This window comes from Artemia franciscana, chromosome 13, assembly GCF_032884065.1.
Source record: "Artemia franciscana chromosome 13, ASM3288406v1, whole genome shotgun sequence".
Classification (NCBI taxonomy): Eukaryota; Metazoa; Arthropoda; class Branchiopoda; order Anostraca; family Artemiidae; genus Artemia; species Artemia franciscana.
Genome location: NC_088875.1, coordinates 47,254,553 through 47,523,887, shown reverse-complemented (window position 1 = coordinate 47,523,887; position 269,335 = coordinate 47,254,553). Strand labels below are relative to the sequence as shown.

Sequence of the window (269,335 nt, the reverse complement as noted above, 5' to 3'; positions counted from 1 at the left end):
GCAATAGGGGCTTCTAGCCGAACCATAACTCGATCCAAATCGATGACACCCAACTATGCCCCTGAACTTCAAAAGGCATTATCAGTTCAAGTAACACTGTTTGTCACTTGCGTTTTTTACAGGGCCTTCTTCCTTTATATTGTACCTTCTGACATTGGTATAAACGCTTATAGATTTTTATTTTGGCTTGTATCTTATACTACTTTCGTGATGCTTGGTCCAATTCCGACTATTCTTATTCTGCTGTTTAATAAAGGTTATCGACAAAAGGTTTTTAGTTCTTCTGGGGGGAGCACTGTAGCCCCTTCAACAGAGGCATAGTTAGATGCAATAAATGATCACAAGTCTGAGTTTATATAAGATCAAATAAATACCACATCCTCTACAAGCGTCCGTTTTTGTGTTTCCAAAAGGTATGCTTTGCCACACTCTTGTTCTAAATTTTTTTCTCACTACCTTTGGAAGGTAATAAGAAAGAATATTTGAGCTACGGAACTTAGAATATTGGAAACTGCAGTAATAACAGTAATCAAGTATAGTCCTGAAAAGTGGGTTGCCCGAAGGAGGAGGAGGATTTGTTAGATGTTTTCCAGAGGAATTGTCTATGGGTCCTTTAGGTTGCCCGTCGGACTGACCCTATTTCAAACATCAAGCTCCATAAAAAAAATATGGTTCTATCCCGATTTCTAGGGCTATAATAAGAGAATGGCTGTGATGAACAAAACACGTTCTGTGGATGAGAGACTGACAGATTACAAAGATTGTCCTTTGGTGCCAGCCATCTAGGACTAAAGGAAAAGCAGATTGTCTTCGAAAGGGTTGTCAGGAGGTCGTAAAAAAGGATCTAAGGGAACCTGGGACTTTTCAGGATAGTGTAAAGATGGATGTTTTGAATAGATTTGGATGGAGGAGGAATGTGCGTAGCTGTTTTGGCCTTATGCGGTTTGACGCTACAGTGAGTTATTAGTAGTAGTAGTTTAAAAGATAATGTAAGCTAGGACTGATCTAAGGGATGGAGTGAATACCTTCTTCTTATTTGATAAATATATGTCTCCTTGTGTTGCGACAAAAACACTTTGGTTTTGTCGTGTTTTTTTTTTTTCTTTTTTTTTCTAGCACCCCGATTTCAGCGGGTGGATCTTAGGCTGGATTGATGAATATGACTTTGCATTTTAGAAACTTACGGAGTTCTAGCTCCGTAGAAATTTTGCCTGGGGCCAAAAAGTATGGTTTTTGCTTGTCTTGAACCAGAGCCTATAGTATGTGAAATGAAGTGTAGTTTTATAGCCTATGTCAAAGAGAACTATCTGAAGTTATGCAGTCAAGCTATCGTTTCATCAAACCATGTTTCTGCTTTCGAGTGGAAAGCTCCGTTCTAGCAGGCAAGCAGGCAGGCAGGTTCAAATTGAAAATGGACTAAAATCTATAAGTTTTAAATATATGCGACAGTTACCTGGCCCCACAGCCAATATATCTTCTTTGAGTTATAAATAATTTTTTTTACAGAAACAAAAAAGTGGCATTTCCCACGGTTCCAAAAGTGCTGTTATCTATTGTTTCTACCCATTTCTGTTCGTGATTTAAGCTGAGTTTATCATTTGGTTTTTCGCGCTTGGGATCACAGTAGAGAAATGGTATCAGATGTGCATCTTAAACTTTAAAAGTTCTCTAATTGTTAAAGAAAATAGAGTTTATCCTTTGCTCCTTTCTAAGTGATAACGTTAGAAACATGGCTTACGGCAAAAAAGTCAACTTTTGAACTAAACCGGTAGATTTATTTTGTTTTTGACGCTCGATAGCTCTTGATGAGTTGATCAAAGTATATGCCATGCAATTTTTGATAGAAAAATTCCTTCATGAGATGCACCAGTTTGAAAGTTTCAAGGGGTTGACAGCTTCAGTAGTAAGCTACACACTGAAACCAAAATTAGGCCGTTACCAAGTGTGAGTCAGATAGGGAAGTTTTAAGCAACAGTCGGCTGTTAGCTCATACTTATCTTCGGAAATGAGGTGTTCGGAACTTTTGCTAGTTGGTTTACCTATTATTTTTTTTCCGGTGTATTTGATGGTAAAGCCAATTTAGTTTCAGTGGTAAGACATGTTGGGGACTTGTTTATATTAAGATCCTTACAGATTAACAACTTCAGCGCTTAATCGAAGCGAGGAAACAAAACCAAAGTGTTGCTTTCGCAATACTTTGCTCGACAAAGCCGAACAAACGTTGCTGCAGCACCTCATTTTGCCCATAGAACGTAGATCTCATTCTAAATGAGATTCTACGAGGGCATTGTACCCTTTCTTTTAAGTTCCAATGCTTTTATATCCTTTTTCACGGCCTCTTCCCAACCAATTAGGGAACGACCTGATTTTGTCTTACCCCAGCTGGATGGCCAAAAAGCCAAATATTTGGCAATCTGTTATCTTTCGTCCGTAAAGTGTGTCCCAGCCGTCTCAACTTTCACTTCATTATTGTCCCAGAAAATTTGATATAACTCAATTTTTTATACAGCTTGTTGTTTGACAGGCAGTCAGTGAAATGGTTACCTGAAACTAGCCGTACACAATACCCCTGGAAAATACTTAATCGACCTTCCATTGCCTTTCAGAGCACCCAAGTTTCAGGACCATAAATGACCACTTCCATTACCGTAGATTTAAATTTCATAAATATTGTTTCGCAGGATTGTTTTCCTATTCTTGTAAACTTTTTTCAACTGTAAAAAATACCCTCGGCGTTGTCTATTCAACTTTTTTATCTTCACTGCATCAATCATCTCTACTAATAATATTATCCAGGCAAGTAAACCTATCTACCTTGTCAATTGTCTCGTCACCAGGCACCACCTCTTTCCGTCCATTTATCCCTAGTCTAAGTGACTTAATCTTCTTGGCATTAAGTTCGAAATTTTTGCACCTGAACTCTCAAAACCTCCAAAAATTCATGTATTTTTCTAACGTTTTTATCCAAGGCACTAAAATCATCTTCATAATCCAAGTCTAGGAGAGTCTTACCTTCCCGTCCAATTCCATGATTTACTATAGCCTTTGCCGTGTTCCTTAGGACAAAGTACAACAAAATAATCCATATTAAGGGGAGTTAGGACACAACTTAACCTAAATCCTGGTTCAATACCAAACCAATGACTACTCTCGCTTCCTAACCTAACCTACCTTAACCATACTCTTGGTTTCAAAATAAAAAATCCAAAATAATGCAATAGAAGAATTAATGTAAACACTGGAAAGGTTTCTGAAGTTTCTGAAGGGTCAACTTTCGCCAATTTTTCTACTTTTTATTGCAAAACATAGTGACTTGAAAGCTATTTACCTTTGACTGACTCTTAATCATTCGTGAGACGCGTATCAAATAGTTCGTGGTAACGAACTGTTAGTAAGGAGCAATCCGGCTCAGTAATAGCCGGAACTTTAAAAAATGGAATTTTAATACCAATAGATAAATCAATATAATCACATTTTTATGCTGATTTCTAATATATAAGCTTCATTAAGTTTAGTCTTACAGATTAAAATTTACGAGCCTGAGAAAATTTACCTTATTTTCGAAAAAAGGGATAAACACCTCCTAAAAGTTATAGTACCTTAACGAAAATCATACCATCAGATTCAGTGTATGAACCCGGAATTTTTTATTATTTGCCGGAAGAAAGATCATGGATGCATGTTTATTTGTTTTTTTCCCGGGGGTGATCGTATCGACCCAGTAGTCCTAAACTATCTCGAGAGGGTTCATTCAAACGGAAGTTAAATGTGCTAGTGTCCTTTTTAAGTGACAAAAAATGAAGGGCAACTATACCTCTTTCCACGCTTATTCTTTCCTAAAGTAATACGATCGAAAGCTATTTTGTTCAGCATAGTCGAAAAAATCTAACAACTATGTTTTTGAGGGTGACTTAATCTAAACAATCCCCGGGGGAGGGGCTGCAAGTTATGAACTTTGCCCACTGTTTACATATATTATTGGTTATTGGGAGGTATACAAAACCTTTTTTGGTATGTGTGTGGGGGGGTTAGGCGTGGGGGTTACATGGGAGGATCTTATCATGGAGGAATTTTTCTTGGTGAAGGGAACTTTCTATGAAGGGGGCGCCGGATTTACCAGCATTATTTAAAAACAATCAGAAATTAAATAATAAAACAAGTTTTTCAACTGAAAGTAAGGAGCAACATTAAAACTTAAACATAACGAAAATTATTACGTATATGAGGGGATTCGCCCCTTAGTCAATACCTCGCTCTTTTGTGATTCAGCGATCATTCTTTAAGAAAAGGAACAAAATTCGAACTTTAGTGTAAAGAGCGAGGTATTGACGAGAAGGGGGACCCTCATATCCGTAATAATTTCTGTTCGTTTTAAGTTTTAGTGTTACTTCTTACTTTCAGTTGAAAAAACTTGTTTGTTTCTTTTATTTGATAAAAGTTTAGAACGGATATTTTACCTCAAGAGTGACCATGAAAGCTTCCCTAGTCACTTCAGTTGTGTTGCTAAGCTATTTCACAAGCTTTACGTAAAATAAAATTGAAGAAAATCGGCAACAGCAAAGGGTTTCTACACCATTTCTTGCGTTTAGAGAGAGTCCATACGTGTTATACGAGTTCACTAGATGCACTGGCTGCCCTTACTTAGAACTAGGTCATGCAGAACAGTCACAAGAAGCGCAGTCCATGTTTTTATGTTGCGCTATGTTAACTTAAATTTATATAAGCAGTAAATATTTAACTTTCTCGTTTTTATACTTAGTAGGTGTTATTGTTGCTAATAGCTATAACAGATACTATAATAGACATGATATAATACGAAAGCTGAAGTGTTTAAATCAGTACATTATGCGCTTAACTTTCAAAACAGTCATACTTTGTCTAAATGCTCATTCTTTTAAATAAACAACTGACTTTAATTGTATTCATTTCAAACTTAAGGGCTAGACTAGTAATACATCGAAGTCATTACTACTATTACTACTTCTAACAACTATAACCATAAAGGATATAAATAAAGTGGAGCAGGAGACACGACTGCTTCAGCAAAATAATGAAATGATCTATTGTACCAACGGTTTACGAACTCGAGGAAAATTGGAGACTGGAATAGTGATATACCAGTATACCCTTCGTTTGAAGGAGAAGTTCATAGGTAGCTCATAAGGGGAATTTCTATGGTCTTCCTGGCTGCAATGTTTGGAATAACGCAGGCGACTAAGAGATGGATGCAAAAAGAAATATTTAATAAAAAAAATAAAAAAAATTCAGCTGAAAGTAAAGAACGAACAGAAGTTATTACGTATATAAAAATTGTTACTCCCTCCACATCAATTTGCTCTTTAAAATTGCTCTGCAGTTTTTTAGTACTTTAAAAAACCGTCTTATTAAAAAATACCGTCTTAAAACTTAAAACGAACATAAATTATTACGTATATGAAGTTTTTAAACTTCATTCTCAAAAGTTTTTAGTACATTTCAAAAAGCGTCTTATTCTTCTAATTAAACGCCCCTTGTGTTTCAGGAGTCATTCTTAGAGAATTCGGACACAATTTTTGGAGTAAAAAGCGAGGTGTTGAGGAGGAGTGACTCCTTCATATACGCAATAATTTCTGTTCGTTTGAGATTTAATGTTACTCCTTATTTTCAGTTGAAAAAACTTGTTTTTTTTTCTTTAATTTCAAATCATTTTTTAAATAATGCCAGGAAATCTGACCCCACCTACACGAAGAAACCCCCTCACCATGGAGATACCCTCTATACAATTCGATCCTGGTGAAAATTTACCACGAACAATTACTCTTAAGACTCTGCGCGTAAAATTGAGACGGAAAAGAGAAAGCAAGACATATGAAGAGAATCGTGTATGAGAATTTCCCTGGGAATAATTTCCCTGACAAGTTCACTCCCTCGAAACTTCCCTCCCAATGGATGTATTCCTAGTGGGAAAACCCTCAGAATAAAAATTTGTCCCCCAACCTGAAAATCCATGCATGCATCCCAATAACAAATACTATGCATAAACAATGGGCAAATTTTATAACTTAAAGCCTGGGGCATAGTGGGGGAGTAGTTTTATGCCAAAGGACATAGTTGTTAGGCCTTTCAACTATGACGAAGAAAATGGCCATCTCGATATTTTGATCTGACGATTTTGGGAAAAGGTGGTGAGAAAGGGGGCCTAGTTGCCCTCCAATTTTTGTGATCACTTAAAAAGGACACTGGAACTTTCAATTTCCGTTTAAAAATCTCTCTTCCGATATTCTAGAACCACTAGATCGATACGATCACCCCGGGGAAAAAATAAATACGCATCCTTGATACTTCTGGCAAAAATATAATAATACAAAATTCTGTATTTTTGCAGCTATGAGCTTAAAACCTATACAATAAGGTTCTATGGTATGCTGAATATGATGGTGTGCACTAAGATCACTTGACTCTTAGAGGGTGTTTCCCCTTTTTTCGAAAATCAGGAAAACTTTCTCAGGCTCGTAACCTATGATGTGTAAGACTAAACTAAATAAAATTTAAATATTTGGATTCAGCATGAAAATACTATTCTTTTTAATATGTCTATTGGTATCAAAATCCATTTAATAAAACTAAAATTTTTTGAGTTTCGGTTACTATTGAGACGGGTCGCTCATTACTTTCAGTTCGTTACCGCGAACTGTTTGAACCGCAATTTTGTCAGATTTTTCTTTTGGTTGTTATTACGTATATTAGGGAGCTGCCCTTTCCTCACTACCTTGCTCTTTAAGCTAAGGTGTTTGTGAATCTGTAGAAAGCTTATTATTCTAATTAAACGGTCCTTGTGTGTCAGGAGTCATTCTTAAATAATTGGATCAAAAGGCAAACATTAAAGTAAAGAGTGAGGTACTGAGAAGGAGGCAATCCTTTCATATACGTAATAATTTTTGTTCGTTTTAACTTTTAATGTTGTTCCTTACTTTCACTTGGAAAAAACTTCTTTTTATTTAATAACAACGACACACCGAATAAATACAATATCTTTGGTTTATTATAACATAAAAATCATAGTTAAGAAGCTGTTTAAAATAACATTAAATGCTAAGATTCGCCGAAAAATAACACAAATTACTGTTTATATCGGCCATTATTTAAAAAATTCTAACTTTAGCGTAAAGAGCGAGGTACTACCGAGGAGAAGAAACTCCCTCCTATACGTAACGTGAGGGAGTCCGCCCGAAGTCAATACCTCACTCTTAACGCTAAAGTGCAAATTTTGTTCAAATTCTTTAAGAATGCTCCGCTGAATCTCAAAAGCCGTTTAATTAGAATTAATAGCTCTTTTGAAATTGCCAAGAATACTTTAGCGTAAAGAGCAAGGCATTGACGAGGGGGTGAACCCCCTCATATACGTAATAATTCCTGTTCGTCTTAAGTTTTAATGTTGCCCCTTACTTTCAGTTGAAAAAATTTACTTTTTTGAATTTAATTTCTGATATTTTTTTGATAATGGTGGGAAATCCAGCGACCTCTTCTTGGGAATTCTCTTCCCCCATGAAAAATTCCTCCCACGTAACCCTCTCCCTCAGCCACCCCCATAAAAAAATCCACCTGAAAATATCTTTATGCTTCCCAATAACCAATACTATATGTACAAGTCTATATGTTCTAGCCCTTCCCCTGGGGACTGTGGGGGATTTAGTTGTCCTTAAAGACATAGTTATTGGATTTTCGACTGTGTTGAACAAAATGGCTGTCTCAAAATTTTTGATCTGGTGACTTGGGGAAAAAAGAGCATGGGAGGGGGCCTAGTTGCCCTCTATTTTTTGGTCTCTTAAAAAGAGCAGTAGAACTTTTAATTTCCGTTCAAAATAGCCCTCTTGCGACATTCTAGGACCACTGGGTCGATATGATCCCACCTGAGAGAAAAAACAACAAATAAACCCGCATCCGTAAAAATACAAAATTCCACATTTTTGCAGATAGGAGCTTGAAACCTATACTTTCATACGCTGGATCTGACGGTGTGATTTTCATTAAGACTCTATGACGTTTAAGGGGTGTTTCCCCCTTTTTTCGAAAATAAGGCTAATTTTCTCAGGCTCGTAACTTCTGATGAGTAGGACTAAACTTGACGAAACTTACATATTATAAAATCAGCTAAAAAATCCAATTCTTTAGATGTATCTATTTGTATCAAGATCCCGGTTTTTAGAGTTTCGGTAACTTTTGAGTCGGGTTACTCATTACTTAGAGATCGTTACCACGAACTGTTTTATAGGTTGATATACACATATCTTAAATGATAATCAAGCGTGACTTCAGGCTCTTGGCAATACTAACAGAAGGCAAAAAAGTTGATCGGAATATTATGAAGCATTAAATACACTAGCATTCAACGGAAATCAAATAATACTGACGTGGCTCCAGGACACTCTGGGATCATAGATAATGAATTGGCAGATAAAGCAGCTCAGGTTCAGGCATCACTAACATGCTATGTATATCAATAGGTATGAAACCATCAAAGGCATTAGGTATATTTGGAATTATCTCATCCGAATTGAAAGAGCTGATCCCCTAGATATTTTCGAGACAAGTGGGCTTCCAATAAAAGATGTCAGACCAGGATTAGAACTGTTTGTAAACATTCCGTGGACTTGATGTTAAGTTGAAAGACACCCCTAGGAAAGGTAATGTTCGACGTTTGGTAAAATATACGGTAACAGTCTCAATTGTAACAAATAATCAATAGTAAAAGTATCATACGGTAACAACAAATTCATGGTAACAGTCTCATATGGTAACAAAAAATCCACGGTAACAGTCTAATATGGTAACAAAAAATCCATGGTAACGGTCTCATATGGTAACAAAAAATCCATGGTAACAGCCTCACATAATAACAGAAAATAAAGCTCGTCAAAACTAATTTAGTATTTTAGGGGGTGTTATCGAGGAAATGGGCCTATGTGACCAGAACTTCGATTCAATTTGTGAGTCCACTCCATGGCATTAATAGCTTAATACCTGCTTTAAACTCATTTCAGCACCAAAGGACCTAAGGTTGACACAGCTACGCTCGCTCCGCTCCATTCCAATCTCATCAAAACTTCACTATACACCTTTTCACATGAAGTTCCAATTTCCCTTAATCTTATTATTATCACATCTACCCATTAGCTACGACCTGATTTTTGCTTGGCCCCATTCGGAAGGCTAAAAAGAGTATTTCTCTCAATCTATACGATGTCTAGTCATGTTAATCTTTCCTTCATGTTCCCTAGAGAGTATAATCGAACCAAGTTTTCCAAACACCTTATTGGTTGGTATGCGGAGGGGTGCCTTAAGCTATTATTAGACAATACCCTGGAAAACTAGGAAATAATACAAATTTTACGGGCTTGAAATAATATACTTTTACCCACCACCTTCGAAAATTATTTAATGTTTGCACTCCTTTCACGCTTCCCTACAAGCCAAGGCCGTACCATGGCGGGTAGGGGGTTTAACCCCCCTCCCCTGAAATGTTTGTCCGACTCATAAAACGTAATAAAAATCGATAAAAACATAGTTTTTAGCGCATGGTAATTTTCGAACTTTATACGTAGTTTACGACTGGATATAATTGTGAAGGTAATGCGGCCATTAAACCATATTTGCGTGATATAGGAATTTTTAAATGAGTAATTGGACGCCTAGCATAGGGCTATTAGAAAAAGGACAAATAAAAGAAAGAAAGAATATGGATTCTCGACGTAAACGGCGAACATGCGCCCTACGATATTCGTTTTCAGCATGGTCGACTACCCTAGGATCCGTCCCCAGCATTTTTGTACCTTCCGGCGTGGGTGGGTGCACGATACAGAATCTGGCGCCTTGACTAATACAATTAACAAAAATAATTATCACATACACACGAAAATAAGTCGACAATTATACACAAAAATATAATATATACAATTGACAACAATAATCCAGATTAAACAGTCGACCCAGTCTTAAACAACTTAACAAACGAGGGTACAAAACCAAGCTCATTAAAACTTTCATGTGGATTATATTTACCAAATATTATTTTGGATAATTTCAGTATAAAATAAAAACGACATTAGCATTCCAAGTGCATCAATCAGATTGATGAGTTGATTATCCCATAAATGTGTTATTTGCGTCTTTCGTTCATATTAAAACTGTTTTGAAGAAAAAAAGGTCATCTTTTCATTGTTGAAATTAACAGCAATTGTTCCCAGGCAACGTTAGCATAATCACAAACTTATCTGCATTTTCGTTTAGTTTACATTTAGTTGTCATTGTAGCGAACAAGACCCCCCCCCCCCCCGCTCGAATGTAAAATGGCATTTAGATTTCATTTAATGTTTAATCAGTCGCAATAAATGTGCTATTTGCGTCATTCTTTCATATTAAAACAGTTCTGAAGAAAAAAAAAAGGCCAGTTTCTCATTGTAGAAATTAAAATTAATTGTTCCCAGGCAACGTTAGCATAATCACAAATTTATCTGCATTTTTGTTTAGTTTACATTTGTTTGTTAAACGACTCAGTAGTAATGAAAAATGGAAGCAAAAAATTGCCTCCATACAAAACTGACTCTTGAATTTATCAATTCAAATTAAATAGAGAAATTGACCGTTAACATACTATTTAGCAAAATTTTCAACGCAACACCATTAGAGATATGAAGTTTAAATACGGAAGGGCTTATATACTATTTCTTCGTCCGTATTGAAAGCAGATAATATCTCCTTATTCCTCTGACACAAGTGGCCTTACGGAATTATATCGATGAAACAATGACATAAAATATGTAATTTGACTTGGGGACTTGATTTTAACGTTATTTATAACACTGACTCGATCAAAGCAAACTCAGTTTTTCAAAAGAACGATTAAGTTTATTCTTCTTCCAAATAAAGTTGTTGTTATATTTTTCTTTTCCAAATTCATTCAACACCAAAAGGTGTTAGACATTAGAAAGTTTTGGAAACACTTTCTTCAAAAATCTATTATTTTGTCATACGAGTATCAAAATAGTGAGCTCAAGTCGTACTAAGATACAATCCTCAGGTTCCAGGAGTGGTTCCAACCGTGGAGATTCTTACCTGGATTATTCCATGTATAACTTTTGGATTATAATTTGTGTCTTTGCGAGTGTAATAATAAGCTTATCAATCTTTTTGCCGCTTATTCAAGCTAAAACATTAAACGACTGCCGAAGAACTAGTGAAATTTTATATATTTATGTCCCACTTGTATATTTGTCAAATTCTGTAACCATTTACATATGCGCTTCATTTTTGCTAATGTGGTTTTATGAACTACCTGATTCAATTTGTGTCTTCTATAAGGTTACTGAGCGAATCGGCCTTATTCTAGTCCAAACACACTTATTTGGCCTTGAGTTAGCTGTCCTCTTTAAGATCTACATTCCTCGTATTAGCAGTTCTTGGACAACAAGAAAATTTAGGGCTACTTCAATGTTTATAGGCTTTCTAACAACTCTGCCCTTCGTTGGCGGTCTTTCTATTTCCCGAGGTCAGTTGTTGTGGTCATTGTGCACGGGTGAGCTCCAATCGTTCTTCGATAGAAGAAAGCAAGCACAAACTGAAATCAACTGGATGTTGATTGGGCTTTTTGTACCATATTTATTGTTTGCAATATTTGCAATAGGAGCTTCAAGCCGAACCATAACCCGATCCAAAGAAATGACACCCAACTATGCCCCTGAACTTCAAAAGGCATTATCGGTTCAAGTAACACTGTTTGTCACTTGCGTTTTTTACAGGGGTGTTTTCTTTTATATCGTACCTTCTGACATTGGTATAAATGCTTATAGATTTTTATTTTGGCTTGTATCTTATACCACTTTCGTGATGCTTGGTCCAATTCCGACTATTCTGGTTTTGCTGTTTAATAAAAGCTATCGACAAAAGGTTTTTAGTTCTTCTGGGGGGAGCACTGTAGCCCCTTCAACAGAGGCATAGTTAGATGCAATAAATGAGCACAAGTTTGAGTCTATATGAGATCAAATAAATACCTTACCCTCTACAAGCGTCCTTTTTTGTGTTTCCAAAAAGTATACTTTGCCACAGTCTTGTTCTATACTTTTTTCTCACTACCTTTAGAAGGTAATAAGAAAGAATATTACATATCTAAGGATCTTAGAATATTGGAAACTGCAGTAATGGTAGTAATCAAGTATGGTTCTGAAAGGTGGGTTGCCCGAAAGGAGGAGGAGGAGGATTTGTTACATGTTTTCAGAGGAATTGTTTACGGGTCCTTTTGGCTGCCCGTCGGACTGACCCTATTTCAAACATCAAGCTCCATAAAATATTTGGTTTTATCCCGATTTCTAGGGCTATAATAAGAGAATGGTTGTGATGAACAAAACATGTTCTGTGGATGAGAGACTGACAGATTACCAAAGATCGTCCTTTGGTGCCAGCCATCTAGGGCTAAAGGAAAAGCAGATTGTCTTCGAAAGGGTTGTCACAAGGTCGTAAAAAAGGATATAAGGGAACCTGGAACTTTTCAGGATAGTGTAAAGATGGATGGTTTGAATAGATTTGGATGGAGGAGGAATGTGCGTAGCTGTGTTGGCCTTATTGATGCCACATTGAGTTGTTAGTGGTAGTAGTGGTAGTTTAAAAGATAATGCAAACCAGGAATGATCTAAGGGATAGAATGACTACCTTCTTCTTATTTGATAAAGATATGTCTCATTTTAACTGAGGTTCTACGAGAGCATTGTGCCCTTCCTTTCAAGTTCCAATGTTCTTAAGTCCTTTTTCATGGCCTCTTCCGACCCAATTCGGGAATGACCTGATTTTTTATTGTCTCAACTGGAAAGCCCAATATTTGGCAATTTGGGTATCCTTCGTTGGTAAAGTGTGTCCCAACCATCTCAACTTTCACTTTATTATAGTCACAAAAAATTTTATATAATTAAATTTTTTATACAGCTTGTTTTTTTGACATGCAGTCAGTCAAATGGTTACCTGAAACTAGCCGTAGACAATACCCCTGGAAAATACGTAATCGACCTTCCACTGCCTTTCAAAGCACCCAAGTTTCAGGACCATAACTGACCACTTCAATTACCGTAGATTTAAATTTCATAAATATTGTTTCGCAGGATCGTTTTCCTATTCTTGCAAACTTTTTTCAACTGCACAAAATACCTTCGGCGTTGTCTATTCAACTTTTTTATCTTCACTGCATCAACAATCTCTACTAATAATACTGTCCTGGCAAGTAAACCTATCCATTTTGTCAATTTTATCGTAAGCAGGTACCACCTCTTTCCCTTCATTTATTCCTAGTCTAAGTGACTTAAGCTTCTTAGCATTAACTTTGAAACCTATTCTTGCACCCTGAACTCTCAATACCTCCCAAAATTCATGCTTTTTCTAACATTTTCATCCAAGGCACTCAAATCATCTTCACAATCTAAGTCTAGGAGAGTCTTACCTTCCCATCCGATTCTATGATTTACTATAGCCTTTGCCGTGTTCCTTAGGACAAAGCACATCAAAATAATCCATATTAAGGGGTGTTAGAACACAACCTAACCTAAATCCTGGTTCAATACCAAAGCAATTACTACTCTCGCTTCCTAACCTAACCTACCTCAACCATACGTTTGGTTCCAAGTCCAAAAAATCCAAAATAATGCAATAGAAGAATTATGTAAACACTGGTAAGGATTCTGAAGGTCCTCAAGGGTCAGCCTTTACCAATGTTTCTGCTTTTTATTTCAAAACATAGCCACATTGAAAGCGCCTTGTTAGTAAAGAACGACCCGGCTCAATAGTAGCCGAAACTTTGAAGAATGGAGTTTTAATACCAATAGGTAAATCAAAATAATCACATTTTTATGCTGATTTCAAATATATAAGTTTCCTCAAGTTCGGTTTTACTCATCAGTAGTTACAAGCCTGAGATTATTTGCATTATTTACAGAAAAAGGAAATAAACACCTCCTAAAAGTCATAGAATATTAACGAAAATCCCACCAAGAGATTCAGCGTATCAGAGAACCATACTGTATAGGTTTCAACCTCATACCTGGGTAACCCTTGAATTTTGTATTTTTAGCTAGAAAAAGATCACGGGTGCGTGTTTATTTGTTTGTTTTTTCTTTCTTCCCAGGGGTGATCATATCGACCCAGTGGTCCTAAAATATTGCCAGATGGCTCATTCAAACGGAAGTTACAAGTGCTAATGTCCTTTTTAAGCAATCAAAAAAAATGGAGGGCAACTAGGCCTCCTCCCAAGCTTATTTTTTCCCGAAGTCATACGATCGAAATGTTGAGATAGCCATTTTGTTCAGCATAGCCGAAAACTCTTACGACTATGTTTTTGAGGATGACTTAGCCCCAACAGTCCGCGGGGGAAGGGCTGCAATTCGTAAACTTTGCCCACTGTTCACATATAGTATTGGTTATTGCGAAGTATACACACGTATTTTTGGTGCGAAGGGGGGGGGGTTTGCTTTGGAGGATCTTCTCATGGAGGAAGTTTTCATGGAGGAAGGGAATTTTCTATGAACGGAGTGCCGGATTTACCAGCATTATTTAAAAACGAACAAAATCAAAAAAAAGGTTTTTTCAACTGAAAGTAAGGAGCAATATTAAAACTTAATCAAACAAAAAGTTTTTTCAACTGAAAGTAAGGAGCAATATTAAAACTTAATAAAAAAAAAAGTTTTTTCAACTGAAAGTAAGGAGCAATATTAAAACTTAACAGAACAGAAATTATTACTTATATGAGGAGATTTGCCACCTAGTCAATATCTTCCTCTTTACCCTAAAGTTTTTTTTTAGTATTTTCAAAAGTGCTATTTATTCTAATTAAACAGCCTTCGTCATTCAGGGGTCATTCTTAAAGAAACGGAACAAAATTTGAACGTTGGCGTAAAGAGCAAGGTATTGACTAGGCGGTGAACCCCCTCATATCCGTAATAATTTTTGTTCGTTTTAAGTCATAGTGTTGCTCCTTACTTTCAGTTGAAAAAACTTGTTTTTTAAAATAAAAGTTTAGAACGGATATTTTACCTCAAAAGTGCCCATGAAAGCTTCCCTAGTCACTTGAGTTGTGTTGCTAAGCTGTTTCAAAAGCTTTACAGAAAATAAAACTGTAGTAAAACGGCATCTGCAAGGGGTTGCTGCACAATTTCTTACATTTAGAAAGAATCTATGCACATTTTACGAGTTCAGTAGAAGAACTGGCTACCCTTACTTAGAACTAGGTCATGCAGAACAGTCACAAGAAGCACAGTCCATCTTTTATGTTGCGTTATGTTACTTTAAATTTATATATGCAGTGAATATTTAACTTTCTCGTTTTTATATTTAGTAGGTGTTATTGTTGCTAATAGCTATAGCAGTTACTAAATAGACATGATATTATACGAAAGCTCAAGTGTTTAAATCAGTACATTATGCGCTTAACTTTCAAAACAGTCATACTTTATCTCAATGCTCAATCTTTAAAATACAACTATTGACTTTAATTGTGTTCATTTCAAACATAGAGCTAGACCAGTAATACATCAAAGACATTACTAATATTACCACTTTTAACAACTATTATCATAAAGGATTTAAATAAAGCAGAGCAGAAGACAGCGAGGTTCAGCAAAATAATGAAATGATCTAGTACACGAACAGTTTACGGATTCCAGGAAAGTTGGAGACTGGAATAGTGATATACCAGTATGCCCTTGGTTTGAAGAAGAAGTTGATAGGTAACACCCAGGGTAATTTGCTACGGTCTTCCTGGCTGCAAGGTTGGAATAAAACAGGCAACTAAGAGATGGAGGCACATAGAAAAATGGAATAAAAAAACAAGTTTCTTCAACTGAAAGTAAGGAGCAACATTAAGACTTAAAACGAACAGAAATTACTGCGTATATGAAGGGGGCTGAACCCTCCTCAACAACTTGCTCTTTCCGCAAAACTTTTTAGTAGTCATTCTTAAAGAATTGGGACGAAATTCGAACTTTAGCGTAAAAAGCGAGGTGATGAGGAGAGAGCGACTCCCTTCATATATGTAATAATTTCTGTTCGTTTTAAGTTTAATTTACTCCTTACTTTCAGTTAATAAAACTTAAACGCCACCTCCACGGAGAAATCCTCTCACCATGAATATATTCTATAGGCAATTCAATCCCAGTGAAAATGTACCTCGAACAATTACTCTTAACCACTCGGCGCGTAAAATTGAGACAGAAATGAGAAAGCAAGATATTATAAAAAGAATCTTGGTATAGGAATTCTGGCGAATTCTCACAGTGTATAATTTCCCCCGACAAGTTCACTCCCTGGAAACTTCCCTCACCACGGAAAACTCCCCCGTGGAATCCCCTCAGCAGAAAATTTGTTCCCCCACCCGAAAATCCATGGATGCATCCCAATAACAAATACTGTGCGTAGACAATGGTAAATTTTATAGCTTAAAACCCTTTCCACTGGGACAGTGGTGTGGGAGTCATTTTATACCTAAAGGCATAGTTACTAGGCCTTTCAACTCTGATGAAAAAGATGGCTATCTCAAAATTTCGATTGGACGATTTTGGGAAAAAAAATGGCGGGTGAGGGGGCCTAGTTACCCTCCAATTTTTTCCGTCACTTAAAAAGGGCACTAGAACTTTTAACTTCCATTTGAATAAGCCCTCTCACAATATTCTAGGGTCAATGGGTCGACAGGGTCACCCCTGGAAAAAAAAATACCCATCCGTGATTCTTCTGGCAAAAAAAAAACAACAAAATACCATATTTTTGCAGATAGGAGCTTGAAACCTATATAGTAGGGTTCGCTGATATGCTGAATCTGATGGTGTGATGTTTACTAAGATCACTTCACTCTTAGGGGGTGTTTCCCCTTTATTAAGAAAATCAGGAAAATTTTCTCAGACTTGTAACCTTTAATGGGTAAGACTAAATTCATGAAATTTACATGTTTGAATTCAGCATAAAAATCAAATTTTCTTAATACAACTATTGGTATTAAAATCCGTTTTTAAAAAAACTGTTTCATAGAGTTTCGGTTACAATTGAGCCCCGGTTGCTCATTACTTACCAACGAACTGTTTGAACTGCAGATTTGTCTTTTGGTTGTTATTACGTATAATAGGGAGCTGCCCTCTCCTCAGTACCTCGCTCTTTATACTAAAGTGTTTGTGAATTTGTAAAAAGCTTATTATTCTAATTAAACGGTCCTTGTGTGGCAGGAATTATTGTTAAATAATTGGAACAAAGAGGCAAACATTAGCGTAAAGAGTGAGGTACTGAGAAGGGGGTAAACCCCTCATATGCGTAATAATTTCTGCTCGTTTTAATTTTTAATGTTGTTCCTTACTATCAGTTGGAAAAAAAAACTTGTTTTTTCTTTATTTAAAAACAACCAAAAACCGAAGACATAAAATATCTTGGGTTTATTATCACAGTTCGTGGTAACAAACTGTAGTAAGGACCGACCCGGCTCAATAGTAAACGAAAGTAAAAAAAAACGGAATTTTGATACTAATAAATACATCAAAAGAATCGGATTTAATGCTAATTTTAAATATATAAGTTTCATTAAATTTTAATGGGAAACACCCCTTAAAAGTCATAGAATATTAACGAAAATCACACCATCGTATTTAGCGTATCAGAGAACCACACTGTAGAAATTTCAAGCTCCTATCTACAAAAATGTGGAACTTCGTACTTTTTGCCAGAAGACTGATCACGGGTGCGTGTTTATTTGTTCGTTTTTGTTTTGTTTTTTTTCCTTTTTCCCAGGGGTGACCCTATCGACTCAGTGGTCCTAGGATGTCGCGAGAGGGCTTATTGTAATGGAACTTTTAAGTGACCGAAAAAATTTGAGAACACCTAGGCCCCCTCCCAAGCTCATTTTTTCACAAAGTCAACGGATCAACATTTTGAGATAGCCATTGCTTTCAGCATAATCGAAAAACATAATAAAGTGTCTTTGGGGACGACTTACTTCCCCCATAGTTTCCAGGTGAGGGGCTGTAAGTTACAAACTTTGACCAGTGTTTACATACAGTAATGGTTATTGGGATGCGTACAGACGTTTTCAGGTTTTTTTTTTGTTCAGGGGGGGCTAAGGGGAGGGAGCTACGTTGAAAGATCTTTACTTGGAGGAATTTGTCATGGGGGAAAAGAGATTCCATGAAGGCAGGGGGCAGGATTTTCTAGCATTGTTAAAAAAAAGCACTGAAAAAATAATAATGAAAAAGTTTGTCAACTGAAAGTAAGGAGCAACATTAAAACATAAAACGAACAGAAATTATTACGCATATGAGGGGTTCATCTCCTCCTAAATACCTCGCTCTTTCTGCTAAAGTACTTTTAGTCGTTTCAACTATTTATTCAACGGCCTATGTGATTATGGGGTCGTTCTTAAAGAGCCGGGACAAAATTTAAGCTTTAGTGTAAAGAGCGAGGTATTAACGAGGGGGCAAACCCCCTCATATATGTAATAAAATATACAAATATAAAAGTTCGTTACGTAAGTTAATTCGTAATTTACCAATATTTATTTCTAACAAAAACGTTCGTAGAAAAAAAAAACAACTAAAAAGTTCTAGTTGCTTGTATAGGAGTAATGTCAAGTAAGGAGCGACATTAAAACTTAAAACGAACAGAAATTATTCCGCATATGAAAGGGGTGTCCCCTTCTCAACGCCTCGCTCTTTACACTAAGTTTTTTACTGTTTTAAAAAGTAGAGCTGTGAGAAAGAGTCAAACTTTAGCGTACAGAGCGGGACGTTGAGGAGGGGACAACCTCTTTCATATACAGAATAATTTCTGTTCGTTTTAAGTTTTAATGTCGCTACTTACTTGAAGTTAAAAAAAACTTGTTTTCCTTTATTTTTTCACATAAAAATCACAGTTAAGAAGCTGCTTAAGATAATATTATATGCTAAGATTGGCCGAAAAATAACGCGAACAGATTATTGCTTATATCGGCCATTATTTAAAAAAAAATCCAACTTTAGCGTAAAAAGCGAGGCACTGACGAAGAGGAAAAACTCCCTAGTAAGCGGAACATGAGGAGGTTTGCTTCCTCGTCAATACCTCAGCCTTTATACTAAAGTATGAATTTGTTCCAATTCTTTAAGTAGGCCCCACTGAATCTCAAAAGCCGTTTAATTAGAATAAATAACTCTTTTAAAATTACTAAAAATACTTTAGCATAAAGAGCAAGGTATTGAAAAGGGAGTGAACCACCTCATATACGTAATAATTTCTGTTCGTCTTAAGTTTTAATGTAGCCCCTTACTCTCAGTTGAAAAAACTTTACTTTTTTTTTAATTTAATTTCTGATAATTTTGTAAACAATGGTGGGAAATCCAGCGCCCCCTTCATGGAAATTCTCTGGAAATTCATGGAGTTACGTAGGAAATCCTCCCACGTAACCCTCTCCCTGACCCTACCCACCAGAAAAATCCCCCTGAAAATGTGTGTATATTTCCCAATAACCAATACTATATGTAAAACTTCATAAATTCTAGCCCTTCCCCGGGGACTGTGGGGGGATTAAATCGTCCTCAAAGACATAGTTATTGGATTTTTTACTATGTTGAACAAAATGGCTATAAATGAGCGTGGGAGGGGGACTAGTTGCCCTCTATTTTTTGGTCATTTAAAAAGGGAACTAGAACTTTTAATTTCCGTTCGAATTTGCCCTCTTGCGACATTCTAGGACCACTGGGTCGATACGACCATCCCTGGGATAAAAACGAAAAAAAACAAACAAATGAACACTCATCCGTGTTCTTTTTTCTTCCAAAAAATATAAATTCCAAATTTTTGCCCAAAGGAGCTTGAAACCTATACTGTCGATTCCTCTGACAAACTGGATCTGATGGTGTGATTTTCATTAAGATTCTATGACTTTTTGGGGGTGTTTCCCCTTTCTTCGAAAATAAGGGAAATATTCTAAGGACTCCGATTCCTTTGATGTATCTATTTGTATCAAAATTTCGGTTTTTAGAGTTTTGGTTACTATTCAGCCGGGTAGCTCTTTACTTAGAGTTCATTACCATAAACTCGTCTCATACGGTAACAAAAAATCCTTGGTAACAGTCTTAAATGGTAACAAAACTCAATGGTAACTGTCTCATATGGTAACAGAAAATCCATGGTAACAGTCTCATATGGTAACAAAAAAATTAATCACCCCAGCACTAATTTAGTTTTTAGGGGGGTGTTATCAAGGAAATGGGCCTTTGTGACCAGAACTTCGATTCAAATTGTGAGTCCACCCCATGGCATTAGTAGCTTAATAATTGCTAACGACTCATTGCAATACCAAGGCTAACACAGCTACGATCAGTCCGCCCCATTGCAATCATAATTTTACTATATACGCCTTCACATGAAGTTCCAATTTCCTTTAAACTTATTCTTACCACCTATTATTCTGTGACCTATTATTCTTATTATTACCCATTAGGGGACGACCAGATTGCTTGGCCCCCTTCGGAAGGCCAAAAAGAGTATTTCTCTCAATTTATAATCCATTTCCTTCATTATTGCCCTAGAGAGTATAATCGGTCCAAGTTTTTCAAACATCCTTTTGGTTGGTATGCGGAAAAGTGCCTTAAGCTATTATTGGACAATAGGCTACCCCTGGAAACTAGGAAATAATACAAATTTTACAGGGTTGAAACAACATACTTTTACCCACCACTTTCGAATTTTTTTTTTAATGTTTGCACTCCCTTTACGCTTCCCCACAAGCCAAGGGCGTACCCAAGGGGTAGGGGGTTTATCGTCATTGACGATATCGTCAGTGGTGTTATCACCAGCACATTTTCGTCATCATCGATCTTTTTTTTTGTTATCGTCATTACCGCCGGTACAGACTCCAACGCACGTAGATGGTTTCATTGTAAGTAATGACGCCTTAATCAGCCAAATGATCATTATTGCCAATGACGATTATCACCAACCATAGCTATGAATTTATAATGCAATTTTAATCAAGTCGTGGACTTAACCAATAGTTCGTTTGGAGTCCAAACTTCAACGACATAGTCGAGCTTTTGAATGGTTAGGTTTGGTTTGCCGATATTTAGCTCACAAATTAGTGCACAAAGTTCCTTCATTCTCCCCATTGACGCATTAATTTCGATATTCGTATTGGTATAAGGAGATCTAATTCAAAACCGAAACTTTTTAAAGCGGAAACTAGCCAACAAAACTCGTGGGATTTTACGTCTTTGCAACATCACAAAACCAAGAACTTTATCTGATAGATGTGCCAACGTATGAGGTAAATATCAACCACAGGACATAAATCCCTAAATTATTGAAGAAAATCATTAAATTGACCAAAAAAATTCATAAAATCTATTAATTCACTAGCTGTTGGGGTGGCGCTTCGCGCCACCCCAACACCTAGTTGGTGGGTGCGCTTCGATAGATATTTATATGTTTTTAATTACATAAAACTTGCGAATATACAACATTCTTCGCTGTCCCATTGTCAGTGCATATAAATAGATGGCCAGGTTTACCGACTCTTGAACATGCAACATATAATTGTTCATGAGAAAAACAAACCGTACTCAGATCTATACCTCATTATTCTAATGATTGCCCTTGAGCTTTGTTGATGGTGATTGCTAATCGAACATTCCCTATGTCCCCATCGTCATTAATATATACCCCTGTACTCCTTGGCGTCCCTGTTGTAGTTGTGTCCCTGTGTCCCAGTCGTCATTTGTGTCCCGGTTTCCCAGTCTGTAATTTCTCTTTGAGTGTCCCGGTCGTCATTATATACAACATTCTTCGCTGTCCCATTGCCTGTGCATATAAATAGATTGTCAGGTTTACCGACCCTTGAACATAAAACATATAATTGTCCATGGGAAAAAAAATCCGTATTCAAATCTATACCTCATTATTCTAATGACTGCCCTTGAACATTCCCTGTGTTCCGGTCGTCATCTATATATATATATATATATATATAAAAATAAGTTGTCTGTGTGTGTGTGTGTGTGTGTGTGTGTGTGTGTCGAGCGACGTCATGTTTGTGTGTCGACTGACGTCATGTTTGTTGATTGACAAAATTACACACCGGGACATCGGGACACAAATAACGACCGGGACATCTATCTATATTAATAAAAATAAGTTGTCTGTGTGTCTGTGTGTCGAGTGACGTCATGTTTGTTGATTGACGAAATTACACACCGGGACATCGGGACACAAATGACGACTGGGACACCGGGACAAATGACGACCGGGACACATAGGGAATATAAATGACGACCGGGACACTCAAAGAGAAAGTGACCGGGACACAAGGAATGTTCGATTAGCAATCACCATCAACAAAGCACTGGGACACAAATGACGACCGGGACACAGGGAATATAAATGACGACCAGGACACTCAAAGAGAAATTACAGATCGAGACACCAGAACAGAAATGACGACTGGGACACTCAAAGAGAAATTACAGACTGGGACACAAATGACGACCGGGACAAAGGGGAAACAACAACAACGGGGTCGCCGGGGGGCACAGGGGGATATATAAATGACGAAAGGGACACAGGGAATGTTCGATTAGCAATCACCATCAACAAAGCTCGAGGGCAATCATTAGAATAATGAGGTATAGATCTGAATATAGATTGTTTTTCCCATGGACAATTATATGTTGCATGTTCAAGAGTCGGTAAACCTGACAATCTATTTATATGCACAGACAATGGGACAGCCAAGAATGTTGTACATTCGCAAGTTTTACGTAGTTAAATATATATATATATATATATATATATATATATATATATATACATATACTAGCTGTTGGGGTGGCGCTTCGCGCCACCCCAACACCTAGTTGGTGGGGGCGCTTCGCGCCCCCCCCAAGCCCCCCCGCGCGCGTAAGTCGTTACGCGCCATAATAGTTACGCGCCATTGTAGTTGTGTCCCTATGTCCCACCTGTGAATATAGATAGATATATATATATATGGTTTTAACTACGTAAAACTTGCGAATATACAACATTCTTTGCTGTCCCATTGTCTTTGCATATAAATAGATTGTCAGGTTTACCGACTCTTGAACATGCAACATATAATGGTCCATGGGAAAACAATCTGTATTCAGATCTATACCTCATGATTCTAATGATTGCCCTTGAGCTTTGTTGATGGTGATTGCTAATCGACCATTCCCTGTCCCGGTGTCCCGGTCGTCATTTACATCCCCCTGTTTCCCCCGGTGTCCCCGTTGTAGTTGTGTCCCTGTGTCCCGGTCGTCATTTATATTCCCTGTGTCCCGGGTCCCGGTCATCATTTGTATCCCGGTGTCCCGGTCTGTATATACATTCGTTTTTTAGTTTTGTTTTTCTCCTTTATTTTTTTCCTTTTTTTTTCTTTTTTAGCTTATTTAGATTTTTAGATTTTTTAGTTTTTTTTATTAGTTTTTAGTTTTTATTTCTTTTTAGTTTTTTTGTCCCGGTCGTCATTTATATCCCCCTGTTTCCCCCGGTGTCCCGTTGTAGTTGTGTCCCTGTGTCCCGGTCGTTATTTATATTCCCTGTGTCCCGGTCGTCATTTGTATCCCGGTGTACCGGTCTGTATATACATTCGTTTTTTAGTTTTGTTTTTCTCCTTTATTTTTTTCCTTTTTTTTTCTTTTTTAGTTTATTTAGATTTTTAGATTTTTTAGTTTTTTTATTAGTTTTTAGTTTTTTTTTCTTTTTAGTTTTTTTGTAGTTTTTACCTTCTTTTTAGTTTTGTTAATTTTTTTTTTTTACTTGTGTCCTGGTCGTCATTTATACTCCCTGTGTCCCGGTGCTTTGTAGATTGCTAATCGAACATTCCTTTTGTCCTGGTCGCTTTCTCTTTGAGTGTCGTCATTTATTTTTTTCTTTTTTAGTTCTTTTAGTTTTTACCTTTTTTAGTTTTTTTTTAGTTTTTAGTTTTTTTAGTTTTTTACCTTTTTTTAGTTTTTTTAGTTTTTTTAGTTTTTTAGCTTTTTTATTTTTTTTATTAGTTTTTAGTTTTTTGTAGTTTTTGCCTTTTTTTTAGTTTTTTTAGTTTTTTAGCTTTTTTATTAGTTTTTAGTTTTTTTTGTAGTTTTTGCCTTTTTTTAGTTTTTTTAGTTTTTTAGCTTTTTTATTTTTTTTATTAGTTTTTAGTTTTTTTTGTAGTTTTTAGTTTTTTTTATTAGTTTTTAGTTTTTATTTCTTTTTAGTTTTTTTGTCCCGGTCGTCATTTATATCCCCCTGTTTCCCCCGGTGTCCCCGTTGTAGTTGTGTCCCTGTGTCCCGGTCGTTATTTATATTCCCTGTGTCCCGGTCGTCATTTGTATCCCGGTGTACCGGTCTGTATATACATTCGTTTTTTAGTTTTGTTTTTCTCCTTTATTTTTTTCCTTTTTTTTTTCTTTTTTAGTTTATTTAGATTTTTTAGTTTTTTTATTAGTTTTTAGTTTTTTTTTCTTTTTAGTTTTTTTGTAGTTTTTACCTTCTTTTTAGTTTTGTTAATTTTTTTTTTTACTTGTGTCCTGGTCGTCATTTATACTCCCTGTGTCCCGGTGCTTTGTTGATTGCTAATCGAACATTCCTTTTGTCCTGGTCGCTTTCTCTTTGAGTGTCGTCATTTATTTTTTTCTTTTTTAGTTCTTTTAGTTTTTACCTTTTTTAGTTTTTTTTTAGTTTTTAGTTTTTTTAGTTTTTTACCTTTTTTTAGTTTTTTTAGTTTTTTTAGTTTTTTTAGTTTTTTAGCTTTTTTATTTTTTTTATTAGTTTTTAGTTTTTTTGTAGTTTTTGCCTTTTTTTTAGTTTTTTTAGTTTTTTAGCTTTTTTATTAGTTTTTAGTTTTTTTTGTAGTTTTGGTCGCTTTCTCTTTGAGTGTCGTCATTTATTAGTTTTTTCCTTTTTTTTTTTAGTTTTTTATTGGTTTTTACCTTTATTTTAGCTTATTTTTCAGTTTTTTCCTTTTTTTTAGTTTTTTTTATTTTTTATTTTTTTTAGTTTTTTACCTTTTTTTAGTTTTTTTAGTTTTTTAGCTTTTTTACTTTTTTTATTAGTTTTTAGTTTTTTTTTGTAGTTTTTGCCTTTTTTTAGTTTTTTCAGTTTTTTTTTTAGTTTTTTATTGGTTTTTACCTTTATAGTTTTTTTAGTTTTTTAGCTTTTTTATTTTTTTTATTAGTTTTTAGTTTTTTTTGTAGTTTTTGCCTTTTTTTAGTTTTTTCAGTTTTGACGTCACCTAATCCAGTTTTTTCAGGTGACGTCACCTGACACATCCATCCACACATCCATCCACAACTTATTTTTATATATATAGATATATATATATATATATATATATATATATATATATATATATATATACATATATATATATATATATATATATATGTATATATATATATATATATATATATATATATATATATATATATATATATATATATATATATATATATATATATATATATATATATATATTCACAGGTGGGACACAGGGACACAACTACAATGGCGCGTAACTAATATGGCGCGTAACGACTTGCGCGCACGGGGGGGGGGCTTGGGGGGGGGGGGCGACGCGCCCCCACCAACTAGGTGTTGGTGCCCCCACCAACAGCTAGTATAAAAATAAGTTGTCTGTGTGTCTGTCGAGTAACGTCACTGTCCGCATATGACGTCTGAATTATTATATCACATACCGATTCAAAAACGAATGTATTCAAGCCGAAGTAGCTCAGTTATATAACTACCTGTGTTGGCGCAGTGGGTTTGACCTTAGCTTTGTAATACGGGACCCAGAGATCGAACCATGCTGCAGGAATGCATTACAGGGCCGACGCAGGGACCTTAGTAGTCAAGAAGCGTCGTTAATCCGATACAAATACAAATACAGTAGCTCAGTTAATAAAGCGTTATGTTCCAGGTTTTAGGTCTGAGAGGTTCCAGGTTCGAACCTTTGCTTTAGCATTAAGACAAAAGAAGAAGAAAAAACTAAAAAAGATAAAACTACAAAAAAACTAAAAAAAAATACTAAAAAAACTAAAAAAGCTAAAAAAGTAAAAAAAAATAAAAAAAACTAAAAAAACTAAAAAAAGGTAAGAACTACAAAAAAAACTAAAAAGAAAAAAAAACTAAAAACTAATAAAAAACTAAAAAAAGTAAAAAATGAAAAATGAAAAAAAACTAAAAAAGGAAAAAAACTGACAAATCAAGGAGAAAAAGAAAACTCAAAAAATTAAAATAAAAAAACTAAAAAAGGCAAATGTATTCAAGCCGAAGTAGCTGAGTTGGTAAAGTGTTTTGTTCCAGGTTCTAGGTCCGAGAGGTTCCAGGCTCGAACCTTGGCTTTAGCATTAATACAAAAGAAGAAAAAAAAGAAAAAAACTAAAAAAACTAAAAAACAGGTAAAAACTACTATAAAAACTAAAAAAGCTAAAAAACTAAAAAAAAAATTAAAAAAAAGGTAAAAAACTAAACTAAAAAAGAAAAAAAAAACTAAAAAAAAACTAAAAAAAACTAAAAAGAAAAAAAAATAAAAACTAATAAAAAAAACTAAAAACTGAACAAGAAAAAAAAAACTAAAACAGTAAAAAAACTGAAAAATAAAGGAGAAAAAGAAAACTAAAAAAAATAAAAACAAAAAAAATTAAAAAGGTAAAAACTACAAAAAAAACTAAAAAGAAAAAATAAAAAAACTAAAAAGCTAAAAAAAAGGAAGAAACCAAAAAAAAAAGAAAAAAAGGAAAAAAACAAAAAAATTATTTCATCATATACCAATTCAAAAAGGAATATATATACAGACCGGGACACAGGGAATATAAATGACGACCGGGACACTCAAAGAGAAATTACAGACTGGGACACCGGGACACAAATGACGACTGGGACATGTGTGTCGACTGACGTCATGTTTGTGTGTCGACTGATGTCATGTTTGTCGACTATAAATGACGACTGGGACACAGGGACACAACTACAACGGGGACGCTGGGGGGCACAGAGGGATATATAAATGACGATGGGGAAACAGGGAATGTTTGATTAGCAATCACCATCAACAAAGCTCAAGGGCAATAATTTAGAATAATGAAGTATAGATCTGAATACGGATTGATATGTTGCATGTTCAAGAGTCGGTAAACCTGACAATCTATTTATAAGAACAGACAATGGGACAGCGAAAAATGTTGTATATTCGCAACTTTTACGTAGTTAAAAACACACATATATATATATATATATATATATATATATATATATATATATATATATATATATATATATATATATATATATATATATATATATATATATATATATATATATATATATATATATATATATATATATATATATATCACAGGTGGGACACAGGGTTACAAATACAATGGCGCGTAACTAGTATGGCACGTAACGACTTACGCGTTCGGGAGGGCTTGGGAGGGCGCGAAGTGCCCCCACCAACTAGGTGTTAGGGTGGCGCAAAGCGCAACCCCAACAGCTAGCTTATATATATATATATATATATATATATATATATATATATATATATATATATATATATATATATATATATATATATATTCCCTGAGTCCCGGTCGTTATTTGTGTCCCGGTGTCCCAGTCTGGAATTTCTCTTTGAGTGTCCCTGTCGTCATTTATATCCCCTGTGTCCCAGTGTCCCGGTCGTCATTTGTGTCCTGTTGTCCCGATCTGTAATTTCGTATATATATATATATATATTTAATATATATATATATATATATATATATATATATATATATATATATATATATATGTATATATATATATATATATATATATATATATATATATATATATATATATATCATGAAAAGAGAAATCACCAATGCAACAGCACAAACACATAAAAAAAAGAAGAAGGAGACAGAAGGAGAAAAGGAAGACTGTTTTCCTAAATTAGTGATTAATATAGACCAGCACTTGAATGAGGCCTTAACCCTACTCATCCATACAATCACATAGGTCAAACAGCACAGCCAAACACAATCAACCATAAAGAATAATCCATGGTCAGGCAGTCATGTCGTCAATAAGTATAAGTCGTCATTTACCAAACAATAGAAAAAATAATAAAGACAAATAATTCAGAGGCAACAACCCAACACAAGGGATCATCAGGAGAATACACTGGCCTATAGGGTTTTGCCACTTTAAATTCTCTACCCAGCCAAGTGTTGTGGCTACCACAGAGTATCCATGGCATCCCCGTGTCAGGTATCACCCCCAAAATTCATGCCTATAAAAAAACAGCAAATGTAAAACAACCAAGTAACACCAAAACAAGCTTATCTTGTTAATATGTCCCTCTTTTTAGCAACAATAGGTGTACTAAATATGATAAAATTTACCAAATCACAAATATTAACACATTGCAAAAAAAAAAATTAATGAACTAAACAATTATAGAATTCATCTTTACCATGTGGCTATTTTTAAAAAAATCCGCTCTATTAGAAACACAATTCAAAATAAATTGCGCTGCATCATCATTTGTCGAACCTCCGAAACTAATTGAAAATTTCTTTAAGTATTTCCAGATAATTCTTTTGATATTTATTTAAAAGTTCGTTATAATGAAAACTAAATTTTTTAAATTGCCAAGTTAATTTATTTGCAGAAAAACCTCTTGATATCAATTTTTGGCTTAAGATTTTACATCTATTTTTAAAATCAATATAATTACTACAAATCCTTGCATAACGAAGTAACTGTGAGAAAAACGCAGAATATGTGAAATTTGAGTGTATATTACTTTCAGGGAATGGGAAACTAATCACTTCAAAATCAAAATCATCCGTTTTATTATACATTTTAAAACTTAATTTATTATTATCGCAAATATTAACATTTAAATCTAAGAAATGATCGTCAAGACCAGCGCCATGACTAGGTTCAAGAGTAAGCTCTGATACATATATATTTTTAGAAATATCAATGAAATCCTTACAATTTAAGACCAAAATATCATCTAAATATCTTTTATTATTTCACAAAACATGTTTTAAATTATTTGGATTATTCTTATCCATCATATATTTATATTCTAGTTGACTTAAAAACAAGTCAGCTATAAATGGGCTGGCATTCCCCCCCCCATGGGAATTCCCACGATTTGCTTGTACAAATCACCACCAAATCTTATATAAGTATTGTATAAAACAAATTCTAATAACTCAAAAATCATATCCAAGCTGTAACATCTCAAGTTAACTGTGGTATTAAAGCAATTTGTCCATATAGCTTTTTTATTCATGGACAATTGTACGTTGCATGTTCGAGGGTCGGTAAACCTGACAATCTATTTATATGCAGCGACAATTGGACAGCGAAGAATGTTGTATATTCGCAAGTTTTACGCAGTTAATTTGTATTGTATCTATCTATCTATCTATCTATATAAAAACAAGTTGTGTGTATGCATGTTTGTTTGTTTGTAAAAAGAGCGTTTGCATATGACGTCATTATTAGTACATACGGCTTTGTATATGCACAGACAATGGGAAAGCCGAGAATGTTGTATATTCGCAATTTTTACGTAGTTTAACTCCTGCAGACGAAATGAATGCTTGCCTGAAAAATTCTAATTTATGGGCACACGTAAAAATATTAAAATTAACTACAAATATGCGTGTCCGATTGCAAAACGATGACTCTGGTCAAACATTTTCAGATCAATAGCTGGCAATTGGAAACGGAAAGCTCCCAGTAGTGGGAAAGCCAAGAATGTTGTATATTCGCAATTTTTACGTAGTTTGAAACACATATATAAATTTATCTATATTCACAGGTGGGACACAGGGACACAACTACAATGGCGCGTAACTAATATGGCGCGTAACGACTTACGCGCGCGGGGGGGCTTGGGGGGCGCGAAGCGCCCCACCAACTAGGTGTTGGGGTGGCGCGAAGCGCCACCCCAACAGCTAGTATATATATATATATATATATATATATATATATATATATATATATATATATATATATATATATATATATATATATATATATATATATATATATATATATATATATGTATATATATATATATATATATATATATATATATATATATATATATATATATATATATATATATATATATATATATATTCACAGGTGGGACACAGGGATACAACTACAATGGCGCGTAACTAATATGGCGCGTAACGACTTACGCGTGCGGGGGGGCTTGGGGGGGGAAGCGCCCCCACCAACTAGGTGTTGGGGTGGCGCGAAGCGCCACCCCAACAGCTAGTTTATATATATATATATATATATATATATATATATATATATATATATATATATATATATATATATATATATTCCCTGAGTCCCGGTCGTTATTTGTGTCCCGGTGTCCCAGTCTGGAATTTCTCTTCGAGTGTCCCGGTCGTCATTTATATCCCCTGTGTCCCAGTGTCCCGGTCGTCATTTGTGTCCCGTTGTCCCGATCTGTAATTTCGTCAGTTGACAAACATGACGTCAGTCGACAAACAACTTCATGACAGAATAATGCTCAATCCTCATAATGACGTCAGTCGACAAACATGACGTCAGTCGACAGACACACAAACAAACAACTTATCTATCTTCTATATATATAAAAATAAGTTGTCTGTGTGTCGAGTGACGTCATGTTTGTGTGTCGACTGACGTCATGTTTGTCGACTGACGTCATTATAAGGATTGAGCTGTATGATTCATGAAGTTGTTTGTCGACTGACGTCATGTTTGTCAACTGATGAAATTACATACTGGGACACTGGGACACAAATGACGACCGAAACACAGGGAATAAAAATGACGACCGGGAACCTCAAAGAGAAATTACAGACTGGGACACCCGGACACAAATCACGACCGGGACAGAGGGAATATAAATGACGACCGGGACACTGGGACACAACTACAACGGGGACGCCGGGGGCACAGGCGGGATATATAAATGACAACCGGGATACAGGGATTGCTCGAATAGAAATTACAGACCGGGACACCGGGACACAAATGACGACCAGGACACCGGGACACAGGGAATATAAATGACGACCGGGACACTCAAAGAGAAATTACAAACTGGGACACCGGGACACAAATGACGACCGGGACACAGGGAATATGAATGACGACCGGGACACAGGGACACATCATTAGAATAATGAGGTATAGATCTGAATACGGATTGTTTTTCCCATGGACAATTATATGTTGCATGTTCAAGAGTCAGTAAACCTGACAATCTATTTATATGCACAGATATATATATATATATATATATATATATATATATATATATATATATATATATATATATATATATATATATATATATATATATATATATATATATATATATATATATATATATATATATATATATATATTCACAGGTGGGACACGGGGACACAACTACAATGGCACGTAACTAATATGGCGCGTAACGACTTACGCGCGCGGGGGGGGGCTTGGGGGGCGTGAAGCGCCACCCCAACAACTAGTTTATATATATATATATATATATATATATATATATATATATATATATATATATATATATATATATATATATATATATATATATAGATTTCACCGAGTGGCAACCCTGGTATCGACTAGCGAAACAACTTTGATTCAGAAGTTTAGTTTCTGCCAGGTTTAACTCTTCAGCCAAAGTTTTGCGTGGGTTGAATTTATACGACACCTCTCGAGGCAGCAACAGTGAATAAAGATGATAAAATTTATCACCACTGACGTCACTAAAATGTAAACGATTATCCTCACCCCACCCACTCGGCTATATTGTACCAAGAATAAACTTGTTCAACAATGTGATGTCAATCCAATTTGTCTTTAGATATGTGATATGCTCACAAATGCATAAACAGTAAATGATACGGAACTGTTACCGAGCAACTCAAAAATTATCGCAATATATATTTTATTACAACGGTTTTTATTCCCATGTCTTACTAATCAAAGAGAAGCATAAGCTGCCAATTTAAAAGTGAAATAATACAGATAGATTAATGAAGAGTGAACAGATAGTAGATGATGAAATATACAACCGTGTTTAGCAAAATAGATGTATGTTTAAAAGACTCGATTTGGGTAATCAGCACTTTCTAATTAACTTACATTTAATTTCTTACCTTTTATTTCTCTTAGTTACTTTTATTTTTTTAATTTTTATTCTTTAAATTCTTTAGATAACACTCAAGAAGGTTTTATATATTAAAGAAATTCTCGCCATTTTTTTGCCGATTAAATCTGCCATAGATTAGGAAAATTTCGTATCATTAGTTTTATATTACCATTGTTACCATCAGTTTTTGTAGCAACAAGAATTTAGTCGAGATATCTATAGAAACTGTTTGTTTATGATGTATTTTTTTTAAGATACAGATACAATATGAACTTGGAATTGAACTCTATGTTACTCCATTAAAGCTATGGCACCTTAAACAACCACCCTATCATGTCCAATAAATTTTTTTTAGTTTGTGTGCAGAGATCTTGGCAGAGATCTCACTAAACGACAGAGAGCTAAAAGTCAATACATATTTTCCCTGAAATCTCATAAAAATCATTTAACTTCTCCTGTTTTGTGCTGGAAATTAAGATATTTAAATTTAATGAAACTTGCATCGTTAGAGAGTGAGCATTATTTTTAAACTAAACGGGGCAGAATTTTCTTTTAAAAATTAGGGAAGGACAGTCCCTAAAAATGTTCTAGTATACCTATAGGATAACTTAAAAATCGGTTCAAAGAAAATATCATTTGAGCCATTTGGAGGCTCTGGGTGTTCTCTGTAGTGCTACCCGGTTTGATTGGAAATTTGTCAACACGGGGGATATATTATTTATGCTTTAGGTAAATTGAATAGAGATCACTTTGCTTAACAATTAATAAAATATTATATTTTCTCTATTTTAAACAAGCCTCTCATTTCCTTTTCTAACAATGGACGCATTCTAGGTCCCTTGTCAATTTTTACCTGAATTTTAAGGAAATATTATTTGAATAATTTGGTAGCCTTGGGAGCTCTCTCCAGTGCTAGGAAAATTTGCTAATGAGGTACCTTTTAACTTAGGTTTAAAAAACCCTTGAAATGGTCAGCCGACGAAGTTTGCAAAGTAATTTTTAATGTATGGAATGGCCTTAAGAGTACGGACATCTTAGTTGGTTGGTAATTTTGAAATTTATCTAAGCCGGTGTGGATTTCTTATGAACTTAAATTATATTTGTACAATTTTACTTATTAAAAACCTTTTTTTTTCGATTCAGTACAGTTAAGGTCCTACTAATCGGGTAGAATACTCAAGGCTCTGGTATATTTACCGTTTTATTACCAGTTAAGTCAGCCGAAGGTTAGGGAAATTTGATCAAAACATCTAATTAATTAGTCAAAACATCTAATGCAACCACTTAAAATAAGTTTCAGTTGGTTAGCGGTTTGGATTGTTTCAAAATTTGAATCACTTTCCTATTGAGGAATAATATCAATTGACTCCTTAATCATCGTCGGACGTAAAAATACAAGTTTTGAATGCATCTTTAACGCTAAACACGGTGGTATCGATTTCAGTGTGGTAGTATGTATTAAGTATGTGCTGTCGGAAAAATAGTATAACTGAAAAGTGTACTGCAATTTAAGCGAGGAACAAAGTTATTCCACTGAATGAAATTAGTTCAGTAAGAACTTTTAAGGGAGAGCCTATGGTATTTCCTTTCAAGAAAAAGGTGCTATTTCAACAAATGGTTCAAAATAGTCGTTTTTATGAAATACAATTTTGACAGAGTGGAATATTTTAGCAATCTAAAATTGGAACAACTAGAAGCTGTGTAGATTTTTTTTCATTTTTCACTTGATCCTTTAAATAAAAACTGCAATCCTTAGAGTGACCTGACTTAAAGTGCCAAATATTTCAAGTATAAAAATTAGAACCACTAACATAATTGGGACAAAAAAATAAAAAAATTATAAGAGGAGATTTAGATTGCTTAAATCATATGGACTTGAAAAGCTATGTGGTTGATGCCAAAATTCAACAACTAGAAACGGCGTGGAAAAATCGTTTCATTTTTGACTTGTTCATCTAAAATGAAAATTACAATCCTTAGAAGTGACCTGACTTAAAGTGCCAAAGATTTCAAGTATAAAAATTAAAACCACTAACATAATTGGGACAAAAAAAAAAAAAAAATTATAAGAGGAGATTTAGATTGCTTAAATCATATGGACTTGAAAAGCTGTGTGGTTGATGCCAAAATTCAACAACTAGAAACGGTGTGGAAAAATCATTTCATTTTTGACTTATTCATCTAAAATGAAAATTACAATCCTAAGAAGTGACCTGATTTAAAATGCAAAAGATTTCGAATATAAAAATTCAAACCACAAGCATAATCGGGAAAAAAAATTCAATAAAAAAAATATATAAGCGGAAATTTGGATTGCTTAAATGATAGGGAAATTAAAAAGCTGCGTGGTTGATGCCAAAATTCAGAAACTAGAAACTGCATAGAAAAAATAATTCATTTCTGACTTGTTCATTTAAAATGAAAATTACTGTCCTTAGAAGTGACCTAATTTAAATTGTGAAAAATTAAAGTGTAAAAAGTAGAACCAGAAAAAGAAGAAATAAAAAAAATAAGCAGAAGAACTGTTGAAAAAATTTGGCGTTTTAGAAAATGATTCTCTTTGACGTTATTATATGCCTTTCTGTAGGCTTTATAATAGCACTGTCCTTGTTCGTTTTAATCATACAAATTAAAGCTATAAAAGATGATCATAACAATGACAAAGACACGCTTAATATTTACGTCCCTTTACTATACTTCTCAAACTGCGTAACAGTCTATATGTGTTTTATGTTTTTGATCATGTGGTTTCATGAACTGCCAGATTTGGCCTGTGTATCTTATAAAGTGCTGGAACAGATAGGAATCATTTTCGTTCAGACATATTTGTTTGGACTTGAGATAGCTATATTATTCAAAATATATATACCTAGAATAAGTAAATCATGGACAGCCAAGAAATTGAAAACAATTTCCACTTTAATGGGATTTTTTACTACTATTCCATGGATTGGGGGTATATTTATTGCCCGAGGACAATTCTTGTGGTCAATATGCACGGGTGAGCTTCAATCTTTTTTTGACAGAAGTAAACAAGCCCAGAACGAAATTAACTGGTTGTATATTGGACTTATAATGCCGTACATATGCTTTTCAGCTATAGCAATCAATGCTTATAGGCGAAACTTGGTGAAGTCTAGCGAAACAGGATTGTATCTAATGCCAAAATTGAACAAAGCCCTCGCTATTCAAATACCTTTTTTTGTCGCGTGTTCATTCTATAGGGTAACTTATATTTATTTTGTGCCTTTTGATACTGCTATAGATTTTTACAAATTTTGCCTCTGGTCCCTATCATGTGTGGCGTTTATCGCATTTGGTCCAAGTACAAGTATTCTTGTGCTTTTGTTTAATGAGGGCTACAGGAAGAAAGTCGCAAATGCTCCCAAGAGAAACTCCGTTGCCCCTTTATATCAAACTGAAATCAGCTCGTATTTTTAGCAGGGCTGTGGAGTCAAAGTCGGATTTTTAGTAAATTTGTGCTAAGTGAAGTTAAAGTTGGTATATTAAAGGAAGATTGAAGGCCAGAATGAAGGTCATTTTTTGCTGAATATAGTCGGAGTTGGAGTTGGACTCGGTATATTGAACGTCTGGAGTTGGTCACAGTTAAAACTTATAACCGACTCCACAGTCGATTTGTTGGGCAATGAAATGGTAAAATTAACAACTCCCTTTTATATCCTTTTAACTTCATCTCGGGGGGCTTTTATGTGTAGCTTACCATCGCTTTCAGCGCGAGTAACTTATTCTTGCAGTTTACTAATAGTGGACAAGTGAACGGAAGTGCAAGTGAGCACAAATCCTTTTGCCCCATTGTGTGAATGCAAAGTTACCACATGCTTAAAATAATCAATTATGAAAATAGAAAATTCCAGGCAATTCCAGGTAATTTTACTTCAGATGCCGACCATGCCGATGTTTTAATTGCGTATGTGTAAGAATATGTAACTTTGTGTTTTTATTTAATGGAGACTACAGGAAGGAATTCTCAAGTGCTTATAATAGAAACTCTGTTGTCTGTTCATGTCAAAGCTAGCACAAATCCATAGGTAATTAATTATGAAAATATAAAGTCCCTGGCAATTCCAGGTAATTTTACTTCGGATGCCTACCATGCCCATGTTTTAATTGCGTACGTATAAGTATATGTATCTTTGTTTCTTTATTTAATAGGGACTACAGGAATAAATTCTCAAGTGCTTATAATAGAAACTCTGTTGTCCGTTCATGTCAAAGTGAAGCTAGCACAAATGCATAGGTAATTAATTATGAAAATAAAAAGTCCCTGGCAATTCCAGGTAATTTTACTTCGGATGCTACCATGCCCATGTTTTAATTGCTTACATAATATGTCAAAGTGATGTTAGCACAAATTTGTATGTAATCAATTAGCAAAATTGATGAATTCCAGGGAATTCCTGGTAATTTCATCTTTGGTGGTTATTGTGAATAGCTTTTTCTAGCTTTTGATACAAGTTCATGATATTTATAGTGATAGCCAAAGGAAGTGGCAAGTACTTATAATAGAGTTCTGTGGTTTCTTTGTTCATTAAATTGTTGTATTTTTTTTGGTTTGATGAATCGATGATGTGAGGTACCAAATGGCTTTTATTTGATTTTTTGTCGTTTCTTATTATGTTTTTGTGGTTAATTGTCGTCACCTTTTATAAGTTGATTTAGTAGGGCCTAGTGAGGTGACTTTTTACCTAAACAAGCTTTGCTTTAGGTTTTGTTATGTTTATTGTTGATGAATAAACCCTTTCTTTCTTAAAAAAAGCAAAGAAAATAGAAATTGCACCACCTCTTTATTTCAAAGTGAAGTGAGCGCATGTTTTCAGAGAATCAATTGGAAAAGTTATCAGTTTCCTAACAATTCGTGGTGATTTCACCTCTAATGTAGCCTTTTGTCACTTTTGGTTCAAATATACGCATTGTGGTGCATTTTTAAATGGGGTGTATCGGAAGAAAGCAGGGATGCTAATTCAAAAAAAAATTAAGAAGATGGCAAAATACATTTTTGAAGATCTGGGGGAGCGTAATTTTGTTCTTTTCGATTGTGTCTTTAAAAAAAACCTTTGTTTTGCAAGTTTTCATAATTATCCCTTATAATCAAATTATTCGTTGTAATGAATAGTAATTAAGGAGCGGCCCGCACTCTATAGTAAATAAAACTCTAAAAAATGGAAGTTTAAACATAATATGATAATTAAAATGATACGTAAAATTTGTGGAACTTTACAGAAAAATGGGTGCTCAATTTTTATGAAAATCATGCCATTCAAAACAGCATTAATTTAACTCGTCTAGAAAAATAACATTAAAATCATGTGTTAAATGACAAGCAAAGCTAAGAATTTGGGACTGTTTTTTCGGCTGTTGGCCATTTTGTGCCACAAAAGGACAATTTTGAGATGCACAGTCCGTTCGAAACTATCAAAATTATTTTCATGTGCAGTCATTTTTTACATTTTGTTTATTCGCATATAAATGCTGAAGGTTTTTAAGTTTGAAATTTTGTCGCTAGTTCTAGCTCGTAAATATTTTTCAAAGCAGATATTTGTCAGTCATTGAACACAGCACAGCAATGTATTCATGCAGCTCCCCCCCCCCCACACGCAAGTCTTTATATCTTCCAATTACTGTGGTTCTTGTATAATTTGCCTAAAGTTTGCTGTTCTCATGAATATGGTCCCCTTCAATTGAACAAATTCCTGTGCATGCTTTTATTTACCATTTGTATTCTAAACATTATTTATGATATCGTCTAGTTCAGTGTTTATGTATGTGGTATTTGTTTGAAAACCGTATATTCTTAGTTTTTTTCCAGTCGATTTACGAGAAGTATAGGCGTAAAACTTAAAAAAAAATACAGACCTATATTTTACCCAGCTGTTTTCCCCAATTGGATAAATTTATTTTCAATTTCGTTAGAAAAATTTAATGAACCAAGGTGAACACTAGACAAACTTGACAGTACTGTGAGTGAGATCCATGGGAACACTCAATAGTGCCAATTCACAATAATTTAGATGATGGTAGGGGGAAAATTTTTCGATGTTTTAAAATCAAGATACAAAAAAATTCTTTTCAAAATCTAAGGAGGGGGATTTTGTTTCCATCATTTTTAAATGAAAAACTAAAAAATAAATTGTTCAAGTATAAAGGGATAATTGTCCCCCCCTCCACATCCCAATTGATACCTCTAGGAGCACTGTTGAGTATAATTCATAAGGAAGTCATAATCCAATTTCTACATAGCCAAGCCTGTAAAAGTGGTCTATATTGTTGATGCTCCAGAGTCTCGCTATGACCGTGACATCTTTTTAGAAGACCAGAAAAAAAAACTTGGAATCGGTTCTTTGAACCAATTTTGAAGTTGCATCATCAAAGGACACCCAGTGCGTCCCACGGAAAAACGAGAATCGAAACACCTTAGATCACTTCACTTGGCAAGATGTCACTGTGAATTTACTCCTAGGTTGAAGCTCATCGATCTAAAAACGCAATACACAAACCAATTAAGATTCATATGGATTTATTCCACTCAAACCATCACCCGAACTAAATCCCCCCCCCCTCTGTTTAAAAATCAAACAATACTGTTCAGACCAGACGAAATAAATATTTCAATAACTTTATCCATCAAAATTTTACCTGTACAAAATACAATCTGGCAAAACTGAACTTTAAACTTTGAGCACTAAATTGCATTGATTCTGTTGAATGGTGCTTAGGCTGCGTATACAGGGTATGGATTGTCGTCCACAAGTATCAGGCTCATTTTAGAAGTGTAACTTCTAACTTGAACCAAAAGTACAGCACAACTCTGAACGTTTTTGACATTAAATATACTTTATCTAGTTCTTCTTCCAGTTAGTGTTGAAGGAGGTTGTTCCATTCCTTAAACACTCGATTTGAGAAAGCCCACATACAAGCTATTTCTTTGAAAGCGTTTTACTTCAGCTGAAAGTTGTGCCCTCGCAGACTGTTTTTGTTGAAGAGGAGTATTTCCTCTGATCTAATGCTATTTTAGCACTTGTGACGTAGCTTGAAAGCTCAATTAGATCAACTCGGAGGAGTCTAAAGGAGATGGAAGGAAGTGACATCGTTACCAATCGTTCACAGTAGGAGAGGCCTCCTGGTTTTGGAACAAATTCTGTTGCTCTTCGCTGAATCTATTCAAGTGCATCAATGTATTTTTGAAGGTGAGATCTTATGATCGTGTGACCATAATAACTGATAGTCCAAATAAGACACTTTAATAGAGCAAAAATAAGCTGAGGATCGTTTAGGGTGATCGTTTATTTCTGTAATGTGTTTGTGGAATTGATGGGACATGACAGGGAATGTGCTAAGGGGGTCGCATGGCCCGAATCCTCTGAAATACAAGATTTTCCTGTATTTCAGTACGCTTATTATTCAGATTTTAATTATAATGAATATAACTAGAAAAATTAATTATTGAACCCCATGACAAAAAAAAAACATGTGCCAGGGTAAAAGCTTTCATGTGCCTCGAACCATACTGACCCATAAAGAGTGTAATTTGCCCACATTTTTCATAAAAAGTTTGCTGATAAGGGCACGACAGAGTATCGGAGGGGTCAAAAGCCCAATGTTCATCTTCGATGGTACAATTTGAAGATATGGAGAGTGTCACAATGCTTGAATGATTCTTTTTGAAAAAATATGCATAATACCTAACTTCCCACAAGTAATTGAAAGGTAGAGGGGCTGCAACTCCATTCAGTGTTCCCAATAATATATACTGAAAACTGCTGCAGGTTTATGACTTAAACAAGTTGCTACCTCGCTTTTCTTCTGATAGAAGTTTGACACCCTTCTGGTGCTAGGTTAGGTTAAGAGAACAAGTTTGGTTTAATCCGTTTCTACACTGAGGCAGAATTCAACTAATTTCCCCATTAAAATCAGTACTAGGTTCATTTTTGCAATGAATCAGGACTTAACTCATCTGTGTTGTCCAACTTTTATTGCCGTAGTAAAATAGCAATCAAGTGGTCAGCCCCTCTAAACTATCAACATGATGTATTTCATGAACCAATTTTTGTAGGAAAATAGTGATCGTAAGTTCCATCAAGAATTATGTGTCAGTGTTAGAAAAGAATAACTATCACTACGATCACTATAAATCGATATCACTACGATCACTACGATCACTATAAATAGTGATCGTAAGTTCCATTAAGAACTATGTGTCAGTGTTAGAAAAGAATAACTATCACTACGATCACTATAAATCGATATCACTACGATCACTATAAATAGTGATCGTAAGTTCCATCAAGAACTATGTGTCAGTGTTAGAAAAGAATAACTATCACTACGATCACTATAAATCGATATCACTACGATCAATACGATCACTATAAATAGTGATCGTAAGTTCCATCAAGAACTATGTGTCAGTGTTAGAAAAGAATAACTATCACTACGATCACTATAAATCGATATCACTACGATCACTACGATCACTATAAATAGTGATCGTAAGTTCCATCAAGAACTACGTGTCAGTGTTAGAAAAGAATAACTATCACTACGATCACTATAAATCGATATCACTACGATCACTACGATCACTATAAATAGTGATCGTAAGTTCCATCAAGAACTATGTGTCAGTGTCAGAAAAGAATAACTATCACTACGATCACTATAAATCGATATCACTACGATCACTATAAATAGTGATCGTAAGTTCCATCAAGAACCATGTGTCAGTGTTAGAAAAGAATAACTATCAAAAGCTAATTTTCTGACCACAGACACAGCTCCCTAATATTCCTGCTAAACAGTAGTATAGGGTAAGCCCAAGTTTCTTCAGCAATTAGAGAAATATTAAAGTTCTGGAAAATCACACAATACCATTCCTCCATCTCAATTTAAAACACAGCAAATGACAATTTTAGCCTAAGTTGCAAACGAAATACCTGTGGGAGCCTGTGGGAAAGAGCTCTATTTTTAGGTCTTTGTGTTATTTGATTTATCTTCGGGAGGGGTGAGGGGTCTATCCTACATCTTAAACACATTTAGATTTAAGTCTGATTTAAATTAAAAACTGAAAATGGCTTCAGGAAAAATGAATTTTGTTGTTAAAAGTACATTAAAAAAAAGGGGAGGAAGTTTTTTTGTAAACGGTAGAGCTTTGTAAAGTAAACTTAAACATGTTATTAAGTTTTCAATATACGCAACAATTTCTAAGAACTCAAGATTTTCAAAGTTTCAGCTAAGACGTTTTTGGAAAAAAAGACTAGTGATAAAAAAAAGGCTGAACCCCAAATTGAAGCAATTCATCTTAATGTACAAATTTTTACATAGGAGAGAAAAGCATAACCCCTCAATTTTTCAATATGAGCCGTGTTTTCAAAATAAGAAATAATACTTAAACTTTAGACTTTCAAACTAATTTTCAAAAGAACGAATGGAAGAAAAGCTAAAAAACTAGGATTTTTAACAAGTTTTTTTAACAAAACCTAGTTTTTTAGCCTAGTTTTTTTAAAACTAGGCAAAACTTAGGTTTTTAACAAAAACCTAGCAAGAATTTGAATTCAGATCGAGCTTCAGATTAATCAGACAAGATGATTTTATTGACCAAATCCCCTTAGAAACCCAAGTTAATACGTCTTGACTTCACTGTTTTAACCGAAATGATTTAAAGGAATGAATTGAGTTATAGCTCAAAAATATAAGATTCGGTCTTAAATTTAACCAATAAAACTTAGACCTCATATTGAACGTGAGTAAAGAAACATCTGCGATCGGATGATTTTCATATACCCGATGAAAATAAAAAGCGCTGAAGCCCAATTTTTTTTTTAAACCACAAGTAGATTATTCCACAGAAATATTCATAAAATGAAGGATTAGTTTAAGATTAAAAACTACCTATTTTTGAAAAAAATGGAAAAAGTTACTAGAGTAATTATTTTATGTTAAATTATTATAAAAAGAATAGAATATATTTATTCACAGCAATAGCTGGAGTTAACATGAGCATGTCATGACACACAAAAAAAAACTAAAACAAACAAACAGCAATAAAAAAAAATTAAGGTCAATAAATTAAAATGAGTCATGAAAAAATTAATATATGTCAAGAGTCTATTTTTAAGATTAAAATAGCGACCTTTCATACAGAATATTTCAGGATAATAAAGTATGTGGTTGGTATATCAAGAACATTCACAGGCAAATAACTGAAATAATCTGCATCGAACATTAAATACTTGTGAAGTTAATATTGTTAAAATACCGAATAAAATAAGGGACAAATGATTTGCAATATCTCTCGGTACTAGTGGCTGGGAAAGTTATTAACTGTGGACAATTATTATTTTATTTGTCGGAGTCTAGTGACTGGTCCTTCATTAGGGTGGCTCTCAAGGTCAGGTAGCAGACCACGATGAGCTAGGGAATTCATACAATTTAGTGTAAATCGATATGTCTACGACTATCAAGTGAATTCAAGTTGAGTTGTTTTAGTGTATCATCATATGTTGAGTAATTATGTCCAAGTATAATTTTTACAACTCTTTTTTGTATCATCTCGTTCGCTAGTAAATGTTCAGGATGCGTTCGCTTAAACAAACTAGATGGGACGTACCCCAATAAACAAGAGAAGCGTCAGTCCCCATTTACCTAATCCCCGAAAAATTGATTAAAGAAAATTATTACCGTCAGTGCAGGAGTTTTGTTTTATAATGTGAGTTGTTCTTATTTATTTTATTGTTTATATTTTTTTTGTGGTGTTTTATTTGCCGTGGTATTTTATTTATGATGTCTTAAAAAAAGTCTTAAATTGTCGGTTTGTAAGTTTCTTATTTTTTTTTCGTTGAGAAAGGCTCCCGGACGTGGGGCCGAAATATTTGGAGTGTTTTTTTAATTTTTTTTTACTTAAAGTGTAGTTTATATATTTTATTTTTGTTCACTGCTTTATAGAAATTAAATCCGTTTTTTCTTTAATCAATTTTTCGTAAATGGAAAAGCAGTGTGGTCTAAGAAATTATTTACCTAATCTCTGCAGTATAAGGTAGACTCTCCCCGCAGGTACAAAGGCGCTTGTGACGGGGAACTACCCCTCTTCTGATTACCTATTTGGGTTACTTTAAACAACTAAAAGCAGTCCTTTCACTCAATCCAAATTACTGTCAAAATCTGTGTAATAACGAAGCCAAAAGTCTGTTCCTTTCACCAGGTAAAATAATTCATAAAAAACTTGCTAAACAGCTTCTTAATATCCAGAAAAAAGTCATTTATTTACTTGTAATATATTCCAGAACTACACGGTTAATCCGGCTTAAATTCAACTGCTTGTTAACTGGCCAAATACCAAAAGAGAACTTTGTCAGAATTGCCTTTTACTCAATTGGATTATCTGTCTTGGCTTTTTCTACAATTAGCCATGACTTGATTCCACAACTATTCCGTTGTAATTCAAAATGGGTGGCTGTAGGAACTGAAGAGGGGGGTCATTTAATTGGAAATATAATGTCCCAGTGCCCTGTTAGAGTCAAAAGCGAATATATTAACCTTTAATGTGATTTTTCACATAAATATTTATATATATATATGTATATATATGTATGTATTTACAGGATGGTTGGTCCCCCCCCCTCCCACCCATTACACTTCCTGGCTGAAGGGCCATGAAACAGAGATCAGCACTGCCGGTTTGGACCTTAAGGGTCTAGTGCCGTCTTACTTACTTATCATTATATTTATATATAAGTTAAGTAAAATAGTATATATATATATATATATATATATATATATATATATATATATATATATATATATATATATATATATATATATATATATATATATATATATATATATATATTATATATATATATACATATATATATATACATATATATATATATATATATATATATATATATATTATATATATATATATATACATATATATATATATATACATATATATATATATATATATATATATATATATATATATATATATATATATATATATATATATATATATATATATATATATACTATGTTAATATATACTTGTTACCTAAGTATAATGATTACTTAGTAAATGATTTACTTAAGTATCTTATTAATTTTATCAAGCGAAAGTTATTTGTGTTCCCAAGAAGTAAAAAATTAAACGATCCATTAACGCTCCTCGGCAACCTAATAAAACAAGAGAATTATCTATTTTCACTACATTTAGTTCAGTCTATATTTGTCTGTATATAGGTGCGTCTATATTGCCTATTCTCAGTTGCATGATATCCAAAGACTATATTTGAAAGTGAAAAAATAAATAAATTTAAATTAGAATAAATTTAAAGTAATTGTGCACTAGTTTGTGGCAATAAAAGAACTTGCAAATATTACATTAAAAAGTGCTCACATAATAAACAGAAAAATATATCTGATTTATTGGCTTAACTAAGGCTTAGAATAAAATTTTCCTCGCGGATGCTTAATCACAACAATGAAGCAGCTACAAAACTTTACGTTTTTTTAAAATCTAGGCAAAATTTAAATTTTTAATCAAGGAAAAGTATTCTGCTTCAGCATAGAGGATTGCCTAGCTTGAATAAATCATTTGGTCCTATTTACAGATCTGTGTTCCTCGTCTCTTTACTGATTATATTCCACTGCTTCTTCGAATACTTGATATCGAATCCAAACATTACTTAATTTGCCAGCTTTAAATTGAAAATACCACAAACTGACTATCTCAAGAAATTCTACAAAGACTAACCAATGCTAAGGATAAATCTGCAATCTTTGATTAGAAGAAAAGCAAATTGCCTTTACAATAATTCGGAAAACCGAATTTGCTAAACTTTACTAAGGATAGGTATACTATATTTGATTAAAACACTGACTATCTAAAAGCACTTTGCCATCAGAAGTTTTCTAACTAAGGATAATTTATATTTCAAAATGTACTTTGCATAGAGGCAAACCTGGTTAGCAAGGAAAGAAGGGTGAGGACTATTATGATTGCTTATGGAATCATTTTATGCATATTTGCAGGCCTGATCATAGCCTTGTCATTGTTTTTACTGATTACTCAATCAAAAGCTTTAAAAGGCATTCCCAGTAGCAACAGTGACCTTCTCAATATGTACGTTCCCTTTTTACACATTTCTACCAGTGCTACCATCTATATATGTCTTATGTTTTTACTAATGTGGTTCTTTGAGCTACCAGATTCTGTTTGTGTATTTTATAAAGTGACGGAACAGATATGTTTAATTTTAGTACAGACACATCTATTTGGAATTGAAGTGGCAACACTGTTTAAAATATATATTCCAAGAATATGTAAGTCATGGAAAGCCAATAAACTGAAAACAATTTCATTGTTCATTGGGTTCTTAACAAGCCTCTCCTTGCTCTGGGGTATTTACATAGCTCGAGGACAATTTATGTGGTCGATGTGTACAGGTGATCTCCCCGCCTTTTTTGAAAGAAAGAAACAAGCGAAAAAAGAGATTAGTTGGCTATACTTGGGACATTTCACTCCCTATTTGTGCCTTTCAGTTGTCACAATAAATGCGTATGGGCGAAAAGTGGTGAATACTAGCGAAACAGATTCATCTAGTGTTCTTATATTCAATAAGGCACTGGCAGTTCAGATTCCATTTTTTACCATGTGTTTATTTTCCAGAGGCATCTACATTTCCTTGATGCCATCTAATATTGATTTAAATCTTTATAGATTTGTTTTTTGGTGTCTTACATATTCAGCTTTAGTGATTCTTGGTCCGAGCACAAGTGTTCTTGTTCTATTGTTTAACAATGATTATAAAAAAAAGGTATTCAGTATTTTAGGAAGAAATTCTATTGCCCCCTTAAATGAAGAATAGATCTAGCACAAATAATATATTGCAGTGACAAAGAAATTGGTATCTTTTAATTAGTCTCAAAAGAGCAACATAAATTAGTCTATAAAAGAGATATTGTGCTGGGTCCGCAACGACATCTAGATTTTGAAGATATGATCCCATAAATTCCTATCATTTTCATGTAATTCATTAGTTTTGGCCTTTTTTGCCATTTAGATACACATACAAATGCATTGCCCCTTCTCCTTCGCAAAAAAAAGTCCTGCACGAATACTTGGCCAGTTGGTCAATTATTTTATAGTTTACAGGAAACCTGTTTATGGAGGTTCAACCTGGTAATTTCTAATCATTGTTTTTTAATCTGAGAAGGGGATTCAAATAATTTTAATAGGCTAGCCCTAAGAATTATTTGAATAGTTTAGGCCTGTGGCTGATCTCCAATCCCTTAGAAAATGTCTCAGCCCTTACATAAACACCTATTTTCAAGAGAAAATGTAAAAAAAGATACTCCTTAGATAATTCAGATTACCCGGAAACAGAAAAATTACTATATTACTAGGTAGCGTAAAAGGTACTTCTACTTCAACCATAATTCCGTATCTTCCGAGCAAAGGAAAAAAAGGGTCACTCCTATCTCCTGTGAGGGATTAAATAAAAAAACATTTTTTTAACTGCAAGTAAGGAGCGACATTAAAACTTGAGACGAACAGAAATTATTCTGTATATGAAAGAGGTTGTCCCCTCCACAACGCCTCGCTCTTTACGCTAAAGTTTGACTCTTTCTCACAACTCTTCTTTTTAAAACAATAAAAAACTTTAGCGTAAAGAGCGAGGCGTTGTGGAGGGGACAACCTCTTTCATATACGGAATAATTTCTGTTCGTCTTAAGTTTTAATGTCGCTCCTTGCTTACAGTTAAAAAAAAAAAAATTATTTAATTTCTGAACGTTTTTGAATTAATGGATGTTTTTATTTTGGCTCACCTTACATGAATAATTAAAAAAAAATTGTGTATTAATTTTTTTTTGCTAAATGGCTTTCTCATAGTTTTGATCGGATGATTTTGATAAAAAAGGGTGGGGGAGGAGGCCTAGTTGCCCTCAAATTTTCGCTTACTTAAAAATGCAACTAGATTTTTTAATTTTTTTGTGCGAACGTTTTTGTTAGTAATAAACATACATACCTTACGAATTTATCATTTACGAATGAACTTACGTAACGAACTTCTATATTTGTGTATTTTTATTATTTATATGAGGGGGTTTGCCCCCTCGTCAATACCTCGTTCTTTACACTAAAGCTTGAATTTTATCCCAAATCTTTAAGAATGACCCCTGAATCACAAAGGCCGTAGAATAAATAGTTGAAATTACTAAAAATACTTTAGCGTAAAGAGAAAGGTATTGTGGAGGAGAAAACTTTCTTACATACGTAATATTTTATGTTCGTTTTAAGTTTTAATGCTACTCATTACTTCCAGGTGAAAAAAGTTTTTATTTATTTTCTCATTGTTTCTTTTTAAATAATGCTAGAAAATCCAGCGCACCCTTCATGGAAATACTCTTCCCTCATGATAAGTTCCTCTATGGAAAGATCCTCCCACATAACCCCATCCCCCAACCCACTCCCACTCCAGCGCGAAAAAGTCCCCCTGAAAACTTCTGTACACTTCATAATAACCATTACTATATGTAAACAATGGTCAAAGTTTGTAACTTGCAGCCCCTCCCCCGGGGACTGTGGGGGATTAAGTCTTCCCCAAAGACATGGTTATTATGTTTTCGACTAAGCTGAACAGAATTGCTATCTCAAAATTATTATCTGGTTACTTTGGGGGAAAATGTACGTGGGAGGGTGCCTAGGCGCCCTCCAATTTTTTGGTCACTTAAAAAGAGCACTAGAACTTTTAGTTTCCATTAGAATGAGCCGTCTCGCAACATTCTAGGACCACTGATTCGAGACGATCACCCCTGGGGAAAAAAACAAACAAAGAAACACGCATCCGTGATCTGTCTTCTGGCAAAAATACAAAATTCCACATTTTTGTAGATAGGAGCTTGAACCTTCTACACTAGAGTTTTCTGATACGTTGAATCTGATGGTGTGATTTTTGTTAAGATTCTGTGACTTTTAGGGGTTGTTTCCTCCTATTTTCTAAAATAAGGCAAATTTTCTCAGACTCGTAACTTTTGGGTAACTGATGGGTAAGACTAAACTTGATGAAACTTATATTTTTAAAATTAACATTAAAATGCGATTCTTTTGATGTAACTATTAGTATCAAAATTCCGTATTTTAGAGTTTCGGTTACTATTGAGCCAGGTCGCTCCTTACTACAGTTCGTTACCACGAACTGTTTGATAATTGGAGTACATAAGTATTTGTAGACTAAAATTTGTAAGCCAGGGATCGAAGTCGTATATCTAAAAGCAAACAAATTAAGGGTCACACTGATAAGAAACTACCCCACTCTTCTTGAACATCCCCTTTTAAACAACTATAAGTCTCAGATTCCTTGATTTGTCAGCTGAACGTAGCGTTTTGCTGTTGCTGTACACCGGTCTTGTTCCCGTGGTCGGTCATCTGGTGGCTTGGTGATCGACGTGAAATCAACACTAGCCACACAATTTTTTGACTCGTTTTAGGATTTTTTTGTAGTTCAGTTTTATGATGCTGTCATTGTCACCGTTTACGAGCCAACGGGCTATATTAATGAGTCATCCAAAAAACTTTTTGCACTTATTACATCTTGGTTGTCAAGTTTCTTGACAAAGTCAAAGAGCTTAGTCTTTTGTGTGTGATCCTAGGAGATTTTAATTTTGACCTCACAAACTTTAATTCTTAGAACTATTCTTGTTCTAGTGTTGGCTATGGTATTTTGGATGATGGTTCAAAATAAGCGGAGAAAAATACTCAAGGAGAAACATATCGAAATACATATATACCTGATAGAACTAATTTAGATAGAACCTCAGGTATAATACATATATACCTGATAATTCAGGTAGTGTTTTCATTCTCGGCAGCATTTTTTATAATTGATCTTTCATTATTTTGATGATTAATATAATAGATTCAAGATTGCATGATGTTTCGTTTTTTTTTTCTTTGCGTATTTCTTTGATTTTGAATGAATAGTTATTATTTATTTGTTGTAGTTTTGCTGCTGAACAAGGACATTTTAGGTCCCTAAATTGAGCAGCATATTATTGATTGTAAGTGCAATTTTAGTAATTTTTCTTTGATGAAATAAACGCATACCTACCTACCTACCTACCTACGTTCTACTTCAGACACCTTCCCTTATCTTTTTTTATAATATTATGTTATTGTAACATCATGAATTTGTCACCTCTACGTGCTTTTGTAATAACAATTATATTAAAAGACAATTATTAGAAGATCTAATCATTTCCATACATTAGAGGGGGTTTCCTGCCTAATTCCTTGAGGCTCGTCTCATGCTTTTCCAAAGAAGAAAAGACCGTAAGCTTTTTCCTGTTTGTAATCCGGTAGCTAGCAGCCTAGTAATTACATAATGGATCAATATAATTCATCATAAATGGTGTCAGTCAAGTAGTTGTTAATAGAAGTTTTGTTTAAACTTTAACTTAACAAATGTGTAACAGTTACCCACGACAGGAATTGAACCTGTGACCTTCGGAGTAGAATACCAATATTGACAACATTTTTGCTACTGTGAGAAATCTTAAGATATCAAAGTGAGAAAGAAACAACACATCTTAAGTTTACAGAAATCAAATCCTAAAAGAATATTTGTTTTGCTTTTGTACGATCATAAATTATTATGATTTTTTTATTTTGTCATTTGTATTTTTGCATACTTTACAATAACTATATCATTATTTCTGATTATTATCCCAAAAATGTCACATGAAGATGAAAATGTTTATGATAATGATTTAATGAGTATTTACATACTTTTTGAACTGCATGGATATTTACGTGTCAGTTTCATTTTTAATAATGTGGTTTTCCAAACTTCCAGATTCTATTTACGTGTTTTATAGAGATATGGAGAATCTAGGTCTCAGCCTTGTCCATACACGTCTATTTGGTCTCTAAATTGCTATTCTGTTTAAGATATTCATACCACGAATAGCCAATTCCAGAAAAACTTATAAGTTAAAAGCCAGTTCAGTAGTAATTGGCTTTTTGACAACTCTTCCATCGATTAGCACTATTTGTATTGCAAGGGCGCAATTTGTCTGGTCACTGTGAACAGGTGAACTCAGGTAATTGTTTCAAAGAAGTTTACATGCAAAAAAAGAGATAAATTGGATGTTTTTAATAGTACTTGTTCCATTTATATTTTCTTCATTAAATTCAACAAAAGCTTTTGATCAGAGCCTAATTAAACTTAACAAAAATATAAAAGAATTCGATCCATTACTCAACAAGGCACTAGGTGTTCAAGTACAACTACTTGTAGTATTTGCAGAGCTTTTTTTGAGTGCACCTAGTGCACTCAACAAGGCACTAGTACAACTCAACTCAAGTCAAGTACACTCAACAGGGCACTAGGTGTTCAAGTACAACTACTTGTAGTATTTGCAGAGCTTTTTTTGAGTGCACCTAGTGCACTCAACAAGGCACTAGTACAACTCAACTCAAGTCAAGTACACTCAACAAGGCACTAGGTGTTCAAGTACAACTACTTGTAGTATTTGCAGAGCTTTTTACAATCCTGCTTCTCCTTTTGATATTAAATAAAAAAACTTATTTTTTTAACTGAAAGTAAGGGGCGACATTAAAACTTGAAACGAACAGAAATTACTTTGTATATGAAATGGGTCGTCCCCTCATCAACGCCTCGCTCTTTACGCTAAAGTTTTTAATTGTTTTAAAAAGTAGAATTGTGGCAAAGAGTCTGACTTTAGCGTAAAGAGCGAGGGATTGCAGAGGGGACAGCCCATTTCATATACAGAGTAATTTCTGTGATTTTCGTTTATATGTAGTAATTTAGTAGGATTTTCGTTAGGATTCTATGACTTTTAGGGGGTGTTTCCCCCTATGCTTCAAAATAAGGTACATTTTCTCAGGCTCGTAACTTTTGATGACAAAGACTAAGTTTGATGAAACTTATATAATTAAAATATGCATGAAAATCAGATACATTTTATGTATCTTTTAGGGTCAAAATTTCGATTTTTACAGTTTCGTTTACTATTGAGACGGGTCGCTCCTTACTACAGTTCGTTACCACGAACTGTTTGATGGATGAGAATTTATATAAATTTGCATTTTGCTGTTTATCTTATATTTCGTTTATTCTACTTGGTCCAGGTATTAGTCTTTTGTAGTACTGTCCAGTCCCAGCTATAGAATAAAAGTGTTTAGTTCTCTAAGAAATAACTCTGTAAAACCTGTTAAAGACATTGAAACAAGTTGTAAAATTTAGAAAAGTTTACAGGGTACAATCCTAGTTTTAGGGGATGGGGAATGGCCAGGAAAAGAGAAAACCTTTCTTTTATGATTATACAGTTCAAAATTTGTCTTGCTAGAATGAGAGTGTGGTTACAAGTCTTAAACAGTTTTCTCTTAGAGGTGTTTTTTCTTATAGATCCGAAAACAAGCTGTGCAATTTATACGGTCTACAGGACCATATAAATTCCACTTAATACAAAAATTCAAAAAAAAATTCATAACTTAATTCATATAACTTCACTAAAAATTCATATAACTTAATACAAAAATTCTTGCACTTAATACAAAATTCTAAAAAGACATAATAAGCGCGAAAACTATTAATATTAAATTTTGAATACAGTTTATTTTTTAATAGAACAGTTGTATACCAAGGGTAATTTTTAAAATAGGCATTTTTAAAATCTACAATCCAATTTTTAGGTGCAGGGAATCACAACCTAGGGGCAAGACTTTTAAATTATATAGCCTATAAATTATATAGATAAAACTGCAGTTTTCACGTAAAAATAAACCTCCAAGTGCTTAGTATAGTCAGATTACAGTCAAAGCATAGTCAGAGTCTCATTTATAGTTGAGAGAAATGGTCACCTAAAAGAAAAAGCCTTCATACTTCCGAAATACAACTTACTAGATTGAGAGTGTAGCTCATACACCTAAAATTACCTCCTCTTGGACAGAGGAGTTTAGACTTATTTTTGCTTGCATTTTGCCCTCAATAGCAACATTTTTGGGTTATACTTACTATTCAGTTATGAATAAGCTACTGCATTGTATAGATATCAGTTAAAGTGTTGTTGTTGTTGTTGTGTTTTAGCAACCCAAGTTGTTAATAAATAATATGAATAGCAATATGAATCATTCAAAGTTAATATTTTTTTTCTTTAGCTTTGATCTATACTTTGTGGCGTTTTACATATATATATAGTGTTTTTTTATAGCTGAAGTTGCTAATAGATAAAATAAATAAGCAATATGAATCGTGAGAACTTAACATTTTTTTTTAGCTTTGATCTTAACTGCAAATTGTCTTTTTTTGGAAAGGGCTTTATTACAATTAAGTTCCAAAAAAGATGTATATAAAAAGTGAGTTTACATTAAAGACTAATGCAACAAAAACTCATTGAGGTACCAAACAAGCCGAGGCAAATATATGCTCTTCAAACCAAACCCCTAAAAATTTTGAGTTTTAAAGAATCCTATGATGTTTTTTAAAGACTTTAATTTAACTCAATCTGTTTAGAGGATCAAATCTTCAGACATCAAACCAAATGGCCAATTAAAAACAATGTCATGGTATTAATTAAAAATATATAATGACGTTGCTACTGAAGGAGAGGCAGGCGTGGTCTCAGCTTGAAATTTTACAAGCGAGACTCGTTAGCACAAATGTGAACTGTTAGAATGAAGAATGGATATATTTAATTTACTTTCCTAAAAGATCCATTTACTAAAAAAGCACACACATCTATTTTTGTTTCTTGGCAGCCGAAACAATTTAATTTTTTTATAACTATGGTTTTTTATAGCCTGGGCGGTCATAACATGGTGACTTATCATTGAGCAGTAGTAAAAAATTTCATGACTACCCGATACTTTCTTTTTTGGTTTATGATCTTAAATTTTTTTGAGAAGCCAGAACAAATATTTTTCTTTAGTTTTTAATTTATTCAGAGATAAAGGGATTCATTTTTAATTTTGATTTATTTTTTAAGCGGGTAATAAGTATAACTTTGATTTTATGAATACAAATAGGCTGCGTACAGAGGTTTAACGCGATGAAGCCAGTATCCTAAACTACACATGGTCTTCTTTAAAAAATATATATCCAGTATATTGGCAGACTGCACAGAGCAGTCTGCCAGAAGGAAAAAAAATGAAGCTCACCTAAAGATAAGAGGAGAAGGTGGCAAAGTATATACAGAGCTTCGTCGAACCTTTTCATTGGTAGCCTTATGTCTGTAATTAAATAAAAAAACGAGTTTTTTTAACTGAAAGTAAGGAGCGACATTAAAACTTAAAACGCACAGAAATTACTTCGTATATGAAAGAGGCTGCTTCCTCATCAACGCCCCGCTCTTTACGCTAAAGTTTGACTCTTTCTCTCAATTCTTCTTTTTAAAACAGTAAAAAACTTTAGCGTAAAGAGCGGGGCGTTGATGAGGAAGCAGCCTCTTTCATATACGAAGTAATTTCTGTGCGTTTTAAGTTTTAATGTCGCTCCTTACTTTCAGTTAAAAAAACTCGTTTTTTTATTTAATTTCTGAACGTTTTTGAATCAATGCATGTTTTGATTTTGGCTCTCCGCAGAGGAATAATCAAAACGAAATTTGCATATTTTTTTTTGGGGGGGGGGCTAAATGGCTTTCTCATAACTTTGATCGAATGATTTTGAGAAAAAAAGAGCGGGGGCGAAGCCTAGTTGCCCTCCGATTTTTTGGTTAATTAAAAAGGCAACAAGAACTTTTAATTTTTTACGAATCTTTTTATTGGTGAAAGATTTACGTAACTTATAAATTAGCTTACGTAAAGAACTTTTGTATTCTCATGTTTTTATTACATATATGAGGGGATTCGCCCCATCGTCAGTACCTCGCTCTTTACACTAAAGCTTAAATTTTATCCCAATTCATTAAGAATGACCCCTGAATCACAAAAGCCGTAGAATAAATAGTTGAAATTACTAAAAATACTTTAGCGTAAAGAGCTAGGTATCATAAGGAGGTGAGCCCCTTATATGGGTAATAATTTCTGTTTGTTTTAAGTTTTATTGCTGTTCCTTACTTCCAGCTGAAAAAGCTTTTTCACATTTATTTTTTAATTTTTTTTTAAATAATGCTAGTAAATCCTGCTCTCCCTTCATGGAAGTTTTCTTTTCCCATGACAAATTCTCGATGGAAAGTTCCCCCAGAATATCCCCCTCTTCTCAACCCCTCCCCCCAACCAAAAAAATCCTCCTGAAAACGCCTGTATACTTCCCAATAACCATTATTATATGTAAGCACAGGTCAAAGTTTGTAACTTGTTGCCCCTCCCACGGGGACGGTGGGGGAGTAAGTCGTCCCCAAAGACATAGTTATAAGGTTTTTCGACTACGCTGAATAAAATGGCTATCTCAGAATTTTGATCCGGTGACTTTGGGAAAATAATTAGCGTGGGAGGGGGCCTAGGTGCCCTCCAATTTTTTTGGTCACTTAAAAAGGGCACTAGAACTTTTCATTTCCGTTAGAATGAGCCCTCTTGCAACATTCTAGGACAACTGGGTCGATACGATCACCCCTGGGAAAAAAAAAAAAAAAAAAAAAAAAAAAAACAAATAAACATGCATCCGTGATCTGCCTTCTGGCAAAAAATGCAAAATTCCACATTTTTGTAGATAGGAGCTCGAAACTTCTACAATAGGGTTCTCTGATACGCTGAATCTGATGGTGTGATTTTCGTTAAGATTCTATGACTTTTAGGGGGTGTTTCCCCCTATTTTCTAAAATAACGCAAATTTTCTCAGGCTCGTAACTTTTGATGGGTAAGACTAAACTTGATGAAACTTATATATTTAAAACCAGCATTAAAATACGATTCTTTTGATATAGCTATTGGTATCAAAATTCCATTTTTTAGAGTTTTGGTTACTATTGAGCCGGGTCGCTCCTTACTACAGTTCGTTACCACGAACTGTTTGATTCGTAGAGGTAGAGTGAAGAACAGATGTATAACAAAACAATCCAATAATTGTTCCTAGGCAACATAGCAAACAAAAACCATAAGGTTTTCGTTTCTTCTTAACATTCAGGCAACAGAAATGCTTAAGACAAGTACAGTAATTGGAAGGTGGATCATTTAAGCGTGAAACAGCGATATTAAAATTAAGTGTTCTTTAAAAAGAAAATTCTTCGGTTTTATCTTCAATAGTTTTACTGACGATGGCTATTTCATTAGGTGTGGAACTCGTGCACACAAGCGTTTGTGTACATTAACAGTTTCTTATGGGCGGGCTTGTGACGGAGATCAGAACTGCCGCTTTGGACCTTAAGGGTTTAGTATCGTCATACTTACTTACTTACTTTTGGGCCTCTAATTCGTAAAGACAGATTGGACAAAGGATAAATAGCAAAACAATCACCAACAGTTCCCGGGCAACTTTACAAATGTTGATTGATTGCATTCAGGAAACGGAACTGCTGAAGACAAGTACAATAATTGAAAGGTGAATATGATGGTTAATGCATCAAGTGTGGCAAAAATACTTGGCCAATTCATTTAGTTTGAGCACGAAAGCGGTTCATTTTCACGAAAATGATTTTCAACTTGAGTTTAAGGTAATCGTTACTACTGAATATTTCATCCCAAAACAATCCCTAGATGGGAGAAGAATAGCCATTGGGTTGATACCCTTGCTAATTGTTTAAGTAAAAGTGAATTCGCAGAAATATTGACTGAATGAGGACTTTAAGTAAATGAGCATAAGAAATAGATGGAAAAAATTATGAAAACGAAACTGAGAGACAGAATTATTAAAGCTAGAAAGTAAGCTTTCAAATCGTATATTGACCTAAGAATTGGTCAAATTGCAAAAAATCCTACGCGTAACAAACCCTGTCTGTATTAAATAAATTACATCCAATTCTTAACATATCATATCTTGATAAAGGGATGGTGAAAAGGACAAAGAAAGACAGAATTATGTAAGCTAAAAGCTTGTCTTTCACATCCTATCTTGACAAAAGAACCTACACTTCCCTCTTATTTGATCTAGTTGGAAACTTTGTGTGCATGAAAAATAGAAATACAGAATTTCAAAGTAAATAGAAAATTGACAATAGAGAAAATAGAGAATTGAGAAATAGAGAAGAAAATTGAAGCAAAAGGCAATACTGCATCATGCTCATTTTTGACATTATCGTTTGCGTATTAGCTTGCACACTAATTATGTTATCCCTATTTGTACTTGTAGCACAGAGACGAGCTTTGAATTCTATAAATACAGCAGAGAGTGATCTCATGAGTATTTATATTCCGTTGATCTACTTCTCAAATGGCTTAAGTATTTACATGTCAGCCTCATTTTTAGTCATGTGGTTTTTCACACTGCCAGATTCCATTTGCTTCTGTTATAGATTTTTGGAACAATTGGGTGTGGTTTTTGTCCAAACTTATCTCTTTGGTCTTGAAATAGCAGTTTTGCTTAAGCTATTTATACCGCAAATAAGCCAATCCTGGAAGACACGTAAGTTCAAAACTATTTCAGTATTAAGTGGATTTTTGACTACTTTTCCGTGGATTGGTAGTATTTTCATTGCTAGAAGACAGTTTGTCTGGTCACTATGCACAGGTGAACTAGAATCGTACTTTCAAAGAAGGTTGCAGGCAAAAAAGGAGATAAATTGGCTATTTCTACTCGTCTTGGTTCCGTACATATTTTTTGCAATTACTGCTATTAAAGCTTCCAATAGAACTCTTGTGAACTTCGACAGAAATATAAAAGATCATTTGCCTTTGTTTAATAAGGCGCTAGGGATACAAGTACCATTATTTGTAGTTTTTTCATTTAGCAGGGCTCTTTATTTTTACGCTGTACCTTTCCATATCCCTGAAAATATTTACAGACTTGGATTCTGGTGTTCCTCTTATATTGCTTTTGTTGTACTTGGTCCAAGTACGAGTATTTTTGTGTTAATATTCAGTCCTAGTTATCGCGTGAAAGTGTTTAGTGCTCTTCGAAATAACTCTATAAGCCCCTCTTCAGATTTGAGAACCGAAGGAGCTTAGAAAGACATGGAACTCACAAAAATTGTGAAGGTATTGACTTAAGACTTGTCCAATCATTGTGTGCTAAAACAGCCATTTTAATTGCATTACTATAGGTAAATCAATCTGGTTCTTGTGTGCTATTTCCTATGTGTAAGAAATACGTATTTTTTTAATTGCATTACTATATTATTAATTTTAATTGCATTACTATAGGTAAATCAATCTGGTTCTTGTGTGCTATTTCCTATGTGTAAGAAATACGTAAGGTAATATTTCTAAAAAGCATCTTACTGTCTTAACAGTAACACTATACCTATATTGCATTTTCTAATAAATAATTATGCTTTCTTAGAAAGTTATAGACAAAAAGGAATATAAATTTGCTATTTCTATTGGTCAGTGTTTCGTATAATTTTTCCAATTCGTACAATTAGGGCTTTTGATAGACCTCTGGCAAACTTTGACAGGAACATAAATATAATGTTTAACAAGGCACAAGACGTAGAAGTACTGCTATCTGTAGCCTTTTCTTTACTTTTAAGCTGTAATGGTTCATATCCATGACGAAATTTAGAGATTTGGTGTTCCTGTTATATCACTTTTATTTTGCTTATTCAGGAGCGATTATTTTCGTATTATTATCCAGTCCTAGCTATCGAGTGGAAGTATTTAATGCTCTTAGATAGGTCTACAACACAATACACCACTCTTTAGATCTAAGAGCCGATAGAACTTAGAAAGAACATCATATATGACACGTACAATACAGACCTGTACAAAGTATGCCATAGGGAGCTGGCTTTCAGGCAACTTTTGTTTTCAAATTTAAGTTTTTGAATGAAACTGACAGATTATGTCGAGGCTTCTTATTAAGATTAAATAAATAAAAAAGTTTTTTGAAATGAAAGTAAGGAACGACATTAAAACTTAAAACGAACAGAAATTACTCCGTATATAAAAGGGGCTTTTCCTCCTCGACACCCTGCTCTTTACGCTAAACTTTTTTATTGTTTTAAAAAGTAGAGTTGCGAGAAAGAATCAAACTTTAGCGCAAGGAGGGGGATGTCGAGGAGGAAAAGCCCCTTTCATATACGGAGTAATTTCTGTTCGTTTTAAGTTTTAATGTCGCTCCTTACTTTCATTTCAAAAAACTTGATTTTTTTTAATTTCTGAAAGTTTTTGAATGAATGCATGTCTGATTTTGGCTCTCCGTACATAAATTATTAAAATGAAATTTGCATATTAATTCTTTTTTTGGCTAAATGGCTTTCTCTTAGTTTTGATCAGACGATTTTGAGAAATAAGGGGTGGGGAAGGAGGCCTAGTTGCCCTCCAATTTTTCGGTTACTTAAAAAGGCAACTAGATCTTTTAATTTTTAACGAACGTTTTTATTAGTAAAAAATATACGTAACTTAAGAATTGACCTACGTAACAAACTTTTATATTATTATATTTTTGATTATGTATATGAGGGGGTTGGTCCCCTCATTAATACCTCACTCTTCACAATAAATCTTGTTTTATCCCAATTCTTTAAGAATGACCCCTGAATCAGAAAGGCCGTAGAATAAATAGTTGAAATTAATTAAAAAAATTTTTAGCATAAAGAGCGAAGTATTTATCTCCTCCTAAATACCTCGCTCTTTATGCTGAAGTATTTTTAGAACCCCTCATAGGCATAATAATCTCTGTTCGTTTTAATGCTTCTCCTTACTTTCAATTGAAAAAAACTTTTTCATGTTTATAATTTCATTGGTTTTTTTTAATAGTAATGCTAGAAAATCCTGCGCCCTTTTCATTGAATTTCTCTTCCCCCATGAAATATTACTCCAAGGAAAGATCCTCCCATATAGCCCCCTCCCCTGAACCCCACACCCAAACCAAAAAATCCCCCTGATAACGTCGGTACACTTCCCAGTAACCATTACTGTATGTAAACATTGGTCAAAGTTTGTAACTTGCAGCCCCTCCCCCAGGGACTGTGGGGGGTAAATCATCCCCAAAGACATAGTCATTATGGGTTTCGACTATGCGGAACAAAATGGCTATCTCAAAATTTTGATCCATTGACTTTGGGGAAAAATGAGCGTGGGAGGGGGCCTAGGTGCCCTCCAATTTTTTTGGTCACTTAAAAAGGGCACTAGAGCTTTTCACTTCCGTTAGAATGAGCCCTCTTGCAACACTCTAGGACCACTTGGTCGATATGATGACCCCTGGGAAAAAAAAGCAACAAAAGAACAAACAAACAAATAAACACGCACCCGTGATTTTATGGCAAAAAAATACGAAATTCCACATTTTTATAGATTGGACCTTGAAATTTTTTCTACAGGGTTCTCTGATACGCGGAATGCGATGGTGTGATTTTCGTTCAGATCCTATGACTTTTATGGGGTGTTACCCCCTATTTTCCAAAATAAGGCAAGATTTTCTCAGGCTCTTAATTTTTGATGACAAAGACTAAATTCGATGAAACTGACATATTTAAAATCAGCATAAAAATTCGATTCTTTTCTATATATCTTATAGCATCGAAGTTCCGTTTTTTAGAGTTTCGTTTACTATTGAGCCGGGTCGCTCCTTGTTCGTTACTACGAACTGTTTGATTGCTTGATCATTGCATGCTGCAACAGTTTTTGCATTTGTATTGCTATAGATAATCTAATTTCTGTGCAGTTTGCAGCAGTGGTGGTTCTAGGCCTGGACAGGGGGCAGCTCCCCTTCCTTCCTTTTTTCTGACCTCTGACCTTAAATTCCCTTTATTTCATATTCTTACACTCCTATTAAGGTATTTAATTGATTAAACAATTGTTGCGATTGTAACTATTGTATACCTTGCCCCCTTCCCAGTTTATAAGGCCTACAAAGTTACTGGTTTTCTGAATTTAAGATACTTAATAGATTTTTAGAAAAGAATCTTACCGTCAGACTATATTCATATATTTTACACTCAAGGGGAGCTATTGTAACTTCTAAGAAAATTGCAAGCAAAAAAGGAGATAAATTGGCTTTTCTATATGATGGTACAGGTACCATTATTTATAGCTTTTTCTTCTAGCAGACCTATCTAATTTTGAGCTGTATCATTTTACAGCCATGAAAATATTTACAAATATGGGTTTCGGTGTTCCTCTAAAATATCACTTTTATCATGCTCGGTCCAGGCATAGATCACTTAAAGGTGAAGTCTTTGTGTAAGTCTTAAAAATCAAGTATTTGGCTGTTTAGGGTAGGCTAAGCTACTGCTTAAAAGACATATATAAGGCCTAGCCTATTTGTCTATGATGGAAAAGGGCTATGCCAAATTGCCTTGTTAACACAATTATGTGTAGTACATATTACTAGGCTTAATTATTTTAAGGCCTAGGTTTGATGGGGGAAATCAAGGCTAATTAATTAGGCTTAAAAAATCCCAAATTTCACCAGATACTAGATGGCGTTTGGTGAGTTTTTTTTTACATAAGCTCGAGTTTCCACTCTTATGAGTTACCAATACTCTTCGGCGCTATGTAGAAACTCATAACCGTGAATCTAAGGCTTAATCAGCTGCGCATGCTCCTCGCCCCCAAGGTTGCCACCCCTAGTGATTTGTCACTATCGTTAGTAATTTTTTATGTTGACTAAACAGAAAAAATCATTAACTCAGGACATGGACCACAAGTTATTGAAGAAAATCATAAAATCAATCAAAAAATCGGCTAAAATCTAGTGATTTTTTCCTCACCGGGCGGCAACCTAATTGAACCCCGTTTAGAGCTTTGAATATTCCTTAAATGTGCATTTAGTTTTAAATATTTTAAGAAATTCAGAATTTAAGAACTTCAAAAAGATTTAAATACTTTTCAAACAAATTTTAGGAATCCATATAAGAAATGCAAACAAGAACCATACTTATGTCTGAAGATGGAAGGATATTAATGAACTAGCTTTAACTGTATCACATATTAAGCCAGGGAACATTCGGTCAAGATTATGGCCTGACACCAGATCCAAGGAGCGAGTATGTTCCCGATACTTTTGAGAAGATTTTGCCAATTATGTTGGTCAAATGTGTTTTTTCGAATCATCAGAAAATGGTTACCAAAAACTGACAGGGAAATTTGAAAACTAAAAGGAAATATTGTTGGATAAGGTTTTAGGCTTAGGCTTAATGGAATTAGAGTGCAGAGTTTTCTAGAGTGTAGAGTTTCTAGAAAACAAATAATTCAAAATCCTGATTCAAGTTATAGCTTTCGACCAATTTTGGGTTTTCTAATTTTTCATTACGCGTGTGTTTGCGTGAAATTTATGATTTAGCCAACGCTTAGAATGTTCAATTGTTTTTTAGGGTTACACTTTTAATTTCACGCGAAATGATATGAACATTTCTATTGGAGATAGAAGTGTGTCTGAAAATAGAAATAGAAGAGAACCTTTTTTTGCTTTTTGGTAGGGATTTTTAAAATTTTCATAACTAAGGTAAATGTTTATAATTTTTGGCTAGAATTCTATTAAATAAAGACAAACTGGTACAGTTATAACTGTCTAAACTAAACGGTATTTTCCTTTGTTAATTGATATATTGTTTCGTTTGTATTTTAGTTTTTGTTTGTTTGTTTTTGCTTACTTATATTTATTTCTCTAATAAAGTTTCATAACATCCTATTTTGTTGGATTAGAGGTTTAACAAGAATTACATAGGCACAAGCCAGGTACGTCAGTAGGAGCATATTTCCTGGGGGATGGGGTGAAAAAAAATATTTTTATCTAATAACTTGAATAGAAACTGCCCAGAATTTCAGAGAAATTCGCGATTTTGGGTGAAGGGATGGACTCTGGACCAAGACCTGGAAAGCGAATCCAGTCTACTAGTGTTCAATGGTTTCTGGTTAGTTGTTTTTAGCGGCAAATTCGGCCAAATTAACGGCTAAATAGAAACTTATGAATTTCACTCTTTCTTCTTTATTTTTTAAATCCGTAGCTTCAAAAAATGACTCAAAAGCTTCCGAAAAATATTATTTTTTTTTCTTATTCAGAGTAAAACATCTATCTTGAGAAAACCAAATGTCTAAGAACACAGCGTCTGGTTGTGTGGCTTAGATATATTTTCAGGGGCACATCTACACCCCTTTCATGGCGATGCAAAGTAAAATCTCAGACATTTAAAAAATAACAGCTAACTTCCTTTACTACTTCGTCCGAAAAAGTTTTTTTTTGAAATTATCGAACCAAAAGTTACAATCATTTGAAGTTTACAGTTAAATTAGTTCATTTGTGCTCTTTGATAATTAATATTATATTTCTTGACATTTATACGAAATTTGACATGAAGAATACCGTCAAACGATTCCTTGAAATTTCGTCACTGTCTTGCCAAAGGGTCCATCTGACAGATTTGTTTTTTTTTTAATATGCGATAATTACCAAAATCGTTTATTAAGCTGTTATCAAAGGGATTAACAGGGTATGGAAGATCAGGAGAGCCAAATGTGGTTGAACACACCATACATTTCCTTTCTGACCATTCGTTTGAGATCAGCTTAACAAATCCGGGATATTAACACATTGGGATATATGGCAATATTGGGATAAAAGTTATGTAAACAAATTACATAACTTTGCCTTATATACCAGTGTTGTCACGGAAAATAAGGAGAGATTTAAAAAAAAAAACATAATATAAAAACAGCTTTTAAATCAGGACAAACTATAAGCTCATGGGTACATAATGGAAAAGATGAAGTTCCAGGAAATATACAAAAGGGGTGTTAGTAAATTTTGTGTAGGTAGAACATAGAAGAATTTGAAAAATAGACTACAGCAACACAAAAATGTCACAGAGTGCTCGCTAAGACATAATAAAAAACCTGAAACATTTGAATCCGCTATAGCGGAACACGTGTATAATTTTCCTCATCACGATATTTTATTTGATCAGACAAAAATTGTTGATATGTCTGTAGGACTTTTACAAACTTTCAAAGAAATTATAGAAATAAAAAAGATTATCTATGGGGGTATTAGTATTAATAGAGATGAAGGGAATTTTAAGATAAATTCAATTAGTTCAATTAAAGACCAGTTAAAAACTTCAACAAGTTGTGATTTACTTAATTATCCTGAAACAAGTGATAACCTTGCGAAGGAAAGTCAAAGTAAGGTCAATGTTGTGAGAAGTCGACGGACTGCAGCTAAACTAGCGAATGAAAAAATCCATTAAGTCTATAATTCATAAATTTGTTTCATTAACCTGTAGGGGTTCTTTAGGGGTAGTGGACCTAGGGTTTGGTGACATTCTTTTGTTTTGTTCAAGTAAATATAATTTTCACTTTTAATAGATTCCTATTTATACACCGGTTGTTGTAGAGGAGAGGAACCCATGGTTTCATTATAAAAATTTGCTTTGGTTTTGTCGTAAGCTATTACCATTAGAGCTGGGAGTTTTTGTTTATAATGTGAGTTTATTTATTGTTTATTTTTTTGTGTGTTTAGCTGTCGTACTTTTTTGTGTAAATGTTAAAAAAAATGTCTTCTTTTTTGTCGTTTGTAATTTTTTTCCGCAGAAAGGCTCCTGGACGTGGGGCCGAACTATTCGGAACATTATTTTTTTTTTAGTCAAAGTGTAGTTTTGTTTTTATGTTTTATTTTTTGTTCACTGCTTTGTTGAAAATAAAACCCGTTTTCTCTTTGCTTGATTTTTTGTAAATAGAAAAGCAGTGTGGTCTAAGAAATTATTTAAGGGGTGTTGGAAAGCTTGTAAAAAGCACAAGCCTAAATAAGTTTTGAAAATGTCTGAAAATCCTGATGATTCTGTCCTGAATTTTCTCCCGTTAGTCGAAGGGGAAATCAAGTCTCTTTGTTGAAAGGGACCATCACAAATGAGCCACAGCTGAGGCTGGGCCATTGATTGCATCATGATTGTTAATTAATTTGGTCAAAGTTGAGCTGCTTTCACTGTTAAGATTGTCTTCACTTTCTGTTATTGTATTACTATGGAAATCAAATCCCTTTTCAATACATTCTTCTTGTTGTTCCACTTTTCTTTGTTTTCTAAAGTTGGTTCCGAGTCAAAGAAAGAAAATAAGTTACACCGCTCTTCATTGTTTTTATTATCCTGTTATAACCAAATATAATTGATACAAATTATATTTTTAATAATGTTATAAAACGCATAAAAGTTGAGACCTGGACAAAGCTGGTTTTAACGGAACTAGTTAAGCAATCGAAAGTTTGGCCCTCTAACACCGCTTATCCCACGAACGCGCTTACTACGAATTAAATTAAGAAAACAATTTTTTTAACTGAAAGTAAGGAGCGACATTAAAAGTTAAAACGAACAGAAATTACTCCGTATATGAAAGGGGCTGTTCCTTCCTCAACGCCCCTCTCTTTACCCTAAAGTTTGACTCTTTCTCTCAACTCTTCCTTTCAAAACAGAAAAAAAAAACTTTAGCATAAAGAGGGGGCCGTTGAGGAAGTAACAGTCCTTTTCATATATGGAGTAATTTCTGTTCGTTATGTCGCTGCTTACTGTCGCTCCTTACTTTCAGTTAAAAAAACCTTGTTTTTTTATTTAATTTCTGAACGTTTTTGAATTAATGCATGTTTGACTTTGGCTCTCCCCAAATGAATAATTAAAACAAAATTTGCATATTAATTTATTTTTTTTGGCTAAATGGCTTTCTCATAGTTTTGATCGGACGATTTGAGAAAAAAGGAGCAGGGGAGGAGGCCTAGTTACCCTCCAATTTTTTGGTTACTTAAAAAGGCAACTAGAACTTTTAATTTTTTACGAACGTTTTTATTAGTAAAAATATACATAACCTACGAATTAACTTACGTAACAAACTTCTATATTCGTATGTTTTTATTACGTATATGAGGGGATTCGGCCCCTCGTCAATACCTCGCTCTTTACACTAAAGCTTAAATTTTGTCCCAATTCCTTAAGAATCACCCCTGAATCACAAAGACCGTAGAATAAATAGTTGAAATTACTAAAAATACTTTAGCGTAAAGAGCGAGGTATTAGGAGGAGGTGAACCCCTTATATGCGTAATAATTTCTGTTCGTTTTAAGTTTTAATGCTGCTCCTTACTTTCAGTTGAAAAAACTTTTTCATATTTATTTTTTCATTGTTTTTTTAAAAATGCTAGAAAATCCTGCATCCCCTTCATGGAAATTCTCTTCCTCCATGACAAATTCCTCCTTGGAAAGTTCCCCCCAACATAAGCCCTTCCCCTCAACCCCTTCCCCAACGCCAAAAAATCCCCCTGAAAACATCTGTACATTTCCCAATAACCATTACTATATGTAAACACTGGTTAAACTTCGTAACTTGTAGCCCCTCTCACGGGGACTGTGGGGGAGTGAGTCGTCCCAAAAGATATAGTTATTAGGTTTTTCGACTAGGTTGAATAAAATGACCTCAGAAATGATCTCAGAATTTTGATCCGGTAATTTTGGGAAAAAATGAGCATGGAAGGGGGCCTAGGTGTCCTCCAATTTTTTTGGTCACTGAAAAAGGGAATTAGAACTTTTAATTTCCCGTTAGAATGAGCACTATCGCGACATTCTAGGACCACTGGATCAATACGGTCACCCCTGAGAAAAACAACAACAAAAAACAAATAAACACGCATCCGTGATCTGTCTTGTGGCAAAAAATACAAATTTCCAGATTTTTGTAGATAGGAGCTTGAAACTTCTACTATAGGGTTCTCTGTTAGGATCAATCTTATGATGTGTTTTTTGTTAAGATTCCATGACTTTTAAGGGGTTTTACCTCCTATTTTCTAAAATAAGGCAAATTTTCTCAGGCTCCTAACTTTTGATGGGTAATTTTTAAAAGCAGCATTAAAATATAATTCTTTTGACGTAACTATTGGCATCAAAATTCCGTTTTTTAGAGTTTTGGTTACTATTGAGCTGGGTCGCTCCTTACTATAGTTCGTTACCACGAACTGTTTGATTAATAATTAACAGAATATGTAGCGTGAGATGCTACAGACAACAGTGGTGTACTGTAAACAAGCTTTGGGGTGGGTGATGGTGAGTTTAATAAGCTCGGATTTTTTTCCTGCTTTATCGTTAATATTAAAGTGAGCACTGAGGACCACATGGCGGAGGTTCTTGCCCAAATGTCTGCTTATTTTCGCCTCATATTGTTCCACTAGCTGACAATACCCTCGTTCTTTTTCACTAAATTGGACTATCTGTCTTGGCTTTTTCTACAATTAGCCACGACTTGATGCCCACAACTATTCCACTTTAAATCAAATTTGTCTTGGCTTTTTCTACAATTAGCCATGACTTGATGCCCCCAACTATTCCATTTTAATTCAAATGAAATGAACTAAAATGGAATAGTTGTGGGCATCAAGCCATGGCTAATTGTAGAAAAAGCCGAAACAGATAGTCCAACTGAGTGAGAAGAAAAACCTGGCATTAATTCACCCCTTATTAAGATTGTATAAAAATGAGGTTAGTTCATTTGTTAATGGATACGTCTATTAACCGTCCATGTGTCATTATTGGTAGGGCAGTAGAACCAAGGTAGATAGTCATAGAGCTAATATAGTGATAGAACCTATAGTTTTCCAAGTGTTTGATTAATTTGTCTTGGGTAAACGGTGGAAGTATGCAGGTGCCTCTCTTATTGGACCAATACACGGTTTGTTATCTTAGCAAGTCGCGCCTGCCAAGCATCTCAGGCTGTAGGCTGTTGAGGTTCTTTCAGAGGCTTCACTGTTAATCACGCTCGGATTTGCAAAGATGGTGAGTTTAATAAGGTCGGCTTTTTTTCCTGCTTTACCGTTAATATTAAAGTGAGTACTGAGGACCACTTGTCGGAGGTTCTTGTCCAACTTTCTGCTTATTTTCGCTTCATATTCTTCCACTGGCTGACACTACCCTCGTTTTTCTCGACTATTTTATTTTATTTTCTATATACCATTTTTTCTTCTTTGTTTCATAATGAATACTTTTTTTTATTACTAAAATTCCTTTCACCAAGCGAAGCTTAGTCTCCTAGTGCTACAGGTTAAAACTGATAACAATATATAAAGAGTATGGGTTGGTGCTGTTTATATGTTAGCATAATATTTCTAAATTGTGTGAAAAATATACGTATATTGTTATGCCGTACATTTCGTGCAGCATACTGATGGAGAGATAATTGTTATACAAGTAGGACTGACCTTACATAAAATTGGATTAGTGACAATAATAATCCTCAGTACATTTAAGTCAATTCATTTTTGGAGCTGGTTAATTAAATATTTACAAAGGCAAAATAGCGAGAAGTCATCATGGCATTGTACATAGAAAAAGTTCTACGTTTCATTAATTTATGGGTTAGTATGTGAATAATAAAATCGTATGGAATAGGAAGTTATCGGCACTTATTAGGCGTTTCAGTCACAAATAAGAGAGTTTTCAACTATATTGGAGTTTTGATTTAGATATTGGAAGTAAAAAATTAAAAACAATTATAGATTCCTGGAGCTGACCCCCCCCCCCTTACTACGTTCCACGAATAATCTACAACCGATTTGACCTGCCTAGCTACAGTGCAAATATTATAATAAAAAACACCAAGTCTTATTTTCTATTTCAATAGTTTCTTTTTCGTGTTTTTCTATGAAAAGAAATTTTTGTTTTAAATGATTTCTTGTTTTACCGTAATTCCATTTCTGTCAGATTTGCACATGTAGAGGCCATATTCATATCTATTTTTGAAAATTTTAAACAAGAAAATCTTATCTTGAACTGATAGATTTTAGGAAGTTAAAGGCCCTTAACTAACAGGGAAAAAATTGCACATGAGCAAATATGGTGAAACGGGAAGTACAGCACGGGCCCCTATTTTATGCGTTTTTTATATTAAAAACGAGGACGAATTCATTAAAAAATCATCTCCTCAAAGCAAAAAACGAAGTTGAATCTTAAAGCGAGAAACAGCATTAAAGTTACTTAACCATTTTTCTCTAGATTATGGAGGGCAACTCCCCCCCCCCCATGCCCCCGTAAACAACACCACGACAGCACTGCAGAAGTAGGAAAATTTTGGATATTAACCTTTAGCCGTAGCAACGTTTCAAATCCATCTTGTTTCATCAATAATATTTGAGTATTTAGAAATTTGGGTTTTTAGTTTTCAGAAATAAGAACATCCATGTTCAAAACGCATCTGATTTTGTTAATAATATGTGAGTATTTGATAAACTTGGGTTTTGGTTTTCAGAAATAAGAATATCGACGCATAAAACACATTTCATTTTATTAGTAATATTTGAGTATTTAACAGACTTGGGTTTAGTTTTCAGATATAAGAAAATCCACGGTTAAGATATGTCTGATTTTATTAATAATATTTGAGTATTTAATAAGCCTGAGTTTTAGTTATCAGAAATAAGAATAACCACATTTAAAACACATTTGATTTTATTCACAATATTTGAGTATTTCATAAACTTGGGTTTTAGTCTTCAGAAGTAAGAGCCCAAACAGTTAAAATATGCCTGATTTTTGTTTATAATATTTGATTTGTAAGTACACTTGGGTTTTAGTTTTCAGAATTAAGAACATCCATGTTTAAAATACGACTGAATTTTATTAATATAATTTGAGTAATCAATAAACTCTGGTTTTATTGTTCAGAAATAAGAACATCCACGTTTAATATACATCTGATTTTATTAATAATATTCGTGTAATTAGTAAACTTGGGTTTTAGTTTTCAGAAATCAGAACATCCACAATCAAAATACATCTGAATTTTATTAATAAAATTTGAGTGTTTAATAAACTTGGGTTTTAGTTTTCAAAAACAAGAACATCCACGTTTACCATGCCTCTGATTTTATCTATAATATTTGAGTATTCAATAAACAAGGGGTTTTAGGTTTCAGAAATAAGAACATCCATGTTTAAAATACATCTGATTTTGTTAATAATATTTGAGTATTCAATAAACTTGGGTTTTAGGTTTCAGAAATAAGAACATCCACGTTTAAAATAAATCTGATTTTATTAATAATATATAAGTATTCAATAAACTTGGGTTTTACTTTTCAGAAATAATAACACACACGGTTAAAATACATCTGACGTAATTAATAATATATGAGTATTTAATAAGCTTGAGGTTTATTTTTCAGAAATAAGAACATCCACGTCTAAAATTCATCTGATTTTATTAATAAAATTGGAGTATTTCTGAATCCCAAAATAATTTTAAGCTCCAATAAAATCTAAATTAAACAAAAATTCCAAGTCCAAGAAAATTCTAAGTCCCAAAACAATTCTAGGTTTCAAAAAGATTAAAAAATAGTCAATAATCAATAATTGATAATCCATAATCGATAAACAACAATAGATAATCAATAATCAGTAATCAATATCAATATCGATATCAATAATCAATAATCAAAAATCAATAGTCAATAATCAATATTCGATAATCGATGATTATTAATGAATAAGCGAAAATCAATAATCAATAACAAATAATCAATATTGGTAATCAATAATTATTAATCAATTGAAGTTAAAAAATTGGAGGGAGGAGTTATTGGGACCATGGAGGGGTAAATGGCGCTTTGAACGGGAATATGGGGATTCAAACTCATGCGCAAGGCCAGTAATGAAAAAGCGATGTGCTGAGCTCCATTAGATTACAAGAAGAGTAATTGGCCGGTTGTAGTATTTATAATTTCGTTCAGATCAAAACAAATTTCATTAACCATCAAAAGAACATGTCTGTCCAGCAAGCGTCTCAAATCACCGTGGTATACATATTCTCAGAATGATGTCAAAAGGGTGCCCGAAAACAAATCGCTTATTGCATTTATCATATATCCAATTGAGAAATCAATAGCGCCAATAACTTGTTACAATGTAGTGACGCTTACCATCAGTTGGCCAGCGCCCCAGAAACAATACGTTGATAGCCAAAAATTAATTTTTAGAACATAATTTCATCAATGACTTGTTAGCTCAGTCGAATAACGTGTCGTTCTTTTACCATAGGAAATAGTGGGTTTCATAATTGATTCATACATTAAACATAAATTTCATGAAATCAACGGAAATCTTCTTAGAAGCTAAAAATGTTGTTGGCTCAGTTGTTATCTAGAAGGACAAGATGTGAGGGCTGTAAAAGAGCGTATTGTATATTTTTACTGACAAAATCAAGTCGAAAATTTGGGGAAGGACAAACAACTTGGAGGGTTGACATTTGGGTCCTGGAGGGAGTCTCAGGGCCCTGGGGGGACCCAGGGCCCTCAAGGAGGGCATGGGCCATAAGGGGGACTTGATGCCCTGGTGGGGGATATTGGCTCCTTGATAAGAGGAAGCAAGCTCATGCGCAAGCCCCGTCAATGAAAAACAGATGTGCTCAGGACCATTACACTACAAAAATGATACCTAGCTGGTTGTAGTCATAATCAATTATCAATAAGCAATAATCTATAATCGGCTCGATACCATTAGAGTACAAAAAATTTCTTCCAATTGTATATTAAAATCTGAATCAAAATTTCATTTATTAAACATCATGTCACTTCAAGCTCACTTGAATTGTTGGACAACAAACTAGGCATATGAAACTCATATCAACCGAAAATTGTAATAACTCCATATGTGTCTTGTTAAAGTAATGGGATATGTGTCTGCTCGGGGTGATGGGGTATGTGTCTGCTCAGAGTAACGGGATATGTGTGTCATGGGACGCATTAGAGGGATGCTACTCAGGGATGCGTGTTTTTTGTATTTTGTTTTCAGGGATGATCCTATCGAACTAGTGAGCCAAGACCGCCAGGAAATGGCTAATTTTAACGGAAATGAAAAGTTCTAGTGCCCTTTTTAAGTGACCAAAAACTGGGGGCAACTAGGCCCCCTCCCACGCCACTATTGTCCAGATTCGCCAGATAAAAATTTTGAGACTAGCTATTTTGTTCAGCAGAGTTGAAAGGCCCAGTAACTATGTCTTTGGAGATAACATTAACCCCCCACAGCCCCTGGGGAAAGATCGTTAAGTTATAAAAATCGTTCATTTTTTAAGTATAGTATTTGCTATTGGGAAGTATTCATACATTTTTTAGGTGGGGAGGGGAGGGAAAATTTTCTGCTGTGGGGATTTTGTACAGGGAGATTTTTCCATAGTAAAGGAAGCTTCCAAGGAATTAATTTTTCAGGGTAAACTTTAAAATTGGGGAATTTGCCAGAATTTTTTTCTGGGAAAAAAATTCTTGGATTTTTTTGCTTTACCGTTACAATTATACACGTGGACATGTCAAGGATGTGTCCAGGGTAAATTTTCACCAGGATTGAATTGTCGAGAAGATATTTCTAAGGTGAGGGAAATTTTTCCGTGGAGGTGGAGCCAGATATCCTGATGTTATTTAAAAAAAAGATCAGAAATTAAATAAGAATACAAGTTTTTTCAACTGAAAGTAAGGAGCAGCATTAAAACTTAAACAAACATAAATTATTATGTATTTGAGGCGGGTTGACCCCTCCCCAACACCTTCCTCTTTACGTTTAAATTTTAAAAGTTTAAAAGTTTAAATTTTAAAGATCAAATTTTGTTCTAATTCTTTAAAAATGACTTCTTAAACACAAGGGCTGTTTAATTCGAACAATGAGTAGCTTTTTTAAAAGTGCCGAAACCTTTAGCGTGAAGAGCGAGGTGTTGAGGAGGGGGCAACCCCTTCATATACATAATAATTTCTGTTCGTTTTAAGTTTCAGTATTGCTCCTTACTTTTAGTTGATAAAACTTGTCTTTTTTTTAATCAAACAGTTCGAGGTAACGAACTGAAAGCAGCGACCCGGCTCAATAGTAACCGAAACTCTAAAAAACGGAATTTTGAAACCAAGAGATACATTAAAAGAATGGGATTCTTATTTTCGAAAAAAGTGGGAAACGCACCTCAAAAGTCATAGAATCTTAATAAAAATCACACCATCATATTCAGCGCATCAGAGAACCCTACCGTAGAGGTTTCAAGCTCCTATCTGAAAAAATGTGGAGTTTTGTATTTTTGGCCAGAAGAAAGATCACGGATGCGTGTTATTTTTTTTCAGGGGTGATCGTATCTACGCAGTAGTCCTAGAATATCGCGAGAGGGCTCATTTGAACGGAAATTAAAAGTTCTAGAGCCCTTTTTAAATGACCGAAAAGTCATAGATCAAATAGGCCCCCTCTCAAGCTCATTTTTTCACAGACTCACCAAGATAGCCATTTTGTTCAGCATGATAAAAAAATCTAATATCTAAGCCTTTGAGAATGACTTAATCCCCCACAGTCCCCAGGGGAAGGACTGCAAGTTATGCACTTTGCCCATTGTTTACATATAGTATTTGTTATTGGGAATTATATAGACGTTTTCAGGAAGGATTTTTTCCGTTGGAGGGGGAAGGGTAGGAAGTTACAGGGGAAGATATTTCCAGAGAGTAACTTTTCATGGGGGCAGGGAATTTTCTATGAAAGGGGCGCTGGATTTCCAAGCATTATTTACAAAACGATCAGAAATTAAATAAGGAAATTAAAATCAGAAATTTTTCAACTGAAAGTAAAAAGCAACATTAAAACTTAAAAAGTAAAAATATTGTTCCGTATATGAGGGGGTTCACCCCCTAGTAATTACCTCACTTTTTACACTACAGTTGTTTTAGTACTTTCAAAAGAGATATTTATTCTAATTAAAGAGCCTTGTGTTTCAGGGGTCATTCTTAAAAGTTACAACAAAATTCAAAATTTAGCGTAAAGAGCGAGGCATTGATTAGTGACCAAACCCCTCATATACGTAATAATTTCTGTTTGTTTTAATTTCTACTGTTGCTCCTTACTTTCAGCTGAAAATACCTGTTTTTCTTATTTAAGTTTCTGAGAAGAAACAATATGATATACAGCCTAAGCAAGAAGCAAACAAGAAGTTAAGCTTTTGGTTGATTGAATTTGGTTTATTTGACCTAACACTAATAAGAACTTGGTTTCTTAATCAGAAGAATCAATAGATTAAATTGCTCATTTGAATACGATGCAACACAACAGCAAAACTATACACCCCCAGGAAAGAGCTCAAAGCGTAACTGTTGGGTATGGACAATTGTGTCAGTTGTGTAGACTGACAGTTGTAAAACAGTTGTGTAGGGTCCCTAGTTTCCATCGTAATCGTTTTCTTATGAAAAAATACTTGAGTTTCGACCTATTCACAGTGTTAATGAGCTGGCCTAAACTCGGTAAGTAAAATTGGTAAAATAAGTAAAATGGTAAAATAAGGTTTTCCTTAGGAAATACAGGGTAAAATTGGTGTTTTAGAATTGCCCTGTAGCAACGCGAACAGTTGAGCATTTCTTTTTAAGCATCACTTACAGCTTTTAATGAAATCCTTAATGATTTTGATTTTCCTGGGCTTAAAAAAGGTAATGCCCCTTCATCTAAAGTTTCATCACCTTAATTTACCGAGTAGTTTATCCCTTCGGTAATTTTTTGCCTAGGGTAATATCTCAGCAATGCAACAGTTCCTGATTTCGAACATCCATTTTGTAACAATAAAAAAATCAATCAATCAAATTTAGCATTATTAGGGAGTAAAATCATATTAGTCATTTTTATCTACATTTAAACCTAGGAAATGTTACCCTAACAACCTGCATATTTAAATAGCCGTATTCAGCCATATTTCTCATATCATATAAATGTTATATTTCCATTTATTTATAAAAGTACCGAATAAAATTAAAACAGAGATGGCTCGATTAACAACACTTTGACGGCTTTGATTAGCTAAGCACTGGATCGAAATAGCGGAACAGTGAGTCAACTTCACAGTCATTAAGACTATCTTCAACAGGAACAGGGTTTGCTTGCAAATCTAGCTCCTCTCCTTCAGACTTAGATTCTGATTCAGGTGACCGTGCCTGTTCCAATGCTCCCCGTCCAAACGAAAGTCTTGGATACGAAGCTGAGGATTATATATTAATTTCTACTACAGTTAGACACTGTAGTCAGTAACAATTCATCTAACAGAATTTGGTTGAAAGAGGCTAATTCTTAGAAAGGGCACTAGAACTTTCGATTTCTAACTGACTGAACCCCCCTCCAAGGCTTATTCGACCACCCCTTCCACAAGAAGTGCCTCTGGGAAAAAATAAATGAACATATATTGATACATGGAACACATACGAGAAGTATCCTATTTCTGCTTCTAAGTGGCCAGTCCCCCCTACTCTTTTCTTCTTTAGTGGCTCAAAATTATGAAGAAGGTTTAACGGTTGTTTCACAAATGCTGCCATCTAGATAATCAAAGGCATAGATGGCGTTATTGCTAACTATTATCATAGATCATGACATATTATTTTCGATACATTTTTTAGCTTATAAACATTTTTCCATTGATTCTGTGAAATTTATGTCAGACGTATGAATCGAACGTGAGACCATGATTTTATATGGTAAAAGAAAGACATGTTACTTGACTGAGCCAACAAGTCGATGAAGATATTATGTTTTGGTCATGTATCAGTCACGATTTATATGTATTGGTCATACTTTTTTAGAGGTGGGCTTTGATTTCTACAGTTTGATTTCTATGGTTTAGATTTCTAGGACTGGTCCTGGTTTCTGCAGTTTGGTCTCGATTTTCATGAATTTGTTCGGATTTCAAGAGAATTGCAATAATTTCTATAGGTTGGTCCTGATTTTTATGAATTCGTCGGAATCCCTATGTACTGGTCATGATTTCATAAAAGTTGGTCATGATACTTTCAGTTTGGTTTTGATTTCTATGGTTTGGTCTTGATTTCTAGGGTTGGCCCTGATGTTTTTGAATTCATCTGGATTATTATTCATCATTTATGATTTCCCCTGAATTTCTATGCATTGGTTATGATTTCTATGGGATTTTCCTGGATTTCTATGGACCAGTCTTGATTTCTACAGTTTTGTCTTGATTTCTTTGGTTTGGTTTGGTCTGGATTTCTAGGATGTGTCCCTGATTATAATGAATTTATGTGAATTTCTATGCAATGCTTATGATTTTTACGAATTCGTGCAGAAACTTTAAGGTGAAACGTGATAAAACAGAAGAGACTTTGAAAAAAAGCTTTTAAGGTGAAACGTAACAATTCTCCTTATAGCCATTTCTGTCTTTAACAGTTCACAGACCTATTGCAATTATATCTCGGCTAATGTTTCACATTTTTATAGTTATAATTACCTGTACTACAGTACATTTTATTGTTTTGATAACAAGAGACCTAGGTCCAACAGACAGCTTTTTAAACCGGGGACACAGCAATACACAAAACAAAATCATATTTATTTTTTTCTGCCGTCCTTTCCTCCCTTTTGTGATCTGAAAATTGCAAAGCGTCGTAAAATATGTCAGTAAAATATGTAAGATACCGGTAAAGTACGTAAGCTACGTAAAATAGGTAAAATACCAATTTTACGAGGGTCCGTAAAATTACGGTAAAATACCTTATTTTACTGACCAATTTTACCTGTTACAACACTCAAACTGTGCAGTAAAAAGATAGACCACCCCTGGAGGGGTATTCTTTTTTGATTTGTTAGTAGTTAATATTATGTATTTTTGTCAATAGTATTTACTTGCAATTTTTTGTTTTATCTCTCTTTTTGTCCTCCATCATTTTCACTTTTTTTGTTGATGGGTAATAAAATATTTCATTCTACAGAAACATACGGGTAAGAACGCCAATGGATGTTGATCAAACATTTATACCACATCTCCTGTACTAAAACTAGGTATAACTCATAGTAACAGTTACCATGAGGCCAACAAAGCTATGTTGGCTCCACCTTCACACTACTCTGTTAAGATCTTCAATCTTTACTTTCTGCTATTAAGTTTCTAATGATTTTAAATCCTCAGTCAATCATGTTATGTACATCTTAACGCACTAAATATTGCTATCGAATTAGCTGTACTGATTGAATTAATGGTTCAATTCATTCAAGTATCCATTGGTTCAATTGCTTCAATGTTTACTAATATTTCTGATTTGACAGAGTAGATCAGAGTAGATCTTGGTCTTCAGAGTAGACCAAGTAGTACATTCTACTGGATATTTTTCTCCTCGGATTTTACTCATGTTGAACTTAGGCTTAAACAAGAACACATTCTTGAGTCTTTAGCAGCTCAATTGTTACTTTTCAATCGACATGATCTTTGGGCAAGTATCTGTTATATAAATCACAAATAAAAGAATCAACTTGATATTTGGGTAAATCGAATAAAAAAAGAAAGAAAAAAAGGAGACACAACATTGCCAACCATGCAAAAAAGAAAAAAAAAACTTATTATACTCAAAGGTTTTTTTATAGTTTTGTAGATACTTTTTATGAATGGAATCTTTTACATTTACAATGCTACCAGGTATTTTATGAGACAAACTATCTCAATGTTCCTAGAATTCTATCGCCATCGCAAAAATAACTGAGGAAAGCCTAAAATGTGTCTGGTAGCTTTGTTTTATATTCATGTGACAAAACAACAGCAAGTGTTTTAATCCTTAATAAGGAAGCTCAAAGAAATGAATACTTGATATTAAAATTTTCTATTCAAATGTTAATGAATACATCTATTTCAGCTATGCGTTGTCTAAAGGCAGCGTTGTCTTCGAAAATACTTATCAAGAATCGGGTGTTTTGGATAAGGGTGGGGTACCTAGCACTATCCCACCTAGTTATACCTATGAACTTGTCTGCGTTAAGAACAGTCAATAGCTTAAAGTAAACCTCTAATATTTCTGTTATGAATAAAATTGAAAGACTAAGAGGACTTACTGCAGTGGAAACCTTCATCTTCTAGTAGATGGGTTACAGGCTTCCCTTGCATCGGAGCAGGGTCATGACAAGTAACAGCTGATTGAGTCTCCTGTCCTTTATCTTGTAACATTTTTGCAAGCCATATCAGCTGACAATCACATATTAATGCATTACTGTCTAAACGCCTAGAAAAGTTAATACAAGTAAGAAATGAACTAGAAAAAAACAATTCATGAATTTAACAATAATTGTTTTAAAACTGCGCGTTTAAAAAAATTCTTTATATATAAGTAAAAATAGATCTATGAATCTTTTGAACTAATTCTAGATGATCATAAATGTTTCAAAATCTAATCCTTTTTTCTGAACTACAAATTTTATTACCTCAAATTCAAAGCCTAGCTTGAGCCTATGACATCATTTATTTTATTTTGTTTATTCAATAAATTGCGAGTATTTCAAATATAATATTGTATGATTTTCGGATAGAGGGGGGGGGGACTGAAAAGGTATTTTGCCCCGGACTTGAGTTGAGCGCGCTACGCCACTGATCCATCAAGGTACTTCTTACGAGTGTAAAACTAAAATCAGGCTTTCCATATCTGAGCTGGATCTCCGGAATCAGAATTCAAGATCTAACTGTCTAAACGCCAATAAAAAACGACAAAAAAACAAAAAAAAAATGCAAGTAGGAAATAAACTAATTTCCAGATAATAATCCATCGAAAGATGAATTATTGTCCAATAGAAAATCTATTGGAGTATTTAATGAACTCTGTCAAAATTGATAATTTACATCTCATCAATTATTTATTATGACTGAAAAATTAGATTCAGGCCCTAGGTATATAGGTTTGAACCCTGGAATTTTTAAATAAAAACAAAAAAAGATATTTTTTTTTTGAAAGTCCTCAAATTAAAATCTACATTTGAATAATTCAAAATCAAGCCCATATTAAATTGTTTCGCCATTTTGTTTTCAGGACAGCACGTTACAGAAAGTGAAGCTAGTGATATTTGATTCAGATTACGTCCATAATAACGGAAACAATTCTGGATACAACTGACATAATTATGTCCATGACTGTATCAAAAACGCCAAAGGTTTGCCTTTATTGAATTTCTTATTTTTCTTCTGAAAAAAAAAACATTTGACTTAATTTACGCTATATAATGAAGCAAGGGGGTACATTCTCCCGAGTTTAACGGTATATGTTTCCTTGTGGCAGTATTTTTTTTGTATTTACTAAGAAAAATAACCTTGGAATCACAAATATGAGCACATCAGTTGTGTGACATGTGCAGCCTAAACCCAATATTATACTTATGAATGAACTTGAATGTTCTGCAGCACTGAATGAACTTGAATGTTCTGCTGTTCCACACTTACCGTATGTTTGGCTGCGTTAGTAAAAACTTTGAATATAGAATTGAAAAAAAGAAAGAAATACATTAATTTGTCTTGTTTTTGTAGTAATCTAAGATTTTTTTCAGAAACAGTAAAAAAAAAGACTTACAGTCTTTTTATTTCGTGCAGATTCTGAAATGCTTCACTTGGAATACGCTGCAACTTATTGTTATGAAGAAACCTGAAAAAGGAAATAATAATTTTGACTTTAGAAAGTAGCTACTTAAAATAGATATTAAGGGATAGAGATATTAAAGATTGAGATATTTTACAGTTCACCTCACCAAACGTTTTGAATTTGAATTTGAATTTTAACTTTGCTGTAACAATTCTAATTTCAGAGAGTCGTCACTCGGAATGGATATTAAGGAATAAAGTTTTCGAAGATCAAGATATTTTACAATTTAGCTCACCAAATGTTTTGAATTTTGATTCAAATTTTAACTTTGCAAAAATGATTTTAATTCTTTTTAAAGTACATATGACAGTGGAAATGAGAAGTTGATTACATTGGTTGCTTGGATAATTATTAGTATTATTTATTGAAAACTCATCTTTGTACAAAAAGAACATGACGGAGCATTGCAGAAAGAAAAACAAAAACAAAACAAAAGCAAAATATCAGTATACAACTATGACAAGGTAACTATAGTTCAAGAATGGAACAAGTCTCCAAGCATGACTTGAAATCTTGTGGTTGTGTTTCTCCGTAAGTTTAGCAACAGCTATAGTGGATCTGCGATGTGAAGACTGTTGATGAGTTCTGAATTGGGTGTCCAAATTGGATATCTCAGTAGGTATTTTGCGAAAAAGAAAAAAGTGGAGCAGATTTTCAATTTATGAACATTTCCAAGAATCTTCCAGAAAAGATAACTTCGAAGACCACACTGCCTTTCCATTACGAAAGTATAACAGTTCAAAACAGGGATGAAACCTTTTAATCGACAGTGAACAGATATAAAAAATTTTAACTGGATATTTCAAACACGGATACAGTGTTCATCATCAGCAGTAAAGCTCAAACTGGTTTACTGCTGATGATGAACTCTGTATATGTGTTCGAAATATCCAGGTAAAAAATTTTATATTCACTGTCGATTAAAAGGTTTCATCCCTATTTTGAACTGTTTTACTTTAATCTTCCAGAAGAGTGCAATGTAAGAACTGGGGGAGATCAATAGTGTTGTACAGCGTTGCAAGACACAGGTTATTAAAACAAAGCTTAGCAGGGATTATACCTTTGAAAATTATGGAATTTTGGGAATTGAATTTTTAATAAAAGAGAATTCCATATTCAGTTGTGCAATTTTTGGTGGTAGTAAGTGTCAAGTTTAAAAAGAAACAATGGTGAAGAATAAGATAACACCAAACAGCTTAATAATGCTATCCTTTGAAGGTGTAACTGTTTTCGGAACCAATAAGAGAGAATTCCATATTCTTAATAAAAGAGAATTATTAAAAGAGAACTTTAATAGAAGAAGAATAAAAAGAGAATAGCTTAATAAGAGAGAATTTCATATTCAGTTGTGCAATTTTTAGTGGTAGAAAGTGTCAAGTTTAAAAAGAAATAATGGTGAAAAATAAGACAAAACCGAACAGCTTAATGTTGCTATCCTTTGAAGGTGTAACTGTCTTTCGGAACCAAAGATTGTAGGTGTTTGATTCCTTGGTATTATAACAGTTTTAATCAAACAGTTCGTGGTAACGAACTGTAGTAAGGAGCGACCCGGCTCAATAGTAAACGAAACTCTAAAAATCGGAATTTTGATGCTAAAAGATACATCAAAAGAATCGGATTTTCATGCTGATTTTAAATATATAAGTTTCATCAAATTTAATCTCTGTCATCAAAAGTTACGAGCCTGAGAAAATTTACCTTATTTTGGAAAATAGGGAGAAACATCCCCTAAAAGTCATAGAATCTTAACGAAAATCACACCATCGCATTCAGCATATAAAAGAACCCTATAGAAAAAATTTGAAGCTCCTATTTACAAAAATGTGGAATTTTGTATTTTTTTGCCAGAAGACAGATCACGGGTGCGTGTTTATTTATTTGTTTTTTTGTTTTCTTTTTTCTTTTTCCCAGGGGTCATCATATTGGCCAAGTGGTCCTATAATGTCGCAAGAGGGCTCATTCTAATGGAAATTAAAATTTCTAGTGCCCTTTCTAAGTGACCAAAAAAACTGGAGGGTACCTAGGCCCCCTCCCACGCTCAGTTTTTTTCCAAAGTCAACAGATCAAAATTTTGAGATAGCCATTTTGTTCCTCATAGTCGAAAACCATAGTAACTATGTCTTCGGGAATGACTTGCTCCCCCAGAGTCCCTGGGGGAGGGGCTGCAAGTTATAAACTTTGACCAATGTTTACATACAGTAATGGTTATTGGGAAGTGTACAGACGTTTTCAGGGGGATTCTTTTGGTTTGCGGGGTTGTGTTGAGGGGAGGGGGCTATGGGAGAGTATCTTTCCTTGGAGGAATATGTCATGGGGGAAGAGAAACTCAAAGAAAATGGCGGAGGATTTTCTAGCATTAATATAAAAATAAACAATGAAAAAATAAACATGAAAAAGTTTTTTCAATTGAAAATAAGGAGTAGCATTAAAACTTAAAACGAACAGAGATTATTAAGCATATGAGGGGTTCTAAAAATACTTTAGCATAAAGGGCGAGGTATTTAGGAGGAGATAAATACATCGCTCTTTATGCTAAAGTATTTTTAGTAATTTCAACTACTTATTCTACGGCCTTTCTGATTCAGGGGTCATTCTTAAAGAATTGGGACAAAACTTAAGATTTAGTATAAAGAGCGAGGTATTAACAAAGGGACAAACCCCCTCATATACATAATAAAAATATAAGAATATAAAAGTTTTTTCCGTAAGTTAATTCTTAAGTTACGTATATTTTTTACTTATAAAAACGTTCGTTAAAAATTAAAAGTTCTAGTTGCCTTTTTAAGTAACCGAAAAATTGGAGGGCAACTACACCTCCTTCCCCACCCCTTATTTCTCAAAATCGTCTGATTAAAATTAAGAGAAAGCCATTTAACCAAAAAGTGAATTAGTATGCAAACTTCATTTTAATAATTTATGTGCGGAGAGCCAAAATCAAACATGCATTAATTCAAAAACGTTCAGAAATTAAATTTAAAAAACCTAGTTTTTTTAACTGAAAGTAAGGAGCGACATTAAAACTTAATGTACTTATTAAATCTGTACTTGTCTTCTTTTGGGATTCGGAAAAACAACTCCTATGCAGAATAGGGAATAACGGAATTTAGCTTTTAAAACTTACCAGAACAGATACCATGAAGAAATAATAATAATAATAAAAGAAAACTCATTTGCAAGGAATCCCGATTACAAGAGCTTTATAAAAACTGTTTTTCAGATTTTGCATCGTTTTGTTCTTCTAAAAAAAATAGATTTGTTCTTTTAGACCAAAGGCTTTATCTAGGGGACCCCCCCACTTTTTTAGTGATCCTTAAAAATGTAACAAAAATTCATATAAACAATTTTTGATATGTTATTTTCAGTTATTTCTTATAATAACTCCCCCTGAAAAAAATACCCCAGATTGCAGATTTTTCTGCAATCTGCAGATTTTGCCACTTGCAGATTTTTCATTGAAAGACAGTGCTGTTATCTTGTACGTCTTGCTAAATAAAATAGTTTTTATTTCTACAATTAACCACACAGAATAATTTCTGTTCAATTTAGTCTTTTATTTCTTTGCTTTTCTATATTTATTTACTCTTTTATTTATTTGCTATATCCGTTGTAATTTGGAAGTTTCAAAATTTTCACATGAGGTTTGGTGATTTTCTTTTTTTTGTGCTTTGATGTTCTTAAAATTCAGTTAATCATCTTTTTTTACTTTTCCGTTGACAAATATTTCTTTAGGGGAAAAATCACATTTAAAAAACAGTTGTCTCGTTTCTATACAATTTTTTAAAAGCTTTGCCTAATCTGTACTTTTTTTAAATTTCACGGTTCACTTTAACACTAAAATTTTATAGAAGCCCTACTATTGCATTGCGTTTTTTTTGTTTTTTTATAATTTTTTTTTATGTTGTAATATTCTTCTTCACTAATATATTCTTCCCTAATTATATTCTTGACTTCGCTAAACATACTATATTTTGCAAGGAATCTATTATTTAATTAAATAAAAAAAACAAGTTTTTTTAAATGAAAGTAAGGAGCAACATTAAAACTTAAAACGAACAGAAATTACTCCGTATATGAAAGGGGCTTTTCCTCCTCAACGCCTCGCTCTTCACGCTAAAGTTTGACTCTTTCTCTTAACTCTATTTTTAAAACAGTAAGAAACTTTAGCGTAAAGAGGGGGGCGTTGAGGAGGAAAAGCCCCTTTCATATATGGAGTAATTTCTGTTCGTTTTAAGTTTTAATGTTGCTCCTTGTTTTTTTATTTAATTTCTGGACGCTTTTGAATTAATGCATGTTTTGATCTTGGCTCTCCGCACATAAATAATGAAAACGAAATTTGCATATTAGATTGCATTGCCCTCCAAGTTTTTGATTACTGAAAAAAGCAACTAGAGCTTTTAATTTTTTACAAATGTTTTCATTGGTAAAAAATATACGTAACTTATGAATTAGCTTACGTAACGAACTTCTGTATTCGCATTTTTTTATTGCGTACATTAGGGGTTCAATCCTCGTCGATACCTCGCTCTTTACACTAAAGCTTAGATTTTGCCCCAATTCCTTAAGAATAACCTCTGAATCACAAAGGCCGTACAATAAATAGTTGAAATTACTAAAAATACTTTAGCGTAAGAGTGAGGTATAACGAGGAGGTAAACCCTTTATATGCGTAATAATTTTGTTCGTTTTAAGTTTTAATGCTGCTCCTTACTTTCAGTAGAAAAACCTTCTCATATTTATTTTTCATTGTTTTTTTCAAATAATGCTAGAAAATCCTGCACCCCCTTCATTGAAATTCTCTTCCCCCATGAGAAGTTTCTTCATGGAACCCCCAACCCCCCCCCCCCCCTCAATTCTCCCCCCTAAACCAAAAAAATCCCCCTGACTACGTCTGTAGACTTCCCAGCTACCATTACTATATGTAAACACAGGTCAAAGTTTGTAACTTGCAGCCCCTCCCACAGGGACTGTGGGGAATAAGTAGTCCCTAAAGACATAGTTATTAGGTTTTTTGACTATGACGAATAAAATGGCTATCTCAGAATTTTGATCCGGTGACTTTTGGGGAAAAATGAGCATGGGAGGGGGCTTAGGTGCCTTTCAATGTTTTTGGTCACTTAAAAAGGGCACTAGAACTTTTAATTTCCGTTAGAATGAGCCCTCTCGCGACATTCTAGGACCACTCAGTCGATACGATCGACCCTGGGAAAAAAAACAAACAAAAAAACAAATAAACACGCATCCGTGATCTGTCTTCTGGCAAAAAATGCGAAATTCCATATTTCTGTAGATAGGAGCTTGAAACTTCTATAATAAGGTTCTCTGATACGCTGAATCTGATGGTGTGATTTACGTTAAGATTGTATGACTTTAAGGGGGTGTTTCCCCTATTTTCTAAAATGAGGCAAATTTTCTCAGGCTCGTAAGTTTTGATATAACTGATCTTGATGAAACTTATATATTTAAAATCAGCATTAAAATGCGATTCTTTTGATGCAACTATTGGTATCAACATCCCATTTTTTAGAGTTTCGGTTTCTATTGAGCTGGGCCGCTCCTTACTACAGTTCATTACCACGAACTATTTGATGACAATTAATTACATCTCATTTGCTTGATGCTAAGTTGTAGTCTTTTTCTGGAACTAAAAAAAAAAACAAAAAAAACTGTTTTATTATGAAAAGTCAATAGTGACGCTTTGAAACAATCAGGAGTAGTTTTTTGACAAGTTAAACCTAAACCACCCTTAAACAACTTTGGATAGATTAATTGAGACCTGGGACTAATAGAAATTGGAATTTATGCCTCCAAGGGTCCAAACGTTTTGTGTCGTAGAGTTCACCGTTCTCAGTTATAAAATAGCCTAACAGTTCCTCACTTACATTCCTCGCTCCTGATTGGTCTTTCTTTAATTGCGGTATGAGAAAGCACGGTCATCTCCTTTACTTTAAATTTGCAAATTATTTAATGGAACTTCCAACTTGGACAAGTAACTCTTTTCAACAAAGAAAGTGTCGATTGTTAAACCCTGCTGGGGTTATTGAGAAGTGTATTTGTGATTTCACTACCGAATGCCAGAAGTCTTCCCATCTTTGGTCATTTCTGTTTGTCCCTTGTTCGTTTTTATGAAAGTGTGTTTTTATTTCTGTTGTCTCTTTTTTGTTTCTTGTTCTTGATTTTTACTCTGTATTTTCTGGGCTTTCTACCCATTTTTTAGTGATGGGTTATAAATAAAATGATGATTATAATAAGTCAAACCAATAACGAACACAATTTATCATTAACAACCGTTGGACTGCCGCTCTCCTTAAATCCCGTTAAAGACTAGAACTTCTTTTATGCTTTACAGAAAACTATAGTTTTTTTTTATCCTGCCATTTAAAAGGAGAGAAATACCATTCAAGCTTCCAGAAAAAAACACATTATTTTCTAAACCAGCAGATGCGTGACAATCAATTAAGTTACAGTATCTTAAATGGACATTAACATTCGAACAATATGTGGATTAAAAGTGAGAGAGAAGGAGAAAGGGACAGGAATAACAAAAGAGAAATATGGAGAAAGAGGGAGAGATAGAGATAAAGAAAATAAGAAGGAGAACTAAATTGAGGGAGAGAGAGAGAAATAAAGAAAGAGAGTGAAATAAAGAAAGCGAGACTGAAATAGCTAACTGTTACAACTGGCTAAATTTCGTCTTTTCCTTCTTGCCACATTTTCATCCAAATTTGAAACAAATAGAAAAGGGAATGTGCAAACTTACAATCTATTCAATTTCTTCAAAGATCTAAAAACACCTTTTGGTAGACTTTCGATTTTGTTGAAATGCAAATATCTGAAAAAAAATGTAAATTAGAAAGGTTCCAGGAAACCCCAACCACCATGTTTCTCTGCTTGCGGTTTCATGGAAATATTAGAGTTATTTTTTATATTTTTATTTCGTTTTTTTTTGTACTGTAATGATGAGATCTCTAAAATAGCCGACATTGAATTTATCCCAGATAGCCTGTATTCTCTGTAACTTTTCAAAAAAAAAGAAAAGAAAAAAGTAGAATATAAAACCGCCAAGTATTGTCTTGGAATAACTGTCGGCGAATAATACTATTTAAGAAAAAAAATGTAGTGTCTAATGCATTACCATTGTCGAAAAACAAAATGTGGGGTTTTTCAAGCTATTTTAGGTTAACACCATCTCTTAACAATCCGAAAAAAAGAGAAAAAGGGTGAGGCCTTATTATAAAAAATATACTGGTAGATATCGACACTTAAAATGTTGTTACAATGTCAATTACAACAAAGCTGTCTAAAAACTGAAACATTGGCGTTTTGAATTATTTTTCGTAAACATCAAACCTTAGCACTACTAAAACCAAAGAAAGAAAAAAAAACACAAAATGCTATTTTGGAAACTCAATTAACGAGTGGCAGCACATAAATGTTGTCATAATGAAATAATGCCCAAAACCTAAAACGTAAGTTTCCAAGCTATTTTTCTTCTTTGTATTAGACTAAAATGTTATTTTGAAAACTATCGACGATGTACGGTATTTTTCCTGTTTTTTTTTTATAAAGTTAGGGCATCTAAGTGTCTTGGAATAAATATTATGCCTTTATGGGGTAAAAAAACAAGAAAAGTAAAAACCCGCCAAATCTATTCCGGGAACAACATTTTCAGTGTTTTTACAATGGATAGATGCAATACCCAGTTTTGCAAAAGATATTTTTGTATTAAATATTGTTTCTTACACACGCACACAAAAAAAAACATGAGTAAAACATTACTATGGAAACTATTGACTTTCGGTATTCAAATACTTTTTGTCATGTTCATTGAGACAGAATGATTGTGTAATTCTCTCATCTACTTGTTACTAAGGTTATATCCAATGTCAAACTGATAATTGTTAGAGATTATCATGAAACCGATAGGATGATACAATGTGACATATTTTTGAAAAAAAAAGTCCGTTTCTTTTGGTGTTGAGTTATTTTAGTATTTATGTGCGTCATTGGCACCAACGTTTTAATAAAGTATCAGATAATATTTTATAACGTTGATGCATCAAAAATATGATAAAAAAAGGATGGAAATAGTTTTCAATCAATAAAAGTTTAAAAAAAGACCAATCCGACAAAAAAGAAATAGCCAACTCAGTATTTAGTCCCCCTGAAAATTCAACTGTCTATCCTAATAATATTGTCTTAATCTCTGAGAAATTGAATAAATTGGAAAAAAATAGAAAAGGAACAAATTTGATGTAAAAAGTGCATATAAGCTCAGTGAGTCAAATTCTACTTTTGACGTAAAAAAATAAACTATCACTGAGAAGTTTTACATACACACATACAGTTACATTACATACGAACCCCACGACAACACTGGCTTGCTGGGGAGAGGGAAGATGCGAAAGGTTTAAACTACGGTGGAGCTGGTTTGTTTTTGTAATCTAAACAAGAGCTAAGAGCTCATATGGCACTTGTGACGAGGTCGGAAGAGCCGAGAGCTCATATGGTACGAGGTCGGAAGAGCCAAGAGCTCATTTGGACGAGGTCGGAAGAGCCAAGAGCCAAGAGCTCATTTGGCACTTGTGAGAAGGTCAGAACCTAAAGTTAAACTTTATAGCACAAGATCCTTCTAAATATCAAATTTCATTAAGATCTGGTCACCCTTTCGTAAGTTACAAATACCTCAATTTTCAAAATTACCTCCCCCCTCCCAATTCCACCAAAGAGAGCAGATCCGGTCCAGTTATGTCAGTCACGTATCTTAGACAGGTTTCTATTCTTCCCATCCAGTTTCATCCTGATCTCACCGCTTTAAGTATTTTCTAAGATTTCCGGTCCCCCCAACTGCCCCCCCCAATTACGTTTGATCCGGTTGAGATTTAAAATAAGATATCAGAGTTACGAGGTCCTTCTAAATATGAAGTTTCATGAAGATCCGATCACTCCTTCGTAAGTTAAAAATACGTTATTTTTCTTATTTTTCAGAATTACCCCCCCCCCGCAATTGAGCGGATCCGTTCCAATTATGTAAATTACGTATGCAAGACTTTTGCTTATTTTTCCAACCAAGTTTCATCCCAATCCTTCCAATCTAAGGGTTTCCCATCATTTTAGGTCTCCCCACTCCAAACTTCCCCCAATGTCACCAGATCCGGTCAGGATTTAAAATAAGAGCTTTGAGCCACGATATCCTTCTAAAAATCAAATTTCATGGAGATCCAATCACCCATTCGTAAGTTAAAAATACCTCATTTTTTCTAATTTTTCAGAATTAACCCCCCCCCCAACTACCCAAAAGAGAGCGGATCCGTTCCGTTTATGTCAATCATCTATCTAGGACTTGTGTTTATTTTTCCCACCATGTTTCATCCCGATCCCTCCACTCTAAGTGTTTTCCAAGTTTTAGGTTTCCCCCTCCCAACTCCCCGCCCCCATCACCAGATCCGGTCGGGATTTAAAATAAGAGCTCTAAGACACGATATCCTTCTAAACATCAAATTTCATTGAGATCCGATCACCCGTTCGTAAGTTGAAAATACCTCATTTTTCTAATTTTTAAGACTTACTTCCCCCCTCCCAACTACCCCAAAGAGAGCAAATAAGTTCCGATTATGTCAATCATGTATCTGGGACTTGCGCTTATTTTTCCCATCAAGTTTCATCCCGATCCCTCTACTCTAAGTGTTTTCCAAGATTTTAGGTTTCCCCCCTCCAACTCCCCCCAATGTCATCAGACCCAGTCGGGATTTAAAATAAGAGCTCTGAGACACAATATCATTCCAAACATCAAATTTCATTAAGATCCAATCACCCGCTCATAAGTTAAAAATACTTCATTTTTTCTATTTTTCCGAATTAACCGGCCCCTTCTCCCCCCCCCCAGATGGTCAAATCGGGAAAACGACTATTTCTAATTTAATCTGGTCCGGTCCCTGATACGCTTGCCAAATTTCATCGTCCTAGCTTACCTGGAAGTGCCTAAAGTAGCAAAACCGGGACTTTAGGTTTTCCCCCTCCAACTCCCCCCAATGTCATCAGATCCGGTCGGGATTAAAAATAAGAGCTCTAAGACACAATATCATTCCAAACATCAAATTTCATTAAGATCCAAATACCCGCTGATAAGTTAAAAATACTTCATTTTTTCTATTTTTTGCGAATTAACCGGGCCCCCACTCCCCCCCAGATGGTCAAATCGGGAAAACGACTATTTCTAATTTAATCTGGTCCGGTCCCTGATACGCTTGCCAAATTTCATCGTCCTAGCTTACCTGGAAGTGCCTAAAGTAGCAAAACCGGGACCGACAGACAGACCGACAGACAGACCGACAGACAGACCGACAGACAGACCGACAGAATTGGCGACTGCTATATGTCACTTGGTTAATACCAAGTGCCATAAAAATGAACATTCTTTATTTACATCTGAAGCATGAGCAATACAGATGGGGGAAAGGGAGAGTAACTTACTAGACTAAGTGACAAGCTGCAGTCCTAGATGGGGCATGATTTTCGGAAACAGATCTTTGGTGATAGGATCTTTGGAAAAAGATTTTTTTTAGAAAACAGATCTTTTTGGAAAAAGCAGGTACCACTCATTCGTTCAGTTCTCGAAGATATCTGGCTTAATTTCTTTAAGGAAGTTTGAGTTAAGTTTGAGTAAGGAGGTTGGAAGTTGGGTTATTGAGTTAGAGTAAGGAGGTTGACCAACATCAAATTTAGTCGATGGAAGCAGAGGCGCCATTTGGACCAAAACTTGGGGTGGGCATGAACTCCATCTTCCCCCCCCCCCCCCCCGACTCACTTCGTGTCGCTTAAGAAAAAATGCGGGTTTTAGCAGCACATCGATCAAATATTCTAAGTAAAAACGCATTTTCAGCACCCGTGTGTTGCTTGGAAATGTACTGTAACCAAATTTGGAACTCAGCCACACTGACCTCTAAGATTAATTCTAACATCGAAGATTACAATCAACAAGGTTAAGTGATTAAACTGAAAGTGGAAAATTCAACCAGACTACAGGCTGACGTTCCTCAGCGAGAACCTTTCTTATTTAAGTAAACAATACGTCGATGAAAGTAACCTTCATTAACACGCTAAGGGTTGCAAACAAAATCTCGGTTTTCCTTCAGCAGAATTATTTCAGATCAAATATATTTACAAAAAGGGAAAACATAACAAGAGAAAAAATATTATAACACTCAAGGTAACAAGGGGAACCGCCGAGGTTTCATCTTTGCAGAATCATCAACAAGCTGGTTGTGGTCTAATTTTTTTTATTATATCCTCCTCTACAAACATCAAAAGGAGGTGACTAAGACAATCGTCTCCTGTTGCATACCGCAGGTAGTTTTTCACTATTTCTAAGCGAGAAAACGAACGCTCATTGCTTGCTGTTGTCACAGGAAGTGTGGCAGTAATACAAAGTACTTTAATTACTTATGAGTAAGCCACTGGTAATGCCTGAAGATGATCGACAATGTCTAGGAAGTTTTCCGGTTTTTTCTCCTCATCGAGCAGGAAACGCTTGGCAATACCAGCTTGAGATTCGAGCAGAATGTCTTCGATATCCAGCTCGCCGTAAAGAGCAGAGAAACGCTTGAGCAACTCTTTGTCCATAAACTTTGTCGAGCTTGGATCCAAGGCTTCGAGTGTGCGAGGCGCTGGCAAGTTATCTGTGAACCTTCTGTCAAATTCGGCTAGTATACGGTCGAAAGTCTCGGAGTGCTCTTGCTTCATTTTATCCGCCAAAGTAATAGTCCGATTTCCAGGTTGTATGAAGTTCTTTCCTGGCGTCAAAGTTGTCGCAAATAGTTTCAGATGCTTGGTAATCTTATGAGTTCTAATGCTAATGACTATTATCACTTTTATATTTACCTAACTAAAAAAGTTAATAGGGTTAATGATTAAAGTCTTCTACTTCTCTGTGCTCTCGTCTTCAGAGTCTTATTGTAGCGTTGGCCTACAATCTGTGGTTCGACCAGTAGAGGATGTCAAGCGTCTCTAACTTTCATAAGGCTTATGTGTCGAGCATAAAAAATATTTATTTACACATATGACACAGTAAATGTACATAAGAAAAGGACAGAAACAGAATATGAACTGACTCGAGTAATCTAAAACGGTGGCTTATATTCGCTAAAACAAGGAAATAAACATCGAAACATTTGACAGGAACTGACCTATTTTAATCTGTCAACTTAGAGGAATTACTGTAAACATTCAGAATTTATAATATTAATATAATCATCTAGGAAATGGGCATTTGACAGAACTCGATAATTTTATTATGTATCTAACCTACATTCAAAGTCTACAATGATTAATAGCAAATAGCGTAATTACCCCAAGGGTCGTCAGGTAATTACGCTCTTTGGTTAATATGCGTGCAGTAATTTCAAATCAATTGTACAGAATGGATTATGTTGGACATAATGGATTATTATGGCCGGCAAAGGGCCCTTTGTGGTTGAAGCTTGGCCCCCCTGGAAAATCTGGGGTGGGCATGTGCCTACCCCTGACCCAATGTCACCTCTGGATGAAAGTGATAATGGTAGCTGGACAGAGTTACTCGGGAGTAATGAAAAATTATGCATGAAGCATAACCTTTATAATTTTCAGTTCAGAACCGGTTCAAATTTCCGGTTCAACCGGAAATTACCGGTTCAAAAAGCCAAATAACAACTCAGTTCTAAAATTGGAAATTAAAAAAAATATATTTTCAATTTGTCACTTTTATTGTCAACATGCGTGAATGATGTCAAACTCATTCAGAATAATTTATCTTGCTTGAAGACAAGGCTTTGCTCCTCCCTCCTAAAGGGGTATCAAAAGCTTACTTATTTAAATCCAATATAATGATCAGTTAGAGTTAATTGATTATTTCTACAAACCAATTTAACCATAGTTGTTACAATTAATTATTTATTTACTCGAATTTTACTTTTCTGCTGGAGGGGCAGAGTATGTATAAGATGATCAGGTACAAACACCAAAAACAAGAAGAACAATAGGGAATTTCTCAAGACAGTGGGAAACAAATTAGAATGAATATTTCGGCCCTTTGTCCAAGGGCTGTCTTCAGCAATACAAAAATATATAAAAACTCATAATATATTATATATAATACTCATAACATTTTATATAAAAATATATAATAATATATAAAACTCAGAACAGGATAAAATAAATAAAACTAAAATGAAAAATTTTTCAAAACAGTCCCAGCATCCTTACCTCAGCGAAGTTCAACCAGAACACTTGATTCAACCAGAAGATGCTGGGACTGTTTTAGGACGCGCTCGGGAAAAAAAAAACAGAAAAAAATGCACAAAACCATACTTGCTTGGCGACACCCTCACTTTCAGCTTAGTGTTCAGTCATACAAATTGTGAACAATCCGAATCTTGAGCATTGTCAAAGCAGCTTGAAAACTGCATCCAGAGATTTTGAAAATGGTTATTGCAGATACATCCTTGATATTGACCGGTACGAGATTCGCAATGACTTTATCCAAGAAAAGACAAAACAGCCACTTGTTTCAGATAAAATTAAAAACAGTCGACGACGTTATTCGGGTTGCACGGTGCAAATCGTTGAAGACCGATTCCCTTCCCTGTTATGTTTTGTGTAGTAGATCTTTGGTCAAAAGCACTGAACGGGTCATTATGAAGAAGCACCGTTATCAATTCATGCGCCAACCGGTACGGGAAGACCCAAGTCTAAGCATGTATACAAAGCCAGTCAACAGTAGTGGCTTTTTCCAGTATTACCACTGCCTTTTAAGAGTATTTTCCCTTTATTGGTGGCTTTTACCAGTACTACCAGTGACTTTTACCAGTATTATCAGTGTCTTTTATCAGTATTACCAGTGGGTTTTACCAGCATTACCAGTGGCTTTAACCAGTATTACCCGTGGTTTTATCAGTATTACCAGTGGCTTTTACAAGTATTACCAGTGGCTTTTACAAGTATTACCAGTGGCTTTTACCAGCATTACCAGTGGCTTTTACCAATATTATCAGTGTCTTTTAACAGTATTACTAGTGGGTTTTACCAGTATTACCAGTGGCTTTAACCAGTATTGCCCGTGGTCTTTACCAGTATTACCAGTGGCTTTTACCAGTATTACCAGTGGCTTTTACCGGTATTACCCGTAATATCAATGACCTTTACTAGTATTACCAGTATAATCAATATTATCGGTGGCTCTTACCAGTATTACCAGTGGCTTTTACCAGTATTACCAGTGGTTTGAATGGTTTATCTACAGTGCAATGTATCCAATTGGGCTCCAAAAATTGACTCCAATGACTTGTGATATTGGACCCCAGAATTACCTGAATTTTTACAACCATAATTACAGGAATTACCAAAATTGCCGGAATACACAATTATCGGATTTCTTCATGGAGAAAATAAGTTTTTTCAACTGAAAGCATGGAGCAACATCAAAACTTAAAGTGAACACAATTTATGATGTATATAAGAGGAGTTTCCCTTTCCACAAGACATTGCTCTTTACGCTGAAGTTTTGAATTTTTGTCCGAATTCTTCAAGAACGATCCCTGAAACACAATGACTGTGTAGTTAGAACAATAGGCTTTGTTGGATCCCAAAGTGTTATAATTTAGATGCAAATAATGTGGATTTTGTGTAGAGTCAAGAGAGTTTAGTTAGCATACTACTATTTTACTCTGTTAGGAATTTCTAATGCTCATTTGCACATGTGAATGAAGCACATATCATATGGTTAACATTAAATCTGCTCTTCATTGCTTCCCAGCACAGAGATAATGTGTACCTTAATGCTTACATCCTTTCGAATAATGTTATGTTTTTTAATATAATTTTTATATAATATAATTTTTATATAAGTTTTCTTTTAAAGTGATATTACCTGACGTCAAACGGATTTAGACTAATAATAAAATGTTGACTCCAATGACTCCAATGACTTGTGATATTGGACTCCATAATTCCCAGAATTTTTACAACCACAATTACCAGAATTACCAAAATTGCCGGAATATACAATTATCGGAATTCTTCATGGAGAGATAGCCGGATTTCCTGGTATTATTTAAAAACTATGAGAAATTAAAATAATAAAAATAAGTTTTTTTCAACTGAAAGCAAGGAGCAACATCAAAACTTAAAGCGAACACAAATTATGATGTATATAAGAGGAGTTTCCCTTTCCACAAGACATTGCTCTTTACGCTGAAGTTTTGATTTTTTGTCCGAATTCTTCAAGAACGATTCCTGAAACACAATGGCTGTGCAATTAGAACAATAGGCTTTGTTGGATCCCTAAGTGTTATAATTTAGATGCAATTGTGTAGAGCCCAGAGAGTTTAGTTAGCATACTACTATTTTACTCTGTTAGGAATTCCTAATGCTCATTGGCACATGTGAATGAAGCACATATCATATGGTTAACATTAAGTCTGCTCTTCATTGCTTACCAGCACAGAGATAATGTGTACGTTAATGCTTACATCCTTTCGAATAATGTTATATTTTTTAATATAATATAATTTTTATACAAGTTTCTTTTAAACTGATATTACCTGACGTCAAACGGATTTAGACTAATAATAAAATGTTAATTGTGTTTTATCTTTCAAAACATATTTTTTGTAGTTTTATTTGCAGTTATTCTTATTATATCTTATTGCTTACAAATTGGTGCTAACAAGACTTGGGCCCTGCATTTTGCAGGGCCCAAGTCTCAGGTCCCTCAAGTGTTTTCAGCACCGCCTGCTGTATCTTATTCCTATAATATCAATGTATGCATAGGATACAATTACAAGCCATTTGGATTCTTATTTGAAAAATGAAATAAAAAGTTTCTTACAATTGTTCCAGGTTTTCCAAGGGATGCAAAGCATCTGAATCGATTTCTTTTATACGATTTTTGTATAGGTACCTAGAAAAAAGATATAAAATATAAAAAAAAATGTAAAATTTCACTATTGTATATTTAACTGACAAAAATAATTCATAAAAATTAATTGATAAAAAAAATGGATTGAGCCAATAATAGAATAATTAGAACAGTTCCGTGAAAAAAGTTCATAATACATATTAGTAACAAAGACAAAATGCATATTTTAGGTTTCTGATCGGGATCCGCATTTAGAAAAGCAATTGAACTACGATGAAATTTTACTTACTATAGCTGGAAGTTTCTGGATGGGTGCATAAAATAGAATTCTATTAATCTCTCTCTCTCTCTCTCTTTTTTTTCTCTCTATATCTGTTTCTATCTCTTTCTCTCTCCATCTGTTTCTATCTTTCTATATCTCTCTCACTCTCTACCTCTATTCTTTTGGACGTAGCCATATTCACCGTATTGATTTAGTTTAGCATTGATACCACAATTGACTAGTAAAGAGCAATGTGTCTCTCATAAAATATTTTTTCTGGCAACTTTACATGACAGGCGTTACTGTAGAAACCTAGGAGGGGCTGATTCAGTTGCAACAGAAAGTTCTACTGCCTATTTTTAAAGCAAATAGGACTCGGGATTGGCAGGACTAAACTGGCCCCGGGGACAGGGGTATGATTTATGCAAATTGCCATTGATCATAGCTAGGTTTTATAGCACTTTCGTCTGTAGTCCCAAAATAAAGGGGGCCCTAATATTATAAAAATATTTTCGATTCGTGACAAAGGCCCGAAAAAATACAACAGTTTTTTTGCCCATCGGTTTGGAAGCTATATCCTTGACTCCTTGGACCAAATTGACCCCAATAGACAAAAGAAGATTAAAAGACTATTGTCTTACCCAAAATGGTACCTGAAAAGGGCCTCTTATTTTCTGAACAGCTTAAAACTTATATCATTTATTCTTTGGGCTAAGGGAACCCTAGCGCAAACTATTGAACCACTTGTAGAAATTAGTTAACTCGTAACTAATGGTCGGTTAGTTCAGAAACAAATGGAAGAGCATTCCCTGTTTTAGCTTCTAATGAGAAAACGTAAGCCCTGCCACATCGTCTTTTCACTCTTTAAATCTATGGACAGCTATTGAATGCACGGTCTATAGGCATTCTCTTCAGATATTTTAGAACATTTCTGCTAAAGTATCTTCATGGGAGGGGAGAATTAGTCCCCGAGGCCTCACCCTCGTATTGTATTGAACCAAATATTGAATTATATAAGAAAATGAAATTATAAAATTATTTAGCTAATAACGAGGCTAGCTAACTATGTAGGAATACTTACAAGTACTTTAATCCAGTTAGACCATTGAATACTCCATTCTTTAAGTGGTTTACATGATTGTTGTTTAGCAGGCTATAAGAAAAAAACATATGCATTAGAAAAGGGTTATGAAAAACATTAAAAAAACATTCTTAAGACAGGTTTATATAAAAAGACCCCGAACGGAACCTACTTCACAGTGGACAAAAGGAATCCTTAATAGAATTAAAAGACCCTAAAACAGAAAGTTTTCAGGAACAGAAAATCTTTAAGTAGGATGTGGAAAAGAAAAACTAATTTACAAGGCTCTCAATAGTCTTTTACTGGGTATAATATCCATAACTATTAATTTGTAATTTAAAATCTCTAACAAATTCGAAAAAGCTCTGTTTTCAAAAAACTGGTAGCTTTTCCAAGTACTTCAAATATAAGCAAATATTATAAATTCGGTTTATTTGAGCTAATTTTACTGCTAAAACTGCAAAACAATAATTTTTGTTCATTTTAAGTTTTAATTTTGGTCTTTACTTTCATCCAAGGTGCTTTGTATGAAAGAAATCGTTTTGTTCATTTTATTTTTCTTAAATGTAGGCAATAAGTATTTTTGTCTAAATTGGGCAATAAAACTAAGAAATCAATATGATTTTTTGTTAAAATAGGGCATTAAATATAAGTTTTACTTTCTACCTCTCTTAAACTTTAACTTGAATCAATAAAAAAAACAAGTTTTTTTTTAAGTGTAAGTAAGGAGCGATATTAAAACTTAAAACGAACAGAAATTACTCCGTATATGAAAGGCTCAATGCTCTCAACGCCCCGTTCTTTACGCTAAAGTTTGAATCTTTCTCTCAACTCTACTTCTTAAAACAATAAAAAACTTTAGCGTAAACAGCTGGGCGTTGAGGGGGGAACAGCCCCTTCATATACGGAATAATTTCTGTTCGTTTTAAATTTTAACATCGCTCCTTACTTTCAGTAAAAAAAAAACTTTTTTTTAATTTAATTTCTGAACATTTTTGAATCAATGCATGTTTTGATTTTGGCTCTCCGCACATGAATAATTAAAACAAAATTAGCATATATTTATTTTTATGGCTAAATGGCTTTTTCATAGTTTTGGTCGGACTATTTTGAGAAAAAAGGAGCGGGGGAGTAGGCCTAGTTACCCTCCAATTTTTTGGTTATTTAAAAGGGCAACTAGAACTTTTAATTTTTTACGAACGTTTTTATTAGTAAAAATATACGTAACTTACGAATTAATTTACGTAACGAACTTCTAAATTGGTATGTTTTTATTACGTATATGAGGAGATTCACCCTCTCGTTAATACCTTGCTCTTTACAAAAGCTTAAATTTTATCCTAATTCCTTAAGAATGACTCCTGAATCAAGAATAAATAGTTAGAATAAATAGGCCGTAGAATAAATAGTTGAAATTAATAAAATTACTTTAGCGTAAAGCGCGAGGTATTAGGAAGAGGAGAACCCCTCATATGTTAATGCAATTATAATTTCTGTTCGTTTAAAGTTTTAATGCTGCTCCTTACTTTCAGTTGAAAAAACGTTTCATATTTACTTTTTCATTGTTCTTTGAGAAGAAGGCTTAAAAATCCTGCGCCCCCTTCATGGAAATTCTCTTCCCCCATTACAAATTTCTCCATGAAAAGTTCCCCCCGCATAACCCACTCCCTTCAACCCCTCCCCCACATCCAAAAAATCCCCCTGAAAGCGTCTGTACACTTCCCAATAACTATTACTATATGCAAACACTGGTCAAAGTTTGTAATTGCAGCCCCTCCCACGGGTACTGTGGGGGAGTAATTCGTCCCTAAAGGCATAGTTATTAGGTTTTTCGACTATGCTGAGTAAAATGGTTATCTCAGAATTTTGATCCGGTGACTTTGGGAAAAAATGATCGTGGGAGGGGGCCTAGATGTCCTCCGATTTTTTGGTCACTTAAAAAGGGCACTAGAACTTTTAATTTCCGTTAAAATGAGCCCTGTCACCACATTCTAGGAACACTGGGTCGATACGATCACCCCTGAAAAAAAAACAACAACAAAAAAAAAAAAAAACAAATAAACACGCATCCGTGATCTGTCTTGCGGCAAAAAATGCAAAATTCCAGTTTTTTGTAGATAGGCGTTTGAAACTTCTATCAAAGGGTTCTCTAATACGCTGAATCTAATGGTGTGATTTTCGTTAACATTCTATGACTTTTAAGGGGTGTTTCCCCCTATTTTCTAAAATAAGGCAAATTTTCTCAGGCTCTTAACTTTTGATGGGTAATTCTAAACTTAATGAAACTACTGTTACAAAAATTCCGTTTTTTAGGGTTTCGGTTACTATTGAGACGGGTCGCTCCTTACTACAGTTCGTTACCACGAACTGTTTGAACACACGCAAATTCTTCGCGTAGGTTTGAGTCCCCAAATGTATACGTATTATTACTGGTATGTTTGAGAAGTTTCTGATAGAATTTCAGTTAAACCTAATGTATCCTCCTTGATTAATATTAAACATAATACGTTTTTTAAATGAAAGTAAAAGAGCGACATTAAAACTTTATACGAGGATAAATTATTCCGCACACGAGAAGGGATACCCCTTCTTAGCTCTACCACATTCTTTACTCCAAACATCTATAATGCTATGCTATAAGCATTTTTGAGTGCAGTAAACGCGCAGCTAATTGCCTTGTAGAACACGTGAATTAAAAATTGTGTTGTTCAGAATAAATGCAAATCAATATGCTCACCCCTGCGGTAGTAGTGAGGGCTCACTGCTTCTAAAAGCACACATAGCCGCTACTCTTTTCTTCCGTAATGGTTCAAGAGAATGAAGAGGATTAACGGCGATTTCCTCAAGACGCAGGTATTATCACTTTTCTTCAAGATGCAGGTGTTTGTTGCATAATAGAGAATGTTTTTTATTGTTTAAAAACCTAAGGGTGTAAGGAAAAACCTTCAGGACCCCTCCCAAGTAGAGATATTGTCCAAACTAATCATAGCCAAATATTTACAGGTGAAGACGATGTAATCTTACGTGACTTGTTTTGGTTCCGGGGGATCTTTATAATCGGGCGAAAGCTGGTTTTGAAGGTCAACGATACATGGCATGTTAGATCTTAGAGTAAACTCACCTCAAAACTGAAAAAGAGTTCAATGCGTCAACATTTAGGATATCCTTCTTGGCTTATTCTTCAGTAATGGATGCTTTTACGATATCGGATATTGAAGGCACTAGCAACGATGAAAGGAAACCTAGAGTGCCTAACGCAGCAGTAGAATGTTGCAATTACAAGGGGTTGTCAGTAAGCCTATGATGGACGAGATGTTTACCGGATAGGTAATAGCACTAAGCAAATTCAAGTCGGAAGAACAGTTACACTTTGGAGCAAAAGTGAATATAATGCATATAAAAATATTACAAGACGGAATAAATGCATTAGTGAAATATATTGAATACAACGATGTGAATTAATCATTAAAAAGGAGTGAGCCTGTTGGATATTTTACTAGCGAGAAAGAGTCTTCATAAATAGCGACGAAGACCACACTGCATTTCCATCACCAATATCAAAACAAGAAGAACAATAGGGAATTATTTTTGTAACGCAGTGGAATTCTAATTTGAATGGATATTTCAGCCCTATATCGAAGGGCTGTCTTCACCAAAACACAAGTACATAAAAGGAAAAAACACAACAACATACAACCAATAAAACTAAACGAAATTTTTACAATAGTTCAAGCATCTTTACGTCAGCATGTTCAACCAGGACTGATAAACCAAGTGAGGTGAAACAAGGCAATTCATTGAAATTAAAAATGAATAATTTAAACATGTTTTTATTGCAAATCCTGCCTTTTTGGCAGCTTACCTCGAAGGTCTTTTTGTAACTGGTTCTGAATCAATGTCTATTGGTTTTTTAACAATATTTTGTAAGATCCGTTTTAATTAAATTTGTGTTTAGCGCATTAAGGGAAAATTTCCCCTAGTCTCTGTTTAAGAAAATATGATCATTCAAGGTTTTATTATTGATACCATATTTGCACAACGTATTAAATTCATCCAAGTTGTCAGAAAACCGTATTTGAAATAATTCAGCAGCAGCTAAGGAAATTAGGCTAAAATTTTCAGAGAATGTTAAGGGGGGTATTAACGGGGATTGTTGAAAAGAGTATCGGCAATTTGAATTTCCCAAGAAATGCTGAAAGGGTTGTTGAACTAAATCGAACGGCACTATGTGCATCCAGGTTGTCAAGAGAGCGTATCTGCAATATCTCAGGTATATCTCAGGCAATATCTCGGGCAAAGAATATAAATTAACAGCTTAAAGGGAACCAACTGAAAATTTGCGCGAATATTGAACAAGAAGACCAAGTATATCATGAAAAGAGAAATCGCCAATGCAACAGCACAAACACAAAAAAAAGTGACAGAAGGAGAAAAGGAAGACTATTTTCCTAAATTAGTTATTAATATAGACCAGCACTTGAATGAGGCCTTATCCCTACTTATCCATACAATCACAGGGGTCAAACAGCATAGCCATACACAATCAACCATAAAGAATAATCCATTGACAGGCAGTTATGTCGTCAATAAGTATAAGTCGTCATTTACCAAACAATAGAAAAAATAATATAGACAAATAATTCAGAGGCAACAACTCAACACAAGGGCTCATCAGGAGAATACACTGGCCTATATAGGGTTTCGCCACTTTAAATTCTCTACCCAGCACAGTGTTGTGGCTACCACAGAATATCCATGGCATCCCCGTGTCAGGCATCACCCCCAAAATACATGCCTATGAAAGAAAAAAAAAAGGAAATGTAAAACAACCAAGTAAAACCAAAACAAGCTTATCCTGTTAACATATCCCTCTTTTTAGCAACAATTAGAAACACAATTCAAAATAAATGGCGCTGCGACAACATTTCTCGAACCTCCGAAATTAGTTGAAAATTTCTTTAAGTATTTCTAGATAATTCTTTTGATATTTATTTAAAAGTTCGTTATAATGAAAACTAAATTTTTTAAATTGCCAAGTTAATTTTTTTTGCAGAAAAACCTCTTGATATCAATTTTTGGCTTAAGATTTTACATCTATTTTTAAAATCAATATAATTACTACAAATCCTTGCATAACGAAGTAACTGTGAGAAAAACGCTGAATATGTGATATTTGAGTGTATATTACTTTCAGGGAATGGGAAACTAATCACTTCAAAATCAAAATCATCCGTTTTATTATACATTTTAAAACTTAATTTATTATTAACACAAATATTAATATTTAAATCTAAGAAATGATCTTCACGACCAGCGCCATGACTAGGCTCAAGAATAAGCTCTGATGGATATATATTTTTAGAAATATCAATGAAATCCTTATAATTTAAGACCAAAATATCATCTAAATATCTTTTATTATTGGACAAAACATGTTTTAAATTAATTGGATTATTCTTATCCATCATATATTTATATTCTAGTTGACTTGAAAACAAGTCAGCTATAAATGGGCTGGCATTCCCCCCCATGGGAATTCCCACAATTTGCTTGTACAAATCACCCCAAAATATTATATAAGTATTGTATAAAACAAATTCTAATAACTCAAAAATCATATCCAAGCTGTAACATCTCAAGTTAACTGTAGTATTAAAGCAATTTGTCCATATAGTTTTTTTATTAAAAGTGTCTATTTTTAAGAACCTTTTACTAGATAAGAGGAAAGATTTCTTGATAACAGTCTTTAAATTATCAAACACTACATTAAGTGATAAATTAGTATACATTGTCGCAAAATCGAAAGACTCAATTCTTTTAGCTTAAACCATTGTCAAAAAATCTATCACCTGCAGTGAATTATTAACACTCCAATATGGATTAAAATTCGAAAATTTTTTAATACCAGAATAATAGGTTTTAAGTTTATTTACAATTCCCTTTAAAATTAAAGAGAGGTCAGTAGCAGCAATACGGGTTGGACATTTAGCTGCTCCAGCAATAAACCGTGGTTTAGGGAGATTCTTATGAAATGTTACGGTCCAATATAGGAAAGGGAACTTTTTATCATTGTCATTTATTTTAATATTAAAATTTTTTAAAAAGTATTTCTTCGGTCTTTTCAATTAAATTCTCATCCTCTATATTTACATTTTCGTAAACATTAGTTGTGCATAACTCCCTTTTTAAGATATCACAATACAGCTTCTGACAAATTATGGCAAAATTATTATTAGCTTTATCCACTGGCACAATTACAAATTCATTCTTTAGATTAGCAGTTGCTTGTTTAATCTTCGCATTATAAAATAATGATTTAGTGTTACTATTTTTTAAGTTAGAATACATTTTATTTCTTATTCTACTAATAATTAAATTCTTCCAACTTTGAAAACTCTCTTTATTTTTATTCTCTTTTTTACACCACTTATCAATAAATAAATCAAAATCATTTTCCAAGCCATCAAGAACACTCGATGGTTTCAGATGATGAGACAGACGGAAATTAGCCCCTTTATTCATTATGATTTGAAGATCATCTTGCTTTATTATTGACAAGTCCCCTGTTATAACATGTTTGTAAGTAGGATTTACAAATGGGCCAAGTTGCTTACAATTAAAAACCGGTTTCCAATTTATATCACTATCTAATCTTTTTAGTATTAAATTATAATTAAAAATAATTTGCCCCATAGTTTTTGAAAATTTATAAGTTAAAACTGGACTATCATTATAATTCAAATTACTAGGAAGGGCCTGTTTCACATGCCGCTGATTTAAAATTTCTGGTAAATTAATATCTTCAATCTGCTTACAAGTGAAATTAATAGGTAAATATAATCTGTTATCCTTATTACTAATCTTATCGAACTTTTTCTTTTTTGAAATAAATTTCGTTTTAGTTAGAATGCAAATTGTATCACTTATTACTTTAAAATTATAATCAAGAGCTGTATTCTTCTTAACAATCCAGAAAAGTTTGATTAAACTCCTCTTGTATAAATTATTTAGACATTTTATTACAGAAATCATACCCCTAGATTCAAGTAGCTGGCATAGATCTATAGAAAGCATATGTACATCTAATTCATTTTTTCTATTATTTTTCCTATGTCCTCTCGATCGTTTTTTACGTTTAGTAGGAAAAGTAAAAGAAGGATGGTCCATAAAACCATCAATACATTTAACAACAACATGAGACATGTCACCATATTTTGCTACACGATCATTTAGCCCAAAAGGATAAGCTGTACCAAGAGTATGGATCCAGAAATCCTCCTGTTTACGTAGTCTATTATTCTTCTCTTCTTTATTTAAATTTTCTAATTCTAAATTTTCTAAAATTGTGACAGTTATATCTGATATGGAACATTTACCATTATTACAATGTTGAACTAGATTGTTATTAGTTTTTTCGTTATTAACTGTTGTCTTATGTCCAGAAAATCTTTTATATATATTATTAGTTGTTTCTCCCACATATTGTAGGCAGCATTCAAAACATTCTAATAGGTAAATTACATTGGTTGTTCTACAATTAACATTACCACGTAACTTACATGCAAAATTTTTATTATACAATGTACTCTTAACAGAAGTCCGTGGGACAAAATGATCTTGGCAAAGAAAACAACGACTTTTACACAAGCTACCCTGAATAAATAAATGAAACGTAAACCAACAGAAATAGAAGTAGAAAACGAATAAAAATTGTTTTCTCTGTTTAGATACAAGTTAAATTGAAGTAACATTTCGATTAAAACAAATATCTGTCTTTCTGTATGTCTTTTAACTGAACAATCAGCTAAACTATTCAATCTTAGATAATAATTAAAAAACACAAGTTTTTTCAACTGAAAGTAAGGAGCAACATTAAAACTTAGTTAATATCTTGCTCTTTAGGATAAAGTTTCGAATTGTCATCCAATTCTTTAAGAATGGCCCCTGAATCCCAAAGACTCTTTAATTGGAATAATTAGATCTTTTGAAAGTACTAAAAAAAAACTTTAGCGTAATGAGCAAGGTATTGACAAGAGGGCGAACCCCCTCATATACATGATAATTTCTGTTTTAATATTGCTCCTTACTATCAGCTGAAAATACTTCTTTTTTATTTAATTTCTGATCGTTCTTAAACAATGCTGGTAAATCCGGCGCCCCCTTCATTGAAATGTCCCTTCTCCCATGAAAACTTCCTCCATGGAAAGATACTCCCATGTGAGCCCCTCCCTCCGAACCCCCAAACCACAAAAAAATCCCCTGAAAGTGTCTGTACACTTCCCAATAACCAGTAATATTTGTAAAAAATGGGCAAAGTTTATAACTTTCATCCCTTCCTCCAGAGACTGTGGGGAATTAAGTCATCCTCAAAGACATAGCTATTAGATTTTTCGACTCTTCTGAACAAAATAGCTACCTCAAAAATTGGATTAGATGACTTCGAGAAAAATGAGCGTAGGAGGGGGCCTAGTTGCCCTCCATTTCTTGGTCACTTAAAAAGGACTCTAAAACTTTTAATTTCCGTTCAAATGAGCCCTCTCGCGATATTCTAGAACCACTGGGTCAATACGATCTCTCGGGGGATAAAACAAAAAAAAAGAAAACAAATAAACACGCATCTGTGATCTTTCTTCTGGCAAAAAATACAAAATCCCTCATTTTTGCATATAGGAGCTTGAAACCTCTACCAGTAGAGTTCTCTAAATCGCTAAATCTGACGGTGTGATTTTCACTAAGATTCTATGACTTTTAGGGGGTATTTCCCCTTTTTTCAGAAATAAGACAAATTTTCTCAGGTTCGTAACTTGGTGCATAAGACTAAAATTGATAAAACTTATATAATTGAAACCAGCATAAAAATTTGATTCTTTTAATGAGTCTATTGGCATCATAATTCCGTTTTTTAGAGTTTTGGTCATTATTGAGCCGGATCAAAATGACACTTGTTACCACGAACTGTTTGATTTTCAGCCGAATTTCTTTTAACTATCCAAGAACTTTCGCTCCCATTTGTTTTTTTTCCCAAAACATAATTTCCAAAAATGGAACACAGTGCCATTTCGTTGTGGAGTGACCTAGTTCGTTACTAGAAAGGACAGTGGATATAAAATTTTGTCTAGCTTACAGTGTATTTAGGTTCTTCAGTCTCTTGAAAGCGTTGACACCAACGTGTTGTATTTTATTGAACCGTAGATCCCTAGAATATAGAAATAAATAAATCATCAATAAATCTAAAAATAAACCAAACGTTTATATTTTAAAAAAGATATTCAGTTCGGGACGAGAAAGATCAACTGTCAATAGTAATAAAAAGAGAACAATGGATTTCAATAAGTTTGATAGAAATTCAGGAAATATACAAAATTTTGAAGACTGTGTTGTTCTGTGTTTCCATGGCTATTAAAATTCATATGCTACAATAAAATGGGGATGGTAGACATAAATTAGCATCTCAGTTAAAGCATCATTTTGAAACTTTATATTGTGGCGGCCTTCCTTGTGATGAATTAAAAATAACATTATTAGGAGTTAGTGTTAGTAATTGAAAGTTAATAATAAAGAGTACGGATGTTGAGAGGCGTACTTTGAATTTTAGTTTCTTTTACAGCTCATCTAGCGTGAAGGGCTATACAACAGTAAAGATTTCTAAAAGGCCAACGTATGATCAAAAGGGATTCCTTCAGATCCACCTTTTCAGATCTTGGGAAGAGTCAGATACTGCCTGACTAATCAAATTGTATGCATAGCAAAGTATCCTTTTTATGCTATGAAAACTATTTTAAAAAAACGTTCGTCTATTTTAGTTTTAAAAATCTGTCTCGACTATATTCTGAGAAAGTCAGATTTTTTTCTCATTTCAAAAATCCAACAAAAAACATCAAAATTTCCCCTTTAATTTTCAAATACACATTTCCCCCTCCCGTTCCCCTCCCACTCACTATATTTTCCTGCTCCCACTCACTATATTTACTTGAATTGGCACTCCTGTAAATAAGAGCTTAATAAAAAAATAAAACAAAGACAGTGCATTTAACTGTAGCTAAGTGTGTGTTTATTATTTCACATTGAAAAATATCTAACCCATGTCTGGGATTAGATTAAAAAAAAACATAAAATATAAAGAGATAAATAGATAAAACAGAGACAAAAGAGGATAATGACATAAAACGTGGAAGAATCACTCCTCTAGGGACTTAGTCAGACAATAAAAGCTTGACAGGTTTCGAAAAATCAACAAATATTTACCTATATTATATTAAACTCAATATGGGGAGCCCCAGCCCCTCCGAAAAAATAAACCCAAGCCAACCAAGCAGTTGAAGATGGATTTCTAATATCATAATCAAATTAATCTGTTATTGTTTTGATTTCTTACAGACCAATCAAGAGGAAACCTTAGCAGTCTAGTGCTGCTTCAGAACCAGAAAATGATTCAGAATTAGTGCTGCTTCAGACAAAAAATGATGCTCTGCGGAACTAACAATCCTGGTTGTATCTTGATACTCAAGATATAACCGATGAAACTAGAGATAAAGAAGATAAGTTTTTCTTTAATATTCAAAGGTAAATTGATTTCGATACAGCTGGATACGGTATCAAAGTTTGGCAAAAGTCTCGACAAAGGTCAGAGGAATTTTCCATCAGGTACGGAGGGAATATTCTGATCTCAAAGGTAAAATGGCTTCAAAGGAGCGAAATTTCGGCTCACAGATTGAAAAGTTTGAAAAAGTAAGGAAAAAAACAAACAAAATATCAAACATTATTTAAGTTCTGAAAAAAGGGAAATGATTGTAAATAAAATGATTGGAAATGATTGTAAATAGTATGATTGCAAAAGGGAAATGATTGGATAACATTTTCAGACTTTTTATTTTACTTTTTACTTTTTTACTTAAATTTACATAATAAACAAAAATATAAACTATTTCAGATATAAATCACGCAAAAATTTAAATTTTGCTAACGCGTAGCGATTAACTACACGAACATTTCTCAAGACATCCTAAATTTAAAATAATAATAAAAAAAACATAAATATTCCTAAAAGCATCCTACACTAATTAAAATAATAATGAAAGGAATAAAAGAAAAAAGACAATCACCTTCTCTCAAACACCCCCTGGGTAACAATCATCATCCAAATACAACTTCCTCCACTCCAACAGTTCAACCTGCTCCTCCCTCCAGCCCTATAACCACTCCAATACCCCAAAAAAACAAAAAAAAACTAATTCCCCAACAAATACTCTTTTAACCCTAAAATCCACCGCTTTTAAAATCTCGAAAAAAGGGCAGGATTCAGAACATGCAGGAGAGCAACTGCACAAAAAACAGAACCTAAAATATCACTACGATTAATACCATGAAGCCGCATTATTAAGCAAAATGTCTTGCACGTAATTAGCACAAGCTTACTGTTGTGCCGATGGTAAGCCCTGTTTTTTTTTTTTTTTTTTTTTTTTTTTTTTTTTTTTTTTTTTTTTTTTTTTTTTTTTTTTTTTTTTTTTTTTTTTTTTTTTTTTTTACCTAGCTCTTCCTGAGAAACAACATTAAAGCTGTTGTGGTAAAAAGCGATCTACTGACATTAACAAATTCTGTTCATACAAGGTTTGACTGACCAGCATCTGGGGCCTAGGAAGTTTCAAATTTTTAACAATGGTAAGTTTGATTTCTTCTCGAGTACCAGTCAATAAAGCATTTTTATGCACTTTAAACCATGTTGTATCTTCATCGTGACTTGAATTTTTCAGTAAATATTTTTAGGACACTGGTCCAAGGTATTTCTTGCATGCTTGCTGAAATTTACTTCTAATCTTTGTGGGGACGTTTGAAATATAAGAATTTCGCTGATCAAGATATGAAGTTTTCTCATTTCCAAGTCAGATTTCAACTGCAAAATTTTGGGTGAAGTTTTGCAACTAACCTGGAGATTGGCAAAACATTTCTTATGGAATTTTTTCATTGGATGAATGGGATAAATGGATCCCAACTGAGGAAGAATCTGGCCTATATTCTTTTTGTATCTTCAGGGAAGCAACTTAATACAAGAAATAAAAAACAACAAGGAAACCGGCTAAAACTATACATTTCAAATGAAGCTTCTTTCAGAGTATGGTCAAAAGTTGGCAAGGAAAGAGTTAAGAACCTGTACAAAACTCACAGAACAGTTGTATCCAACGGAACAGATGGCACCTTGTCTAACTGTGCGAACATACATCTGACAACAGTGTCCATGCATACACATTTATTTGGGCATTTTATTTCTGATGATACCAAACTATTGATCAAGATGGTGACTAGAAGAGCCAGCTTCAATACGAGCGTCATTGTCATCACCTCCTATAACAAAAGTTCTCTGATTATATTTTTCAATCTCACGTTTTTAGGCTTCGAATTTTGTAATAAAAAATACGATAAGGAGAATAGATATTATCAGGAAAAGTAGTAGATGCTTAGCCTATAGAGGTAATTAAATGAAACAACAGTCAAGCCCACCCTCCGCTACCCACGAAAAATAAATGGCTTTTCGAGTGAAATATTAGCATACAGTAGAAAAAAACATGTTAAAAAGTTTTTTTTAACGTAGTGTCCCGTCAAAGACAAAAGTGCGTATATCATTCCTTGGGCCTGTTTTATCAGGAAAGCGTCATTCCTATTCATTCCTCATATTCTGAGTTTTAATGTTTGTTTTAATGAAATTTGTCTTCGTGCAAGTGGTTAGGCAGTGATCATCAATAACAATACAGTGCAAAGACTTACTTTAGCAGTTGTTGATAAGGGGTTTTGTGATAATCAGTAGATTATAGATATTAAATTGAACTGCTTTTATAACCAAATAAATATGAAACAACTGATAGCTGTTGTATTTTGATTCATTGATTGTATGTATTGATTTATGTATTGTATATTTTGTATGTATTAGTGTATGTATTATATCTAGATTGTATAGATGATCATGTATTTGATTAGCCTTAGATTATACATGCTGCAATTTTAGAAATATGGCTTGTTGCTGAGTCCCTGAAGAATGCCTTGACAAGGTTAGGCTGGGTATAACGGATTTGAGCTATTTTGGGTACTTTGAGATGGGATGAGATCTCCACTCCGACATATGATCCTACCTAAGATCTCTATTCTCGAGGAGAGATTCTTGCTTGCGTGGCATCATAGTGGTATCAGGGTGGAAGTTCCATGAGCTTGCCTAGTCAGAACCGTGACTGCAACAGCATTGCAGAGTGACCTTGAGGAGTGGCACCGACTAGTAAACGACTCAGCAATTGCGCTTGATTTTAACAGCAATTGCACTTGATTCTTCTAGGTTTTGTTTGTTTTGGTGGGCTTTTTTGGGCTGAAAAATTACTTCGTAACTCGGTTAATTTTCAAGGGTTGACTCCCCATAGTAGCATAACATTTGTAGGCATAAATATATAATGGGTCAGGTATAATAGGGTTGAGATTGCTTGCTCTGAATTTCAACTCTTATTGATCCCCAAGCGCAGAAAAAAATGTTCTGACCAAGATGGGCCCAGGATTGCATAGAACCTCTACTCATTGATGTCCTAGGGAATTCCTGCTATTCGGTTCTAAGCCGGCTTATTCTCTTCGTGTAGATTTAAGGAGTTGTACTGGTCCCCGTCCTACACTGGTTCTAGGACGACTGCTTTTCCTGATGCTCTACTAATTTCAATGACTTAAATAATACGAATTCGCATCTTGGAATGTAAAAACATGAAAAAAGAACTATCATATCGAGATTTTGACTGAGGAACTCAGATACTTCGAACTGAAATTATTATAAGTTTCAAAACCTCATATCCCTGGGGTTAGGAAGCATGAAATTAGGTGATATAGAATTTTTTTATTCAGTTAGGAGATATGGGGTGCATAGGCAGGGAGTAAGGCTCAGAATGAATAAGGAAGCTGCAAAGTCTTGTTTATGTTGGGAAGGTATTAATCATATAACGTTAGGTGCTCATTTCACGAATAAAAAGTGCAGGGTATCAGTCATATTAGTATTCACCACCGTAAAACTGACTGATGGAGATAGTAGTGGATCCAAACTAAAATATGGCATTTTTATTCGGTGATTTTAATGCCCAGATGGGTAGAAAAACGAACAGGGGGTACCCTAGCCTCGGTAAATTTAGTATAGAAAAAGAAAACAATAACGGTTATAGATTGTTCAAATTTTGTTGGTATAAACATCTATTTACGACCAAAAACAGTAGGTCATAAAACGGCCCACATGTTAGTCTCAGGGAGGGGAGAGGGTGTGCCGACCAAATTTAATAAATGAGAAGTGTCTGAGACGTTAGACCCCTTTAGTCCTCAGTCCTATAGATTATGAGCAAGTGTTTAATTCAGCCGATAAGAGAGCTTTAACGAAAATCGTTTCCTTGCGTGGAATACCCGATAAATACATTAAAGTGATTAGATCAATGCATGAGAATAATATTACTGCCATTTAGTAAGGAAACGTTAGTAGTTGGATTCGTACAGATTCAGGAGTTAAACAGGGTAACGTTCTATACCCATTTATATAGATCATTTTAATAGTTTTATCCTAAGGAGAAGAGCAAAGGCTATAGAAGAATATGGAATCAAATGGGAAGGTAAAATTCTCCTCGGCTTTGACTATGCTTATGAATTGTACATCCTAGATGCAAATGTTAGCAAAAGGAATGATATTTTGGAGTTTTTAAAGTTCAGTGAAAAAGAACAGGTTTGATGGTTAATGTTAAAAAGAATAAGACACTAATACTGGGATAAGTGAAGGTGAACAGAGGATGTCGGGTTACGAGAAGATTGATGAAGTGGACAGCTTCACTTGCATAGGTAATGTTATTAGTAAGACAATGGGTGCAGTAAAGATATTAAAAGCAGAATAGCCAAGGCGTTTCTTCATAGGTGAAAATAATTTTGGAAGAAAAGGGGGAAATGTCTGCCAACAAAGATTAGAATATTGGAAGCTACAGTGATGACAGTGTCGTCAAGTGTGGGTCTGAAGTGTGAGTGCTCCGAAAGACGAAGAAGGATTTGTTAGATTTTTCTAGAAAGTTTGTCTAAGGACAGGGTGTACCCGTTTGACCAACAGTAATTGAAACAGTAAGCTACACGAAGAACTTGGTTAAATCCTGATTTCTATGGCTATAATAAGAAAAAGGCTAAGATGGTAATTGAAATGCTCTCTATATCAAGGATGATAATTTGGCAAAGGTCATCCTTGTCGGCCAGCTATCTAGGACCAAAGGAAAAGCAGGTTGTCCTCGAATAAGGTGGGAGGAGCCCGCAAGGAAAGATTTAAGCCAGGCTGAAACTTCTTAAAAGGGTGTAAAGTGAAAGGCTTTGAATATATTGGATGGAAAAAGAGTGTGCACAGCTGTTTTGGCTTCAGGTGGCTTAGTGCTGAAGCGAGTTGTTAGTAGTAGTAGTACTGGTAACTTTAGAAAGAACAGCATGGACAGTGTTATGCTTTGTGGTTTGGGATAAAACAATAAAGCATTAGCTTTTACTTATAGGAATAACGTATTTTGAACTAACAAAATTGATTGGAGGTCAGGAATAAAGTTTGTTTTAAAAATATAGCGTATTCTGAAACCGTGTTTAAGGTGTATAATTAGTTTTAATAAAAAAGTAAACTCGTGGAGACACATCATCTGTAATGTTTCGAAGGGTTTACAACAACGGTATTCAGATGATGGGAAGAAAGAAAATCAAAATGAACCTAAGAATATTTACAGATACTGTTAGAACTTACCGATATTTTGACCAAAAGTATTTATTTTGTTCGAGAGAAACTTCTGGGACCACCCCAAATTTTGCAATGACTAAATTCAAAAGAAAAAGTTTATCGAAAAACTATAATACAAACAAAGAGCTTAGATCGCATTCAAAATACAGCTAACAAAAAGTTATGTATTTCATGGACCTCTTTTTTCACACAAATGAATAATTTGCGTTAACTCAATATTCAAGGCCTAAGAGATTATTAGTGACTATATTGTAAAATTTGAATTGATCACTGAGTACAGAAACGGAGTTGTAAATACTTTACGGTTACTTACTAAGCGCCAATTTCAGAAGGAACTCAAAGCTCACCGGGTTGGCCAAAGTGTTGCAATTGCGGAATCGATCGCGAATGACCCTAATAAGTTATGGAAAACGCGTTTGGCAAATAATAAAACTCGGGAAATCAAAATTACAATTAGTTAGTACCAGCGGCATTCATATTTCAAAAGTCAGTTCACCGAACCTGACGTTAACATTCTCAAGAAATTTGAAACGGATTTAAATAATCGCTTACGTACTCCTGGACCGGGTACCTTTGTAGTAAGCTCTAGTGAATTACGTGTTGTTATACGAAAGCTGAACAAAAGACAGTCTACGGGTTATGATGGCATATGCGCCCTTCATTTACAAAATGGATCTGATGAGCTTATATGTCATCTTTCTTTGTTGTACCAAATGATTTTTTTGCTGCGGTATAGTTCCAGATTCTTTTTGTGTTGGTCTTATTTCACCGATTCTAAAAAAAGGGAAGGATCCGTTTGAATGCTCATCGTATCGACCTATGACTGTTTTAAGCGTCTTTGCGAAGGTGTTTGAATTACTTATAATTAATAGCCTACGTTCTATCTGCTACATGCCTCCTCACCAGTTTGGCTTCCAGCCTAAGCTTGGTTGCTTCCATGCTCTAAAATGTCTGTGCAATTTGTTGATCGATGCAGATAAATCCGGTGGTACTCTAGCGCACGGAACATACGATGTTAGTAAAGCATTTGATTCGTTGTTGCATCCCCAAGCAATGAATGAGCTTTTGAACCGTGGTGTATCGCTAGACTTAGTTAGACCTCTTTTGTACATGTACCGCCATATGGAAGCAAAAATACGTATACCTGGAAGCAATTTGCTGACTGATGATATACGAATTCATATTGGGGTTAAGCAGGGTGCGGTTACTTCTCCCACAGTTTATAATAATGCAACGCTGCAAGCTCAGTGCCAACTTTCTTCGTGCTGTATATATAAAGGTACTGACTTGTCGATATTATGTTGTGCAGACGACGTTTTTAATATTGGTAGGACTATCAGTGGGCTAGAAAAATGTTTTTTGGAGATATGTAAAAACTACAGTGATATTGGACTTTCCCTAGATGCTGAAAAATGTGATGTTTTGATTTTTAATGAAATGATTAATATATACTATCTGTTGGGGCGGCGCTTCGCGCCACCCCAACATCTAGTTGGTGGGGGCACTTCGCGCCCCCCAAGCCCCCCCGCGCGTAAGTCGTTACGCGCCATATTAGTTACGCGCCATTGTAGTTGTGTCCCTATGTCCCACCTGTGAATATAGATATATATATATATATATATATATATATATATATATATATATATATATATATATATATATATATGTTTTTAACTACGTAAAACTTGCGAATATACAACATTCTTTGCTGTCCCATTGTCTGTGCATATAAATAGATTGTCAGGTTTACCGACTCTTGAACATGCAACATATAATGGTCCATGGGAAAACAATCCGTATTCAGATCTATACCTCTTGATTCTAATGATTGCCCTTGAGCTTTGTTGATGGTGATTGCTAATCGACCATTCCCTTTGTTGCCGTCGTCATTTATATATCCCTCTGTGCCCCTCGACGTCCCCGTTGTAGTTGTGTCCCTGTGTCCCGGTCGTCATTTATATTCCCTGTGTCCCGGTCGTCATTTGTGTCCCGGTGTCCCAGCCTGTAATTTCTCTTTGAGTGTCCCGGGCGTCATTTATATTCCTTGTGTCTCGGTTTCCCGGTCGTCATTTTTGTCCCGGTGTCCCGGTCTGTATATACATTCGTTTTTGAATTGGTCTTTTTTTTAGTTTTTAGTTTTTTACCTTTTTTAGTTTTTTTAGTTATACCTCATGATTCTAATGATTGCCCTTGAGCTTTGTTGATGGTGATTGCTAATCGAACATTCCCTGTGTCCCCGTCGTCATTTATATATCCCCCTGTGCCCCCCGGCGTCCCCGTTATAGTTGTGCCCCTGTGTCCCGGTCGTCATTTATATTCCGTCATTTTTTTCCTTTTTTTATTTTTTTTCTTTTTTAGTTTTTTTTTAGTTTTTTTTATTAGTTTTTAGTTTTTTTTCTTTTTAGTTTTTTTGTAGTTTTTACCTTTTTTTTAGTTTCTTAGTTTCTTTTACTTATGTCCTGGTCGTCATTTATACTATCTGTGTACCAGTCGTCATTTGTGTCCCGGTGCTTTGTTGATGGTGATTGCTAATCGAACATTCCTTGTGTCCCGGTCGCTTTCTCTTTGAGTGTCCCGGTCGTCATTTATATTCCCTATGTGCCGGTATCCCGGTCGTCATTTGTGTCCCGATGTCCCGGTCTGTAATTTCGTCAGTCGAAAACATGACGTCAGTCAACACACAAACATGACGTCACCCGACAGACCCACACACACACAGACAACTTATTTTTATATATACTAGCTGTTGATAATACTAATAATACTAGCTTGTAGATAATACTAGCTGTTGGGGTGGCGCTTCGCGCCACCCCAACACCTAGTTGGTGGGGGCGCTTCGCGCCCCCACCAATTTAAAATTTAAAAAGAAATGAGGAACTTCACATAAAAAAAAACTGCAAGTATCATGGCTGCAACGACAGCTCCAACATAGTAAAGAACGGACCAAGTTTAACAACGCGTTAAAAAAAAACATTTCTCGTGAGAAAAAATTGTCATTTGTTGCAGATTTTGTAATGGTAAGCATTATCTCGAATAATTTTCATAGTACAAATTCCAAAAACAAATTCATGGAAATTTTAAAATCGAGCTTAAAACCCCTCAATAATGGTGTCGGATTGAAGTGAGAAGTGTGCCACTGAAATTGCCATGTACCAAAGACTCTTGACCGGAGAATTACATCCCCTCACACCTTGAATAACACGAAAAATCACTTTTTTGTGTGGAAAGCACTGTTGTATCTTTTTCTTCTTTGTTTTCCCAGGGGTGATAGTATCGAATCATTCATAATAAATATTGGGAGAGGGCCAGTACAAAAGAAAATCGTTAGTTTGAGTAAAAAATGAGACCAGGCCATAGCAAAGTAATGCTTTCTACCATTTTATGCCCCCGAACGTCAGTCCCTAGAAAAGGAAAACTCCATGATAGTCAATCGATCTTCCATGGTCTTTAAGTCTAAACAGGAGGTTTTGAGTCCACCATCTTGACAAATCACAGCGGAATGGGGTTCTACACCATCTTGTACCCCAAAAGTAAGTTTTGCTTAAGGAGGGCAAATATCCGATCAATTTTTCATGGTCTAAAACCCAAAATAGAAGGTTTTGATCCCCCTCCAACATAATTACTCTCCCCCACCCTTATTAAGTGAAAACCAATCATATTCCCCCCTATTATACTCCCTCTCCCCCTCCCCTATTAAGCGAAAATTAAACTAACGAGCTTTAGGTAAAAAGTGCTTGATAAATAAAACGGTATTCATTTATTTCTATTTTTATGAAAATAATTGAATGCCTTATGTGAAAATTTTTAAAGATAGCTATTGTGACATACCCCTCAGAGTTTTAATTCACGTGACAAAGTTACATGTATCTTGTGCGAAAGTTTTATAAGTAAAACCTATATTTAATGCTGTTTAAAAAAAAAAAAACATTTGGCTTCTTTAGTTTCATCGCCCAAGCTAAACAAATATCTTTTGTAGAATTCATTTATGTAAATTTAAAAAAAAACAAGTAAAAATTAATTTTAAAAAACAAAGCTTTTCTTCCCGGAGTAAAGTGCGAAGTTGAAAATTAAAACCAAAAAAAAAACTGTTGTTTTGCCAATTTCAGAAGATAAATTTACGAAACCAGCTCGAATACCAGCTCGTGATATTTTCCTATATCTGTGGAATTCTAAAAACTGACGCTTTATTGAAAACTGAGCTTGCTTCAGTTTTAGAGAATTGTAAGTGCAGGCTATACTAAAATTTATCACTCTAGTGGTCCCTGAATGACAATTGAGACACTTATAAATTAGTCATTGTTGTAAGCAGGAAGTCGTAAAATGGTCTGCTCCTAAGAGAACATCCTGTTTTTTCTTAGAGTCGGTTTTGTGTTTTCAGCAAAGCCTAATTTTTTGGAATTCTCCAGACACTGGAAAATATCAAGAGTCAATTAATTAGAGCTAGTTTTCTTAATATACCGTGCGTAGTCGGTGAAGCAATATTTTTTTCCTTTTGAAGTTCCAAGTCACTCTTTACTTCCGTATGAAAGATTTTGTTTTAATGAAGGATAGGCTCAGGTAAACTTATAAATCTATGAGTAAACTAAAGCATTTGCGAAATAAATAATGAAATAAGTAATGCGAATCAAACATAAAGTCTATGAAACTAATTTATGGTGTGTCTGAGGCTGATTCACTCAGATCAGTAGACAATCACAGATCGATTAAAAGGAAATTATGTGTGCAAAATACTCCGTGCTTGGCCCTTGAAGGAGTTAAAATAAGATGAAAAATTAAACAAAGCATATGTACTGTTGGAGGAGAACATACCCACAAATTATGGGTACCATCAGATGCTTCAAGACTGTTACTGGCCCAACTCTCATTTCGTAATCCCACGCCAAGGGTAGGACAATTTCACAAACCATTTACACCTGCCACGCATGCCCAAGGAACACAAGGCGTGCCAGAAGCGCGCCTAAGCAGGATGCAAGGTGTACCACGCTTGCTGGAACAAGTGACGCTAAGAGAGATATTCAAGGAGGTGCAGAGTGGGTAACCCCTTGGAAGCGATGTGTACCGAGAATTATGACGGCGGCAAATATGCTGTTTACTGATCAACAAGATTTAGTATATTCTTTACGACACATAATTGTTAAGTCAACATGCTATGCTTACAGAACATAAACAAGGTTTACGATGAGTTTAATATATTACAGATTTTAGCATATAGCAGAATGGCATGAATATACGCTTTTATGATTCACAGCATTCATCAGTCTAATTTGGGAAGAATTAGAATTTTTTTTTCATTCACTTGCAGAGTAAACTTAAATTCAGCAAGCTATTGTTCCATTTTAGGAACAGATATCAGGATTTTTAATCCAGGAGTCAATCTGATTCAGTAAGATTAAAAACGAGATTTTTCGACAATATAGTTAAAAAAGAGGTCCTATTTGATAAATCTAATGAGGGCTGAATATGATTTGAACCCAAAAATTTAATTCATTAAAGATATCTTCGATTTTTAACTTTCTATTCTTTGATAGGAGCCGAATTCCTATTTTTTCATTAAATAGATTATGGAGCTTTTGAAATCATTTAGGACCAAAAAAAACGTATTTTTGATTATTAGAATAGGACGAACTAGGTTAGTATAGGCCTACTGCCCTCTTGGGGGGTAAAAAGGAATCTCTAAATTCTTGTCATCAGGGCATTTACCAGAGACGATTGTTGCATCTTTACCAAATTTAGTCGGCTAGTGTCCTAGTTATTTTGCGGGATATACATATATATATATATATATATATATATATATATATATATATATATATATATATATATATATATATATATATATATATATATATATATATATATATATATATATATATATTTATATATATATATATACACATATATATACATCAATTGAATTGTTATATATTGATATATCACAGGAAACACTGATATCAAATTTCGAAACCTTAGCCAAACCATATTTGAATTGTAAAAACTAGATGAAACGGCCCAAGTACTGCTTGAGTATTTCATTTAGAAAAAAAAAAAAAACCAGATGGATTTTTCTTAGCTCCGTAAAAACGTAGTCGATAATTAAGTGTATATAACATGTGAAATTAACCCTTGAAAACAACTTCTTTGACAGACCCTCGGTCAGTCTAACCTGATGAATCGCACCAGTTATGATAGCATTAAAGTGAGATTAGACAAACAGTTCGCAGTAACGAACTGTACGTAAGAAAAAACTCGGCCCAATAGCAACCAAAAATCTAAAAAAAAGGAGTTTTGATAAAAATTAATACATCAAAAGAATTAGCTATTTATGCTGATTCCAAGTATATAAAATTCATTAGGTTTAGTATTGACAATTAAAAGCTACGATCCTAATCTTCGAAAAAAGGGAAACATCTCCAAAAGCCAAGCGATCCTAACGAAAAACACACTAGGTTCAGAGCACAAGAGAACTCTGTCGTAAAGGTTTCAATTCCTTTCTACAAAAATATGAAATTTTGCATTTTTTGCCAAAAGAAAGATCACGGATGTGTTTGTCGTTCTTTTATCTCTTTTTTCCTCAGAGGTGATAGTATCAAACCAATGGTACTAGAAGATTAGAAGAGTTTCAATTTAAACGGAAATTAATAGTTCTACTGCCCTTTTTAAGTTATCAAAAGATTTGGAAGGCAACCCTCACCCGCTTCCTCTAATGACTTCCGATCAAAATTTTAATATAGTCATTTGACTGTGCATAGTTTAAAGGTCCGATATCTATACCTCTAGGGAAATTTCATCCGATTGGAATTGTTTAGAGAATCCTTCCGTAGGCGGGAAGGGATTTATCGCGGGGGGAAATCTTCATGGGGAGCTTTTCACATGATAAATTTTCCAGAGGGATTTTTCTGCGGGAGCAACTTTCTACTGTGGGATAAGAGGGGGGGGGAAGACTTTTTTAAAGGAGGAAAATATTTCTAGCATAATTTAAAAACAATCAAAATTTTCCGTGGATTCTCCGTGGAGAGAAGGAATTTTCAAAGGAAGGGGAGCCTGATTCCACCGCATGATTTGAAAAACAACCAGCAAATAAATATGAAATAAGTTTTTTCAGCTGAAAATAAGATGCAATATTTAAACTTCAAACAAATAGAAATCATTCCGTATACGAGGAGAGCTGCGCATTCCTCAACTCTTGATCTTTACGCTTAAGTTTGGCAGGCTCAATCATTTAAGAACGACTGCTAGAACACAGTGGCCGTTTAATTGGAATAAGAAGCTTTTTTAAAGCACTAGAAAAACTTCAATGTAACGAGCGATGGTTTTGGAAGAGGCAGCCTCTCTCATATACGGAATAATTTTTGTTCATTTTAAGTTTCATTGTTGCTAAGTAACAAATACCAACTCTCAATGCCTTGTCAATGCACCTTACTATGTATCAATAAAGATGACCTTTATATAAGCTTATTGTTTATATAGTATAAAAAGTCGGCCCTACTGCGACATTTGGTCAGTTGGCTCTGTAATTTTGCACGGCAATATTGTGTATGCATAGGTGTTGAATGTCACTCTGGGACCAAGGGTGCAAGAACAACTTGGCACACTTGGGATGAAATTAAAAAGCGAATCTTTAGGGTAAATAAAAAAAGGAATAGAATTGATTTGGCAGACCATAATTCTAGCCCTTGGATCTACTGAAAGTTGACAAATTAATTAGAATGTACAGTTGGTAAAGAACTTTAACAATTTTTGTTTTTCCAGTTCCTTGAACTGCTTAGTCAAGGTTCTCAGACCATACCGATAAAATTTATTAATTGTTTGAGCAAATATGGTCCTGATGACAGTTAGTCTATGAGAAACTTTACAAATGACATGTAACAATCAAATGATGCAAGCAAAATCTGGGTTCTTTTACAGTCTTTTGCAGACATCGATGTTATCATATGAGACGGATTTGTACTATTTGGGGGTCTTTTTGATGTGATTACGCACTGAATTCTTCCAATCAGCCCATTTTGTAAATAAGATTTTTTTTTTCAAAATTATACTATCTTTGCATTTTCACTCAAAAAATACTGCCTTCGGTGGACTTCCGTTTTTTTTTTTTTTGGCTACGCCGTTTTATATCCGTTTTATTCATGGTAACATCTAGTAAAATGTGTTTATATTTTGGTATCACTAACGGAGATATTCGTACTTAATAGTTTGCACTATCAGTTAGCTTTGAGCGGGACAATTGATGAAGTAAGTGCCGTAGACTATTTTCAAATTTTAATGGATTAATTTAGCTCTATTTATGCCATATTAACCAAGAGCAGTGGTATTTAGCTGAATACACCACTGCCCCAGAACGAAAAGTGAGCTAAAAATAAAAAAAAGATGAAGGGGAGAGTATCCGTACTTGGGACATTATTTTTTGTTTACCTCTAGCTCCCTCGTGCTTTGTTATAAGAAAAAAAATTCTCAGCATATTTTGCATTAACTAAGAAAGTTATCCCCAAGATTTAAAACTGGAAGCTCATTCATTTTTTAAGCAAAGGCGTTAATTTTTCAACCCTACATTTTGTCCCAAATATGGCATTGGACTCTATAGATGGTACAAGTGGTATCCATGCTTGGGACAGGTCCTAATATAACTTCTTGATATAAAAATATGCTATCTAATAGTGATTATGGGGTGAAACACAAAAATAGGAAGACAAAAGGGAAAATGTGTAAAACAAGGATTAAGAAAAGTACTGTTTCTGTGTTTACAGTATATTAAATTCTGATAGATCAAGAGAAGTACAGTGTCCTGCTTGTCTTGTAGTCTGTCTTGAAGGCTCAGGATCTGGCATGAAAGTTGTGATATCAATTAAACTATACTAGTAGGAATCATCGGTAGGGAAAAACTTTAGAGCAATTCTTTTGAAATAACAAACTTCTACATCTTGTTCTTCCGCAAAAACTAATTGATTAAGAATTAGAATATTTTTTTTCGTTCACTTGCAGATTCAGCAAGCTATTTTTCACTTAATTCAGCAAGCTATTGTTCATTTTTAGGAACTGATTTCAGGGTTTTAAATCCAGGAGTCAATCTGATTCAGTAAAATTAAAAACGAAATTTTAATCTTATATGTACGGAATAATTTTTGTTCGTTTTAAGTTTCATTGTTACTACCACTACTACTAATAACTCACTGCAGCACCAAGCCGCCTGAGGCCAACACAGCTACCCAAGCTCCTCCTCCAACCTAATCTATCCAAGGCCTCCCTCTTTACACCCTCCCACGAAGTTCTCATTTCCTTTAAATCTTTATTTATGACATCCTCCCAACCCAGACAAGGACGATCTGCTTTCCGTGTAGCCCCAGACAGTTGTCCAAAAAGGACTATTTTCGGCAATCTGTCATCCCTCATCCGCAGAACGTGGCCTAGCCATCTCAACCTTTCTTTCATTATAGCCCTAGAAAGCGGGATTGAACCACATTTTTCGTACAACCTACTGTTTGAAATACGGTCAGTCAGCCGGGTACCCAGAATAATCCGTAGGCAATTTCTCTGGAAAACATTTAGTAAATTTTCATCTGCTTTTCGGAGCGCCCATGCTTCAGAGCCATATTTGACCACTGTCATCACCGTAGCTTCCAATATTCTAATCTTGGTTTGTAGACTTATCTTTCTATTCTTCCAAACTTTTTTTTAACTATGAAGAAACACCCTGAGCCTTAGCTATTCTATTTTTAACATCTTCACTGCTCCCACCGTCTTTACTAATAATACTACCAAGGTAAGTGAAGCTACCAACCTGATCAATCTTTTCGTTACCCAACGTCACCTTTTCATCTTCACTTATTCCTAGCCTTAGTGACTTAGTCTTCTTCACATTAATTTTCAAGCCTATTCTAGCACCCTGAACTCGCAAAACCTCTAAACATTCATTCATTTTGCCCACACTTTCATCTAATATGCTTAAATCATCAGCATAATCTAAGTCCAGGAGCGTTTTTCCTCCCCATTTGATTCCGTGGTCTCCAATTGCCTTTCCTGTGCTCCTTAAGACGAAGTCCATCAAAATGATCCATATAAAGGGGGATAGAAAACAACCCTGCTTAACTCCTGATCAAACAGTTCGTGGTAACGAACTGTAGTAAGGAGCGACCTGGCTCAATAGTAACCGAAACTCTAAAAAATAGAATTTTGATACCAATAGCTACATCAAAAGAATCGCATTTTAATGCTGATTTTAAATATATAAGTTTCATCAAGTTTAGTCTTACCCATCAAAAGTTACGAGCCTGAGAAAATTTGCCTTATTTAGGAAAATAGGGGGAAACACCCCCTAAAAGTCGTAGGATCTTAACGAAAATGACACCATCAGATTCAGCGTATAAGAGAACCCCACTGTAGAAGTTCATCTACAAGCTCGTATCTACAAAAATGTGGAATTTTGTATTTTTTGCCAGAAGACAAATCACGGGTGCGTGTTTATTTGTTTGTTTTTTTTTTCCCAGGGGTCATCGTATCGACCAAGTGGTCCTAGAATGTCACAAGAGGGCTCATTCTAACGGAAATGAAAAGTTTTAGTGCCCTTTTTAAGTGACCAAAAAAATTAGAGGGCATCTAGGCCCCCTCCCATGCTCATTGTTTTCCCAAAGTCAACGGATCAAAATTTTGAGATAGCCATTTTATTCAGCATAGTCGAAAACCATAATAACTATGTCTTTGGGGATGACTTACTCCCCCACAATCCCTGGGGGAGGGGCTGCAAGTTACAAACTTTGACCAGTGTTTACATATAGTAATGGTTATTGGGAAGTGTAGAGACGTTTTCAGGGGGATTTTTTTTTGTTTGGGGGTGGGGCTGAGGAGAGGGGCTATGTTGGAGGATCTTTCCTTGGAGGAATCTTTCATGGGGGAAGAAAAATTCAATGAAAAGGGCGCAGGATTCTCTAGCATTACTATAAGAAAACAATGAAAAATAAACATGAAAACGTTTTTTCAAATGAAAGGAATAAGTAGCATTGAAACGTAAAACGAACAGAAATTATTACGCATATGAGGGGTTCTAAAAATACTTTAGCATAAAGAGCGAGGTATTTAGGAGGAGATAAATACCTTGCTCTTTATGCTAAAGTATTTTTAATAATTTCAACTATTTATTCTACGGCCTTTCTGATTCAGGGGTCATTCTTAAAGAATCGGGACAAAACTTACGATTTAGTGTAAAGAGCGAGGTATTAACGAGGGTACAAACCCCCTCGTATACATATTAAAAATATAAGGTTATGAAAGTTTGTTACGTAAGTTAATTCTTAAGTTACGTATATTTTTTACTAATAAAAACGTTCGTTAAAAATTAAAAGTTCTAGTTGCCTTTTTAAGTAACCGAAAAATTGGAGGGCAACTAGGCCTCCTTCTCCACCCCTTATTTCTCAAAATCTTCTGATCAAAACTAAGAGAAAGCCATTTAGCCAAAAAAAGAATTAATATACAAATTTCATTTTAATAATTTATGTGCGGAGAGCCAAAACCAAACATGCATTAATTCAAAAACGTTCAGAAATTAAATAAAAAAAAAACTAATTTTTTTAGCTGAAAGTAAGGAGCGACGTTAAAACTTAAAACGAACAGAAATTACTCCGTATATGAAATGAGTTGTCCCCTCCACAATCCCTCGCTCTTTACGCTAAAGTTTGACTCTTTGCCACAATTCTGCTTTTTAAAACAATTAAAAGCTTTAGCGTAAAGAGCGAGGGATTGCGGAGGGGACAACCCATTTCATATACGGAGTAATTTCTGTTCGTTTTAAGTTTTAATGTCGCTCCTTACTTTCAGCTAAAAAAATTATTTTTTTTATTTAATTTAATACAAAACCAGTTGCTAACCTCATTTCCTACCTTAACCGCAGCAGTATTATTCTCGTCAATAGCACAAATCACTTTATTGTATTTTTCTGGTATACCATATAACGATAAGACCTTTGTTAACGCTGTTCTATCAACAGAATCGAAAGCTTGCTCATAATCGATAAAACAGTTCGTGGTAACGAACTGTAGTAAGGAGCGACCCGGCTCAATAGTAACCGAAACTCCAAAAAATGGAATTTTGATACCAATAGTTAGATCAAAAGAATCGCGTTTTAATGCTGATTTTAAATATATAGGTTTCATCAAGATTATTCTTACCCATCAATAGTTACGAGCCTGAGAAAATTTGCCTCATTTTAGAAAATAGGGTAATACCCCCTAAAAGTCATACGATCTTAACGAAAATCACACCATCAGATTCAGCGTATCAGAGAACCCTCCTGTAGAAGCCCCTATCTAGAAAAATGTGGAATTTCGCATTTTTTGTCAGAAGACAAATCACGGATGCGTGTTTTTTTTGTTTTTTTTTTTTTTTCAGGGGTGATCGTATCGACTCGGTGGTTTTATAATGTCGCGAAAGGGCTCATTCTAACTAAAATTAAAAGTTCTAGTGCCCTTTTTAAGTGACCAAAAAAATTGGAGGGCACCTAGGCCCCCTCCCACGCTCATGTTTTCCCCAAAGTCACTGGATCAAAATTCTTAGATAGCCATTTTATTCACAATACTCGAAAAACCTAATATCTAATAAAAGTTTTTTACTGTTTTAAAATGTAGAGTTAAGAGAAAGAGTCAAACTTTAGCGTAAAGAGCGGGGCGTTGAGGAGGAAAAGCCCCTTTCATATACGGAGTAATTTCTGTTCGTTTTAAGTTTTAATGTCGCTCCTTACTTTCATTTAAAAAAGACTTGCTTTTTTTTGTTTATAAAACTAAGGACCAAAGGTGTTTGACAACGAAGGGACTTCTCAATTATTAACCTAAGAGTGAAAACTTGGTCGACACATCCTCTACCTTTTCTAAAACCGCACTGTTCTTCCCTTAAAACTTTGTCTACAGCATCTCTCAGTCTAAAAAGTATCATACTACTCAGCAATTTGCTACCTACAGAGACCAGACTGATGCCTCGATAATTACGACACTCACTCTTGTCACCTTTCTTATACAGTGGTTTAATTAAGGTTTTGCTAAGTAATAAAACCAACTCTCAACGCCTTGTCAATGCACCGTAACTTTGTATCATCAAAGATGACCTTTGTGTATGCTTATTGTTTATATAGTTAGAAAAAGTCAGCCCTACTGCGACATGTGGTCAGTTGGTTCTGCAAATGTTACATGGCAATATTGTGTATTCATAGGTGTTATAAACAATGGCTATAAACCAGGCTAATAAACAAAATACCAAGCAGAATGTTTGCCATAATTTCTAGCCATGAGACTCCTAGATTCGGTTTATCATTGATTATATTTAAGAATGTTGAAGCTGCTTCTTAAATTCTGTGCTGTTCCGGATCTAAATACTATAGCACAAATGGTGCCCCGGCAATTCGATGGCTTAAATTGGCGGTAGTCTACGCTCTTATTTGTCGTATTTCCGATTGTCGTAAATTTTATTTATGACAATCTAAATTCTCTTTGTTTTAAGTTTAATTTTTTTATAGTAATTATTGTTTGTTTAAAGCTGACTTAATTATTGAGTTGAGTTTTGGATTTCATCTATTTCGCCCAAATAATAATCTATTTTCAAGTTTGTTTTTTCTCAATGATTATTCATTTTAATCTCTGTTCGTTTTAGGCCTCATTTAATCATTCGTAGCATTTCTTGTTCGTTTTAAGTTTTAATGTGGCTCTTTACTTTTCTTTGAATTTTTTTTGGGGGGAGGGGGTTAAAAATCTGAGAGAACGAAAGATGTTTTTCATAACGTACATTCGGATGACTACTTTCAGAAGCGCTCTGTTATAGTGATTAGAGTGATTAGAGTGTTATAGTGATTATTTGTACTTCTTTTTGAAGAGAATTTTCAAAACCAGGACATGGGCCATCTTATTCCCTTTTTTACAGAAGAAGTATTGGGCCCCTGTTCAACAGATATTTCGGTAAAATTCTAGTTAATTGACTTCTTGCTATCTCAGAAACGGTTTAGGTTAGGAAAATGAAACTTTCAGGGATGAATCTACAGACTAAAGTTTGTTCCGGGAATGTACTTTGAAGCAACTACCTCCACTCCTTCTCCCTCTAGAGGGCCCTGACCTTTGATGACCTTTAAAAATATGTGTGCTATAAAAGTGAAATCTTGCAAAATAGATCTTCTGCTCAATTGAATTACAACAAAATTGTTTTCAGCTTCATGACTTTGCTCAATTCCATTTTATAAGGTTTTAAAGATATGCAAATACATTTCCTAAATTTTGAAAAAAAAAAACATTGATATGGCTCAAAATTTCTACTTCAATGGTTACAATCCAAGCGAGAAGAAGATCAAGTATTCTCCAGACGGAAAAATTACGATGGCATCTCTGAATTTAAAACAAATTTAAGTTACCAAGGACATTAAAACTTTGCCCCCAGGCAAAGGCCTGGGCCATAAAAAGGCCTGGGGCCTTTTTAAGGCCCCCAGGCCATAAAAAGTTAAAACTTTGCCATTAAAACCAAGGACATTAAAAGGTTCATTCTACTTCTATTCATACCTAAAAACTGCATTTTTTAAGGATCTTTCTTTTAGTTGTTTCAAGCCAATGAAGTTTTTGCGGCAGCACTACAATTTCGCCAGTGTTGCCAAGTCAAACTATGGAAGTCAATAATTGAAACTAATTAGTTAAGTTTGATTCCGCTTTTCGTCAATAAAAATTTAAACGAGCAATCTGTTGTTCCAAAAGACAACTACACTTTCAAAGCCAAGCGGCGCTTTCTTAAGTTGTTTGGGGTAGCATGTTTTTCGCTGTTTTTTTATTTTTCTTCAAATCCGTTTTTTTTCTCTTTTGAAACTCTGGCACCCAGTACCGCCAAAAATTCCGTAACTGCATTTGTTTTTTTTTCATTAAAAAGTGAGTTCCCGATGTTTTCATGATTTTTAAGATAAAATACGTGAGAAATGATTCCACTTAACAAATATCCCACTAATTCCACAATTAACAAATGATCCCACTTAACCAGGTTAACAAATCAGATTACGTTTTCACAGTCCTTGGAACTTCAAAGATATAATCAGGATTAAGCAATATCATGTTTTCCTTTTATTTTTATCAAATTTTGATCTCAAAAGTCAAGAAAGAAATTCAGAAAAAAATTTATCGCAGAAGCTGTAACGTTTAATTTTATCAATGTTGAAGTTATGGGCATGTCAACATTAAAAAAAAAAAAAAATTCAGAACAGAGCCCATAAATATGGAACTGTCCTGGATTTCCCGTAACATGTCGTTACCCTCCCCCCCTGAACCTTAGTATATTGCTTTCTGATTTAGAGTCTCCTGGGCTATTAGTCTTCGCAAGGCAGTCCTGAAGATATAAGCCAAATCCGTGGCCATGGCCACCGATCAGATTAACCACTATTGTTTTAATTTTGGATCCAATTCCATAGAATCCTTTCGGGAATTCTCTTTAAAAGATCTCTCTTGACCCCCATCCCAGATGACGTGCTTACCAAAAACAGATTAAGCATTTTTAATTCACAAAGAATAAGTTGAGATGAGGATACTTACGCAAGTTTCAAGTCAATAAAAAGGAGTTAATTCCGAGCCGGGTTAAACTCATACCCATAGAACAAGAAAGAAACTGATGTACTAAGATTACCAAGTGAGGATGATTCTCCGGAGCGAATTTAAATCTCAAAGCATGAAATATTGACGCTGACTACAAAAGAGAACCCGTATATGGTCGAAACATTTATCATGAATAATTTGTTGGTCGCCAAACCTGTTTTTAGAGTATTTTGTTACCATGGCTTCATTAATTTTCATCAGAAGATCCTTGGGTCCCTACTGCTGATAAACCGTCCAAAATCAGAACATATTATGTAAATTTCTCCAGGATATTGATTGAGATGCATTAAATATAGCTAACCCTTATGTACAGATTGATGAAGCCATATTTTGCTCTTTTTTTTCTCATCTAAAACTCAATGTGTTCTATTACTCGCTATGCATTTTTTTCCTCTGTTTTTTGCTAAGAATGTTTTTTGATTTTAGATGCGCATAATTCAACTACTACTTTTTTCTTAGCGATTTCTCTCTGAAGTGATTGCACTCTTTTTTTAGAGGATAATAATGAAAGGAAAGCAATTATGAGCTTTTTTGTGGTTTTTTGAAGCATCAGATGTTCAGTGAGGTTGAGCCGAACTATTTTCACTTTTCTCTCTTTTTTCTTCTTCCTTCTTTTGTTGCTTGAAAGCAGCGTAATTATTAGTTAATTTGGTACTTGAGTATTATTCAGAACACACTCAATAAGTGAAGTTAGGTTCTTTCGTGTAACAAACTTTCGCGTAACGATTTCGTGTAACGATGCAGGTACATTTTAATTATATATTTTATATAGAGAGGCGGTTAGGTTAGATTAGGTTAAGGTAGGTATTTGATATAATGCACCCCCCCCTAATGTGCAAATACATAGCCAAAACTTTTGGTACAGCTAATGAAATATTCTACTGTCAGCAAACCACGTATATGCATGCAAATTGACTTTTTTCAAACATGGCCTATTGTTACACTTCCAAAAATGTTCCTTCTCGTAAAAGTATAAAATCATGTTGTGTCCATTGACGCACTGTTTTACTGTGAGCAACAACCCCTTATCCTGGAAAAATATAATTGCCTCTTTTTTACTCTCTGGCAAATCCCAAATCTTCGTTTCAAAATCCATGTTCAGACACTATCTTCTATCACCATGCGTAGCAAACAAAATTGAGTTTTGTCTTTGTAGCTATGAAACCTGATTTCCTCATAAAATGTACTTGCATTGTAGTTTGTCAAACATTTCGTGGTAACGAACTGTAGTAAGGAGCGACCCGGCTCAATAGTAAACGAGACTCGAAAAAAAGGAATTTTGACACTAAAAGATACGTCAAAAGAATCGGATTTTTATGCTTATTTTAAATATATAAGTTTCATCAAATTTAGTCTTACCTATCAAAAGTTACGAGCCTGAGAAAATTTGGCTTATTTTGGAAAATAGGGGGAAACACCCCCTAAAAGTCATAGAATTTTAACAAAAATCACACCATCGCATACAGCATATCAGAAAACCCTATTGTGAAAGTTTCAAGCTCCTATCTACAAGAATGTGGAACTTCGTATTTTTTGCCAGAAGACCGATCACGGGTGTGTGTTTATTTGTTTTTTTTTCCAGGGGTCATCGTATCAACCAAGTGGTCCTAGAATGTCGCCAGAGGGCTCATTCTAACGGAAATGAAAAGTTCTAGTGCCCTTCTTAAGTGACGAAAAAAAATTGGAGGGCACCTAGGCCCCCTCCCGTGCTCACTTTTTCCCAAAATCTACGGATAAAAATTTTTAGATAGCCATTTTGTTCAGCATAGTCGAAAACCATAGTAACTATGTCTTCAGGGATGACTTACTCTCCCACAGTCCAAGGGGGAGGGGCTGCAAGTTACAAACTTTGACCAATCTTTACATACAGTAATGGTTATTGGGAAGTGTACAGACGTTTTCAGGGGTATTCTTTGGTTTGGGGGGGGAGGGGTTGAGGGGAGGGGATTATGTGGGAGGATCTTTTCTTGGAGGGATATGTTATGGGGTAAGAGAAATTCAATGAAGGGGGCGCAGGATTTTCTAGCATTATTATATAAAAAAAACAATGAAAAAATAAATATGAAAAAGTTTTTTCAACTGAAAGTTAGGAGTAGCATTAAAACTTAAGGCGAACAGAGACTATTACGCATATGAGGGGTTCTTCTCCTCCTAAATACCTCGCTCTTTACACTAAAGTATTTTTAGTAATTTCAACTATTTATTCTACTGCCTTTCTGATTCAGGGGTCATTCTTAAAGAATTGGGACACAATTTAAGCTTTAGTGTAAGGAGCGAGGTATTAACGAGGGGACAAACCCCCTCATATACATAATAAAAATATACGAATATAGAAGTTCGTTACTCAAGTTAATTCTTAAGTTACGCATATTTTTTACGAATAAAAATGTTCGTTAAAAATTAAAAGTTCTAGTTGCCTTTTTAAGTAACCACAAAATAGGAGAGCAACTAGGCCTCCTCCCCCACCTTTTTTTTCTAAAAATCGTCTGGTCAAGATAAAGCGAAAGCCATTTAGCCAAAAAAAGAATTAATATTTAAATTCCATTTTAATAATTTATGTGCGGAGAGCCAAAATCAAACATGCATTAACTCAAAAACGTTCAGAAATTAAATAAAAAAAACTAGTTTTTTTTAACTGAAAGTAAGGACCGACATTAAAACTTAAAACAAAAAGAAATTACACAGAGTACGAAAGGGGCTGTTACCTTCTCAACGCCCCGCTCTTTACGCTACAGTTTTTTACTATTTAATAAAGTAGAATTGACAGAAAGAGTCAAACTTTAGGTGGGAAAAATAAGCACAAGTTCTAGATAGGGGATTGACATAACCGGAACGGATCTGCTCTCTTTGGGGGAGTTAGGGGGAGGGTTAATTCTAAAAAGTTAGAAAAAATATTTTTGACTTACGAAAGAGTGATCGTATAATAATGAAATTTCATATTTAGAAGGACCTCGAAACTCACATCTCTTATTTGAAATCCCGACCGGATCCAGTGTCATTAGGGGGGGGGGCGGAAATCTTGGAAAACGCTTAAAGCGGAGAGATCAGGATGAAACTTAGCGGAGAGAATAAGCACAAGTCCAAGATAGGTGACTGAGATAACCGGACCGGATCCGCTCTCTTTGGTGGAGTCCGGGGGGGGAGTAGTTCGGAAAAGTTCGGAAAATCAGATCTTAATGGAATTTGATATTTAGAAGGATCTCGTGCTTCACAGCTCTTATTTTCAATCCCGACAAGATCCGGTGACATTGGATGGAGTTGGAGGGGGATATCGGAGATCTTGGAAAACGGAAAAATTGAGGTATCTTTATCTTACGAAAGGGTGATCGGATCTCAATGAAACTCGATGTAAAGAAAGATCGTATGTCTCAAATGCTCCATTTTAGATTCGAATCGGATCCAGGGACATAGGGCGTAGAGGGGGGAAACAAAAATCTTGGAAACCGGAAATCTTGTAAAACACTTAGAGTGGAGAGATTGGGATGAAACTTGATGGGAAGAATAAACACAAGTTCTAAATACGTGATTGACATAGCTGGACCGGATTGAACCTCTCTGGGGGAGTTGGGGGATTTTCAGTGCTTTGGCGAGTTCTATGTCTTTGGACGTGCTAGGACGATGAAAACTAGTAGGCGTGTCAGGGACCTGCACAAATTGAGGTGATAAGAGTAGTTTAGACCATTCGACTATCTGGGGCGGGGGCTGGAGGGAGAAGAAAAATTGAAATAATGAGGTATTTTTAAGTTACGAAAGGATGATCATATCTTAATGAAACTTGTTATTTAGAAAGACCTCGTGTCTCAGAGCTCTTACTTTAAATCCCGACCATATCCGGTGATATTGGGGGGAGTTGGAGGGGAAAACAGGAAATCTTTGAAAGCGCTTAGAATGGAAAGATCGGGATGAAACTTGGTGGGAAGAATAAGGACAAGTCCTAGATACGTGATTGACATAACCGGACTGAATCCGCTCTCTTTCGGGGAGTTGAGGGGGTGTTAATTCAGAAAAATTAGAAAAACTTAGGTATTTTAACTTACGAACGGGTGGCCCGATCTTAATGAAATTTGATATTTAGAAGGAACTAATGTCTCAGAGCTGTCATTTTAAATCCCGACCAGATCTAGTAACATTGGGGGGAGGTTGGAGGGGGAAACCAGAAATCCTTGAAAATGCTTAGAGTGGAGACATCGGGATGAAACTTGGTTGTAAGAATAAACAAATGTCATAGATACGTGATTGACGTAACCGGACTGGATCCGCTCTCTTTGGGGGAGTTAGGGGGGTCCAGTGCTTTTGCGAGTTTGGTGCTCCTGGACGTGCTAGGACGATGAAAATTGGTAGGCATGTCAGGGAACTTTACAGATTGACTTGATAAAGTTGTTTTCACCGATTCGACCATCTAGGGGGGCTGAAGGGAGAGGGAAAATTAGAAAAAATTTGGTGTTTTTAACTTACGAATGGGTGACCGGATCTTAATGAATTTTGATATTTAGAAGGACCTCGTGCCTCAGAGCTCTAATTTTAAATCCCGACCGACGTTAGGCCTCTGATTTTTCCTTCTAAATCAATATATTGATTCTAAGAATTTTGTTAGAGCTCATGCCATGTCATGATTTGGCAAACAGTTTTTTGCCAAATCCTGAAATCCTACTACTTTTGATTCTTGAAATTCCCTTTTTTGAAAAATCCTTTTCTGTAAAAAAAAAGTCATTCGCTTTGAAGCGGAATGTACTTGGGAGAGTACTTGAAAGTACTTAAGAATTTACTGGTACTTGAGAGCTTCAAGTACCTATCTATTTTACTCAAGTATTAAATATTAAGTACTTCTGGAAGAATGTACTTAAGTAAGACTCAAGTACCTTGACTTTGTGCTTAAGTAGTACTTGATGTACAAGTACTTGAAGTACAAGTACTTAAAGTACTTCCCAACATTGGTTTGTATGTGTTACTCTCTCTCTCTCTCTCTCTCTCTCTCTCTCTCTCTCTCTCTCTCTCTCTCTCTCTCTATCTCTCTCTCTCTCTCTCTCTCTCTCTCTCTCTCTCCTCTCTCTCTCTCTCTCTCTCTCTCTCTCTCTCTCTCTCTCTCTCTCTCTCTCTCTCTCTCTCTCTGTGCCTGCCTGTCTGTCTTTGTTTATCTGTTTTTGATATTTCTAAGCCGATATGCCGTTTCAGACCCTGCCGCAGCTCTACAGCATTTCGATTCCACTTTGAGTGAGCCAAAGTTTTTTTTCGTTCAAAATTGCAGAAAGCACGACTCTTTGTGGAACAATCTCCTTTCATACTTAAAAAGGGTACTAGAATCTTCCTTTGAATTAATGATTCAATATTACATTCGATATTATACGATCAAAGTTTCATAGGGACTACCACTGGTAAAAAAAGAAGAAAAACACAAAGGTGTACCATTATACTACTCGACAATACTACTCGAAACAAGAGCCAAGAGCTCATATGGTACTTGTGACGAGGTCGGAAGAGCCAAGAGCTTCTTCCCACCAAGTTTAACTAAGATTTGTCCACTCTAAGCGTTTTCCAAGATTTCCGGTTTTTCCCTCCATCTCCACCACCCCCAATGTCACCGGATCCGGTCGAGATTAAAATAAGAGCTCTGAGACACGAGGTCCTTCTAAATATAAAATTTCACTAAGATCCGACAACCCGTTCGTAAGTTAAAAACATCTCATTTTTTCTAATTTTTCCGAACTAACGGTCCTTCCAATCCCCCCCCCCAGATGGTCCAATCAGGGAAATAATTATTTCTAATTTAATCTGGTTGGGTCCCTGATATGCCTGCCAACTTTCATCACGCTAGCTTATCTGAAAGTGCTCGAAATAACAAGACCGACAGAAATACAGACAGAGATTTCGACAAAAATTTGAATTGGAGTGTAGCATTTCGATTCCATTTGGAGTGAGCCAAAGTTTTTTTTTTGCGTTCAAAAATTGCAGAAAGCACGAATTTTTGTTGAACAATCTCCTTTCTTACTTAAAAAGGGTACTAGAATCTTCCTTTGAATTATTGATTCGATATTATATTCGATATTATACGATCGAATTTTCATGAGGACTACCACTGGTAAAAAAAAAAAAAAACACAAAGGTGTACCATTGAAAATACTACTCGAAACAAGAGCCAAGAGCTCATATGGCACTTGTGACGAGGTCGGAAGAGCCAAGAGCTTCTTCCCACCAAATTTAATTACGATTTGTCCACTCTAAGCGTTTTCCAAGATTTCCGGTTTCTCCCTCCATCTCCACCACCCCCAATGTCACAGGACCCGTTCGAGATTAAAATAAGAGCTCTGAGACACGAGGTCCTTCAAAGAACCAACAATCCGTTCGTAAGTTAAAAACACCTCATTTTTTCAAATTTTTCCGAATTAACGGTCCTTCCAGCCCCCCCCCCCCCCCAGTTGGCCGAATCAGGGAAATGATTATTTGTAATTTAATCTGGTCGGGTCCCTGATACGCCTGCCATTTTTCATCACTCTAGTTTATCTGAAAGTGCCCAAAATAGCAAAGCCGTGACCGACAGACATACAGACAGACAGTTCGACAGAAATTTGAATTGTGATCTAGAAGTGTAGGACTTTTCCTTATTTTTCACTTCAAATTTCATCCCGAATCCTCCACCCTAAGCGTTTTCCAAGATTTCCAGTCCCCCCTCCAACTCCACCCCAATCTCACCGAATCCGGTTGGGATGCAAAATAAAAGCTCTGAGACACGAGGTCCTTCTAAATAACAAATTTCATTAAGATCTGATCACCCGTCTGTAAGTTAAACTAACCTCATTTTTCTAATTTTTACCCCCCCCCCCAATCTCCCAAAGAGAGTGGATCCAGTCCGGTTATATCAGTAACGTATCTAGGACATGTGCTTATTCTTCCGACTAAGTTTCATCCTGATCTCTACACTCTAACCGTTTTCCAAGATTTCCGGTTTTCCCCTCCAAATCCTCCCAACGTCACCAGATCAGGTTGGGATTTAAACTAAGAGTTCTGAGACCCGTGGCCCTTCTAAATAGCAAATTTCATTAAGATCTGATTACCCGTTCTTAAGTAAAAAATATTTCATTTTTCTATTTTTACCAATTACCCCCTCCAACACCCCTAAAGAGAGTAAATCTGGTCTGATTATGTCAAACACGTATCTAGAGCTTGTGCTTATTCTACCCACCAAGTTTAATCCCGATCTCTCCACTCTAAGCGTTTTCCAAGATTTCCAGTCCCCATCTAACTCCCCCAATGTCACCAGATCCATTTGGGATTTAAAACAAGAGGTCTGAGTTACGAGTTCCTTTTAAATATCAAATTTCATTAAGATCCGATCACTCGTTCGTAAGTTAAAAATACCTCATTTTTTCTAATTTTTCAGAATTACCCCCCCCCCCCAACTCCCCAAAATAGAGAAGATCAATTCTAGTTATATCAATCCCGTATCTATGACTTGCACTTATTTTTCCCACCAAGTTTCATCCCGATCTCTCCACTCTAAGCGTTTTCCAAAATTTCGGGTTTCCCTCTCCAACTCCCCCCCCCCCAATGGCACTGTATCCGGTCAAGACATAAAATAAGAGATTTGAGACACGATTTCCTTCTAAATATCATATTTCATTAAGATCTGATCACCCGTTCACAAGTTAAAAATACCTCATTTTTTTCTAATTTTTCCGAATTAACCGTCCCCCACTCCCCCCCAAATGGTCAAATCGGGAAAGAGACTAGTTCTAATCTGTTCTCTTCTTGTCCCTGATACGCTTGCCAAATTTTATCGTCCTAGCTCATCTGGAAGTGCCCCAACTAGCAAAACCGTGACAGACAAACCGACAGAAATTGCGATCGCTATATGTCACTTGGTAAATACCAAGTCGATGTACATTTTCATCGACGTTTCAAGTGCAATTGTCAAAAATTTTTAGATATAATTATATTGTTGAACATCAATTTGTTTTTATTATCTAAATACAACAGTATTTGTTAAGTTTTTCCTTTGTTTTAAATCCATCCCTTTCAAATGTACAAAAAATCTAAAACCAAATTAAACTATCAGAAACATCGATTAGTAGTATTTGAAGGGATAAACCTAGTTTTCAAAAATACACAATTGGCCAGTTGATTTTCTCCTTGATTATCCTTTTCTCTTCACCGTTCGAGGTTACAGTAGTCCATTCTTTTTTTTTGGGGGGGGGCAACTACTTTCAAATGATTATATTATTGTATTGAAATGACTACATATATTGGTCAAGCGCACTAAGGTGCTTCAGAGACATGTTTTCTTGGTGTTTTTGACCAATCGAATTAAAATGCCTACCTTGGAATTTTTATCCGATACCACTTGAGGCGTCTGGGGCACAAAGGGCAGCTGGGTCCCATCTGATTCATCCCGTGAGCTAAAAAGAAAAAATAAAGCTTTAAATGAGTCTTTTTTTAGCTCTATCATCATCAATTCTATGTTATGAGACAGAATATATATAAAAAAACACATAGGAGGCAAATGTGTCTTTAAAAATTCTTAAAAGAGATCCATCTTTTAACGCTATATGTGAAGTTGACCTTTAGACTCCATTGCCTCACTTGATGTCATGTACCTGCTGCGGACGCCATGGTAAGTCTTTTTACACCAAACAGGCACACAGGTTTCTAGTTAAAGACGGTATAGTTACAGCATTTGTTCTTCCTGGAGAAAAGGTTAGCCACTTGATCCGAAGTATTGTAGTCGAATATAACAGACCAACTTAGTCACTGATTTACGAGAACGATCTGCTTTTCTTTTGGCCAAAAAAGCAAAATTTTTGGAAATCTATCATACTTCATCCGTAAAAAGTACTTAAATTATACTTAGATATTTCCTCTGGAAACCATCTAACAAATACCTCCCCCTCGCCTTTTGATATACCCGTGTTTCAGAGCCGTTTCTAGTATTCTGACCCAAGCCCGAAGACTCATCTTTACATTCTTCCAAACCTTTTTCAACTGCAAAAAAAGAACTGAAAAAACCAGCGCCTTGACTATTTCATGTTTTATACCCCACAGCATTCACTATCTCTACTGGTTTAACTATCCATCAAGTTCTCCACTTAATGGATTTTGATGGAACATTTTTTACCTTATTTGCATAATTTACGTCACATTCCACCCTTGCATAGCTGATTAACGCAACATTGACAAAGACGATGCAGAGGCAAACTAACTTCCATATGCAATTAGAACACGCGTCCAAAGCGTGAAATCAGCGCCATTTCCATGTTTTCCCCTAAGAATTGTTTGTGCCTTTGAGTGATTAACCAAAAAAAGCAGGTTTTTTCAACTGAATGTAAGGATGAACATTGAAACTTAAAAGAATGGAAATTATTAAGAAATGGGGAGGATACCCCCTCCAAAATACCTCGCTCTTCACGCTAACCGTTATTTAGAATGTTCAAGAAGGTATCTTATTCTAATTTAACAAAACCTTGTGTTTCACTTTCTGTTCGTCAAGGATTGGCACACAAAATCATACTTTAGTCTCAAGAGTGAAGTATTTCAGACAGGGCATCCCTCACATCCTACCACTGAAAATTCCCCATAGAAAATTTTCCTCCCCGAAAAATGTACGTTTACTTTCCAGTAACAAATGCTATGCGTAAACAATAGGCAATAAGCTTTTTTTTCATATTAAAATATAAAAAACAGGTTTTTTAAAACTGAAAGTAAGGAACAATACTAAAACGTAAAACGAACAGAAATTATTCTGTGTACGAAAGGGTTTTTTTTCTCCTCAACACCTTTCTCTTTACATTATAGTCTGACTATTTGTCACAACTCTAGTTTTTAAAACAAGTTTTTCAAGTTTTTAAAGCCCCTTTTATATAAGTAATTATTTCTATTCGTTTTGAGTTTTAATATCACTCCTTACTTTCAGTAAAAAAACTTGTTTTTATTTAATTTCTGGACGTTTTTCAACTAACACAGGTTCCTGAAAAGTATCCAACTGTTCCTGAGAACCCTCTCTCGATTTTCTAGGGCCATTATTTCAATACGATCCCCCCCCCTGGCAAAAAACACTCATCCGTGGCATGTCTTCTGGCAAAAATAGCAAAATTCGACGTTTTTAAAAATAGGAGCTTGAAAATTTTGAAGTTTTGATGTTGCTCTTAACTTTCAGTTAAAAAAAAAATTAATTTCTAATCGTTCTTAAATAATACCGGAAAATCTGGCTCGGCTCCATGAAAAATGTCTTCTCCACGGAAAAATTCCACCGTGGAAAGCTCTTCTCACATAAAAATACCCCCCCTCCTCCAGGGAAATTTCCCCAAGACAATTCCATTTGAGCTGAAAGTTCCACCCAGACCCTTCCTTACGGACAATTTTCTTGCGCACTTTCATTTGAAAAAGACTTTAATTTCTGATTGTTTTAAAAATCATACCGGTAGTACCCTCCGTGAAAAGTTTCTCAACAAAAGGCCAGCAAAAGGGTATTTTCCAGCATTTTTTTTTGTTTGGGAGGGGGGAAATTTAAAAAAGCATCAAAAATGTGAAACTGATATCTACTCCATTATGATTTCAGGATAGATTTCTGGTCTACGCTGTTGTTATAAGAGTAAAGAATAACATTAAACCCCAAAATGAGCAGAATTTATTCAACAGTTCGTGGTAAGGAACTGTAATAAGGAGCGACCCGGCTCAATAGTAACCAAAATCTAAAAAATGGAATTTTTATAACAATAGTTACATCAAAAGAATCGCATTTTAATGCTAATTTTAAATATATACGATTCATCAAGTTTAGACTTACCCATCAAAAGTTACGAACCTGAGAAAATTTGTATTATTTTAGAAAATAAGGCTCTTTACGCTAAAGTTTTTTGCTGTTTTAAAAAGTAATGTTGAGAGAAAGAGTCAAACTTTACTCAACTCTACTTTTTAAAACAGTAAAAAACTTTAGCGTAAAGAGCAGGGTGTTGAGGAGGGAACAGTCCTTTTCATACACGGAGTAATTTCTGTTCGTCTTAAGTTTTGATGTCGCTCCTGACTTTCAGTTAAAAAAAGTTTTTTTTTTTTTATTTAATTCCGCACAGAAGAGATTTTGCCCCTTTTTTATCCACACCTCCACCTCAAGGTAAAACAAGAGCTAAGAGCTCATATGGCACTTGTGACGAGGCAAGAAGAGCTAAGAGCCAAGATCTCATATGGTGTGAGCTCTAACAAAATTCTAAGAATCAATAGATTGATTTAAAAGGAAAATCAGAGGCTTAATGCCGGTCAGGATTTAAAATAAGAGCTCCGAGTCACGATGTCCTTCTAAATATCAAAATTCATTAAGATCCGATCACCTACTCTTAAGTTATAAATACCTCATTTTAAAAATTTTTCCTCTTCCTTTACCCCCACCCCCTCCCAGATGGTCGAATGTGGGAAAACGACTTTAATAAGTCGATTTGTGCAGCTCCCTGACACGCCTACCAGTTTTCATCGTCCTAGCACGTCCAGAAGCACCAAACTCGCCAAATCACTGAACCCCTCCCCCGACTCCCCCAAAAAGAGGAAATCCAGTACGTTACCGTCAATCACGTATCAAGGACATTTGCTTATTCTATCGACCAAGCTTCATCCCGGTTCCTCCACTCCAAGCGTTTTCCAAGATTCCCCCCTCCAACTCCCCCAGTGTCAACAGATCTGGTCAGGATTTGAAATAAAAGCTCTGAGACATGAATTCCTTCTAAATATCAAATTTCATTAAAATCCGATCACCTATCCGTAAGATAAAAGTACCTCAATTTTTCTAATTTTTCCAAATTAACATCCCCCCCTCAGCTCCTCCAAAGAGAACGGATCCGTTCCGATTATATCAATCACGTATCTAGAGCTTGTGCTTATTCTTCCCATCAAGTTTCATCCCGATCTCTCCACTCTCAGCGTTTTCCAAGATTTCTGTTTCCCTCCTCCAACCCCTGTGTCCGCGGATCCAATTCGAGTCGAAAATGGAGCATCTGAGACATAAGATCCTTCTATATATATATATATATATATATATATATATATATATATATATATATATATATATATATATATATATATATATATATCAAGTTTCATTAAGATCCGATCACCTATTCGTAAGACAAAAATACCCCAATTTTCACGTTTTCCTAGAATTCTGGTTTCCCCCTCCAAGTCCCCCCAATGTCACAGGATCTGGTCAGAATTCAAAATTAGAGCTTTAAAGCACAAGGTCCTTCTAAATATCAAATTTCATTAGGATCTGGTCACCCTTTCGTAAGTTACAAATACCTCAATTTTCAAAATTACCCCCCCCCCCCAACTCCACAAAAGAGATCAGAACCGGTCCGGTTATGTCAGTCACGTATCTTAGACAGGTTTTTATTCTTCCCATCTAGTTTCATCCTGATCTCTCTGCTTTAAGGATTTTCTAAGATTTCCGGTCCCCCCAACTGCCCCCCCAATGACGCTGGATCTGGTTGAGATTTCAAATAAGAGATCTGAGTTATGAGGTCCTTTAAAATATGAAATTTCATGAAGATCCGATCACGCCTTCGTAAGTTAAAAATACGTCATTTTTTCTAATTTTTCAGAATTAACCCCCCCCCCCCAATAGAGTGGATCCGTTCTCATTATGTAAATCACATATCTCAGACTTCTGCTTGTTTTTTCCGCCAAATTTCATCCCGATCCCTCCAATCGAATCGTTTTCCAAAATTTTAGGCTCCCCCACCCCAAACCGCCGCCCCAATGTCACCAGATCCGGTCAGGATTTAAAATAAGAGCTTTGAGACACGATATCCTTCTAAATATCAAATTTCATTGAGATCCGATCACCCGTTCGTAAGTTAAAATACCTCATTTTTCTAACTTTTCAAAATACCCCCCCCCCCACTTCTCCGAAGAGAGCGTATCCGTTCCGGTTATGTGAATCATGTATCTAGGACTTGTGCTTATTTTTCCCACCAAGTTTCATCCCGATCCCTCCACTCTAAGTGTCTTCCAAGATTTTAGGTTTCCCTCTCCCAACTCCCCCCCCCCAATGTCATCAGATCCTGTAGGGATTTAAAATGACAGCTCTGAGACACGATGTCCTTACAAACATCGAATTTCATTAAGATCTGATCAACCGTTCGTAAGTTAAAAATACTTCATTTTTCTATTTTTTCCGAATTAACCGCAAGATGGCCAAATCGGGAAAACAACTATTTCTAATCTAATCTGGTCCGGTCCCTGATAAGCCTGCCAAATTCCATCGTCCTAGCTTACCTGGAAGTGCCTAAAGTAGCAAAACCGGGACCGACAGACAGACAGACAGACAAACAGACCGACAGAATTTGCGATTGCTATATGTCACTTGGTTAATACCAAGTGCCATTAAAAAGACTTCGGAATGTGCTCATTAACTAAGAAATTAAGAGTTCTAGTCCTTTTATTTTAAGTCCAAAGGGATTGGAGACCAACTAGCTGCGTAGGGATTATATTTTCCGGGGAAGGGGGTATTTTCCTTAGGGGTAATTTTCCACGGGGTGTATTTTCCGGGGGGAGGGTAAACCTTGACCATCGAAAAAGGACAAGGAAAGATATAAACAGACCGCTAATATCTTTAGATGCGTCAAACGAGGCATGCTCAATCCCGATAAAAACCAGAAAACAGATACGTCTAACATTAAGAACAAGAGCTAAGAGCTCATATGGCACTTGTGACGAGGCGAGAAGAGCTAAGAGCCAAGAGATCATATGGTATGAGCTCTAACAAAATTCTATGAATCAATAGATTGATTTAAAAAGGAAAATAAGAGGCTTAATTCCGGTCAAGATTTAAAATAAGAGCTCTGAGTTACAAGGTCCTTCTAAATATCAAAATTCATTAAGATCCGATCACCCACTCGTAAGTTATAAATACCTAATTTTTTCTAATTTTCCTCTCCCTTTTGCCCCCCAGATGGTCGAATCAGGGAAAACGACTTTATCAAGTCAAATTGTGCAGCTCCCTGACACGCCCACCAATTTTCATCGCCCTAGCACGTCCAGAAGTACCGAACTCGCCAAATCACCGAACCCCTCCCCCAACTTCCCCAAAGAGAGCGAATCCAGTACGATTCTGTCAATCATGTATCAAGGACATTTGTTTATTCTATCCACCAAGCTTCATCCCGATTCCTCCACTCCGAGTGTTTTTCCAAGATTTCCCCCTCCAACTCCCCCCAATGTCAAAAGATCTGGTCGGGATTTGAAATAAGAGCTCTGAGACATGAATTCCTTCTAAAAATCAAATTTCATTACGATCCGATCATCTATTCGTAAGATAAAATACCCCAATTTTCATGTTTTCCAAGAATTCCGGTTTCCCCCTCCAACTCCTTCGAATGTCACAGGATCTGGTCGGAATTTAAAATTAGAACTTAAAAGCACAAGATCCTTCTAAATATCAAATTTCATTAAGATCTGGTCATCCTTTCGTAAGTTACAAATACCTCAATTTTAAAAATTACCCCCCCCCCAATTCCACCAAAGAGAGCAGATCCGGTCCAGTTATGTCAGTCACGCATCTTAGACAGGTTTTTATTCTTCCCATCCAGTTTTATCCTAATCTCACCGCTTTAAGTATTTTCTAAGATTTCAGGTCCCCCCCCCCAATTACGCTTGATCCGGTTGAGATTTAAAATAAGATATCTGAGTTACGAGGTCCTTCTAAATACGAAGTTTCATGAAGATCTGATCACTCCTTCGTCAGTTAAAACTACGTCATTTTTTCCTATTTTTCAGAATTACCCCCCCCCCCCCCAATTGAGCGGATCCGTTCCAATTATGTAAATCACGTATGCAAGACTTCTGCTTATTTTTCCAACCAAGTTTCATCCCAATCCCTCCAATCTAAGCATTTTCCATCATTTCAGGCTTCCCCACCCCAAACTTCCCCCAATGTCACCAGATCACCAGATCCAGAATTTAAAATAAGAGCTTTGAGACACGATATCCTTCTAAATATCAAATTTCATAGAGATCCAATCACCCGTTCGTAAGTTAAAAATACCTCATTTTTTCTAATTTTTCAGAATTAGCCCCCCCCCAACTACCCCAAAGAGAGCAGATTCGTTCTGGTTATGTCAATCATGTATCTAGGACTCGTGTTTTTTCCCATCAAGTTTCATCCCGATCCCTCCACTCTAAGTGTTTTCCAAGTTTTAGGTTTCCCCCTCCAAACTCCGCCCCCCCCAATGTCACCAGATCTGGTCGGGTTTAAAATAAGAGCTCTGAGCCACGATATCCTTCTAAATATCAAATTTCATTGAGATCCGATCACCCGTTCGTAAGTTAAAAATACCTCATTTTTTTTAATTTTTCAGAAATACCCCCCCAACTACCCCAAAGATAGCGGATCCGTTCCGTTTATGTCAATCATCTATCTAGGACTTGTGTTTATTTTTCCCACCATGTTTCATCCCGATCCCTCCACTCTAAGTGTTTTCCAAGTTTTAGGTTTCCCCCTCCCAACTCCCTGCCTCCGTCACCAGATCCGGTCGGGATTTAAAATAAGCTGTAAGACACGATATCCTTCTAAACATCAAATTTCATTGAGATCCGATCACCCGTTCGTAAGTTGAAAATACCTCATTTTTTCTAATTTTTAAGAATTACTCCCCCCCCCCAACTACCCCAAAGAGAGTGAATCAGTTCCGATTATGCCAATCATGTATCTGGGACTGGCGCTTATTTTTCCCATCAAGTTTCATCCCGATCCCTCCACTCTAAGTGTTTTCCAAGATTTTAGGTTTCCCCCCTCCAACTCCCCCCCAATGTCATCAGACGCGGTCGGGATTTAAAATAAGAGCTCTGAGACACAATATCATTCCAAACATCAAATTTCATTAAGATCCAATCACCCGCTCATAAGTTAAAAATACTTCATTTTTTCTATCTTTACCAAATTAACCGGCCCCCCACTCCCCCCCAGATGGTCAAGTCGGGAAAACGACTATTTCTAATTTAATCTGGTCCGGTCCCTGATACGCTTGCCAAATTTCATCGTCCTAGCTTACCTGAAAGTGCCTAAAGTAGCAAAACCGGGACTTTAGGTTTCCCCCCTCCAACTCCCCCCAATGTCATCAGATCCGGTCGGGATTTAAAATAAGAGCTCTGATACACAATATAATTCCAAACATCAAATTTCATTAAGATCCAATCACCCACTCATAAGTTAAAAATACTTCATTTTTTCTATTTTTTTGCGAATTAACCGGCCCCCACTCCCCCCCAGATGGTCAAATCGGGAAAACGACTATTTCTAATTTAATCTGGCCCGGTCCCTGATACGCTTGCCAAATTTCATCGTCCTAGCTTACCTGGAAGTGCCTAAAGTAGCAAAACCGGGACCGACAGACCGACAGGCAGACAGACCGACAGAATTGGCGATTGCTATATGTCACTTGGTTAATACCAAGTGCCATAAAAAAGGAATTTCAACTAATCAAGTGAAGAAGAGAAGGGGAAAATCAGAACTGCTCGTCAACAAAACGAAAAGAAATTAAAATCTACCCTACATTAGGCTGGACTTTTATTACCTGGATGGGGTTGTAGTAGCTTAAATACAATTGGTTTATTTTTTTGTGCTGAAGGGGGAGGGGGGGTCATTTGTTTTTAGTTTTCTTTTTAAAAAAATATTGTTTCTGGTATTCTTATCTCTTCTTGCACTGTTCTTGTTGTTCCATTCTTCCGGTTTCGTATTGCTTTCATTTATGTTCGTTTGTGGTACTGATATAAATGAATGAATAAAATCTTAAAGCGAGTTCAGCTAAAATTGAATATGCAAATCAAGCTTAAAACGAAAAAGAATATTTTACTACTATAGCAGAAATGAAACCCAAAACGGACAGAAACTAAATAAACAATCATAGCAAACAAACATACAACATGTATTACATAAATGATTAAATAAACCTTAAAACGAATAAAGCTTTAATTAAATAGGCAAATCAAGAATTAAACGAACAAAAATCAATCCAAAAAAAGAGTATGGGTGCTGCCCTGTAAAAGTCTAAAACCTAGTGCGTCATTGACGCTTTACAGAAAATGGCGCTTAATTGCAAACATTTTCTTACGTACTTATTACAACATTGAAAATAAAAAAAGGAAATTACGGTAAAATAAGAATTTGAACTGATTGGCTTTTCTGCAGTTGACATCATTATACATCGTATGTTTAGTTTAACCTTATTTATTCCCAAGACCATTCACGTTCACGACGAATTTAGTTTCAAATACAAACAAAATTTAGCCACTGTGTAACTTTAAAAATCTAAAGCCTACTGCGTCATTGGCGCTTCACTAAAAGCGAACTCTATTACAAATATTCTCTTTTCCAGTTATTACAGAATTGAAATGAAATACATATTACACTATTCAAATTTTACTTATCATAAAACGAATTTTTCTTTTTCAATTTTATTTTTAAATTAGAATTAAACCTTTAGCCACCATGTAGTATTTTTAAACGCTATATGCATATTAAATGCGTTCAATACATTGTGACAATTAAACGTTTCTCCTTGTAATACAAAATATTACACTCAGACGCCTACAGGTAAAGAAATTTTAGCCCCCTATGCCATTGCGCGTTTGGGCGGCTCTAGCAGACACCAAGCTAAACGTAAATCGATGAAATCAAATTCCAGTCTGGGTTTTTAGCTTGTTGATAAAATATATTAATATATTCTGACTATAACTGTCATCTTCTCCCATTGCCTTTGTCACGTTCTGTAGGACAATTTAATATAAATTGGATTAGGACACAGCCCTTCTTAACCACTGACTCCGCATCAAACTAAATACTGACCTCACGTACATTTTTTGCGTCCATGCAGGACCGTAGCAAGGATTTTTTCGGGGGGAGGGGCTGAAAAAACTTAGAAATCATACCAAAGTTTATTGATATGCATTTTTGCTACGTTTTTACGAATCGGACCAAACTTTTGTGGGGGAGAGGGGTTCAACCTCCCGACTTCCCTGCGTCCATGGCACTGATCATTTTAATATTATGCTTCCCGAGTCATTCTTAAAGAATATGGACATAAAGTATAACTTTAGTGCAAAGAGCAAGGGATGAGGAAGGGGCAACCCCCCTTTTATACATGGGATAATTTCTGTTCGTCCAACTTTCCCCATAAGACATCTTCTGCTACTCTGCAAACTATTTTTCTAAAATTAATCCATTCATCTTCTTCATTGTCAAATTTTATCTAAATTTTTTGGTTTCATATCCTACTGCTCTTGGTGGGTTCCTCCAAAATTCTAATCCTGGTGTCTATTAAGGTCAGAACTCCTTGGAAGGTAGTAACCCTTTTAAATTTTAGTTATAAAATCTATATTCCTTATAAATTATATTCCTTATACAATAATAAAGCCCCTTGAAGAGAACTTAGACGACATTGTCGTCAAACTCTCCAGCTCAATGATTAGAAGAAAAAAGATTACAGATAAGAAAGAAGTCTTATTATCACCAAAAAAGTCCGAAAGCCAACCACAGGTACGCAGGTGCGGTTAGTCTGAAAATCCATTTTTTGCTAAAAGGACTAAGAATGATTGAAACAAAAGTTAAAGAACCATATTTTTTTCTTTGTTTGTACATATAATGGTAAAAAATATTTTCACTTAGGGAGACAAAAAAGACCTGAAATCCACACTGTCGAGGGATGGTTCGATCACAGAAAAGCTTACATCTCAAATAGCCAAAGCATCATCAGTTGTTAGGAGGTTGAATAGCATTTGAAGAAAACCAAGTACAAATCGTCGTACTAAAGCGCGTAATTAAGTCGCCTCAGTCAGCGCCGTGGTGCTGTATGGAGCAGAAATATGGCCATCCGCGAAATCAATCATCTACACCGTCGATGTCTTTACAACCAAATACCGTCGAAGAATTGAGGGTCTTCACTGGACTGACTTTGCTACCAATCAGACCATCCTGTCACGTACTTTGCAAACTCCTTTATCAGCGCAGCTTGCCCGGCGCACTGTTCGCTGGTGCAGCCACCTCCTTAGTATGCCACAAGAAGACCCAGCAAAGGTTGTGTTTGACCCCAAGCCCACCCTGCACGGAGGGAAACATACCAGAGGACCCCCCACTAGTGGAAAGACAAAGCCAATGCACTCCTTGCCTAAGCCCACATCCCAGTGAAAGATGCCATGAGTCTGGCAAGCGACAGGTCAGCCTGGAGGTGCCTAATCTCATCGTTTTCTGCGCTGTCCTTGCAGGAGCACTAAGTCAAAGAGACAAATAGGGATTTTTCATTTTCGTCGCTTTACTCCTTCGCTTGTATTACAATTACCAAAGCTTTCAAGTTACCTTGTATAACCCTGATTTCCATTTTATATATAAAAAGAGAGAACTAGAATCGTAATTATTGTTATTGGTTCATTTCTGAATAAGATTAAACAAAAAAAAGCTTTTTCAACTGAAAATAAGGAGGAACATTAAAACTTAAAAAGAACAGAAATTATTACGCATATGACGGGGGGGGGGAGGTTGCTCCTCATCAAAACCTCCCTCTTTACGCTAAATTTTTTAGTACTTTTAAAAAAGCTTCTTATTGTTCTAATTAAACAAACATTGTGCTTCTGGAGTCGTTCTTAAGAAATTGAGACAAAATTCTAACTTGAGCGTAAAGAGCGCGGTGTTAAGGAGCAGCAACTCCCCTCATATATGTAACAATCTCTGTTCGTTTTAAGTTTCAATGCTGATCCTTACTTTTAGTTGAAAATATTTCTTTTTTATATTTAATTTCTGATCGTTTTGCTAAATAACGCAGGAAATTTGGCTCACCCCCAAGGAAAAATTACTCCTCCCCACGGATACATTCACTAAGCAATTCAAACCTGATGGCAATTTACCCTTAACATCTCCACGCATAAAATTGAGTCAGCAAAGAGAAAGCAAGACATAAGAAGAATTTTGTATAGGAATTCTGGCAAATTCCCCCAGTGTAAAATTTCCCCTGAGAAATTCACCCCTTGGAAACTTCCCTCCCCGCGGAAAATCATCCCCGTGGAAAATCCCCCTAGAGGAAAATCCGCAACCCCCCCACCGAAAAATGTATACATAATTCCCAATAACAAATACTATACGTAAAGAACGGGCAAATTCTATAACTTAAAGACCTTTCCTCAGGGGCTGTGGGGGCATGATATTCCAAAGGCATAATTATTGGACCTTTCAACTATGCTGAACAAAATAGTTATCTCAAAACTTTTATTGGACGATTTTGAGAAAAAAGGGGGCGTGGGAGGGGGCCTAGTTGCCCACCAATATTTTTGGTAACACACAAAGGGCACTAGAACTCTTAATTTCCGTTCTAATGAGGCCTCTCCAGATGTCCTAGGACCACTGGGTCGATACAACCACCCCTGGAAAAAGAAATCAACGAAACAAACAAATATACACGCACCCGTGATCCTTCTTCTAGCAAAACACAAAAATCCATGTTTTTTTTTATATAAGAGCTTGAAACCTCTACAGTAGAGTTTTCTGATACGCCGAATCTGATGGTGTCATTTTGCTTAAGATTCTATGACTTTTAGGGGGTTCCCCCTTTTTTCAAAAATCAGACACATTTTCTCAGGCTCGTAGCCTTTGATGGGTCTAAACTTGATGAAACTAATATAATTTGAAATAAGCAACATAAGCCGATTCTTTTGATATATTCGCTGGTATCAAACTTATGTTTTTAGAGTCTCGGTTACTATTGAGCTGGCTCCTTACACCTCCTTACTTACAGTTCCTTACGAGCTCCTTACTTGCAGTTGGTTACCACGAACTATTTAAAAATTCAAAGGTGCAATTTTTGTACAGATTACGGGTGTATATTTTTTGTTTACTTTTAGCCGATGTGTGGAAGTATGGACGAGAGAGTGGGTCATGTAACACATGAGGATGTAGAATTGAGCGAGTTGAGAGATGAAGTGTATGGAAAATGTGAGTTTGGTGAGAGATGGCTGGTGAATGTAATGAGGAATGAATGTTTTGCAAGTATTAAACATTTAAGACGATTTCTGAGGTTGGCAATGGAGCTTAGAAGTAGATTTTTGTGATTCATGTTTCTCTTTATGTAATGTTGATGTCACGTTAATGTAATGACAATTGTTTAAAAGAGATTTTTCCTTTTTGTTTTATATTGCCATGGCCCTGGGGTTTTTAGCGCAATAAAACTTACTTATTTAGATTCCTCAAATTCTTTGCCACAATGCCAGCATTTCAAACCACCTTATTTAACTAACTTTCGCTTCTATAAAAATGAAAAGAAAAATTAAAACTCTATTTATTGATTAGCAATCAGGTACAAAACAAAATATATCTCACAAATAAAAAAAAATGACAAGACACTTTTTTCCGCTGACAGTCACACACAAAAAAGAAGAAAGAGTAAATGTTCTTAGCCTTTCTCATCAAAAATTTAAGCTTTGCCTATGCAAAATAGGGAGGGAGGAAAGCAGTCCCCATTTCTGTCACCCACAAAAAACCCAAGATTCTTAACTATTTTATCTATAATTTACTTAGCCAGCATACAATTCAACCATCTTTTGCTATGGCACCCCTTTACTCCAATGAACCCCCAAAAACAAGTTCCCCATACATACCTGATTCGGTTTCTCAGTATGGATTATCATGTTCTTAATGGGAATGGAAACTCATGATACTCTCTTTTCTGTGAAAAATGTAAAAATTCTTGCAAATTTTACTTGACTTTCAATTTTTTTAGATATATGTATTGAAAAGACGGGGGGGGGGGTTGAGGGGTAACTCATAAGAGTTGAGTTTTTTTCCAACAGATATCAATCGTCCACAAACCTAACAACTTATTTTTTTTTGCAAATGCATATGTTCAAAAATCGGGTTTCCCATAAGAGAGTTAATTTTCGGCTTGATTTGAGAAATTCAAAACTTCTTAATGTCATATCTCTGTGATGATTTTTTAACTTAATCCTTAAAATTTTTGGTATTTTATATTTTTTACAATTTATTCATTTCATATGTGAAAAAAGGGGGGGGGTCTAAAAGTCCATAAAAATATGAATTTCTCCATACAATCGAACAACTTTGCTTGACTCGAACATTTTCAATTTGAAAACCCAAAAAACAATTCCTTCAAGAGGACTGACAAACAAATCAAACCCATATATAGGACTAGCGGCATAACAGGTCCCTTAGACATACCTGTCACACAAAACCAAGGGGCTACCCACTGTCCGCCATATGATGCACATGCTCGAAATATTAGAAATATATAAAAACTGTAGATTTATTTTTGCCAATCCCTTAAAACCGAAATAATCAGAAACCAAAAACCGAAACCGAAAACCGAAAACAAATGTTGCAAGAGCGATGACGGGCAAAAAAATTGGTTTTTAAATCATTTTTTCAAGTTGTTCATTATGATCATATAACTTTTACTCATTGCCTTATTCACCGAGAGGCTCTTGTAGCAAAAAGAAAAAATAGGAATTTGCTGCTTTTTTTCAAAATGACTCGTGGCTATCCAAGCTGTGTTATTTGTCAGATATTTTTGTGAAGTTAAACGATCTTAACTTGTCTCTTCAAGGTAAAAATTGCGATATATTTACTTCAAACGATAAAACTGAAAGTTTTATTAAAAAGATCAGCATTTGGAAAAGTAGGGTCGAAAAAAATTCGCTCGAAATGTTTTCCAGTGTCAACAATTCTGCAATTGAAAAAAATTCATTGTAAAACTTTTATTGCAAAAACTATTGTAGATCACTTAAAAGCGCTAGAAATACAGTTCCGGACATATTTTATATTAAACATTGATTTACACAAAATAGTTTGGACTTAAAAGCCGTTTTGATTGGCTTAAGTGAGATTGATCATCTGCCACTTAAAGCTCAAGAAGAATTTGCAGAGCTTTCGTGTGACTCAAACTTAAAACTACAATTCCAAAAAAGCCCTTGACTGAACTCTGGATCGGAACTAGAACTGAATTTCCCACAATCGCCGATAAATGTATTTCTGCCGTTAAATGTACTTCTGCCTTTCAACACCACATATTTATGTGAAGTTACTTTCTCAGCTTTAACACACATTAAATCCCAATATCGAGCAATAAAAAATGTCGAAGAGGTCTTACGTCCAGCAGTTTCAAACATTACACCAAGATTTGATTTGTTATGCAATAAAAACAGACACATCCATCTCATTAAATTTTTAACGTAAACTTTAATTTAGTATTTACCACGCAACTACTTGTTTCCCTTTACTTTAGTTTCTTCCACTGTATAGTTTACTGTATAGTTTCACTTTTGTTTTTAAAACTATATTAAAACGTTTCTATAACATTTTGTGCAAATTTCAATTTTAGATTTTTATATGTTACAAAACGAATTCTAAATTTATATATTTTCATATGCATATGTATATTGTTATCTAATAAATACATCATCAAAAAATATTAATTATTTTTCTTTTATATTTGTTGGGATCGTTAAGAAACTCGCAATAATAAATGGGGTCGGGAATTACAAAAGTTTAAGAAGCCCTGTGCTATACCCATGATTCTCAACTGTTTCCTACCGTGGACGTATAATAATAGGGTGTTAATATCATAGACGAAAACAAGAAGGTTTGAGTAAAGGAGATCTGAGAAAAACTTCTATTTAAATTTGGCGGTTATCCATTTTTAATACTGGCTTTTCGGAATAAGTTAGTTCAACCACCAACACGGCAACATTTAGAAACTCTTCTTCTATTTCTTTTTAGAAAAAATTATGTTCATTTTTGACGAGACTTCATGGGAATGGAATTAATAAAATCTAAAACAAAATAATTTCCATAATTCTACGAATTATTGCATAGTTTAGCAAACTTGGATGGGTGTTGAATAGTGATGCCAAATTGCTCAGAGCGAGTCTACGTTTGGCGTTGTCAGGAAAACTGGATCGGAAATACGGCACACTAACAAAATGAGGTGCACCCGAAAAAGGCCGAATCAGGCCATATTACATCAAGGTTTGTATTGGTTGAGTTTCCCAGATTTTCGCCCTAGTTTAGCAGAAAACTCCGAATGTAAACACGTTCTCAGAAGATAATGCGCAACCCAAATTCTGCACTAGATTTAGTTAATGAACAGGCCAAATGACACAACTCCAAATCCTTCTCAAAGTTACCATAATCTTTACCGAGTAAAAACATAAGATTATTAGCTATTCAATTTTTAATGATGCAATGTCGTCGTTAGAGTGTTCTGGTATGGACCAACCACCCATAAAGTTGATAACTACCCAATCCTAGCGACACATACTCAAACAACTGATCGAACAACGAATCTCATAGAATCGAGTTGGAACCTCAAACTATAAATTTTCTTATATAGACTTTTATAACCTTTTTTAGTATCTCTAATAATCACGTCCGCTGTTAATTGAGGAAATAAATAAACCTTGAAACGATTCCTTAATAATCCTGTATAACACATACTATAGTTTCCAAAATAAAAAGCCAGCAAATACAATATATAATTAGATGTATACAAGAATGCCACAAGGACTTTCTCTTCGGAAGAGGTTGCGATCAGGAGTATTATTTTTAACAACACTTCTGTTTTTACCAAAATGGGAAGATTTCTCATTTTTTCTTTTTATACCATCATAAAAGATCATCTTCTCTCCCAGGGAAGGGGGTGGGGGGGCTTTCCTCCTAGTACCTCCCTTGGAGCGCCCGTGGAAGTATATAAAATACATTTTATCTATGCGAATAAAATATAAACTCCGATGTACCTCAAATAAAACTTCTAGAATAATACACCTTCAAACACCATATTTTTATTGTTGTTAAGAGTCGTAATGGATTTTTTTTTATATATCTATTTATAGCTAAGTTCTGAAATCTTCAGAAATAAGTTCTGAAATAGTTCTGAAATAGGTTCTAATATCTGAAATAGGTTCTAAGTTCTGAAATAGGGAGGATGCAGCTGCCTTTCCCAGCAGACTTTTTGTACCCCTCCCCAGAGCAAAAAAAAACATAGACGACTATGGGTGCAATCATAGCAATGCCAAAACTTCAGGAGGTGAGGGGGCTCGGGTCTGAAAGCCCCCATTATACACATTTCACACAGCAGAAAAAACAAACATGCCCGATTTCTGAGTTTTATTTCCTAAACTAGAAAAAACAGTGAAAACTACATAATATTGAAGCCTCAAGTGCAACTAAGTAATGTGGAAACAAGACATTCTGAAACAAAATTTCTTAGACTACTGTCAACCGAAGACGTCCTGTCACAAGTCAAAATAAGATAAAAAAAAACAAACAAAGTGATTGTCTATAATACACCAGATAAAAATAGTAAACGGTAAAAAGAAATACTAATGCCAATATTGTCAATTTTTACTATCCAAAGTCAACTCATTGAATAAAAACTTCATTTTGACAGTTCGTTGTTAAATCATTTATATCTAATATGGTCCCCCAGATACACAACAAATCATTACCAAAGAGGATTGAACGGGTAAATAGTGAGGATGAGAAAGGTATTTGAGGCCAAATTCTCAATCAGAGCGGACATGGAGCAAAAAAGGATGATTGTGATCAGCAAGGACGAAGGTCGCATAAAGATCGACTCTATTTCACTGCACCGGCAATGCAGAATCAAATCCCATCACAAGCTAATTACTACAAAGGAGGGCTTGAACATAGAGAAATAGAGAATTTTCTTGCAAAAAATATTGCGACTCAAAAACTTTCGCTCCATCTTATAGGATTATGGCTTATACTAAAAAGCTAATTGGGTTTTTGTATTTTTTTTTAGCTGCTCAGAATTTGACATTTAAATGAATGTGTTAACATGATGTTCATTAGAATTATGTGGCTGAGGACAAAATAATACCACAAAAATAAATTAATGGAATTAAAACACACTTGTTAACACGGAAGTATAAAAGAGTAATTTTTTTCTCTTAGATTTGGCTTCAGGGAATAAGAGCAATGAGAAAATGACAAGTTTCTTGTTCACCTAATAGGGGCTATCACCTACAAACGGTTAGTATTAGAGGGTGCCTATCCTAATACATAAACTATTAGTTTCCCCCTTTTAAATCAAACTCATCGATAAAATTAAAACGACGAAAATAGAACTATTTTAACTTATATTAAATATATTTTTAATCCAACTTAACTTTATATTCAAGCAAACCGAGGTATGGAGCTGCCTCCAGCCCCAACCTTTTTATTGGAAAGTCGACGTATTTTGCGGACTATAATCTATTTCAATAGCCAGAGCTAATAAGGAAGATGGAAGGAGTGTGCCCCCGCTTTCATTTTTTTTTAAAGTGTAGTTTTAGTGTATTTTAGAGAAAAAAATCTAATGAGTGCCTTTTTTATTTTGTTTTGTTAATTCTTAACGGGACTTGATAGTTAAGATTTACTTGATAGCTTCCTTGACGAATGATGAAGATGATTTTAGAACATGGTTAGTATTGAAGGACATGAAAAATAGCCCTTTTCCCAACAACTATTCTTGAATATTCATTTTTTCAACCCTGATTCGAAAGAACTGCTTACCCCGCGGCAAGTTATACCGATTACCATCTTTTCTCACCATACAACACTCTTTTTTAGTGATCTTAACCCTAGCTTGACCAGCAGGATCTCCAAGACTTGAAGTACAATCAGTATGCACCAAATGCAAAGCGTCAGTATTGCCAACAACAAACCATGCACTTCTATTCGGATCGTATTCTACAGTAACAATTGATCCTTCATTTGCAGTAACTTTTTGTGGTTTTTCTTTGGAAGCTGTGCGCATCAGTCTTGGAGAAGAAGGCGAAGATAATATTACGCTACTGGTCATGGGATCCGTACGTAAGCTTCTGGATAAATCAGGATCAGCCAAGTCAGATGTAGCTTTAGAAGTGACCATACGAAAACGCAATCTCTGTGTTTCTAATTCTTGTCTATACTGTATGCTTAGATTTTGCCTCTGAGTTTCCAAACCTTTCAAATATTCTTCTTCCAAAGTCGAGCGTAGATCAGCAATAATTCCTTCATGATCTTTTTTAATTCCGTTGATAGTCTTATTCAACTCTTCGATTTTTGCATCCTTATCTTTCAGCATTTGCTCTTTTTCCATGTCTATGCTGCTCTTTTTTTCTTTTTCAATTTGGGCTTCAATTCCATGTTTCATTATATTAATTTGTTGTTCGTAATCATCTCTGAGTGTGCTCTCTTTCAATTCGATTTCTTTCCTGTGCTTTGATATAAGAGAATCGATCAAATTTTGATTTGTCACAGCTTCTTTAGATTGAGTTTCAAGAAATTCTACTTTCATAGCTAGTTCACGATTTTCATTATTCTTATCTTCAAGAGCCTAAAAAAAACGTAAAAAGTAAGCACAGACAACGTTCGTTTAGTAAGCAACTCAAACTAAAAATAGAATATGCGCTATGCGCGTTTATCGCCTTACTTTACCTTATCCAATTTTTTCGTTGATTACCTATTTTTTTTCTTGATTTTTTTTTTCCATTCTTATCCCATCACTAGCTGTGTAATATTGTGTGGCTTATAATAAATAAACTGACTTTATGCACAAAAAAGAAGTCTCCTCCTGAAAGTCCTAACTTGATCCCCCGAGCCGTGAGAGAAAACAATGTATAGTTACCAAATTACGTATAAAATTCGTCACCAATTAATGAAACCAACAGACGGCATAAAATTTCTATAGTGAGATATATTCGCTTGCCTGTAGAAAAAAAAAAACGAATATTCTCTTACAACATTCGAAAACGAAACAAAAGAAAGTTATTTGTCTTGTGAATTTTTTGAAAATCACACTATGGAACTTGCCTTACTTGAGATAAAATTTTAATATACTAACACAACCTTATTATTTTCCTTTTTTGCCTGATTAGTCTTTTTGATGTACATTTTGTATTATTGTAAAACCCAAAGTAAATAAAACGTACAATTTTGGAATCAATATTGACAGATAAATATTCTCGCCATTAAAAAAAGGAGCAAAGATTTAAAAAAAAATCTTTTACTCTCCACGAACCTAAAGGTTAAAACAGTTTTTTTTTAATTTTCAACCAAAAACAATATACAAGTACTTAGGGGGGGGGATAGCTTATCAAAGATTTTTTTATTCTCTCACCCGTAACTCATATACGGATACGTACCCTACGCACACGTATTGGTCATCTTAAATCGAACGTTATTAAAACAAGGATGCTTCGCCTTAATTCAATTAAAAAAATAACAACTATATTTACAACTTTTGTCTCACCTAGTTTTAAGTGCAGTTTTTTCTTTATTAAGGTACGTTTACTCTTTATCTAGAAAAAAGGTGGTAAAGGTGGTCCAGAAAGGGAGAACTTAACAAACATGAATAAAATAAAACAGGAAATAAATAAAGGTATGCTTACAGCCCTTATATAAGTATATTAAACAAAAAAATATTATTCAAATATAAAATATGATATAAATAAAACCAAACAAAAATCAATAAAGCAGTTTAAAGAGTAGGGGGATCTTCCTCTTGGATTTCATTGCAGTTATGATTAATCAACTCGATCTTTATGAACTCCTTAAACAACTGTTTCTCCGCCTTTCCCTCCGCCTTTCCGGATTCATCCTTACCGGATGAATCCGGTAAGACTCACTGAAAGCAGTTTGGAGTTCTTACAGTGCAATAGGTTATCGTTAGGTCTCTTAAGATGCCATTAAAATACAGGTTAAAAAATAGGTTTGTAGTTATCTTGGATTATCATAAATCAACTTGGTCTTTGTAGACTACACAGACAACTGTTTTTCAACCTCCCTTCCCTCGCTTGTGTAACCCTTTAAGGCCGACTAAAAGCCGTATGGATCTCTTACGTGTCATGGGGGTACTTGTGGGCTTCTAAACTGCAACTAAAATACTGGCCAATACTAATGGATCAACTTGGAGTTGTCTAGGATTACCATAAACCAATTTAGTCTTTAGAAACTCCTTAGTCAAAATTTTCCAATCGCCTTTCCCCCTTGCAAAATCCTTAAAGACTCACTGAAAATAGTCTGGATCTCTTACGGTGCAATAGGGTGTTCTTGGGTCTCTTAAGGTGCAATTAAATACAGGTTAATGCTAATAAATGTGTTTGTAGTTATCTTGGGTTATCATAAATCAGCTTAAGCCTTTGTTGACAGTGTTTTTCAGCCTCCCTCGTCCCGCTTTTGAATCCTTTTAGGCCTACTAAAAGCAGTTAGGATCTCTTACGGTGCAATACGGTGCTTTTGGGATGAACTTGCAGTTATCTAGGATTACCATAAGCCAATATGGTCTTTACTAGCCCCTTAGACGAGCGATTCCGAGCCTACTTCCCCTTGTAGAACCCTTAAAGGCTCAATTAAAGCAGTTAGGGTCTCTTACGGTGCAATAATGTGCGAGTCACGTGCGGTGGAATTACAAATACGGATTATTGCTAATAAATGTAATAAGTTTGACAAAAAACGAAAAAAGAACAAAATAAAAATAAATAAGAACAAGAGCCAAGAGCTTCTATGGCACTTGTGACGAGGTCGGAAGAGCCAAGAGCTCATATGGCACTTGGGACGAGATCGGAACCTAAAATCAGACGGGTACTAGAGTCATCGATTTTGCTGTTCTTTTATTTTTGGCAATTATTACAAAGACAAACTTGCGAATACAGTGTTCCTGTGGTCTCTTTGTTCTGTATTGTAACGTTTGTCCCATCAAGTTTCATCCCAATCTCTCCACTCTAAGAGTTTTCCAAGATTTTCGGTTTCCCCTTCCAGCTCCTCCTGTGTCACCAGATCCGGTCGGGGTTTAAAATAAGAGCTCTGAGACACGAGGTCCTTCTAAATATCAAATCTCATTAGGATCCGATAACCCGTTAGTAAGTTAAAAATACCACATTTTTTCTAATTTTTCCGACTTAACCGTCCTTCCACTCCCCCTCCCCCAGTTGGTCGAATCGAGAAAGCGATTATTTCTAATTTAATCTGGTTTGGTCACTAATACGCCTGCCAACTTTCAGCAAGCGCTATATTGATCAATTATCTAGTTTCGGACCTTCTTCATGTAAAAATTGGGGTGGTCCGAGATTCGAATCTGATGCCTCTCGCACCCTAAGCGAGAATCATACCCCTACACCAGCAACCACAATTAAAAAGAACAATTTTTCAGAAAACAAAATTCTTCTAAACTATCTCGTTCACTCGCCCCCCCCCCCAGATGGTCGAATCGAGGAAGAGACTATTTCTAATTAAATCTTGTCTGGTCCCTGATACGCCTGCTAACTTTCATCGCTCCAGCTTATCAGGAAGGGTCCGAACTAGCAAAACCGGGACCGACCGACAGACAGACAGACAGAAAATGCGATCGCTATGTCACTTGGTAAATACCAAGTGCCATAAAAATGAAGAAAACAAGAACAAGGGTGATTATCCTCTAGTAGAAAAGAAGCAAAGAAAGAGGCAAAGCAGATATTTCGGCGAGGATCTCCGCCAAGTATATATATATATATATATATATATATATATATATATATATATATATATATATATATATATATATAACCTTTGAGGCAAACCATAAGAAGACAGAAAAAAGAAAACAAATGAAAGACTTTTCAAAAATTAGATTCCGTAAGGATTCTGTCTCTAGCGATTAATGCGGCCTGTCTACTGACCTGATTTGTGTTAACACGGTTGATTTATCTTGGTTTAAGATGAGAAAAAATGTAAGTTGGTTTTCTTTGTATTCAATTATCGTAAATTGTGTTTTAAAACCATATCCTCAGTGTCTCAGGCTTAGAACGTGTTTAAATGCAAGTTTTTGGTTTTTAATGCAAGGGTTAATGCAAGACTATCTCTCTTGCTATTGGATGACATTTTAGGTCATAAGACATTGACATTTGATGTTGATGAATGAACCTTATGAATGCGAGTATTTCGTGAAGAAAGACTTAAGGGAAACCAGAACTTCCTGGGAGGGTGTGAAGAGGGAGGTTTTGAAACCTCCGCAGCTTGGTGCTGCGATGAGTTGCCAGTAGTATTTGGTCTGAATGTAAAGTCTCGGTCTGACTCTAGTCTTTTGTGGCAAGTGTATCTCAAGTTCATATTTTAAGCGCCTAGGAATCAAATAGTTTTTCTTCAGTTTCTTCGTTTCGAACTCAAGTTCTCCAGAGTACCAAAAATATATTAAAAATAGGTTATGCTAAGAGGTTTCAAATCGTAGAAAGCAATTTGACAAATTATATATACGCCACGCTTTAGCCAAATTATATTCATCTTCTTGTGACCATGCTGTTCCGTCTAACTTAGACGTCTGCTATTAACCATGACTTGTTGTAGGGTCGACGTGCTTATTTTCATTACAATAAAGATCTGCTTTGATTAGCTCAGCGCAGAGTACAGATTGTTTTTGCAAAGTTGAAAAAAAGTTGGGAGGAATAGAAAGACAAATATTCGAGCTAAGATTAGAATATTGGAACCCATGGTAATAACAGCGATTAAGTATGGATTGCTTCAAAAGATTGAGGAAGATATGTCTAATATTTTTCAGAGGAGTTGTCAAGTGATAATTTTAGGTAAATGTTTGACTGACCGTATATAAAAGAAAAAGCTGCATGAAAATATGATTTGATCTAAAATATGATAAAATTATATTTTGATCTAAAATATGATAAAATATGATAAAATATATATAAATATGATATGATTCTAGAGCTATAGCGAAAGAAAAGCCGGCAAGGCTAGGCCACATTTTACGGATGATAGATTGCCAAAAATTGTGCTTTTTTTGCAATCCATCTGGGACGAAACAAAAAGTAAATCGTCCCCGAATGGAGAGAGGGGGGTGATCCTAACAGAGGAGTTTAAGAAAATTATAATTTCATATGGAAGTGGAATGAAACTTTGAATGAATTGGGAGGGGGGAGGAGGAGCGTTTGCAGCAGTGTCAGTTTCGGGCAGCTTGGTTCTAAGATTAGTTGATAGTAGTAGTAGTGGTAGCTTAACAGGATGAAAATTGTTGCCAAATATGCAGCTACTGACATTCTTTTGCTGCTGAATAGCTATTGAAAGATCTGTTCCAAGATATTTTTCTTGCTTTAGAGCCTCATCCAGGCTCTCTCTTTTCCCTAGTCTTTCTTTTTGTCATTATTGCTTGTTTGTTTGTCAATTTTATTTGTTTGTCTGTTTGTTTCTTTTTTTGCAATCCATCGATTTTTTTTCAATTTTGTGTAGTGGGTGAAAAACAAATTTTTGCTAATATGGTGGGACACGATAACTAGTGAAAGGTATTTTCTAACATATATTTTAAGTTTCAGCTCAACGATTCCCCTGAAATTCCTACTTGAACAGCATCCAAAGACTGATTAGTGCCTCATTAATATGTTTTATCGTATTGATATGGTATAACGTTGGTAACAAATTACTTTGGTGAATGTGGTCACTTTTAAAAGTGTGTTAAAGAGAAAAAACTTTTTAACAAAAAGAAAACAACTTCCAATATTTTTTGACTTGCCAAAAGTTTAAGAAACATAGGCCTATACATAAATACAGCGTCGAATAATATCTAACGCGATAAGACCAGGAAGGCCTTTGGTGATCCTTTTACACAAAACACACATCCCTCCACAGTCCATACTGTGCCTCTTTCATAATTTTCCCATTGCTACGGGGGCTCCCAGCTGAGAAATCAATAAAAGTTGGACATCGAAAAGTTTTGAGATGTTCTGACGTGTCTGGCTTTGTGCTTGCTTGTTTGATTTGTGATAAAAAAAAAGAAGTTGAATATAGGTCTTAAGATTTAATTATTTTCTATTCTTTTCACTATTTTCTGTAAAAGGCATGTCTTCGCCTTCTCTTTTCCTTTATATATTTTTTTCATGTAAGGTTAGTTTGTTTGCTTCTTTTCCTTACTGATAGAGGCTTCCGGACGGGAAGCCAAAATATTTGGGGTACTTGTATATTATTCAGAACACACTCAATAAGTGGAGTTAGGTTCTTTCATGAAACAAACTACTGTTACTAGTCCTAGTTAAAATGTATTTAGTTGCATATTATGCGGCTTTAGATCAGAATGGGTAGCGGATGATTAAAAGTACTGCGACGTTTTCAAGGAGGCACACTCGTGCCTCTTTAAAGAGGCGAACCACAACAATGTTAAGCGATCTTCGGTTCCAGTGGTCGCAGAGGGATGGGGAGGGATGCATTTCGTAGCCCGAGCTCCAACTAAGAAACCTGCCAAATTTCCTTCCCCTCCGACTTTTCCTTCATGGGGAAAATCTGGCCGAAAGTTTCGACCCGTCAACCCCAGCCCCCCTTTAACGTTGTCCGATCGGGCTGAAATTCACAAGTTAAGGTCCCCTAGGGCCCAGGAGCTTATCCGCGAAATTTCAGCTCGATCCGATAACTCCTTCCGTTTTCCAGAAACCACGCATAGCCACTTAATGTTCATATTCTCCTTTTTTTCTGAGACGCCTACAGGTTACAGCCGACATCGGATCTGGGTTTACGAAGACTCATTCGACGCGGAATTCTCCGAGTAATTTTCCTGGAAAGTTTCGTCGGAAAATCTTAACCCCCCGATTTTCTAGCTTAGAAAAACCCATTTCCCCATTGAAGGTAAAATTTTCTCTTGTAATAACATCACTTGTTTGAAAAATTCTTACACTAACAGCAGCTTGGCGCAGCGGAAGCGTGCTGGGCCCATAGCCCAGAGGTCGGTGGATCGAAACCGCTAGCTGCTAATTTTTTAAAATTTGTCAAATTAGGTAATTTTGTCAGTTTGAATTTATTGATACAGAAAGGGAGAAAATAAACATGGAAACATGTGATCAGAATTACATACTGGAATGTTCACAAGAATTTATACTGAAGCGGGGGTAAGGCTTGAAGGAAGCAAGTTAAAAGAACCATTTAAATTGATTTCCTAATTGAAGCCGTTGGTGAAATTTTCTATTGTAATAACTTGTTTGATAACAAGCATAAAAGCAGCTTGGCGCAGCGGAAGCGCGCTGGGCCCATAAACTGGAGGCGGGTGGGTAAAAACCACTAGCTGCTAAATTTTTAATTAAGCTGCTAAACTATTAAAATTATCAAAATTAGATAATTTTGTCAGTTTGAATTTATTGATACAGAAAGCGAGAAAATAAACATGGAAAATTATTATTAAATTACATCCACCACGGATTGTAGAAAAACGTAGAGAAATAATATGAAAAAAACTTCGTTTTCTTAAAGAGTTAAAGAGGCTGCGTCCCAAAGTCGAACCTTAAAACGTACAGGAATTAGGAGAGGCAGTTGGGGGGCTGCCGCCCCCCAAACCTCCCGCTTTTAAAGACTCTTCTGTACAGGTTTTTTGTTGTGGGGGGCTGCCGCCCCCCTAACCCCCCGCTCTTGGCTTCGGAAAGGCCCTCTTTTAATTAACAAAAAATTGAAATAAATGAATAATGGAATAACTTCGAAAAATGTTAAACACAAGAGGACAGGAGAACCATTGCGCCGAAACTAGTAATTAGTAACAATGAAGTCCCCCCACAACAAAAAACCTGTACAAAAGTCTTTAAAAGCGGGGAGGTTGGGGGGCGGCAGCCCCCCAACTGCCTCTCCTAATTCCTGTACGTTTTAAGGTTCGACTTTGGGACGCAGCCTCTTTAACTCTTTAAGAAAACAAAGTTTTTTTCATATTATTTTGGTATAGATTAGGGGAGTGATTTGATCAGTGCAGTTCAATTTCGAGTTCGGTTGAGTAAACCTAAGTTGAATATATTTTGATGTATTTAGGTTTCTAGTTTAGTTATGTAAAATAAAATAGTAGTAGCCAAGCTCTCGCTTCCGTTCAGGCGTAGGATTGAGAACCAACCAATGGTACTATATTACCAATAGGATTATAGTACATAACACTACGATGCAGGTAAATTTTATGAGAAAATCCGGTTTCACAGCAACAAACACAAAACTCAAAGACAAAAGGTTAGGTTAGGTTAGAATTCTAAGTTGTAATTTTATAATTTTCCTAATAAAGTATTATAATTTTATCATATTTTGTTTTATTTCATTAGCTTTATGAAAAGTTTGGGCTATATATTTACACATTATGGGTGGGGGGGGACTGGTGTTGTGCATTATATCAAATATCTAACTTAACCTAATCTAACTACCTCTATATATAAAATACTTAATTAAAATGTACCTGCAACGTAGTTTGTTTCACTAAAGAACCTAACTCCACTTATTGAGTGTGTTCTGAATAATACGCAAGTACCATACTTGGAATTTTATTATTAAAGAAAATTTTTGCTTGTTTAGTTTATCCAATGCCTTATCGAAAAATTATGCCTATTTTCCTATATTTTCATTTCATTTTAATTGAAAAACGTTACGTTGGGCCATTATCCTGATTAAACTACTAAGTAAAAAAGAGTAGTAATAGTAAATACCTTTTTGAGAGCTTTAACAACCAGAAGTTGTCCTAAATCAAACAATGGCGAGTAAATGTTAGGAGGCGCAGTTGGAGGGCCCAAAGTTGGGCCCAGCTTTGACTCTGTCTTTACTGTAAGGAGCTGCCTTTAAGGACTTTTTACGGAATCCAATGATTCAGCGAACTTCCGATCGAGCAACGTTAAGAAAAATAACTATGTATTGACAGTTTGATATACATATTCTGATATTTATTCCTTACAGTTTTCAGTAAAGGGTAAATTATGTTCTGTTCTTGAGGAGGTGTGGGGGTTGTCAGCCCAACTCCTCTTAAATTTTGATCGTTTTGAGTTTGAATCGGTTATTTATTGCAATTTCTGTTCGCTTTGGGTTAATTCACTTGTTTATGGTGATTTGTGGTAGTTTTACACTTACAAAATTATTTGAATTATTTCTACTCAATTTTGGGTTAACGAGGCTCTTTACTATTCTTTGATAAACTTTCCGTTCATTTTTTATTGACATAGTCGTTTTCATTTAAAACATATTTTATAACCTTTTATTTTATTTTTACTTAACTCCAGAGTTCTCACTTTGAAGATTATTTGACTTTATTTCTGCAAATTTTTGGAATGATGAGGCTCTTTACGTTTCTTTAAAAAACTAGTATTTCCCATTAACAAATACTATCTGTAAGTAATTATATAATAAAAAAAGTTTCACACTAAAATAAAAAAAAACCGGCAATCAACCAAAATACCAACTATAATATTTAATTATAATATATCTACATTATAGTGTATATACACTCTCTAACGCTAATCTGATCCATCACCGATTACATACTGAAATACAGAAAGAAGCCGATTCTGTTAACCAAGAACTTGTACCAACCTTTTTGAGAGCCTTGATAATTTCATCCGAAGTGGACTGCACTTCCTCAAGTTCAAGCTCATGTACCAATATGATTTGCTTCTCGTGACTTTCCCATGTATCTTTCGCCTCCCTATAGGCTTCCTTCGATTTTGCATTCTCCGCTTCTAATCCCACTTTAACTGAATTTAACTGTTCTTTATTTCGGAGAATCTCTTCCTTCTCCTCCTCAAGATTTTTCACAAGGATTTTAAGACTCTTAAGCTCATTTTCGGTCGTCGATACTTTGTCAATAAGGCACTGTTTTTCGGCATCAGAGTCTTTCACTTTCTGAATCTCTGAATGAAGTTGATCAATAAGACTAGTTATCTTATTTTCAGAAACTTTCAGCTTTTCCAAATGCTCTATTTTCTCACTAGCCATTTCTTCATTATCTTTTTCAAAACGTTTCGCTGCTTCCTTATAATTTTCAAGATCCAAATTTGCTTTATTCAACTTGTCATTTTCTTCTTTAACTCCTCTTAATTTATCTTTAACTTCGTTCAATTCAGTTTCCATAGAGGCTAGACGTTCTTGCATTTGACGTTTTTCAAACGTAATATTTTCATTTAGCTGACGTAATAAATTAACGTTTGATATTAAGGCTGCGTTTTCCTCCTTTATTTTTTGTGTTGTTTCAAAAATATCACGTTTCTCCTTATTCAACAACTCATTTTCTTGCTTTAACATTACTAACTCCGTTTTTTGCTTATCAAGCTCTGCGTTCATTCTTTCTTCAGCTTCTTTTATAACATCCATTTCTTCATTGAGTTTTTTCAAGTTTTCTTCTATAGAGTTTCGTTCTTTTATTATTAAGGATAAGCGTTTTAAAAGCTCCAGCCCTTTTTCATTCCCTTCATTTACAAAGTCAGCAATCATTTCTTTCTCATACGTAAGCCAGTCTCTATAGTCATAATCACATTTGGATGCTAATGAAATCTCCGTAGCGACAACAACTGCTTTTAAACTCTCACAAGCCACCTTTATATCTAAGCAACTCGAAACCTTCACATCTTGAATCACATGTTTAATCTCAGCAATAGCGTCTTTAAGTCCCACAACAACCTCCTTTATACTGCTCAGTTTCTGCTCAGAATCTGCACTGAAAGTCAGAGGAATCCCTATGTCCAAAATTGGATTTAAATTTGTATTTAACTGGGAAGCTAGCCACACTATTTCTGCTTCTTTAATGTGAGGCAAATTGAAATCAGACTTGTCCCCACTGGGAATTTGAGGCAAAAAAACTTCTTGGCATTCAGGGGGTGGGGCAGCGAGTGCTTTAAATATAGAGCTTAGAAAATGACCGTCCAGCTTGTCAAAGATGTCTTGCCTCACGGCTATTTCTCCGGCTTCCATAGTTTTTAAAGCATTTTCAGTTGTTTCTTTCCACTGGAAAGAAAAAAAGGATAAAATTAAAACCCTCAGTAATAAATTTAAAAAAATAATAATTATCTATGAGAAAAAATATGTAATACATTTATAACATTAAAACTAATTAAAAACAACATTATACGTCCGAAGAGCCAGAAGCAGTATATTTATATGGCATGCGTTAGGAAATATAATAAATAGCAGAAACTATAATAACTAATGGAAAAAGCGTAGAAATGTGGATATCAGAGACAAGAGCAGAATCTCGAATATTCCCCTCCATCCGTGACTGGCCCACACTCGTAGAACTGGTTTATGCTAAGATTAATCTCGAAGAATCTCATACAAATATATTTTAAAATATATAACCTTTTATTAGCTTTAATACTGAATATAAAACTGTTAAGTCCTTTCTACCTGTCCTAGACAGTACACAAATGATATTTATAGGCCAGAGGCAGGGACAAAAGTCAGTTTTTGTTAAGTTAAAACCTTTAATGAAACTCTAACTTTAACTTTAAAACTTTAACTTTAATGGTAAATTAATTTTAAATTAATTTATCTTTAAAGAAACTTTATAACTTTAAAACTTTAACGATTTTAATTTTAAAAAAAATTTACTTTAATGATGGCAAAACAAGACACCAAATCTTTACATTCCATAGCTTATGGAACCGTGATTGAATTTCGGCGAAGCATACCGTGTGAATTTAGAAATTTAGCTTTAAAGGCTATTGTAGCGCTATACCGCTGGTTTATCATTAATTTTGGATGTAAATAGCTATAAAACACTAAAATTTTGACTAGGAATCAAGGCAGGGGAACTTTTAGGACCCCCCCCCCCCCATTGGCAGTATTTTCTTTCAAAATGTCTCACCATTCACACACATACAAATTTTAGATTTTTTTTTCCTTATTGTATGCTTTGACAAATATACCACCACCCCGAAAATACTCCCTAGGTCTCAGGTAGATTTCTATATATATGCCTATTATAGTTCCTATCAAGTTTTTTTTTCATTTTTTAAAATTGATAATTAGTGTTTCTTATTCCGGGTGTGTAGCGGTGTGTAGAATGTCGTTTAACTGGAAATTGTGATCCTAGTTTGTCTTGAATTTTAAAGTCGAATAAATGAAAGTGCTCGAGGTTTAAGACCAAGATTCAGAAAACAGTATAGAAAATCCAAATGAAAAGAAGTTTTGTTATTGAACCAAAAAAGAACCACAAAACTCTAATCCCTATTTTCAATCTACAGTCCCTCTAGTAAAGATGATCCCTTCCCATTTGTAACGAAATTTTACTAATACAGACATTTAGCTACCGCTAATTTGAGTCAATCAGATTTTTTTTTAGCTTTCTGATATGTTGAAAAATTCTCTGGACAATTCTTATTGGTTACAATTAGCGCTAGCTAAATCTCAGTATCAGTAAAATCTCATTGTGAATGGAGCACAAGGCATTCGAGTCGCCTTCTAATAAAGTATTTTATCACTTAAAATCAGAAAAACTTCGGTGACACATTTCAGAGTTGTAGCTAAATATCTAGACATCCATAATATGATGTAACAATTTTCATTAACATCAGATCACTTGAAAGATTTCTGTTTACCTGATGAAGCATGAATTTATTTATGTTTTGTTTCTGAAGACATATTGCTTAATATCGTTTTTTTAAAGTTCTGGTTCGGATTGGCACAAGTCAATCTTTACTTACAGCTCATTAACATGGACTTGTTGAAAACCAATTATGAAAAAAAGGGCTAGCAAACATCAAAACAACATAAAATCAGTTTTTTATCGGATAGAAAAGAACAGGAAATTATAGAATCGTAAAAATTAAAGACTCGTATCAGCTGCAGTAAGGGCCGTATACATGTTTTGTTGTTGTGTTTTTTTGGTTAAAATCCGTTCCCCTCCCCTGGCTACGGCCTTGGCTGCAATGGAGAGAAGAGTTTAATACCCTCGGTAGACACAAAGATGTCACATTAAGAAGTGCCTATCCAACTTTGCCTTTTCTTTTTGCTCAAAATTTTATCTTCGCCTTATTTATATTCTGCTACTGGAGTAAAAAATATAATTCTTGGCACTATATTAATCAATTTTTTCCAGCACTCCAAATAAAACACCATACAGCTAAAATTACAAAAACTTAAACACTTTGCGCCGTATATAATACACTGTAAATATAATCAACCCTCACACGTTGTTTTGGCGGTCTGAGCAGAGGACACTCCACCCCTCACCCTCTTAGCGCTTCAGAATTTTAGTGGTTCTTCACATTTTTAGCCTGAGGTATCCAAGGATAAAATTTAAAAATAAGAAACAAAACTGAATTTGAGAAAGTAAGTGACGTCCCATATAAGACCCGTTCAAATACCAAATTAATATCAAACAATTTTTTAAGTTAATTAGTTAAAAAAAAACTTTTTCTACAAAATAAATTTTTCAAAGAAAAATAAAGAGCTCAATTAAACAAAAAATGAGCAAAATAAAATAGAATAATCTACCAATCGTAAAACTACCACAAGTTACTATCGATAAATAAATGAAGCCCAAAACGAACAGAAATTACATTAAATAACCGAGTCAAACTCAAAACGAGCAGAAATTAACATGAGTAGGGCTCAAAACCCCTATGCCTTCCCAAAGCCAGAACATAATTTGCAAATATTGAACATAATTCAAACATAATCAAACATAATCAATTCAAACATAATAACATAATCAAATTGAACATAATTTGAAACAAAGATTTTCCACTTTGATAACTTTAATAAATAAAATATTATTAACGATTTAATTGATAAATATCAGTGTATGTATATTAAACTGACAATGCCCAAACATTTGTATGTTTTTCAGTAAAGTGAAAAAAAGAAAAGTTCAGTAAAGTCGTCCCAGAGCAAGTGATCCCAATCAAAAATGAGCCACTACGTCAGAAAGGGGGTACCCCCCCCCGCCCCCTGGATCCACCATTGGTTTTTTGAGGGAAGAAGGAAATAACTGTTCAAAATTTTCTGGTCTTTATGGCACTTGGTATTTACCAAGTGACATATAGCGATCGCAATTTCTGTCGGTCTGTCTGTCAGTCCCGGTTTTGCTAGTTTGGGCACTTCCAGATAAGCTAGGACGATGTGATTTGGCAGACATATCAGGGACCAGATCAGATTAAACTAAAATAGTTGTTTACCCGATTCAACCATCTGGGGGTGGGGGCAAGGGGGGATGGTTAATTCGGAAAATATAGAAAAATGAGTTATTTTTAACTTACGTACAGGTGATCGGATCTTAATAAAATTTGATATTTAGAAGGATTTCATGTCGCAGAGTTATTATTTTGAATCTCGACCAGATCCGCTGACATTGGGGGTAATTGAGGGGGAAACCTGAAATCTTGGAAGACGCTTAGAGTGGAGGGATGGGGATGAAACTTGGTGGGAAAGATAAGCACAAGTCCTAGATACATGATTGACATAACCAGAACGAATCCGCTCTCTTTGGGGAAGTTGGAGGGGGGTTAATTTGGAAAAAGTAGAAAAAATGAGGTATTTTTAACTTACGAACGAGTGATTGGATCCTAATGAAATTTGATATTTAGAAGGATCTCGTAACTCAAACCTCTTATTTTAAATCCCGACCGGATCCAGCATCATTGGGGGGAGTTGAGGGGGGAACTGAAAATCTTGGAAAACACTTTGAGTGGAGGGACCGGGATGAAACTTGGTGGGAAGAATAAGCACAAGTCCTAGATACGTGACTGACATAACCGAATCAGACTCACTCTCTTTGTAGGAGTTGGGTGGGAGATAATTCGGTAATACGGAAAAATTAGAAAAAATAAGGTATTTTTAAATTACGAAGAAATTTTGAGAATTTGATTTTTTGAATGACCTTGTGTCGCAAAACTCTTATTTTAAATCCTGACCGGACCCGGTGACATTTGGGGGAGTTGGAGGAAGAAACCGGAAATCTTGGAAAACGCTTAGAGTGGAGAGATCGTGATGATGCTTGGTGGGAAGAATAATCAAAAGTCCTAGATACGTGATTGAAACAACAAGACCGGATTAGCTCTGTTTGGGGGAGCTTGGGGGCGGTAATTCAAAAAAATAATAAATGAGGTATTTTTAACTTACGAACTACTACTACTACTACTAATAACTCACTGCAGCACCAAGCCGCCTGAGGCCAACACAGCTACGCACGCTCCTCCTCCAACCTAATCTATTTAAAGCCTCCCTCTTTACACCCTCCCAGGAAGTTCCCATTTCCTTTAAATCCTTATTTATGACATCCTCCCAACCCAGACAAGGACGACCTGCTTTCCGTGTAGCCCCAGACGGTTGGCCAAAAAGGACAATCTTCGGTAATCTGTCATCCTTCATCCGTAGAACGTGGCCTAGCCATCTCAACCTTTCTTTCATTATAGCCCCAGAAAGCGGGATTGAACCACACTTTTCGTACAACCTACTGTTTGAAATACGGTCAGTCAGCCGGGTACCCAGAACAATCCGTAGGCAATTTCTCTGGAAAACATCTAGTAAATTTTCATCTGCTTTTCGGAGTGTCCATGCTTCAGAGCCATATTTGACCACTGTCATCACTGTAGCTTCCAATATTCTAATCTTGGTTTGTAGGCTTATCTTTCTATTCTTCCAAACTTTTTTTAACTGTGAAAAAAACACCCTGAGCTTTAGCTATTCTACTTTTAACATCTTCACTGCTCCCACCATCTTTACTAATAATACTACCAAGGTAACTGAAGCTCCCAACCTGATCAATCTTTTCGTTACCTAAGGTCACCTGTTCATCTTCACTTATTCCTAACCTTAGTGACTTAGTCTTCTTAACATTAATTTTCAAGCCTATTTTAGCACCCTGAACTCGTAAAACCTCTAAAAATTCATTCATTTGGTCAAATCTTAATGAAATTTAATATCTATAAGAATCTTGTGCTTCAAAGCTCTTATTTAAAATCCCGACCAGATCCGGTGCCAATGGGGGGAGTTGGAGGAGGAAACCGGAAATCTTGGAAAACCTGAAAATTGAGGTATCTTTATTTTAAGAATTGGCGATCGGATCTCAATGAAACTTGATATATAGAAAGATCTTAAGTCTCAGATGCTTCATTTTCAATTCGAATCGGATCCGAGGACATAGGAGGGTAGAGTGGGGAAACAGAAATCTTGGAAACTGGAAATCTTAGAAAACACTTTCAGATATCAGGATAAAACTTAATGGGAAGAATAGGCACAAGTTCTAAATACGTTATTGACATAACTGGACAGAATCTGCTCTCTTTGGGGGAGCTGGAGGGGATTTCCAGTGCTTTGGCGAGTTCGGTGCTTCTAAAAGTGCTAGGAGAATGAAAATTGGTAGACGTGTCAGGGACTTGCACAAATTGACTTGATAACAGTTTTTTCCCCGATTTGACCATCTGGGGGCTGGAGGTAAAGGAAAAATTGAAAAAAGAGGTATATTTAACTTACGAATGGGTGATCGGATCTTAATGACATTTGATAATTAGGAAGGCCTCGTGTCTCAGAGCTCTTATTTTACATCCCGACTGTATCCGGCGATACTACAGGGAGTTGGAGGGAAAAACGGGAAAACGCTTAGAGTGGAGAGATCGGCATGAACCTTAGGGGTAAAAATAAGCAAAAGTCCTAGATAGGTGATTGACATAACTGGACTGAATCCGCTCTCTTTGGGGGAGTTGGGCTTCAATTTAAAAAAACTAAAAACTTCTAAGTTTAAAAAATGTCACTACAAACATTATTTTTCTAATAGTATAAATCGCGATTAACATATTTGTATCATCTTCATTTCACATTTCGAAAATATCTCAAGTGAACTTCTTTTCGTATAAATATATTTAATTTCATTTTAAGACATCTAAAAAAATTGAAAAAATTACCCGAAAAAAGTTGACAAAATATCTAAGTAAAAAAATTCAAAGTGGAAAAAATAAATCTAAGTTCAAAAAAGGGAGAAAAAGTTGGGGGAGAGGTCATTGGTGAACCCTTTGAAAAAGTTAGGGGAGGGTCATTAGGGTCCCTTAGAGGTTGGCCTCAAGGCATGCCTGACAACCTTTTCCCAAGGGCACAGAGGGGGTGTCAACCCTAGAGGCGTTGTTACATGTTCTTTGGACTATTTTGAGAAAAATTGCAATACCACAATTTTAATCAGATTCGTTTAGTAAAGAGGGATAATCGGAACGGGGGGGGGGCTTGCATCCCTTCATCAGTTTTTACTCTTAAAAGGGAACTAGAACTTAAAATTTTCAACCAAATAAGCCTCCTCTAAGTATATGAATCCCTCGCTTCCATAAAAACCTTAAATGCATCCGAGGCACAACTTAAAACTCTTGCCCTCAGACTCTGGAGGTTTAATTCAACCCCTAGAGCCTTGTTATATTACATTAGACTATTTTGAATAAAAAGGCTATCTCAAAATTTCTATTAGATGCATTTAGGGACAATACGACGGGTGTGTGTATGTGGAGGGGGAGGGAGGGATAGCTGCCCAGCAATTACTTTGAATTTTGAAAAGGGCACAAGAACTTCTGGTTACCAACCAATCCAATAAGCCCCCTCCCCCCAAAAAAAAATCATAATTTCATATGACCACGCTATCTATTAAAACCTTATAGGTCCCCAAGGCACAGCTTACAACCCTTGCACTGAGGGCTGAGGGGGGATTTGTCATCCACAAAAACAATGGGTATCTCAAAATTTTGATGTAAAGTGTTAGGGGAAGTGATGGGCGTGGGGGTGGGGGTGGCAATTGCCCTGCAATCACTTTTAAACAATAAAACAGGCGCCAGTCATCTCAATCCTACGGTGTGAGCCCTTTAGCAAGTTTCTACGACAACGCTTTCTATATAAACCTCATGTGCCCCAGGGGCATAAGTTACAATACTTGTCCTGAGGGCTGTGGAGGGAAGGGGGTTGTCATCTGAAGAAGACGTCATTTACAGACTTTTCAACTACGTTGAACAAAATAGCCACATAAAAATTTTGATCGAAAGTATTTGCAAAAATGATGGGCGTGGGGGGCAGTCGCCCTCCAATTACTTAAGACTATCAAAGGGGCACTACCCTCTCAATTTCCAATCGAATGATCCCTTTTAAAAATTTCTACGACAACGCTTTCAATGAAAACCTTCTATGCCCCAGGGCTTAGATTACAACCCTCCCCCTGGGGGCTGTGGGGGATGTCATCCTTAAATACATGATTTCCGGACCTTCCAACTACGTTGAACAAAATGGCTATCTCAACATTTTAATTGAATGTGTTTGGAGAAATGTTGGGCGTGGGAGGGGGGTTAGTTGCCCTCCAATCACTTTCGACACTTTAAAAAGGGCACTAGCCATTTCAATTTCCAATCGATTGAGCCATTGTTGAAGTTTCTACGACAACTTCTTCGATATGAAGTGCCTTGGTCTAACACCAAAAAATAATACATTGTGCCACCATCGTTTTTTACTTAGGCAGCGCTATTGCGCTGCCTATAGTTTCAGCTTGGAAGCATTTGGCTAGTACAAGGTTTTACTCTCTCACATATTGATTCCCGAAAGGTAAGATTTATTACCAAAAAAGGAAGGAAAAAAAGATACCATTTTGGGCACTTGATACTAAACAATAATCGTTTCTAACCAATCAATAATTCCATGATACAATAAGCTTAAACATTTTGAATAAACTAACTCAAAATCAGTAGTAGAACCCAAACAAAATGAATTTTCACCGTATGATTGCTAGATTATAATGGAAACGAACAACCAGACACGAACATAAAGATAGGGTTCTCGTGATATCCCATTTTTCACCATTTTACATAGTGTTCCCTATTGGGATTTCGTGTTCTTCATTATAGAGAATCAATCAATTTGGTCAGGGCATATCTAGAAGAATATAGCTATATAAAAATATAGCTATAATGTAGTTTTCACTGAGTCACAGCTACTTGTCTCCGTATACAAACAGCAATAAACTGGTTATTGTCTAATTTTACAGATCCAAATTCTCGACTGTGTAGGCCTACTGGCTAACAGATAAGTACCAAAAGTTTATTCGATTCATAAATTGGTCACACAAATAGAGGCACAAAGATTGATTCTCCCAACCCCACATACAAAATTTTCAAAATATTTCTCCGACTCGTTGATTGGCCAGAAAATTCATATAAAAGATCCTGTAGCCCCTACGCTCCAGCAAAATTCTTTCAGTAAACCCCCATTACCAATAACAAAAATTCTATCAGTATAAATCATAAACTAAAGTCCGTGAATAGTAAAGGAGCATTGTCATTTCCATTTTTATATAGAAAACAAATAATGGACCCAATTTTTCATTTTAAACAGTTCTTTACAAGTTGATTAAATCATGTAACATATGTCAAAGTGAGTTTTTGTATTGTCACTAAGAACGTCACAATACCATCTTAGGCAAGATCATCTTTATAGCCTGTTTTAATACATTAATATAAATCGTCTAAATGTGTCATCCTTTCAAAGCTACAAAGACAGCCGACTAGGACAATATTCAAAGTTATGGAAATTAAAGAAGAGAAAAATCAAATATGCACAGAACTCGTTAGTTTATGTCTCTATGTTGTGAATCCATGATGACCACTGAGAAATACTATGGTATTAAGCGTGGGTAGATCAGCTATACAAACAGCGATACCAAACATGTACACAAGAATTTTTGGGCATTGATAGGACGCGACAAAATTTTGTCAATCAGCTTCAAAGGTCTATACCTAGAAAGTAAATATCTAAGAATTGCCTATCTTAAAACCACTTTTATACCATGTATGTCAGGGAAGCCCTCCAACCCCCGTACTATTACAGTTTCCTAAGAGTTTACAATATTTCATATAAGCTGTCAGTTTTAGTTGCCCCCTCTGCCCAATTCCTAGGTATTTGTCCACTTCATCGCTAAATGAAAGAAACATAACACTGGATTGTAATTCTCATGAAGGTGGGGTTCATCTATACTTTATCTTTAAAAGTTTAAAAGCGACTTGGGACGTATTTACCCGTCAACAAGGTAAGTATTCATGGGGGAAGAACTCTGAGCCCAGCCCATCCCAAAATTTATTGATTTTCACCATTGCCCCCTTGCTTCCTTGAAATTTGGCTTCTTTCTTGCTCTTTTAACAAAATTAGACACAACACTTGCAAAAGTGAAGATCGGTAATATTCTGCGCATAGCAATTTTGTACATTGAAAATCTAACACAAAGAAGGGGGGGGGGCAATATATTCCGTAATTTTACAATTTTACTCTATAATTTTCTATATCTCACACACAGTCTAACTGATATGACGAATTAACTCGCCTCCCAATACTGGCATTGGAATGAGAATGTAAAAGTTGATATACTGTCTAAAATAAAAGCTTTGTATGCGAAATGGAAGGGAGGGAGCTGGTTCCACCTCAAGATTAGTTTGCAAAATATTTGGATCTAGTATATACCCCCTGAAGTATTTCAAAGAAATACACATGAATGAAATATTGTACACAAGGCTTAGAAATAAAGAGAAAAAGAAATTTCAAGATAAAGAAAACAAACGGAACTGCGGCCGGCAGATCATTTTCTCTTCAGTTCGGCTTTATATATTTCATTAGTATATAAGGTTTGTAAGCCCATTTATTTTAAGCTTCACATCACCCTTGAAATACATGGTGCCGTTGCCTCAAATTTTCGGGTGTGTGCAACTAATAAGAAACTGATACTACCGGATGGCTTTACAGTGTCTGAAAATTCAGATTCAGTTCGTCTGATGTTAATACCCACTTTACCCAGCAAATAAGCCACAGAGAAAGGAAACATTCAGAGACATCAACAAGTTTCTTCTTTATTTCAACAGAAAACATGATCAAGTTTTATGCAAATAAATTCAAGGTTTATATGAGATTTACGACAACATAACATGGATAGCTGATAATGTTTGAGATAAAACAGACATACAGCAACAGGTTCCAGATAGCTGTGACATAATTGGATAAGAAAAAAAAACAGACAAACGCTTAAGATAATCCCTCCAAGCGAACTTGACTTCTGCAAACATAAAGCAATCTTCAAGAAACAGGCAAATAAAGTGGCATATTATTAGAGGGTTGGAGATTAGGCCGTACCGAGGGAGGGGGTTAGAGAATTTGCCCCCTTTTCAGACTTGCAAAAACGTAACAAAATGCATATCAACAACTTTTTGACGCGATTTTTAATTAATATTTTTTGTTGTTGTTAATTTTGATAATAACGGATAGGCATATATCAAAAGAATTGACTGCATATGCTGCATCCAAATATATTAAATTAATTAAGTTATATTCAACCCATAAAAGCCACGAGCCTAAGAAAATTTGCCTCATTTTCTAAAACAACGGAAGAGGGGTAACATTCCAAAAGTTAAGGATTTTAACGAAAATCATACCATCAGAGAACCAGGGCGTCATTTCGAGGGGGCAGTTGCCCCCTAATAATATAGAGAGATTAAATATTATATAGCCCATGCCCCTCAACTATCCAGTTATGGATGCCTCTTGCCCCCTCAATAAAAATGCTGGAGCTACCCATCTGTAGAGATCCAATATAGGTTTCAAGCTCATATCTGAAAAAAAAAGTAGATTTTAGCGACCAGCCCCCCTTCCATGCCCTTTATAGCTGCCTCTCTTAACCCACACAGAAACTTAGTCCAAATTTTGAGTTAGCCATTTTGGTCAAAATAGTCAAAAGGCCATTATAAATGTGACTCCAGGGGACACATACTCCCCCCCATACCCTCTGGAGCAAGGGTAGTAAATTCTGCGTTGCCCATTATTTACATATAGGTTTTTATTCCAGGGAAAGGGGGCATGATACCCGGTCTCCAAAAAGGTTAAGGGAACTAGGGTGAAAATTTCAGATATGTAGAGGGGGATGTTGAAATAAATCAAAAGAAAGTATGTGCAAGCAGGTTGTCAAAAGGCTAGATATGCAATATCTCAGGAACGGCTGGCGGTACAAGGTTAAAAATTTCAAAGCATGAGGGGCATAATACACTTAAAAAAAAGACATGATGTACATCCGGGTTGTGAAGGGTATATCCGCATTATGTAAGAAGTGGTTAAGGGTATTGAGTTGCAATTTGCATGGCGTGCTGTGAGGTATGTTGAACTAAACCAAAAGACACCATATCCATCCAAGTTTTCAAAGCAACGCATCTGGAATGGCTCAAAAACATCTAGAAATATTAAATTGAAAATTTTATTGCATGTTGAACTAAATGAAAGGACACACATGCATCCAGGTTGTCATAGCGACGTATCTGCAATATCTCAGGATATTGGTTGCATTAAGTTGCAACTTCCAGGTATGTTGCAGTAGGTGTTAAACTAAATCCAAAGAAGGAATCGCTAGCACGAAGAATTACTCTATCTGGTCCACTATAAATAAAAAAAATTTTGTGTTGCCAAACTAATCAGAGTTGATTAAGGGGACTTGTCATAACTTATATAGGCAGGATAAGAGATCCGAATAATCGACATAAAACTAAAAGTTGCCACATACTCTCCTGGAAATCATAGACAAACAATTTAATTTCTCTCGTTTTGTACAGGAGACAGATATATTGAAATTTAAGAAAATTATACCGTTACAAAGCGTTATATATATATATATATATATATATATATATATATATATATATATATATATATATATATATATATATATATATATATATATATATATATATGATATATCTAAGTTTTTAAGAAGGGTTAAATGCAATATTCCAGGTAAGAACCAGTGTATTAAGTTGATATATTCAGGAAATGTTGAAGAAAATCAAGAGACACTAGTAGTATCCCTTACACAAATACTCCGACAGCCATAGGGGGTATACTATTGAAGCCACTAGTCCCTCAAGACCCTATAAAATAAAAAAAAACAAGTTTTTTGAAATGAAAGTAAGGAGCGACATTAAAACTTAAAACGAACAGAAATTACTCCGTATATGAAAGGGGCTTTTCCTCCTCGACACCCCGCTCCTTACGCTAAAGTTTTTTATTGTTTTAAAAAGTAGAGTTGCGAGAAAGAATCAAACTTTAGCGCAAGAAGCGGGGTGTCGAGGAGGAAAAGCCCCTTTCATATACGGAGTATTTTCTGTTCGCTTTAAGTTTTAATGTCGCTCCTTACTTTCATTTAAAAAAACTTGTGTTTTTATTTAATTTCTGAAAGTTTTTGAATTAATGCATGTCTGATTTTGGCTCTCCGTACATAAATTATTAAAATGAAATTTGCAAATTAATACTTTTCTTTGGCTAAATGGCTTTCTCTTAGTTTTGATCAGACGATTTTGAGAAATAAGGGGTGGGGAAGGAGGCCTAGTTGCCCTCCAATTTTTCGGTTACTTAAAAAGGCAACTAGATCTTCTAATTTTTAACGAACGTTTTTATTAGTAAAAAATATACGTAACTTAAGAATTAACTTACGTAACAAACTTTTATATTCTTATATTTTTGATTATATATGAGGGGGTTGGTCCCCTCCTTAATACCTCGCTCTTCACACTAAATCTTGTTTTGTCCCAATTCTTTAAGAATGACCCCTGAATCAGAAAGGCCGTAGAATAAATAGTTGAAATTACTTAAAAATTTTCTAGCATAAAGAGCGAAGTATTTATCTCCTCCTAAATACCTCGCTCTTTATGCTAAAGTATTTTTAGAACCCCTCATATGCGTAATAATCTCTGTTCGTTTTAAGTTTTAATGCTTCTTCTTACTTTCAATTGAAAAAGCTTTTCATGTTTATATTTTCATTGTTTTTTTTTTATAGTAATGCTAGAAAATCCTGCGCCCTTTTCATTGAATTTCTCTTCCCCCATGAAATATTCCTCCAAGGAAAGATCCTCCCATATAGCCCCCTCCCCTGAACCCCACACCCAAACCAAAAAAATCCCCCTGATAACGTCGATAAACTTCCCAGTAACCATTACTGTATGTAAACATTGGTCAAAGTTTGTAACTTGCAGCCCCTCCCTCAGGGACTGTGGGGGGTAGGTCATCCCCAAAGACATAGTTATTAGGGTTTTCGACTATGCGGAACAAAATGGCTATCTCAAAATTTTGATCCGTTGACTTTGGGAAAAAATGACCGTGGGAGGGGGCCTAGGTGCCCTCCAAATTTGTTCGTCACTTAAAAAGGGCACTAGAACTTTTCATTTCCGTTAGAATGAGCCCTCTTGCAACACTATAAGACCCCTGGGAGAAAAACAAAAAAACAAACAAACAAATAAACAAGCACCCGTGATTTGTCTTCTGGCAAAAAATACGAAATTCCACATTTTTGTAGATTGGACCTTGAAATTTTTTCTATAGGATTCTCTGATACGCTGAATGCGATGGTGTGATTTTCGTTAAGATCCTATGACTTTTAGGGGGTGTTACCCCCTATTTTCCAAAATAAGGCAAATTTTCTCAGGCTCGTAACTTTTGATGACAAAGACTAAATTTGATGAAACCTATATATTTAAAATCAGCATAAAAATCCAATTCTTTTGATATATCTTTTAGCATCGAAATTCCGTTTTTTAGAGTTTCGTTTACTATTGAGCCGGGTCGCTCCTTACTACAGTTTGTTACCACGAACTGTTTGATTACGCACAACTGGGTCTTACGTACTACTATAGTGCAGCTGCCACGGTATATTACACCTCTATGTTATATAATAGGGATTCATTACTTATTCAAAAAAATTCATTGGACGTTACATAATAGGACTCGTTAGAGTTCAGGGGTCGATAGCCAAGATGTAGGTGCTTATTACGTAATGGGGACGTTTTTATCGATGTTTCTTCGGTTTTTTATCTTTAAAAACCCGCGAGGGTCAGGAAAAAAACTTCAGGGTACCGCAAAATCATGATTTCTTTGGTTGTTACATTACAGGGAGAGTTTTCTTTAAGATATTCTTCTAAACATTTTAAAAACGTTTCAAGACATTTTTCGAGCTTTTCAAGACAATTCAAGACGTTTTTCAGACATTTTAATTCAAGACATTTTTCTTCAAGACATTTTTCTTCAAGATTTTGCTTTGCTTCTTGGGTAATAAGGAATGTTTACCTGTGTAAAGGATGACGCATTCTCGCGTGACTTGTTTCTCAAGGCCCCATGGGGACCCCCCACTTTTAACTGAGGAGGGCACACACGTGGGATGTTATGTAATGACCATACACATGTGGGTGTTAAGCAATACTTTAGGAGATTTTCCCTTCAGGATATCATTTTTATTTCAAGGCGTTTTTTTAGGCATTTTTTAGATTTCATTTTCTTCAAGATTTTTTCCTCGGGGCATCTTCATAACCGAAAGATTTTTGTCCACTTTAGGAATCGAAAGAGATTTCTCTTCCACGGAATGGGGTTCTAAAAAGCTGGACCACAAAAGCCTTCCTAATATGTTGATACGGGGAATACTTTCTAAAGGAAACTCTTCGAATAATCTATGGATTGCGTGTTTTCTATGTCTGGAATAGTTGACTTACGGGATAAAAATCTATTACTGGAAATCGGTTACATTTGATGTGCACCTGCTTGTCTAGAAATGCTTTGGAGGGTATTATCAGATAATACTGGGTGTCGTTCTTAGCACATTTTTTAGTAATAGTCTTTTATTCTATTGGAACTTGAACGCAACAGAGGTGAAATAAAAGCAAGAGTATCATTATGGCAAGAATATGGTACACCTTCACATACGAACAAAAGTCTATCTTTTCATCTTCACTACACAAAATTTTACAACTATAATAGAGGTAATCTTGAACGAGCATAGCTATGTACATAAGCTACCAGATACTTAAAATGCATTAGTGAGATGTATTGAAGTTTTATCCTGAAACAAGAAATCAAAACAATAAAGACGTTTTGTACTTACAAGTTTTACTAGTAAAAACAAATTTACATGCAGTATTAAACACTTTATTCTTGCGACAGTGAAATCAATATTACACAGGTAAGAGGGAGATATATTCAGCCAGAAAGTCTTTCAATCGAGGATTATCCGCACAAGTGCTAAGAAATTCGCCATAAGCATGTCCACAGAATCGAAAATATAATACTGGGTGAAAAAAATGTAACCAATAAATCTAGATTGAGAGGAGGGGGGCCTATTAGAGGTAAATTCAAGGGGGTACAAGACATGTGACTTAATTCCATATTTTGTTAATTTTTGTTGGTATCACTTTTCTGACAATTCCCAGCCTGTGACACTCAATGGCTGACACACGGAACCCTCTGGCAAGCATTATCGCACATATGGCATTTTGGGGCATTTTACTGCAAAAATATCCGTTTACGCTAGAATTGATCGTTTAAACTGAATGGAAAATCCCCAATAGCGATTCTTCTGATGAATCCTGGCAATCGAGGTCAGCATGGCACAATGTACCAGCTCGATGAAACCCCCAGGCACACATTATCACACCAAAGTTTTTCAACCTTTTTCCCACAAAAATAACTTAATAAACTAAAAATTAAAATTGTTTTTATTTCAACAGCAGAAACCTGCCATTTCGTTGTTGTATTACGGTGTTCCATGGCAATTCCCGGCCTGTGACACTCAATGGCTGAAGAATATTGCACTCACTCTAACAATGAAACGGCAAGTTTACACTGTTACAACAAAAACAATGGTTATTCTTAGTTTATAAATTAATTTTTGTGGGGAAAAGATTAATAAACCCTTAGGTGTGATAGTGTGCGCCAGAGCGTGACGTAGGGCAGGTAAATTGTGCCATGCTGGTCTCAACTGGTAATTTTTCATAGAATTTAAACGATCGATTCTAATGTAAAAGAATATTTTTGCAAAAAATCCTAGAAAAATGCCGTATGTGTGATAATGGTTGCCAGAGGGAGCCGTGTGTCAGCTATTAAGTGTCACAGGCAGGGAATTGCCGTGTAACATCGCAATCTAACAATGAAATGGCAAGTTTCCGCTGTTAAAATAAAAACAATGGCCATTCTTAGTTTAATAAATTAATTCTTGTGGGGAAAAAATCAAAGAGCCCTTAGGTGTGATGATGTGCACCAGAGGGTGTCATCCCGCTGGAACGTTGTACCACGCTGGCCTTGATTGCCAAGTCATCAGAAGAAACGCTACTGAGCGTTTCAAACAAACAATTCTAATTTAAACGGACATTTTTGCAGGCAAATGCCCGAAAATGCCATATGTGTGATAATGCTTGCCAGAGGGTGTCGTGTGTCAGCCATGAGTGTCACAGACTGGGAATTGCCAGAAAATAATACCAACGATAAATGACCAAAATCTAGAAGTCACATGTCCTGTGCCCCCTTGAACTTAACTCTAATAAATCACTCCCTGCTCTCAATTGATCTAGATTTATTGGTTAAAAGTAATGGTTTTCACGCAGTATTATATTTTTGATGTTATGGATATACTTATGGCGAATTTCTCAGCATTTATTTTAATAATATTCGATTGAACGACTTTCTAGTTGAAAATATCTCCCTCCTACCGTAATAATATTGATTTCAGCGCCCCAAGAATAAAGTACTTTAATAATGCTTGTAAACATGTTTTTATTCAAATAACTTGTATGTACAAAAAAAGCTTTAGTCTTTAGACATCTTGTTCCAGAATAAAACTTCAATATATTTCACTGATGCAACTTAAACGTCTTTTAGTCTTTGTACATAGGTATGCTCGTCAAATATTGCCTCTAATTTAAGTGAAAAATTCAGTGCTGTGAAGAGGAAAAGATAGACTTTTGATTTATGTGAAGGTTATCATATTCTAGCCATAATGATACTCTCGCTTTTATTTCACCTGATAGCACATTCAAGTTCCAATAGAGTAACATCCTATTAAGAAAAATGTGCTAAGAACAATCCTTAATATTATCTGATAATACCCTCTAAAGCATTACTCAACAAGGAGGTGCACGCCAAATGTAACCGATTTCCAGTAATCGATTTTCTCTCCCGCGTGTTTCCAGACACAGGAAACACGCAATCCAGATTTTCCAAAACGTTTCCGTTAGAAAGTATTCTCCCTATCAAAATATTAGGAAGGCTTTCATGGTTCAGCTGTAAAGTGCTCCATTTCGTTGAGGGGAAATCTCTTTCAATTCCTAAAGTGGACAAAAATCTATGGATTATAAAGGTTCCCTGGGGAAAAAACCTGAGGAAGAAAATGAAATTTCAACAAAGCCTTGATAAAAACGTCTTGAAAGATAAATGAAATCCTGAAGGAAATCTCTTAAAGTATTACGTAAAATCCACATGTGCTTCGTCATTACGTAACACCCCACGTGTGTGCCCTTCTCAGTTTCAAGTGGGGATCCCCCATGGGGCCTGAAGAAACAAGTCTCGCGAAAATGCGTCATCCTTAACACAGGTAAACATTCCCTATTACGTAAGAGGCAAAGAAATCTTGAAGAAAACGTCTTGAAAGAAAATGTCTTAAAAACGTATTGAAATGTCTTGAAAAATGTCTTTAAGAACGTCTTGAAATGTCTTGAAGAAAAATGATTTGGTAGGGCCCTGAAGTTTTTTCCTGGCGCTCACAGGTTTTTAAACAATCGAAGAAACGATTACATAATGCGTACGTTAGCATCTTGACTAGCAGCCCCCTTAAGGTTTTTCCTGGCCTTCGTAGGTTTTTAAACATAAGAACTACAGAAATCTCGAAGAAAGCACCCACTATTATGTAACAAGCACCGGCATCTTGACTATCGACGTCCAAATATATCATTTGCATAAGTTAACAAATCACATTACGTAACATACAGGTGTACTATACCAATGCAGGTGCACTATAGTATTACGTGAGACCCAGGTACGCGTAATAACGTCTTGAGGAACTAGTAGCTCCAACACTACACCCCCTATGGCTGTCGCAGAATTTATGGAAGGGATACTAGTTGAAACCATCAGGGAATGTTGAGGATGGTATTGAACTAAGTCAAAAGACAATATGCATACTCGGGGTATCAAAAAGAGTTTATTTGAAATTTCTAGGGAACGGCAAGGGGTATTAAGTTGAAACTTTCAAGGAATGGTGAGAGGGTTTTAAATACAATCCAAAAACACTATGTTGGTAAAGTTCTAAAAGGACACACTTGCAGTAACTCAAAAACAACTAAGGGCATTAAGTTGAAACTTTCATGAAATATCAAGGAGGATATTGAATTAAATCAAAAGACTCTACATTCATCATGGTTTTCAAAATAGTATATCTGCAATACCTCTGGAGCAGCAAAGGTTATAAAGTTAGAAGGTTCAGGGAAAGTTGTTGGGGATGTTGAACTAAATAAAAATACTCTATAGGCATCCAGGTTGTAACCAAGAGCGTATCTACAATGTCTCAGGAACAACAAGCGACATTAAATTGAATCTATAAGAAGATGTTGAACTCTGTGAGACTATGCACATCTAGTTTGTCAAAAGGGTGTATCTCAGGAGCATATAATGGTATCATTTGGAAATTTTCACAGAATTTTGAACGGTTGTTGAACTAAACCAAAAGACACTGTGCGTCCAGGTTTTCAAAAGGGCGCATCTGCAGTATCTCAGGCATGGCTAAGGATATAAATTATTGGCTTAAGAGAACCACCTGAAAATTTTAGGGAATACCGGACGGGAAGATTAAGCAGATTTTTTAGTTTAACTTGGGAGAGAGGGGGAGCTAATCAAGGACAAAAACGGGTTGAAAAAAAATGTAGTTGCGGTGATTTTCAGTGGGAAATATTCTTTCTTTTTTTGGGTGAATCTGATTAAAATGTCAGACCGTGAAGTCACCTCACTTAAGGTTTAGCCAAGGAACCTCAAACTGAAACAAGTCTGGCTCCATAGATTCTTCAAGCTCTATTTTACTTTTTTAAACAAAAAATCGGAACTTTATTTAGTAAATGAGTTCAAAATGCATGGATTTTTTGTCATTATAACAAACAACCAGTTAAAACAAAATATAAGACAACAATATTTTTATAATGAAGTGGTCGATTAATATTCGTCTATATACAAATTGTAACATGATGTGGGTAAGGATGGCTCCAGCCCGATAGAAGGCCAAAAGTTGTGCAATAGATTGGAATAATATTCCCCCTACTCATTCACCCAAAGTTCTATGAATCACATATTATTAATTTTTTTGCAAAGTTTTATCCAAAATATAAGTCTTCTGTTTTTGGTAATTTTCTTTTAAGTTTGACTTGATTAATGATTGTTACCTCTGTTCGTTTTAAGCTATAAAATATTTTTACTTTATTTCTGCTCGTCTTTGGTTTGACGTAGCCTTTTAGTTTTCTTGAAGAAAATGTTTGCTACAGAAAAAGCTTTTTTTGTAAAATTAATCAATGAAAAGAACGAAAATTAAGTTCCCCCTATTTGATCGACCCTTGGAAAATTTAAAGCAATTAAAAAGTCCAAACAGTCTTTGCGTAATGAAATTTATTACTTGGAAACTCTTCGTTTCTCTGTAGTTTAACAGTAAAACATTTTTTTTACCCCTTCCCCCTGAAAATGCAGTTTTATGAAATTTTACTGTTTTCTAAAGGGTCGCTCAATTATTCTATTTCGTTCATCGATTCATCCCTGCTCAAATTATGGATACCTAAAGCAATTTAGTAGTGAATGCAAATAAGTCATTTTTATTCAAACTCATAAATACACTTAGTACCCTAATCAGGTGTGAAAGATCATCGATCAAAATTAAATAATCTAGAGTCAGACCTTCAAAAGCACCCCTTAAACGACGGGACATCTAAACGAGTAATTAGGAAACCAGAGAACCCACAAGAGGCCTCATAAATTATACATTCTTATTTAGACAAATTTACAGGTCCGGATTTGAGACTTAGGATTTCTGATAATTTTTCAAGTTATTCGAAATGACAATTCAAAGTAATGGAGAAATTTTCTTTGATAATGATGAATAAACAGACCAAAAAAGGATCAGTTATCAGGAGGTACAAATTGAGTAGGGGATTAACAACTCTCCCCGAAATTGAAATACCTTTTTGGGTGTTTACATTAAAAAAAACTCCCCCTACTCTATAGAAAAAGCCCTTGGTACTTGTTGGTTATTGGAAACACACTCAAGAATTATGCTGCGCCCTGTAAGACAAAAACGGTTTCCCTAATGATTAGGTACTTGTCGGTTATTGGAAACACATCCAAGAAGTAAAATTAGGTTAATCCTAATGAAATGCAACAAAACATGATGATAAGATAATACTTTAGAAACAAAATTATGGAAATCTAACCCAACCTAACGTAACCACAGGCAAACAGGTTTTGTCTTACAGAGCGTTTGTATTAAACTCAATCCTTGAGTGTGTTTCCATAACCGACAAATACCCGCCTTTTTTGTAGTTTCATTAAAAAAAAAAAATCCCCCCCTATATTTTCGTGAATTGGCGTCCCTATTACTTATGGAAAGAAGAACAAAAACCGATAATTGAAGATGAAATGGGCTGCGCCCTGTATGACAAAAAAGATTTCCCTAATGATTAGGTACTTGTCGGTTATTGGAAACACATCCAAGAAGTAAAGTTAGGTTAATCCTAATGAAATGTAACAAAACATGATGATAAGATAATACTTTAGAAACAAAATTATGGAAATCTAACCCAACCTAACGTAACCACAGGCAAACAGGTTTTGTCTTACAGAGCGTTTGTCTTACACTCAATTCTTGAGTGTGTTTCCATAACCGACAAATACCCGCCTTTTTTGTAGTTTCATTAAAAAAAATATCCCCCCCTATATTTTCGTGAATTGGCGTCCCTATCACTTATGGAAAGAAGAACAAAAACCGATAAGTGAAGATGAAATGGGCTGCGCCCTGTAAGACAAAAACGATTTCCCTAATGATTAGGTACTTGTCGGTTATTGGAAACACATCCAAGATGTAAAGTTAGGTTAATCCTAATGAAATATAACAAAACATGATGCTAAGATAATACTTTAGAAACAAAATTATGGAAATCTAACCCAACCTAACGTAACCACAGGCAAACAGGTTTTGTCTTACAGAGCATTGTCTTACACTCAATTCTTGAGTGTTTCCATAACCGACAAATACCCGCCTTTTTTGTAGTTTCATTAGAAAAAAATACCCCCCCCCCATATTTTCGTGAATTGGCGTCCCTATCACTTATGGAAAGAAGAACAAAAACCGATAAGTGAAGATGAAATGTTCAAACAGTGCGACACAGAAAAAGTTCCAGGTAAAAACTTCAAACAGTGTGCTTCAAAGTCAAGTAAAATATTCAAGTACCAAGGAAATCAAAATGAAGGCATCATTTGTCCCCTGGTATCCTCTCTAGCCTAATTATATCCCACAAGTAACGATTTTTTTAACATCTTCTATGGTTTCTTTTGAAGTTTTTAGGGCAGTATCCCATTTTCGCCGCTGTTGCCCCGTTGAACAGTGAAAATGAATAAGCAAGATTGACAAGTTTAATTTAATAAAACTTTTCGTTCAATAATACTCAGATATTAAGAATTTGTTGACTCCAAAATACAATTGCGCCTCCAGAGGAAAGCTATATACACGGCCACACACAATATATATATATATATATATATATATATATATATATATATATATATATATATATATATATATATATATATATATATATATCACCGTGAATGTCCAAAATCGGTGAATGTCCTCATATACCGGTGAAAGTCCGAACTAACCCTTTTCTCCTTGGATTTAATCAGCGTTGCCAGTCAATTTTTGAGTTTAATGCAAGGTTTGAGGATGACAGATTAGATAAGGTTATACTAGGTTTGGTCAGGTTAGCTAAGGTTCGGTTGAGTTTTTAACCCATTTTTGATATTTATTGCTAAATTTAACAAGAGCTAAAAGCTCATATGGCACTTGTGACGAGGCGAGAAGAGCTAAGAGCCAAGAGATCATATGGTATGAGCTCTAACAAAATTCTATGAATCAATAGATTGATTTAAAAAGGAAAATAAGAGGCTTAATGCCGGTCAAGATTTAAAATAAGAGCTCTGAGTCACAAAGTCCTTCTAAATATCAAAATTCATTAAAATCCGATCACCCACTCGTAAGTTATAAATACCTAATTTTTTCTAATTTTTCCTCTCCCTTTTGCCCCCCAGATGGTAGAATCTGGGAAAAAGACTTTATCAAGTCAAATTGTGCAGCTCCCTGACACGCCTACCAATTTTCATCGCCCTAGCACGTCCAGAAGCACCGAACTCGCCAAATCACTGAACCCCTCCCCCCAACTCCCCCAAAGAGAGCGAATCCAGTACGATTCTGTCAATCACGTATCAAGGACATTTGTTTATTCTATCCACCAAGCTTCATCCCGACTCCTACACTCCAAGTGTTTTTCCAAGATTTCCCCCTCCAAATCCCCACAATGTCAAAAGATCTGGTCGGGATTTGAAATAAGAGCTCTGAGACATGAATTCCTTCTAAAAATCAAATTTCATTACGATCCGATCATCTATTCGTAAGATATAAATACTCCAATTTTCATGTTTTCCAAGAATTCCGGTTCCCCCCTCGAACTCCCCCGAATGTCACAGGATCTGGTCGGAATTTGAAATTAGAACTTTAAAGCACAAGATCCTTCTAAATATCAAATTTCATTAAGATCTGGTCACCCTTTCGTAAGTTACAAATACCTCAATTTTCAAAATTACCCCCCCCCCAATTCCACCAAAGAGAGCAGATCCGGTCCAGTTATGTCAGTCACGTATCTTAGACAGGTTTCTATTCTTCCCATCCAGTTTCATCCTGATCTCACCGCTTTAAGTATTTTCTAAGATTTCCGATCCCCCCAACTGCCCCCCCCCAATTACGCTTGATCCGGTTGAGATTTAAAATAAGATATCGGAGTTACGAGGTCCTTCTAAATATGAAGTTTCATGAAGATCCGATCACTCCTTCGTAAGTTAAAAATACGTCATTTTTCTTATTTTTCAGAATTACCCCCCCCCCCCCGCAATTGAGCGGATCCGTTCCAATTCTGTAAATCACGTATGCAAGACTTCTGCTTATTTTTCCAACCAAGTTTCATCCCAATCCTTCCAATCTAAGCGTTTCCCATCATTTTAGGTCTCCCCACCCCAAACTTCCCCCAATGTCACCAGATCCGGTCAGGATTTAAAATAAGAGCTTTGAGACACGATATCCTTCTAAAAATCAAATTTCATGGAGATCCAATCACCCGTTCGTAAGTTAAAAATACCTCATTTTTTCTAATTTTTCAGAATTAACCCCCCCTCTCTCCCCCAACTACCCCAAAGAGAGCGGATCCGTTCTGTTTATGTCAATCATGTATCTAGGACTCGTGTTTTTTTTCCACCAAGTTTCATCCCGATCCCTCCACTCTAAGTGTTTTCCAATTTTTAGGTTTCTCCCTCCCAACTCCCCCCCCCCAATGTCACCAGATCCGGTCGGGTTTAAGATAAGAGCTCTTAGCCACGATATCCTTCTAAATATCAAATTTCATTGAGATCCGATTACCCGTTCCTAGGTTAAAAATACCTCATTTTTTTTATTTTTCCAGAAATACCCCCCCCCCCCCAACTACCCAAAAGAGAGTGGATCCGTTCCGTTTATGTCAATCATCTATCTAGGACTTGTGTTTATTTTTTCCACCATGTTTCATACCGATCCCTCCACTCTAAGTGTTTTCCAAGTTTTAGGTTTCCCCCTCCCAACTCCCCGCCCCCATCACCAAATCCGGTCGGGATTTAAAATAAGAGCTCTAAGACACGATATCCTTCTAAACATCAAATTTCATTGAGATCCAATCACCCGTTCGTAAGTTGAAAATACCTCATTTTTCTAATTTTTAAGAATTACTCCCCCCCCCAATTACCCCAAAGAGAGCAAATCAGTTCCGATTATGCCAATCATGTATCTGGGACTTGCGCTTATTTTTCCCATCAAGTTTCATCCCGATGCCTCTACTCTAAGTGTTTTCCAAGATTTTAGGTTTCCCCCCTCCAACTCCCCCCAATGTCATCAGACCCAGTCGGGATTTAAAATAAGAACTCTGAGGCACAATATCATTCCAAACATCAAATTTCATTAAGATCCAATCACCCGCTCATAAGTTAAAAATACTTCATTTTTTCTATTTTTTCCGAATTAACCGGCCCCTACTCCCCCCCCCCCAGATGGTCAAATCGGGAAAACGACTATTTCATCGTACTAGCTTACCTGGAAGTGCCTAAAGTAGCAAAACCGGGACTTTAGGTTTTCCCCCTCCAACTCCCCCCAATGTCATCAGATCCGGTCGGGATTTAAAATAAGAGCTCTGAGACACAATATCATTCCAAACATCAAATTTCATTAAGATCCATTCACCCGCTGATAATTTAAAAATACTTCATTTTTTCTATTTTTGCGAATTAACCGGGTCCCCACTCCCCCCCCCCCCCAGATGGTCAAATCGGGAAAACGACTATTTCTAATTTAATCTGGTCCGGTCCCTGATACGCTTGCCAAATTTCATCGTCCTAGCTTACCTGGAAGTGCCTAAAGTAGCAAAACTGGGACCGACAGACAGACCGACAGAATTGGCGACTGCTATATGTCACTTGGTTAATACCAAGTGCCGTAACAAAACCTAACATACTCTAGCCTAAACTAACCTAACTTTAACTTTTACCATCAAAACCTTTTACCATGAGACTGAAAAAGCTGACACGCAAAGCTAATTGAATCCAAGCAGAGAAAAAGGAATTTCGACATTCACTGATATATATATGTATATATATATATATATATATATATATATATATATATATATATATATATATATATATATATATATATATATATATATATATATATATGTAGTTAAAACTTTTAAAGTCGTTCACTTTTGAACTAAATCCTCTTCAAAAGAGGAAAATGCCACCATCTCACCAGGACCAAGTTTTTTTAGGAACTATGGTAATATGATGGCACTTTTTTAGATGACCGAACAATTTTAGATGACCAGAGGTATGATTCATCTATATGAGCGCGCAGACTGGGCAGAAGCTCCATATTGAGCACATGGGGCAAAAACCCTCTAGATACTCTTCTTTCTCTTATTCCTCATTAGTACCACTTTAAGAAACTGCATTAGTTCATTAAATGTTTAAAATATTTCTCATCTCACACTTGGTATAAATCAAGGGCCTGGACAAAAGCTCTTTATCTAAGCTGTCTGAGATACTTTGTTTTACTTCAAGTTACATAAAATTTCTCATTGCTGAAATGATCAGTTAGCTTCTTCAGCATTTTTAAGTTCGAATCTGCATTGTTCTATCCTCCATCCCTTTTCCACATATATGCAAACCCTAAGCACGATGTCATCGTGCCCAGAACTTAATGGTAGCATATCATGTTCTACTGATTTTACTAAAGACAAATAATAACGCAGCTTTTAAATTTTTGTGAAGAAATAATGATTATTTAATAATTGAAATAAGAAACAAGAGCTAAGAGCTCATATGGCACTCGTGACGAGGCAAGAAGAGCTAAGAGCCAAGAGATCATACGGTATGAGCTCTAGCAAAATTCTATGAATCAATAGATTGATTTAAAAGGAAAATAAGAGGCTTAATGCTGGTCAGGATTTAAAATAAGAGCTCGAGTCCCGATGTCCTTCTAAATATCAAAATTCATTAAGATCCGATCACCCACTCGAATGTTATAAATACCTAATTTTTTCTAATTTATTCTCTCCCTTTAGCCCCCCAGATGGTCGAATCTGGGAAAACGACTTTATCAAGTCAATTTGTGCAGCTCCCTGACACGCCAACCAATTTTCATCGTCCTAGCACATCCAGAAGCACCAAACTCACCAAATCACTGAACCCCCCCCCCCCAACTCCCCCAAAGAGAGCGAATCCAGTACGGTTCCGCCAATCACGTATCAAGGACATTTGCTTATTCTATCCACCAAGATTCATCCCGATTCCTACACTCCAAGTGTTTTCTAATATTTCTCCCTCTAACTCCCCCCAATGTCAAAAGATCTGGTCGGGATTTGAAATAAGAGCTCTGAGACATGAATTCCTTCCAAATGTCAAATTTCAGTAAGATCCAATCACCTATTCGTAAGATAAAAATATCCCAATTTTCACGTTTACCAAGAATTCCGGTTTCCCCATCCAACTCCCCCAAATGTCACAGGATCTGGTCGGAATTTAAAATTAGAGCTTGGAAGTGCAGGACCCTTCTAAATATCAAATTTCATTAAGATCTGGTCACCCTTTCGTATGTTACAAATACCTCAATTTTCAAAATTACCCCCCCCCCAACTCCACCGAAGAGAGCAGATCCAGTCCGGTTATGTCAGTCACGTGTCTTAGACAGGTTTTTATTCTTCCCATCCAGTTTCATCCTGATCTCACCGCTTTAGGTATTTTCTAAGATTTCCGGTTCCCCCCAACTGCCCCCCCCCAATTACGCTGGATCCAGTTGAAATTTAAAATAAGAGATCTGAGCCACGAGGTATTTCTAAATATGAAGTTTCATGAAGATCCGATCATTCCTTCGTAAGCTAAAAATACGTCATTTTTTTTCTAATTTTCAGAATTAACCCCCCCCCCCCAATAGAGCGAATCCGTTTTAATTATGTAAATCACGTATCTAAGACTTCTGCTTATTTTTCCCACCAAGTTTCATCCGATCCCTCCAATCTAAGCGTTTTCCATGAATTTTTCCTCATAAAATCCCAAAGGAATTCGGCAAAACTCATCTCCGCCTGTTTAACAAAACCAAACTCCCCCCAATGTCACCAGATCCGGTCGGGACTTAAAATAAGAGCTTTGAGACACGATATACTTCTAAATATCAAATTTCATTGGGATCCGATCACCCGTTCGTAAGTTAAAAATACCTCATTTTTTCTAATTTTTCAGAATGAACACACCCCCCCCCCCAACTACGCCAAAGAGAGCGGATCTGTTCCGATTATGTCAATCATGTATCTAGGACTTGTACTTATTTTTCCCACCAAGTTTCATCCCGACCCCTCCACTCTAAGTGTTTTCCAAGTTTTAGGTTTCCTCCACCCAACTTCCCCCCCCCAATGTCACCAGATCCGGTCGGGCTTTAAAATAAGAGCTCTGAGACACGATATCCTTCTAAATATCAAATTTCATTGAGATCCGATCAACCGTTCGTAAGATAAACATTTTTTCTGATTTTTCAGAATTAACCCCCCCCCCACCAACTACCCAAAAGAGAACGAATCCGTTCCGGTTATGTCAATCGTGTATCTAGGACTTGTGCTTATTTTTCCCACCAAGTTTCACCCCGACCCCTCCACTCTAAGTGTTTTCCAGGATTTTAGGTTTCCCCCTCCCAACCCCAACCCCCAATGTCACCAGATCCGGTCGGGATTTAAAATAACAGCTCTGAGACACGATCTACTTCAAAACATCAAATTTAATTAAGATCTGATCAACCGTTCGTAAGTTAAAAATACTTCAATTTTTCTATTTTTCCGAATTAACGTGCCCCCCACTCCCCCCAGATGGTCAAATCGGGATAACGACTATTTCTAATTTGATCTGGTCGGGTCCCTGATACGCCTGCCAAATTTCATCGTCCTAGCTTACCTGGAAGTGCCTAAAGTAGCAAAACCGGGACCGACAGAATTTGCGATTGCTATATGTCACTTGGTTAATACCAAGTGCCATAAAAACCTATAAAATTTATGTTTTTAGAACAATAATATTGCTGCAATCGGGCCTGAATCAGAGTAAATTTCGTAGGTTATTCTTAAGAACCCTACCGTCACAATACCCCCGCCTACTCAGGGCCATGCATCTAGCGACTGAGAGCTATGTGCAAGTAAACGGTAGACACAGCATATTCTTTCCAATAAAATCGAGTCAGGCAAGATTGCCCGGTTGCTCCTGAGGTATTCAACTGCATTACAGACCATGTTATGAATTGCACGACACGGAAGCTGAGCTTTGTACTAAAGTACGTGGAGAGAGTTGTCACCGACTGAAACTTTGCTGAATACAATGGTTGCCAACTCCAAGTCACAGCTAGTCATGGCCCTGAACACGCTTCAGGAAGAAGCTGTAAGGACCGGACTCTTAATTCATTGGAAGAGGGCCAAAGTCATGGTAGTGCAACCGAAGTCCGACGCCAAAAAATCAAATTACTCGGTCACCGGGAACCAAATCGAAGTGTTTGACTACTTACCTTGGTTCTAGGATATTATCGGACGGCAGCATCGCCCATGAAGTTGTTGCCCGCGCGCCCAAGGCCTCTGCCGTCTTGGGTAGGCTGACCCATGTTGGGAAGAAGTTAATGATCAAACAAGCCATCAAAATGAAGGTCCTTAGACCCTCAGTCTGTTCAATCCTTCCGTATGGAGTTGAGACATGGCCTGCAACGGCAGCTGTTCAGTGCCGTCTCAACACTCTACAGTCTAAGTGGCTTCACAGAATAGAGGGAATCCAATGGACAGACTTTGTCAGCAATAGCCGCCTAAGAAGTATAACTTCTCTGTCACCCTTGTCACATCCGGCTGCCCAGCGGACACTTCGTTAGGAAATCTTTTGCAGCTACCTGCCAATACTCCGGATTCGGAATCTTTTTGACTTCGAACCAATCAGTAGTGGCTGGATACCTCCAAGAGGAATTCTGGACCCGGCTGTAATTTCGCTGTCTGATGCAGAGGCCCTTGATGCTGACCGCCCACGTGGAGATGCCTGACGACACTCTCGATGATTAAGTAAGTTAAGAATGCAAGACTTGAGAAGCATCGAAAAATTATTGTCCCAACGATGACCTGTCTCATCTTGCTCCTGGATGAAATATATACACTTCTACAAATTCAATAAAGAAATTTCATAAAGAAACGCGACCAAAATTCTTCATTTTTAATTCATTTAAAAAAAATCTCTGAGGTGCATCCCTTAATTTTGGGCCGGACACTATGTGCACCGACTTGGGCCGTGACATTTCGAGAGGTTCGGCCGTGAGTTTCGAGTAAGTAATTCATTCAGTGTCTTAAGACCTGATAAAGTAATTTCCCATTTTCTAACTAGTTTTCGAAAAAAAAACTCTGAGATGGACACTTCTTCCTTTTGCGCTGGACTTTAAGTGAACCAAATTGGGCAGTGGTGTTGAAAGAGATCAGGCCGTTAATTTTGTGCAAGGAACTCAATCAGTATATACAAACCTGCTGAAGAAATGTCTTATTTCCTCATTCATTTTAGAAAAACAAACCCGAAGGTAAATCCCTTGCTTTTGGGGAAAATGTTATGTAAACCAAATTAGGCATTGACGTTGTAAAAAATTGGGTTGTGCTTTTCATAAAAGAAATTCATTGAAACATATAGACATCCCAAAAAGATTTCTCATTATCTAATTGATTTTCAAAAAAAAAAAAAAAATGAGGTGCACTTTTCACTTTTGGACAGGACGATATGTGGGCTAAATTGGGCATTGGCATAGTGAGATATCGGATCGTGGGTTTCGTGCAAGAAATTCATTCATAGCATGTCGACCCCCTAAAGAAATTTATCACTCTCTAATTCATTTTTGGAAGAAAAACTTGAGGTGCACTCCTTGCTTTTGGGCAGGACATTATGTGGGCCACATTTGGCGGTGGATTGTAAGACATTAGGCCGTGCATTTCGTATAAGAAAAATCAATCATTACATAAAATTTTCTGAAGAGCTCTATCGCTTTCTAATTCATTTTAGAAAAACAAACTCTGGGGTACACTCCTCGTTTTTGGGCAGGACGTAATGTGGTCCAAATTGAGCCATGGCACTGTGAGAAATCAGGCCGTAAATTTCGTGCACAAAATTCAGCACACAAAGCCTGCTCTACAACTACAACTCTAAAGCAAGAGCAATATGATGAAATGTGCAGATATTTATTCACAATACCTAGACAAAAGAAGGATTTATTAATTCACACTTGCTTGAAACCAATACAATTTTCAATACAAGTGTTTTGAAAGGGACCTGGATAATTAAAACATTTACAAGTTACTAACCGTTTTTTTAACACTTTAAAGTGCTATCAGTTAAGCACTAGTCTAAACATAAGCGTAAAGAGCGGTAGACTGAGGGGATGGTAGACCTGAGTTTTAAAATAGGCTTTTTGTTTAACATGAGGCCCTTCCCTCTTGGACTACACCTCCAACATTACCTTCGGAGGGATTTTTTCGTGCCTTTTCACTGTTATGATTGAGACGACGATCATGTAAACTTATGGTCAATGTTATGGTATTATACTACAAAAAATATAACTGCTTGTCTTCCCCAAGCGAAATTAGCATAAGCATGGATACCATCCATCTCTATTTGTCCCAGTTTAAGACGAACATCCTTAATAAAATACCACAATTCTTCAACAGACCTTATCAATTCGTTCCTGCAACTTTATCTTAAATTCCGAGTGAATACTTTCCCTGTCAGTCGATTCTACAGAGGCAATATATGACTACGATTGACACTTTTTTAAACTACATTTTTAACTATAAAGTATGTAACTTTCTATTAATCTATTTTATATATCTTCCTAGCTTAAACAAGAATTACCAGCTTCCTACCTCAGCAATCAATCATACCTGAAGAAGTCCTAACAAGTCAAGTACGAAACGTATAAATATTTCAGCAAATCCGTGTCCAGGGGAGAGTACAGGGCTTGCCCAAAAATAAAAATTTTGACTGACTCGTAAAAACGTAACAAGATTTTGATGCATTTTTTAAAGTTTTTGTTGCCCCCCCCCCCAAGAAATATCCTGGATGTGCCCTTATGTATCAGTCAAAACGTCATTACAGTTGCTGCTTTTCGACGTCGTAACGTTCAAAATATTATTTTTTATATTATTTAAAATATTTTAATCAATAGAGGAATGACCTTAAGAAGAGAAAACATTCCCGCCAGTGCAGGCGGGGGACTTGTAGCTACTTTTTGAGTATACATAAAGCGCTCACAACCGCTTAAGGCTTACGACCAGGTGACCAGCAGGTCCCCCCGACTGCCAATTAAACACATAAAAGGAAAAACCCTAAAATAAAAATAACCACCACAAACAGACTCTCAAGCAAAGGTTCTTTCACGAATTCCTGAATTAATAAATGGACAACAATTTTTAGGAGGGAAAAATAAGGTAGAAAAAAGAGAAAAAAAAGTCAGATAGAAACCACAAAGTTGAATGAAACGAAAATGCACAAATACAAAAATGCCAAATCTAATCTCAATTTCATTACCTAAAGACAACAGTTCAAAATGCGATTTTTTGTTCAACTCACATTTTAAGAAAGAAAAAATCAAACCAAACAAGTTTTTGGAGACCATTTTGGAGATTGAACTAACTAAAAATAAAACCACAATCTGCCAAAAATTAGATTGTGAAGACAGTAGAAAAATATAAGCTACATCAAATTATTAACAGAAGGGCTAGAGAAACGTTTACCTTCCCCGTTTTAAGAGCGTACACATACAAACAATAAGCTGGCTTTTTATAAAAAACGGTGCGTTTTATTTAATATGTAAATTTTGAATATGTAAATTTTTTTAATATGTAAAGAGTGAATGTAAAAAAAAAGGAGAAAGTTCGTTTGGCCAGGCCATCAAGCTCCATATTAAGTGACACTGGACGAGCTTGAATCTCGACAGTAAAGATTTACAAAAATCTAGCATTCCTCGTTCAAAACCTGACATAAAATAGAGATTCATTAACTTTTTAGCTTAAATTACCAAAGACAGTGAAAATAAAATTTAAATTTTTTGAAACGATTAGACAGGCATATAAACAACCACATTTTACCCTAAAGAATCAGGGAATCCAATTTTTAGTAGTAAAGACCTTCAAGTACAGTTATGCATTTTTTGGTAGTAACGGGTAGGCTACTAAAAAAAAAAAAAAAAAAAAAAAAAAAAAAAAAAAAAAAAAAAAAAAAAAAAAAAAAGTTTGGAGTATTTTCATTGAAAAATGCCTTTATATATATATATATATATATATATATATATATATATATATATATATATATATATATATATGACGCCTACTGATATTGTTGCATAGCTAAAACTAAAAACGGTATTTCACAGGAGAGCAAAAAAATTTCTTTTATAAGTTTTTCCTAGGAACTGTTTTTGGTTGAGGATTCAAATACCTATACTTTTTTAGGTAACTATAGTGAGCCGCTTAGTGATTTGGTTACATACACTACACACATTGCGTTAGACAGGCTTTGGGATAGAGGTACTAATATACCTGCTGTTGACATTACGGACTTTAGATCAATGACCCCCCCCCCCCTCTTCTGTAAAATAATGTTGACATTTATTAGTTTTTTCCATAATTCCTTGCCTTATCTCGATATTTCACATATCTATATTTTTCAAAGTTGACCGCCTCCCCAAAACATATGTATGTGTCAGATTTTTTCCCAGGTAAGCAAAGAAGCAAAAGATGGAGAATCAGAAAAAATTGAAAAACTAGGTCCTAAAATATTTATTTTATTATTTTAAGACAGCCCCCCCCCCGCCCCCCTAAAGGATAAATCTTTCAATTCTGGTAACAACGGTGTGCACCTATAGTCTTCTGGACTTGTAAATTCAATGATCTGTAACTAAGATTACTTGTTTCTCATCTTTGCGTCTTTTACTTTTTTTAATCCTAGATATTTATAGGTTGAACAGGAAGAAATTGAGTCATATTTACCTTACAATAGGTTTTGATGAAGTTCCGCCTCCGTAAAACCTCTCTTATGGCCTCTTCATAGAGTTTAGGAGCAGAGTGAATCTGAGAAACAAGTTGCACGTACTGACGAAGTTTTTCTAACGCTTTTTGCTGAATTAGAACCCTATTTGTTACATCAGATATGCTTTTCTCTGTGTATATCAGCCATCTAAAATGTGAATTTCAAATCAATGTTTGGTAAAAAATAACTAAACTAACTAAAAAAAAACTAGATAGAAGTTGCTAGAATGAGCATCTATTCACGGGGAGGGAAGTATAAAAAAAAAAAAAACACACACACAAACGGACAAACTTTATGAAATATTTAGAAAGTCATTAGAATCCTGAGATTTGGGATACGGAGTGATCCAAACCTACCCCCACATACATGACTGATTGAAAATGAAGCACAAATTTGAGCCCCAGTGACGTTTTCAAATTCATAATTCCGCCCCATTCCACCCTCAGGAAGATGAATCTATTAAAAACATGAAATTTCTTATAGTGGAAGGTAAACAAAACATTTAGAAAATGAATCAACAGGCCAAGAGAAAAGCACAGACAACCTGATCCAAGTACACCAACCTAGTTTTATACCTAATTTTGCGATCAACCTTTTCATCAAAGAAAATTGGCAGAACCCAGAATGTTACTTACCCTTACATAGCACATGGGCTATTCTTGCCCATCATGGCAATATAATAGCCAAAGTTTAGCTTTGTTAGGCACTTAGTAACTCTTTCTAAATATGATTTTTTTTATTTAAAAGCTAGTAATGGCTGCAAAAATAATAGCTGCACAATAATAGCTGTAAAAGTTATTACTGCACAAGTTTGAAACCTGTGCAGATATGACGGCAACTAACGTTTGATCTTCTATTTAATGGACGCATATTGTGAATCCCAGCGTCAGAGCAAAACTAGGGTTACAGTCAAAATACTGAAGCTGTGGTAAATAGGAATAGTGAAGTTACTCATTCTAGGAAACCTGGCTAGACATTTGTAAAAATTTTAACCGAAAATTTAACTGCTAAATTTATCTAAATTTAAGATTATACTAAATTTAACTTCATATTCTCCAAATAAGACATTTTTTAAATTTAAACTGGAAGTATTTCCAGAACGAAAAATCACTGACCTTTTTGCTGAAGAGGATGTATCTGAAAGGATCACCATATCTTGTCCATCATAAACTTCTTACAGTTCTACTATCTAGTCTACTATCTTAGTATAAAAAATCTACTATCTACTATCTTAATATCTTACAGTAAACTATCTAGAATCGATTGGGTGGCCTTGCCACAGCTTGTAAAGCTTGGACAAGAGCTTATAAACTTCTTACAGTTCTACTATCTAGTAAATCTACTATCTACTATCTTACAGTAAACTATCTAGAATTGATTGGGCGTTCTAGCCACAGCTTATAAAGCTTGAACAAGAGCTCCGAATGAATGACAGAAAAATAAAAGCCGATGCCTAATTTCCCGGGAATCTTAAAAAAAAGCATTCCACTTCTCGCGTTTTGTCCTAGAAGTAGAGACATTCAGCTTCAATAGAATTTACATCATCAGAAAATGTGAATTTTATTTTTTAGATTGAATGGAGCAGAACTGTCTTTTTTTTAGATTGTATGGAGCAGAAAAGTTCAGGAAAGGACAATCCCTAAAAATGTTTTAGCATACCCACTCAGAAAACACTAAAAATCAGCTAAAAGGAATTATCATTTCAGCAATTTGGCCCCTTTCCGAGTTCCCTTTGGTGCACTTTGATTGACAAGCTCGCCGACATAAGGGACGTAAAATTTCCCCGCTTTTTCAGTGAAATTTAAAAATCAAACCGCAAATTCTCGACAGCTACAGATTATAGGTAGTCCCCTGAAAGAATTCACTAATGGACCCTTGTCTTTGATGCTTAGAATAAAGATACTGAAGCTACGATTGCAAGGACTAATGATAGAACATTAAAGATTATCAACATCTTAACTATTTTGATGGTGCACTAATAAGCTTATGGCCCAAAAGGAGTAAAATCAAACGACGTTGGTATTTAGGCCGTAATACATTTAACACATATAACTGGAAAATACATGTAACTCGTAGAGAAATCTATTTACAAAAATCCCCTTTATTTGTATATTTTAGTATGCCTAAGGTGTAAAACATATGACAAACCCGACTAACAAAAATGACAGAACATATGACTCCTATCTCGGGTCCCTGGATTGACATTGAGGCTAGGCTCTTTTTTCGTCAATAAAAAGTAAAGTACTGAGAATTAAGGCCGTAACAACAGCTGGGGGCGGGGTTACCGGGTTTGAATTCCACTCCAGGATTTTTTTTCGACTCATGAAAAACGTAACAAAATATATATAAACAATTTTTTATGTGTTTTTAAGGTTTTTTGTACTCCCCCCCCGTACAAAAATCCATGATACGACTTTGTCAAGAATATACTTCTTTTTGGGTAAAAGTTACATTTGTTGCAAAAAAAATGCTAAAGTTTGAATTTTGTCCCAATTTTTTAAGAACGACTCCTAGAACACAAGGATCGTTTAATTAGAACAATAGGATACTTTTTCAAAAGTGCAAAAAAACTTCAGCGTAAAGAGCGAGGTGTTGAGATGGGGCAAACCCCTTCATACATGGAATAATTTCTGTTCGTTTTCAGTTTTAATTTTGCTCCTTACTTTCAGTTGAAAAGACTTGTTGTTTTTTTTTACTGAGAAACTTCTAAGAATTTAATGTCAGCAATTATGGAAATTTTCTTCTTTGTTCTTGTTGATGTTTCGACAAGTAAAAACCACAACATCAATTTAGAATTATCTTTAATAAAATTATTAAATTATTTTATTATTTTAATTATTTAATTATTTAATTATTTTAATTATTTAATTTAATTATTTAATTATTATTTAAAATTATTTATTATTTTAATTTATTATTTTTTAATTATTTTATTTTAAAATTATTTTAATAAAATGCATGTGACAACCAAGCCGTACAGAGGGTTTGAGAGGGAGGGAGTAGCACCACTATTATTTGTAAACCTTGATTAGCTTTGCTTTTTTTTTTATCGTGGCGTTGTTGATATTATGACGAATACGAATCACACTGCTCGACATACAAGGTCACGTCCGGTAATGCACAAACGACGTTCTGGTCTTTAGAAAGTTTGGGGCGATAGCCCTTCTCCTGTGTATGGTAATTTTTTTTCGTTTTAAATTTGACTTGTATACTCATTTTAATTTCTGTTTGCTTTAGTGTTCACTTATAAACTCCTTTGTCTGTATTAAGGATGTAATTAAGGACTGTCTCCTTTGTATGTATGATATGGTTATTCATTTTGTCTTCAGTTCATTGTGGGTTTTATTTATTCGTTGGTAGTAATGCCTTTTCATTTTCAGTTTGAATTAACATTTGATTTTGTTATGCTTGTTCTAGGATTTAATACGAGTCTTTAATTTTCTTTGAAATACCCCTTTCTTGGAAAGAGTTTTATTCACATTAACATGTAACAAGCTATTCCAGGGAGTAAGATAATAATATTTTTACTATTCGAGAATAACACTGCTGCGTTAAGGTAGGAAATGAGGTTAGCAGCTGGTTTTGCATTAAATCAGGAGTTAAGCAGGGCTGTGTTCTATACCCCTTTGTATTGATCATTTTGATGGATTCTGTCTTAAGGAGCACAGGAAAGGCAATGGGAGACCGCGGAATCAAATGGGGAGGAAGAATTCTGCTCGACTGAGATTATGCTGATGATTTAAGCATCCTAGATGAAAGTTTGAGCAAAATGAATGAACCTTTATAGGTTTTGCGAGTTCAGGGTGCTAGAATAGATTTGAAAACTAATGTTAATCAGACAAAGTCACTAATGCTAGGAATAAGTGAAGATGAAAAGGTGACGTTGGGTAACGAAAAGGTTGATCAGGTGGGCAGCTTCACCTACCTTGGTAGTATTATTAGTAAAGACGGTGGGAGCAGTGAAGATGTTAAAAGTAGAATAGCCAATACTCAGGCTTTTTTTTCACAGTTAAAAAAAAAGTATGGAATCGGAAGATATGTCTCCAAACCAAAATTAGAACACTGAAAGGTACAGTGATGACAGTGGTCAAATATGGCCCTAAAGCATGGACGCTCTGAAAAACGGATGAAAATTTGCTAGATGTTTTCAATAGAAATTGCCTACGGATAGTTCTGGGTACCCAGCTGACTGACCGTATTTCAAACAGTAGGTTGTACGAAAAATGTGGTTCGATCCCGCTTTCTAGGGCTATAATGAAAGAAAGATTGAGATGGCTGAGGCACGTTATGCGGATGAAGGATGACCGATTGCCGAAGATTGTCCTTTTCGGCCAACAGTCCAGGGCTAATCGGAAAGCAGGTCGTCCTCGTCTGGGGGTAGATGTCATAAAGAAAGATTTAAAGGAAATGGGAACTTCTTGGGAGGGTGTAAAGAGGGAGGCTTTGAATAAATGAAGATGGAGGAGGAGCATGCATAGCTGTGTTGGTTTCAGGCGACTTAGTGCTGCGTTGAGTTGGTAGTAGTTTAATGGAATGAGAAAAAGACACCATAATCTCAAAATTAACTAGAACTGGAAAATAGTTCCCTTCTTGCGATCAGGATTTTTTTTTTATTTTGATTTTTAAAATGATAGCGTGGGGGGAGGAGTTAACGAGACAAATTTTGTCCTTGTATGGTCATAAAATATCTCATGATCAATTCAAGATTTCATTTTTTGGCAGATTTCCCGTAAGAAAAAAAAAATTCAGTTTTCAGCAAATCTGAGATGAAAGCGTTTCCATTTCTTCTCTAAATGTCTATTGAGATGTGCATTCTTGGCTAAACAATTCTTTCATCATAATACAAATCCTGGTGGACCGTTTACACCTACAGCTACAACCACTTTAAGGCTACATAAAAGTTCTGCAACTTACCTCAATCGCTGACTCAAATTTACAGACATTTCAGCCTTTGCTCTTGCCAGCCTCAGCCTCATATCTAAAAGCTGATTCATCTTCTGAACCATTCCCGTTATTTCCTTCCTGTGACTGTTGCATAATTCAGGAAGTACTGTACTATCTTTAACTGTCAGCAGTCTTTTCTGATTGCTTGTCAAAGCCGCTAATGAGCCAGATATACTGTCAAGAACTTTTTTTGCCGAATCCTTCCACTGTTCAAGCTTAGCGAGTCGCTCAGTTATGCCCTTAATGTGTTTCATGTCATTGTTGTCACATTCTCGTAAAACCAGTTCCACTTGCTGATCATCAGTAAGTGATTGATCAAGCTAGAAAAAAGACATGGTGATTAGTGAACAATTCCAGAAAGTTCATTGATATTTCTTGATTTCACTGCCCTGGACTGACCAAGGGTACCTGACATGCTGCTAAGCCTTTATCCAGTTCAAATACTAATATTTACGCATTTATTGAGCCTTCCTTTGAAGGAATCAACAGATGGTATTGACAGAATAAAGCCATCAAGGACAGATACTTATTGAGTATGAAAATTGTATATGAGAAAATTTACAATTTACTTGTAAATTTTACTGTGTGTTTTTTAAGTGTTATTTTTTTTTATATAAGCAGAAAATAATGAAAACGTTCCGATTGAGGTTTCCGTTCAGCCGTCCCCAATGCAAAAAATTATATAAATAAAATAAAATGCCCGTCTCTCGGTCATTTCTTCTGCGTTTTTTTAAATAGTGAAATCGAGCAGTAAATTGACATACGTAAAAATAAATTGTTTTGAATGATCCAATTTGCAATACCCTCCTTTTCCTCAAAAACATATTTTGAACACAAAAAGGAATCCAATAAAATCTCTCAAAAATACCTCTTAATGCGACTGTCCAGTGTGTTCTGTAACGAAACTATACACAATGCAAAGAAAATACTATTCTATCATTTCTAAGTAAGACTTTTCACTGCTAAGTAAGATTTTTTAGGAAAAAAATGCACTAAGTACGAAAAATAAAATACTTTAGCATGATCAAATATTTGCCTTTCAATCAAGCCACTTAGCCCGCAACTTAAAAGGGTTAGAACAAGCAAAATTAAAACCTGAATCCGTACGCCACCGAAATGTGCACTTGTTTCTCCTTCTTCAATTACGTAATACGGGCTGTCTAGTAAGGGCTATTTAGTCCTCTTCTTATCTCACTATACTTTTTACACTGTACTATAATCGATTGTTTTAATCCTTAAATATTAATTGAAGAGTCGATTGAATACCTTTCCATCTAAAACAGTAGAGAGTCATCTTTACAATAGTAATGTTCATTGTTTTGGGATATTTACAGTATTGTAAATTTTTCTTAAAAAAAGGGATCAATGATCTTTTTTTAGACTTTGAAATGATGTGGATTAAGAAAGATGGCTATCTAAGAAAAAAATTTCGCTTAGAATGTTTTCATCAATAGAACCTTGTTATAAGTTGTTCAATTTAAACATGAAAAACTGAATAGCGATTATACAAAAAAAAAACAAATAAACAAGAGCTAAGAGCTCATATAGCACTTGTGACGAGGTCTGAAGAGCCAGGAGCCAAGAGCTCATATGGTATGAGCTCTGGCAAAATTCTAAGAATCAATAGATTGCTTTAAAAGGAAAATCAGAGGCTTAATGCTGGTCGGGATTTAAAATAAGAGCTCTGAGTCACGAGGTCCTTCTAAATGTCAAAATTCATTAAGATCCGATCACCTACTCGCAAGTTAAAAATACCTCAATTTTTTTAATCTTTCCTCTCCCTTCAACCCCCCAGATGTTCGAATAGGAGAAAACGACATTATTAAGCCAATTTGTACAGCTCCCTGACACGCCTACCAATTTACATCGTCCTACCACGTCCAGAAGCACCAAACTCGCCAAAGCACTGAACCCCAACATCTAACTCCCCCAAAAGAGCGGATCCAGTCCGGTTACGTCAGTCACATATCTACGACATTTTTAAGCATTTTCCAAGATTTCTGGTTTCCCCCTCCAGCTCCGCCAAATGTCAACAGATCTGGTCGGGATTCGAAACAAGAGCTCTGAGACAAGAGTTCCTTCTAAATATCAGATGTCATTAAGATTCGGTCGCCCGTTCTTAAGTTAAAAATACCTAAAATTTTCTAACTTTTCCAAATTAACAACCCCCAGCTCCCCCAAAGACAACAGATCCGTACCAATTATGTCAATCTCGTATCTATAGCTTGTGCTTATTCTTCCCATCAAGTTTCATCCCGAGATCTCCACTCTAAGCGTTTTACAAGATTTCCGGTTTTCAAGATTTCTGTTCCCCCTCCAACCATCTATGTCCCCCGGATCCGATTCCAATTGAAAATGGAGCATCTGAGACATAAGATTCTTCTATATATCAAGTTTCATTGAGATCCGATTACCCATTGGTAAGATACCTCGATTTCACGTTTTCCAAGATTTCCGGCTTCCCCCTCCAACTCCCTTCAATGTCACCAGATCTGGTCAGGATTTAAATGAGAGTTTTAAAGTATAAGATCCTTCTAGATATCAAATATCATTAAGATCTGATCACCTGTTCGTAAGTTACAAATACCTCTTTTTATCTAATTTTCCGAATTACTCCCCCACCCCCCAACTCCACCAAAGAGAGCAGGTCCGGTCTGGTTATGTCAGTCACGAATCTTGGACTTGTGTTTATTCTTTCCACCAAGTTTCATCCTGATCTCTTCCCTCCCCCAACATCCCCTTCACCAGATAAGGTTGAAATTAAATATAAGAGCTCTGAGACATGATATCCCACATCAAATTTCATTAAGATCCGATCACTCCTTCGTAAGTTAAAATAGATCATTTTTCTAATTTTTCATAATTAACCCTTCCCCCCCCCCACTCCCCCAAAGAGAGCGGATCCGTCCCGGTTATGTCAATCACGCATCTAGGACTTGTGCTTATTTTTTCCACCAAGTTTCATCCCGAACCCTCCACTCTAAGCGTTTTCCAAGATTTTAGGTCCCCCCCTCAAGTCCCCCGATGTCACTGGATCCAAGCAAAATTTAAAATAAGAGCTCCGAGACACGGTATCCTTCCAAACTTCAAATTTCATTAAGATCCGATCATTCCTTCGTAAGTTAAAAATACCTCATTTTTCTAATTTGTTCAGAATTAACCCCTCCCCCAACTCCCCCAAACAGAGAAGATCCGTTCCGGTTATGTCAATAACGTATCTAGGACTTCTGCTTATTTTTCCCATCAAGTTTCATCCCGATCCCTCCACTCTAAGCGTTTTACAAGATTTTAGGTCCCCCCCCTCCAACTACCCCCAATGTCACAGCATCTGGTCGGGATTTAAAATAAGAGCTCTGAGACACGATATCCTTCCAAACATCAAATTTCATTAAGATGCCATCACCCGTTCGTAAGTTAAAAATACTTCATTTTTTCTATTTTTCCCGAATTAACCGCCCCCCCCCCCAAATGGTCAAAATCGGAAATTTAATCTGGTCTGGTCCCTGATGCACATGCCAAGTTTCATCGTCCTAGTTTGCCTGGAAGTGCCTGAAGTAGCAAAACCGGGACAGACAGACAGACAGACATACAGACAGACCAACAGAATTCGCGATCGCTATATGTCACTTGGTTAATACCAAGTGCCATAAAAAGGATATAATCTAACAATACATGGATATAGTTTAACCAATTTTGTATCCAAAACTGCTAATTTTAATAATTAACAACAAAATTAGTAATTAAACAGATCTTTTTGATTCAAATAATGAATCAAATTCATTATTTGACTGAACTAAAAATTATTTGGTTAAAAATGTGATTAGATACAAATTAAATAAATTAAAATAATAGAAAAGAGCAGTTTTAGCATTAAGGAAACTCTTGTGTAAACTTTTATGTTAATTAAAAATCAGTGCTTCAAGATAAGATTGCCTTTATGAAAATAATTTCCAAAACTGGTCTGATCTATCATATTGAACCGCATAGATTTGTTTAAAACTATTTATTATACATTACTGGAATTTGGTTTTTCAAATTCTTCTCTTCCGAGGGTCAGATAAAAGACGAGATACATATGCAAAGTATAACTTACAGTATTAAATCATTGGCACTTCCCTGATAAACTTTTTTTTAGCCCTTAACTCCACGCAGAAAGTGCTAATCCCCTTGACTCCACACCCACCAACAGTGTTGTCCCATTTGTGAGGATATCACTTAGATAGCCGGTATTTGTAGATTCATATACCTTCCCCACTAGGATTAATTCAAAGGAACCTTTTGAAATACACAATCAAAAATTAAGTCCTATTTAATGTTTATAGGAGAAAACAACTCATTTGCCCTTGACACCCACAAACAGTGTTGCCCCATGTGTGAGGGCAACACTGAGGCAATGAGGGCAACACTCAAAAATAAGTCTTAAAAATGTTTAGAAAATAAGTATTTTAAATTATACTTCAGAAGGAGAAAACAACGTCTTTGCTTTTAATGCCCAGCAGAGCGAGGGAACACCTAAATTTGTTAAGCGGCGTTCACATGCGTGTCTAGCTAGAATCCCGTGTATAGACATGTGTCTGACCAGACTTCAATGTATAGACAACTGCCGTTCACAAGTAAAATTTGGAGCTTGGCTAGTTACAAGTTGGTTACTAGTTACTACTTACTAGTTGGCTAGACAAGTTACAGCTAAGCATCCATTTCTAGAACTCGAAAAGTTCAGAGACAAAGAACAATCGATTCGTTGTTGTTTCTGTTTGTTGATTGTTTACTTATTCTTTAGTTAAGTTTCTGCTCTAGCCAAGCACTTTTTGTGCTTTCCTGACAGATTATGTGTTTTTTTTTGTTTAAATATATATGATTGAATTGAAAATTGAGAAGTCTTGGATTTCCGATTACAGCCAATCAGAATGTGTGTAGTTCCACTATTTTCATCATTTATGTGTACATTTTTAAACTAAAATTTGATTTTGTTCTCTCATTAATTGTATTTTTCATTTTAGGCAAATATGCAACAACAGACATAATGTGAAGCACACTAAGGCAATTGTTTGGCTTGTCTCATCCATTATCTTGTGAAAGTAAAAGTAGGGATTATAACAGTATTGGTCGCATAAGCTCTCTTTATTGAATAGAAATGACAACTGTAATCTATTTGAAACTAAATTTGTAGTTTTAGCTCAACACTGAATTCTTCTTGTGAACGGTAATTTCCTAGACTTTGATTTCTGGCCAGATACGTGTCTAGACATGAAATTCTAGCTAGACACGCATGTGAACGACGCTTTACCACACTTGAATTTAGACCAACATCCCATTCAAGACAAAATATCCTTTCTCTCATCTGAAAACTTAGATGGCGTAACGTGCAGATATATGTCCTAGGCAACCTTAGAAAAATGATATTGCTAGCAATATTATTTAAAATCCCTAGTAGCTAAGGCTACATTACCTCTATATTTTCCCGACATTTAAAGCAGATAAAAAAATTACTTTTAATTGGAACTATTTCAAAGTGAAAAACCTACGTTTTTGCTGACGTGCAGTAGAAAAAATTTAATATTTTTTAAACACGCAGACAAACAATATAAAAAATAACTTAAAAAATAAAAATACACCAAAAAGAAAATTCTTAAAAATTGTTGTTTTCAGATATGAATAGACCTAAGATGTGCCTAGGAGTCAGAAATGTTTTATTTTGATGTGCCTGGTATTTTAACGATTTCTGAGATAGGCCATTTCAAATAAGAGGCTTACATTGCAGTATAAAAGTCCAAATATCACAGGAGCTGCAGCCACACCAACCTTCAGTCTCTTTACGACTGCTACTACTACTACTACTACTACTATAGCTAACAACTCACCACAACACCAAGTGGACTGAGGCCAACACACCTCCGCAAGCTCCTTCTCCATCCCAATCTATTGCTGAATGCTGATTGCCCAATGCTGAATATAAAAGTCCAAATATCATAGGAGCTGCAGCCGCACCAACCTTCAGTCTCTTTACGACTGCTACTACTACTACTACTAACAACTCACCACAACACCAAGCCTATTGAGGCCAACACAGCTCCGCAAACTCCTTCTCCATCCCAATCTATTGCTGAATGTTGAATATAAAAGTCCGAATATCATAGGAGCTGCAGCCATGCCAACCTTCAGTCTTTTTACGACTGCTACTACTACTACTAACATTTCACTACAACACCAAGCCGACTGAGGCCAACAAAGCTCCACAAGCTCCTTCTCCATCCCAATCTATTGCTGAATGCTGATTGCCCAATGCTGAATATAAAAGTCCAAATATCATAGGAGCTGCAGCCGCACCAACCTTCAGTCTTTTTACGACTGCTACTACTACTGCTAACATTTCACTACAACACCAAGCCGACTGAGGCCAACAAAGCTCCACAAGCTCCTTCTCCATCCCAATCTATTGCTGAATGCTGATTGCCCAATGCTGAATATAAAAGTCCAAATATCATAGGAGCTGCAGCCATGCCAACCTTCAGTCTTTTTACGACTGCTACTACTACTACTCACAGTTCGCTACAACATCAAGCCGACTGAGGCCAACAAAGCTCCACAAGCTCCTTCTTCATCCCAAACTACTGCTGAATGCTGATTGCCCAATGCTGAATACAAAGGTCCAAATATCATTGGAGCTGCAGCCGCATCAACCTTCCGTCTTTTTACGACTGCTACTACTACAAATACTACTACAAACAACTCACCACAACAGCGAGCCGACTGAGGCCAGCACAGCTCCGCAGGCTCCTTCTCCATCCCAATCTATTCAAAGCCCGTCTCTTTACAGTCTTTTTTTTTTTTTTACTAAAATTCAACTTGCGCGAAACTTAACAAATGTACATTTTCAAACTTGTACTTCTTGATTACAAATCGAGAATTATTGGGCTCAATTAGGGGGAACTCCTGTTCAAATGTTTTAAGAGGCCAGAATTTCAGTACTAGTATTATATAAAATAATAAAAAAACAAGTTTTTCAACTGAAAGTAAAGAGCAAATTAAAGCTTAAATGAACAGAAATTATTACGTATGTGATGGGGATTGCCCATTTTCAATACTTCGCTCTTTACACTAATGTTTAACTTTTTGTTCCCATTATTTAAGAATGACTCCTGAAACACTAGGGCCGTTTGATTAGAATAATAAACTTTTTTTTAAAGCTCTAAAAAAAAACTTTACCGTAAATATTTGGCCTAATCCGTGTCAAACAAGCAGATTTCACAACCAAGTTTCAATCTTTTTATTTATTTTTTTATACCCTGGGATTGGATAATATGATTTTTGATTCTATATAAAAAAAAAAATTCCAACTAAGGCAAATTTTGGTTGAAACCTGACTTCTATTTGATACCTTGAAGGGGATTTTAATTACATTATTCTTCATCAATAGTTGCCATCTTTCATCTTAGATTACTCAGAAATTCACTGACAAAATGTGTAAGACAAGGCCGTATCCAGAGGGGCGGTTTTATCGTTTTTGAACCCCCGTCCGCCCCCCCCCCCACAATTTTTGTCGAATGTGTAAAAACGTAAAAAAATTGATTGGTTTTATAAAGTTTTTTCTTGTAAAACGCCCCTCCGAATAAAATAGAGATTTTGACAATGGAACTGGGGAATGTAATGTAAAACACCGCCAAATGGGTTGGAAAGAGGTAATAAAAAATGATTTAAAGAACTTTACAGCATAAAGAGAGGGATCAAACAGTGAAGGACCGAACAGCCAGAAATAAAGAAGAAGCATTTGCAGTTTCATTGATGCTGCTGTGAATCGTAAGTGATGGTAGCATAGCCAAGAAACCATAGTTGCATGTAAAGTAGCCTCAAAGAATACAAAACATACAAAATACATAATTTTGGAGGAGTAATAACTAAAACAATCCATCTTATAAAAAATCGGAAAAAAAATACCTTATTCATAGCTAGCCTGTAGATAGTAGCAAAGTACTGTTTTTTGTAATAAATATATCTTACTATATTAATTTTGAGTTTCTGAAGAACGCGTTACAGTTTGCACTAACACAATCTATTTTATCCGAAACAATTAGAAAAACAGAGAGCATTGGCAGAGAACTCAGGAGGGACTTTAAGAGCCAAAAACTTTTAGGCAAAACAATGCTTTTAGTAAATTGCCTATGACTAGAATAAAAAATTACCCAATTTTCCTATTTTTGAAACGTAGATTATTATAGTTACTGCTTCACCAAAATCACGGATCTAATTTTTAGGCTGATTTATATATGATATTGTACAACATATTTAATTCGGGGGAGGGGATTCTCTTTCAGCAGATTGTGACATGAAATTAATATAATTAGTGTCATCACCCCCACCCCAACCCCCTGACCCATACATACTGTGAATAAGAGGCGACAAGCCAGGATCATCATTAAAACACAATAACACACATTAAAACACACTATTTTTAAACTTTATTCGCTCCAAAGAAATTTTGATGACATATCCATCTTGTCATAAAATTCTGTCATATTACATTGTAGAAAAATATTCTCAACAAAAAGTGGCTACGATTTTAATGTAACCGCTTTTGTGATGGGTGGTATAATTGTAACAGATTCAGTATAATTTCTTCCGACCTATGCCTCCGTGAAACTTTTTCTTTACACTACAGATTTTGCAGCGATTTTATTTATAACACAAGATTTTTTTTTACAATTACAATTTTTTTTTTACAAAATACCAAACTGGCACTACTTCAGTAGATTTCCTCCGAAATTCAACGGTTTCTTTCGAAACCCGAGATTAGGACGTTTACCATTCCTTCTTATAAATCATGTCCAACGTCCAAAATGACGTTCAACGTCCAACAATGTTGTTTGTCCTTCTCTTTTGTGATTAAGCGATTCTAGCTTGTTTGCGGACTTAACTTTTCAACCGTATAGTTCCCGGTCATTTTAGACAGTTTGCGCCCAAATTTCAAAATTTTAAAAACAAACACAGTCCATATAATAAGCATATTGAAGCATACCTAAGTTCTGACCCCCCTAAGTAATGGTAAAATATGCAAATGTATACTCAAAAGATTACAATAGAGAATAACAGCTGATTATAATAGCTGATACAGAAAAACAAATTTCATATTTATACTCATATTTTACTCATATTTATATTTACTTATTTTCATACTTATACTTGTATTCATAATTTACATATTTATACACTGTGTAAATATTACTCGGGGTGTAAATTTGATCATCAGGGGGGAGGGGTCTAAGGTTATTAGTAGGCGTTAAGGAATGATATTTGTAAATATTTTACAATATTTTAAAGTAGTTTTCAGAATTTTTCAGTGTTTTCTTCTGGACAGTGGGATTACTATATTGATACAAGCATCACATCTTGCATATACGTTCAAGGAATTTTTTAGGATAACGATTACAAAAAATTATAGACCGCTCATAGTCTGCAATAGCCATCGGCTGTCCCATAATTCCGTAGTTCCTCGTATTTTAGATACAGCGAAGGACGCTAAAAGTTTACTTTCACAAGAAATTTAAGGCTACACGGGTGCGGACCTTTTCTTTACCCGCGGAAAAGGTCCCGAAAATGATGTAAAAAATGGATACAAAATCACACTCGCAGTTTTCAGGCTCACTTTGCCAAGGATCAACAAGGCAGATGTTTTTTTTTAAGTGGACATCGTTTGGCTACACTACTTGTGAAGATATCTCCATGGTATTCCTGACTGTTATTAGGAATTTTCTACACCCAAAGCTAGCCAAGAACAAACCATTTGATTGAATAATTAGTTTGTTTTAGGTTGATAAATAAATTGTACTCTTTTATATTTAGGAAGAAGTTAATGTCTGATTTTTATTCACTTGTAATTATTACAGTTAATTAAGCTGAGTCACTAGAAGTACTATAGTCAAAGTCAACTTGGCTGTAATTATATATATATATATATATATATATATATATATATATATATATACAGTTTTCCTTTTCTCCTTCTGTCTCTTTTTTTTTTTTTTTTTTTTTTTTTTTTTTTTTTTTTTTTTTTTTTTTTTTTTTTTTTTTTTTTTTGTGTGTGTGTGTTTGTGCTGTAGCATTGGTGATTTCTCTTTTCATGATATATATATATATATATATATATATATATATATATATATATATATATATATATATATATATATATATATATATATATCCGCAAAATAAGGTTCGAATGAGTTTCGAAATTTATTTGTCTTGAATTTCGCAGAGTTGAACTTCGGCTTTGACCTAGTTCGGGCATTCACTGCAGCATCTAGCGACTTGGTAATGTTGATGTGAAGCAATCAACATTTCCTCAAATGACGTCATTAAGTGGTCACGCCTCTCTCGCAATGATTCAAGCTTCAGATTTTCCAAGTGTTTGGACATAATCAATACATAATCCTACTTGTGGTTATGATTGATACGATGCATCCAAAAATTTTGGATTGATACGTTTGCCGGCTTTTACTAGCTTATCAACATGCTCGGTCAACACACAATCAAACGAAAACAAAGCTTCAATGATTTTTGACGACAAAACAATCGAACATTGCAATCGGGGAAACTCGAGGACTCGATTTAGGGAAAAAACCTGATGATATTCAACTTGGCCGGGTAAAGAGTCGATCTATATTCTTCGCAATCGTCAAAGAAGGAGCTTAGGAGGTTATCACTGAACTGCGGTTCAGTCACTCGGTTAGATACTAAATATATGAGAATAAAAGAGAGGCCGTCTACAAGCTTGAATCGTTCGTCAAAATTTGCTAGCACTAAGTTTATCAGGCTCATGAAGATAAAGCCGGCAAGTTTAGTCCTTTGTGGAGCTCCGTACGTTAGGTTTGTTCCTTCTGAGATAGTGTCCCCTCCATACATTGGAAGTTTGCACTGTGTTCCTTCTTCCAGAATACTCAAGAACACTAGAGCACGTTGTGGGCCATCGGAAGATTAAAATGAAAAAAAAAATGAGCGCATTATATACTGCATTGTTGATATTTTTTCTTATCACATAATCTGTGATTTTGAAAGAAATAAACGAAATAATAAAAGTTATTATAATGCTAAGGAAATAGGGAGTAAGGAGAGAAAAATTTAACCTCGCTTTCTCCAGCTTACTTGAGCCTTCTCGGCCGTAGCTCAAACTCAGATTACCGAATCGATCCTTGTAGCTATTTAGCAAACCTTTTTATTACAGCAAGGATTACCGTTCTGATGAAGACGGTCCAACAATTCGCAATATGGACAGATTCTTGTCTTTTTATATAGTCAACGATTATAAAAGAAATAAGTTGAAAATTAGAATAATAATAATAATAACAAAGAAATAGGAAAGAAAGAAAAAAAGATGACAAAAGGAAGAGATCGTACATTTTGCAGAGAGTACCGTTGGAAGGATGATGAACATATTGCGCGAACCGCAACAACGCTAAAATCTCTAAAAGGAACCCTAAAAGAATAACTGAAAATAATTGGTACTAGAAAATACGGCCACAGATTCTGCTACCTTCCACTTACTTCCCTCCACCACAAAATATATTTTTGGAAAACGAGGTTCCTAGTATTGGTCAACTAATCTACAGATCAAAAGTACTAAAACCTACACTATATTAGTCTACACAGTACTAACAAAGAACCAACTAGGTTTAAAACCAATCTGTTCACAAATGATTTTGATAGTAACAGTACAAAGGATGGGCGCGAAATTTCCATTTTTCGAGAGGGTAAGAGTGTAAAGGAATATATTTTTTATACTATTGGGGGCTACTCTCAACCCCTGGCTCTCCAGAACTGATGTAAAAGGCTCTGTAAATGAATTCATAGCAATCAAACAAACTAAAACCTACCTGAACTACAAGCTTCAGTCCATAGTCATAAAGCTGTGTGATATAACTATTCTTGGGATCCTTGGAATCTAGCCATTGTAAAAGCGATACTTTCTGCCTTTCTAGGCTTGATGTTTGATCAACACCACTATCAACTGAAGCTGCATCCGAAATCGACAAACTTGATAAAGATGGCACTAACGGTACACTATCTAAGTTCTGCAAGGCAGTCTCAACACTGAAAAAAAGAACCTTGATTATAAAGGGTGCCATAATGTGATAAACACAGGGATCCCACTACTAGAGATCTATTATTAGTTTTAGTGATTTATTTTCCTCTCTGGTAATTTTTTTCTATAGTGCTGTAAGTTACATTTATGGCAAAAATGAAAATTCCAGATCCATACCGGGGAGCCTTTATCAGCGAAAAAAATTTAAAGAATAACAAATACGAAAATGTAGCTTAAACAAATTAACAAATACAAACAAAAATGAAAAAAGGAGATAAACACCACCAAGAAAAACTATAAAGTTATATATTATACATTATTCTCATTACTATTTTCTGTGCAGTTTGTCATCTCTTTATTTATTTTTATTTTGCTTTAGCTAAACTTTTTTCACCTTTTTTCGTTGACAAAGGGTTCCGGACATTAGGCACAAATATTTGAACTTTTATTGTAAGTTTTCAATGTGCTTACTTGCTGAACCCTTACTTACTAACTGTTACTTACTTGTATCTGAATCAGGACAAAAGCTGGGAGACTGCTCTCCTTGGCGCGAAAACATTGCAGACGGTTGAATACCACTTTGCCCCATTATAAGCCTGTGGGCTAACTATTTCTAGCAAATCAGTGTCCCAGCGCCGGCCATTATAACGGAAACCACTGACTGGCTCAATGTCCGTCTTGACAATGCTCATCCAAGTCATGATTTGTCCATTGCAATGCTTCTTCAATCCTAAAATTGGCTAGCACTTTTTTCACCAGCACTTCGTCTGGTCTTCGACCCACGTAGAGAAGCAGAGCAGGTGATGCGGTGCTTTTTTTTTGGCTGAGCGGAATATGCGGTTTTTAAGACTGAGCGGCTGATTTTTATATTGGCTGAGCGGTTTCTAAGTACTTGTTTTTAGTGCGTGCAAATGCAGAGGGAAAGTTGTACTGGGAATAGCATGATGTGTAAGTTATTAACAACATTATTTTAAATGCAGTTACGACACTAGGTGAAAGATATGCCCCTGAATTTATTTAGTTTAGTAACAACATTTAAGCTAAAAAAGCTAGAAGAAAAAACACATCAATAAAGAAACCCTAAATGCTGAAGACGCGTTAAACACAACGGTATTTAATCTGTTGCAGATTAAATATACAAAACGACCTCGTATATTTAAAAACGAATGCACAAAAGGTCAAAGGGTCCAATTAGCGTAACCGTCACAAAAATAGGCTTGAAAATAACACTACTAATAAAACATTAAATCCAGCCAAAATACACTCTCGTAAGTCTAATTTTCAGGCACAATAGTTTAATTACAACAATTTATTGCTTTTCACACAAAGAAAAAAAAGGGCAATGAATTATTTACCATTATCGGCTTGTATTGCACCACTCGACTAACGATGGTTTAAGATTTCCTATATTTCCTAAAAGACCCCACACAGCAAGGAACAGAAATTTTCTCTGTGCATTTACGGTGATTTTGGGGTGTCATAGAACCAAGAGGCAAAAGTTTTAAATGTTTTTTTGGAGGGAGGGGGGCAATTTTTTTTTAAGTTAAAGGAGGGAAAACGAGGGGCAAGCTTTGACAGCAATTTTATCAACTTGTGGTTACCGGATTAAATCAGAAATGATAATTACTCCTATTTAAGAATTAACGACGCTTCTTGACTACTAAGGTCCCTGCGTCGGCCCTGCAGTGCATTCCTGCTGCGTGATTCGATCTCTGGGTCCCGTATTACCAAGCTAAGGTCAAATCCACTGCGCCACCACAGGACGATAATTACTCCTAAAATCTGGGTTTATGCAACTTGAATTTCTTGCGGAATTGATATTAGAAATTATGGAGGGATTTGAGGTCATTTACTGCCAAAATATGATACCTTTCGGGTTTAAATTCATATCCAGAGAACTAGCTTCTGTAGCTAAATTTTATAGGGCATCCATTGAATCACTTTTAATGCATCTGATAGATTAACAACGATTATCATAACCGGATGCAAGATTGTTGACCATCAAGAGGAAGAGGACCGACCAAGACAGGAGCTCCTGGGGTACGCTGGACGGAACTTATTTTATTAAACTAATTGAAGCCGCTCAAAAACGAAATTTTAACAAGAAACTGTAAAAGACTGAATTCATGGAGCAATTTGTTTTCAATGAAAATGAGGGATTTATTATATCAAATACTTTTTGCAAGTCCACATGGCGCAGATTGACCAGGAGCATTCGGCTTACATTTAACAAGCTAGAAAGACAATACGATATTAATAGTCGACAAACACTACTAAAATGCATTTGTGTAATGTGAAAGCCCAAATGCTTGAAAACCTTAACAATGGAAAGCCCAAGAAATCGACTAGTAGCAAACATGGGTCAAACATGGGAAAATAAGGGATATTATCCTTTAAAATCTTTCAAAGATTTGAATTTCAAGCCATTGAAAAGTTTGATAGAGAGCCAACAGTCCCTTTTGGAAGACATCACAATGAAAAATTTAGGGGCATTCTCCCCATAGGGGGTTCGAACCCTTGAGATGACTCAGGTAGAACAAATACTATTACAACATATATAAACTTAAATATATATTAACTTGTTATATATATATAAACTTACATCAGTTACATCATATATATATATATATACATATATATATATATATATATATATATATACAAATATATGTCCATCAAGTTTGATTTGGACCCGTGACCACATTCTAGGCGAATTTGTGATTACTAAAATTTAGCATAAAAGTGAATAAGCCACCTCTCTCCCCTGATGTTTCTCAGAACTGAGACATAATAGGATTCCAGAAAAAAATATAGACGCAATTAAACTGGTTTCTAACGAGCAAAAAAAAAAAAATCAAAAACCAAGACTCTGACTTATAATGAAGATAGAGATATATTCAGGCAACATGCTTTGATTAGAAAAAGTGAACGAGGCGGCTTGTTCACTTTTATTCAAGAAACGAGACACAGGAAAAAATACACTAGAAAAAGATTTAGACGCAATTAGATTTCTAACGATCTCAAGCCAAAACAACAATGAACAGAGTGAACGAGACACAACAAAACGAGGCTCTAGAAAAGAAATTCAAAAAGACAAGAGCATTGTTGAAACTTGAAACGAACAAAAATTATTTTTTCACCTATCTGTAGGGACAAAATATGAGTTTTCCATACATCTATAAAGCTAGTGGAAATAAGAAGGTTGATGATTTTTTTCTATATTTTTAGGGTTATACAAAACTAGAGCTTTACTGAAAACACGAATCCACGCATAGGAAACTAGAATACTTTATTTTTAATACCTGAAAGCGCTTGGTCTTTTTACTATCTTTCTTAATATACATGGATATGTTCAGGCAATAGGCCTTGATTAGAAAAAGTGAACGAGGCGGCGTGTTCACTTTTATTCAAGAAACGAGACACAGCAAAAAAGAAACTAGAAAAAGATTTAGACGCAATTAGTTTTCTAAAGATCTTAAGCCAAAATAAAAATAAACAGAGTGAACGCGACACAACAAAACGAGGCTCTAGAAAAGAAATTAAAAAACGACAAGAGCATTGTTGAAAATTGAAACGAAAAAGAATTATTTTTTCACCTATCGATAGGGACAAATTATGAATTTTTTCTATATTTTTAAGGTCATGCAAAACTAGAGCTTTACTGAAAACACACAGCAAAGCATAAGAAACTAGAATGCTTTATTTGTACTATCTGAAAGCACTTGATCTTTCTGCTGTATAGAAAATCCAATTTTGTTTCGTGTATAAAACCTGAATAATTTTGTTCGTTTCAAGTTTCAACAATGCTCTTGTCTTTTTGAATTTCTTTTCTAGAGCCTCGTTTGGTTGTGTCTCGTTCACTCTGTTCATTGTTGTTTTGGCTTGAGATCGTTAGAAATCTAATTGCGTCTAAATCTTTTTCTAGTGTATTTTTTCCTGTGTCTCGTTTCTTGAATAAAAGTGAACAAGCCACCTCGTTCACTTTTTCTAATTAAAGCCTGTTGCCTGAATATATCTCTATCTTCATTATAAGTCAGAGTCTTGGTTTTTGATTTTTTTTTTTTTTTGCTCGTTAGAAACCAATTTCATTGCGTCTATATTTTTTTCTGGAATCTTATTATGTCTCGGTTCTGAGAAACATCAGGGGAGAGAGGTGGCTTATTCAATTTTATACTAAATTTTAGTAATCACAAATTCGCCTAGAATGTGGTCACGGATCCAAATCAAACTTGATGGACATATATATATATATATATATATATATATATATATATATATATATATATATATATATATATATATATATATATATATATATATATATATATATATATATATATATATATATATATATATATATATATATATATATATATATATATATATATATATATATATATATATATTTGAAGTATTTGAACGCTATTTGAAGTAGCTAGCATAAAACAAGAGTGAGCAAAACGAAACTTGTTTCAGTGCTGAGGGTCAGGGTTATTAAACCCGTTTCACTGTTATATTGTGTCTGAAGTTGAAATACAAAGTTTCTAGGGAATGGGTATGCTTGGAATATCAATAAGATGAAAAAAAGAATGAACAAAAATGCTTCCTAACAAGTTTAAGTAACAACTATGAAACAACTTAGTAACAACTTTAAATAACCTTAACAAGTAACAACTAAGACGAAAACATTTGAAGTTTGATATCAGATCACCCCATGCTTATGAACGGTTAACAACAAGCAACCATAATCAATGGCAATCGAAACTTTAAAAACCGGAATTTCAAAAACAGCATATTCATTAAAAGGATGCAGTATAATACTTCCTAACAAGTTTAGGAAAAAACTAAGATGAAAACATTTGAAGTTTGACATAAGATCAGTCAAGGTTATGAATGGTTAACTAAGAACAACCATAATCAATGGCAAACAAAACTTTAAAAATAGAATGTCAGAAACGGCATTTTCATCAAAAGAATGCAAAAGAAATACTTCCTAATAAGTTTAGGATAAAATTAAGATAAAGACATTTGAAGTTTGATATCAGATCATTAATGGTTATGAATTAAACAAAAAAAAAACAAGTTTTTTTAAATGAAAGTAAGGAGCGACATTAAAACTTAAAACGAACAGAAATTACTCCGTATATGAAAGGGACTTTTCGTCCTCAACGCCCCGCTGTTTACGCTAAAGTTTGACTCTTTCTCTTAACTCGACTTCTTAAAAATTTAAAAAATTTAAAAAACGGTTCAAAAAACGGACGCAAAAACCATTAGGGAAAAATGAAAGAAAACATTCTAAATTTTATATCACAAAGAAAAAAAAAATCCTGTCCGTATTCTTTTAACAAAACTAAATGCAAACTATTATGTATTTTAAGACGCATAAAGGATTAGAATAGCTGAAAAATTAGAAAAATCAACATAAAAATACCTTTTGCTTGTAAAACTGTCTGAAGTTGAAAACAGGATTCAAAGAAAATAGGGCTGTCCCCTCCTCAACGGATCACTCTTTACGCTAAAGTTTGACCCTTTCTCACAGCTCTATTCTTTAAGACAATAAAACTTTAGCGGAGAGAGCGAGACGTTGAGGAGGAGACAGCCTCTTTCATACTACGGAGCCATGGAGCCTTATGGAGACCATTGGAATAGTGCTCTTGTAAATTTTTGTTGCAATAAAAAAAGGAACTGAACTGAATAATTTCTGTTCGTTTTAAGTTTTAATGTCGCTCCTTACTTTCGGTTAAATAAACCTGCTATTTTTTATCTAATATAATTTAAAACTACTGATAATACAACATTACCAGAAGAATTAGAAAATTTAAACAGACATCAATTGAATTTCTTCTTGTAGTTGTTTGATGATTTAGAGACGCTAATATATCATATCCATATAATTCAAGGCCTTACGGCAGCATGGATTCAATGGAGCTTAATTTTGGTTTGTAAATATTTATATTTTAATTAGAGGCCTATGTTCTTAGGATCTAACATGTAATTTTCTGAAAGTTGCTAAATAGGATCGCTTTTCTCAACTATAGAACAATTAGGGCTAGAATAGTTTGCAGAATATAGCTTAGTTTAAAAAAAAAGATACAAATGTAGTCAACTATTGTATCCTTTTGACAAAAGTAGGCCTTTGATCCTAGTCCCAATATTGAGAAAAGTAAACAAGAAATCAAGAAGAAAAAACCAATAGATGTTTTTATTTATGCTTTATAATGCAGCCTCCAGATTTTACTGAGAAAAACCTTAGATGGCGTTTGTTGTTTTTCTGTTTTTCTCAGAAACAAATTAAGTTTCTTTATTAACAATTTTCTTAATATTAACTTGAGAAAATACTTTACAAAGGGCATGGTCTTAAAGCCATGGATGTGAGGAGTATCGTCATCTTTACCACGTACTCTCTGACAGGATCTGACAACATTTGCAGTTTTACTACTAGTAAATATTCGCACTCGCACACACCCACAATCTAGACAAGAGTGCGATCACTTCAAAGTGCAAAATGATGCAAGAATAATTTCAACAGTAGTAAAATTTAGGGTAATTTAGTTATTAGGACATTATTTATTTGTCAGGCATTGCTAATTTAAAAAATTACATAATTTGTTTAATTTCAGGTGAAAACTACGCTATTTTCGAGGCCAAATTAGTGAATATTAGAGATCTTTGTACTGAAGAATGTCAAATTATTGCCCATTTCTTTTGCTTGACCTGCTAAATAAGTTTGGTTCAATATTAAAAGAATATTTTATCTAAGAAACAATTATTCAAATTTTCAGTGATATTTAAGTACCAGACACTTTGCACTTTAAGAATAAACTCAAGTTCTGTAATTAATTTTGATACCTAATTAGCTTCGACCATGGTTTCTCAAACTAGGGGACACATCTTTTGGAGTGAAGGTTGAAGGACCTTCACAGAGGTTGCAATCCCACAGACAAGGAGGCGATAGCTGTTCAAAAAACACTAAACTTGAAAAATCAAATAACACTAAAACACTTAAACAAAAAAATGAAAAAACTTGGATCAATCAATAGCTAATGAAAAAAAATTAGGCTCTAAAAAAAGTAGGCTCAAAAAAAGTAAAAAAAAGTAGGCAAAAAGATAAGTAGGCTCAAATTAATATTTAATATAAAACGGTCGGAAGGTAAATCAATTAATTTTTGACCATTTGAAGGGGGCACTCTAGTTAGAGAAACGCAGGTATAAACTATCTAAGCCCTTGCATTAGGGTCAAGCTTACTTTAGGGGGAAGCAGGGGTTTTATGAGTAAAAACGCATTTCATATGTCATTATTTTTGTGCAATTTAGTCTAGGAAGTTTTATTGTGTCAGATACTGCGATGGACGTCTTATTTTATGTAGAAGAAAATACTCTTTCAAATTGCTACAAAAAAAATGCTCTACAATGACAACAAAGTTAATATACCAAAAAATATATACACAGGTTTATTCTTTGCTATGAAGTGCAGACTGTTGATCATCACGATATCTTACCACCGAATATTAAACAAAACAAGCGCGACACCCGGCACTGCAACAAGCAACAGCCATACATCCCTGCAGCAACACAGCGATACAGGAAATCTTTACAACCCCATACAACCCCAATACAACCCCAGAGCAACACAGCGATACAGGAAATCATCCGACAAAATTTCACCACTCATTTTAATTTATAGTTTTATATATTACGATTACTTATTTTGATATTCCGCAATAAATTATTTGTCACTGTCATTGTCAAAGTTTTCAATAAATATATACAAACATTCTGAATCTCTTCCGTTTTCATTGATTTGAAGTGATTCAGGCACCACGACAGCTTATTCTTCTGTCTTACCCCCCTCCCATCACTGAGCTTAAACATTTAGCTCATGGCAATATATCCGTTTGTTTTGATCAAAATGTAGACCCCTGTTCTTTATCAGAATAATAAAATAAAATAAAAATTGATGAAAGATTCTCTCCTCTTGAATAAAACCTACCTTTGCATAGCAGCATCGAATTCATCTCGCAAGCTCGGGTAAGATTCGAGATGACTCTGCACATTTTCAAATTGCTTCTGAAAACTGGTAACACAATCCTCCAAATTGGCTACAGCTGCCATCCATCCTAAATGGAAGTTAAAAAGCTAATTATTTCACAGACCAGAGCTGAAGAAAAGCTACACACGGCGAACTTTACTGATAAAAATTTAGAGCATGTTTTCACCTTCCTGACACAAAATTGTTAGAAAAAATTCTATAAACAATTGTGTTTCTGCGAGCTAAATAAAAATACTACTAAAATTGTGAGAAAAATTCACACACAAATCAAAACATAGTAGAGGGAAATTTTTGGTTGATTTTTTGAAGGCCAGCTTCCCCCCCCCCCCTACAGAAATCCCCAAAGGAAAATTTACCCCCTATGCAAAACTGCGCAGTCACAGAGAAACTAATAGGTACTTCAAAATGCAGATCAGATGTGCTAAGGGGTAACAAAAGGAACAGATATCAAAAACGGTTCTTGGACAGGGACTGGTTGGTCTTCAATCATTTTCGATTTTAAAAAGAAGACTAGAACTCTCGAAATCCGATCAAATGAGAATCCTCCGAAGGTTCTATGACAAAGAGAGGGAGGTGGAGGATGAGGGGGCCTCCTCCCATACGGAATAAATTCTGCCCGTTTTGGAGTTTAATGTTACTCTCTACTTTCATAATAAAAGCATAGATCATAAATATTCCCGGGAATCAAGAGGGATTATATATTAATTTCTACCTCCGCCTCCCCTTCCTTAGAACTAATTCTGCATTTATTCGAAGGCTCACTGAAAGTTAGGAAGTTTTCACATTAACATGCACACTTTGAGGCCTCTCAAATGCCCCTCTCCCTAATTAAAAAACGGTCAGAGAACAGCAGCTCTTTTTCAGGGATGATTGTATCGAGTCAAGGGTCCTAGAAGATCGAAAGAGGGCTCATTCGAGCCCAAATTAAAATTCTAAGTGTCATTTTCAGTAAAAAAAAAAAACAGATTGGAAGGCATTTAGCCTCCTTCCCATATCCCTTTTTTCCCCAAAGACATCCGACAGAAATTTTATGATAACCATTTGGTTCCTCTTAGAAAGGTCCAATAAAAATACCGAAGGGAGCGGGGTAAGACTAGTTGCACTCCGATAACTATTGACTTAAAAAAGGCACTAGAACTTTCGATTTCCAATCGAACGAATCACTCTAAATCTTATACGACCAACTCCCCCATATGAAGTGCCTCTGGTAAAAAAAAAAATAATTATACACTGAGCATCATGGCCCTTTAAAATAGGCAACACTAGAAAATTTGATGAACTGTTTGATTTAATTAATCTTTTTATACTTTGTTACTGAAAACAGCTTGTTAACTTTCATTAAAACCTCAGACATATGGTCATTTTTATCACTTACATTAAAACATTAGCCATATGGTCATTTTCTTACTCCTTAAGACATTTTGAGGTGTTCATTTTGTAGTTTGTGTGTGACTGGCTTAATTTTGCATGTGGGGGAATTTTCAGTTGGGGGGGGGGGTATCCGGGGTGACTTTTGCACACACGGGGGAGGAGATATTTTCCGGGTGAAAAAACGCCAAGCACCTTATTTTCAGGGCAAACTCAAAATTTCTTCATCTAAGAAATATATATTGACGACTTTTATATCTTAAAGTATTTGTGTTTGTATGGTGTTTTAAATGTGTGTTCAAACCTGAAGCAGATTCTCAACTCTGATCTCAAAGTTGCAAATACCCAACTCAAACACTGTCAAAAGTAGCCTATTTAAGAAAAAATGCGCGTGTTTTCTTCCCATTTCCCAAGAACTAATCTCTCTTACCTCTCCTGCTAAGACCTGCACCTGTGCGCACATATAGGATACAATAATTCCTGTTTTTTAAAATATATCCTGAAAGTCTTACTGAATTTAGTCACCCACTTCAACATTAAAAATCAACTATCAACATTGATACCTTATCAAAAAAATACAGTCTAGCATTTGCCTCGAACTAAATTTCCTTTCCATTGAACTAACGCCCTTCAGAAGGTTGGCAAAACTTCAACACTAGAGCGAGTTTGGTAGTAGTTAACATAAAAAAATAATAATTTATCGGGATGAGATACATTCAAAATATGTTTAACTAGCATTTATAGTCTTGAAAGGTTCTAATAGTGTCTTACAACTTCTTCTAAATTTTAGTAGGTTTTTCCTTATATATTTGGAAAGAGGGTCCATTTTATTTTACCCGTCCCCAACCCAGAAATAAAATCCTGTGTATGTACCTGAAAATGTACAATTTTTTTTTAATCATTTGGCCTCTGTGCAACACTGTCAATGTCTAAAATTTCTTCTATACGTCTGAATTGATGGTTAAACATTTTTTTTTAAATAATAGTAGCCTGAATATCTAAGATCTGTTGTGCAAGAATATTCAATATTTCTATATTCTATATTATGTTCCTGGTCTATGTTCTGAATATCGTATGTTCTATATTTCTAGAAGTCACTCAAATTCTGAATAACATAGTTAATAAAATGGATAACCATGAAAAGGCCTTATGTGGTGATATGATGTAACAACGGTGTTGACTAAAAACAAGCATGAAAATTTCATTCACAAATTAGGCTATTATCCCCTTTGCGGTCTTCACACCTCAATAGAGGAGACATGACGTAAAATCCAATCAAATGTTCTAAATAAAATGGTGTTATTTTAGATTTCTTCGGGAGTAGTAAACGATACAAAATTTTAATGCGCAAAATTGCAACAACTATTGCGATTACATATTTTTCTAAATTTAAAACATCCTTATAGTTGTATTCAAACAAAGGTAGATTTTAATATATTTAGCTATTCGGTCTAAAACTAGAATGTTTTTGAAAAAAAAATGCGATATGGTCTGACTCTTCGGGGGGAGGGATAGAAAACTGTTCTGGGTTGGGGATTCAATTCTGAAAGAATAGAATCTTTAGGCCAGAAATGTTAATTTTTTGTAGAGGGAGTGTTGTGTTCTTCGCATCGATCTGGGGAGCGGGAAATATCTCTGTCAATGTGTGAGTATGTTTTCAAACAATCACACATACTCGTTTTGACATAAACGTGTACAAAGAGGGTAAATATCAAGTTGACCCCCATCCATCCAGGGGAATGATCTAAAGTAGTACACACCAGAAAATTAAAAAAAAAATGGGTCAAAAATAATTCATCTGAATTTTAAGCCCATCATCACAGGATAATTACACTGACACCCACCCCCTTCACCTTCCAAACCAAAATACTAGCTGTGTACACCTAAGTTCATTGGTAGCAACAAACATATAAACTGTAGATGTATGCATAGCTTTATCATCATAATTTACATAAAACATAACTGACAGAGTACGAAAAAAAATATTTATAAGTCTGTGAAGGACAAACAGGAAGGAGGAATTATATTTTAGTATCTATGACACGTGCAAAATCAAACCTGATGACAAATGACAGTGAACAGCTAAAGAAAAAGGCATTAGACAAGGAACAACACAAATCACGTTGAATGGTAAACTAAAATATAACTTAAAACTAAAGAATAACACAATTAATAGGCTATAGCGTAATTTAGATATTTCAAAAATTATAAAGGAATAAGAAACGTGTTATTTTAGTGGCAGTAAAGGATACAGGAAGAAGGGATTGAATTCAGGCCAGAATCTCCAATGAGTTATTTAACTATTTCAGAGGGCATATGCATTAGAAAATTCCTGGTTGCTACTGAACTATATATCAATGCAATTAAAGCAAAAACATAACAACTGGGTAAAAGCTGGGAAAGAAGTGTTTTTGCTATTTATAACTTCTTGTAAAATTTATTGAAAGAAATTTTTATAAAAAGGTGAAATTATCTAAAATATCATTAAGAAATAAAAAATTAATTAAAATTTTAAGGAATAAATATCATCATATCTATATTAAATTGAAAATAATCATTCATTTGAATTTTTTTGTAAAGTGCAAATTATATTCTGGCCTTTAGAAAGCAAAGGGGTTTTGAACCCTACTCATGTTAATTTCTGCTCGTTTTAAGTTTGACTCGATTATTTATTGTAATTTCTGTTCGTTTTGGGTTTCATTTGTTTATTGATGATGTTTGTGGTAGTTGTATGCTTGATAGATAATTTGCCTCTTTTTTGTCCATTTTTGGTTAAATCGAGTTCTTTACTTTTTTTTGAAAAACTTATTTTATGGAAAAGATCATTAATTAATCTATCAAATATTCATCAGTTGTTAAAGATAGTTCAGTGTTTATTTTTTTAATAGTAGAAAAAATCATGCAATTCTTTTCAATATTAATCAATAAACAGTTACTCCTCGTATATTTCATTAGATCATTCAAAGCGCTCTCCAAGGTCTTAAAAACAGTTTCAACACTTAAAGCTCGGAATAATAGAACTGTATCATCTACAAATGAAATTGTCAAGCAATCTTTCACGAAATTTTCAATATCTGCAGTATAAATGAGGTAACGACGTGGCCCTAAAATCGACCCCTGTGGAATTCCGCAAGTTATTATGTGGTCTTGTTATCTTTTTAGTCCAACTATAACAATCTATCCAATAGATTTGACTCAATTCACGGTGCAAATTTATTTTTCTTTGATTTTCTAACAAAAAGATTATTGGTTTACTGTATCAAATGCTTTCGACAGGTCAATAAATAAAGCTGAGGTATAAAAACCCTTACCTAGATACTCTTTCATTTTAAAAATAAAATGGGTAATCCTATGATCCGTCGAATGCCCGTTCCGAAATCCATATTGACTAAGTGTTGTTATTTCTTTTTCTTCCGCAAATTTACTAATTTTATCTAGCATCATTTTTTTTCATATAACTTCCAAATAACCGGTAAAATTGAGATAGAGCGGTAATTATTTATGTCTCCCTTATTTTCATACTTATACAAAGGTATAATATGCCTTTTCTTTAGATGTTTTGCACTAATTCCTTTTTGAAAAGAAAAGTTGATTTAAAACATTTAGAACACCAGCAAAACATGTTTCAGAGCTCGTTTTGGCATGTGATCAGTTCCAGGAGTTTCTGATGGTCCCAAAGAATTCACTATCTTGTTCAAATCATTTGCGGAAACCGGTTCAAAAACAAAAATACTACCATCATTATCAGAATTTGAGGAAATTTGACTTTCATCTTCTATATTAATATCATCAAATAGGGACGAAATATTTTGACCAATCTCAGTCAAAAATTTACAAAAACTATCAGCAACAGATTGATCATTTCCTATTCTGTCCCAATTCGGGTTAACTACCTCCTTAGGGATCATTATGTTTATTTGGCCTCAAAATTCCACGTTGAAGATACATAATTCTTCGCAAGTTCAAAAGTTAAAAAATGGCACTATTAGAACAACTAGATGTATAACTATGGAAAAACTGTAAAAGTTTTTTAAAAAATATATTGTTTTAAGTATGTTTTAAAAATAAGTTGTTTTAAAAATGTTTAAAAAATAATTCTTCTTAGCATCTTGTTTTTTCTTATTGACAACATTTCGATAACTAACATAAATATCTTGATTTTCATTCGACAGATTTTTTCAACATTCTACTATAAAGCTTGTTTCTTAATTTTATCATGTTTTGTAATTCCTTTGTTAACCACGGAGGTTTGAAATTATTTTTCTTTCTACATCTATTCTCATGTGGCCCTTCAATCTCACAACACTCATGCATTGCTTCACGAATCTTATCAAAAAACAAAACATAACTTACTTCAGGGTCATTCTGACTCAAAGCATAGCTCTATTCAAATTTTCCTAAACGATATTTTAGTTGATTTAAATTTGGTTCATTGAAAACAAATATTTTATCTTTAATTTTACGCTGGTCATTTGGATACGATGATAAATCACTAAACAACACCACTACAAATGCAAGCAGATGGTCCAAACCTGACGCAATTAGCACATTTAATAATTTCAGCCTGTCAAAACATCTTTACTAATTGATATGTTATTAATAAGCGTCGCCGTGCATTCTGTGATTTGTGTGGGGATGCTAATTGACGGGAAAAAACTAAAGGATAGTATAGTTGTTAAAAATTCCGTATTCATACAATTTCCATGCTCCAACAAATTATGGGTAGAATCTCCCATTAGCATCCTGACAAAGATTCTCAAAATGCTGAGACTTTCAGATGCGTTAGAACTAGGTATCCTGTAAATAACAGCAATCAAAATTTCGACATCATTTTTTTTTTTTTTTACATCAACAACAAAAGACTCAAACCGACCTTCAACCCAGACACCTAATGTATCTTCTACAGTTACAGAATATACCATCCCGCACATAAATTCCTAATCCACCTTTCCGTATCTGCGTTCTATTTTTATATTAAAAAAAAAATAACCTCCTAATGAATAATACAAATTCAAAGATAAAATTTCAGTCTCAGTCAGAGATATCACATCAAAACAAAGATTACTTTCGTTTACTATGGAAAGTAAAGTATCAAACAGTTTAGTCACTATCCTGTATGCTGGCCGGAAGCCTGGCTTCTTGAAGACGGGTCAGCGAGATAACTTCTGGTAGGTCCATGATTCTAACTACTTGATCAACAGACTTTGCAAAGATACAGCCCTGCATTGACCAAGCATTTTTCATACCCACTACATCCCTAGCAGCCTTTAGAACTTCCTGTCTACGATAAGTTATACTTTCACTTACAAAACATTGTAATCCTTTCAGCCTGTTCCAATTTTCCTGGTGAATTTTCCAACTGTTGGGCTTTTAAATCTGACTGGTCTTTCCCGCAGTATTAACACCCACAATGTCTGACTCGGACACCGATCGTAGACCTAGTCTGTTTATTATCAAGTCTAGTCCATTATTTGTGGGATGCCTTGAATAACTAAGCATGAAGACTTACTAGCTTGATGCATTTCATCGAGGTCATACTGCAGGTTTCACAATGCTTGTGCCAAGAAACCTGATTTTTTATTAGTTTTGAGTTTTAATGTAGATCTTTACTTTCATTTGTTTTTTTGGTTTAATCTGTGTTAATTTCTAATATTCCATTCCGTGTAATATAAATGACAGAGGATCTCCCATCCCAGCTACTCCTAGCCTTTACGCAGAAGATTAACCTTTACAAGACAATGATTTGCAAATCAAAATCGCCCCTGAAAACAGTGCCCATTAATTTTTTTTTTTTAGAGGGGCCTGAAATCCCACATTTGTACATGTTCTAAATTACTTTAGGCATTTCTACAGTCAAAATGTAGAAGTGATAAACAGACTTCCCTTTGTAAAAACAACAGAATAAAAATTAAAAGTTAAATATTCTCATAATATGGCCTTTGTGGAATCTGACAGGATTTTACTTTTCTGAAGCTCCTCATACAGGCCAGAACCTGAAATAAATAAATTGAAGCATCACATTAGTGGGAACTTAAAAGTAAAAACCTTGTTGCTGTAGCAGCTGATCTTTGACAAGCCTTTCAATTGACTGCAAAATGTCACAACAATGATCATGTATTTTCTGAGCAACTCGGCATCTTACATTTATGGCCTCTATGGAATCTGGTAGGACTTCACTTTTCTGAATTTCCTCATACAGGCCAAGATCTAAAATAAACAAATAAGCAAATCAATACTATCACATTAGTGTGAATCTGAGACTAAAAAGCCTTGAACCATAACAGCCACATACACCTTTTTTAAAGTATAGGAGCCTGGGAAAACTTCAGTTTTCAGAATCTTTCATACAGGCCAAGATTTCATACAGGCCATAATAGACACATACTCTTTTTATGGGTTCTGTGCATTCTAGTAGGGCTTCTCTTTTCTGAACATTCTCGCACAGGTCAGAATTTAAATAGAATCATGAACTAAATCAAAGTCTATCATATTATCCAAGTATAAAATAAATAGGCTTGAACCATAATTGACACAGGTTATTATATTCGCAGCGTCTGAGGAATCTGGCGGGAATTTCCTCATAAGGGCCATTACCTGAGTGAAATAAATAAGTAAATTATGGATATCAAATCAGTGATGTTGAATATCACTGGAAACCAATCAATTAACCTTATTGGTGCGTCATAACAGATTTACTAAATGGGTCTATACAAAATATGGTATTTTTATGGAGAGAAGTGCAAAATTTTGCTGTAAAAGTACATCTGCAATTCTCTGATAAAATAAAGCTGATTATATGTATATGAGAAATATATTCATATGTATATGAGAAAACATATAAGAAATGTCGCTTTAAAAATATTCAAGATTTGTATCAGCAAAATAAGCAAGGTTTTCCAGCAGGAAGTAAGGAGCATCATTAAAACTAAAATAAATTATTCCGCAAAGGAGGAAATCTTATCCCTCACTCTTTACGCTTCTCATTCAAATGGAACAGCCCTTGTGTTTCAGGAGTCTGATTGCGAGCTATATGAGAAATGTATTTTGATATTACAGTTACTCCATTTTGGTGTTGTATTGATCCAAAATATCTTTCTGTCCCCAAAAAATTACGGCCTAAAATGTGGCAAGCAAAATGACACGTAGAAGGAATTTAGAAGCAAACCCTACATTTGAAGTTATTACTTGTCTTTCACAGGGTTATGTTTAACCCCACTATGGTTTTAGCCTTATTCTGGATATTCTGCAGCAATATTAAGAGTTGTTGGGGAATGAGTGTAAAAAAGGCAATCAATAACCAGCATTCTCTCTGGCTATTTTCCAAGCTAAGAGTTCAAGATTAGGTCATAAAGAACAGGGACTAAGAATCCATTTCAGGGGTCCCATTCATTTTCGGGTGGGGAGACAACTATTCTAACAGTTTGTATATAACCATTATATAATCCAAACCATTTATTTTATTCTTTTCTGAACTTTAAGGGTGGAGAAGGGATCTCTTCCCCAAATCCTGACCTTGTTTCTGTCATTACAAACAGTTGCATGTCATAGAGGATTTAGTTTAGGGTCTATTGCATATAGGGAGCCTAAGTTTCCTTATCTGAGGTTGCTTAGGGATTTTATGCTTCAAAGCTTATCTTGAAGCTATAAACTTTAGAATATCCCTTTCCAACAACCCTATTCGCCAAATATGGGACCCCCTTGTCAAGTGGCAACACCTACTTCCAAACCAGAGCTGATTCTCTTGTGATGTGTTAAGTCTGAACAAAGTTTTGTTTCTGATTGTGTACAATGTTATAATCCCTAAGTACAAACGTAATTATGTTGTGCATTTTTGTTCTTTAGCTTGTGTGAATTTAATATTAAATTGAATGAATAGATTTGTTTGTCTTTTTCTTCATGTATTATGAAAAAAAACGAGTTTTAGCATGTTCCTGGTTTTGAGAATTCTTTTTTTTTTTTAATAAAAATGATCTGAATTTGAAATACGCAACGCCACCTATTCCTCCAGAAAAGATTTCATTTCACTGAGAAGAGGTGGGGTTCAGCACCCAAATAGCACAGATAATTCTTTTTAAAACATGGCTTGCAAAAACACGCAACTAAAAAAGTTTCAAGCGAACTAACTCCCCCCCCCCCCCTTCAAGGGGTCACAAGCACCTTCCCCCTGAAAAACATGACCTGGAAAACTTCTCAACCGAAAAAAAAAAAAAATTAGGGAAGGTCATAACACTGAACATGCAATTCTGCCCCTCACACAGTTTACACACAGCACTTTGGATAAAAATGAAATTCTGACTACTATATTTATCAATATAAAAAAAGGCATTCAGTACTATTTGTCATGCAATTTTTCTTGGTAAACTGGATAACATGGTATACATGGACCTACAAACTCTCTGAATGAATCATATTCAAATGGGTGCAGTCAGTATGCATATGGTGGAAATACTATTTCTACACTACTTAGTATCACTGGTCAAGTCGGTGTTCCTCGGGGTTCCATGCTTGGACCCCGACTCTTTCTTATTTATGGTAACGACATCAACAGGGTGCTGGAAGATCTTGGGCTAAAAGTCCTACCCGCTAAAAATACGGCCTGCACAGTTTCATTGCTGATGAAATGTCACTTAAAAAGACTATGATGGCAGATTTCGAGAGGCTAGAAACTTGGTTTAATGGAAATTAACTGTTAATATATCAAAAACCGAGTAAATGATTTTCTCTTGTACTAGCCAGTCACTACCTGAACTTAGTGGACTAACCATTGATGAATCTACTTAGTTCATCTACTAAGTACTTATTTCATATCTACTAGGTTCAGGTAGTGGCCATTCAATACCTGAACTTAGTGGACTAACCATTGATGAATCTACTTAGTTCATCTACTAAGTACTTAGGTCATATCTACTAAGTTCAGGTAGTGGCCAGTCACTACCTGAACTTAGTGGACTAACCATTGATGAATCTACTTAGTTAATCTACTAAGTAGTAGATCATCTACTCAGTTCATCTACTAAGTACTTATTTCATATCTACTAGGTTCAGGTAGTGGCCATTCAATACCTGAACTTAGTGGACTAACAGTTGATGAATCTACTTAGTTCATCTACTAAGTACTTAGTTCATATCTACTAAGTTCAGGTAGTGGCCAGTAACTACCTGAACTTAGTGGACTAACCATTGATGAATCTACTTAGTTCATCTACTAAGTAGTAGATCATCTACTAAGTTCAGGTAGTGGCCAGTCATTACCTGAACTTAGTGGACTAACCATTGATGAATCTACTTAGTTCATCTAATAAGTAGTAGATCATCTACTAAGTACTTAGTTCATATCTACTAAGTTCAGGTAGTGGCCATTCACTACCTGAACTTAGTGGACTAACCATTGATGAATCTACTTAGTTCATCTACTAAGTAGTAGATCATCTACTAAGTACATCTACTAAGTACTTAGTTCATATCTACTAAGTTCAGGTAGTGGCCAGTCACTACCTGAACTTAGTGGACTAACCATTGATGAATCTACTTATTTAGAGCCTGTTTCTATTATGAAATTTAGGTTTGCTAGTTGATCAGAATATGAGTTGGAAGGAAGACATTACTAAATAACGGATGAAGTTGGGAAGGAATGTTAGAATATTGCAGCATTTAAAATTTATTCTACCTTTTCATGCAATGAGATTGGTATATTTTGCCCTAGTCCATCCCTATCTGAATTACTGTCCCCCAATTTTCCTTTATCATGGAATGATGTTTTGTATTATGTATTTTGCCAAAATTCTACCAAACAATTTTTATGCTATGGAACTATTTAACCAACGTGAGCATGATTATGGACCGAAGGGATGTTCTAAGTATGCTGTGCCCCAAGCGTGCACTGAAAGATCAAGGTTCTCACTCAGGCACTGCATAATCGAACTTTGGAATGTGGATGGGTTGGGTCTTAATCTTGGTCTTCATGTTGGTACACTGTGGGGGGCTATTAAAAACTCTTTTACTAACCTTTGGTTATGGTAGGTTCTTCATTTAGCTGCTGGCTTGGGATGATGCTTGGTAACTAATATATTTTTTTCTTTTTATTTATTTATAAAAGAGTGTGAGTGTGTGTAATTAGGGTAATATAATATTTTATTTTTATTTGTTATTGGTTCCCTGGTAATGCAAGCCAGACTGTCAGCCAGTCATACCTTTTTTGTAGTTGAATTTAGTTTGTAAATAAAAAGAACCAGAACAGTATATGAAGGTCTTTTTAATTAAAAATTGTATTTCTTTCTTTCACTCTTCACCCCCCCCCCCTCCCCTTGGGTTAACCTTTCTGTACTAATACCTATAGTCAATATCTTTTTTTTTAATGTAAGCTTGTTCTACATAATTCAGAGCATGTTTCCCAAAAACACCCACATGTCAAATAAAAAATATTTACCAAAGATAAATGGGTGCAATAGTTTCATCCCTTAAGGGGGATTAGATGCTGTTTCCTAGAGGAGACAGAGCCAAAACGAGAAACAAAATTATCCCATAGGCCACAAATCTAAGTTTTCTGGGGAGTCTCTCCCACTTCCCACCCACACCTTACCTCAACTCTTTGCAAGTATGTCTAACCAGTAGCATTCTGGGTTATGTGTTTGCTAAAAACCAAACTTTCCCATTAGTTATATAGCGACTAAAACAAACACAAAAGGCTTAATAAAATAAAGTTCTGATTTTTTTAGCAAACAAAACTGCATTAATTTCCACCAATTAAAAAAAAAAATCTAACTTGAAGTGTAAGCTACATGAGAGTTTTGGGTATACAGAAAAATCCATAAGTATTTTACAAAAACTTTTCTCATCCTTAACTAAATAACTTTTCTCATCCTTAAATAAATAAAAAAAATTTAAGATAATATAAGGAAAAGAAAAGCCAAGAAAAGCCTCAAAAAATACATTATTGGGTCTAGATTTTCTAACTCAGTGAAATATCCTTCCTATACAAATAACAGAAGGGAGGATAATTTACCCGCTAACACCAATGATGAAATTATTTCCTTTTCAAAAAAACATGTGCTTTGATTAAAACACATTTGACTGGACAAAACTCAGAGAAATAACTTAGTAGATTGTACCAAATTTTCAAGCTTAAAGTCATTGCAGTCACAGTTTCACACCAATATAATCCTAAGGGACTCAGAGAGCCAAAATCACAAAGAAAAACCATAATAGGCCACCATGTTTGCAAGAGGTCTTTTGGAATAATCTTTCATGGGGAGGAGGAGGAGGAGGCAGCTCTCTATTCCCTGTGTACATTCATGTATATAGTGAAATCTATTATTTTAAGGCTAAAGACATTGCTGTTTATCTTACCATTTGAGAATTCAGATGGTAAGCACTGTTGCTGAGTTGATCCATTCACTGTCAAGGTTGAAAACAAAAAGATGGGGCTAGCTTCATCGGCACCTCCTGCATCTTTATATGTGCAAACTTTCCAATGTTCAATGCATGTTCAGTGTTATGACCTTCCCTAAAACGTCTTTTCTGTTGAGAACTTTTCTCATCCTTAACCAATTCCTGTGTGCATACATATGTGTGGTGAACTCTATTATTTTAAGGCTAAAGACATTGCTGTTTATCTTACCATTTGAGAATTCAGATGGTAAGCACTGCTGCTGAGTTGATCCATCCACTGTCAAGGTCGAAAACAAAAAGATGGGCCTAGCTTCATCAGCACCTCCTGCATCTGTATATGTGCAAACTTCCTCATGTTCAGTGCATGTTCAGTGTCATGACCTTCCCTAAAACATCCTTTCTGTTGAGAAGCTTTCTGATCCTTAACCAATTCCCTGTGTATATGCATGTGTGTGGTGAACTCTATTATTTTAGGGCTAAAGACATTGCTTTTTATCTTACCATTTGAGAATTCAGATGGTAAGCACTGTTGCTGAGTTGATCCATCCACTGTCAAGGTTGAAAACAAAAAGATGGGACTAGCTTCATCAGCACCTCCTGCATCTGTATATGTGCAAACTTTCTCATTTCTATCAAGTGCAATGCCTCCACTTATGAGGAGCACTTGCTTATCAACAGGAACTTCTGTCTTCTGAAAAAGCAGTTCCTTCAGTTTTGGTACACTGCAAAGAGAGTATTAATAGAATCTATAAGCATTGTTTGCATGTAGCTCTGCTGGAAAAAAAAACATCAAAAAGCAAAAATACTTATTTGACTTTGCAAAACTTTTTGACTTTGAAAAAAGCAAACTTTTTTGACTTTGCAAAAAAATTTTTAGCAATGGCACCTTAAAGTCTCAAATCTTCAAGACATTCATTAAGTTTGACATCCTGGCATCTCCCATAATGAATAAAAAAAAACTGAATCCATTCAAAAAAGATTACCTGGGAATAATTTTCGAAGAAGCTAGGATACCATACTCGCTCCTTCAAAAAAAGGCCAAGCTGGAAAGACTTGAGCACAGGAGATGAACGTTCTGCCTCTGTTTTGCCAAAAATGTATTAAAAAACCCTTGCACAGAAAACATTTTCCCCAAAAGACACTCCCCATCTAGACACTGCCTGCCATGTACTGTTTCTGAACCCTTACCCATTTTGTCCCCCACCTGTTGCTCTACCTCCATGTATGGAAAAAACTTTGTCCTCTTCATTACTGGTAAAATAAACTGGTCATTTCCTCTTCTTTTTTTAATTCAGTACTGGTGATAGTCACGTTTTATGTTCGTTTGATTCTTTTCTTCCCTCCTTCTTTTTATATGTTCTCTTTTAAACATTTTCTTAGCATATTTTTTCCCATCTTTTTTTTTAGTTTTTTCAGCTTTTGCCTTTTTAACTTTCTGACATTTTGCAGCTTAATATTTTTTACTAATGAATGGTTTGTCATTCCGATATTATTGTTTTTGGCATTGTTTTGCCAGATTAAGTTGTTGTGCTTTTTCGATTTTGTTTGGGGGGCAGGGGGGGGTGTATGACTCCAAATGTGTATCTGATCCTTCGGGGCTTGTCATAAGAATTTTTTGAAATAAATAACTCTTATTTCTTAAAGGTTGCATACGGAATTACAGCAAATTGGATTCCGTAATTCAATATATATTGAATTATAATAATTTATTTAACATGTATTATATGATTTTTTTTGGGTATAACTTAGATTTACATTCAACCCACTATATGTTCATCAGTTTCCCTTTTCTGGTATGGATTTGTCTTTTTTTCATAAAGATGATAATTGTTAAATACTGGAGCTTTCATTATCAGAACTATCAAAACTATTACGAAAACAGTAGTGAGGAAGCCTCTTGGATGACAGCCATAAAAAGAAAAAAAGAACACAATCCATATGCACAGCTTTATAAGAAGAAAAAAAGCTGGTACCCTTCCCCTAAAATTCCAAGTCCCCTTGCTCCATTACCAAAAAAGAGATAAATCCTTTAATGAATATTCCAACTTGATCCAACACAAAACAGGTATACCTACAAGACTAAAGATAAAACTGATCACTTTTAATAGTGCCTATGGACTCAACACAACATCTACAATGAGATATAGTTGCTTAAAATAAACGTTAAAACACATAAAAATACCTGTTAAAATAAAATGTAAGTTCTCTTGTGAGTATCCAGAGCCTACTGACTGATCTTTATGGTTATTAAATAAAAAAACGAGTTTTTTTTAACTGCAAGTAAGGAGCAGCATTAAAACTTAAAACGAACAGAAATTATTTTCGTATATGATAGGGGTTATCCCCTCTGCAACGCCTCGCTCTTTACGCTAAAGTTTGACTCTGTCAGAACTCTACTTTTTAAATTAATAAAAAAAAACTTTAGCGCAAAGGGGACAACGCCTTTCATATATGGTGTAATTTCTGTTCGTTTTAAGTTTTAATGCTGCTCCTTATTTGCAGTTAAAAAAAACTTGTTTTTTTATTTAATTTCTGAAAGTTTTTGAATTAATACATGTCTTGATTTCGGCTCACCGCACATGAACATTAAAAACAAAATTGGCATATTATTTTTTGTTTGCTAAATGGCTTTCTCATAGTTTTGGTCAGATGATTTTGAAAAAAAAGGGGTGGTGGAGGAGGCCTAATTGCCCTCCACTGTTTGGCTACTTAAAAATGCAACTAGATTCTTTTTTTGTACCAACGTTTTTGTAAGTAATAAACATACGTACCTTGCGAATTAACTTACGTAACGAACTTCTATATTTGTGTGTTTTATTATGTATATGAGGGACTTTGCTCCCTCGTCAATACCTTGTTCTTTACACTAAAGCTTGAATTTTATACTGAATCTTTAAGAATGATCCCTGAATCTCTGCACTTTACTCCCAGGCCTCAGGTATGTTCTGTATGTTTTTTTTTTTTTTTTTTTTTTCTCCTTCTAGTTGTTGCTTATATTGTATCCCCCATAAATATGTTGCCTGTAAACTGCTATATGTGATTGCCTATATTGAATTTATTGCTAGTATAATATTTTTTTTCTTATCCCCCTTGTATCCCTGGCCATGGAGCCTTTCGAGGGGAATTATGTGTATTGTAATTCGATTTTGAATTGTATTTTGTATTGTCTTCTATTTAATATTAATAATAATAAACTTAATAATAATAATAATAATAATAATAATCACAAAGGCCGTCAAATAAATAGTTGAAATTACTGAAAATACTTTAGCATAAAGAGCAAGGTATTGTGGAGGAGACGAACCCCCTTATAAACGTAATATTTTCTGTTCGTTTGAAGTTTTAATTCTACTCATTACATCCAGGTGAATCTTTTTTATTTAGTTTCTAATTTTTTTTTTGAATAATGCTAGGAATTCCTGCACCCCCTTCATGGAAATTCTCTTCCCTCGTGGTAAATTCCTCCATGGAAAGATTCTCCCACAAAACCCCTCCCTCGACCCACTCCCACCCCAATGTGAAAAAGTCCCCCTGAAAACATCTGTACACTTCATAATAACCATTACTATATGTAAACAAAGGTCAAAGTTTGTAACTTGTAGCCCCTCCCCTGGGAACTGTGGGGGATTAAGTGGTCCCCAAAGACATAATTATTAGGTTTTCGGCTAAGCTGAACAGAATGGCTATCTCAAATTTTGATCCGGTGACTCTGGGGAAAAATGCGCGTGGGAGGGGGCCTAGGTGCCCTCCAATTTTTTTGGTCACTTAAAAAGGGCACTAGAGCTTTTATTTCCCTTAGAACGAGCCCTCTTGCAACATTTTAGGACCACTTGGTCAATACTATTGCCCCGAGAAAAAAAAACGCATCCATGATCTGGCTTCTGGCAAAAAATACAAAATTCCACATTTTTGAAGATAGGAGCTTGAAACTTTAACAGTAGAGCTCTCTGATACGCCGAATCTGATGGGGCGATTTTTGTTAAGATGCCATGACTTTTAGGGGCGTTTACCCCTATTTCCTAAAACAAGGCAAATTTTCTCAGGCTCGTAACTTTTGATGGGTAAGACTAAACTTGATGAAACTTATATATTTAAAATCCGCATTAAAATGTGATTCATTTCATGCAACTATTGGTATTAAAATTCTGTTGTTTAGAGTTTTGGTTACTATTGAGCCTGGTTGCTCCTAACTACAATTTGTTAAGTAGCCAAAAGTTTAAAAATGCATTTCCAAAAGAAAACTGTCAAAAGAGGGAAAAATTTTGCCATTAGTAGCTCATTCTGGAATGGTAACTATTATTTCAATAGATCCTAATAGCAAAACGTTGTTTTGCAAACAAATTTGTAGGAATTTTTAAGAAGAGTCTGATCTCCCTTAAAAACAGCATCACAAAAAATACATCATTGAAATCACTACTGTTGAATACACTCAGCAGGAAACTTACAGTCCCCACCTTGAACAACAAGGAAAAATTTCCAAATAAATTTTTTTTTTGCAAAAATAAAATTTTGCATGGGTAGCACTGATCTATTTTTCTTTTTTCTTTTTTTTCTGCTTTTTATGTCTCTGTTGTTAACAGGGCACTGAAACATCACAAAGAGCTTTTCAAGGGCACATTCAAAAGCTAATTTTTATATCTAATTACTTTTTAACCAACTTTTCAACTTTACATGACAGTCTAAGAACCATAATAATTTACCTTTTAAAGCCCTGTTACGAGCTCAAAATGAATGTTACATATGCAAAATCTTACATATGCAAAATTTTTATAACCTGAAAATACATGGTGTCTTTTAAATTAACTTACTACTTAACTATGAATAGATTACACGTTCCAAAGGAGATTTTAGTGCAAAAACGTGTTGGTGGAGGCAGAAACTCTCCTTCCCCCAAAAAAGGATTTAAAGTACCCTTCTTCCACTCTCCCCCTTCCTCTCCTAAACAGTACCTGAAAGTTTCAACAACATCTCAAAAGCCATTGCCAAGATATTGAAGATATATTCTTTTGATGACCTGGGTACACATAGCATCACTTGATCCACCTCTTTCTCCAAGTCTAAATTTGAGATCCATTTCACTCTCTAATGCTGCTTGAAATTTTCAACTTGGTTCACAGAGTGTCTTTTGAATTACTTGGGAATGAGGGTCTTTTCTAGATTATAGCTTTATCAAATTCTGGGAATCTTTGCCCTTTACTAAACACCTTTTTTTATTTTTCCAGTGTGATTAAATTTGTCATAACATCAAAACTTAAATTAAACCATCTGAATACCCAAGACTAGTGAAAAGTAGAAAGTAGTTAGCCACCCTCTCCCCCTCTGGAAAATTCTCCCATAGGGAAAATAAGACAAATAGAAAGAAAAAGAAAAAAAAAGTAATTCTGGATTAATCTACTAATATTCGAGAATATATAAGAAAATATGGTGTAGAATCAAAGAGTTCATATTCAGTAATCTTAATAAAAATCATACAATTAAATTCAGTATATTAGAGAATCCTGCTGTGGAGGTTACAAACTCAAAAATCTGGAATTTCGTGTTTTTCCCCAGAAGAAGAATCATGGATGAGTGTTTTTTTTGTTTTTTCTATGGGTGATTGTACTGAACCAATAGTCCTAAAAGATGAGAAGGCTCATTGAAACGAAAATTAGAAGTTCTTTGGCACCTTTGGCACCAGCAAAGTCTTTTGGCATTTTTTGGCACCAAACTAAAATTTTGTCCCATGGATGACCAAGTTGCTCCTGATAACAAGTTGTGAGATAGCCAATTGATTTAAAAGTGTAAAAAAAACTTTATACTGAGCTTGCTATTTACATAAAAAGTAATCCTACATGCTTGCACATTTGTTCCAGAAAAGTCACGTAGTTCACAGAACTGACTCCAGAACTACCATCTCTGGTCCAAACTGGAATTGTGTTTTGTTTATTGGGCAAGGCACCTTGCTCTGGCTTGGCATAGATCTAATCACAGACAAGTGTTGTAAAGATCCATAAATTTATTTAAGTAGACTAGGCTGTAAAGGGAATTTTCGCTTAGTGAATTTTATTTTAAAAACAATATTTTGTTAACTTAAACAACTAATAAATCTGGAAAAACTCAAAATCAAAAATTAATCTTTCAAAAAAGTGAATCTTGTTTAAAAAACAACATAACAATTAAACAATTAATAAATATGAAAAAACTCAAAATCAAAAACTAATCTTTCACAAAAAAAAGTTTTCCAAGAATATAGTCAGCTAATCAAAACTGTCTAAACCTACCTACATCATACACAAAATTAGGAACCCACAGTCCATGCTGAAGAAGGATATATTTTAATCAAAATAACTGTCTAAAAGTAGGCATTATCTATGGTAGAGCAAAGCAATAGGCATAAGCTTATAGGACTGAGATAAGAGTGAAGTTCTATTTGAGAAAATAGAGCTGAGCTAAGGGGAATCAAACTTTCGGGAATGAATCTAGGGTCTGAATTACGCACTGGAAAAGTGTTATCATGCTGTAATCTCTGTCTTTTCCTTATTACCAGGGCTTAAAGTATTGTAATAAGTGACAGTTGTATGTGTATCTAGAATCAATTTAATTTTGTGTTTTCAATCTCTTTTTCATTAGCTCGAGTTTTTGAAAATGCAATTCTTATTATTTTGAGCAAAATTTCAAGCCATATCAAGGATTTTTATTTATTTATTATTATTTATTTATATATCAAAACTCATGACCAAAACAAACTCAAACAAAAACTCATAACCAAAAGATCAACTTTAACTTAATAATTAAACATCAAAAACTCCCAAATAGAAAGGTGTGCCCACTAATGAAAATTTAAATATCCAGCTTCCACAACCTCAATGAGTTGATTACAACAAGGTGAAACAACCCAACTGGAAAATGAACATTGCCTATTTTCTTATTTGATTTTGGAGGGTACAGGTTTGTAATGGTGTACCCAGGTTGGGTGATAGTGCTTGTGTTTGAAAAATGAATCAAAATCTAGATTGTCTATGCCTTTAATAATACAAATCATGCTGATAAAGTCACCACAACGCCATCTGAAATGTGATGATAGTATACCAAGCCTAGAGAGTTCCTATTTGTGGGGAATATGTTGAAGGTAAGGAATCACCCTTGACACCCTCCTTTGTACCTTACCTATTCAAAGCTCATCCATTACATTTAAAGAAAACCAGATAGAAGTGTTATACTTTAGAAGTGGGCAAACACCCCACTTTTTACCTAAATATAAGAAATAGATTTCCAAATCTTTAAAACCCTATAAACTGGGATTTAGCAAAGGTATAAGATTTAAAGCATTTTCTTTCTGCTTCATTTGAGCAGTTGACTATATCTATTTCTCAAGGTTTCACTTTTATAACACAAAGATTATAAAAGGTTATCAAATGGCAATACCATTTCAAGGGGGAGAGGTGGAGGTATGTGCTTCATAATATCTTTCCAGGGGATCATTAAGCCTTGTACTACTTCTTGAGTTTCATTCAGCTTCCTCAGATAATTTCCAGGATTGACAAAAGTGTAGGCTACATTTTCTGAATAACTCATTAATGACATAGATAAAAAATAGACATACCTTTAAAAACAGATTTTCATCCTGAATCCAAAAATATAACATTCATTTGCAAAGGAAATTAACTTTAACTGAGCCTCCCCACCCCATAATGTTTAAATATATATCCTGAGTTGTATATGTGCACTAAATTCTCTGTAAGTCACTCTTTTCTTCAAATTAATTCAACAGTTTCCCAAAATAACTGGAAATCCATTGTTTATAAACAATTCAGGTTATATGTTTGAACATTAAGGAGTGGGTGGTGGCGGTAAAGTTAATTTCTGGTGCAAATGAATATAATATTTAGATTCAGGATCAAATTCTGATTCTGGGTAGACTATGTCTACTTCTTAGCCATCTCATTAGTGAGTTAATGAAAAAATTTACTAACAAATTTACAATGCAGATGGCAATCTTATCCTCTCCTCTTCTTAGCTTGTTATCAGTGGGGTTCCACAGGGTAGTGTACTTGGCCCCACTGTGTTCAATATTTTCATAAATGATGCTCCTCTAGCACTTAAAAGCAAGATGACACTATATGCTGATGATTCCAAGGTAATTGGTCCAGCTAGCACTCTTGAGGATACTTCCCAACTTCAGAAAGACCTTGATCTCCTTAGCATGTGGGTGAAATCTTGGCTGCTCACTTTCAATGTGTCAAAATGCCATGTTTTACACTTTGGACACAAGAATATCAATGCAACTTACTCTCTTTAGAGTCAGACCATTTCTCCAGTGTTGGAAGAACATGACCTAGGAGTAATTGTTGATGAGCATCTTAAATTTAGCACTCATACAAGGGACTCATAAAACATCACTAGGGCTCATAAAAAGAACAATTTCCTCCCATTCTCCTCAAATTCTGAGCCCTTTGTACAAAGGAATTGCTCAGCCAAGGCTTGAGACAGGTATGGTCCTTGCATCCCCCTTTTTCAAAAAAAAAATGTTAAAATTCTTGGAATTTTAGATGTCCAGAGAAGAGCCACTAAGATGGTGAGTGGACTGTATGAACTCCCTTACCCTAGAAGGCAATGCAAGCTGAAACTCCCAACTCAGGTTTATAAAGAAGACAAGGTGATGCCATCCTGGTTCATAAACTTATTAATTCAAAGGCACTTCCTGATCTCCTTCCTCTGGCGTCTCAGGACTTGTGTACAAGGGGATATAACTTGCAGTTATCCAGGCATTTCTCCTCAAAGTGGCAACACACCCATTTTCTGACCAACCATGTTGCCAACCTCTGGAACAAATTACTGCCCAAGCCACAAACAGCTTTAAGAACCATCTTGACAATGAATGGTCAACAAAAGAATGGAAGTATAACTGGGAAGCACTCAAATCAGCAACATCAAACCACTAGTCAAGTGTACATATTCAACTATGTATCATGTATTATCAACCCTGGAGTTTCTACAAGGAAAAATCCTTAGATTGCTCCAAGCTGCAATTTAAGGTAATTAAGGTAAAAGTCAAAGACCTTTTGGAGTCAGAGTTATGGAAACTCATAGAGGCTAGAGTCAACAAAACTGACAAAATAAATATTAGCTATTAACAAGGTTATTAAAATTATATTTAGAAAAAAAAAATGATAAAACTATGTACTTTTTAAATTTTAAATATCTTTACCAGTTACAGATGTTAAATTTCTCATGTAGGTATAATAGAAATATATCTGTTTAAAAATCCTGAAGTTGCCAATTCTTGCACTGTTGGGAAAACAGCTGAGTAACTTATCAAAATCTCTAAATTTATTATGAAATACAAAAGTCTTTAGAGTGTTTTGGAAACAATTCTATCTTTTAAATTGAAACTAGAAACATACCAGAAAATTCACCAGCTTGCTGGGTAAGTACTTATATCATGGTCAATAGATTGTTTGAGTTAAAAAAATCATTGGAGGTTATAGATAATTCTAATGTGGTACTTAACACAGCTTAATGGAATGAAGTTGTGCTTTGGAAATTGTGGCAAGTTGTAAATGGTAATGTGGTAAATGGTGAGTTGGAAATAGTGCTTTCATTTCCCTTTTCTACAACAAAGAAAATTCAAGCAGAAGATCTGACAGCAGGACTTTTCTCTAGGAATTGAAAAAGCTTGTGTTTCAACTTACCCAAAGAGAAAGATTACAGCTAAGAGTCATAGCTGGAGCCATTATGTTTAAACTTTCACAAGTCAGAGTTAGTATATTGAAAATGTTTGGAGTCAGAGTTGGTATTATTTATAACCAACTCCAAAAGCCCTAATTAATCTTCTACTTAGGCCAGTTAAGTAGTGTATTTTTCAATAGGGTACTTTTCAATTATTTTTCAATAGGCTACTTATATTTAGACAAAACTTACCCCTATAGCCTTACCTATTTAACTATAATTATTCTGATTCTCAACACTTGTCTTAGATTTAGTATATCAGAGATTTAGTACTTTATTCTAACTTTAAGATCCTATGTTCAAGGATGGAATTCATTTTTGGAGAAAAAAATAATAACCTTCAAATGTGTGTCCAAGATTAAGCACCATTATTGACCATCAGTACATCTGAGTAATCTTATTAAGAAATGTAGGACAAATTCAGTTGTAAAGCAATCTAAGGTATAAGCCTAGAATTAAGCCATGGGCACATGAAAGGGGGGGCAGCTGCCCTGCTAGAACCACAAATTTATACTAGATATGACTAAAAAGGCAGATGGCTGAAGAAGCAGTTGATAAAAGGATGGTTGAAAAAGATGGAAATAAGCAGCTGGAATTGACAGAATAAAAGTCAAACAAGATGCAATTATCCAGAATGTTTTAGAAAGATTTAGCTCTAATCCAAGAAGATTGATGTTGAAGCTTATTATTGATTTATGATCTTTGGTGATTACTTACTGATAAAGATTTCATAGGTATGATAGAACTTGCTGGCAATGTATGGTTTTGTGAATACCAATATGACTTCAGCCCAGCCCCCCACCCTTCATCACAGAATCAGCTGCCCTCCCCCCTAGAGAAGAAACAATGTATACCCATGATTGGGGCTAAAGAGAATGAAACATATTAATAAAAACATTCTTACTTTATTCTTTGCAAAGTAACTGTAGTTGATACATTTTGACTATAATTCTATTATTCTTTACCCCCTAGCCCCCTCCCCTTAATTTGCAAATATATAGCCCAAATTATATATTTCCTAGGGCCTATGTGTTTGTCTGTTTTTTGATTTTGTCACTGTTGTTTCAGTTTACAGGCTGAAATCAGAGTGATGGATAGGAAATGCAAAATTATAGCTATATATTTGCAAATTAGGAGGGGTCAGGGGTAAAGTATAGGGGAACTGTAGTCAAAACATTTTAACTAGGCCTACAATTGTTATGCATGTTATGAAATAGCCTAAGAATTTTTTTCTTAACATGTTTTATATTCTCTGAGGCCAACCTGACTTTTATACATAATAATGATAGATGGTAATAAGCTTACCTCAGCTATGGATGTCTACATGAGATATGTAGACAATTGCTTCATAATTTGGAATGGGGCACAAGACAAATTAAGATCCTTTCTCAATATTTTTAACCAGCAGGACCCAGATATTAAGTTCACCATTGAACTAGAAAAGAACCACAATTTACCCTTCTTAGATGTCCTCATTACAAAAGAAGAAACTAGGTTGGATTTGAGCATGTATAGAAAGCCAACTCACAGTGATAGATATCTGAGATATGACTCCTATAACCACCCTATAGTCAAAAAATCTGTAGTCTATTCATTGGTTGATAGAGCATTTCTGGTGTGCTCCTCTGATTTTGAGCTGAAGTCTGAACCTGATTATATAAAAGACATTCTGATAGGCAATGGATACCCCGAAAAAGTCATTGACAAGGTTATTTCCAGGAGAAAGATGAGTGGAATTACCAAGGATTTTGCTCCTAAGATTGAAGATGATAAACCTTTTTTGTCATTTCCTTATATCAAGGGCATTACTGAAATTTTAAGCTCTAAACTCACTAAGCTTGGCTTTAAGGTGTTTTTTCCCTCTGGACTATTTCCTCCTTCTTGAACAAAGGCAAGGATAAGATTACTTCAGATCCATCAGGGGTATATGAGATTCCTTGCAGCTGTGGTGATACTTATATAGGTCATACCATGAGACCTCTACATCACCAATTAAAAGAACATGCTGATTCTATTGATACCTGGCTTAAAAAGACAAAGCTAAATGAGGAAGATAATTTCTCTGCATTGGCCCATCATATCTTTGAAAACCCTTCCCACTCCATTAAGTTTGACCAAGCCCAACGTATTGCTATTGTCCCACAACTCTTAAAGCAGAAAATCAGAGAAGCTTTGGAAATTGCTAAAAATAAACCAGCCATCAATAAAGACAATGGTGAGTTTCATATTAGCAAAATTTGGGAACCAATCACCCATAAATTGAAAACTCACAAAAAACTCCACCCCTTTCCTAAAGGCCCAACCTCTTTAAGATCCACTAGGATGGCAGCCATCAATGCCTCTACCAAAATTCAGGCCATGGCACAACAATAAATTCCAGGTTGATTCTTAACTTGAGCCTAATCTAATCTGTAGGTGGCATAGAGACAGTATAGGGATGTAATTGTTGAAGCAGTGATTAGCTGTCTGACTACCCCAATGGGTAGGCCTATCTTATCATAGGCTAATGATTAACTTTAAACATACCTCAACTACTTTCCAAGATAACAAAATGTTTCATTCAGAACTTATCCTCATTCGTTTTACATTACTGTGTCAAAAGATAAATTTACCATTTCCTCAGCAATACAGCTTACATTTTTTTACCCAGGGTAGCCTACCTCAGACTGGTATTAATCTAGCCAGGACTAGTTCATAACATCAAGGTTTCCTAGTATTTACCTCCAAAGAGCGACATTTATGTCCAAATTTATCAATATGCCAGGTTCAACCTGAAATACAAATATCATCTCTGCTTATCCGTTTTCATAATATTTTTAAATTATTAGCCAGTGTTGTTGGAGAAAGAACAATATGAACAGAATCAAGCAAACGAGATCTCGAAGCAATCAAGAGCTTTAAGGCGAAAACAGCGTGCTTTTCCGACAAATTCACCGAGAAAAAGTATATTGAATAACTTGTTCAATGAAGTCAATAAACTTCACCGAGGAAAGTTGTTTTTTGAAGCCCCATTCTCAGAGAGAGAAAGAACTACTCGTGACAGTCATCTTACTAGTCGAAATCACTAATTTGTAACAGGAACAAAGAAGTAAACACAAATAGAATCTACTTTTTGTGGTCTTTTTTGAGTCTCATCGAAAAGGAGATAAAAATTAATATCTGATCCCTCTTAATTTCCAGGAATATTTCTGGTCTAAGATTTAATTATGGTAGTAAAGAGTATCATTAGACCCTATCAAGAAATTTTCATCCAATGAAGACGTAGCCCCAGGAGTCCCTCGGATAAGGATGGTAAATTATGGGAACTTTCAATTCCCTACAGATTAATTTTATGATAAAAAAACGGGAGGACATGTTTGATTTCGGGAGACCAGAGGCGGAAAACTTCCAAGGATAGGCTTACGGTCAAAAAGATGATAACAATTTTGCTGTTTGAAGGAATGGCTATGGGCTGAAAATGAGCAACAAAAACACTTTCTTGGTCACTTTAAAATTTTCAGCCGTAAATCCTTGGGTAAAGGGAACTAACGCACAAAAAATACACAGAAGGTTAATCCCATTGAAATTGGCTCCTCTTCTAACAAAGTGGGCTCAAAAAACTTTTTTCCTACTAGAATGAAACTTATGTGAAATTTTTGGTTCAGGGAACCCCGAGGGAGAAGGAATACGAAAACAATATTGCTGCCTCTAAAACTGCAGTCCAAAAAGGCCTTAAAAATGCCTAAAGGAATATCCCATCCACTTCATATGGATCGGGTTATTTTAGAAATTTTTAGTAATTGCTTATGCTTAGTTTTATGAGTAGTTCTTTCGTATTTTGCTCCCTGTAACAACTAGTACTAATAATAACTCACAGCTGCACCAAGCCAAATTATTTCAGAGGAATTATTAAAAAACAAAATAGAAGAAAATTACCACTTGATCGAGATTTCAGCGACAGGAATTGATTGTGAAGTTTTAATGACTCTTGTTAAAATTTGTAATAAGTTTTCTATGTATTTTCAATTTCGCGATTCTTTTTATCAGCAAAAAAATGGATTACCCATGGGGGCACCTTTATCCGGGCTACTAGCAAATAATTACGTCGAGAATCTTGAGAATTGGGCATTGAATTCTTATTTTCTAAAACATGTCTATTGGGGTCGTTATATGGATGACGTAATTTCACTTTGGAATTATGGGGAAGCTGAACTTCGGGGCTTCTTAGATCATCTTAACACTTATGACCAAAATTCTAGTTGCCTTTTTAATTAGCCAAAAACCGGAGGGCAACTAGGCTTCCTCCCCCGCTCTTTTTTTCTCAAAGTCATTCGATCAAAATTATGAGAAAGCCATTTAGCCAAAAAAAAATGCAAATTTTGTTTTAATTATTCCTCTGCGGAGAGCCAAAATCAAAACATGCATTGATTCAAAAACGTCCAGAAATTAAATAAAAAAAAACAAGTTTTTTTAACTGAAAGTAAGGAGCGACATTAAAACTGAAAACGACCAGAAATTACTTCGTATATGAAAGAGGCTGCTTCCTCATCAACGCCCCGCTCTTTACGCTAAAGTTTTTTACTGTTTTAAAAAGAAGAATTGAGAGAAAGAGTCAAACTTTAGCGTAAAGAGCGAGGCGTTAATGAGGAAGCAGCCTCTTTCATATACGAAGTAATTTCTGGTCGTTTTAAGTTTTAATGTCGCTCCTTACTTTCAGTTAAAAAAACTTGTTTTTTTTATTTAATTCTTAACTAAAGCCAATCTTTCAGTGACTGAGTCAGCACATCAAAGTACGTTACTGATCTAGAGCATCCCAGGATGCACAGTTTTCGAGATTTCCAGACAGCTTGGCATGGATAACGAGATTTTAGGCTTTTCGCATGGTGAAGGCGAAAATCGCACTTTCGGTTCGCACTGTCTCAAGGCAGTAAAGTCCTCGTTTGGAACCGTGGAATAGTGTTAATTAAAGCAAACTCATTTAAGATTCTTCAGCATGCTCGTTTCTAAAGGTAAAATCAAACATGAAATATTTTCAAGAGTTAGGATACATTGGCAGTTTCGAATGGCTGAAATGTTCTTTTACAGTAATTTTTTTTTCAATAGTTTGACAAGAACCAACTCAATTTAACATCAAAAGATAGGACAAAGGCTTTATTCCAAGTTTTTCACAGGCCTATTATTATCACTATTCCAAGTTTTTTACATATTGTTTCTACTGTTTGGAGCTTAGGGGGATATCAGCTTACTACTGCCGTTCTCCACAAGGAAACACTGAAATTATGGAAACTACTTCAGAGTTGCCTAAAATTTTAATTGATAAGGTAGGCTATCCTAGGGTAAGGTAGCCTACCTAGTACTCAGAAGGTAACCAGCATCTCAAAAGTTAAATTACTGTAAATTTTTAGTTACACAAGAGAGAAAGTAGATTGTTTCACCATTTGATTTAACTTAATTTACAGCTTGGAGTAGTCTAGATGAGTTAAGATAATTAAAATTTCAGGACCAACTTTAGAGTTTAAATAATACCTCAGGAGTATATTTTCAAGCTTTCATTTCTTTGAGACTTTTGTCATCTATATAGGGCCAAATGAAAAGTAGATTAGCCTGTTCCCAATTTGGATGAAAAGAGGTTATAAAAAGGATTTAGCCTAAAGTAAATTCAAACTTGATAGGAGGCAGTAAACAATGAGAAAACTTGTTAGTTGAGCAGATATTCCTATAAAGTCTGAGGACTAGTACAGGGTATCCCCCCCCCTAGTAAATTCTCCTCAAATGTATAGTTGAGTGGCTAAAGGAAATCAAAACAAATAAGAGCAATACAGAAAAGAAGGGACTCAGGAACATTCTATCTAGGTAGGCTATAAAATTCAAACAAATAAATAAGGAGGAACTCACATCATTAGTAGCCAAAACTCTAAAAAAAGGAAGTCTGATAACAATTATTACATCAAAAAAATTGGCTTTTATGATGATTCCTGACATATAAAGTTCAGTAAGTTTGATAGGCAATTATGTTTGAAATGCTATTAGCCTGAGAAAGTTCACCTGATTTTAAGAAAATGGGCAAACACTCCCAATAAGGAATGAACTTAATGTAAAGTTTTCTATTCAATTCAGCATACTAGAGTATCCTATTGTGGAGTTTTCAAGCTTCTATCTGCAAAATATATAATTTAGCATTTTCTTTCTCCAAAAAATATCAAAGAGGTATGTTTATTTATTTAATTTTTGTTCTTATGGTTGATTATATTAAACTGATGGTCCTAGCAGAAGTAAACAAAGGATTCTGCCATGGAAAAGTGGCATTTTCTGCCATTTTGTATTACCAAACTACAATTTTGCCATGGAGGACCAAGTTTTCTTGGGTTAAAAATTCTGAACTAGCCAATTGATTAAAAGGCCTATCAAAGAACTTGAGCTTCCCATTTGCAGAGGAAGTAATGCTGCATGGTTGTGCATTCATTTCTGGACATTCACTTAGTCCCTACAAGTAAAGGTACTTCAGACAAGTATTACAAATAGCGGTAAGCATCAATGCTTGTTGCAAAAACACAAAATTATAATACTATTCTAAAGTAAATTGGCAATGACAAACTAAACAGCAAAAACTTCTAAATAACACAACACTACACAACAAAAGCTTCTAAATAAAAAGGTGTATTTACTAATGCACTCTTAAAAATTCAAACACTCTCTGCCTCAACAACCTCCAAAGGCAAACCATAGATGACAGTTCTCAAAGTCTCCCTACATATAAGATTGAACAGTTTCTTATATACAGTAGTCAGAACTAGCCAATCTGATAAGCTGCAATGAAAGGGTCTGGTGGTACCTAAATTTTGACATCAGCAAAGTCTTAGCATTAGCTAAACCCCATTGTCAAAAGCTTTCAGAGCATTAGATTTTCTAGCATTCTTGGTAACCAACTTCCTATAGTATTCTAGGTAACCCAACTTCATATCTAAGGTTTTGTCAAATGAAATTGCTTCTCTAAAAGAAATTTATTTTCTTTTTTTTTATCAGGTAATTTGATTTGGGTCAATGCAATAAGGAGACAGTCTCAAAAGTTCTCAACATGCAAAGTAACCTGCTTTGATGGAGAATGGAGGAAAAGGTTTGCTATCCTTGTCTCTATTTTTGTTTTCATTCTATTACTATTTATCCAGTTAAGATATTACAACACCTTTGTATTTCAAAATATTGAGACTTGAATTAGAAGTGACTCTTAACCCAAAGATCAGATATAATTTATTTCAACATGCAGACAAAAGAAAAGTCACCACATCTTGAGAAATGTGTTTTTTTTTGTTTTTTTTTAATGTTCCCCCCCCCATTTTTTTTTCTTTGAAAAAAGGCATATTCCCAAAAAGATCCTGACAAAACAATATAGGCATGAGGGTTTTCTGATTTTTTTTTCTGTTATGGTATATGACCCCTAGCATCAAAAGACAAAGAAATGGGAAACTTCACCACTGAAAAAAAAATGTCCAGGCTTGGAACAAACTACAAAACTTAACTAAACAACTGTACCAAAATTTTGAGCTTATACTTGCCAATGAATGCAAGAGTAACCAAGTTTTGATGTGTCCAGTACAGAATATGCTAGGCACTGTGTTAAATGCCTCACTTCTGATAATGGAAGAGAAGTGACTGACAACTAAAAACTAGCAAACTTACTAAATAACCAAGTTGCTTCTGTCTTCACAACAGAACCATATAGTGAGCATCCACCCCCCTCCAAATTGCAACGTACCATCTCCCATGAGCATGGTTGTTATCACTATACCTATGGTGGGAAAAGGCTAAAAAACCTTGATGCCAACAAATCAGATGATCCTAACAGAATCCATCTAAGGCTGCTCAAAGAAACGGCCACCAAGATTTCCTGCTTTGTGCCATCTGTTTCAGTTTTCTCTTGACAGCAGAGTTGTCCCCTCACAATGGAACAGACTGCTTATTGTACACCCAAATTCAAAAAGGGGGGCCAGTCTAAAGCTGAAAACTACATACCTATAAGCCTGATGTCTGCTGTTGCTAAGGTTTTAGAGAGAATTGTCAACAATGCACTTCTCAAGCACCTCATTTCCAACAGCATTATCTCCAACAAATAACATGGTTTTCTTCCCAGGAAGTAAGTCAAAACCAAACTACTTGAAATTTACAAGCTAATTACTCAGCTTCTTGACAGAGGATTTCCTGTCAACCTAGTTCTACTAGACATTGCCTAAACATTCAACAAAGTCCCTCATAGTTGTTTGCTCTCTAAACTTAAAGCCATGGACATTAACAAAGAGCTAGTTGACAGGCTAATGGACTTTCTTGATGGCAGAAAGCAAAAGGTTTGGCTCTTTATCACAGACAAAGAGAAGGTCTATTCAACACCTTGCAAAGTTCTTAGCAGTGTCCCTCAAAGAACTGTCCTCAGGCCAACTTTATTCCTCATCTACATCATTGACCTGGTCACTGAAACAAAAAACCAACTGACTCTTTACACCAATGACCCCAAGCTATTTGGTACTGCTGACAACCATAGCCTATAAGCCAATCTCAGCCAAATTCAAGCACAGGCAGATAAGTGGCATCTGTCCTCCAACATCTTAAATTGCATCACTCTTCATTTTAGCCATGTCAATCTGCATCACCAGTACACCATGTACAATGTCAAAACATCATTGACAGTCTTGCTTCCTACTTCTAGTAGTGATAGAGACCTAGGAGTTCTGTTGGATGACAGTTTAAAATTCCACAAGCACACTCCCCTAGCAGTTTTAAAAGCAAATGCAAGTTTGGGACTCCTGAAAAGAACCATCAGTATTTGAACCTCAACAGTTTTTGTGAAACTATACAAAGTTCTGGCCAGGTCAATCCTGGATTTTGGAACATGTCTTGTTGGTCCTTTCTACAAGACTAACATCCAGTTTGTTGAAGGTTTCCAAGGAGAGCCATCAAATGCATCAATGGTTTATGCAGTCAGCCCTACTGCAGTAGATCATAATCTGCTAACCTCCCAACACTTGTTTTTTGACAGAGGTGTAATGGCATGATGCACACCTACGGGTACCTCTAGCAAGCAGACCAGAAGCATAAAGACAAACATGAGGACTTTCCAAAAAGCTGTTCAAATCCACCATTAATACCAAGGTCTGACTAGAATTTTTCAACCAGCAAGTGGTGAATGATTGGAACCAACTAAGTCAATAGACAGTCTTTGCAACCTTGCCTGAGGAATTCAAAAAGAGGCTTGACAAGAAACAGGAGTCCAAACCATGGAGATTCCAGTGGGAAAACCCCTCCCAGCCGTCACTAGCATAACATTCTTGGAAGACAATAGAGAGTCAGCTTGGAGGATGATGTGGCTTTTCATACCCAACCCAACACTCTTTTGTATGTTCTACCCTCAGATATGCTTGTCCTAAGTTGCATACTGGCATCTCCAGTGAATTGTTGGACAGAATAGAGGCAGTTCAAAAAAGGTGTCGAAGACTTATCTTCAATGAGGGTAAAGTGCCTTACATTTCCCTTCTTTAAAGAGCAAATCTAAATACCCTTGAGCACAAAATTCCTTGCGTTTTGCCCACAATGCTGCACATAACCCTTGTACTACTTCTCTTTTCCCTAGTGAGCATTTATCCCTCTGAACTCGCCCCCATGTTCTGTTTGAAGAGAAATCCCCCTTCTTGTCCCAATAAGAATTTCCACTGAAAGACATTGAAGAACCTTCATCCCTTGCATAGTTGAATTTTAAATCAATACCCCCCCCATTCTCATTCCACTTTTATCTTATGGTTTTAGTGTCTATTTTGCAATTGTGAACTTTGTAATTCTTGCTAACTAGATGTTTGTTTAAATTTGTTTCCCCTGTTTTAATTTTATGAGTTTTTATTGTTTGACTTTTTATTGATTGCAATTTTATGATTTTCTACTGACACTAAAATGCGAATTTGGTCCTTTTGGGCTTGTGATGGCTGCTTTGTTGAATTAAATAAAAAAAATAGTTTTTTTTTTTGACTTAAAGTGAGGAGCGACAATAAAACTTAAAACGAACAGAAATTACTGCGTATATGAAATGGATTGTCCCCTCTGCAATTCCTCGCTCTTTACGCTAAAGTTTTTAATTGTTTTAAAAAGTAGAACTGTGGCAAAGAGTCAAACTTTAGCGTAAAGAGCGAGGGATTGCAGAGGGGACAACCCATTTCGTATACGGAGTAATTTCTGTTTGTTTTAAGGTTTAATGTTGCTCCTTACTTTCAGTTAAAAAAAACTATTTTTTTTTATTTAATTTCTGAACGTTTTTGAATTAATGCATGTTTGATTTTGGTTCTCCGCACATAAATTATTAAAATGAAATTTGCATATTAATTCTTTTTTTGGCTATATTGCTTTCTCTTAGTTTTGATCAGACGATTTTGAGAAATAAGGGGTGGGGAAGGAGCCCTGTTGCCCTCAAATTTTTCGGTTACTTAAAAAGGCAACTAAAACTTTTAATTTTTAACAAACGTTTTTATTAGTAAAAAATATACGTAACTTAAGAATTAACTTACATAACAAACTTTTATATTCTCATATTTTTATTATTTGTATGAGGGGGTTTTTCCCCTCGTTAATACCGCGCTCTTTACACTAAATCTTAAGTTTTGTCCCAATTCTTTAAGAATAACCCCTGAATCAGAAAGGCTGCAGAATAAATAGTTTAAATTACTAAAAATACTTAAGCATAAAGAGCGAGGTATTTATCTTCTCCTAAAGACTTCGCTCTTTATGCTAAAGTATTTTTAGAACCCATCATATGCGTAATAATCTCTGTTCGTTTTAAGTTTTAATGCTACTCCTTAATTTCAATTTAAAACACTTTTTCATGTTTATTTTTTCATTGTTTTTTTTATAGTAATGCTAGAAAATCCTATGCCCTTTTCATTGAATTTCTCTTCCCCCATGACATATTCCTCCAAGCAAAGATCCTCCCGCATAGACCCCTCCCCTCAACCCCACCCCCAAACCAAAAAAAATCCCAATGAAAACGTCTGTATGCTTCCCAATAACCATTACTGTATGTAAACACTGGTCAAAGTTTGTAACTTGCAGCCCCTCCCCCGGGGACTGTGGGGGAGTAAGTCATCCCCAAAGACATAGTTATTATGGTTTTCGACTATGCGGAACAAAATGGCTATCTCAAAATTTTGATCCATTGACTTTGGGGAAAAAATGAGCGTGAGAGGGGGCCTAGGTGCCCTCCAATTTTTTTGGTCACTTAAAAAGGGCACTAGAACTTTTCATTTCCGTTAGAATGAGCCCTCTTGCGACATTCTAGGACCACTTGGTCGATACGATGACCCCTGGGAAAAAAAGAAAACAAAAAAACAAATAAACACGCACCCGTCATCTGTCTTCTGACAAAAAATACAAAATTCCACATTTTTGTAGATAGGAGCTTAAAATTTGTGGTATGGGGTTCTCTGATACGCTGAATGCGATGGTGTGATTTTAGTTAAGATCCTATGACTTTAGGAGGTGTTTCCCCTATTTTCCAAAATGAGGCAAATTTTCTCATGCTCGTAACTTTTGATAACAAAGACTAAATTTGATGAAACTTGTGTATTTAAAATCAGCATGAAAATCCGATTCTTTTGATGTATCTTTTAGCATCAAAATTCCGTTTTTTAGAGTTTCGTTTACTATAAGCCAGGTCGCTCCTTACTACAGTTCGTTACCACGAACTGTTTGATTAAATCTTATCTTACACTCAACCCAATGTTGCTGTTGTGCGGTAGTGCCAACTCTAGATTGCTTGTGAATGGTTCTTGAAGCATACCTACCATGTGATCACTGTTACTGAGTGGACTTAAATTTTATCCCTCCAGCACTCTCTTGTCCAGATGGTTTGTTGCTTGACCTTAACACAGTAACCAGATCTATTGCCATTGTCAACTATGAAGCATCACAGTTCTTGCAAATAATTCACTCCGAAGTGCGAATTAAGGTAAAGAGGCAATTGCATAAACATTTATCCTGAGACAAGAAAGAGAATGTATTTAAAGTATCTTCAATTTCATTTGAAGTAGGTTCCATGCCTGACTTTTGGGGAAGGGGATGTTCCCAAACAGGTGTGCAAAAAGTCCCAAAGCTGCCATTAGCAGAATTCCAGAAGCTGCTAACACTTTATCAGCACAACTTGTATTTTGGCAGCTTTGCTTTGAGCAAAAAGTCTTTTATATATAAAATTTGCAGAAGAGTAACAAATGTAACTTAGTATAGCTTGCAGTTAGAAATACCAATAGTTGTCCGAATCACTATTAACAATGTAGTCTAATTTGGTGGCAAGCCAAATACTAGCTATAAATATCATTCTCCATAATTTTATATGTACCATTTTATCACAAGCACTGTATCATATTTGCTCAAATAGTGCTAGTGGAGTATAGTATTCAAAGTCTGAAGTATACTGCATATAGCTTTCTGCTGTTACTTTATCGATGGAGTTGTACACTCTAATGCTATTGGTATTATAAAAATAATGCATACCAAACTGCATGCTTGATGCTCATTGCTTGTTATGCTACAACTCTACCATTTGACTTTATCAACTACACCATTTGACAACTCTAAAATTTGGCTTTATTTGACTAAAACACCATTTGACTTTATCAGCTACACCATTTGACAACTCTAAAATTTGACTTTATTTGACTAAAACACCATTTGACTTTATCAGCTACACCATTTGACAACTCTAAAATTTGACTTTATTTGACTAAAACACCATTTGACTTTATCAGCTACAACTCTAAAAAGCACCATTTGACTTTCTGGGAGAACAATATTGATTGGCAGCCTGGCAATCACATAATTTATGAAGCTGTGATATCAGTTTTGCCCTAATCTAATCCCAAAATAAACAGAGAGCTGCTGCTACATTGTAGTGTGGCTGTTTTAGGCTACTAATCTTCCACATTCCAGCTTTTCCATTACCTGCTTTAACTGTATGTACACCTTGGAAGATTGCATTACAAGGTGCATGAAGATTGCAAGATGTATGCACACCTTGACCAGCCCTTTTAAGATATTTAATAAAAAAAACAAGTTTTTTTAAAATGAAAGTAAGGAGCGACATTAAAACTTAAAACAAACAGGAATTACTCCGTATATGAGAAGGGCTTTTCCTCCTCAACGCCTCGCTCTTTACGCTAAAGTTTGACTCTTCCTCTTAACTCTACTTCTTAAAACAGTAAAAAACGAGCTAAGAGCATTTTTTCCATTTTAATTCCGTGATTCTTGAATTGCTGGGAAACAGTTTTGAGAGAATTTGGCTATATGTGCAAGATTTGGACAAATATTCACTATGAGTGAACGTGAAGTGGAATTAATGGAAACTTGTCTACAAGGACAAAAGATAATAATGACTTAAAAGTAAATATTTGCTTAGCAGCATATACACTTCCAAATTTTAGTTTTTCTAGAACTAAGGCTGCTTTCGTAAAAACATTCAGAATTGTGGACCAAAGTGATAATATGGACCTGAGTATGTACTTCAGATTTGCACTTTTCAGAACTACTAGGAAACACCCTTACAAGTTAAAAACAAAGAGAGAGAGAGAAATATCATAATGAAGAAAACCAACAGGACTACAGCCAGTAGAAGGAAAAGATAAAACTAAATTGAAGGGGATATTTTACGTGTATGAAAAAAGGCGTTTTCAATGCTGAGAGAACAAAGATAAAAACTAAAATAACCTAAAATCAAATAAAATCAATAACCATATAAATAAGAACAACAAATATATGTATTTACAATTGTCGCTACTGCAACTACCCCTACGAGTCACATCCCCTAGAAGTGAATAGAAGAATTGGTTCCAACATATTTGTTTCTGGAGTTTGCAAGTGCTGGAACCATTTTCCTGACAATGTTTAATGCTCTGAAAGTTCTGCAGAATTTAAGGCTCATTGCCTAGTAGTGATTTTTACCATCATAAATGTGAGGATCCTTGGTTTAGTTCTGAAATATGAAGGCGTTGATTTATGCTTGTCGTATTAGTCTTTGGTTTTGTTAGTTACTTTAAATGTTTTATTATCTGTAGTTATTCATGACTAGCAAAAGCTTTCTTAAATCTGGTAGTAATAATTTAAAGACAAGAGTGATAGAAGGTTGCCTTGGGGCAAAAATCAGCTTGGACATAGCATATGCACTGGTTTCTGGTTAATGGATAATTCTTCTCTGTTTGGTCTGTTTTGGTGGCCTTTTTTGGGCTGAAAAGCCTCTTCCTAGCTAGTTTGTCTAATATGGGCGTCCTCCCCATAGTAGCATATTATTCGTAGGCGTGAATGTGTAATGAGTTGGAGGTAACAAGCTTAAGATTGTGTGTGCAGGATTTTGATTCTTGTTGGTAGAAGAGCACCGCCAAGTGTGGAAAACAATAGTAGGACAAAGAAGGGCACTTTGTGTAGAATTGAGAAGACTTGCTAGTCTCCGTCCTGCACTGGTTCTGGGATATTGCTTTTCCTGGAGTTATAATAATTTCAATGATCTAAAGAATATGAAAATTGCAATTTAGTATGCTACAACGTTAAAAAACGACTATCTTATTGACACTTTGACTGACGAATTCTGACGCTTTGAACTAGACTTATTAGGAGTTTTATGAATTCATATCCCAGGGTTAGGAAACATGAAATTAGGTGATATAGGATTTATTTACTTGGGTATAAAGGATGAGGTGCATAGGCAGGGAGTAGGGCTAATGACGAACAAGGAAGCTGCTAAACCTTGTCAAGGTTGGGAAGATATTAACAATAGAATGCTAGTAGCTCATTTTATGACTAAAAGTGTATAAGTCATAGCACTATATGCCCATGTAAAACCGACTGACAGAGATAGTAGATACTCAAATGAATTTGCTTATAGCCACAGGATCAAATAGACAGGGCTCCAGGTAGAAATGTGGTATTTTTACTAGGATATTTAAGTGCCCAGGCTGGTGGAAATAGGATAGATTCTATCCTATCCTAGGTAAATTTTGTGTAGGAAAAGGAAACATTAATGGTTACAGACTGCTGCAATTTTGTAGGTATAACAATCTAGTTATAACCAATGCAATATTTGGTCACAAAACGGCCCATAAGTTAACATGGTATTCACATGATGGTAAAACAGATAACCTTATTGATTATATTACTGTAAACTGAACACTGGTAGGATTGATGCAAGGTTCTAGGGTATATAGGAGTAACGTTATTAATGTTAATCATAAAATATCACCATCTATTAGTGTCTAGGGTTAATCTAAAGCTGAAATTTAGCAAGGGCAACTACCTTTCGGGAAGCTATGACGCTGATAGACTTCAGGAATAGAATCTGAAAAAAAACATTCCAAGAACAGTTGGGAAAATAACTTGTGAAGTTGCTGATTGTGTCTTAGGGAAGAAAGTTAGGAACGCAGCTTTGAATATTAGAGAAAATACTTAATGTTTAATAGAGGAGGAGGGGCTTGCACAAGAATTATTTGAGTGATAGATCATATGAAAATAAGAAGAATATAAAGAAATTATTAAAATATCAGTTAAGGAGGTGTAAAGTGGAGGCCATGGATAAAATCGCCAAAGATCTGGAAGATGCAGCCAAACGCCAAAATAGTAAAATATTGTGCTGGTATGTTAATAAATTAAGAGGGAATATTCAACCTGGACTGTTCCCTATTCCAGGATCTAAAATTAATGATAAAGAAAGAGGTAAAGAGAGATAGGCATAATATTTTGAGATTGTACTAAACCATGATGTAGCTATAGGAAAAGACTGAAAAAGTCTCTGACACTTTGGATGTGAATGAAGTTTTATTTTGTAAGAAGAAATAGTGACAGTATTCAAAGGATTAAAGAATAAGAAGGCGCCAGATGTTGATAGTGTGGTACATGAATTTCTTAAATATGATGGTTATGAAGCTAGGTGTAAGCTACTGCAGATTATGAACCTGATTTTTGCAAAGTGGGAAGTGTCTAGTGATGTTCGTAATACTTTTATTAAACCCCTGTACAAGAAATGTTATAAGAATGAATGTGGTAATTATAGAGGCAGTAGTTTGGTTTCTGTAGGAAGTAAATTGTTTATTATTATAAAACTTTTTAGACTTAGAGACGCTGTAGATAGTTTTAAGAGAAGAACAGTGCGGTTTTAGGTAGAGGGGAGGATGCACTGATCAAGTTTTCACTCTGAGATTAATAGTTGACAAGTGCCTGTCGTGAAAACCTCTTTAGTCTTGAGTTTGCTATTTTATGAGCAAGCGTTCACTCTGAGATTAATAGTTGACAAGTGCCTGTCATAAAACCTCTTTAGTCTTGAGTTTGCTATGTTATGAGCAAGCGTTTGATTCAGATAATAGAAGAGCTTTCTCAAAGGTCCCATCCTTGTGCGGTATACCAGATAAATATTTTAATGTGATTAGTGCTATGTACGATAATAACATTGCTGCATTTAAGGAAAAAGGTTAGTAGCTGGTTCCGTATTAAATCGTGAGTTAAGTAGGGTTGCGTTCTATTCCCATTTGTATTGATGTTTTTGATGGACTTTGTTCTAAGAAGCATGGCAAAGGCAATGGGAGAACATGGAATCAATTGTGGAAGTAAAAGTCTCCCTGACTTAGTTTATTCTGATGATTAATGTATTTTAGATGAACATGTTAGCAAAAATGAATAAATTTTTCAGAGGTTTCGTGAGTCTAGGGTGAAGAACGAGTCAGGCAAGGCGAGTCATCAAATTCATAAACTCAGACATCTATGCTGGTGGCGTGTTGTTACATGGTATTTCTTCACCAGAGTCATAACGAATGCTCCAGAAACTGTGTTTGACAGTTTTCCTCACGGGACTGATGATCAGCATTGAAAAACCAGCAATAAATTGCATAATCCCTTTTGAAGAATTATTGTCTAATAAATCCATTCAACCCATTGAAATCGAAACCCTCAATTATTTTGACCATAGATGCATGAATTAAATCCCCAGAATGTATATTTTTAACTAAGTAGCAAATGTAAATGTAGCTTTAAGAACACAGTTCGGGTAGAAATATGAATTCTTCAGTATCATCTGCTGCCTCTGTCTCTAAAGGCTAGTACATGCCTAGGTCAAGATATGCATAAGTCTCAGATGCACTTCAATGCAAGGTTGTCGCTGTATCAAAGAAACAAACACCGTGGCGTAACACCATACTTTCAAAAGCTGATAAAAAAAAAGATAAGATATTTATTTAAAAAAGACCACTATCACAAGCCCTCAAAGGGCCGAATTCGGACTTCGGAGTCGACTAACAAAGCAAACAAAGCAAAAAACACTAATAATAATGAATAATGAAATTATGAGTCAAAAAAAAAAAAAAAAAAAATCGGTCATACTAAACTTGAACAAATAAAAGTCAGAAAAAAAGGGAAGGGGACAAAAAATCTAATAATACACAAAAGAACAAGAAATAAACATATATATCTACAAATTAAAAGTTACACTAAAAAAAGCCCAAAAACTCACGAAAAGAAGAACGAAGCATCAAGCACACGAAAAACACATATGATCAAAAGGGAAACTAAACCAAAACAGCGTGGGGCAAGCAAATTAGTGCAACGACCTAAAGCACCTCACATGAAAAAAAAGGGGAGGAGAAACTAGTTGGCTATTTTCATATCTGGAAGTAACGCAGCGAATGGGGGACAAAACTGGGATAGGCTCAGAAACAGCTCGAGGCTGTCGTAATCTGGATGGTGAGTGACGTTTGGGGAAAATACTTGCCGTCCGAGGGTTCGTTATTGCATTTTTTGAAAAACGGAGGCACAACGACGACCTCCTTCGCTCAAGGGTTTCCAAACTAGCTTTTTTTAGGAGCAGAGAGTAAGGCACCTTGTCTTCTTTGAAAATTATTCGCAAGAATCTTTTTTGGATTGACTCAATTTTGTCTGATTCTTCACGGGAGATGCCAGGGTGCCAAACTGGACAAGCATATTCAAGATGCGGGCGGACAAAAGACGTGTACAACCTTAAGGAGTGAGAAGGGGGACGCTATATTTATTTAGGAGCTTAAGGAGGGCGATAGACGCATTACCTTTATGGATGATATCTTTAACGTGGATATCCCACTTTAAATTTGTAGAAATTGCGACTCCAAGTAATTTAACAGAGGACGCATAAATTTCAAGAGGGATAGGATTAAGAAAACAGGGCGAGGATTTGAGGAAACAAATCGGCATTATCATGGACTTGGAGGGGTTTACTGTCATATCTAGGTCCAAAGCCTCACTTCCAATTTCATTGAGGATACTCATAGGGTCGCTTATTAAATTTCTGATGCAACTTTCAACAATCGTTAGGTCATCAACAAATTTCCAACGGTCAGGAATTTCCTTCGCGAGGCTGTTAATCATGACTGAAAAAAGGAGGGGCCTAGGAGAGTTCTTTGGGGTATGCCATTGTAGATAGGGAGAGGATTTGAGTAATGGTTCTGGTATTTAGCCACCTGCGATCTATTTGTTAAAAAGGAGGCAACCAATTTTACCAGTAAGGGATCGATATTGAACTCGCTTTCTAGTTTCTCAATTAAAATATTGTGGTTAACAAGGTCAAAGGCTTTCTGAAGGTCAATGGAAATTAAGTTTAGCCAGGAAATAGGCTTTTCGAGGATTTTCCCGATGTGGTCAATAAGAGAAACGAGGTAGTGGGAAGTAGAAGTTGATTTTAGGTTTCCGAATTGCTTCAGGCCAGTAAGAGGTAGGATTTTTTCCTTTAGCCAATCTGCAAGGAATCCTTCATACAATTTTGAAAAAATAGGAGTAAGCGTAATAGGTCGAACGCCTTCAGAGCCAGGCTTTCCGTTTTTCTTTTTCAAAGGGGTAATGAAACCCTGTTTCCAAATTGTTGGAATTTGCCCAGACTTAGTAATTTCGTTAAACGGGACAGACAAGGGCTTAGACAGGAAGTCACCAAAGGCTCTAATAAGAGGAAGCGGGATATCCAAAGGACAAACAATTTTCTTTCTTAGTTTATCAATTCTTCTTTCAATCTCAGACGGGGAAACAGTCGGGAAAAGGGGGGATGGGGCTCCTGTTGATAATTGGATTGGCAATGCTGGAAGGCTGTGGGCAATGGAAGCGAGAAATTTATTTAGACTATTTGCAGTAACATCAGGGGGCTCTGGTAAGTTGAAATCAAGCTGGTCAAGACTCCTGCCACATAGCTTTTTAACCTCGGAATACAAGTTTTTTGGCTTATTAGTGAACAATTCTTCGATTTTATTTTTGTAGTAGGATCGTGCCAATTTACGAATTTCTCTTTTAATTGATTTTCTTAGTATATTGGCTTTATGGAGTTTACCATTTTTAAACAGCTACAATTTGGTTCTAATTAGTGTTTTTATTGTTTGATTAATAAAGGGTTTATCACTTGAACCCCTTTTAAACCTTTTTTTTTTGGAAACAAATTTGATATTTATAAATTAGCTTTTTATGAAACGTGGCTGTTTTCTCATCAAGGTTTTGTAAACTATAAATGTCGGACCAGTCTTCAGTACTCAGCCACATACCGAAAGAAAGAAGACCAGAATTTTGAAGAGGGCGGTAAGTGCTATAAGCTATTGAGAAAGTATGCTTAAAATTTGAGTAGGGGGACAAAAGAATGAAAAGATGATAACTCCCACCTAATTGGGGCAAAGTTGAGGGAGGGCTGTAAAAATTGTACATATTAGTTAAAATAACATCAAGAGAGGTATTACCCCGAGTCGTCGGTGTTTTAACAATTTGCTTTACTTTAAGTGAAGCACAAAAAGAATCCATTTTAAGGTCGTTGGCATCGCCAACTAAAAAAAAAAGGCCAGCATTGGGGACTTAGAAGACTTAGAAGTGACTGGATATTTTCGTCATCATGGCTATCCACTGATGGCTCGAAATTATCTTCCGCGTAACCCAGGATTGTAACTTGGTAAATCATCCATCTGTCACGCTCCAGCGCCAGGGACCGAAGAAAAACACCATGGCGTAACACCATACTTTCAAAACTGACTTAGAAGTGACTGGTTATTTTGGTCATCCACGGAATCACTCATGGCTTGAAATTGTCTGTCGCGTGACCCACGACTGTAACTTAGTATATCCACCATCTGTCACCTTCCAGTGCCAGGTACAGCTGTTCAGCTTCTATCCAGAATCAAGTAATAATACAGATGAGTACCATTTGGCTCCTTTATGTCATATTTGTCATTTTGGAGACTGAAGGGATCTCACATTGACACACACAGATGCAGGGTTTTTAAGTGCCTTTGCAGTGCAATTGATTTTCAGTATAAGGGTAGTATAGATAAAAAAATTTGAAAGATCTTTGATTCAATTTTGCATTACCATCAGAATTGGTTCAATTAACCATGAAAAGTAAGAAAAAGTACTGTCATCAGAAAAGTATTTTCCAGAGCAAATAATATGTGTGATGTTTAACAAGAGCGAGAAGGCTCCAAACGTTAATCATGAGAAATTTTGGAATGCTAAGTTAATTGGCATAAGATAAGACCAGGATCTGCTATTATTTTTATCATATTTAACATTTAGTTTAGTCTTATACATCTCACAAGTGTCTTTTCATGGGCAACTCCAATCTTGTTAATTCACTACTGACAAGTTTTTGCTACTATTGTTATATTTTCTTAGCTAAATAATAGGACAAAAACGTGGAAGAATATTAAAAAGATGTGGTCAGATATCAAAGAGGTATTTTACATATTGTGATGATGATGCTTTACATTAAGGGCCATGCAAGTGTAAAAAGGTCGAGAGTAACTGCATTGGATCCTAGGTCAAGGTTTGCCACCTTCGAAATTCTTCTAATTCTATGCTTTTAAGTTGTTGCCATTGGATATAACAACAATGTTTGGGATTTTTTTTTCATTAATTATGTTTCTTTTATAAAATACTTTTTTTTTCAGTTTGGGTCTATCCGAGAATCCAAATGCAAACGGAGCACTTACTGATCTTCCAGATTTTACTTACCTTGATGGAAGACCTACACCTCCAGGGAGGAACCTGATGAAAAGAAGAGAAAAACACAGGGAACTAACTGTAAATATTCTGATTTAATTGTTGACTAATCATTGTCTATGACAGAACGGACCTAAGAAAAGCTTCTCTCCCTCATATTTACTTTCATTTTTGTCGCCTCATCCTATAGAATGGATGATTGTAGAAAGTTATGAGAGGGCTCACTTTATTGCAAACTTAAGATTAGGTTCACTTCTTAAGTGATGAAGTAGGTGAAAAGCATCCAATTGCCATTCATGCCCATTGGATACACCTTTGTCAAAATTATTTAGACAAAATTTCATCGCCAGGTGAACATTCTGAAATCAAATTAATTTAAGCATTTAAAATCCACGTACTTGGTGATCCCAAAGTGGAAGTTTGGGACCTGAACCCCCTTCCCAACCTCATCCTTTTTCTGAAAACCTTCACAGTATCAGGCCACTAAAAACATAGGAACGCCTAGGCCAATTTTGTTTCCCTAGGATCGTCTCTGTAGAATATCCTGTTAAAGGAGTTAATTGATATGCTTTCAAGCATGACGTCATTTGAGAGATTGTTCCAAGTGGAAATGTCGGACCGTTTATCCAGTAAAACTAGCAGTTACAGCGTATTGCAAAGTTGAACACTAGCTATTGGGTTGAGTTCAGTGGACTTTACAGCCTCATAACTTTATTTTCCGCCTTCTGTGCAGCTCCCATTTTCAAACCTTCTGTGAGAGGTGTTTCAGGTGAATATAGGGGGGAGGGGGCTGTGAACCCCCAACTATATAAACTAAGAATACACTGTGCCTCCTGCGGGAGACAGTTCCTTTTTATATTGGAAACGATTTTAAAAGGGGACTTTTGTTTATAATGGTCAAGGTATCATTATAAACGATTGAACCGCAGCGTAAACAGGAAAATTTGATGGGTCTTTTATTTAGGAAAATGATTTCATGTTTAGGAAAACTGATCGTGTTGTGAATAGTAAATACGCTTCAATGAATCCTTTTTCATGAAGTATTATAATATATTAAATTAAACTTCAGTGTTAAAAGGGGGATTGGAATATAACCTTGGATTTTGGATAGCCCTGAATGCCATTTTAAACATGAACAGAATTAAATTAAAAGAAAAAATTGGTCAAAGGCAAGTTCAGAGCAACATTAAGACTCAAGATGAACGGAATCGATTCTCTATATAAGGGAGGGTGTTTTTCTATTATGCTGATAGTGTGGTGTAAAAATATTTTCTAATGTAATGTTTGCAAAATTAGACATTAAATTACTGAAGATTTGGAATATAATTTTTTGAAAGGGGAAGTGCAAAGTATTTCTAGGAAAATTTCAATAAAATTCATTTATAAGCTAGGGGATAGGAGTGATTGTGGTTATTCGCAGAGACATTAGCTTGATTTCTGTAGGAAGAAAGTCGCTTAGTATGACCATATTGGTTGGACTGTGAGCTATTGACGAGAAAGTTTTTAGAGAAGGACATTCTTCTCTGAAGAATGTTATCAATGAATATTATATGGATTATAAATGAATTAAGTTCATTTATAAGCTAGGGGATAGGAGTGAGTTTGCTTTTTCTCAGAAACATATAAGATATTGCAGAGAAAGTTTTAAGAGAAGAACATTCAAGGGTTCCATTTCACGAGTATGTTTGGTATGGTGGGAGCAGGTATTTTTCATTTTATTTGTTTTTTAATGAAGAGGTGTAAAAGCAGGGACTTTTCGATATTTAGGAAGAGGCGAGTTTTTTTCGAGGAAATTACCAAAAAACACTTTTTTACTCTAAGGGGTAATCATCCTCCCACCCTGTCTCACGATTGGTACCCCTGCGTACAGTGTGGTTTTAGAGGGGAGAAGATATATCGAGTGAATTTCCACTATTAGATTAGGAAATAAAAATTGGTTTGTTTTCTAACATGAATAAAATAATTAAAATTGCTTTTGACTGCATTTAATAGTCATAAAGTAATTCTAGTTTTAAATGAAAAGGCTGTAAAGATATTCTTAGTGAGTAAATCCCATTATTGCCCGTTGATCTAACGTCGATTGATTTAATATCAGTCGAATAAATATTGATTTAATATTAGATTGATTCCGATACTGCCTAAGTAGGGCAGCTATAAAAAAAACATTTTTTATAACCCAAAAATTTTTGAAGGTCATCAACGTGGAGTGCCCTTTTTTTAGGAAAGGGGGTGGAGTTAAATACTTCAAAAGGTCTTCTCTGGAGCATTACTAGAGTTCTGGATCCAATCCTTAATATTTCATTCACCTAACTCAGCTACAGTTTTACTACAAAAACTGTTCATAAGAACCTTTTCGCAATCCGTTCCAATTCCATATTAACAATAATAATAAAATAAAAATAAAACAATCGTTGGAAGACGATTCATGAAACTGAAATTATGAAAATCAGGTAAGTTATGTAAACAATGTTATAGGAAAATCCTAAATGCACGGATTTCATGGGTGGAGGGATCGGAGTACATTTTAAGGGGGGAGCTTAAAAAAAGAACCAAAAAAAGCAAAGATTATTTGGAAAATAGAAGATATAATAAGGATAAAAATACAATTTGTCGGTGGGGGGGGAACTCCGAAGCCCTTTTTTCTCTGCTTTCTTGTCTGGATGATTTTTATTATTTATGTCAATACAATTAATACGCAGCATCATGAGATTGTAAATAAAAAATTCTGCCAGAACCTACTTAGCGATTTTTTCCAAAATTGATTTAGAATATTGCTAATTAGGTTTTTTCTTTCTAGAGGAATATCATAGAGATGTCTAAACAGATGGATGAAATAGGAATCATGAATCGAAATAAAGAATTGGCTGCGAAAGAAGCAAAACTACTTGAGGAACGTTCACTATTAAAGCCTAAGGGGAATGCATTGAGAAAAAAATAGTTGTTTTTTGTTATTATTTTGTTTTTAACTAGTAAAATAATTTATACTGATCTTTACTCTTAGTTTGAAATGTACAATTCTTCACTCTGTTCAAAATTTAGTACCCTGTGTATTTTGGCATCTGGACCTAATTATATCTTATTTTTTTTCTCCCACTTCTTGTGTGTTAACATTGCTTATAACCTCAAGAATATCTTGTTGGGTTGATAAATTATCAAGTTATATCTTATTTAGTTATGGTGATTGGACAATTTTTTGGTTG

General features: G+C 35.1%; 3 protein-coding genes across 7 annotated transcripts in view; 1 reads left to right on the top strand and 2 right to left on the bottom strand.

Annotated features, from left to right (window-relative positions):
• LOC136035020 (peroxidasin-like) overlaps positions 1-127,578 on the bottom strand; it is a 326,937-nt gene extending 199,359 nt beyond the window's left edge. Inside the window, exons 1-8 of one of the 2 annotated variants that reach the window (XM_065716607.1) lie at positions 127,228-127,578; positions 108,016-108,194; positions 104,980-105,051; positions 95,856-95,927; positions 94,483-94,554; positions 85,381-85,452; positions 78,555-78,626; positions 77,056-77,222 (exon numbers count right to left, since the gene is read on the bottom strand). In XM_065716607.1, coding sequence (XP_065572679.1) covers positions 77,056-77,222; positions 78,555-78,626; positions 85,381-85,452; positions 94,483-94,554; positions 95,856-95,927; positions 104,980-105,051; positions 108,016-108,188 — 700 coding nt within the window. In that variant the 5' untranslated portion in view covers positions 108,189-108,194; positions 127,228-127,578. Of the gene's footprint in view, positions 1-77,055; positions 77,223-78,554; positions 78,627-85,380; positions 85,453-94,482; positions 94,555-95,855; positions 95,928-104,979; positions 105,052-108,015; positions 108,195-127,136 lie in introns of both variants that reach the window. The other variant, XM_065716606.1, reaches the window with a different exon arrangement.
• A 20,890-nt stretch (positions 127,579-148,468) lies between these two features.
• Positions 148,469-247,995, bottom strand: LOC136035019 (RB1-inducible coiled-coil protein 1-like). Of its 4 annotated transcripts, XM_065716602.1 has the most exons (9): positions 247,887-247,995; positions 235,959-236,179; positions 230,115-230,276; positions 222,642-222,768; positions 214,443-214,659; positions 202,549-202,898; positions 197,595-197,781; positions 163,492-164,898; positions 148,469-154,540 (listed from the first exon to the last, which is right to left on the bottom strand). In XM_065716602.1, exons 1-9 carry the CDS (start codon positions 247,952-247,954, stop codon positions 153,686-153,688), a joined length of 3,594 nt encoding a protein of 1,197 aa, XP_065572674.1. In that variant the 5' UTR covers positions 247,955-247,995; the 3' UTR covers positions 148,469-153,685. The 4 variants fall into 4 exon arrangements, with proteins under 4 accessions (XP_065572674.1, XP_065572675.1, XP_065572676.1 ...); XM_065716603.1 differs by lacking the exon at positions 235,959-236,179 and having other exon boundaries at positions 247,887-247,976; XM_065716604.1 differs by lacking the exons at positions 235,959-236,179; positions 247,887-247,995 and adding an exon at positions 235,416-235,556.
• Positions 247,996-250,058: 2,063 nt separating this feature from the next.
• LOC136035018 (large ribosomal subunit protein mL52-like) lies at positions 250,059-269,123 on the top strand. The gene is made up of 4 exons (XM_065716601.1): positions 250,059-250,153; positions 252,168-252,258; positions 266,084-266,216; positions 268,933-269,123. The coding sequence occupies exons 1-4, from the start codon at positions 250,138-250,140 to the stop codon at positions 269,071-269,073; spliced, it is 381 nt and encodes a 126-aa protein (XP_065572673.1). The 5' UTR covers positions 250,059-250,137; the 3' UTR covers positions 269,074-269,123.
• Positions 269,124-269,335: the final 212 nt, after the last annotated feature.

Excerpts from the sequence above, each read along its gene's own strand:
- LOC136035019 (XM_065716602.1), bottom strand. The coding sequence starts at position 247,954 with ATGATATTTGTATTTCAGGTTGAACCTGGCATATTGATAAATTTGGAC. Across the intron at positions 230,277-235,958 it reads ACCATCTGAATTCTCAAATG|ATCTTGGCCTGTATGAGGAA; the intron begins GTAAGATAAAAA and ends TGTTTATTTTAG. Across the intron at positions 154,541-163,491 it reads TTATCAAGGCTCTCAAAAAG|GCTCTTGAAGATAAGAATAA; the intron begins GTTGGTACAAGT and ends CGTTTTTTTTAG.
- LOC136035018 (XM_065716601.1), top strand. Across the intron at positions 252,259-266,083 it reads GATGGAGAATGGAGGAAAAG|TTTGGGTCTATCCGAGAATC; the intron begins GTTTGCTATCCT and ends TTTTTTTTTCAG. Across the intron at positions 266,217-268,932 it reads AAAAACACAGGGAACTAACT|AGGAATATCATAGAGATGTC; the intron begins GTAAATATTCTG and ends TTTTCTTTCTAG.